Source organism: Orbicella franksi, chromosome 9 (genome assembly GCF_964199315.1).
Source record: "Orbicella franksi chromosome 9, jaOrbFran1.1, whole genome shotgun sequence".
Classification (NCBI taxonomy): Eukaryota; Metazoa; Cnidaria; class Anthozoa; order Scleractinia; family Merulinidae; genus Orbicella; species Orbicella franksi.
The window spans coordinates 29173176-29448065 of record NC_138153.1 but is presented as its reverse complement, the minus strand read 5'-3'; the positions used below and the strand labels follow the sequence as shown (position 1 = coordinate 29448065).

General features: G+C 38.8%; 24 protein-coding genes and 17 non-coding genes across 53 annotated transcripts; 24 read left to right on the top strand and 17 right to left on the bottom strand.

The window, feature by feature from the left end:
* Positions 1-1558: 1558 nt before the first annotated feature.
* Trnai-gau (transfer RNA isoleucine (anticodon GAU)) lies at positions 1559-1631 on the top strand. Its single transcript has one exon. It is a non-coding gene; the product is annotated as a tRNA-Ile (tRNA).
* A 3032-nt stretch (positions 1632-4663) lies between these two features.
* On the bottom strand, positions 4664-4736 carry Trnaa-agc (transfer RNA alanine (anticodon AGC)). The gene has a single exon. It is a non-coding gene; the product is annotated as a tRNA-Ala (tRNA).
* A 269-nt stretch (positions 4737-5005) lies between these two features.
* On the bottom strand, positions 5006-5078 carry Trnai-gau (transfer RNA isoleucine (anticodon GAU)). Its single transcript has one exon. It is a non-coding gene; the product is annotated as a tRNA-Ile (tRNA).
* Positions 5079-5725: 647 nt separating this feature from the next.
* Trnaa-agc (transfer RNA alanine (anticodon AGC)) lies at positions 5726-5798 on the bottom strand. Its single transcript has one exon. It is a non-coding gene; the product is annotated as a tRNA-Ala (tRNA).
* Positions 5799-6942: 1144 nt separating this feature from the next.
* Trnai-gau (transfer RNA isoleucine (anticodon GAU)) lies at positions 6943-7015 on the bottom strand. The gene has a single exon. It is a non-coding gene; the product is annotated as a tRNA-Ile (tRNA).
* A 2688-nt stretch (positions 7016-9703) lies between these two features.
* Trnai-gau (transfer RNA isoleucine (anticodon GAU)) lies at positions 9704-9776 on the top strand. The gene has a single exon. It is a non-coding gene; the product is annotated as a tRNA-Ile (tRNA).
* Positions 9777-10884: 1108 nt separating this feature from the next.
* On the top strand, positions 10885-10957 carry Trnai-gau (transfer RNA isoleucine (anticodon GAU)). Its single transcript has one exon. It is a non-coding gene; the product is annotated as a tRNA-Ile (tRNA).
* Positions 10958-11200: 243 nt separating this feature from the next.
* On the top strand, positions 11201-11273 carry Trnaa-ugc (transfer RNA alanine (anticodon UGC)). Its single transcript has one exon. It is a non-coding gene; the product is annotated as a tRNA-Ala (tRNA).
* Positions 11274-12108: 835 nt separating this feature from the next.
* Positions 12109-12181, top strand: Trnai-gau (transfer RNA isoleucine (anticodon GAU)). The gene has a single exon. It is a non-coding gene; the product is annotated as a tRNA-Ile (tRNA).
* A 3177-nt stretch (positions 12182-15358) lies between these two features.
* Positions 15359-15431, top strand: Trnaa-ugc (transfer RNA alanine (anticodon UGC)). The gene has a single exon. It is a non-coding gene; the product is annotated as a tRNA-Ala (tRNA).
* A 2767-nt stretch (positions 15432-18198) lies between these two features.
* Positions 18199-18271, top strand: Trnaa-agc (transfer RNA alanine (anticodon AGC)). The gene has a single exon. It is a non-coding gene; the product is annotated as a tRNA-Ala (tRNA).
* Positions 18272-18752: 481 nt separating this feature from the next.
* Positions 18753-18825, top strand: Trnai-gau (transfer RNA isoleucine (anticodon GAU)). The gene has a single exon. It is a non-coding gene; the product is annotated as a tRNA-Ile (tRNA).
* A 277-nt stretch (positions 18826-19102) lies between these two features.
* Trnaa-cgc (transfer RNA alanine (anticodon CGC)) lies at positions 19103-19175 on the top strand. The gene has a single exon. It is a non-coding gene; the product is annotated as a tRNA-Ala (tRNA).
* Positions 19176-19972: 797 nt separating this feature from the next.
* Positions 19973-29604, top strand: LOC145497559 (putative ammonium transporter 3). Of its 2 annotated transcripts, XM_081477377.1 has the most exons (5): positions 19973-20055; positions 25045-25940; positions 26499-26558; positions 27984-28060; positions 28395-29604. In XM_081477377.1, exons 2-5 carry the CDS (start codon positions 25207-25209, stop codon positions 28940-28942), a joined length of 1419 nt encoding a protein of 472 aa, XP_081333503.1. In that variant the 5' UTR covers positions 19973-20055; positions 25045-25206; the 3' UTR covers positions 28943-29604. The 2 variants fall into 2 exon arrangements, with proteins under 2 accessions (XP_081333503.1, XP_081333504.1); XM_081477378.1 differs by lacking the exon at positions 19973-20055 and having other exon boundaries at positions 25002-25940.
* A 5031-nt stretch (positions 29605-34635) lies between these two features.
* On the top strand, positions 34636-42466 carry LOC145497253 (N-acetylglucosamine-6-sulfatase-like). The gene is made up of 12 exons (XM_081477077.1): positions 34636-35060; positions 35953-36012; positions 36371-36739; positions 37470-37643; positions 38105-38187; positions 38290-38408; positions 39294-39397; positions 39524-39622; positions 39781-39810; positions 39998-40093; positions 40295-40405; positions 41202-42466. Exons 1-12 carry the CDS (start codon positions 34920-34922, stop codon positions 41373-41375), a joined length of 1560 nt encoding a protein of 519 aa, XP_081333203.1. The 5' UTR covers positions 34636-34919; the 3' UTR covers positions 41376-42466.
* Positions 42467-44484: 2018 nt separating this feature from the next.
* LOC145497471 (N-acetylglucosamine-6-sulfatase-like) lies at positions 44485-49077 on the top strand. Of its 2 annotated transcripts, none has more exons than XM_081477272.1 (6): positions 44485-45211; positions 46054-46157; positions 46302-46400; positions 46782-46874; positions 47076-47186; positions 47983-49077. In XM_081477272.1, exons 2-6 carry the CDS (start codon positions 46116-46118, stop codon positions 48154-48156), a joined length of 519 nt encoding a protein of 172 aa, XP_081333398.1. In that variant the 5' UTR covers positions 44485-45211; positions 46054-46115; the 3' UTR covers positions 48157-49077. The 2 variants fall into 2 exon arrangements, with proteins under 2 accessions (XP_081333398.1, XP_081333397.1); XM_081477271.1 differs by having other exon boundaries at positions 44486-45211; positions 46779-46874.
* Positions 49078-49864: 787 nt separating this feature from the next.
* On the top strand, positions 49865-55835 carry LOC145498612 (N-acetylglucosamine-6-sulfatase-like). The gene is made up of 9 exons (XM_081478511.1): positions 49865-49879; positions 50802-50962; positions 51851-51969; positions 52812-52915; positions 53060-53158; positions 53317-53346; positions 53538-53633; positions 53835-53945; positions 54742-55835. The coding sequence occupies exons 1-9, from the start codon at positions 49865-49867 to the stop codon at positions 54913-54915; spliced, it is 909 nt and encodes a 302-aa protein (XP_081334637.1). The 3' UTR covers positions 54916-55835.
* A 1711-nt stretch (positions 55836-57546) lies between these two features.
* LOC145496637 (ras association domain-containing protein 1-like) lies at positions 57547-68404 on the top strand. The gene is made up of 9 exons (XM_081476343.1): positions 57547-58891; positions 62425-62552; positions 62952-63065; positions 63848-63979; positions 64152-64232; positions 64947-65037; positions 65256-65371; positions 65644-65721; positions 66832-68404. The coding sequence occupies exons 1-9, from the start codon at positions 58384-58386 to the stop codon at positions 66967-66969; spliced, it is 1386 nt and encodes a 461-aa protein (XP_081332469.1). The 5' UTR covers positions 57547-58383; the 3' UTR covers positions 66970-68404.
* A 99-nt stretch (positions 68405-68503) lies between these two features.
* LOC145496639 (tumor suppressor candidate 2-like) lies at positions 68504-72521 on the bottom strand. Its single transcript, XM_081476344.1, has 2 exons — positions 71988-72521; positions 68504-71376 (listed from the first exon to the last, which is right to left on the bottom strand). Exons 1-2 carry the CDS (start codon positions 72116-72118, stop codon positions 71187-71189), a joined length of 321 nt encoding a protein of 106 aa, XP_081332470.1. The 5' UTR covers positions 72119-72521; the 3' UTR covers positions 68504-71186.
* Positions 72522-73038: 517 nt separating this feature from the next.
* Positions 73039-95264, top strand: LOC145497861 (uncharacterized). Of its 5 annotated transcripts, none has more exons than XM_081477726.1 (9): positions 73039-73278; positions 75518-75728; positions 79144-79425; positions 80042-80344; positions 80756-81043; positions 92499-92549; positions 93187-93282; positions 93899-94045; positions 94447-95264. In XM_081477726.1, the coding sequence occupies exons 2-9, from the start codon at positions 75644-75646 to the stop codon at positions 95262-95264; spliced, it is 2070 nt and encodes a 689-aa protein (XP_081333852.1). In that variant the 5' UTR covers positions 73039-73278; positions 75518-75643. The 5 variants fall into 5 exon arrangements, with proteins under 5 accessions (XP_081333852.1, XP_081333851.1, XP_081333853.1 ...); XM_081477725.1 differs by lacking the exons at positions 92499-92549; positions 93187-93282; positions 93899-94045 and adding exons at positions 81468-81518; positions 82248-82343; positions 82965-83111 and having other exon boundaries at positions 73050-73278; XM_081477727.1 differs by lacking the exons at positions 92499-92549; positions 93187-93282; positions 93899-94045; positions 94447-95264 and adding exons at positions 81468-81518; positions 82248-82343; positions 82980-83111; positions 83515-85188 and having other exon boundaries at positions 73096-73278.
* LOC145497863 (uncharacterized) lies at positions 85710-88970 on the bottom strand. The gene is made up of 2 exons (XM_081477729.1): positions 87815-88970; positions 85710-86782 (listed from the first exon to the last, which is right to left on the bottom strand). The coding sequence occupies exons 1-2, from the start codon at positions 88061-88063 to the stop codon at positions 86546-86548; spliced, it is 486 nt and encodes a 161-aa protein (XP_081333855.1). The 5' UTR covers positions 88064-88970; the 3' UTR covers positions 85710-86545.
* A 2271-nt stretch (positions 95265-97535) lies between the features above and the next one.
* LOC145497862 (uncharacterized) lies at positions 97536-100717 on the bottom strand. Its single transcript, XM_081477728.1, has 3 exons — positions 100413-100717; positions 98849-99370; positions 97536-97791 (listed from the first exon to the last, which is right to left on the bottom strand). The coding sequence occupies exons 1-3, from the start codon at positions 100575-100577 to the stop codon at positions 97537-97539; spliced, it is 942 nt and encodes a 313-aa protein (XP_081333854.1). The 5' UTR covers positions 100578-100717; the 3' UTR covers position 97536.
* Positions 100718-101273: 556 nt separating this feature from the next.
* LOC145497860 (ubinuclein-2-like) lies at positions 101274-117691 on the top strand. 2 transcript variants are annotated; one of them, XM_081477721.1, is made up of 24 exons: positions 101274-101562; positions 101710-101799; positions 101953-101991; positions 104252-104314; positions 104977-105077; positions 105237-105288; positions 105538-105641; positions 105971-106507; positions 106803-106845; positions 107349-107435; positions 107530-107569; positions 108616-108700; positions 109278-109317; positions 109534-109614; positions 109888-109961; positions 110279-110366; positions 110845-110900; positions 111063-111113; positions 111224-111243; positions 111789-111835; positions 112015-112901; positions 113179-113480; positions 114295-114387; positions 115201-117691. In XM_081477721.1, the coding sequence occupies exons 1-24, from the start codon at positions 101407-101409 to the stop codon at positions 115260-115262; spliced, it is 3198 nt and encodes a 1065-aa protein (XP_081333847.1). In that variant the 5' UTR covers positions 101274-101406; the 3' UTR covers positions 115263-117691. The 2 variants fall into 2 exon arrangements, with proteins under 2 accessions (XP_081333847.1, XP_081333846.1); XM_081477720.1 differs by having other exon boundaries at positions 101701-101799; positions 115201-117689.
* A 315-nt stretch (positions 117692-118006) lies between these two features.
* On the bottom strand, positions 118007-123419 carry LOC145496698 (4-hydroxybenzoate polyprenyltransferase, mitochondrial-like). Its single transcript, XM_081476430.1, has 6 exons — positions 122828-123419; positions 121270-121391; positions 120971-121056; positions 120243-120376; positions 119369-119557; positions 118007-119017 (listed from the first exon to the last, which is right to left on the bottom strand). Exons 1-6 carry the CDS (start codon positions 123416-123418, stop codon positions 118853-118855), a joined length of 1287 nt encoding a protein of 428 aa, XP_081332556.1. The 5' UTR covers position 123419; the 3' UTR covers positions 118007-118852.
* Positions 123420-123634: 215 nt separating this feature from the next.
* On the top strand, positions 123635-135646 carry LOC145496697 (uncharacterized). The gene is made up of 19 exons (XM_081476429.1): positions 123635-123733; positions 124840-125447; positions 126324-126704; positions 127475-127567; positions 127694-127777; positions 128104-128403; positions 129144-129458; positions 130061-130132; positions 130250-130320; positions 130426-130492; positions 131090-131235; positions 131754-131789; positions 132471-132622; positions 132943-133013; positions 133364-133422; positions 133675-133771; positions 133911-134024; positions 134110-134169; positions 134960-135646. Exons 1-19 carry the CDS (start codon positions 123638-123640, stop codon positions 135138-135140), a joined length of 3003 nt encoding a protein of 1000 aa, XP_081332555.1. The 5' UTR covers positions 123635-123637; the 3' UTR covers positions 135141-135646.
* On the bottom strand, positions 135638-143831 carry LOC145496699 (uncharacterized). Of its 3 annotated transcripts, none has more exons than XR_014050585.1 (3): positions 141251-143831; positions 139571-139884; positions 136322-136407 (listed from the first exon to the last, which is right to left on the bottom strand). XR_014050585.1 is itself a non-coding variant. In XM_081476432.1 (2 exons), the coding sequence occupies exons 1-2, from the start codon at positions 137616-137618 to the stop codon at positions 136053-136055; spliced, it is 432 nt and encodes a 143-aa protein (XP_081332558.1). In that variant the 5' UTR covers positions 137619-138219; the 3' UTR covers positions 135638-136052. The 3 variants fall into 3 exon arrangements, 1 of the variants encoding a protein (XP_081332558.1); XR_014050584.1 differs by lacking the exon at positions 136322-136407 and having other exon boundaries at positions 138938-139608; positions 139723-139884; XM_081476432.1 differs by lacking the exons at positions 139571-139884; positions 141251-143831 and adding an exon at positions 137542-138219 and having other exon boundaries at positions 135638-136407.
* Positions 143832-145260: 1429 nt separating this feature from the next.
* LOC145497331 (protein BTG1-like) lies at positions 145261-149001 on the top strand. The gene has a single exon (XM_081477157.1). It carries the CDS (start codon positions 146199-146201, stop codon positions 146688-146690), a length of 492 nt encoding a protein of 163 aa, XP_081333283.1. The 5' UTR covers positions 145261-146198; the 3' UTR covers positions 146691-149001.
* A 102-nt stretch (positions 149002-149103) lies between these two features.
* Positions 149104-155448, bottom strand: LOC145497330 (uncharacterized). 2 transcript variants are annotated; one of them, XM_081477155.1, is made up of 5 exons: positions 155123-155448; positions 154278-154606; positions 152971-153213; positions 150930-151092; positions 149104-150249 (listed from the first exon to the last, which is right to left on the bottom strand). In XM_081477155.1, exons 1-5 carry the CDS (start codon positions 155319-155321, stop codon positions 150197-150199), a joined length of 987 nt encoding a protein of 328 aa, XP_081333281.1. In that variant the 5' UTR covers positions 155322-155448; the 3' UTR covers positions 149104-150196. The 2 variants fall into 2 exon arrangements, with proteins under 2 accessions (XP_081333281.1, XP_081333282.1); XM_081477156.1 differs by having other exon boundaries at positions 154278-154603; positions 155123-155445.
* A 2772-nt stretch (positions 155449-158220) lies between these two features.
* LOC145497328 (zinc finger MYND domain-containing protein 10-like) lies at positions 158221-168505 on the bottom strand. The gene is made up of 16 exons (XM_081477152.1): positions 168390-168505; positions 168114-168156; positions 167640-167705; positions 167215-167328; positions 166708-166761; positions 166028-166107; positions 164547-164598; positions 164068-164156; positions 163931-163971; positions 163299-163358; positions 163022-163104; positions 162259-162348; positions 162009-162134; positions 161479-161600; positions 161097-161222; positions 158221-159941 (listed from the first exon to the last, which is right to left on the bottom strand). Exons 1-16 carry the CDS (start codon positions 168497-168499, stop codon positions 159872-159874), a joined length of 1326 nt encoding a protein of 441 aa, XP_081333278.1. The 5' UTR covers positions 168500-168505; the 3' UTR covers positions 158221-159871.
* A 39-nt stretch (positions 168506-168544) lies between these two features.
* Positions 168545-189485, top strand: LOC145497324 (uncharacterized). The gene is made up of 24 exons (XM_081477148.1): positions 168545-168622; positions 169742-169859; positions 170243-170427; positions 171125-171212; positions 171694-171801; positions 172355-172563; positions 173042-173326; positions 173750-174374; positions 174892-177868; positions 178413-178585; positions 179321-179618; positions 179841-180027; positions 180487-180593; positions 181221-181246; positions 181367-181488; positions 182510-182617; positions 182837-182880; positions 183107-183161; positions 183278-183337; positions 184268-184357; positions 184723-184839; positions 185140-185177; positions 185262-185310; positions 186416-189485. The coding sequence occupies exons 1-24, from the start codon at positions 168569-168571 to the stop codon at positions 186563-186565; spliced, it is 6273 nt and encodes a 2090-aa protein (XP_081333274.1). The 5' UTR covers positions 168545-168568; the 3' UTR covers positions 186566-189485.
* A 1212-nt stretch (positions 189486-190697) lies between these two features.
* On the bottom strand, positions 190698-194818 carry LOC145496766 (small ribosomal subunit protein eS1). The gene is made up of 6 exons (XM_081476507.1): positions 194711-194818; positions 194329-194432; positions 193267-193454; positions 192376-192584; positions 191843-191952; positions 190698-190873 (listed from the first exon to the last, which is right to left on the bottom strand). The coding sequence occupies exons 1-6, from the start codon at positions 194767-194769 to the stop codon at positions 190761-190763; spliced, it is 783 nt and encodes a 260-aa protein (XP_081332633.1). The 5' UTR covers positions 194770-194818; the 3' UTR covers positions 190698-190760.
* Positions 194819-194846: 28 nt separating this feature from the next.
* On the top strand, positions 194847-199059 carry LOC145496765 (uncharacterized). Of its 2 annotated transcripts, XM_081476504.1 has the most exons (5): positions 194847-196038; positions 196485-196614; positions 196966-197072; positions 197283-197379; positions 198094-199059. In XM_081476504.1, the coding sequence occupies exons 1-5, from the start codon at positions 194957-194959 to the stop codon at positions 198214-198216; spliced, it is 1539 nt and encodes a 512-aa protein (XP_081332630.1). In that variant the 5' UTR covers positions 194847-194956; the 3' UTR covers positions 198217-199059. The 2 variants fall into 2 exon arrangements, with proteins under 2 accessions (XP_081332630.1, XP_081332632.1); XM_081476506.1 differs by lacking the exon at positions 197283-197379 and having other exon boundaries at positions 198094-198207.
* Positions 199060-199148: 89 nt separating this feature from the next.
* LOC145496764 (tripeptidyl-peptidase 1-like) lies at positions 199149-201808 on the bottom strand. The gene has a single exon (XM_081476503.1). It carries the CDS (start codon positions 201143-201145, stop codon positions 199391-199393), a length of 1755 nt encoding a protein of 584 aa, XP_081332629.1. The 5' UTR covers positions 201146-201808; the 3' UTR covers positions 199149-199390.
* A 430-nt stretch (positions 201809-202238) lies between these two features.
* Positions 202239-202310, bottom strand: Trnap-agg (transfer RNA proline (anticodon AGG)). The gene has a single exon. It is a non-coding gene; the product is annotated as a tRNA-Pro (tRNA).
* Positions 202311-212345: 10035 nt separating this feature from the next.
* On the top strand, positions 212346-212417 carry Trnap-ugg (transfer RNA proline (anticodon UGG)). The gene has a single exon. It is a non-coding gene; the product is annotated as a tRNA-Pro (tRNA).
* A 5897-nt stretch (positions 212418-218314) lies between these two features.
* Trnad-guc (transfer RNA aspartic acid (anticodon GUC)) lies at positions 218315-218386 on the top strand. Its single transcript has one exon. It is a non-coding gene; the product is annotated as a tRNA-Asp (tRNA).
* A 5704-nt stretch (positions 218387-224090) lies between these two features.
* Positions 224091-224162, bottom strand: Trnad-guc (transfer RNA aspartic acid (anticodon GUC)). The gene has a single exon. It is a non-coding gene; the product is annotated as a tRNA-Asp (tRNA).
* Positions 224163-224849: 687 nt separating this feature from the next.
* LOC145497327 (ran GTPase-activating protein 1-like) lies at positions 224850-239055 on the bottom strand. The gene is made up of 15 exons (XM_081477151.1): positions 238635-239055; positions 237678-237805; positions 237496-237555; positions 236520-236699; positions 235706-235840; positions 235063-235164; positions 234333-234389; positions 233606-233819; positions 232594-232847; positions 229258-229365; positions 228553-228597; positions 228286-228334; positions 227463-227551; positions 227071-227192; positions 224850-226413 (listed from the first exon to the last, which is right to left on the bottom strand). Exons 1-15 carry the CDS (start codon positions 238753-238755, stop codon positions 226344-226346), a joined length of 1734 nt encoding a protein of 577 aa, XP_081333277.1. The 5' UTR covers positions 238756-239055; the 3' UTR covers positions 224850-226343.
* Positions 239056-240663: 1608 nt separating this feature from the next.
* On the top strand, positions 240664-248353 carry LOC145497329 (fatty acid hydroxylase domain-containing protein 2-like). Its single transcript, XM_081477154.1, has 8 exons — positions 240664-240744; positions 243142-243223; positions 244146-244240; positions 244383-244486; positions 245603-245724; positions 246184-246389; positions 246539-246811; positions 247678-248353. The coding sequence occupies exons 2-8, from the start codon at positions 243143-243145 to the stop codon at positions 247847-247849; spliced, it is 1053 nt and encodes a 350-aa protein (XP_081333280.1). The 5' UTR covers positions 240664-240744; position 243142; the 3' UTR covers positions 247850-248353.
* Positions 248354-250955: 2602 nt separating this feature from the next.
* On the bottom strand, positions 250956-274666 carry LOC145497325 (uncharacterized). Of its 2 annotated transcripts, none has more exons than XM_081477149.1 (12): positions 273484-274666; positions 259754-262193; positions 257320-257966; positions 256581-256668; positions 256150-256308; positions 255341-255396; positions 255077-255182; positions 254668-254741; positions 254435-254533; positions 253450-253569; positions 252727-252824; positions 250956-252267 (listed from the first exon to the last, which is right to left on the bottom strand). In XM_081477149.1, the coding sequence occupies exons 1-12, from the start codon at positions 273982-273984 to the stop codon at positions 252051-252053; spliced, it is 4605 nt and encodes a 1534-aa protein (XP_081333275.1). In that variant the 5' UTR covers positions 273985-274666; the 3' UTR covers positions 250956-252050. The 2 variants fall into 2 exon arrangements, with proteins under 2 accessions (XP_081333275.1, XP_081333276.1); XM_081477150.1 differs by lacking the exon at positions 273484-274666 and adding an exon at positions 262514-262613.
* On the top strand, positions 263721-267000 carry LOC145497436 (uncharacterized). The gene is made up of 3 exons (XM_081477240.1): positions 263721-264592; positions 265070-265776; positions 266590-267000. Exons 1-3 carry the CDS (start codon positions 264199-264201, stop codon positions 266998-267000), a joined length of 1512 nt encoding a protein of 503 aa, XP_081333366.1. The 5' UTR covers positions 263721-264198.
* Positions 274667-274890: the final 224 nt, after the last annotated feature.

Genomic DNA, 274890 nt, shown 5'->3' with positions numbered 1-274890 from the left:
CCCATTTATTATTTTTTGTGACAAGCCTACGGTAGAAATCCAAGTAGATTATCGTAACGTTTTCCACAAAAAAGCATTTTAGGTTTGCTTTTCTATTTACTGGAACAAATGTTCAAAGTCGTTTCCTGATATATAACGGATCTGTTAACCTTGCTGAACTAACTTCAAATTGTCATGTTCTTTTGTGTCAGTATTGTCTGTTTCTTTCCTCGTTAAATGGATTAACCCATCACCACAGATGATGATCTACTAGATACCGTAATGGTAATATAAATCAGGTAAATCTCTAAATCTACTCAATCACGGTAATTTCACTCATAAGTTTCTATTATAGACGTATTCTGGGGGATTAGCTCAATTGGTAGAAACAAGTATAGATATAAAGGTCAGCTCTTAAATAGCTTATCGTATTCAGTTTTTCATCAGGCCATAAATAGGGTAGGAAAAATCGTAGATTTTGGTGTCAAATAGCGCAAGAGGGGCGCTACACCCCAAACCATATGTTTTTGGGATTAACTTCCCTCCCACCACTTCTCCCCGGGCCTGCCCATAAGTCGTTCGCAAACCATAAAAAGAGATATATAACCAATCCTATTATTTAGAAATTCGTTATCTGAAGTTACTTAACTCGCTATATAAAGGAAAGCAATTGTTTTATAACCAAAAGCAGAAAAAAACTGCGAGATTAGTTCAAATGCCATGCGCCCGCTTAGCATGCGGGAGGTACCGGGATCGATACCCGGATTCTCCAGTGATACTTCTTTTTTTTTCTAATGATAACAACGATCTTTGTTATCACTGAAATATTTTTTTTTATTTATTTAATTGCCTGTTTTTGCTGTTTTGTTTTGTTTTGTTTTTTTTTATCAGAGGCTTACCGCAGAACTCAAGGATCTGATTATCCTGCTGAACCAGGTTCAAATTGTCATATTCTTTTGTGACGCCTTTGTATTGTCTGTTTCTTTTCTTGTTAAATAGACTAACCCATCACCGCAGATGATGATCTACCAGATACCGTAATATAGATCATATAAATCTGTAAATCTACTCAATCACTGCAATTTCATCCATACGTTTCCACAGTGGGATATGTTCTGGGGGATTAGCTCAAATGGTAGAGCGCCCGCTTTGCATGCGGGAAGTACCGGGATCGATACCCGGATTCTCCAAGATCAAGAGTTTTCCTACCCATGGTAACATTTTGTTGTCTTTTCTTTTCTTTTCTTTTCGCAGTTCTCTTTTCTTCATTTATCTGCTAATAAAACGCGGGGAGTGTGCCATGACTTGCTGCACAAAATCACTGTATTACTATCACTGCTCTCTACTGGAACTAGAACAAAAGTCCTTGTCGTTCAATCTCTATCTCCAGCAGCCGAAGATGGTGAAGATGACAACCCTGGAGTGTCTTATTACTCAAGTGATATGAAATACCTAAGGGAGTTTTGGGAACTGCCAAGTGCCCATTCTTTAGCAAAGTAGATGGTAACATTTAAAATCCGGTCCTGCAACAGACTGAAACTAATTTGGTTTTTATTTTAACAAAAGCGCAACAGCAATTGGTCCGTTAGCTCAGTAGGTAGAGCGTGGTGCTGATAACGCCAAGGTCGTGAGTTCGACCCTCACACGGACCACGGCAATTTACTTTTCATGTGTTTTTTTTTACGTGGATTTAAAAACATTTTAAAGCTGAAGTTCGCTTCTTTTTTTCAGCAAACGCCTCAAGGAAAACAGTAGGAATCATGAACTCAGTCGGGCTATCTTGGCTGAACTAGCCTACAATTTTCATGTCCTTTTGAGTCAGTATTCTCTGTTTGAACAGAAACATTGAGCTACTTTATATCTATTCAGTTTGGTAGAGCGCCCGCTTAGCATGTGGGAAATACCAGGATCGATACCCGAATTCTCCAAGGAACATTTTTCTCTCGTGATAACATTGAGGGGTTTTTTTATTTTCTCCGTGTCTATTGTGTTTTTTCCTCCATTTTTAATTTTTTGTGACAAGCCTACGGTAGAAATCCAAGTAGATTGTCCTAACGTTTTTCGCAAAAAGCATTCTATTGCTGCTCTTCTTTTCACTGAAACAAAGTCCAAGGTCGTTCCCCGATCTATAACGGATCTGATGACCCTGTTGAACTAGCTTAAAATTGTCATAAAAGTGTATACATGAAAGATCATATATTTGAACTGCGGAGAATGATATGAAGACATGATTGATCATGGGAGTTATGCGCACAACTTAAGCAGTTGTGGAATTTAAGCCCTCACACGGACCACGACTATTTTTTTTTATATGGTATGGTGACTCAAAAACATTTTAAAGCTTGTATTTGTCTCTCTGTTTTTAGCAAACTCTTCTAAGGACAACTCTGAGAGCATTACATACCTGAATCATGAACACAGACTACCCAGCCTGAACTAGCTTACAATTCTAATGTTTTGAGTCAGTTTTCTCTGTTTGAATAGAAAATTGAGCTACTTTAAATCACTTCAGTAATAGCAACTGAAGTTGAACTTTCGAACGTTATCAATTTTTCGATAAAACGATTCTTCTACTTTTGCAGTAGTCTCAAGTCATGTACTGGCAAATTAGAATCGAAACTTAAATTGAGCTTCTGTTATCTTAAAAAAAACAAATGGAGAATCCGGGTATCGATCCAAGTACCTTCCGCATGCTAATCGGGCGCTCTACCATTTGAGCTAATCCCCCATTTTACTGGTGTTTTAATGAAAGTAAAGTTATGTAATGAAATAAAGTGATAATGCGAAGCTATATCCATGTTTTCGACAAATTTTGCTGAAAATGAAAGGAGATATTAACGCGCTACCTTTATTGTGATTTTAAAACACTTAAAAATGCTATTTTAAAATTATTCAAGAACTGATCATTTGCCAGATAACATTAAAGAATTACTGTAGATCTGAATTTTGTATTTCGAAGTAAAAAACACCGAAACATTCCAACAACGTGAACATTAAAACACAAAATGAAAAAAACACACGCCTTGAACTTAGAACTTGCGATCTAGTTTATATTCTTAGTTCGTTAAAGCTATTCAATTAGCCGTAAACAGCTATTTTTTTACTTAATTATGTCACATTTAGTTTCGTTTTATGAGCAGAAAAATGAGAAAAAAAGAATTGCAAAAAAGAGAAAAAGACAAAAAAATTATCTTCATTTTGGAGAATCCGGGTATCGATCCCGGTACTTCCCGCATGCAAAGCGGGCGCTCTACCATTTGAGCTAATCCCCCATTGAACAGATATTCCAATGAAAATAAGGCTATGTAATAAAATAAACTGATAATGCGAAGCTATATCCATGTTTTCGACAAATTTTGCTGAAAACAAAAAAAGATATTAACGCGCTACCTTTATTGTGATTTTAAAACACTTAAAAATGCTATATTAAAATTATTCAAGAAGTGGTAATTTACCAGATAACATTAAAGAATTACTGTAGATCTGAATTTTGTATTTCGGAGTGAAAAACACCGCAACAATCCAACAACGTGAACATTTATTACCAGTTTTCATTGCATACACGAGTTGAACTTAGAACTTACGGTCTAGTTTATATTCTTAGTTCGTCAAAACTATTCAGATAGCAGCAAACAACTGTTTTTTCATTTAGCTATGTTACATTTAGAAAAAGACAAATAAATTATCTTTATCTTAGAGAATCCGGGTATCGATCACGGTACTTCCCACAAGCAAAGCGGGCGCTCTACCGTTTGAGCTAATTCCCCAGAATACACCCCCCATTGGAAACTTATGAGTGAAAGAACTGTGATTGAGTAGATTTAGAGATATACATGATGTATATTACCGTATTTAGTAGAACATCATCTGCGGTGATGGGTTAATCCATTAACAAGAAAAGAAACAGACAATCCTGACACAAAATAACTTGACAATTTTAAGCTAGTTCAGCAAGGTAATCAGATCCGTTATATATCGGGGAACGACCGTGGACATTTGTCCAGTGAAAAGAAAAGCAGCAATAGAGTGCTTTTTGGCGTAAAACGTTAGGAAAATCTACTTGGGTATCTAAACGGTTGGCCTCTGACAAAAGATGTAAAAAAAGAAAGAAAGCAACAGCAAAAACACGTTATTTAAAAAAACAATATTTAGCTGCGTAGCAAATATCATTTTTTCACGAGAATAAAAAAAAAAAACAGTATCATTGGAGAATCCGGGTAACGATCCCGGTACCTCCCGCATGCTAAGCGAGCGCTCTACCATTTGAGCTAATTCCCCAAATACAATGTTTGAATAGCAGATGGCCAATGCCTTAGATACTCGTATACTAAAAAACAAAACGTGAAGTCATGCTGTCAAGTAGAGAAAAAGTATCATTGGTAATGGTCTTTGTGAGGGTTCAAAACACAACCTCGGCCTTTCGGTCTTCTCTTTTCAGTTCGTGAGGTCGTTATCTTGGCCTTCCTCGGCTGCCGGAGACAGAGAGCAAATAACCAAGAACCTTTCTTCTAGCGCCTGGAAATAGCAGAGTAACTATAGTCGAGTGATTTTGTGCAGGGAGCCATGGCACTCTTCCCACGTAGGTAACAGTAACTGGAGATAAATTAGGAAAGAAAGACCAGCAAAAAGAAAAGAAAAGACAAAAATGTTGCCATGAGTAGCAAAACTATCTTTGCCTTGTCCTTGGAGAATCCGGGTATCGATCCCGGTACCTCCCGCATGCTAAGCGGACGCTCTACCATTTGAGCTAATTCCCCAGGATATGTTAGTGATTGAAAGTTATGACTCCACTTGCTGTAACTGAATAGATTTAAAGTGGCTCAACGTTCTGTTCAAACAGAGAATGCTGACTCAAAACAACATGAGAATTGTAAGCTTGTTGAGGCAGGGTAGCCTGTATTTATGATTCGGGAAATACTCTCGGGTTGTCCTTAGAACAGTTTCCTGGAAAAAGAAAAAGTGACGAACATCAGCTGTAAAATGATTTTCAATCCACCTATCACAAAAAAATAAAACCAAATTTTCGTGGTCCGTGTGAGGGTCGAACTCACGACCTTGGCGTTATCAGCACCACGCTCTGCCGACTAAGCTAACGGACCAACTGGTATTACACAAGTGTTAAACAAAAGACAAATTTGTAATCCACAGCAGGACCGGAGTTAAAATGTTACCATCTAATTTTGGTAAAGAATTACTGCTTGGCAGTTCGCTAGACTCCTTTCGGGTTTTCATATCACCCGAGTAATCAGACACTCCAAAGTCGTCATCTTCGCCATCCTCGGCTGCTAAAGAAAGAGAGTGAACGACAAGGGCCTTTGTTCTAGTGCCAGTAGATAGCAGAGTGAATGGCATACAGTGATTTTGTACAGGACGTCATGGTACACTACCCGCGTTTTATTTGCAGTTAAAAATAACTGCTTAGAAAAAACAAAGAAACAAACAAAATGTTACCATTGGTAGCAAAACTATTTTTCTTGGGGAATCCGGGTATTGCTTTCGGTACTTCCCGCATGCAAAGCGGGCGCTCATTTCAGCTAATACCCCAGAACACATTCATCCGAATAGAAACTTATGAGTGAAATTACTCTGATGAACTAGATTTAAAGATTTACGGGATTTATATTGTGGTGTCTAGTAAATTATCACCTCCAGTGATGGTTTGTCCCTGTAGCAAGAAAAAAAAAGCAGACACCAAAACAATTAAAATATCTTTGTTGTCACGAGAGGAAAAAAAAGAACTTGTCCTTGGAGAATCCGGGTATCGATCCCGGTACCTCCCGCATGCTAAGCGGGCGCTCTACCATTTGAGCTAATTCCCCGGAATACGTTAACTATTTGAAAGTTGTGTCTCCAATCGCTGTAACTGAATAGATTTAAAGTAGCTCAAGTTCCTGTTCAAACAGACAATACTGACTCAAAAGAACATGAGAGTTGTAAGTAAGTTCAGACAGGGTAGCCAGGCTGTGTTCGTGATTCAGGTAATGCTCTCAAGTTTGTCCTTAAGCAGTTTGCAAAGAAACGGAGACGAATATCAGCTTTAAAATCTTTTTGAATCCACGTATCAAAACTAATAAAAATAAATATTCGTGGCCCGTCTGGGGGTCGAACTCACGACCTTGGCGTTATCAGCACCACGCTATACCGACTGAGCTAACGGACAATTTGCTGTTACAAATTAGCTTCTAGAATACTGCAAGACTGGATTCTTAAATGGTCTTAAATGTTATCATCTAATTTCGAGAAAGAATGAATGCTTGGCGGTTCGTTAGACTCCTTCCGGGATTTCATATCACCCGAGACATCAAACACTCCAAGGTGGTCATCTTCGCCATCCTCGGCTGCTGGAGATATAGGGTGAACGACTAGGACCTTTGTTCTAGTGTCAGTAGATAGCACGGTGACTTTAATACTAGCCTGCAGAACAGGCGGATTAGCAGGCTCTAGCGCGATGCACGAACGTATTGCGCTAGAACCCGCTAATCCGCCTGTACTGTAGGCTACTTTAATACAGTAATTTTGTGCAGGCAGTCATGTGCAGGTAAATGAGGAAAAGAGAACTACAAAAAGGAAAGAAAAGACATAAATGTTACTATTGTTGCAAAGAACTTGGCCTTGGAGAATCCGCGTATCGATCCCGGTACTTCCCGCATGCGAAGCGGGCGCTCTACCATTTCAGCTAATTCCCCGGAATACGCGTTTGCCATTTGAAAGTAGTGGCTGCAGTTGGTGTAACTGAATAGATTTAAAATAGCTCAATTTTCTGTTCAAACAGAGAATATTGACTCAATAGAACATGGGAATTGTAATCTAGTTCAGCCAGGTATTGCTCTCAGTGTTTTCCTCGAGGCGTTTGCTGAAAAAAAAAGAGACGAACATCAGCTTTAAAATGTTTTTGAATCACGTAACAAAACAACAACAACAACAACAACAAAAACAAACAAAAAGTAGAAAAAAAAATTGTCGTGGTCCGTGTGAGGGTCGCACTCACGACCTTGGCGTTATCAGCACCACGCTCCACCGACTGAGCTAACGGACCAACTGCTGTTACGCTAATGTTAAAATAGGAAGTCAAGTTAGTTTGTAGTCTACTGCAGGACCGGATTTTAAATGCTACCATTGACTTTGGTAAAGAGTGAGCGCGTGGCAGTTCGCAAAACTTTTTTCTTTCATGTCGCCCGAGACATCAGACACTCCAAGGTCGTCATCTTCGCCATACCCGGCTGCTAGAGATAGAGAGTGGACGACAAGGACCTTTGTTCTAGTGCCAGTAGATAGCAGAGTAACTAGAATACGGTGATTTTGTGCGGGAAGTCATGACACACTACCCGCGTTTTATGAGAAGATAAATAAGGAAAAGAGAACCACAAAAAGGAACGAAAACACAAAAAAAAAAGTGTTACTATTGTTGCAAAAAACTTGGCCTTGGAGAACCCGGGTATCGATCCCGATACTTCCCGCATGCAAAGCGGGCCCTTTACCATTTGAGCTAATCCCCCAGAAAACATTCCTCAATAGAAACTTATGAGTGAAATTAGTGTGATTGAGTAGATTTAGAGATATACATGATTTATATTAGGGTATCTAGTAGATCATCATCTGCGGTGGTGGGTTAATCCATTTAACAAGAAAAGAAACAGACTGTCACAAAAGAACATGACAATTTGAAGCTAGTTCAGTAGGTTAATCAGATCCGTTATATATCGAGCGACTTTTGACATCTGTTTCAGTGAAAAGAAGAGCGGCAATTGAATGGTTTTTGCGGAAAACGTTAGGACAATCTACATGGAAATTACCGTAGGCTTGTCAGAAAATATCAAATATGGAGGGAAAAACAACAAGAAAAACGAAAAAATGAACAAAAAACGTTTCACTAATAGCAAATATTCTTATTTTCACGAGAAAAAAAGGTACTATTGGAGAATCCGGGTATCGATCCCGCTACCTCTCGCATGCTAAGTGGGCGCTCTACCATTTGAGCTAATTCCTCAGACAAATTTGGTTTTGGTTATAAAATAATTTCTGTCCTTAATTTAGCTTGATCAGTAACTTCAGATAACAAATTTGTAAGTAATGAGATAATCGATAGTACTTTAGAAATAATAAAAGAGAATCCAAAATTGGTTATGTCTTTCTTTCTATCATTTGTTTTGATCAACGCGTTAGATATTCGTACTGCAAACAAAAAAAGCTGAAGTCTGCTGTCAGCTAGAGAAGAAGAAGTATTGGTAATGATCTGGGTAAGGATTGAACTCAAGACCTTGGCCCTTCGGTCGGCTCCTTTCAGTTGGTGGAGTCGTTGTCTTGGCCTTCCTCGGCGGAGACAGAGAATAAACGACAAAGGACCTTTCTTCTAGTGCCGGGAGATATCAGAGTGACTGTAGTACTGCAGGCGACTCATATCAGGAAGTAATGATGACACTCTACCCGCGGAGATAACAGTAACAGTAGATAAGTAGGGGAAACAGACCAGCAAAAAGAAAAGAAAATACAAAAAATGTTCAATGAGTAGCAAAAATGTGTTTGTTTTCCTTGGAGAATCCGGGTATCGCTTTGGTAAGCTTGTAATTCTATTTCTTGTCATTGCAGCAGCTGTTATTGTTTTGGGGCTAGGGGACATTGTTTCTGTTGTTTGTTCTATTGTTTTCTCAAAAGGTTTCAAGCCCTTCATGTGAGGCCTTACGAGAGCTGTAACATGACCCGTTGTTGTTGTTGTTTTCAGTCTTTTGATAAAACGAATCTTTTACTTTTGCAGCAATCTCAAGTTCTTTTCTTGCAAATCGAAATCGTAACTTTAAATGAGTTTTTGTTGTATTTAAAAAAAAAAATGTGAATCCGGGTATCGATCCCGGTACTTCCGCATGCGAAGCGGGCGCTCTACCATTTGAGCTAATACCCCATTGTTGCAGGATAATTTGAGAAAAGGGATTTCCACATCTGTCAAAAGTTACATAAAATAAAAACGGAGACTTCAATACGCTAAATTTACTGTCATTTTGAAACATAGTATTTTTAAAATGTTCAAGAAGATAAGTTAAATTTTGTTTTATGGAGGAAAAAAACTATGATCTGGAGAATCCGGATATTGATCCCGGTACCTCCCGCATGCAAAGGGGGCGCTCTACCATTTGAGCTAATTCCCCATTGAACGGGTATTTCAGTGAAAATAGATTTGTGCAACAAAATGAACTATTCATTAACTCATATTCATAAACTATTTGGAAGAACTGGTAATCAGGGAATTAATTTGCCAGATACTATTAAAGAATTACTGCAGATCTGAATTTTTGTCCTTTGGACACGCCACCTTTATGTTATTTTAAAATACTAAAAATACTATATGCTGTTTTTAAACATTATTCATGAACATAATTTGCAAGATATTATTCAAGAGTCCGACTGTAGATCAGAATTTTATCTCTTGGGGTAAAAGAGTATTTTTATTGTTTCAATTTTCGGGATTGAAATAGAGAGCAATTTTCTCTGCTCTCTACTGGCACACGCTAGAACAAAGGTCTTTGTCGTTCACTCTCTATCTCCAGCAGCCGAGGATGGCGAAGATGACGACCTTTAGAGTGCTCGATGTCTCGGGCGATATGAAAGAAAAATCTTTGCCAACTGCCATGAGCTCATTCTTTACCAAAGTAAATGGTAGCATTTAAACTCCGGTCCTGGAGTACACTACAAACTAATCCGACTTCTATTTTAACAGTAGCGTGCTGCAGTTGGTCCGTTAGCTCAGTCGGTAGAGCGTGGTGCTGATAACGCCAAGGCCGTAAGTTCGACCCTCACACGGACCACGACAGTTTATTTATTTAGTTGTTGTTGTTGTTGTTGTGTTACGTGATTCAAAAACCTTTTAAAGCTGATGTTCCTCTCTTTTTTTCAGCAAACGCCTCAAGGAAAACACTGAGAGCAATACCTGGATCTCAGTTGAACACAGACTACCCTGGCTGAACTAGATTACAATTCCCATGTTCTATTGAGTCAATATTCCCTGATTGAACGGAAAATTGAGCTACTTTAAATCTGTTCAGTTACACCAACTGCAGCCACTACTTTTAAATGGCAAAAGCGTATTCCAGGAAATTAGCTGAAATGGTAGGGCGCCCGCTTCGCATGCGGGAAGTACCGGGATTGATACGCGGATTCTCCAAGGCCAAGTTCTTTGCAACAATAGTATAACATTTATGTCTTTTCTTTCCTTTGTGTAGTTCTCTTTTCCTCGTTTACCTGCTCATAAAACGCGGGTAGAGTGCCATGACTTCCTGCACAAAATCATTGTCTTAACTAGCTTAAAATTGTCAAGTTCTTTTGTGCCAGTATTCTATGGTTCTTTTCTCGTTAAAGAGATTAACCAATCATCACAGATGATAATCTATTAGATACCGTAGTATAGATCATATAAATCCCTAAATCTACTGAATCACACTAACTTCACTCATAACTTTCTATTACAAATGTACTCTGGGGGATTAGCTCAAATGGTAGAGCGCCCGCTTAGCATGCGGGAAGTACCGGGATCGATACCCGGATGCTCCAAGGCTAAGTTTTTTGCAACAATAGTAACATTTTTTGTGTGTGTCTTCTCTTTCCTTTTTGTAGTTCTCTTTTCCTTATTTATCTTCTCATAAAACGCGGGTAGTACTAGTGTGTCATGACTTCCTGCACAAAATCACTGTATTCCAGTCACTCTGCTATCTACTAGTGACACTAGAACAAAGGTCCTTGTCGTTCACTCTTTATCTCTAGCAGCCGGGGATGACGACGATGACGACCTTGGAGTATCTGATGTCTCAGGCGATATGAAAGAAAGAAGTTTTGCGAACTGCCACGCGCTCGGTCTTTACCAAAGTATATGGTAGCCTTTAAAATCCGGTCCTGCCGGCGGTAGACTACAAACTAGCTGGTCCGTTAGCTCAGTCGGCAGAGCGTGGTGCTGATAACGCCAAGGTCTTGAGTTCGAGCCTCACACGGACCACCAAAATTTATTTTTTGTTTTTATGTTGTTGTTGTTTTTGTTTTGTTTCGTGATTCAAAAGCGTTTTAAAGCTGATGTACGTCTCTTTGTTTTTCAGCAAACGACTCAAGGAAAACACTGAGAACATTACCTGAATCATGAACACAGGCTACCCTGCCTGAACTAGTTTACAATTCTCATGTTCTTTTGAGTCAGTATTCTATGTTTGAACAAAAACAATTGATCTACTTCAAAACGTATTCCGGGGAATTAGCTCAAATGGTAGAGCGCCCGTTTTGCATGCGGGAGGTACCGGGATCGATACCCGGATTCTCCAAGACACCCTTTCTTCTCAGGACAACATTGGGGCTTTTTTTAATTTTTTTCGTTTTTGTTGTTGTTTCTTTCCTCCATATTTTATTTTTTTGCGACATGCCTACGGTAGAAATCCAATAGATTGACCTAACGTTTTCCGCAAAAATCATTCTATTGCTGCTCTTCTTCTCACTAAAACAAATGTCCAGGGTCGTGCCCCGATGTATAACAGGTCTGGTTATCCTGCTGAAGTAGCTTCAAATTATCATGTTTTTTGTGTCAGTATTGTCTCTTTCTTTTCTTGTTAAAGGGATTAATCCATCACCGCAGATGATGAATTACTAGATACCGTAATATCGATCATATAATTCTCTAAATCTACTTTATCACAGTAATTTCACTCATAAGTTTCTATCAGCAGTATATTCTGGGGGATTAGCTCAAATGGTAGAGCGCCCGCTTTGCATGCGGGAAGTACCGGGATCGATACCCGGATTCTCCAATGCCAAGTTTTTCGCAACAATAATAACTTTTTTTTTGTCTTTTCTTTCCTTTTTGTAGTTCTCTTTTCCTTAATTATTTATCTGCTCATAAAACGCGAGTAGTACTAGTGTGTCATGACTTCCTGCACAAAATCACTGTATTCCAGCCACTCTGCTCTCTACTGGCACACGCTAAAACAAAGGTCCTTTTCGTTCACTCTCTCTCTCTCTCTCTCTCTCTCTCTCTCTCTCTCTCTCTGCGAACTGCCACGCGCTCATTCTTTATTAAAGTCAATGGTAGCATTTAAAATCCGGTCCTGCAGTAGACTACAAACTAATTGGACTTCCTATTCTAACAGTTGCATAGCATGAGTTGGTCCGTTAGCTCAGTCGGTAGAGCGTGGTGCTGATAACCCCAAGGTCGTGAGTTCGACCCTCACACGGACCACGACAATTTATGCTTTTTTTTGTTTTTTGTTTGTTTTGTTTTTTTGCTGTTGTTGTTGTTGTTGTTGTTTTGTTAGGTGATTCAAAAACATTTTAAAGCTGATGTTCGTCTCTTTTCAGCAAACGCCTCATGGAAAACACTGAGAGCAATATTGTACTACAATCAATCTGCTATTTCATAGCACTAGAGGAAAGGTCCTTGGACGGTCGTTTACCCTCTGTCTCCGGCAGTCGAGAAAGCCTAAGACAACGTCCCCAGAAACTGAAAGGAGTCGACCGAAGGGCGAAGGTCGTGACCCAGACCATACCCAATACTTCTTCTTCTCTACCTGACAGCAGGATTTCAGTTTTTTTTTACCTGTACGAATATCTAAGGCGTTGATCCTAACAAGCGATAAAGGGAAAGATGTAACAATTTCGGATTCTCTTTTATTCTTCCTAAAGTACAGATGCAGAGATTATCGATTATCTCATTACAAGAATTATTTTATACCTAAAACCAAGAAAAATTTGTCTGGGGAATTAACTCAAATGGTAGAGCGCCCGCTTAGCATGCGGGAGGTACCGGGATGGATACCCGGATTCTTCAGGGAACCTTTTTTTCTCGTGATAACATTGGGGCTTTTTTTATTTTTTCGTTTTTGTTGTTGTTCCGTTCTTCCATTTCATATTTTATGTGACAAACCTACGGTAGAAATTCAAGTAGATTTTCCTAACGTTTTCCGCAAAAAAGCATTGTATGTTTGCTTTTGTATTCACTGGAACAAATCTTCTAGGTCGTTCCCCGATATATAACGGATCTGTTAACCTCGCTGAACTGGCTTCAAATTGTCATGCTCTTTTGTGTCAGTATTGTCTGTTTCTTTTCTTGTCAAAGGAATTAACCCATCACCGCAGATGATGATCTACTAGATACCGTAATATAAATCAGGTAAATCTCTAAATCTACTCAATCACAGTAATTTCACTCACTCGCTTTGCTTTTCACTCACTCACTCGCTTTGCATGCGGGAAGTACCGGCATCGATACCCGGATTCTCCAAGGCCAAGTGTTTTTGCAACGTTTTTTGTAGTCTCTTTTCCTTTTCCGGTTTTTTTCCACTCTAGTCTTGAGGTGGGTATGTTTAATAGAAGAAGCTACTTTTTCTTCATCATCATTGAGACCATCAATAAAAGCCCTTCATAACTCATGTTTACGATCTGAAACAGGTATAGATATAAAGGTCAGCTCTTAAATAGCTTATCGTATTCAGTTTTTCAGCAGGCCATAAATAGGGTAGGAAAAATCGTAGATTTTGGTCTCAAATAGCGCAAGAGGGGCGGCACACCCCAAACCCTATGTTTCTGGGATTAACTCTCCCCCCCCCCCCCCACACCCCTCCTCCCTGCCCATAAGTCGTTCGCAAACCATAGAAAGAGATATGTAACCAATCCTATTATTTAGAAATTCGTTATCTGAAGTTACTTCACTCGCTATATAAAGGAAAGCAATTGTTTTATAACCAAAACCAGAAAAAAACTGGGAGATTAGTTCAAATGCTATGCGTCCGCTTAGCACGCGGGAGGTACCGGGATCGATACCAGGATTCTCCAGTGATACTTCTTTTTTTTTCTAATGATAACAACGATCTTTGTTATCACTGAAATATTATTTTTTTTGTTTTGTTTTGTTTTTTTATCAGAGGCTTACCGTAGAACCCAAGGATCTGATTACCCTGCTGAACGAGCTTCAAATTGTCATGTTCTTTTGTGACGGTATTGTCTGTTTTTTTCCTTGTTAAATAGACTAACCCATCACCGTAGATGATGATCTACTAGATACCGCAATATAGCTCATATAAATCTCTAAATCTACTCAATCACAGTAATTTCACTCATCAGTTTCTAAAGTGGGATATGTTCTGGGGGATTAGCTCAAATGGTAGAGCGCCCGCTTTGCATGCGGGAAGTACCGGGATCGATACCCGGATTCTCCAAGGCCAAGTTTTTTTGCAACAATAGTAACATTTATGTCTTTTCTTTCCTTTTTGTGGTTCTTTTTTCCTCGTTTATCTGCTCATAAAACGCGGGTAGAGTCACCTGATTTCCTGCACAAAATCACTGTATTGCAGTCACTCTGCTATCCACTGGCACTAGAAGAAAGGCTCTCCCTACCCATATCAATATTTTTTGCTCTTTTCTTTTCTTTCCGCAGTTCTTTATTCCCCATTTATCTGCTTATAAAACGCGGGTAGAGTGCCATAATTTCCTGCACAAAATCATTGTCACTCTCAAAGTCGCTCTGCTATCTTTTGGCACTAAAACAAAGGTCCTTGTCCAAAAACATTTTTGCTACTCGTGGCACCATTTTGTCTTTTCTTTTCTTTTTGCTGGTCTTTTTTCCTTACTTGTCTACAGTTAGTATTACTTACGCAGGTAGAGTATAATGACTTCCTGCGGCACAAAATCACCGCAGCGCAGACACTCTTCTATTTTCGGGCATTTTTCGGTGTCATGGTCGTTTACTCATTGTCTCCGGTCGTTTAGTTTTTATCTCCGAAGGGCCAAAGTTTTGAGTTCAACCTTTACGCAGGCCATTACCAATACTTCCTTTTCTCCACATGACAGTATCTCTGTCATTGGTCGTAACCAATTCCATAAGTAACCATAGAAACAGAGATATAACCAATCTTATTATTTGGAAATTCGTTATCTGAAGTTACTTAACTCGCTATATAAAGGAGAGCAATTGTTTCATAACCAAAGCAAGAACACACTGTGTGTGGGAAATTAGCTCAAATGGTAGAGTGCCCGCTTAGCATGCGGGAGGTACCGGGATCGATACCCGGATTCTCCAGTGATACTTCCTCTGTTTTTTCTGATGACAACAACGATATATGCTATCACTGAAATATTAGTTTTCTTTATTTAATTTGTCATTTTTTGCTGTTTTGTTTTCTTTTGTTTTGTTTTTATATTAGTAGCTTACCGTGTAGAACCCAAGAATCTGATTACCCTGCTGAACTAGCTTCAAATTGTCATGTTCTTTTGTGACAGTATTGTCTGTTTCTTTCCTTGTTAAATGGATTAACCTATCAGATGATGATCTACTACATAGCGTAATATAGATCATGTAAATCTCTGAATCTACTCAATTTCTGTAATTTCACTCATAAGTTTCTCAAAAGGGATATGTTCCGGGGGATTAGCTCAAATGGTAGAGCGCCCGCTTTGCATGCGGGAGGTACCGGGATCGATACCCGGATTCTCCAAGATCTAGATTTTTGCTACCCATGGTAACATTTTTTTGGTCTTTTCTTTTCTTTACTTTTCTTTTCGCAGTTCTCTTTTCTTCATTTATCTGTCAACTGATAAAACGCGGGTAGTGCGCCATGACTTCCTGCACAAAGTCACTGTATTCTAGTCACTCTGCAATCTACTGGCACTAGAACAAATGTGTCAAAGGTCTGTGTCGTTCACTCTCTATCTCTAGCAACCGTGGATGACGAAGATGACGACCTTGGAGTGTCTGATGACTCGAGCGGTGTGAAATACTTAAACGAGTTTTGAAAACTACCACGTGCTCATTCTTCACCAACGTAGATGGTAGCATTTAAAACTCCGCTCCCACAGTAGATTACAAACTAATTTGCCTTTTATTTTACCACTTGCGCATCAGTAGTTGGTCCGTTAGCTCAGTCGGTAGAGTTACAGAATATTTGAAAAACCGTTGGGACTGTATAACAACTAGGCGAAACATGCATAATTAATTGTGATTAAGCGACAAAAATAGATTACATATTTGAGTGAGGGACACCATGACCTCAAGCTTACCTCCTCCGATCTCAAACGTCTTTTTTCATTTGCTATTGCTGAAACTCACTTTTTGTTCGAAGGGTCCTTTTATTACCAGATTGATGGGGTTGCCATGGGTTCACCCCTAGCTCCCGTCCTCGCCAATCTCTTTATGGGTCACCATGAAAAGATCTGGTTAGAGCAATATCAAGGTCTTTAAGTTCTATTTTATCGTCGTTACGTGGATAATAAGTTTTGCCTATTCCACTCAGAACAGGACGCCATCGCATTTTTCGACTATATCAATAGTCAACATCCGAACATGCACTTCACGATGGAGAAAAAAATTGATCATGTTTTGCCCTTTTTGGATGTCTTAATCGACAATACCCACCATGGTTCCGTTATCACTAGTACCTTCCGTAAGAAGACCTTCACGGGTCTGCTCACCAATCATCTTAGTTTCGTACCTCTGTCATACAAAATCGGTCTTATCAGGACATTAATTGACAGGGTTTTTAAAATCAACAATACTTGGCTGGGCTTCCACAAGGAAATTATGAAACCAGTTTTCATTTTCAGAATCTTTTCCCCGTTCATCTCATCGATAAATGTGGGGGGTTAGTTCAAATGGTAGAGCGCCCGCTTCGCATGCTGGAAGTAGCGGGATCGATACCCGGATTCTCCATGCTTCCCAAGGCAACTTTTTTTTCTCATATTTTCTTTTTGCAGTTCTTCTTTCCTCATTTACCTGCTCATAAAACGCGGGTTGTGTGCCATGAAATGCTACACAAAGTCACTGTACTACAGTCACTCAGCTGTCTAGTGGCACAGGAACAAAGTTCCTTGTCCTTCATACTCTATCTCCAGCAGCTGAGGGTGGCGGAGAAAGAGACTTGTGTCTGATGACTCGGGTGATATAAAATACCTAAAGAAGTCTAGCGAACTGCCAAGCGCTCCGGCATTCTGTGTCAAAATTAGATGGTAACATTTAAATTCCGGTTTTTCGGTAGATTACAAACTAATTTGCTTTTATTTTAACAGTTGCGTAACAGCAACTGGTTCGTTAGTTCAGTCGGCAGAGCGAGGTGCTGATAACGCCAAGGTCGTGAGTTCGACCCCCACATGGACCACGAAAATGTCTGATAATTTTTATGATACTTGGATTCAAAATCATTTTAAACCTGACTTTCTTCTCTTTTTTTCCAGCAAACTCTTCTAAGGACAACCCTGAGAGTATTAACTTAATAATGAACACAGGCTACCCAGCCTGAACTAGCTTACAATTCTCCTGTTCTTTTGAGTCAGTATTCTCTGTTTGAACAGAAAATTGAGCTACTTGAAATCTATTCCACTAGAGCAACTGGAGTCACAACTTTCTTATCGCAAACGTATTTCGGGGAATTAGCTCAAATGGTGGAGGGCCTGCTTAGCATGCGGGAGGCTGCCTCCTCCACAAGCTTTTCGTATTTTTTTCTCAGCACGGAGAGCGATTGGGAGACTGGGAGTGAGCAAAAGGGCGCGAGCGGGAGCTGGTAGCGAGTGAAGAGCACGAGCGCGGGGTGTGATTCCCCGCGCCTCTACTCATACTCATAGTTAAACATACTATCCCGCGGGCGACTGGGGACGAGGCAGTGCGGGAGGTACCGGGATCGATACCCGGATTCTCCAAGGAAAACAAAAACATTTCTGCTGCTCATGGCACATTTGGTCTTTTCTTTTCTTTGGCTGGTCTTTTTTCCCTCATTTCTTTACTGTTACTGTTACCTACGGGGGTAGAGTGTCATGACCTCCTACCCATGATCACTGTACTACAGTCACTCTGCTATTTCATGGCACTAGAGGAAAGGTCCTTGGTCATTTACTCTCTGTTTTCCTGACCGAGGAAGGCCAAGTTAACGACCCACGAACTGAAAGGAGCCGACCGAAGGGCGAAGGACGGGAGTTCAACCCTCATACAGACCATTACCAATACTTATTTTTCTCTACCTGACAGCAGAACTTATCATTTCTTTTCATTATACGAGTCTCTAAGGCTATTGGTCAACAGCAATTCCACAATTTGATCGCAAACCATAATGTAACCATAGAAAGGGAGAAATAACCAAGTTTGGATTCTCTTTTTTATTTCTAGAGTTCGGATGCAGAGATTATCATCTGTCTTATTTAGAAATTCGTTATCTGAAGTTGCTGAACAGGTAATATAACAATTATTTTGAAACAAAAGGAAGGGAAACTGCGTGTGGGGAATTAGCTCAAATGGGAGAGCGCCCGCTTAGCATGCGGGAGGTACCGGGATCGATACCCGGATTCTCCAATCATATTTTTTTTATCTCGTGACAAAAACGATATTTGCTATCAGTGAAATATTGTTTCATTTTTAATTTGTTCCACGGTTGTTGCCGTTGTTTTCTTTCTTCTTTTTTTTTTTTTTTGCTTTTTGTCAGAACCCTACCGTAGAAACCTAAGTAGATTGTTCTTAAGTTTTCCGCAAAAACTATTTTTTGCTGCTCTTCCTTCACTGGAACAAATGTCTAAGGTCGGTCCCCGATATATAACGGATCTGACCCGGGGTGGGGGGTACTTCCTTATATGGGCTATATAGATATGTTTGGCGAAAAAGGGTATGGTGTTTTTCGTCATTTGGTCAGAAATAGGGTATGGAGTTTGCTTATTTTGGTCTCAAACAGGGTATAGAGTTTTTGCAGTCTAGTCTTGAATTGGGTAGGGTTTTAAACTCCGGTCCTGCAGTAAATTACAAACTAATTTGCCTTTTATCTTAACACTTGCGTAAAAGTGGTCCGTTAGCTCAGTCGGCAGAGCGTGGTGCTGATAACGCCAAGGTCGTGAGTTCGAGCCTCACACGGACCACGAATATTTATATTTATTTTTATTTTTTATGATGCGTAGATTTAAAAACATTTTTAAAGCTGATGTTCGTCTCTTTTTTTTTTAAGCAAACTCTTCTTAGGACAACCTTTACTGCATTACCTGAATCATGAACACAGGCTACCTTGCCTGAACTAGCTAACAATTCTACTGTTCTTTTGAGTCAGTTTTCTCTGTTTGAGCAAAAAAAATTGAACTACTTCAAATCTATGTAGTTACAGCAACTGCAGTCACAACTTTCAAAAGGCAAACGTATTCCGGGGAATTAGCTCAAATGGTAGAGCGCCCGCTTCGCATGCGGGAAGTACCGGGATCGATACCCGGATTCTCCACGGATCTTTTACATCCTGTTTGTAAGCTCAATTTTTGACAAATTGAGGTTAAGATTAAATAGCTGTCTCATTATAGAAAACTGGGGAAACTAAGGACGATTCGGTTTTGCGAAGGGTAAAATATTTATCATTCTATAATAGGCCATGTTCGATATATCAATATCCCATTATGGCTCCGAGGCTTTCAGGAAAAGCATCTATATTTGTATCCAAGTCTCTTTTGGGAATTAAGGAACAAAATGATGTTGAAAAATAATTTTCAGTTTTGTGCTGAAAGCCTCGGAGCCATGTTAGAATATCAAGATATCGAACGTGGGCTATAGTGAACAGGAAGTTAAGATATTGGGTAAAGGATTGTGTTAACCAAATTTGAAGCATTTAGCTGTGCTAGAAAAGCATCCAGTTGCGTTTTCAATAGGCTCATTCATGATGTTTATTTTCTGCTTGTATGCGGCAAAAAAAATCATAAACTTATACGGGGCTTGCAATGTCGCGTTCGCGTGTTTGCATGTACGTGTCAAGGTGGCTCCTCGAACCGTTATCAATCTCCTTCCCAGAGCCCGCGTTACCCATTACGAGGGTAATGCGAGCTCTTGAATGCGAGCTTTTGTCACCTGCAGTAAACGGAAGAATCAGTAACCTGCTTACCGAAGGGAATCATAATAGGGAACCTGTTATCGAGGGTTGGTAAACAAATTACCTTTGATTACGTCACAATGACGTGTGAGTCTAAACACGCACCATATCTGATTACCAGTCTGCGCGCAGACGTATTTAATTTTTCCGACACAGAAAAGACAATACAGGGACTTCCGCGCGCAGGGTGTTCGCGGCATTTCGAAGCGTATGTTCAGAAGGCATCGTAATATCAAAGCATAAGGTAAGTTCACGAAGGTCTCTAATTTTAAGCATTTATTTTTAGTATCATAACAGACGTTTTTTAGTAACAAATATGTTTTTATCTTGTGTCGGCGTTTTCAAGTGTTTTAATCCTTGAACTCAGCCGGTTTTATGTGCAATCGTCAAAATATTGGAGTGGAAAGATATTTTCACCGCCGGTGTCCAAAAGTAAGCTATAAACCTGTCAATTTTTAACAAAATCACTCTCCGTCTTAGGTGACGAGTCAGAAATTGAAGCCCATGGGGCGTTTGTTGGAGATAAACAATATTTAAAATGTTATGTAGCTCCTGTTGCCAGCTGCTGGCGCTCGACTCATTTCACTCCTTTGTGCATACATTATAGACCATGAATGATGGTGCAATTTTTGGTAATGCGTCAGTGTTAACAAACAAATTCATTTCAAATGATTTCCATTTATTTTACCACACCGTTTAAAATCACCAAGCGGTCTCTTTTAAGGGAAGTTTTCCAACATTAATTTATTTTATTTCGCCGTCTACAATCTCAGTGCGAATCGAGATAACAGTATGCGACTTAATTGATTAACCTTTTTTCTTGGTTTCCGTGGCTGTTGTTGGCAGTAGAAAGATGGCCCGTCGGTCGCTTTTCATTTCTCTGTTTCCTCTCCTTTGAAACTGACTTTGCATCAAAAAAGCCCCTGACAAGACGACCAACTTTATGTTAGCTGGTGACTCGCTCAAACAAAACAAACCATGAGAGCAATAATATTGAACAATCAACATTGAGAAAAATGTCATTTTTCCTGAAGAAAAAAAAACAATTCATTTTATATATTCTAACTTATATCAACAAATATGTTGTAAAATAAAGTTGGGCTCAGTTTGTTCGAATCAAATATTTTACAAAAGAAAACCCGCTTCCCTCAGCAAGTGTAAATTATAACATGCAAAGATGAAGAACTGTTAATTTTTTTTTCAAGAAGTTTCTATTGAGTAGATTTTGTATTGAAAAACAAATGTTTTCCTTGTTTACACTTAATATCGGGTAATTTCGTTCCAGAATTATCCAGAAAGCTGATTTGAATAAAAATTTTAAAAAAATAAGCCCGCCTGAGTGAAGGCAATCGGCTTGTTTCTACCCGTTACTTAGCACCTGAGGTATAAACAAATTGCCTGGTATCGTATTTTTTCCGTTTTAGGAGGAAATCTTCCCTTGTTACCAAAGTTAACAGATAAATGAAATACTCCATTAAGCATCACAATTCAGTCAGCCCTTTTTTTAATTTTGGTGACGTTTTCATAACGTACTGAATGTACCGTGACGTTCGAAATATATCTAAAAATATTTTTAAGCCTTTTTTGCATTTTGGCGCATTTTAATTCCACTTGGCTGCAGATACCTCTACTTGTGGAAAGTTACTTCTTGACTTTCGCAAATTGTACTTGAGTTGTTAGGATTTTAACTGTCGTTTTTGAAGTTCAAAAGGATAGATTAGCAAATAGATGCTAAATATCTGATGTTATTTGAGCAATTTCTGCCTGAATGAAAACTTAGCTTGAGCTAAAGAGGAACATTACAAACGAAACATTTTAGTTAATCTCTATGTTAATCATCAGGGAACTGAAGTAATTTTAACAGCTGTTTATCACTTCTTCAAATATTTAGCCGTAGGAAAATGGTCCCAAGGGAAAAATGAACATTTGTGTTGCAGCAGCGTTCATAAAAGGGGTCTGCTAAATCGTATCTCACTGAAATAGCAATATAAAAATCTATCCTGTGGTGATTGGGCAAAATTGTTTAAAATTGTAATTAGAACGATAGGCTAAGCCTAAAAACAATTTTAATCTAAAACTAATCGGCCCTGAGGTCCTTGAAATTAAAGTTGGCATTGAAATAGACCAATTTCGATATATTAAAATTCAGCCTAAAACAATAGACCTCAGCACGAGGCTCTGGGGAATAACTACAGAGTTTGTGGGGTTTATCCCCAGAGCCTCGTACTGAGGTCTATTGTGTTAGGCTGAATTTTAATATGTCGAAATTGGTCTATTTCCCAAAGCTTTTTGTGGACGAACATTGCGAGGCGATATTTCAGAATGAATTCGGAATAAAGGGGATATGGCTCACCATTTCTACGAAAGAATAATGGTTTTTAATGGTTTGTGATACTCGTAAATATAATAAGTTTCTCTGAACCGTTTATTGCTCATTTCGTGGAATCAAAACAAATAGTAGGGAAAAAGTAAAACCTAGAATGTTTAAAAAACATTTACCTTACCCGGCGATCGTCAGGAACATTTTAAAGTATTTCACTAACGAGAAAGGTAGATAAAAGACACAGAAACGATTTGGTCTTTGCGTGCTCCCAGTCTCAAGGTGACAATTACGTGTTCCCGTCTCCAGTGACTATTTATCTTGTGAAATGGAAATTCGGCCATACATGGTTTTATTGGATCAAGATAACTGCACGACTTCAGATAAGTCGCAATAAGTTCGTTTACGGCACACCAATTAAATTAACCATTTATCTCTTCTGAGAAACCTCGCCAAAAAAGGAAAAGCAGTCATATCAAATTTCTTGACGCCCCCGTAAACGAAAAAACGCTGTCGCGGAAACATTGTGTCACACTAAATATTTCCCCGTTTGTTCGTGATATGAAGCTTGGAGCAAAACGGAAGCCGTTGTAAGCACGTGTCAGTTTCCTTCTGAAATTGACCGAGAATAAACATCGTTAAATGGTTAGACATCATCTGAAAGGTTCTTGCTCCATAAAGATGTTAGAATTAGCTAGTTTCCTTATGACAGCCCTTTTATCTCAACTTAAAGTTATCCTCTATTTGACAAGAATTGTAATAGATAATTGCAAGGCTAAAGATAAGTCACAATATCTTCGTTAATGGCAAATCAATTAAATTGTCCATTTGTCTGCGGAAACACTGTCTCCCGGATGTTCCCCGTTTGTGCCTGCACGCAATGTTTCCTGCGGAAGAAGGATGTTTTTGATATTTTCGGAGACGTTTTGAAACAATTTTCTCCCGCAGCAAATGTTTTTGCAGAAAATCTGCGTGCCAAGGTAACCTTTCTGTTTCTTAATTTGGCCGAGAGAACATTTTTACTCGCACACTATTGCTAACTGCCAGTGCACGCGAAATTATACACAGTAAGGTCATACAGTGCAACACTAGGGCAGCGTCTATACTACGCTGGAGGACTTGAAAACGCAGCTAAACGGAGCCTTTCGAAAACGGTGACAATCATGTGATTTCCCTGCTTAAAGACAAATCCAAAACGATTGTGATTGTTACGTTTTTAAATTCCTCCGGCCTGGTGTGGACAGAAATTAAAACATTTGATGCGTTTTCAGAGTGAAACCTGCGTTTTCAAATTCCTCCGGCGTAGTGAGGACGGAGCCTAAATTAAAGGATTCACCGACAACTGGAGCTGAACGACAGCTAACAACTCGCAAATAATTAAAAAAACCTAACTGTCCGAACTAACACCTACAAAGCAAGAACGGTTTAAACTGACCACAAACAGGTTAGCAGGTGTAAGTGTTGCTAACATGTGTTTAAAAATTTCTCTTTCTCTAAAAAGTAATTTAAATGATCAAATAACACCGCCACTAGAACTATCATTTACAGTGCACTTGTGACAGAAATTGAAATGAATTGCACAAACCTTTATGAAAATGGGTTTTTTTTCGAAGTTGATCAATAAAAGCAAACTGAGAGACGACGAGGCGACGAAACCGTGACATAACATTATTAACTCCAATGCCGCAAGGAAAGGAAAACTTGATTTGATTATGGTTTTGATTCCTTGCCGTTTTCTTAAAAGTTAACTGAAACTCATTGTACACTGACAATGCAGAAGTTAACAGTTGACACCTCCAAGAGGAGAAATTGTTTAGACTTGTTGTTTATTTGTTCATCGGTATAAATCAGCCTTACTAATCTGCCCTAGTTGTTGCAAGGGTTTACTGTACATAATTTTGATTGACACTGTCACAATTTATGTTTACTTTCAAGAAAACATTGTGAAAGTTTTTAATCATAATTATGCGTTCCGAAAAAAAATTAAAACTTCTTTCACTGTGTTACGAAAGCACTCAATGAAGTTAAGAAGAGAAACATTTGTGGGAAAAAGACAAACTTCGTGTATGACAATGTTTTTAAGTCGTTTTGTAGCAATCTGAGTCCTATGGTCGACCAACTATAATGAAATAATCGACATTATGTGTCTGAAAAGACAAAGCAAGCGAAAGCTCTGAACAGTTACAAATTAAGAGCAGAAAAAACTGAAAGCAACGGCGCTTTTCGAGGCACAGTTGTCTTTAAGTTATCGTCTGAAACATTTATTCTTACATTTATTCTTTATGTTTCACTACTGCAATCATTTTGCTTGTTGCGATATTTCATCGTTTGAGGTGACATTTGGTAGCAAGAACACCAAACATTAAGTAAAAATAGGCATCGTGTATTATAGTTAATAACGAAAACATATGAAAAATATGTTAAATAATCAGGTTCCTTGAATTGATCTGTACAATGTACTCCATGCGTTTTTGTAAAACGTTCTGGCGTGTTGAAAAGCAGGCAATAAGTTAGTACATTTGGCGTGATTTTCATATGCAAATCGAGATGTTCAAGTATAAATCAACAATGTACGAGGCTGCAGTTTATTAATTTTTGCAAAGAGGACAGACTGAAATGCGAATTTCGCTACGATTTCTGCTTTGACAAGGGTATGTTTCCTCGTGTCAATATTTGGGTTTGGTCTGGGGCATGCCGTAGAGCATTTTTGCTTAGCTGTAAAAATCAATTTACTCTCTAGTTTATCGTGTTAACTTCGCGTATCATTATATTCCGTCATGATCTGTACGCAATGCGGACCTGTCCGTTTTTTACCCAAATTCAAATAATTCAAATTGAGTTAATATTTTCATTTTATCAGCGGCTTGAAATCTTTTTGTTAGCTGCTTATTATGTTTATTATTTTTACCTCAGGAAATCCGGGGCGGATGGCGGAAGAAAGGTGGTGTTTAGATCAACTATAGACAAACTATGAATTCAATTACAGAATTTTCCTCTTTCCAAGCCGTTTCCATGCCCTGAGATCACGCCAAGTAAACGAGCAAGATCAAAACAAACTTAACATTAAACTCAACAATGACACCAACAAAGGAGTATTCCGACGAAATCCAAACTGATGGAGAAATCTTGTCGGGTGACGCGACATGGATTTTGACGAGCGCATTCATCATTTTCACAATGCAGTCCGGATTTGGCCTTCTCGAAGCCGGAATGGTCTCCAGAAAAAATGAAGCAAACATCATGGTCAAGAACGCTGTTGATGTGGTCTACGGTGGATTGTCTTATTGGCTTTTTGGATTTGCACTCAGTTTCGGGAAAGGCGAGCAAAGAAATTCTTTCTGCGGCCTTGGATATTTTTTGACGGATGCTGAGGAAAGTGAAATGGGGCAGGTGTTTTCGAAGTACTTTTTTCAGCTCTCCTTCGCCACGACTGCAACCACCATTGTTTCTGGCGCGATGGCGGAAAGAACGAGCTTAAAAGCCTACACACTTTTCTCATTCTTAAACACCCTGACATACTGTATTCCCGCTTTTTGGGTTTGGGATGACAGTGGCTGGCTTCGGAAAATGGGCGCCGTTGATGTTGCCGGATCCGGTGCTGTGCATTTAGTTGGCGGAGTGAGTGGCCTGGTGGCGACTTTAATGTTGAAGCCCCGGATAGGAAGGTTTGATGAAAATTCGCCATCAAAACAAATGGCTTCTCCTACAAATGTAATGCTGGGAACCTTCATGTTATGGTGGGGCTGGCTGGGTTTTAATTGTGGCAGTACTTTTGGAATAAGCGGCAAGAAATGGATACTTGCCTCCAGGTATTTAAAACAGTTTTGCGCAAGGAAATTAACATTTGAAAATTTATCTTAAACTTCCAGTCGCCTAGAGATTCGTGTACTTTGAAAGAATTTTTAAATACAACGGAAAGTGTAAATCCTTGATAGCTCGAGCTTTTCGCATCACTTTACTCATTTATTACGTCTTTGATAATTACGAAAGGGCCTGTATTATTTGCATTGCCAAGTAAAATGAAAAATTAACGATACGTTTGTGCGTTCTCAGCCAATCGCAGAAAAGTAATTTTCTCAGTCATATAATAAGCCAGGGTACCGGCCTATAATTTCCGCTAAGCTTGTCTACACGGTCTATTCTGTTCGTTGTTCTTATTTGTTCCGTTTTGAACGTTTACAACGACGACAAGAATTATAACTTATTGAATCGGAGTTTTTACATTGCAAGTATATTTTGTCAGAAGATTTCCCCAAGCGTAATAGGGCTGGTTCTTTTTCTACCTTTCACTCGGTTAAATGAAACGATTTTCGAAACGTCATTCAAAATAAAATTGTGGCACTTGACTCCTGCCTCTTACCTTTTAGGTCAGCGGTCGTAACTATCAATGGCTCCATAGGCGGAGGGATTCTGGGAATGTTGTACAGGTAAGTTAGCCAGAAAAAAAATAGTGTTACAAATTTTCAATAAGACGGACGACTGACGAGGCTGGAAAAGCAAAATATATTAATACCGCGGTTTACAGTTTTTACACAGTTTTTATATAAATACTTTTTATTTCTTTTTAAGTGCGTTGAATGTGGATAGAAGATGTGATGTCTTCTTCTTGTTGTTATCGTTATTCCAACAAATTCCTGCCCTCGGCGATTGAAATTTCGCAGAGAAATGCAAGCAATGATGTCATTTATTTATTTATTCTTTACTTAACTGCGGGGGGAAACTAATTTTTGGTGTTTCACTTTTTTTGTATTTTGGCCAATCATCTAAAAGGAAGATGGTGAAATTTGGTAAAGGAAAGTATTTCGTCACTGCGTGTGACTTCGAAGGAAAGTATGCTGAATGGTTTAGTGCGCAGCCGCATTGGCTTTTCGCGCGAAGTTTTGAATTAACAGACCATTAAAGAAGAGAGTTCTTAAAGGAACTTGAACTCGGAACATTACTTGTTGGAAATCGACGTACTTATTCGCCTATTAAAAGTAAAGCTCTCCCGCAACATTATGACCGGGTGAGACTCCTTTATAAAAAGGACGGGGGGGGCTCGCCAGAAATTTTGAAAAGAACCCCTTAAAGGTATCAAGATTTTGTTTTGTGGGCGCGGCATTAATTTTTTTTTTTTTACCCCTACGAGGTACTAATTCTAAGACAACACATTATTTTTTGCCATGTTTTTCTCGGCTAAATACCCTAGAAGGTATACAGAAAAGCTCCCGCTGTGGACCTTTTTAGGCTGAATACCCTAAGAGGGACCAAAAATCACATTTTTTTTAACCCCTAAACGGTACAACGAGCACCCCCCGTCCTATTTTTATGGGAGTCCAAGCGTATGACCGAGGGAAGCATCAGTCTAACTCTCAACCACCTCAAATTACATATCACTGAAATAAGTGATCATAAGACAAGACGCTTTGATGTCATGAGGGTATTCCCAATAATTATACCCCAGGGGTTTTCAAGGACCAAAGACAGTGAAATTATACGTCAGTGTGCTGCGATTATAATAGAAAACCCATCGAAATGGTTTGTCATCCTGTCATAAATAATTTATTTAGCTCGTTTCCAGGCCTCAGTTGTTCGAAAGGTGGATAACGCTAACCAACGGATAAGTGTTCACAAAACAAACCACGCTATCCGCTGGATAGTGATTTATCCGGTGGATAACGTTATCCACCTTTCGAACAAGCCGTGCCTGCTGTTTAGCCTCTTCCCTTTAATTCAATTTCTCCCATTTACGAAACAATCTAATTTCTTATCTCTGAATTACTACTCTCATTTTAATATCTGTGCACCCTTCGTCTTTGTATTTTTGTCCCGAGAAAAAAAAAACACTTAAATTCTTTATTTTTATTTCTCAGTTACATTTGCTTCAAAAAGAAGTTAAATATTCCAATCTTTGTAACCGGAATTCTGAGCGGGCTCGTCGGCATAACAGGTAAATTAAATAATGTACATGTAACACACCGTGTTATGGTATTATTTCACCAGCTAGATATTCGATGCAAAAAGAAAATTTATTCTTACAGAGAATAAATGATTTTATGTAGCTAGCTACGCCAGTTAATGTTTGACTAGTAAGGGTCAGGTTACATACGGGACTCGTAGTTATGAGTACTTAAACAGAGCTACACCTTGGCAATGCGCTCTTTGAGTTTAAGTAACCGAGCGAGAAGCATAAATGATTAGTACAACATTTCTTCTGCCTTTTCAATTAAACGTCAATCCTTTTTTAAATACACCCGTTTTTAGTGCGTATGTTTTTTTTCCAGCCATTTGTGCCCTGTCCCGACCTTGGGAAGCCATTGTCATCGGTGCAGTAGGTGCCCTCATAGCCTGCCCTGGATGTGCTCTTCTCGAGCGGCTCGGAATTGATGACCCTGTCGGCTGCGTGCCCACACATGGCATGGCAGGAGTCTGGGGTGTACTGGCCGTCGGCCTCTTTGCCGAGAAGGAAGATACGTTCTCCAGTGAGTTTGGAATCCTCAAAGGCGGTCCGTGGTGGTTCTTGGGAGTTCAACTGCTCATGGTTGTCGTTATGACCGCCTGGGCTGCGTGTACAACATTTCTGGAGCTGCTATTGATCGATAAGGTTTTTGGACTGCGCATGAGCGTGGAGGAGGAGCTTCTGGGAGCTGACAAAGTAGAGCACGGAATTGACGAGTACGTTTGGAACCCAACTCAAGCTACGGACATTTGCCAAGAAAACGGGCGCGCTAATGACGGACTTGACCCGAGTGAGAACACCCTGAATGATTTAGAAATCAATAGAAATGAAAACTCACCAGAACTCATCGAAATTGATACAAAGAAACTTTGAAATCTTATCGCACTCAAAGTTATTACAAAGTGAAGCTGTGAGACCAGCAGCTACCCTGTGACTACCATTTCACTCTTAAGGAAAGTATATACTCCTCTAGGAATGAGCTCGCCGTATTTCTTTGAATTAATTTTACTCCTACAACAAATTTCGAGAGCAAATAGGGACGTAAGAATGATTTTTTATGCGTAAAAGAGACAATCCTTCATAATTAACTTATCTAATTAGTGGGTTTGTTTAAATTTAATACTGTTCAGCATCGTGAGACAAACGATAATACATTTTATTATCCCCAGTTTTGGCATAAATTACACCAAAATAAATGAAAATGTAGAAAAACATTTAGAATGATTCCGTATAAAATTAGTACAATCGTAAAATGGTGAGAGCACCAAATCTGGTATTTGATAGAGCAGCCCTAAAATATACTACTGGCAAATTCAACCAGAATATTGTAGATAGTGTGTGGTGTGTCTTACGGGTTCCACCCTTTACTTGATGTTCTCGGCCCAAGTCAGCCATGGCACCTAAGTAGCCGCTTACACAGAATATCCAGAGGCCATCCTCCCTTCAGGCATTTCATTCAATTCACGTGATCCCAGAGCTTGATGCCTGTCAGGCATTCAACTAGTGAGGGTCGCGGCTTTCATAACACCCCCTTCCCCCCCTCCCTCCCCTCCCCCTTCTCTCCCCCCCCCCCTTCACCCCGCTCTGTATCTTGGTTTTGTTCAACGACAATCCACCACTAGAGACGAGATTTCGAACGATCATTGCGTTGCTGTATTTGTTTGTGAGTTTTGAGCGGGTCGGAAACTATAGACGTGTGCTAATACTTTAAATTATCAGTTTACAAAACGGCTAACCCTCCCGGCGGCTGTAATATTGTTTGCTGGCGCGGGCCTTTCACATGACAAGAACTTCCAGGCAATTGAAAAACCTATCTAAAATACACGGTTTCTCAACCTTTTGGTACAGCAAAATGATTCCCCAGCAAAGGCATTTCACAAAGTTTCTCGCATTAATTATGTCAGTTAAAAGATCTGAAATTGAATTTCCGACGCAGGGAAGGGACTAGAGGGAATTGATGAGTTTATCGGCTGGTATGGAAAAATCCGTTTCCCCACGCGTATTTTAAATTTAAGTTAATTAATCTTGTACAGCTTACAGTTACGAGTTTAGCTGCAGTTTTCAAGGTAAGTTATGACTATTATTATTTCTCAATCGTTCTGTTGCCGTCATTATTTGTTTGTTTGTTTGTTTGTTTGTTTGTTTGTTTGTTTGTTTTCTATTTTCATTCAACACAAGCGTGCATCGAAAAAGGCAAACGCTGCCTTTTGGTAAACGTTCAAGAAAAGAAAAAAAAGAAAAAAAAGTAAGTAAAAAATAAGAGAAAAAGTTCCTGCGTCACTAGGACTTTAATTCATAACCTCCCACTCTTATGGTGGTTAACTTGTCCACTGCGCCACACTGACAATTATTCCGGAAATGATGAAAATACTGATTATATTAGTTTGTAGAGAAGCGCTGTACGTTTCTAGCACGGCCCGACAAGTCATGCGAAAGTATTACCAAACTCATTTATTATTGTACCCTCTAGTAGTTGCCTGCTTGTAAGACTAGAATATGTCAACCCGATGCCATAACACTAGCCATAAGCCCACAAGTACGCATTGCGGGCCGCTTATTGCGTTCATTATACATTAAACTAACTATCTCTTTTCCGATTGGCCGAAAGCGTACAGTGAATTTTCGAAATCAGCACCTGTGACGTCATCTAGTTGCAGATTATACAATAATCATGTCAAGGACCCTCAAGGTCACGGGTGATCATGTCATGTATGACCGCGGTGCATTATTGAAAAAGAATGAGCGAAAAAGCAAAAACATGACTTTCATCTTTTTTTTTTTTTTCGTTCAATGTATCATAGAACAATTATTAGAACAATTATTTCTCAGTAAGGGTTATCAGCCTCAACCTTGATTATTCTGGAAATCACTAAAACCTCATCCAATAATTAAGTGATGAAGTATTGTGTGACGTCATCGCCTTAAGCTGGCGTGCGTGCAATCCTTTGGATAGTGATTTCTCATAGTTTCGCAGCGCTCATGTCACGCACGATTTATCCCTCTGTGGAAGCGAAATGCACTCTGGGAGTTAGTAAATGAGACAATTAGGTTCAGCGGAGTACTTTTAATTCTAGCTTTTAAAAGAAGATTTAGGGGTGGATTTTGCTTTATACAGTATCGGATAAATTTGCGTTCACAGCCAAACTCATAATAAGAACATATCCTCCATACATACAAGTTTAGATAAACAAGTAAGTCGCACAAGCGATAGGTGAAGGCTTTGCGGCTTTCCTTTGCTCTTTGTGGGATCAGCGGAGTGCTTTTAATCGATATGACAGTTATACAGTTAAAGCAACAAATTAATTTCCGGTGAGGTAATTAGAGTGGCCAAATATTTTTACAGATAATAAGGTGTCGATTTCAGAGAGAGTAACTTTTCCTTCGCGGCTTTCCTTTGCTGTATATTAATAACAAACAACCTTTGAAGAAGTCGGAGGATTGACTTGATCAATGTTCCACACCAACTAGTTTTAAACCACCTAACAATTGGACACCAGAAACCAGGTTCTGCTCAAGGTTGAAACCATAGATATGGAAAAAATGTTGCAATGAATTTCTCAAAGCTACCTGAGTTCCACGTTTGTAAACTGTACTTTTGCACACAGACGCCATCTTTCTCGGTCTCGGCAAAAATTATCCAGATTTACAAGCCGCGGTCAAGATCTGTCAAATATTCATCCCAAAGCTGTCAACAATCAGCGATTTAACCAATGAGATCATGATACCAGATTCTGGTATCATGGAACGGTGGCATCAACAGAATGTCCACCGGAGGGATGGTCCACAGGCTCTACCTTTCCGCCCCGCTCGCTTCTCTCGCCGAATTTTTTTCTTGCCTCGCCGGGAGCCTCTTCGCAGGCTAACTTTTCCAGGCCAGTCACTGCAGGCTTATGAATGTTTTTCTTGCTTAAGAATTGCAACACGTATTCGTGTGTCCGCTCACTGAGCCAGTCCGAAGACATGATGTACTGCGAGTTCGCTGACGAAGAGGTAAGCTTGACTTTGTGATGTGTGGTAACGCGATGTTTAATCGTTTGTCGAAATTAATAAGCTCTTTTCGTTCCACCATCATCATTCAAGATTAACAAGTCTTTCGATGGTATTTTTGCACAAGTAAACAAACCGAGATATGATTATGAATTCGCTTGTTTTGGGCGACTCGAACAGCTGAAAATGACCCAGTTTATACCAACAACAAAGATGTTTGATTTTGCTAGTTTTAAATAATGGTTTGCTGACGTAAATATGAATGGAACTTAAGCCGACTTCGCTGGTAAAACCGTGTAAGCCTGACGAGGAAACACAATAAACCTTACGCTACTGAAACACAAAATCTGCGTTGCGACTCATGGATGGCAAACATAGGGCCCCAGTAATGACTGAAAGCAATCTTAACAGACTCCCTTAAGAGGTCCAACGAACGAAGCAAGCCGAGCGTGGTCTGGTTACGAATCCCCTGAAATCAAATCGCTCGGCTTTCGGCGATAGGCGATTTGCATGGCGTCATTTGACTACAACTACCAGAATCCTTCACTTTTTCTGTTTCTTGTGCTAATTAGGGCAATTGTTATTTAAACCCTACTGGGGCTTAAAAATTTAAATAATAAAGAAAAAACGAAAGGAATTCTCGTAGTTGTAGTCAAATGACGACAACGTGAAAATCTGCTATTTATATCTCGAAATATCCCAGAAGTGTGCTTGTTCACAGACTGTACAAGCATCCATAATGTACATGAGAGTGATTTTTACATGACGTATCGTAGCAATCTAGAAATAGCACCACTCAGTTCAGTTCGAAAAATTTTTTCTACGGTCTAAACATCACAAAGAAGTCGCAGAAATCATTTTTACAGATTTCGTTTCACTCTTATGCGTGTTTTGTGGGCGTGCACTTTTTTATGCTATATGCTTCAGCAAAGTGTCCGAAAATTTAACGTCCGAGGGAAAATGTACAACAAGTAATGTGTTCCGGATCAACAAATCTGATCTCCTATCGCATATTAATTACGCCTGATTTGCTTACACCCGTGAAGGTGAAGTTGTTGGGGTTTTTGTTTCTTTCCATTTTTTTTTCGTTATAAAAGAAGAGCTGATGAACTGCATCTAAATTCAGCTCGGTGTAACAGCTGTTCAGTTTATCAATAGTTATAAAAATGAAATTCTTGAAAACGCTCGGTGCTTGATCCGAGTTTCACAAGTCCGTTTCACTTGCTTTGGTTCAAATAGAAATCCTTCAACTTCCGCCGACAATATGGCTTCCCGCACGCGCAATCGAACGAAAGCCAAACTGTGACAAATTATATCCAACCAACATTGTGTAATCAACACGTTTAGCGTTCAATATAACTTCAAATTCGCTAATTACATGTTTCTTTCCTTAAATTTGAGTTTTCAGCAGAAATCGTGATGTATTTTGGTCTTTAAGAATAAGCCATTTTACTTCCGGCGGGCAGTCGAGGCTTCTTACGATTGACCTGTTAAATTTGTTCGTATTTCGTCAGCCGGGCGTAGTGGCGCACGCCTGTAATCCAGTTCCTTGGAGGCTGGGGTCGTTGAATGGCTTGAGGGCGGGATTCCTGAGGGTGGTCGTTCTACGTAGATCAGGTGTCCGCGCTAAGTTTGGCGTCAATATGGTGAACACAGAGGAGTCTGATTTCTCCAGGTTGGTTAAAGAGGAACGAACCGGCCCAGGGTGGAAACACAGCAGGCAAAAGCTCCCGCGTCAAACAGTAGTGGGATAGCACTTGTGAATAGTTCGTCACTCACAGCCCGGTCGAAATAGTCGAACACGACTCTGTTTTTGTTTTTGTTTTTTGTTTTTTTTGTTGTTGTTGTTGTTTTGTTCTTCTTCTTCTTTTTCTCTTTTCTTTTCTTTTTAAAATTACAAATCTCTTATCTTTTCCAAATTTTTCACAGAAATCAAATTTTATTTTTCGTCGTCAAAATTTTTTTTCTTTTTTTCTTTCCTTTCTTTTTTTCTTTTTGCCAATTGTTAATCACCTTTCTAAGCTTTAAACTGAAACCGTTTCAGAAATTAAATTTCGGTTTTCCATTCGCACGTTATTTGGAGAAGTTTTGACCCAAATTTATAGAGCTTTGTATGGAGACGCCATGTTGGTGCCCATCGGATACGATACGATACGATACGATACGATACTTTATTTAAACGTCGAGTTAGGCTTCGCTAATCAGCTAGTTTACAGGTAATCCATGACCTTAGTATATTCTAAAAATTAATGGCGGCTACGTTGAAAATTAAAATTAAAATACTTCTTCTATCGCAGGAACTATCCAGTTGTAAAACGTTAAGTTCTTAGAGGGTCTTGCATTTGATGAAACTAAAACTTAAGAAGGAATTCGCTTTTTTTTCGTAATTTTGGAAGATGATAACGTTACACGAAAACCGGCAATTCAGTTCTCGTTCACGCCTGGTTTTCTCCTGTAAAGCCTCGGCTTGTAAAACCACCACCCCATCTCCCCCCCTATCCCCCCCACCGTGACTCATTCGACCACGTCAAATACCAGCGATCAGCTTTCCTAAAAAAAAAGGAAATTTATGAAATGTTATAGCAAACATGTCGTAATCATACCAGGCTCATGTACGATTACTTTGTTGTTTTGTGAGATAGGTGCGTCGGTAAATAGAAACCTCTGTCAGTAGTATTTTTCTTTTTGCGCCCTCTCCGCGGATTTTTGTAGTCACGCCAAGTCACGACACGTTGTCACAAAATCGTTGCGTGACTACAATCCCTCTCAGTCCCCCGCAAAGACAACTTCACACGGGACATTCACATGACGAGAAATTCCAGTATCCATAACATACGGTTTCTGAGCCTTTGGGTACAGCAAAATGCTTCGCCAACACAAGCATTTCACAGTGTTTCTAGCATTGTATTCTTGCTGCTCGATAGCTGTTTCTAGCGCCGCCGACAAGCCTCCAAATATCGTGTTTATCCTGACAGATGACCAGGATGTTGTGCTTGGAGGACTTGTAAGCCATGTTAATTCTAAAGCTTAACTGCTTATAGCAAGAATATATATTTTCTTCTTCCTTTAGGCATATATGATTCAAGTTAATGTCATCTTATGGTGGACGAAGCTGCTTCGTGCTAAAATAGAGAAGATTTTGTCACGTGTTTCGTCGACTCCTAGTGCACCATGCATCAAGATATATTGTGTCCAAACAAAAAGAAACTTCTAAAGTAATATTATAGTTTCTAGAATCAAATTCTTGCATTTCTCAAAAGTTTCACCTTTCTCCATCGTGTCAGACTAAGTTATGAAAGAAAATTATAGTGGTCTCTAGATACCCCTGCAGGCATAGTTTTGTTTGATGTGGAATGAATGATGTGGAATGCCCATTTGTTTGCTCAGCTACTTAGTTTAAAGGGATCATGTGTACTAAAGGCATCTGCGGTTGAATGTCGATCAATACCCTCAACTGATACCCTCGATCGAGGCCTCAATCGAGGCCTCGATCAACACTCGAACAACACTCAATCGGCACTCGATCAACATCTCGGTTGACAGTCAGGCGACATTCGACTAATTTTCAATTGATGGATAAAAGCCAGTAGACACTCAGCCGACTATCAACAGACTGTCAATCAAGTGTTGATCTAGTGTAGACTAAGTTTCAGTCGCGATGTCAATCAAGTACTGATTGAGCACCAATCAAGATGTCCATTGAGGGTATCGATTGACACTCGTCCGTGGATGCCTTTTAAGGATACATGATCCATTTTAAGTGTAAATTCACTATCAGAATTAATTGATGCAGATGTTTATGTGTGCTTAGCAGAAGGTAGTTTTTGAAGTTACAGCTTGACAAAACATAAACACATTTCATTGATGTAAAGTTTCTTCTCAATGTTCAAAATCAGAGTCCCATGAAGAAAACAGATGAACTTATTGGGCAACATGGAATCAAATTTGATAACATGGTAAGTGGAAGCAATTTTGGCACAGTATGTCATGTGATGTAGGAACAGCTGTGGTGTATTGTTGGTTTGTAGATTGTTTCATGGTTTTCATGCAATTCAAGAGTTTTCATTGGCTTAACCATCATAGTTTTGATTTTAATCCTCTTTGAAGACACTTTGAAAATGCAAAGAAGCACCGTCATTGTGTTAACAACTGCACTCTGCTTAACATTACTCACTATCTATAACAGAATAGATAGTGAGTTGCAGAGCCAATCAGAAAACAGCATTCATGATAGAATGCTAGTAGATTTATACTAAAAATGAATAGTCTTATTTATGTACATATTTACTCATCTCATTTATTTTTTGGCTTTAGTTTGTTACAAGTCCTTTGTGCTGTCCAAGCCGATCAAGCATTTTAACTGGCCAGTACGTACATAACCATCATGCCAAAAATAACTCCATATCAGGTGGATGTTCAAGTCCAGGTTGGCAAGCAGGACCAGAGAAACATTCTGTCAGCACTTACCTGAAAGATCTTGGTTACAGGACATTCTTCGGGGGAAAGTACTTAAATCAGTATGGTAGCCGATCAGTGGGCGGTCCTGAACATGTTCCCCCAGGCTGGGATGAGTGGCTTGGATTAGTGGGTAACTCTAGATATTATAACTACACCTTATCAGCAAATGGCAAGCCAGAGAAACATGGACATACTTACAGTACTGACTATCTGACAGATATTTTGGTGAGTACAGCTGAGATGGTGCTTAGTATAAATATATGTTATTTGCTGGCTGGGAGGTCTGTATTGGAAAAAAACTGTGTCGAGGTCTTGAATACTCAAGACCAAGGGCACAGTTTTTACCAATACAGACCGTCCAAGGCCGGCTAGTAATACTCTACGGTATTGCTTTGAAAATAACTTTTGTGTTGAATATTGATTAAAGCCATTCAGTTCAAGTCAGGTGTACACGTGCGTTTGACATTTTGGGTACATAGATCTATACTTTTTGCAGAATTTGTTGAATATTTCGATTTTACATTGTTTTATGGTGTAACAAAGAGCTTGAAAAGTTTCCAAAATTGGAAATTTTGGAGCAGTTTGTACCTGGGGTCTGGATGGGAAAATCCAGACCACTGGAGCACATGTGATTAGCCAGCCAGATTCAAGGATTTAAGATTTAGGACCGCTGCGAAGCTGGAGAAAAAATAATATCTTTATTAACAACATCTTTTTCTCTCTTTCTATTTTTACTGTTACTAATGTGGCCTGGGTTAGAATCCTGCACCTGGTATCAAAAATGGGTTGAGTTTGTTACCTTGCTCAAGGGTCTTTTCTCCAGGTTCTCCACAAAAATAAACATGCTTAAACTGCAATTTGATCGGCAAAGAACCTCTCTGTTAGATGTACCACCATTAATTTTTATGTATTTATTTATTTATCTCAACCACCGCTGTTGTTTTTCACTTTGTAGAAAAGTCACGCTGTAAATTTTATAAAGGAACAGTCAGAAGTATCGCCTCCATTCTTTATGATGGTTGCCACCCCTGCATGCCATGCCCCATTCACCCCTGCACCTCAGTACAAGGAAAACTTCAATACCAGTAAGGCGCCAAGGACTCCCAGCTTCAATACAGCCGGTGGATCTGTGAGTGTTGTTAATTAAGTCTCTGTTGTTTCAATTAAACCCTCAAACTGTTTTCTTCTTCATCTCAGCCAACCAGTTTATATATGAATCAAGATCAATAAAATTAATATTTACTAGAGATTCAAATCAGATTGACGTTTTCCAGGCTAGTCAGATTCTGCAAGAGGAAAACAAGCAGACAGGAGGGAAAAAATGCTACTCCCTTCTTTGTGTTTGTTCACATTGTTCTTCCGCTGTGATGATGAGTTATTCACTGATCTACCACATATCCCTCCACTATAATCTAGGTACAATCTGAAACAGATTTACAATCTCACTAGGGATATGTAAAATGTCATTCCCTCATATTTTCATCTGCAATTTGCACGGAAAATGAAAGCCACAGAGTCTTCTGCATGCGCTGGAGACCTAGATGCCAGGGTAATTAATGTGTATACATTTATTTTATTTTTTATCCTCAGTCAAAGCACTGGCTCATCAGAAATACTCCACATCCTATGAAGGAATCATCTATCACTTCTTTGGATAATTTCTTCCGGGACAGGTTTGGAACATTTTTTAAAAGTAATCATTCAATACTTTACTCTATAGTTAAAATAACAGTCCTTATCAGCTAACAAACTCCATATAATTCGTTTTTTTTAAGATGGCGGACACTGTTGTCAGTGGATGATCTTGTTGAAGACGTCATCATGGCGTTGGCTAATGGAAAACACTTGGAAAACACACACATCATATTCTCTTCAGATAATGGATTTCATTTAGGTAACTGTGACCAATGTTTGCCCAATTGAACCATTGTGTTAGAGAGTGTGTCATGGAATGGGTGCATTACTGTTGTTGCTTTGTTCTTTTGTTGTTTTGTTGTTTTGGTGGGCGGAGTGGTTAATATGTTGAGCTTTGGATCAAGTTATCCAGATTTGACCAGCTTTCTGGGATCACAAAAGAATAAATCCCATGAAACAACATGTTAAGGCAAGGAGCTAACTAGCCATAAACTAGCATCCCCACTCAGGAGAGTAGCAATACTCATATTTGCTTCACACTAGAGAAACCAGTGAGAGTAAAGTGTTGGTACTCAGGAGCCATCCAACTCCATTGATAATATAAAATTCTGCATGCAGTGCATGCCTATAGTAAATTATTAAGCATAATGCAGTGAAATGAAGATGAATAGTCACTGTGGTGGATAATTTACCAAGTCAAAATGCAGCTTTATAAAAAATATCCATCACTAAATTCACTGACAGAAGCTGAATAACTAGCAGAACAAACTATTATTTTGCTTCTGATTGTTGGAAATTTCAAAATCTCTGCTCAGAGGTAAATAGTGACAATAGCAGTTTGCTAATCATCTTTGAATTAACCAATCAGAATGCATGAAAAGCACCATTCACTTTTGTGGTATATTCTAATGCAAGATATTATTCTCCACACATATTGCTGTAAATTTCTTTCAGTATTAGTTTTAAGAACTTAGTAGAACTTAGAACTTAGACTTACATAGGTCACAGTTTTCCAGATAAATCATCCATCACCTACCTAACTCTTTTAATTACATAACTTGTGTGCAGAGGCTTGCAGACAGTGTTATTTTTCTGTGTTATTGTAGTAGGTTATTGGCCTTGTTTATTTCCTCTGTTTCTGCAGGTCAGTTTTCCCTCCCACAAGACAAACGCCAGCTGTATGAGTTTGATGTCCGTGTGCCTTTTATGATCAGAGGTCCTGGAGTGATGGCAAATAAAACTTTTCAGGTGACAGTTGCTTGTGGAACATGTAGAATTTACTGTTCTTGTTAGGCATTTAGAGGGCTCAACCCACTTAAGACACTGCAGCAGGGGTTTTTTACGTTTTTGAGTTTTCTTTTTTGTCATTTTTAGAGCCCTATTCTCAATATTGACATAGCACCAACAATTGTGGAGTTAGCTGGTGGAAAAGCACCTGAGTCCATGGATGGTCGGTCAATTCTACCTCTTTTGGTACGTAGTTCAGTCCTTATAAGTTATTCTGACAAGGCCGTTAATTCAATGACTTGTGGAATTACTATTTTTAAATTAGGTCTCCGAGTGGAAGAACTTGCACTGTATACTTCTATAGTGACGTTGATTACCTTTTTTTCTTACTTTTTCGTTTCTAGAAAGCAGATTTTCAAAAGAGCCAGAAAGAGGTAAATATGTCAAGTCATAGTTAGGTTTACTGAAAGGCATTGTCCCGTTGCACCTATAACGTAACTTTGTGTATTTCCGATAGTTATATAAAGGACCTTAAAGTCATTGCCGTTTATCACGACCAAGCTTATTTTACAGTAAAACCCTGTTGCATTTTAACAATGATTTGCCTTTGTTCTTATTCAGAAGAATGTGGAATGGCGCACAGATTTTCTCGTGCAGCACTACGGAGAAGGTGACCTAAAGATTGCGGGATGCCCAGAGCTTTCAGCTGGAGTCTCGGTATTAAACACACATTTTGTTTATATTTATCATTCTCAGACATAACCAGTCAAAATGATTTCACAGGGTCATTGTTAATAGGCTTCTCAAAAACGCTAAAAAGAACCGAGGTTTTTGAAATGCAAACTCGCCGCGTTAAAAGTTTGATGTAAACAAGCTTATATGTGTAGAGTTTGTCCTATGACTGTTTTTCTTCCTTAGTGTTGCTGGCCCAACTGTGTTTGCGAGGATGCTTGGAACAACACGTATTCGTGTGTCCGCTCACTGAGCCAGTCCGAAGACATGATGTACTGCGAGTTCGCTGACAAAGAGGTAAGTTTGATTCTGTGGACTTAAGAAGCCCTTTTCGTACCACCATCATCTTTTATGATTGATAAGGCTTCTTTCAGTTGGATTTTAACTTTGCATAGCTGTCTAAGTATTTTCCAAAAGGCCAAAACTCATCAGCAATCAAAGCGAACGCGAAGTCTTGCAGGTTTTCCCGCGCTTCCGGGTTGGCGCCGGTAACAGCTGTCACCTTTTACTGCCTCGAATTCTGATTGGCGTATTGAGTTTGTTGTGATTGACAGTAATTGGCCAAACGTCATTTCTTAAACCTTAACACTCAAAACTTGGCTTTATAGAGCGTTTTCACTGAGGTGACCAGCAGTCATGCAAATTTATTGGAACAAATGAAAGTGTTCAAAATGAAATGTTTGAAAGTGTTTCAAATGTTTCAGATGAAAAAGTTCAACCGCCCACAGGGAGACCACCTTAGTCGCCGTTTCGTTGTTATCGGATACCAACATGCCTGCCGTGACGTCATGTGAAAACACTTTATCGAGTTTCGTATCATGAAATGTCAGTCATGTTTCGTCCTCAGCCTAATCCCTAGGAGATTTAATAGGCTGAGGGCGAAACATGACTGACATTTCAGGCTACGAGGTTCGCAAAAATGAATTTTAGTCATGTTTCTGCAAGACTTTTCAAGTCTCTGTCCGTAGTTTGTCACGACTCTAGTACGAACTATACACAGACTCTGGTGGCGGATTTTTTCCCTTGCTCGTCACCACGGGCGTTCCTCCTGCAAACCTTCCGTGTTTTATTTCCATTTTTTCTCTGACTCTAGGCGTTTGTGGAGCTGTACGACGTGAAGAAGGATCCTGCTCAACTCAACAATATAGTCAAAGGCGCCTCCCCGAAATTCTTGAAAGCAAAACACAACCGCCTCGTGGATTTGGTGTTGTGCTCAGGGAACTCTTGCAGGAAGAGCTCAAGTGAAAGCAGGGATGTGGGGCTCTGAAGTGCGAAGGACGTCTAAGCTGTAAACAGCGTGGAAAGGCCACGCTGAATATCTAACGCTTCCCAGATCTGATTAGTACTTGTAACAGACGCTTTGACGGTTGCAGGCACCATCTTAGTTGGGTGGCGAACACGTAAAAAAGATACAGTAAATGTAAGGGAATAGATAAGTTGCCGGGAAGTTCAATGGTCAATAATATGAGGATGATTAACATTCAGCTGAAGGTTTTAGGTTTTACATGATAAAGGTCCACAGCACAAGAAAATTAGATTTTATCGATCACATTTGTAGAACACAGCTGAGCTGGTGGGAATTGCACCTTTTCTATAGACGTTTTACCACTCAAATTTGATCAGTGAATTCTCTTACTTCATATCTTTAGTTTTTAGTTCGTATTAAATGTTTCGAGAGTCGAATTTTTCGCGAATTGTTAGACTTTAGATTCGTAACTTTTCTTTACATTTACTTTACATTTACTGACATTTTTCCCGTGTCTGCCCCTCCTCCCCTCCCCCCCTCCCCCCTCACAAGATGGCGTCAAAAACATTACATAAGTTTGAATCGTATTAGGATCGGAGAATTAAGAACTGAGCACAATTCCCGTATGCTTTGCTTCTCTAGCCTCTCTTCCAAGACATTTTTTTATAGTTTTGTGAGGAACATAGTGAATCTTCTCCGTCTGTTTCGGTAAAAATGGAATCTTCGTAGCTTTGCAAAATTTATTTTATTTCGAGAGAATGATATACTCATAAAAGTAATTTTAAGAGTTGCTATATAGTGCTGGGGAGAATTTTATTTCTCATAATAGAAAAAAGCAGTGTAATATATTATTATTACCTTTCAGAGTATTTTGAATCCGTTTAGAATAATGTGTTTTTAAATAAACGTTGTTTCAGATTAAAACAGTTTTTAAAAGAGATGTTTGAGTTGTTCTTATTTTTTTATATTTCTTGGCGTGTGTTTACCAAGGCTTCGCGTTGAATAGTTTGTTAAATCTTGATTCTCGAGCTCCTATAGAGATTTCTACGCAATCGCGCTGCGAACGTGTTCTTACTTTCCAAAGAATGGATAATGCAGTAATTTAATGAATGAATGGCCGCGCTAGAGGGAGAAAAAATATTTTGCTCTCGTTAAATAAAGCAATGGGGTTTGCAAACCATGAACAAGGGTCAAATCCTTCCTCGCCAATAAGGTTGCATGTTCTTGCAGCAGAAATTTTTCGATCTCCGTTATTTTTTTTTAGACTATCATTGAAAACATTCTTCCATCTCTCACGAAAAATAGCTTCGTTACTTCCTTTTAACCCATAACGGTAGAGACCCTGGAAAAGCTCTGATCTAGTACTCTTAGTTCAAAGGAATGTATTTTTTCCTAGTGGCACTCGCTCAATCTGGATCCAAAGCAGTTGTCCAAAGTCTGAGGGAATCTGCGCGGCAACCTCGTTCCTAAGGTCAGGGCCCTAGGAACAAGGTTGGCTGCGCGGGGTCTCAGTCAATTCTTTTAGACCCGGCCCTAGTTGTGCGAAGACCACTGGATAAATCGCTATCCGGGGGATAAGTGTTAACAAAGCAAACCACGCTATCCACTGGATAGTGATTTATCCGGTGGATAGTGTTATCCACCTTTCGATCAACCCGGGCCTGATTACGTATAATACCCATAATATACAACGCTAAGAGTTAGTAAATGTATCCTAAAATGGCTGAAAACGTAGTAGGTCAAAACTACTGTGCTACTATTTCTTCGCTTCCATTGTTGTCCTGTACCTTCCAACGGTGTATGACATTTGCAGACTGCAGACCGCAGAATGCAGACTTTTCAACTCATCGTATTCTCAAGTATTCCTACTTCCATTACTGAGAGCTAACCATAAACAGGCTAACCTGAGTGATATTCAGGCTAACCAGAACGCTATTTTGGCCCCAATGTAGTCTGCAGTCTGCAGTCTTTAAATGTGATACACCTGCCTTCCAAAGCGTCACGACTCTGTGGAAGAAAAATTGTTACGTGTATTGTTGGTTTTCGTGTCTTTTCCATTTTTCTAATAAGGGTACAGCAATGAATTGCATCTAATTTCAGCTCGGTGCAACAGCTATTCGGTTTATTAGTATTAATAACAAATTAATACTGAGAGTGTTTTCAAACCGCTCGATGCTTCTATAAGGGTGTGTAAGTATAAGGATGAAAATACGGATTTCAGATTTCTATGTGGCGGTGTAGCAGTCTCTTCTTAATAATTTCGATGTTTATTGTTCTCGAAACTGAATAGCAAACGAATAGAGAGAGAGAGAGAGAGAGAGAGAGAGAGAGAGAGAGAGAGAGAGAGAGAGACCAACAAAAAGATATAACTGTTCCATCCGGTTTCCATATTCCACAAGTCCGTTCCATTGTACTGTCCTTCCAATAAAAGCTTTCGACTTCCGCCGACAATGCTTCGTTTGAACGAAAACCAATGTTGTGACAAACTATATCCAGCCAGCTTTGTATTACATTTTGTGTAGTTCAATCTAACCTCAATCCTAAGATAAATGTTTGCTGCTTTCCTTTTACGTTGAGTTTTCTGTAGGAATCGTGATGTATTTTGGTCTTTAAGAATAAGCCATTTTACTTCCGGCGGGCAGTCGAGGCTTGTTACGATTGACCTGTTAAATTTGTTCGTATTTCGTCAGCCGGGCGTAGTGGCGCACGCCTGTAATCCAGTTACTTGGAGGCTGGGGTCGTTGAATGGCTTGAGGGCGGGATTCCTGAGGGTGGTCGTTCTATGTAGATCGGGTGTCCGCGCTAAGTTTGGCGTCAATATGGTGAACACAGAGGAGTCTACGTTCTCCAGGTTGGTTAAAGAGGAGCGAACCGGCCCAGGGTGGAAACACAGCAGGCAAAAGCTCCCGCGTCAAACAGTAGTGGGATAGCACCCGTGAATAGACGGTCACTCACAGCCCGTTCGAGACAGTTGAACTCGACTCTGTTTTCTTTCTTTTTCTTTTTTCTTTTCTTTTCTTTTCTTTTTTCAACTACATATAACTTAGCTATTCCAAATTTGACCTTAAAAAAAGAGAAAAAAGAGTTTCGCAGAAAAAAATTTTCAAAATTTATTTTTCGTCGATGCGTCCTGGTGCAAAATGGAATGACGCTATCGGCACCCTATTAAAACTGGTGGGAAAAAAACCTACTCCACAAAAAGTAAATTCCGATCGGGTTGGTTTTATGCTTATTATTCGCTTTGAAATCGAAACGACGAAATAAAATTTTAAAAATATTGAGTTCGAGTTGTGAAGCGAGGTCCCTAGCCTCCCCACCCAGCGAGTGACAGATTTGTTTCATGACGCAACGCAATCCTCCTGGGACATATCATATTATCACGACCAAGAAACATGGCGATCCCGGACGTGGGAAAGGTTTAGTTTCACGACATGTCTGCGAGTGTCAACGGTTTACAAACACGTCTTCCTTTCGAGCCACATTATCTGAAGCCCTTATGCGAACTGAACTGAAAACCGTGGATAATAATTCGAGCAAGAACCGTTTTCACGACTGGATATTTTTAAGCTTGTTGCTCATTTTCGAAAGGGGCATATTTTGGCTACTGTACACTATCTCTATGATGGAGAGTGCCGAGGTTTTTGTCAACGAGGAACCGAAACCTCGAAGCCCAAACTCTCCAGGAAAAAACTACAGTACTTATCAGCTAACAAAATCCATATAATTTGTTTCTTTAAGATGGCGGACACTGCTGTCAGTGGATGATCTTGTTGAAGACGTCGCCCTGGCGTTGGCCAATGGAAAACACTTGGAAAACACATACATCATCTTTTCTTCAGATAATGGATTTCATTTAGGTAACTGTGACCAATGCTTGCCCAATTTAAACATTGTGTTAGAGAGTGTGTTACAGAATGGCTACATATGAATTTGTTGTTGAAGTTTTGTTGGAAAGTATGGTGGCCTTAATTAGTTAATGTGTTCAGCTTTGGATTAAGTGATCCAGATTTGACCAGCTTCCTGGGATCACAAAAGTATAAATCCCATCAAACTGGTAGCTGAAACAGCATGTTAAGGAGGGGGAGGTAACTAGCCATGAACTAGCATCCCCACTCAGGAGAGTAGCAATACTCATATTTGCTTCACACTAGAGAAACCAGTGAGAGTAAAGTGTTGGTACTCAGGAGCCATCCAACTCCATTGATAATATAAAATTCTGCATGCAGTGCATGCCTAGAATAAATTATTAAAAATAATGCAGTGAAGTGGAGGTGAATATTGGTGTCAATTTCACTGACACAAGCTAAACAACCAGCAGAACAAACAAACAAACTTTGTTCCTGATGGTTGGAAATTTCAAAATCTCTGCTCGGAGGTGAATAGTGCTTTTTACCTCCAAATTAACCAATCAGAATGCATGAAAAGCACTATTAATCTGTGTGGTATATTCAAATGCAAGATATTATTCTCCCCATAATTGTTGAAAATTTCTTTCAGTATTGGTTTTGAGAACTTAGTAGAACTTCTATAGTAGAACTCAAACTAACATAGGTCACAGTTTTTATGATACAGTAAATCATCCATCACCTACCTAATTCTTTTCGTGAAATAACTTATGTGCAGAGGCTTGTAGACAGTCTTGGTTTTATATATTATTCTTGTAGGTCATTGGCCTTGTTTATTTCCTCTGTTTCTGCAGGTCAGTTTTCCTTTCCACAAGACAAACGCCAGCTGTATGAGTTTGATGTCCGTGTGCCTTTTATGATCAGAGGTCCTGGAGTGATGGCAAATAAAACCTCTCAGGTGAGAGTTTCTTGTCCAGAAGAAATTCAAACTGGAACATCTAGAATTTAGTGTTCTTGTTAGGCATTTAGAGGGCTCAACCCACTTAAGACACTGCAGCAGGGTTTTTTTACGTTTTTGAGTTTTCTTTTTTGTCATTTTTAGAGCCCTATTCTCAATATTGACATAGCACCAACAATTGTGGAGTTAGCTGGTGGAAAAGCACCTGAGTCCATGGATGGTCGGTCAATTCTACCTCTTTGGGTACGTAGTTCAGTCCTTATAAGTTATTCTGACAAGGCCGTTAATTCAATGACTTGTGGAATTACTATTTTTAAATTAGGTCTCCGAGTGGAAGAACTTGCATTGTATACTTCTATAGTGACGTTGATTACCTTTTTTCCTTACTTTTTCGTTTCTAGAAAGCAGATTTTCAAAAGAGTCAGAAAGAGGTAAATATGTCAAGTCGTAGCTAGGTTTACTGAAAGGCATTGTCCCGTTGCACCTATAACGTAACTTTGTGTATTTCCGATAGTTATATAAAGGACCTTAAAGTTATTGCCGTTTATCACGACCAAGCTTATTTTACAGTAAAACCCTGTTGCATTTTAACAATAATGATTTGCCTTTGTTCTTATTCAGAAGAATGTGGAATGGCGCACAGATTTTCTCGTGCAGCACTACGGAGAAGGTGACCTAAAGATTGCGGGATGCCCAGAGCTTTCAGCTGGAGTCTCGGTATTAAACACACGTTTTGTTTATATTTATCGTTCTCAGACATAACAAGTCAAAATGATTTCACAGGGTCATTGTTAATAGGCTTCTCAAAAACGCTAAAAAGAACCGAGGTTTTTGAAATGCAAACTCGCCGCGTTAAAAGTTTGATGTAAACAAGCTTATATGTGTAGAGTTTGTCCTATGACTGTTTTTCTTCCTTAGTGTTGCTGGCCCAACTGTGTTTGCGAGGATGCTTGGAACAACACGTATTCGTGTGTCCGCTCACTGAGCCAGTCCGAAGACATGATGTACTGCGAGTTCGCTGACAAAGAGGTAAGTTTGATTCTGTGGACTTAAGAAGCCCTTTTCGTACCACCATCATCTTTTATGATTGATAAGGCTTCTTTCAGTTGGATTTTAACTTTGCATAGCTGTCTAAATATTTTCCAAAAGGCCAAAACTCATCAGCAATCAAAGCGAACGCGAAGTCTTGCAGGTTTTCCCGCGCTTCCGGGTTGGCGCCGGTAACAGCTGTTACCTTTTACTGCCTCGAATTCTGATTGGCGTATTGAGTTTGTTGTGATTGACAGTGATTGGCCAAACGTCATTTCTTAAACCTTAACACTCAAAACTTGGCTTTATAGAGCGTTTTCACTGAGGTGACCAGCAGTCATGCATATTTATTGGAACAAATGAAAGTGTTCAAAATGAAATGTTTGAAAGTGTTTCAAATGTTTCAGATGAAAAAGTTCAACCGCCCACAGGGAGACCACCTTAGTCGCCGTTTCGTTGTTATCGGATACCAACATGCCTGCCGTGACGTCATGTGAAAACACTTTATCGAGTTTCGTATCATGAAATGTCAGTCATGTTTCGTCCTCAGCCTAATCCCTAGGAGATTTAATAGGCTGAGGGCGAAACATGACTGACATTTCAGGCTACGAGGTTCGCAAAAATGAATTTTAGTCATGTTTGTGCAAGACTTTTCAAGTCTCTGTCCGTAGTTTGTCACGACTCTAGTACGAAATATACACAGACTCTGGTGGCGGATTTTTTCCCTTGCTCGTCACCACGGGCGTTCCTCCTGCAAACCTTCCGTGTTTTATTTCCATTTTTTCTCTGACTCTAGGCGTTTGTGGAGCTGTACGACGTGAAGAAGGATCCTGCTCAACTCAACAATATAGTCAAAGGCGCCTCCCCGAAATTCTTGAAAGCAAAACACAACCGCCTCGTGGATTTGGTGTTGTGCTCAGGGAACTCTTGTAGGAAGAGCTCAAGTGAAAGCAGGGATGTGGGGCTCTGAAGTGCGAAGGACGTCTAAGCTGTAAACAGCGTGGAAATGCCACGCTGAATATCTAACGCTTCCCAGATCTGATTAGTGCTTGTAACAGACGCTTTGACGGTTGCAGGCACCATCTTAGTTGGGTGGCGAACACGTAAAAAAGATACAGTAAATGTAAGGGAATAGATAAATTGCCGGGAAGTTCAATGGTCAATAATATGAGGATGATTAACATTCAGCTGAAGGTTTTAGGTTTTACATGATAAAGGTCCACAGCACAAGAAAATTAGATTTTATCGATCACATTTGTAGAACACAGCTGAGCTGGTGGGAATTGCACCTTTTCTACAGACGTTTTACCTCTCAAATTTGACCAGTGAATTCTCTTACTTCATATCTTTAGTTTTTAGTTCGTATTAAATGTTTCGAGAGTCGAATTTTTCACGAATTGTTAGACTTAAGATTCGTAACTTTTCTTTACATTTACTTTACATTTACTGACATTTTTCCCGTGTCTGCCCCTCCTCCCCTCACCCCCTCCCCCCCTCACAAGATGGCGTCAAAAACATTACATAAGTTTGAATCGTATTAGGATCGGAGAATTAAGAACTGAGCACAATTCCCGTATGCTTTGCTTCTCTAGCCTCTCTTCCAAGACATTTCTTTATAGTTTTGTGAGGAACATAGTGAATCTTCTCCGTCTGTTTAGGTAAAAATGGAATCTTCGTAGCTTTGCAAAATTTATTTTATTTCGAGAGAATGATATACTCATAAAAGTAAATTTTAAGAGTTGCTATATAGTGCTGGGGAGAATTTTATTTCTCATAATAGAAAAAAGCAGTGTAATATATTATTATTACCTTTCAGAGTATTTTGAATCCGTTTAGAATAATGTGTTTTTAAATAAACTTTGTTTCAGATTAAAACAGTTTTGAAAAGAGATGTTTGAGTTGTTCTTATTTTTTTATATTTCTTGGCGTGTGTTTACCAAGTCTTCGCGTTGAATAGTTTGTTAAATCTTGATTCTCGAGCTCCTGTAGAGATTTCTACGCAATCGTGCTGCGAACGTGTTCTTACTTTCCAAAGAATGGATAATGCAGTAATTTAATGAATGAATGGCCGCGCTAGAGAGAGAGAAAAAATATTTTGCCCTCGTTAAATAAAGCAATAGGGTTTGCAAACCATGAACAAGGGTCAAATCCTTCCTCGCCAATAAGGTTGCATGTTCTTGCAGCAGAAATTTTTCGACCTCCGTTATTTTTTTTTTAGACTATCATTGAAAACATTCTTCCATCTCTCACGAAAAATAGCTTCGTTACTTCCTTTTAACCCATAACGGTAGAGACCCTGGAAAAGCTCTGATCTAGTACTCTTAGTTCAAAGGAATGTATTTTTTCCTAGTGGCACTCGCTCAATCTGGATCCAAAGCAGTTGTCCAAAGTCTGAGGGAATCTGCGCGGCAACCTCGTTCCTAAGGTCAGGGCCCTAGGAACAAGGTTGGCTGCGCGGGGTCTCAGTCAATTCTTTTAGACCCGGCCCTAGTTGTGCGAAGACCACTGGATAAATCGCTATCCGGGGGATAAGTGTTAACAAAGCAAACCACGCTATCCACTGGATAGTGATTTATCCGGTGGATAGTGTTATCCACCTTTCGATCAACCCGGGCCTGATTACGTATAAGATCTGACCCATAATATACAACGCTAAGAGTTAGTAAATGTCTCCTAAAATGGCTGAAAACGTAGTAGGTCAAAACTACTGTGCTACTATTTCTTCGCTTCCATTGTTGTCCTGTACCTTCCAACGGTGTATGACATTTGCAGACTGCAGACCGCAGAATGCAGACTTTTCAACTCATCGTATTCTCAAGTATTCCTACTTCCATTACTGAGAGCTAACCATAAACAGGCTAACCTGAGTGATATTCAGGCTAACCAGAACGCTATTTTGGCCCCAATGTAGTCTGCAGTCTGCAGTCTGTAAATGTGATACACCTGCCTTCCAAAGCGTCACGACTCTGTGGAAGAAAAATTGTTACGTGTATTGTTGGTTTTCGTGTCTTTTCCATTTTTCTAATAAGGGTACAGCAATGAATTGCATCTAATTTCAGCTCGGTGCAACAGCTATTCGGTTTATTAGTATTAATAACAAATTAATACTGAGAGTTTTTTCAAACCGCTCGATGCTTCTATAAGGGTGTGTAAGTATAAGGATGAAAATACGGATTTCAGATTTCTATGTGGCGGTGTAGCAGTCTCTTCTTAATAATTTCGATGTTTATTGTTTTCGAAACTGAATAGCAAACGAATAGACAGAGAGAGAGAGAGACCGACAAAAAGATATAACTGTTCCATCCGGTTTCCATATTCCACAAGTCCGTTCCATTGTACTGTCCTTCCAATAAAAGCTTTCGACTTCCGCCGACAATGCTTCGTTTGAACGAAAACCAATATTGTGACAAACTATATCCAGCCAGCTTTGTATTACATTTTGTGTAGTTCAATCTAACCTCAATCCTAAGATAAATATTTGTTGCTTTCCTTTTACGTTGAGTTTTCTGTAGGAATCGTGATGTATTTTGGTCTTTAAGAATAAGCCATTTTACTTCCGGCGGGCAGTCGAGGCTTCTTACGATTGACCTGTTAAATTTGTTCATATTTCGTCAGCCGGGCGTAGTGGCGCACGCCTGTAATCCAGTTACTTGGAGGCTGGGGTCGTTGAATGGCTTGAGGGCGGGATTCCTGAGGGTGTTCGTTCTATGCAGATCGGGTGTCCGCGCTAAGTTTGGCGTCAATATGGTGAACACAGAGAAGTCTGAGTTCTCCAGGTTGGTTAAAGAGGAGCGAACCGGCCCAGGGTGGAAACACAGCAGGCAAAAGCTCCCGCGTCAAACAGTAGTGGGATAGCACCCGTGAATAGACGGTCACTCACAGCCCGTTCGAGACAGTTGAACTCGACTCTGTTTTCTTTCTTTTTCTTTTTTCTTTTCTTTTCTTTTCTTTTTTCAACTACATATAACTTAGCTATTCCAAATTTGACCTTAAAAAAAGAGAAAAAAGAGTTTCGCAGAAAAAAAATTTTCAAAATTTATTTTTCGTCGATGCGTCCTGGTGCAAAATGGAATGACGCTATCGGCACCCTATTAAAACTGGTGGGAAAAAAACCTATTCCACAAAAAGTAAATGCCGATCGGGTTGGTTTTATGCTTATTATTCGCTTTGAAATCGAAACGACGAAATAAAATTTTAAAAATATTGAGTTCGAGTTGTGAAGCGAGGTCCCTAGCCTCCCCACCCAGCGAGTGACAGATTTGTTTCATGACGCAACGCAATCCTCCTGGGACATATCATATTATCACGACCAAGAAACATGGCGATCCCGGACGTGGGAAAGGTTTAGTTTCACGACATGTCTGCGAGTGTCAACGGTTTACAAACACGTCTTCCTTTCGAGCCACATTATCTGAAGCCCTTATGCGAACTGAACTGAAAACCGTGGATAATAATTCGAGCAAGAACCGTTTTCACGACTGGATATTTTTAAGCTTGTTGCTCATTTTCGAAAGGGGCAGATTTTGGCTACTGTACACTATCTCTATGATGGAGAGTGCCGAGGTTTTTGTCAACGAGGAACCGAAACCTCGAAGCCCAAACTCTCCAGGAAAAAACTACAGTACTTATCAGCTAACAAAATCCATATAATTTGTTTCTTTAAGATGGCGGACACTGCTGTCAGTGGATGATCTTGTTGAAGACGTCGCCCTGGCGTTGGCCATTGGAAAACACTTGGAAAACACATACATCATATTTTCTTCAGATAATGGATTTCATTTAGGTAACTGTGACCAATGCTTGCCCAATTTAAACATTGTGTTAGAGAGTGTGTTACAGAATGGGTACATATCAATTTGTTGTTGAAGATTTGTTGGAAAGTATGGTGGCCTTAATTAGTTAATGTGTTCAGCTTTGGATTAAGTGATCCAGATTTGACCAGCTTCCTGGGATCACAAAAGTATAAATACCATCAAACTGGTAGCTGAAACAGCATGTTAAGGAGGGGGAGGTAACTAGCCATGAACTAGCATCCCCACTCAGGAGAGTAGCAATACTCATATTTGCTTCACACTAGAGAAACCAGTGAGAGTAAAGTGTTGGTACTCAGGAGCCATCCAACTCCATTGATAATATAAAATTCTGCATGCAGTGCATGCCTAGAATAAATTATTAAAAATAATGCAGTGAAGTGGAGGTGAACATTGGTGTCAATTTCACTGACACAAGCTAAACAACCAGCAGAACAAACAAACAAACTTTGTTCCTGATGGTTGGAAATTTCAAAATCTCTGCTCGGAGGTGAATAGTGCTTTTTACCTCCAAATTGACCAATCAGAATGCATGAAAAGCACTATTAATCTGTGTGGTATATTCAAATGCAAGATATTATTCTCCCCATAATTGTCGAAAATTTCTTTCAGTATTGGTTTTGAGAACTTAGTAGAACTTCTATAGTAGAACTCAAACTAACATAGGTCACAGTTTTTATGATACAGTAAATCATCCATCACCTACCTAATTCTTTTCGTGAAATAACTTATGTGCAGAGGCTTGTAGACATTCTTGGTTTTATATATTATTCTTGTAGGTCATTGGCCTTGTTTATTTCCTCAGTTTCTGCAGGTCAGTTTTCCCTTCCACAAGACAAACGCCAGCTGTATGAGTTTGATGTCCGTGTGCCTTTTATGATCAGAGGTCCTGGAGTGATGGCAAATAAAACCTCTCAGGTGAGAGTTTCTTGTCCAGAAGAAATTCAAACTGGAACATCTAGAATTTAGTGTTCTTGTTAGGCATTTAGAGGGCTCAACCCACTTAAGACACTGCAGCAGGGTTTTTTTACGTTTTTGAGTTTTCTTTTTTGTCATTTTTAGAGCCCTATTCTCAATATTGACATAGCACCAACAATTGTGGAGTTAGCTGGTGGAAAAGCACCTGAGTCCATGGATGGTCGGTCAATTCTACCTCTTTTGGTACGTAGTTCAGTCCTTATAAGTTATTCTGACAAGGCCGTTAATTCAATGACTTGTGGAATTACTATTTTTAAATTAGGTCTCCGAGTGGAAGAACTTGCATTGTATACTTCTATAGTGACGTTGATTACCTTTTTTCCTTACTTTTTCGTTTCTAGAAAGCAGATTTTCAAAAGAGCCAGAAAGAGGTAAATATGTCAAGTCGTAGCTAGGTTTACTGAAAGGCATTGTCCCCGTTGCACCTATAACGTAACTTTGTGTATTTCCGATAGTTATATAAAGGACCTTAAAGTTATTGCCGTTTATCACGACCAAGCTTATTTTACAGTAAAACCCTGTTGCATTTTAACAATAATGATTTGCCTTTGTTCTTATTCAGAAGAATGTGGAATGGCGCACAGATTTTCTCGTGCAGCACTACGGAGAAGGTGACCTAAAGATTGCGGGATGCCCAGAGCTTTCAGCTGGAGTCTCGGTGTTAAACACACGTTTTGTTTATATTTATCGTTCTCAGACATAACCAGTCAAAATGATTTCACAGGGTCATTGTTAATAGGCTTCTCAAAAACGCTAAAAGGAACCGAGGTTTTTGAAATGCAAACTCGCCGCGTTAAAAGTTTGATGTAAACAAGCTTATATGTGTAGAGTTTGTCCTATGACTGTTTTTCTTCCTTAGTGTTGCTGGCCCAACTGTGTTTGCGAGGATGCTTGGAACAACACGTATTCGTGTGTCCGCTCACTGAGCCAGTCCGAAGACATGATGTACTGCGAGTTCGCTGACAAAGAGGTAAGTTTGATTCTGTGGACTTAAGAAGCCCTTTTCGCACCACCATCATTTTTTATGATTGATAAGGCTTCTTTCAGTTGGATTTTAGCTTTGCATAGCTGTCTAAGTATTTTCCAAAAGGCCAAAACTCATCAGCAATCAAAGCGAACGCGAAGTCTTGCAGGTTTTCCCGCGCTTCCGGGTTGGCGCCGGTAACAGCTGTTACCTTTTACTACCTCGAATTCTGATTGGCGTATTGAGTTTGTTGTGATTGACAGTGATTGGCCAAACGTCATTTCTTAAACCTTAACACTCAAAACTTAGCTTTATAGAGCGTTTTCACTGAGGTGACCAGCAGCCATGCAAATTTATTGGAACAAATGAAAGTGTTCAAAATGAAATGTTTGAAAGTGTTTCAAATGTTTCAGATGAAAAAGTTCAACCGCCCACAGGGAGACCACCTTAGTCGCCGTTTCGTTGTTATCGGATACCAACATGCCTGCCGTGACGTCATGTGAAAACACTTTATCGAGTTTCGTATCATGAAATGTCAGTCATGTTTCGTCCTCAGCCTAATCCCTAGGAGATTTAATAGGCTGAGGGCGAAACATGACTGACATTTCAGGCTACGAGGTTCGCAAAAATGAATTTTAGTCATGTTTCTGCAAGACTTTTCAAGTCTCTGTCCGTAGTTTGTCACGACTCTAGTACGAACTATACACAGACTCTGGTGGCGGATTTTTTCCCTTGCTCGTCACCACGGGCGTTCCTCCTGCAAACTTTCCGTGTTTTATTTCCATTTTTTCTCTGACTCTAGGCGTTTGTGGAGCTGTACGACGTGAAGAAGGATCCTGCTCAACTCAACAATATAGTCAAAGGCGCCTCCCCGAAATTCTTGAAAGCAAAACACAACCGCCTCGTGGATTTGGTGTTGTGCTCAGGGAACTCTTGTAGGAAGAGCTCAAGTGAAAGCAGGGATGTGGGGCTCTGAAGTGCGAAGGACGTCTAAGCTGTAAACAGCGTGGAAATGCCACGCTGAATATCTAACGCTTCCCAGATCTGATTAGTGCTTGTAACAGACGCTTTGACGGTTGCAGGCACCATCTTAGTTGGGTGGCGAACACGTAAAAAAGATACAGTAAATGTAAGGGAATAGATAAGTTGCCGGGAAGTTCAATGGTCAATAATATGAGGATGATTAACATTCAGCTGAAGGTTTTAAGTTTTACATGATAAAGGTCCACAGCACAAGAAAATTAGATTTTATCGATCACATTTGTAGAACACAGCTGAGCTGGTGGGAATTGCACCTTTTCTATAGACGTTTTACCACTCAAATTTGACCAGTGAATGCTCTTACTTCATATCTTTAGTTTTTAGTTCGTATTAAATGTTTCGAGAGTCGAATTTTTCGCGAATTGTTAGACTTTAGATTCGTAACTTTTCTTTACATTTACTTTACATTTACTGACATTTTTCCCGTGTCTGCCCCTCCTCCCCTCCCCCCCTCCCCCCTCACAAGATGGCGTCAAAAACATTACATAAGTTTGAATCGTATTAGGATCCGAGAATTAACAACTGAACACAATTCCCGTATGCTTTGCTTCTCTAGCCTCTCTTCCAAGACATTTTTTTATAGTTTTGTGAGGAACATAGGGAATCTTCTCCGTCTGTTTAGGTAAAAATGGAATCTTCGTAGCTTTGCAAAATTTATTTTATTTCGAGAGAATGATATACTCATAAAAGTAAATTTTAAGAGTTGCTATATAGTGCTGGGGAGAATTTTATTTCTCATAATAGAAAAAAGCAGTGTAATATATTATTATTACCTTTCAGAGTATTTTGAATCCGTTTAGAATAATGTGTTTTTAAATAAACTTTGTTTCAGATTAAAACAGTTTTGAAAAGAGATGTTTGAGTTGTTCTTATTTTTTTATATTTCTTAGCGTGTGTTTACCAAGTCTTCGCGTTGAATAGTTTGTTAAATCTTGATTCTCGAGCTCCTGTAGAGATTTCTACGCAATCGTGCTGCGAACGTGTTCTTACTTTCCAATGAATGGATAATGCGGTAATTTAATGAATGAATGGTCGCGCCGGAAAGAGAGAAAACATATTTTGCCCTCGTTAAATAAAGCAATGGGGTCTGCAAACCATGAACAAGGGCCAAATTCTCACCAATAAGGTTGCGTGTTCTTGCAGTAGAAATTTTTCGATCTCCGTTTTTTTTTTCAGACTATCATTGAAAACATTCTTCCATCTTGCACGTAAAATGGTTTCATTACTCCCTTTTACCCATATCGGTAAAGACTCTGGAAAAGCTCTAATCTAGTATTTCTAGTTCAAAGGAATGTATTTTTTTTAGTGGCACTCGCTCAATCTGGATCCAAAGAAGTTGTCCAAAGTCTGAGGGAATCTGCGCGGCAACCTCGTTCCCATGGCCAGGGCTTGAAAAGCCCTGGGAACAAGGTTGGCTGCGCGGGGATTCAGTCAATGCTTTTAGACCCGGCCCCAGTTGTTCGAAGACCACCGGATAAATCGCTATCCACCGGATAAATCGCTATCCAGGGGTTAAGTGTTAACAAAGCAAACCACGCTGTCCAGCTGGGTAGTGATTTGTCCGGCGGATAGTGTTATCCACCTTTCGATCAACCCGGAACTGATTACGTATAAGATCTGACCCATAATATACAACGCTAAGAGTTTGTAAATGTCTCCTAAAATGGCCGAAAACGTAGTAGGTCAAAACTACTGTGCCGCTATTTCTTCGCTTCCGTTGTTGTCCTGTACCTTCCAACGGTGTATGACATTTGCAGACTGCAGACCGCAAAATGCAGACTTTTCAACTCATCGTACTCTCAAGTATTCCCATTTCCATTACTGAGAGCTAACCATAAACAGCCTGAGTGATATTCAGGCTAACCAGAACGCTATTTTGACCCAAATATAGTCTGCAGTCTGCAGTCTGTAAATGTTAAACACCTGCCTTCCAAAGCGTCAAGACTCTGTGGAAGAAAAGTTGTTACGTGTATTGTTGGTTTTCGTGTCTTTTCCATCTTTTCTAATAATGGTACCGCGGTGAATTGCATCTAATTTCAGCTCGGTGCAACAGCTATTCATTTTATTAGTATTAATAACAAATTAATAGTGGGAGTTTTTTTAAAACGCTCGATGCTTCTACAAGGGTATGTAAGTATATGGATGAAAATACGGATTTCAGATTTCTATGTTTCGGTGTAGCAGTCTCTTCTTAATAATTTCGATATTTATTTTTTGTCGATACTGAATAGCAAACAAATAGACAGAGAGAGAGAGACCGACAAAAAGATATAACTGTTCCATCCGGTTTCCATATTCCACAAGTCCGTTCCATTGTTCTCTCCTTCCAATAAAAGCTTTCGACTTCCGCCGACAATGCTTCGTTTGAACGAAAACCAATATTGTGACAAACTATATCCAGCCAGCTTTGTATTACATTTTGTGTAGTTCAATCTAACCTCAATCCTAAGATAAATATTTGTTGCTTTCCTTTTACGTTGAGTTTTCTGTAGGAATCGTGATGTATTTTGGTCTTTAAGAATAAGCCATTTTACTTCCGGCGGGCAGTCGAGGCTTGTTACGATTGACCTGTTAAATTTGTTCATATTTCGTCAGCCGGGCGTAGTGGCGCACGCCTGTAATCCAGGTACTTGGAGGCTGGGGTCGTTGAATGGCTTGAGGGCGGGATTCCTGAGGGTGTTCGTTCTATGTAGATCGGGTGTCCGCGCTAAGTTTGGCGTCAATATGGTGAACACAGAGGAGTCTGAGTTCTCCAGGTTGGTTAAAGAGGAGCGAACCGGCCCAGGGTGGAAACACAGCAGGCAAAAGCTCCCGCGTCAAACAGTAGTGGGATAGCACCTGTGAATAGACGATCATTCACAGCCCGGTCGAGATAGTCGAACTCGACTCTGTCTTTTTTTTTTTTTTTTTTTTTTTTTTTTTGTTCTTCTTCTTCTTTTTTTTCTTTTCTTTTCTTTTTAAAATTACAAATCTCTTATCTTTTCCAAATTTTTCACAGAAATCAAATTTTCAAAATTTATTTTTCGTCGATGAGTCGCGGTGCAAAATGGAATGACGCTATCGGCTCCCTTTTCAAACTGGTAAAAAAAAAAAACCTACTCTACAAAAAGTACATTCCGATCGGGTTGGTTTTATGCTTATTATTCGCTCTGAAATCGAAGTGACGAAAAAAACTTTTAAAAATATTGAGTTCGAGTTGTGAAGCGAGGTCCCTAGCCTCCCCACCCAGCGAGTGACAGATTTGTCTCATGACGCAACGCAATCCTCCTGGGACATATCATATTTCACGACCAAGAAACATGGCGATCCCGGACGTGGAAAAGGTTCAGTTTCACGACATGTCTGCGAGTGTCAACAGTTTACAAACACGTCTTGCTTTCGAGACATATTATCTGAAGCCCTTATGCGAAGTAAACTGAAAACCGTGGATAATAACTCGAGCAAGAACCGTTTTCACGACTGGATATTTGTAAGATTGTTGCTAATTTTCGAAAGGGGCATATTTTGGCTACTGTACGCTATCTCTATGATGGAAAGTGACGAGGTTTTTGTCAACGAGGAACCGAAACCTCGAAGCCCAAACTCTCCAGGAAAAAACTACAGGGAGTTCAAAACTCTAACCAGTGATCACAAAGACAGAACGCGAGCTATATCTGTGCCGCACATGCCACCAACAGCAAAAAACCCAGTGAAAGACTTCATTTCGCATTTTGTCAACAGAAAAGGCGCAAAGAAACGCGCTAGCTTAAAGCGATCTGTGACGACGGAGAATGTGACGGACGAGAAGGCTGCTGTAAGATACGTTGGCAGAGGACATTCATTTGTTTCTTGTCATCTACGAAATCCTACATGGTGCGACTGCTGTGGGGAGTTTATTTGGGGACTTTTTAAGCAATGTGTACGGTGCAAAAGTAAGTAAAAAGTTCACCATTTTTACGCTAAACCAATGCAGTTTCAACAGCCCAGACATCCTTAGTTTGTGTCACATCTGGCTGTTGTAACTGCAGAGTACATAAACTGCGTTTAAGACTGAAGGTAGAGTAGTGTAAGCTTTAAGACCGAATGCAGAGTAGTGTTAGCTTGGAAGCTTACACTATTTCAGCTTACTATTAACTTCCTATTTTCTACTTTCTAACTATTCTAACTTGCTCAAGTTTCATAGAGCAAGTATAAGCTCACATTTTAGGTCGAGAATATTATCTTTGCGGTTTCTAGGGCAGTTAAGTTAGACGTTAAGCATAAAGAGATTAGATTCATTAAGTTAACGCAATCCTATGGATAGATGTTTACTAAACAGAGTATAAAATATAAACTTGTCCAAACTTAGTTCTTCCAGTCTTGCGCCACTGTTTAACAAATTAAGTTTAATTTTTTTTTCTTGAATACACTACACTTTGGCCAGAATTGCCAATTAAGTATGTTGTTTCCACTATGTCTACATGTATAAATTATATTGGTTATGTACAGAGCACCTGACTTGAAACCCATTATAAAAGTTGTTAAATGATAGATGACCATTGAAATATATTACTGCACCTTTCAAATAACACAAACTCTGCTTAATAAATGGTTTCGTGTTTTGTTGCCGTCATTCACCTGCGTCGACATCTGAGGAAACAGAAGTTTATTTCAGTGGGTTGAAAATGTCACATAAACAGTGAGTTGTGATTGGTAGATTTTGATCCATGTTTGTTTGTATTTTTTTTGGAAGTTCCTTGGATATCATTGTAATTATGGCTGACTTGCATTGCAAAGACATGGTGGTGGGGGGGGGGGGGGGGTCAGGTTTGCACTTCCAAAGGGGGAATACAGGTGCACAATTAGAACTATTTGTGAAAACGTTTCAAGTGAACCAGAGTTTGTATTTGGATGTTTCTTAAGAATTCTCCATCTTCCATAAAAATTTGGATACTGCCTTCACAAGTCAGTGAGTTTTTTGGGGGTACAAAATAAGCGTTTTAGTTTTGTTTTCCTTTTCGTGGGAGTCAAACAACTTATCTGATCAACAACGTATTTTTTGCATTTTTGACTTGCTGGACTGAAAATTATCAACAGGTAAACATTTTTCAGTGAGAATGAGAAGGTGAATCTCCATAAAATAAAGGTGTGTGAAAGTTAGAGAGGGCTTTTCAAGTCAGCTGTAAAGAAAAATCAGAATTTCCTGAGTGGGGTTGACTGATTACGGAATTCCAAAGGCAAGAGGGGATTCAGCATTTTACAATTTCTGAACACTGGGAATGGAGGGGAGGTTGATGAAGATACCACCCATGGTACCAAGTATGGATATTTTCCAGAATCATCCAATGTTAAAACATGGGTCGACCTTCTGTAAGCACTGGGTAAAAAGGGAGATGATGTCATGTGTTACCATGTTCATGTTATCCTTAATGGCATTAGAGCTGGTGTCTAAATTCATCTTCCCAATGTCTGATACATGTATATGAAGATTAGTAAGCTATTGATCAGGAATAATTTAGATTTTCTTAAAGGATGCTCAATGCCTGTACTTGGATGTCAAAAAAGCAAAGATCTGCCTATGAAAATTTATGAATGATTAGTGGAGAAAAATATGTATGTCAAACATATGTCATGAATAACTGTCAAAAATGTATGATTTACAAAATAATACAGCTTTGAATTTGTGTCATGCACAAATTCAAATTAAAAAAGAATTAAAATCTTATTTAAAATTTAAAATTTTGTTTCTCAGTCAATGATTGCAAAGATTTTAAAAACGGCACCATTTTTGAGACAAGAGGGATATCAGGCAATTTGCTGTTCATATTTTACCTCTTTGCAGAATTTTATAGTTTCACAACATGCCTTTGGGATATGACTCACACATAAATATAGCGCACAGCAAAATATAAAACTTTTGTGATTACTGTCTTACTTACAACACAATGAACCACATGGATCTTCCTTGTAATTTTTGTAACTTATTGCCAAGCTGCACAATTATGTATAATGTTTTTATATCTGTGTAAGTGAAATAATTTGATAAATACCTACCAGTAAAACTGTTTGGAGTTACCAGAAGCTAGCAATATAATAACAAGAAGGTCATACAACTGATGAATCTTGAAGGCAAGCCAGAATTGTGTTGTAATGCAATGTTATCAGTTACTGCCACCTGATTGTCTTGTAGACAAAACACAGAGATTATGTGAGTATTAATGCCCTTTGCACTAGCAAAAATGAATATATCTTTAGTAGTTTTTAAAATTATGCTTTGTACAGTTTGATAGGCAGATTCATTTTGACAGTAGTCAGTTGTAACATAGTAAATAAATATAAGACTAAATTTTATAAATTACTAATAACAGAAAGAGAAATTATTATAAATTAATAGTAATTTAAAAATATTACATACTTCATAATGCCAGTACTGAATGTATAATCTTGAACATTGTGGTTTTGTAGAAAAGATCTGGTGAAAAATACAGTCATGCCCGTTGTACTATTAAATAAAATCAAGTACAAGTTCCAACAAATTTCTGTTGTAATTTAAGATGTTATAAATTAAAACCTATCAGCTTTCTTTTTATTTATCATATGACAAGCATATAATAAATTCTGGGGAGAAAAGGAATACATAAACTGTGTTTTTAATCCTTTATTTATTAATAAAATGTGTTTTGTTCAGTTGGTGAAGTCTTTGATTGGTCAATAAAGTGATCTCAAAGATTTCAATCAACATTGTGTCAAAATGCAATTCAAATTGTCTATTCAGACAGTGACAGAAATTTAAAATTTGTTCAAATATTTGACATATGATAGTTTTTTCTGTATGATGTCATGCATTAAATATAATTTCTAGTTCAGAAATGAATTCAAGCAACGTAACTTTATTGACAGTGAAGCCACTTGTTAGAAACATCATTTACCATTTCCATTTTACAAGAATTCTGACATTGTTCGTGGTACATGTAACATTTTTCTGAGGTACGTTTTTCCATCTATAGTAAGTGATTAATTCTAAGGTACACTCAATCATTTTTTGTATTGGTTTTCATCATTAATGTGCTTCATTTATGTTGAATCAATCCCTTTATTTTGATAATTGGATTTTACAGTGAAGGGAACTTCAGACTTTTATCTTTCACCCTTTCAGTTGTGAAGTCAGGTTGATGTTATAGTGAATTTACAAGTAAATCCCTGGTTTATTACCATTCAGAGAAAACCTTAATGGAGCAAAACTTCACATGGTGCTATTTGCAGAATCAAATTTGAAATATTCTCTCACTTTTAAACCTGGTCTGTTAAATTTGTTTGCCGGAAAGAGAAGTGAATATTGATTTAAACATCTACATATTCAAGTTGCAGCAAAGTTAGTGTAAGTAATAATTTTACTTTCAATTTGGATGGGAACAGTCTAGCCAAACAAGATCAATTGTGATCGTTGTAAAGCAGTTCTTGATCTATTTTTCTTTTTCTATTACAGACTGCAAGTACACATGTCACCGGCGATGTAGAGATGACGTGGATTTAGACTGTACTGGTGGTTGGCAGTTTGAAAGAAATCTATCAGTCGATGAGATGACTATGAAAACACTACACCTTATAGATCAGGTAATAATATTATTATTAGTGTTGATTGGTACATGTCTTCTTTTGTCTTTGGTTATACTGAAATCATCAAGACGCTTATCAGGAATAGCCAGTGTTGAGAAATTTTGCCTCCCTGTAGACAGTTCAAGTCCAGACCACTGTCATATTTAGGTGGAGTTTGTTGTTTGTTTCCATCCTTTCTTGGAGGGATTTTTGAGGTTCTTCAGTTTACCTTCCTCTTCAAAAATTGACACTTCTAAATTTCAGTTTGATCTAGAAATGTTCAGTTGGCAAGCTGCCACTCTATCATGGATGTGTCACTGTAAATTCCATATGTATGTTATTTATTAACAGTAAAGGTCTATGATTCTACAGTGTGCCTATATGAGCATGAACTGAAGTGTTTTTGATAAATTGCAGGGTGAAAAGAGAAAAGAACCATTTATGCTTTACACAGATTCTCCAACTGGAAGTCTCCTGCGCAAGAAGATTGATGAATTCAACTCATCAACGACTGGACTGATAATGACCATGGTAAGTTACTAGTGTGTGACTCTGAATTATTATCTAATTAGAGCTTGTTGTTGGTTGGTGTTCATTTGGTACATGGTCCCAAAATACCTTTGACTCTAAAATCAGACATGTAGTGATCTGACAGCTAAAAAGTAATTGATTAGAAGCTCTCTTTAGGGATGGTTGCAATCTTTTTGTAATGATGCTGGAATCAAATCTGAATTTCAACATCAAACCATTTTCTTCCTAAGTGTAACATGAATTGAGTGTTGTGAAGGTCAGGATAAATTGGCAAAAGTCTTGGGAGAAAATTAAGATTAATGAGAGAAGAGTATGTACAACATACATGCAGCAAGACTCTCATTTGCCTCAAGCTGTAAAAAATGGTCAGGACTGATTTCATAAATCAAGTCATACACTGGCCAAGTGAGCATCTAACTTATTGGGAAAATTTTCCAAAACTTCAATGTTGCAATTAAGCAGAGAAATCATTTTACTTTTAAAAGAACTAGACTTTTGGAAAATTTCCAAATGCTTATTTACATTGACAAATAGGTTTTTTCAGAATCAGTGTTTATTTTGAAATAATTTTAGTTTATTTTGCCAATGAAAATGGACTGTGCCATTAATTAAGTAAAATTGTCAAAAGAATAAGTTTTATTTATTTATAAACTATTATCACGGATAAAGCTCGGATTTGTCACCCATATAATTGACAAGTCCTGGCCAAACTACTAAGTCCACGTATTTTAATTTTGCTTGAAATGATTTGTGATTGTAATGCAAAGTTTCTCTTCTGTCAGAGGAATGAAGATACTTACCAAGGCTTCATCCGTGTCCATATGAACCTGGTGCGTCCTATCAACATCATCGCAGGAGAGAGACCTCTGTCAATATTTGAGACAGTTGGTGTGCAGAGAGAAGAAGATCAGAAGGTCAGTGGCATTTTAATGGTAGTGAACCAACTGTGTTTGTCTAAACTCTAGATAATGTTTGTCCTATTGTGCATTTACCATTCAGTTCATTCACTAGGTAAATTGTTAAGAAAAAGAGTTCGGAATAGGGTAACAACTGTGTGATAATCATAATCATGGTTCTGTATTGCAGAGTCCACAGCGGACTTCATTTTTTCTTCCCCTTGGGACAGTAAAAGCATTACATATAACAAGTGAAACTACCGTCCATGAGGTAAGTTCCTCTCAGGTTATACTTGAAGATTTTTTGGCTTTTGTTTTTGAAATAATTAGCACAATGTGACAGATCTGGTATTACTAATAAAAATAAAATATTCTCAATACCAACATTGCCCTTAGTAATAGTAGGCCAATTCAAGGGAGGCTAGGGGCTTCTTTAATATTAAGTCTTTGTCAAGTAAATGCTATTTAATAATTCCTTTTTTTCAGAAGTCAGATATATAGTCAGTTAGGCTATTCTTTAGAGTGCAGACACCATAAACAAATTGTCTGTTTTTCCGGGTTTACATGAATTAAATTCATATGTCAAAACTTAGTTGATTTCAGATTTTTTTCTTTGTTCTTTGCCAAGCTCATTACTTTTATTCTCTGTTTTACAATGCTTGTTATTTTAATTTGTTATTACTGTGCCTTTCAATGACATGCGGACTCAAAATTCAAAGCTCAACCAACAAATGCATTTTTTGCTATCGTCAATCAAATGTTCGGCGGTTCCCCCAGCTTCCAAAGTGCTATGTGTTCTGAACTGTGCTTAACGATTTGATTTGATTACCGCATACTCGGCAGTAGTCGGAAGCTGGGAGGAGCCACCAAACATTTGATTGATGGTAGCGAAAAAGGCATTTGTCAGTTGAGCTTTGAATTTTAGAGTCTGCATGTTATTGAGAGGCACAGCAAAAATTTTGAATTTTTTTTCTTTTCTTGTCAGGTTATTGTAGCTCTCCTCAAGAAATTTAAGGTAGCTGATAATCCAAGAAAATTCGCACTGTTTGAGTGTTACCAAGAGGAAGACAAGCACAGTAAGGGAGTCGTCTGTTTTGAATTCATTTAATTGCCAGATCAGAAGTGTTGCACTATCCTAAACTACTGTATCCGTTCCATTCCCCCCCCCCCCCCCCCAACCAACCACCTGACCCTCCTGTTGATAATGTAGTGGTAATGTGCACCAGGAGCTAGGAGCTAACACTTGAAGTTATCTGAATAGCCATCACTGTGTTGAATTTTTTTTTTCTTGCAGTGATTCTTCGTCGGATGTCTGATTTTGAGCAGCCTTTGGTTCTTAGGTTGCTTTGGGGTGGAGGCGACATCAGACATAATTTCTCACTGCAGGAGAATGAAACAGGAGACATTGTTGTAAGTGATATGCCTGGGTCATGGCAGTTTTTATGCTAAAAAGTTCTGTATAGGTGAGCTTGATCTATAGAGGTCAAGTGTGTTATATTCTAGGACAAGAAACTCAATTCTCTCAGTGCTTCCGTGGGAAAAGTTCTCTCCAACAGCAGTAAGTTATTTAACCCCCTGTTGACTAAATGAAGGCTAACGGATAGGGTCAGCTTTTTGGGAAAATGTTTGCATAATAACTAACATTTATGAATTTTGATCAGTGTCTTTGTGTTTTATTTCAGTGGGAGGTTTTCTCCATTCCAGAGCTCCAAAATTTCATGAAGATACTAGATAGAGAAGAAGAGGAACATATAACACAGGTCAGTTCCTGGATTTTCTCAAAGGCTGGTTGTTGTTTTTTTACTCTTGAGTCTTTGTTTCTCATGTTCCGTGCTAAATAGAAGTTGACTTGTCACAAGTCTAGTCTGTTCCTTTCTACTTTTGGTTTCCTTAGTCAGGCAAATCTTAATCAAGCACTGCAAAGAAAACCAATTTTCAGGCTTAACCTTTCGAGCAAGCTGTAACCATAATGTACTGGCCAGAAATATTTTTTACCAGCTCCAAAAAATCCATCTCTTAGGGCTGGTTCACACTAGTGATGGAAGCGACAGAAGCGGAGTCATAAGCGGAGTTGGAATCGGAAGAAAGTTCTGAACTAGTGTGAATCGGCACGACGGAAGCGGAATCGTAAGCCTCGCTTTCAGCGTAAGCCTCGCTTTCATTTGTAAACATTCAAGATGGCGGACCCAGGAGACAACGAGAGATTGCTGCTTTTGCTATTGCTGTATTCACTACTGCAATACATACCGGTCTGAAGTCCTACTTGTGTAGCGACATCCTCCCATGCTAGCCTTTTTTTGCTGTTGTCTTTGAAGTCCCTGCAGGACTTGTCATAAAGAATGGGGAACTGTCTCACAGCCTCTCCCGGTTTTTCCTCTAGAGCTGCCATTTTTTTTTTTTTTTCTTGCTCTAAGTTTGAAAGGGACTGGTAATGAGTTTTTTGATTGGCTGATAATACCAATTCCACTTCCGATTCCATTCACCTTGTTCTCACTGGATTGGAAGCGAAAAAAAAAACTCTTCTGATCCTTCTGACTCCGATTCCGTCGAGCTTCTGACTGTGCTTCCGATTCCTCTTTTTGATTTACACTGGATCATAACGCTCCTTGCGCTTCCAATTCCGTTGCTAGTGTGAACCAGCCCTAATAGTTAATGTCTGGAATTTGTTTTTCCTTTAAAAAAGTTTCCCATAAAACTTCAAGGAAGGAATCTTCAAGCCCAACTGCAAAATCCACTAGCCCCATGACATCGGACACCACCTTCTTTGCATGCTGTTAATTTGTAATTTTTTTTTTCCCTTATGGATCTTTCCAACTTGCTGCACTTAGTTCATATTCAAGCTCTCCATTTATTGATTGTATTCATGACAGGTAGAAGAAAAGTACAGAGTTTACAAGGAAAGACTTGAGCAAGCTTTAGCACTATTAGAAGGAAAAACAGCTGTTAATTCATCTCCAGTTGAAGAGAAGCCACCTCTGGACGAGTCTAGTGAAACATCTGACCAGTAGATGCTTTATTTATATTATTCAAGATAACTAAAGCTGCAATAATAATTATTATTGTCAGTGTATGTTTTAAGATCAACTTCTTCTGTGATAGAAATTAGTTTCATATCAACTGGATATTTTCCAGGTGCCCATGTGGATCATGAAACCTTGTGTTAGTGAAATGACACAATAATATTTTATTGTAGAAATAGAAAGTGGTACATACCCTGCAAATATGAAAACAAATTTGGGAGAGTTAAAACATTTATACTAAGCCTCAGCCTGTTGTTGTGGCTTGTATATTAAGGTTTTTTAATTCACCCAAATCTTCTCTTTTCAGGGTGGGAAATGGTCGTTCAAGAAACTCTAATAAATTTAAAGTTCTAATTAATTTTTAGTCAACTTTCACAGGTTTGCTCTGTTAGAGTCTTAATTTCTATTGCAAGGCTTAGGAAGTCCCTGCTCCCTTACAAGATATTAGTCTTTCATATAATCATTACAACTTAGGCTGTAGTCTAAGAAAAAATACAAGGAGCTCAGAGGTTCCTAACCATGAAATCCTGGATTCCCATTGCTTAAGCTGCTTATATGAAAAAAGTAAGTTTTCCTAGTCACCCAAAGGCAAAAGTTACCCACCTGTGGCATCTTGGCACTCTAGAGCACAGCCCTGTATTAGTTTTGTATATTCTCAAATTTACAATGTACCATTAGCTACCTGTTCTTCTGTTTGTATTGGGCTTTCTGGTAGACAGTTTAAAAGCCTTTCTCCTATCTTTAAAATAAAGTCAGTTGACAAAATGCATTGATAGCAACCATCTTGAAAACCTTATGCAAAATGACTTCCAAACCTTTAGATGATTATAATTTTATTAAATGCCATAATTTTGTATTATGAAATGTACACAATACCAGAACAGCAATATAATGATAGGCAAATACTATAATAATTATTTATACTGGATAGATCTTAATAAGTTGCTAAGAAAGTATGGTAAATTTAAAATTATAATAATTTTTATAGCATTACAAATTACTTTGTGGACACTTTCGCTCTTATAGGAGGTTGACAGCAAGGATTGATAACAAAGTTTATTTGGCAATGTTACATCCTGCTCCATTTGAAGTCTGAGTAAAATTGTTGAAACTGATCGTACATGTACATCTCATTTTAATTCTTGATCTTTCATACTACTGTCTGCAGAAATTTTAATTTGCTTTTTGGTCATGTGGCTTGTGAAATTTTGACAAAAAACATAACCAGTAAGGGAAAATATTTCTTGTATTTATAGATATTGACAGTACCTGATCAATATAGTTGACCATAAAGTTGGAAAAAATATTTTTCCAGGTGTAATTTAAAGGCCTTGTCATATAACTGGATGTCAATAAGAAGGCAAAATATGTAGAGAGATGAAAATCTCCAACATTATTAAAGGTTATATCTTTGTTTTCAACATATAGAGTGGATTTCAGTTGACTGACAAAAATAGTTTAACCCATTGACGCCTGAGCCGGTTGTAACCAGCTGTGAGGAGGGTTGGCATTTGTTCCACTTCTTACATCATCACCTTTGACCAAAATTGACATCGCTTATACTCAAGTTCTGCAGGAGGAAAAGATCTTTCCAATGATACCCAGATCAGAGTTATTGGGTAAATTGAGCACAAAATATGGAGGAAAATGCTTAGAATTTTGAGTGAAAATCTAAGAGCAAAATTTCCCTCAACTACATTTGGTTACTCTGTGATAAGAATATTTCATCTTGATGATGCTTTCTAGAAAATTCTTAAACTGGAAGCAAGTTAAGTAGAAAGTCAACAAATGCAGCAAAAAGATTAAAGGAGAAAATGCAAAAGCTAAAAAACAATTAAAATAACTGAAAAGCCTAAAGACATAGGTCACTTTCTCGTCCAAAGACATTACTCAAAATTTTGATTTTTGCCCATTCCCAAGCAAAAATGTCCTAAACACAATGTCAGTGGGAAAAAAAGGCACACTGTCATGTGGCAAATGCCTTTTTGAGTAGATTGGAGCCAATTCAGATCATATCCATGATGAAAATGTCAAAAATATCAAATATATAGGCATAGCCAAGTCTAAAAGCAGAGCTCCTGATTGCAATATTTGATCTTCTTAGTTCAGAAACTCAGAAAATGATCAATTGTGAGCATGTAATTGTTCAGCGTGTGGTTTTGCTATTTTCTTGTAGTTAAATGTTAACAAACTATACCCAATAAGTGTAACCAAGATTGTAGAAATTACGTACGCACGCATCAGGGACTTTCCAAGAGACGATTGTTGCAGGGAATATGTCAGGAGAAAAGTTCACAATGCGCCAGGGGTTAATTTGCGCCAAAATTTTCCCTTTGCACCTACTCCTTCCTCCCCCGGACGAAAAACCTGACTTGAGCCTGCGATCAAATGGAAAAACCAAAAACTGGTCAGTAGTCAACTTCAAAAATAGACATGTACTCAATGAGCTCTAAACATGAGCCTGTGATATGGTCATGTGATACTGGTCAGCAGACAGCTTCTCGTGACAGTTGTCAACTATAACATGGATACCTGAAATCAAAGATGTAGAGGTGTATGGCGAACGTGCTACTCTCTTATTTTTCAAGGTATTGGCATATGGACATACGGACAGTCACATAACCAAAATTTTTTAGATCGACAGGTTACCAAATTTACTTAACTATGGGGCTCCTCTCATGCACCTTCAGTGTGCAGGAGCTCCACTAAAAAATGTGTTTTTGCCAAAAAGCTCCAGGTGTCAAGGGAGTAGATGGCAGATATTTTGATGGCAACTCATTTTTTTGTATTATACTTTGGTTAAATACTGTTTTGAAAAAATTGAGGGTCCACTTGTGGCTACTGCTAGCACATCCATGTTTTAAAAGATTAAACTGAGCAAGAACTACAAACTTTTTGTTATACAAGTACAATGGAACTCCACCCTTTGGACACCAGCTAAACTTGAGCTTTTAGTCTAATGCTGTACAAAATAGACCTGACCACCAACCCAAGTTCACTGCTGAGAGGATATTGCAGTTAACTATGGGCAGTGCAGTGACCTAAAGGTTACCGTGCATGACTTTGGATCATTCAAGGAGTCTAAGTTCAAGCCCTGGCCAGGGTCATGAAGCTGTGTTCTCAAGCAAGACACTCACACTAAGGTAAAAGTAAAGTCTGCATATGAGTCAAGTGGCACAATAGGCCAGAGCTTATCCCAGGTTCTGTAGCATGAGACAACCAGGAATATTTTTACTCCCTGGATGGGACGCTAGTCCATCACAGGGTTACCCCCAGCATTAAATTCACCAGTACCAGAAGCTTATCACCTGCCTCTGACGGTACCCATTTGTACTCCTTAGTAAAGAGAGGCACTGAGAATAAAGAGTCTTGCCCAAGAACACAACACAATGTCCCTGGCCAGGTCTTGAACCTGCACTGCTCAATCCGGAATTGAGCACACTAATCATGAAGCCACCGCACCTACATTTAGGAGCAAGAGTACCAGCAAAATGTTGGCGGGTAACCTGACAGACCTGTGAAGGACTTGCATTCATCCAGGGTGTACTGTACTTCTAGTGGCTTCACGTCACAGAATCTAAAGTTAAGCACCAAGATTTAAAAGCTAGTTGGGTTAAAATGCTTTTAATTACTCTTTTTACCCTATATTACAATTGTAACTGTAAAATTAATCTTGTTTTATTTCCCATTGATGACAGTCTAAATACTGGTCAGCAAGACAAAAATTCACGCTTAGAACATTTGATGTAACAAGCCTGCTGGTCATTGGACGTGAGAAGTTACCTATTTAATTTTCCTCATTTACTGCATACCAGAGCCAACCAGGCCCGGGCAGCAAGGATATCGCAGGATATCACATGCACCCTTAAGGCATGTTAATCTGATGGAGATGAGCTTGAAGCACAAGGTTAAACTGCTTTCCGATACAACTTTGCAAGAGTTCAAAACAGTTCACATAAATGAAAGAACGGTAAGGCAAGAGTTCTTAGCATTCTTCAGGAGAGTGAATAGAACTGATGTGACGCAAGCTGTTTTGACTGGCCCTGCTTTCAAAATGGTTGGCCCAGACATGCCTGGCTCATTAAATCCATGTGGTTTACGTTTCTTTCATTATTACATGCGATTCTTCTCAATGAATGACATTAACAGTGATTGTCTTCTGATAAAATCCACAGGCTGGGTCTCAATATCATGGTGTTATTACTCTAGTAACATGTCTCGCACATAACCACAGGAAAATCAACATGAAGTCTTGGATGTGGCAAGTCCACCAGTCCTTGAGGTAGCAACCGACGGGTCACTTTCTTCATGAAGAATTTCTTGCCTTTCTTGCTGGGCTTCACTTCTTCGTAAAATTCATGGGCTAAGTCGCCATCTTCATCAAAGTACATGGAGCTGTAGAAAAAAATAACGCGAAAATCTGAGGTCGGCGAGTGTTGAGCTTGCAAGTAAGCTTACTAGCATCACACAAAGTTAACACTCGCGAATAAACTGTCCAAAAATAAGCTGTTTCGTGTGGGTACAAAAGCTGTTTCATTAAAATACTGGTATAAGCAAGACAAGATAAGTACACGTTAATCTTTCTTTACATGAATAAGAACTACTGATAAGGAATTGTGACGCACTTCACCGACCAAAGAAGGCAAAGATCGTTCCATCTTTTGTACATTTAATTTATTTAATAAATCAAACTCAGTTTAACATAGCTTATTTGTAAGCTTTTTCCATTCCAAAAGCAAATAGCACGCCAACTGTTTGCAAAAATATAGAGAAAAGTGTTCACTTTTGATCTATTTTAAATAGCAATTTATGAGATCGCATTCCGAATTTTACTCACCGATTCGTGTCGGAAAAAAAAAAATTATTCATTTGCTGTGACCTGACACAGCGCAAAAACAGTTTTCAATTTCGTTAATCACAAAATCACGCTAGGAATCCAAAACACCTCGAAGAAAAGAAACAAAGCTCCAAATGATACGACAGAAAGACGAAATAAGCTGAAATACCTTGTACGTTTCCAAACAAATGGCGTCGCAGATTTTAATGAGCCGCCATTTTCAAGGCCTCTTTGATTTTCTCCTCCACAGCTCAGCATGTACTGAAACCCACCATACATATTAGAAACGACTGATCCCATCCTGCTATCTTGATGTTAAGACATCTACTGGAAAACAAGCCATTAGCACAGACACTAATTTTCGATTCAAAACCCAGCAATGTCTTTCGATTCAGTCAATCCCGAATGGCGGTCATTGGAGAAGGACTGGAACTAGGGACATTTTTTAGCAGGGCCGAGGGGCGCAGGTTCAGAACTCGGCTCCTAGACTGCGCGCAGTAGGTTTTTGTGTCCTGAAAACTTGGAGCCTTGAAAAAAAGCGGATTTCCTTCAAAACCGAAAAACGGCCATAAAATCTACCGAACATATCAATCCACCAAACTCATCTCAGTGCTAAAAGGAAAAAAAAAGACTGAAAACCGTGAAAAAAAAATAGCAAAACCTAAAAACCAGAAATTTTTAAGTGCAAAAACCAAAACACCGATCTGAAAATGATTCAAAACCGTAAAACCACAACTCCTAAACTCGAGAATGGACAGTAACGGAGTTGACTTATTTTGAACATTTCCTTAGTTTCTATTAAAACTTGACGAAATCGTTCAAAACTCTTTTAGCTGACTGTCCTTTTGGAGCAAAAATTTTCTCTACGCAAACCCCTCTGATCTACAAGTGCGCGGGTGGAAACTTCGGTGATTCCTCCTTCTCGGGTCGCTTCCCACGCTCTGTGTTAGAGTACAGAATTTTCTTTGGGATAATCACGTAATCCTTCTTCTTGAAGGAGAAAAGATTGCGTGATGTGCCTTAAAACAATGTCTGCGTAATGGGTGTCCAACAACGCCACTAAGACGCTGAGCACACTGAGTGACAAAACACTTGAGGCACCTCTATTTTATTTTCTCATCACATCGCGTATCAGACGCCTCGAATATTCATCTGCTTGATTACTGGCCATTACTGGCGGAAGTTGTACAGTGCTGTCTAAAATTAAGACAAGATGTTTTGACGTGTTTTTGGGTTGTCAATCAAGCGTAACAAGCGTGCCAAAAGTGCCTAGCACGTAGTGTTCACTTCAGCGAAAAGGTCACAAATCAAAGAAGTGTTGTATCACATTCCTGGAGGTTCAGAGTAGAATTCGCTGAGGCGCTCGTGAATACAGCCGACCATATTAGTAGACCTTCACGAAGAAAGTTGCTACTTCGTGCACAATGAAATTGTGATTGAATACTGATTTACGACTTCAAGTAAGTAACAGTGGTAAGTGCATTGTTTAATTTAATTGCTTTATGTGCATGCAGATTTGAGTAGTGTGGCAAGCTGGAAAAATTGCCCGTGTGTCGCTTAAACAATAAACTCAAGAGGAAGCTAGTAGTTCTTGAGGCTGGCAGATCTCGGCGCGAATCAGTAATTTTAACTTGAAGAATTTTACTGTGTCGCGATAAAGCTGTCATCATTTTAGGCCAACCAGCCGTTTTGATTCATATGACAATCGAATACAAATGTTGAGTGTACCGTCAAATTTGCGAATTGATGGTTTAACGTGCTATGTTGACAAATCTCTCACAAATCGCAAGATATTGTTAACCGCGCGGCCATGGGCCGAGCGCGGTTCTAGGTTTACCCGTGGTTTATTATTTTTTTTATTATTTTTTTTGTCGGTGACCAGACGCAGACCTCCGCTCGGCCAAACTTTGAGTCACGCAACGTGTGATGTTTTTCCGCCAGAAGCTGTTAAAACATAAACACACGAACAATTTTACGGATATTGTTTTCTTTTTTGTGGGTAAAATATATTTTCTTTTCGCTTTATCAAAGCGTTGGATTTAAAGGGAATAATAAATACGCTGAAAATAGGTATTACGTCAGCCATGGAATGCGCTGACGTTGCAGCTTTCACTTTCGCTCCGTGACAAATAAGATCGTGTTTACTTTGCAAGTTTATTTCGGCAGAAGCGACGGTCATTAATTTATTTGTAATTTTGCGAGTATTTCTTGCGGTTTTAGGCAAATGAAGTAAATCCTTTGACTGTTTCATCGCAGCGAGTTCATAGATCGGAAAGAAAATTAAATGTTTGGAAGCCAAGCAAAGAACGTGTCAGAACGTGCAAAGATTACGTCATTGATAGGGAAATAACCACCGTACTAAAGATAGCCGTAGATAACGCAATTCTTGAATTATGTGACTCGTGTGACTTCTTTGCTAACCCTTAACTCAAGGGAAAAAAACAATTAAATTTAATCGTGGCTTTAAAGAAAGAAAGCGGTTTGTAATAGTGTTCGTATCTTCATGCCCATACATATCCCGAAGAAACTTCCAGATTAAGACTATTACGTCATCGGAGATGTCACAACGGCTACGACTGATGGTGCGATAATAGAGTTTATGTTGATCAAGTGCTGTGATGTCTACAGTAATCAATGAATCATCAAAGATTGCTTTGGAATATGCACTGCGTTGCGACTGTAGTACTAAGAAAACAGTTAAATTTTAAAAGCGCGGTTATAAGATCTAACAGATCTTCTTGTTTGCCGAGATAGCGAGCTAAATTTAATTCATTAAGAAGGAAAACATAGTTTGACTGTTTAAACACAGCATGCTTCACTAAACCTGTTCAGAAATCAAAGCCCTCGGCATTATTCTCAAGCTAATTCTGTCACAAAATGATCAATACAAAGGAAGAGGCAAGGGGGAGGGGGGTGGTAATTCAAGCTATGTCGTATCTCTTTTCCTCGAAAATCCGTGAGGAAGAACGCAAAACAAGTGAGCGTGCGAGCATGGCATGTTATTTTGCGTTCTTCCTCGCGTTCTTTCCTACGAAATTTCGAGCAAAAGAAAGACTGCTCGCAGTCTATTATATGTCGTGTTATCAATGGTTGGAGAGGGAGTGGAGCGAAGGGGGCTACAAGAGGAAGCTGTTAAACTGGGTTTCATGTGTTTGGGGTAGGGCGCAGACCCATATAGTTAGAATGTTTGTATTTGCTTTTCCCGGAACTCTAAATCGGAAGTTACGTTTCAACTCATTCATTGCTGAATCGTGATTTTATTACAACAACACAGGAAACATTTAGGACTCAGTGGCGTAAAAAAAGCTAAACGTGCCCTTGATTACAGATACCCTTCACACTTTTGTTCAAATTCTCTGGCGCGTTCATTATTTTCTATTGAACCGATTTGGATTTTCGTCACCCTGCTATCAGTATGTGTCAGTAGAAATTAAATCTTCGCACCTTTGTAAAGAAGATTCATATTATCGCCATTTTTCGAACACTTTTTATGACTTAGATTAATACTCTGTAAAGCTCTGTGTGTACAAAGTCATTAGAGCGTTGAAAATCGTCGCGCGAAAGACCCTTGACTTCTGCTGGCAAGTTTGCCAAAAATACCAACTTATTGTATTCTTTAGCGTTTTATTGTCTGCTCAAGTTACAAGCGCACGCCTTCTCAGCTTTGTATTCTTATAGGGAAAGTTGTACTCCTAACAGGAACTGAGTTGAAACCAACCCTGGACTTTGTGTGGATTTGTGGTTTCTCGATTTTTCCCAACAACCTGAAGTGTACAGCAGATATCACAGATCAGTTTGAAGGAAGCGCGAAGCAAGACTATCGACATGTTTGAAATTGGAAGACGTTTCGTGGCAATATATTTGACCTGTGGTATGATAAGCTTGGCAAGATTTAGCTCGGCCTCTAACAGTAAGTATAAGCGACAATTTTCTTTTACTAACTTAGGAAGTGTTAAAAGTTCTTTGTACTTGATGTCAGTACTTGTGAACCACCTTTTTCTTCTCCGGTTCAAACATTGATAGCCATATTGAAGTTAGGATTTCAATCGGATTTACCCGAGATCAAATATTTGAGTTTTCCCATGACCTTTCATTCTCAATTGGTTCTCGGATGTTGTTGTTTTAATATTATTTTAAAAATTCACACGATAGCCTGACGTAAACGTATTTTCTCACGGGTCTTAATGGCCTTGAGAAGTGAAAAAAGATTTAACTCACAAAGAATATCACAAGTCCAAGATTCCCCTTGGAGTAACGAGTTGAAGAGATGTTATGACTGAAGATGTCACATTAAATCGGCACTCTGTTCAGATACGGTGCTGTTTATCAAAGCTGCTCCTTTAGACACGAGTTAGACTTCCAAAGTTTCTCTGTTTTCCGGCTTCGTGTGGTCTTTTTTCATCCATTCGTTGGAAAGGAAATTTCGTCCCTTTCCCGACCTATTATAATTGCCTTGAAAATTACCCATTTCAGCACTACTTTGGCATCCCGGAATTCTTTGGTCTCATTTCAACAAATTCGACCTTTTAGGGAAGGGTGAAACTTGCCATATGTTTTGTCGTATCTCGCTGAAATCGAGTCGCAACTACAATGGATAAAAACATATCGCCGAAACAGGAGGAGACTTGCAATTCACCGTTGTTTTGTAGTTTTGTAGAATAATGTAAATCTGGCTATCCTTGCAATGATAACAATTTATCAGCTGAAACAAATCAAACAGATTGTTTAATGACCCTTTTGTAATTAATTAAAGGAGATGAAAGTATTCAATTAATAGTGCGATTTTACATAGTAAATCTCCCTCATATTTAGTAAGGAGACTCAGTCCCGGCTTATTCATCGGACGTTATTATTTTGGTAACGGAAAGAAAACGCGCCAGAAGTGATGAAAGCCAAGCAAGCCAAGAAAAAGTGATGAACTGTAATATACTTCTATGCTTGTAATCCTGTGTCTCTTACCCAAACACTTGTTCCAATTTGCACTATGGAATCTTTTTATCCAATTTATTTTTATATTTGAAAATCTTTCACCGAAAAACGACTTCCTTCCTGTAAGGCATTTTTCTCAGTACCTTGACGCTATCTTGAATTAACAAATTCCAGTCAAAACCGCAATACGTGGGCCGATAAAAAAAATACGAAATTAATGCAAATAGGATTAAATTAACCGGCTCCAGATAGGCTCGGAAGAACACTGAACAATAGCTGAACTTTTGATGACTAAGCACCGCAATATTAACCTCCATTTAAATCGGAACTTTTTATGTCGAACTGATACTCCTAAAACAGTCAGAAGTGAGGCACTGATTGAGTCTTCGTCGCCGGCAAAATTTCTCAGTCCTTGTTCAGTAAGCTCGTTTGCACGACGTGTGACATCTTCAGTTGGAGAAGAAAACCATTTAAACAACGCGAATTATAACGTTTTTCCTTTAGTTTATTCAAAATTATTTCAAACAACAGCGAAAGAGTCTACGCGCGGTTTTAAATGAAGCGATGAAAAAAAAAACTAACGCCGGAAGAAAACTGAAATGTAAGCTTACAAAATGGATAAATCTGCTCAAAAGAGGATTGTTGAAACGGTATCGGCAGTTTTATCGGCCTGGTGCTGTAGAAGAGGTTGTCTATTTACCGAGTTAGGATTTCGAGTTGGATTTCGAGTTGGATTTTCGAGTTGGATTTTCGAGTTGGATTTTCGAGTTGGATTTTCGAGTTAGGATTTTTTGGCGGGATTTTTTTGGTGGGATTTCCAATAAAGTTTCAGTGGTTTGATGATTTAAATGGTTGACAGGCCAAACACGACTCCTATTGGTCAAGATAGAGCTAGCCAATGGCGTAATGTACTTTTCGATCCTTATTAGTTTGAAGCTCGACCTCGTTACTTTGTGTTTCTTTGACGGCATTTTTTTCTAGATTTCTAGGCACTCGATGGCTTAACTGTGGCATCAGTGTAAAATGCAGTTGACAAGCCAACACGACTCCTATGGTTTGTGACATTTGTACATTCGCCGTTCTCTGTTCGGTCACTCGACCTTTTTGTTGCTTCACTCGTGTTTTTTCACTTCATGCTGTGTTATGAGAAGGAATTTTAAGTAAAGTTGAGCCGTAAGACCGTGCTATAGCAAAATTTTTAGAGGTCATAGGTCTGTATGATTCAGTTCCGCTCTTATCTGCATTTCCTTTCGTCGAGTTTGACACCCCTGTAATTTTCCATGTGTTTATGTTTTTTAAGGCTCATTTATATTCCAAGATAAGTTTTAAAGTCTCCAAGTGTTTGCTTTCGAGGTACAAAATATGAAATTTACCGTGAAAATTTTGCTTATTTGCATTCCATATTGTGACGCCGGGCCGGCTCTGATTAGAACTGTTTGCAAGTATAGTGGGTAGATTCTTATCACGGACATTATATTATTTGACATGTCCTTGTACGTTTTTCTTCTGAGACGCCGTAGCTTTACTTCGAGAAAGCTATACGTTTCTCCAGAAACATTCTTCTGTTTCTTGCAGCTATCGATCTGATCGAGCTAATGTTTCTCGAGCACGATGTACAGCTGAGGTTTATTCCTCCTTTTGGTCGTTCTGGCACCACGTAAATGTAGCTGTTTACGCGCAGTAAAAAGGCAAATCACTAGCCCCACCCCTACAGGAATTCTTTTGTTGGTTGCATTGCACTGGAAATCTACGAGACGGTTCACGGACAAACTAGCTGAGATCGTTGCAGCTGGATTACTAGTAACCATCTCGAAAAGACCGACTCTACATCCTTAAACGTAAAATCAACTCGAAATCCTAACTCGAAAATCCAACTCGAAATCCTAACTCGAAAATCCAACTCGAAATCCAACTCGAAATCCTAACTCGAAAATCCAACTCGAAATCCTAACTCGAAAATCCAACTCGAAATCATAACTCGAAAATCCAACTCGAAACCCTAACTCGAAAATCCAACTCGAAATCCAACTCGAAATCCTAACTCGGAAGTTAGTTTGTCTCGCTGAAGAATGGACTTTAAGAGGTAAACATTTGATTGACAGGTAGAAAAAACAATAATTAAAAGCTTATCTTTTTCCTCGAACAACTCTCTCGGAAAACTGTTCTTTTCACGGAACAGATCATCATATCCGCGAATAAATATCCGGCCTAATCAGCATAATAGAGGTTTCATTGTTTATTTAGTCGTCAGACACATTAACACGATATCAGCTGATTAATGATTTTGTGAGAGGCGCTTAGCGTCAGGTATAAGCTATTTTCGCTTCAAACAAAAAGCCCCGTGTATCGGCAAATTCTCAAAAAGGTATTTTCATTTTTTTTTTTGGTGGCTCCAGGTAAACCAACAGACCTTCGAGTCGCAAGTGTTCGCGACCTTAAGATCATGCTGAAATGGAAGAGACCGCTGACTACTGCTGGCGCACCAGACAGTTCAGTTCTGTCATATATGGTGTCCTACCAGGTTGTTGGGAGCGGCCCCGGAAGACGGGTGCCCGCGACATCAGAGAGCGCTGAACTTGACTTACAAGATAACAAACAGTATAACATTTACGTTAAAGCCGTTAGACCAAACCAAAGCACTTGGTCGGATGTCTTTGGATTACATACTAACACTTTGGGTGAGTTTGGACTCGTATTTTCTCCCTCGAAAGAAAGCTTTTTAAAAGCTGCAATTTCTATGGATAAAACTCTCCATGGTTATTTTGTGGGAGAGAGACCGATTTACATGGCCCTACATCTGACTTCAGAGTTTATCAAACACGACGACAATGTGTTAAGTGGAAACATTGTCAACTTTGAAACGCGCGAGGAAACCGCGATTCTGTCTGTTCTAAGGGACTGACCATTATTTTATTCGAGGCGTGGTGAAGGGGTGAGAGTTGGGCTATTTTCTGGGGCATGAAATTTTTCAGTCACCTTTAGGTTGTGAGTGTTTTTTTGGTAGACAATAGCTTGCTCAAGAATTTTTTCAAAGTCAAACACAGGGCCTTTATAGTAGACAGCACTGCTCGATTTTTTCCCCATGGCTCCCACTGCGGTTTTTTTTTTTGTTAGCAGTTTTTGCTGTGAAGGAATTTTTTTTTTCTTTTGAAAATTGCTCAACATGCTTGTCTGGCTATAGTCAAGATGTTGAAGTTATCTGTTGCACCTATCTGCCATACACATTGTATGTCGTGTTTTATGTCTCCCAGTGGATAATAATATTATTTGACATAAACTTTTCTTCATGTACAGTTCCTGCGAAACCCATCAATCTCCGTGTGTCCAGTGTGAACCGTTTGAGAATCACCGTCGTCTGGAACAGTCCATCAGTTACTAAGACTGGGATAACAGATACATCGAGATTAAACTACTATGTTCGTTTCAAGAACGTAGAAAGCAAAGCGACGAGACAAATACAAAGTGTTACAGAAAAAGCTTCTTTTACTCTTAAGGCAAACACAAGATATGAGATACAGGTCAAAAGCTATAAAGTGTTCAATGACCGTGTGGCTGGTTCGTGGTCGGACTCGTTGACAATCAAAACAAATGAATCAGGTAAGAGCTGCGCTCGCAATCACTAGCTCTCGAAACAAAATCTTTCCTCCCAATTCAACCAAGGCCCCGTCTCCTATTGGGAGTGTGAGGTCCTGGGTAATAGGTTTGCAATGCTCAGCTGATGAAAAGCGCGGGAACTGAGTCGCGCGGGTTGAGCCACGTGATAGTTAAGGTCTCCCTATGATTGGTCAACAAGGCCATCATTCTTATTGGCACGAGAACTTTGTGCCGCATTTTCTAAGTAATTAAATTCGAGATGTAGAAATCTTAATTAACTAGCCAATCAATTGTGATTTCAATCTCTCTACTTTTCCCGAACATGGCTCAGGTTGCAAGACTTGTAAGTAATTTTGTTCTGGTTGGTTCCTTCCGCTATCTATAATGAACCCGCTGTTTTTTGTTTACCTCCAGTCCCAACTAAACCACCAACCAACGTCAAAGTCGTCTCCAGTACTCTCTCTTCCATAAAGGTTTCATGGGGCCCAATCCCTAAAGATGATCGCAATGGTGTCATTCTGGGTTATGTTGTGTTCTACCGTGAAGGTACCTCTGGGCCATGGTCTGAACGCGATGCGAGCCTGGTCTATACTCAAAACCTAACTGGTCTGACAAGCGGAAAATCGTATTCCGTCAAAGTAGCAGGATATACCAAGATGGGGCGAGGAACCAGATCCGGTTCAAAAAGTATTATTCTTGGAGGTAGTATATTTCCATGATGCTTCCAGCCTAACGAAAATAGACGCCTAGTGTTTGCGCGCTCAATATCAATTTTCCCGCTAGCGCTCGAGGAACTTTTGACAATCTATTTAAAGCATTCCATACCGATGACTTCGCTTCGGACAGATCCGTGTAGAGTGTCAGTAAGAAATGGTCGTTGCGCGCGAAATTTTTTAAAACATATCAGATTTTAGGGTGAAATATCTCGGATCCCTTTAGAACGTTGCTGTTTTGACGGTAACTTATTGATGCAAGAGGGTTTTTTTTTTGTTAAGATACTACAAGCAGAACTCTGTGATAGTCACTCGATCAATGTTTACATGGTGTAAATTTTGAAGAAACGTCGGTTACAGAAAATCAGTCTCACTTGTCATCTACTGACGTGCACCATGTTTTTTGTTTGCAGGCCAGTTTATCACTACTACAAGAAAGGTTACTACACAAAAGCCACCAACAGGTTATTCTCCCTTTATTCTTTCTTTACTTTATTCGCTTACTCTTCCCTATAGGTTTTCTTTTAATCGTGTCCGGCCCAAAGCTTTATTTAATTCCAAATTTCATCGCACTACTTTTCCCGCCAAAAATCATGCTTCGTGGAGTGCAACCACAAGCCTTTTCGTGCTCTGCAAAACATTTTTTTTTTTGCTTTACATATAACATTGACTGTAAAGCCAAAAATTTTTTTGCAGAGCGCGAAAAAGCCTAAGTACGAGTTCAGCGCTACAGTGTTACGCAGGACTTGTAAGTAGCGGTTTTCTCTGTAAGGTCGGGTAAGAAATAACAACAGGAGACAAAGGTAACATATTCGTTCTTTTCATTCCTTTATTTACTCTCTTCCTATTCAACAAGATTGTGTGCTCCCTGTGGTGCGACCATAACCTCGCTTCCAGTTTCTTCCTTAGCGTTTGCAAACGCCTTAACCGGTCTGAAACAAACGAAGTCATTGGTTAGAAAACGTTGCCAAGATCTATCCATAGACTAAACTGCTGTCTTCAGATCAAGCGTTTTAGCGGGGCAGCGCTGTCGTGTACTGCGCTGAACTGGCTGTTCTGCAGGATAACTTAACTGTAAAAAGCAAAACAAAACAAAACAAACCTCCTTATGTGGCGTGTGCTTCGAAGAAGAGTAAGGAAGCAAGGTACTATTTTAACCTGCTTAATATCTGATTTTTATTCTTGCACAACAGTTTCTGAAAAGCCACACAGCACCTCTCGAACAGCGAGCGTAAAGACAATTGGTACAGTAGAGAGTGTGTCCACTGAAGCCCCTGGTAATACAACAGGTTGGTAGAGCTCATTTCCAGGCTGACTCATTTACTTTCTTCTAATCCCTTTTAATTAGTACAAATCTACTAACTTCTATCACGAATGCCGCTCTCTGATTGGATACGCTACTCACTACCTATTCTGTGATAGATAGTGAGTAGCGTAATGCGCTTGTTAACAAAATTACGGCCGCTTCTTGGCGTTTTCGAAACGTCTGTGAAGAGTATTTAGATAGAGTTTTGAACGACTAGTAGATTTATACTAAAGAAATTAGATTATTCGCTCTCGATTTCTATGCGTGATAGTTGACGAGGGCGCAGCCCTCGTCAACTATCACGCAAAAGAAAACTTGAACTCATAATCTAATTGTTAAGTAATACTAAAATCGAAGTCTAATCGATATACATAAACATCCTTCTTACCCGCTGCACTCTATAGTAGTTATGGTGGATGTAGCTTTACCTACATCTAGACGTCTGCGGCTTCCTTTGTCACAGGCAGAAACAAAGGGAATAGTAGAGCTAGGAAGGATAGGCTGTTTGCTAACGAGATACAACCGGCTTGAACTATTAATAAATGATCCAACGGCTGAGTAATGCAGTGCTTGCTGACGTGAAAACTTCCTTTTCTTTTCGCAGATGTCTTGCCCACAGATCCTTACGCTAAAACATCGACTCGTTCATCGGGTGAAACAGCTATCAGGCGGTCATCTGTTCCTTCAGTGTATTCTATGCCGGGTGATCACTCTCGTCAATCCACGCCAGAACCTGACTCGGTTGGTACAGGTAAGTTGTGCTAAAGTGCTTCGAGTAAACTTGGTTGAATGTCCGAGGCGCACCTAGTGCAATATATGTATGCCGCTTGCTGTAACCAAGATTAGCCTAAACTTAAAAACTAATCATTACCTTTGAGGGCTTCCTAGGGAGAATGGGATACGTGTTGCATTGATCACATAAAAAAATGTCGCATTTTCTCTCCTGTTACGTTCCCCTAGCGTAACCTGTGTAGCAGGCGTCTACGAAGGAGTTGGTGTCGAGGGGGGGGGGGGGGGGAGCGGGCGTTTTTCGCCTCCCGTGCTATTTAACTTCCTGCAACGAAGGCTACCCTAGAGAGTTGAGCCCCATTGTCTCTTAATATTAGTCTTTTATCACGCGGAGAATAACATATTTATTATTTGGTCATTCTCAGCTCACCAAGTAACCAAAGAGAACTCTTTGAAAAAGATTCTACTGATAGGAGTTCCGGTAGCCTGCGCATTCCTCTTGTTAATTATACTGATAGTCTTCATCGGGCGTTCCCGCAAGAGAAAACAATTGTATCAAAACGGTGAGGTTACGAAGTCGAAACGTCGAAAGAGGTCGAAAGACGTTGTTACACGGGGTGCCTTCAGCGTGAGATATGAACCCCCCTCGGGAAACACTACGCTGGGCAGCGACTCCATGACTGAGGGGCTCTTACAGACGGCGGACGAACCGGATCAACCTGTTATCGTTGTACAAGAGGCAAATGGCTCCCTACCAAGGGCGGAGGCAGAAGATGTCCCTTTGATAGCAGCTGGTGATTCTGACAAATGCGATCATTTGAGAGTTGATTTGAGCGAGGAGCAAAAACAACTTGAAGAAGGACGCGCTTCAGGATTGTACGAAAGTATTGGATCTCTTGGAAAAGCTGGGTGCTCCAATGAAACGAGACGCGACGACGGAAAAAGTGACGACGAAGAGCGTTATGTCACGCAAGAACAAATCGATGCCACGCGTGACAAAGCTTCGTCACAGGCCCAGGCTGATTACAAAACTCCCAACGGTCACTATAAAACGCCCAAGGCAGAAGTTCATTATAAAACGCCCAAGGCAAGGGTTGCCAAGGATGTTCCTGATTACGAGAACGTCGCAGATAAGGAACACGTCTACGAGACCCTCGGTTTGAAGCACCCAGGGGATCCTGTGTATGAGAATACCAGAGCTTCATCCGACAATGCTGACAGGGGCGAGCAGAATGAATCAAGTCCCATTTAAATTAAAAACTTTTTAAACACACGACGCTTGAATCCTTTAATACGGTCATTTGGAGGATCATTTACGAATCGGAATTTCTGTCGTCTAGTCCACCGCCGGATCAGAGTAGCACAATATCAAAGCTAGCCTGAGAAAAGGCTCCCGGGGAGGGTGGAAAGAAAACATAGAGCGAACGAAGCGCTTCGCTCGCCGAAAGTCTTGTTTTTTTCGCGCTCATCGGCTCGCGTCGGTCGCCTAATTTTTTTTCTGACCTTGCCGGGAACCTAGCTGGAGCCTGTTCGCAGGCTAAGGCATAACCAAGTCGTCTTCGGAACAGGTCTTCCGTAAAATAAGCCAAGTTGTTACATTAAGTCGGAAAAAAATGAATAGAATTGTTCCCTTTAAGTCGCGATGACTCGTAAGCCTCGAATTAGATTTCGCGGGAAATTTTGTCCATTGGAGGCTGGGGAAACCACTGCAAATACAGAGGTACATATTTTTGTAAACAAATTAAGATTTAATGTTCAAAAAGTAAAAGAGTATTGTTACAGGCCGGCGAGAATATTTTTTGAGTAAAGTTTTTAAACTGAATTGAGAGGATAAAGTTTCATCGTGCTGAATCTGGGCATTAACCCAGATCAAGAAAGAGACAATGAATTCAGCGGGAAGAGTTAGGTGTATTTTTTAGCTGAATTAATGCGACTGCATTTTATAACTGAGTTAATTGGACTGTATAACTTCATTTTGTAACTGAGTTATAAAATATAGTCGTGTCATTCCCAGACTTATTTGTGGGCTTATTTGTTTGCAAATTAAAAGTCGAGAGTAATTTCCTCTGTCACCCTGTGTGTTAAATGCAATTAAAAGAAAGTGAAAAAAATGTATGGCTTAACGCAAGTAAGTTGCAAAAAAACAACTACCAGTCGAGGAAGCTGTTGGCAATACAACGGAAGTGTTAACTGAACAGCTAAATCAATAAGCCACTGCCTTCGTCATTAGAAGATCCAAAGAAAGATCTTCTATCAAGCCTTGACTATTGTACATGTGGTGTTGGGGCAGATGTGGGTGTTATGTTGTTAGTCAGGGCGCCCTGGCCGTTGTGGGTATTGTGGTCCGTTTTGGGGGCGTCAACCACAACACCCGCGGTGTCCACAACTGCTAAAACGCCTACAAACTTTTCTGCGAAAACGCCCACGAGCTTCATAACTTAATTAACCACACCAGACAGCCAGCACCCACCTACGACCACAAACACCATGTTATCAATTTCATTTTTTTTCTTAATTTACCATGTTACGTATCTGTTATTATTCTAAAAAGCTATTCAAATGAGGCGGCTAAGAACGTCTAACGTATCGTCTTGAAGATTTGAAAATATTTCAGTCTTGTGAGAGACAAAAAAAAAATGATCTGTGGCAAGTCTAGCCAAAATGCAAACACTTCTGAACACGACTGCGCGTCAATGCGACTTAACGCAGGAAGAAAATAGGACGCGCAAGGAATGACGCGCATTGGAAGAATGCGTTTGCCTTTCTAACATGGCGAGTCTGTCAATTTTACGGTACTCGCCTGCGCTCTATTGAGGGAGAGATTTGTCACTCTGTTTTCGGTGCCTTCGTATAGTATTGCAGCGTTGAAACAGACTTCTGTTTTTTTATCCCACCAGAGGAGATAAATTTTGATATCCGTACACGGGTCAAGTTTTGTATTTATTCAATTCACTTAAATATAGAAGAATTTTTGATCGACTCCTTTGGTCCCAAGTGGTATCTTTGGACAACATCTCAATCTAGTTTGGTGAAAGCATGACGAACCACACTTTTGTAACAACTAACCACCACCACAAACCTGAAACCCGGAGCTACAAGTGTTAACAAATATCGAAAAGTCTGCTAAACTAACCAGAAAGCGTAACCTGTTGTGGAAAAAGTAGATTGCACTTGTTTGAACTTTACGATAAGCTGAAATAAATCTTGCGTCTCATTGGAGAAACTTTTTGAACTAGGTGAAGAAAACCTAGTTATCTTTTTTCACAAGTGGCAATTTTCCGATAATAAACATTTATTCGGGTTACTTTCTCTGTCAAAAACAGTATATAAAAGTATAAGGGTTTGGACTACGGGGAAGAACCTCCCTGTAGAAAAGTATACCTCACTGAGTTTCAGCCCCACAAACAAATGACCGAAGATTAGGAAACAAAATTTTATTTGTCATTTTCTAAAATGTCAGAGCAGCGAGTCCAAAATGGATGGCTTAAACAGTCTGCCTTCTGTCTTCTTACACACCACACTGCCTTCATGCTCTGAGGAGGGACTAGTCATCAGGGCCTTCTCCAGATAGTATAGCTCACTGACATTGTGAGTAGCTAAGTACTGGGGCAAGTTGTTGTACCAGAAACCTACATCACCAGTACCATGTGCATCGTCAGACAGTGTAAGTTTAGCTCCAGAAGTCAGAAGATACTATGAGAAAAAAAGATGCAAATGATAATTATCATAATTATATCAGTTCTGAGATTTAGGCGATAAAGAAAAGTTCTAAGTGTCCTTCACTTGATCTGTTTTTGGTAAACGTTATGGAAAATTAGCAACTCCATTTAAATGAACTTGCTTGGCTCCATACATAATTTTATAATTTTAGCCTGTGAACAAGTTCTGGTTGGAAGGGTCTGACTACGGCTAAAAGGGCCAAGAAAGAACTGGTTGATAGTGAAGTGGCTGGGGGTGGTGGTGGGGATTGGGGTGGCTCTCCTCCTCTCTCTCTCCCCTACTCACTCTTCTCTCCTCTTTATTCCCACTTTCTCTCACACCATTGTCAACTAGAGAGCCTGTTAACAGGCTAACATAATTTTGATTTGTGCTTTGTCATATCCTGCACTTGGCTGTTTGGAATCAGAAAAGGCATTTTGCTGTGGGCAGAAATTTGTAACATCTAAGTTTTTTATTTACAGGAATTGGCTGCACTATATCTTTAGAAATGAAACTACAATGTAGCATTACACTATATTTTCCAAGAATCAATGCCTGCAGAAAACGTAGTAATTCCAGTCTTGTTTAAATTCCTGATGTTACATCTAAACTCTGTCCTCTACAGAGGTTCAAAATGTTCATTATAGAGAGTCACTGTGCAAGGTGAGTGCAGGCACAAAGTTGAATGGATCTCCGACGTTGCCCTTCACCTAACCCTGCACCTGCACTTGCATCGTTCAGCATGTTCTCCCCACCCAAAAAAAATCCTTTGAGCCTCTGTGGAGGAGAGAGACATTTAAAAATTTTGCTGATCAACAAGATTTTTTGGGAATTAGAGAAACAGAGTGCAAATCATCGCTTGACTTGAACTAAAACTACTGCCCAATATTAAAATTTGAACAGCAGGTATCTAGTTAAGGAAATTATTAGATATTTCATTCCTCTACAAAAAAAGTATGACAACTTCCCTTTACAAAGTAGAGGCAATCCAAATACAGTACTGAATCATCATTTCGCTATTCTTACCTGAAGAATTCGTGTGTGAGGGTATGGATACTTCAGATTCTTTCTTGGTGATGCACCACTTGTATTTATCTCAAACAAAGCTCCATAGGAGTTCCCAAAGTCTATATTCCGAACAATCTTCTCCCAAATCAAATCTGTAATTTCAAAATCAGCTCGATAAAGTCTGATGACATCAAAATGACAAAATGATTTGAAATCACTCATGTGACAATGAGAATTTAACTTCATGTAGAACAGACCAGAATACATCTGGACCAAATTTAGTTGCAATCGGTGCAATGCTGGACTTGCTTGGAGCAACAATTACCATAAACAGGCAAGACGCAGTCCATTGTTGTTAATCTGATTTGCGTCATCTCAGTGCTAAAAGGAAAAAAAAAAAAGACTGAAAACCGTGAAAAAAAAAAATAGCAAAACCTAAAAACCAGAAATTTTTAAGAGCAAAAACCGAAACACCGATCTGAAAGTGATTCAAAGCCGTAAAACCGAAAACCACAACTCCCAAAATCGAGAATGGACAGTAACGGGGTTGACTTATTTTGAACATTTCCTTAGTTTTTATTGAAACTTGTCGAAATCGTTCAAAACTCTTTTAGCTGACTGTCCTTTTGGAGCAAAAATTTTCTCTACGCACACCCCTCTGATCTACAAGTGCGCGAGTGGAAACTTCGGTGATTTCTCCTTCTCGGGTCGCTTCCCATGCTCTGTGTTAGAGTACAGAATTTTCTTTGGGGTAATCACGTAATCTTTCTTCTTGAAGGAGAAAAGATTGCGTGATGTGCCTTAAAACAATGTCTGCGTAGTGGGTGTCCAACAACGCCACTAAGACGCTGAGCACACTGAGCGACAAAACACTTGAGGCACCTCGATTTTATTTTCTCATCACATCGCGTATTAGACGCCTCGAATATTCATCTGCTTGATTACTGGCCATTACTGGCGGAAGTTGTACAGTGCTGTCTAAAATTAAGACAAGATGTTGTAACGTGTTTTTGGGTTGTCAATCAAGCATAACAAGCGTGCCAGAGTAGAATTCGCTGAGGCGCTCGTGAATACAGCCGACCGTATTAGTACACCTTCACAATGAAAGTTGCTACTTCGTGCACAATGAAATCGTGATTGAATACTGATTTACGACTTCAAGTAAGTAACAGTGGTAAGTGTATTGTTTAATTTAATTGCTTTAGGTGCATGCAGATCTGAGTAGTGTGAAGCAAGCTGGAAAAATTGCCCGTGTGTCGCTTAAACAATAAACTCAAGGCGAAGCTAGTAGTTCTTGAGGCTGGCAGATCTCGGCGCGAACCAGTAATTTTAACTTGAAGAATTTTACTGTGTCGCGATAAAGCTGTCATCATTTTAGGCCAGCCAGCCGTTTTGACTTATATGACAATCGAATGCAAATGTTGAGTGTACCGTCAAATTTGCGAATTAATGGTTTAACGCGCTATGTTGACAAATCTCTCACAAATCGAAAGATATTGTTTGCCGAGATAAGCGGGCTAGATTTAATTCATTAAGAAGGAAAACATAGTTTGACTGTTTAAAAAACACCATGCTTCACTAAAACTGTTCAGAAATCAAAGCCCTCGGCATTATTCTCAAGTTCTCTCACAAAAATTATCAATACAAAGGAAGAGGCAAGGGGGAGGGGGGTGGTAATTCAAGCTATCTCGTATCTCTTTTGCTCGAAAATCCGTGGGGAAGAACGCAAAACAAGTGAGCGTGCGAGCATGACATGTTATTTTGCGTTCTTCCTCGCGTTCTTTCCCACGAAATTTCGAGCAAAAGAAAGACTGCTCGCAGTCTGTTATATGTCGTGTTATCAATGGTTGGGGAGGGAGCGGAGCGAAGGGGGTTACAAGAGGAAGCTGTTAAACTGGGTTTCATGTGTTTGGGGTAGGGCGCAGACCCATATAGTTAGACTGTTTGTATTTGCTTTTCCCGCCGGGAACTCTGAATCGGAAGTTACGTTTCAACTGATTCATTGCTGAATCGTGATTTTATTACAACAACACAGGAAACATTTAGGACTCAGTGGCGAAAAAAAAGCTAAACGTGCCCTTGATTACAGATACCCTTCACGCTTTTGTTCAAATTCTCTGGCGCGTTCATTATTTTCTATTGAACCGATTTAGATTTTCGTCACCCTTCTATCAGTCTGTGTCAGTAGAAATTAAATCTTCGCACCTTTGTAAAGAAGATTCATATTATCGCCATTTTTCGAACACTTTTTATGACTTAGATTAATACTCTGTAAAGCTCTGTGTGTACAAAGTCATTAGAGCGTTGAAAATCGTCGCGCGAAAGACCCTTGACTTCTGCTGGCAAGTTTGCCGAAAATACCAACTTATTGTATTCTTTAGCGTTTTATTGTCTGCTCAAGTTACAAGCGCACGCCTTCTCAGCTTTGTATTCTTATAGGGAAAGTTGTACTCCTAACAGGAACTGAGTTGAAACCAACCCTGGACTTTGTGTGGATTTGTGGTTTCTCGATTTTTCCCAACAACCTGAAGTGTACAGCAGATATCACAGATCAGTTTGAAGGAAGCGCGAAGCAAGACTATCGACATGTTTGAAGTTGGAAGACGTTTCGTGGCAGTATATTTGACCTGTGGTATGATAAGCTTGGCAAGATTTAGCTCGGCCTCTAACAGTAAGTATAGGCGACAATTTTCTTTTACTAACTTAGGAAGTGTTAAAAGTTCTTTGTACTTGATGTGAGTACTCGTGAGCCACCTTTTTCTTCCCCGGTTCAAACATTGATAGCCAGATTGAAGTTAGGATTTCATTCGGATTTACCCGAGATCAAATATTTGAGTTTTCCCATGACGTTTCATTCTCAATTGGTTCTCGGATGTTGTTGTTTTAATATTATTTTAAAAATTCACACGATAGCCTGACGTAAACGTTTTTTCTCACGAGTCTTAATGGCCTTAATTAAGAAGTGAAAAAAGATTTAACTCACAAAGAATATCATCAGTCCAAGATCCTCCTTGGAGTAACGAGTTGAATACATGTTATGACTGAAGATGTCACATTAAATCGGCACTCTGTTCAGATACGGTGCTGTTTATCAAAGCTGCTCTTTTAGACATGAGTTAGACTTTCAAAGTTTCTCTGTTACCCGGCTGGTCGTTTTTCAACCATTCGTTGGAAAGAAAATTTCGTCCCTTTCCCAACCTGTTACAACTGCCTTGAAAATAACCCATTTCAGCACTACTGTGGCATCCCGGAATTCTTTGGTCTCATTTCAACAAATTCGACCTTTTAGGGAAGGGTGAAACTTGCCATATGTTTTGTCGTATCTCGCTGAAATCGAGTCGCAACTACAATGGACAAAAACATATCGCTAAAACAGGAGGAGATTTGCAATTTACCGTTGTTTTACAGTTTTGTAGAATAATGTAGATCTGGCTATCCTTGGAGTGATAACAATTTATCAGCTGAAACAAATCAAACAGATTGCTTAATGACCCTTTTGTACTGATTAATTAAAGGAGATGAAAGTATTCAATTAATTTTACATAGTAAATCTCCCTCATATTTAGTAAGGAGACTCAGTCCCGGCTTATTCATCGGACGTTATTATTTTGGTAACGGAAAGAAAAAGCGCCAGAAGTGATGAAAGCCAAACAAGCCAAGAAAAAAGTGATGAACCGTAACATGCTTCTATGCTTGTAATCCTGTGCCTCTTGCCCAAACACTTGTTCCAATTTGCACTCTTGAATCTTTTTATCCAATTTATTTTATATTTGAAAATCGTTCACTGAAAAACGACTTCCTTCCTGTAAGACATTTTTCTCCGTACCTTGACCCTCTCTTGAATTAACAAATTCCAGTCAAAACCGCAATACGTAGGCCGATAAAAAAAATAATCCGAAATTAATGCAAATAGGATTAAATTAACCGGCTCCAGATAGACTGAAGAACACTGAACAATAGCTGAAGTTTTGATGACTAAGCACCGCAATATTAACCTCCATTTGAATCGGAATTTTTTATGTCGAACTGATACGCCTGAAACAGTCAGAAGTGTGGCACTGATTAAGTCTTCGCCGCCGGCAAAATTTCTCAGTCCTTGTTCAGTAAGCTCGTTTGCACGACGTGTGACATCTTCAAATGGAGAAGAAAACCATTTAAACAACACGAATTATAACGTTTTCCCTTTAGTTTAATCAAAATTATTGCAAACAACAGCGAAAGAGTCTATGCGCTGTTTTAAATGATACGATGAAAAAAAAAAAAACTAACGCCGGAAAGAAAACTAAATGTAAGCTTACAAAATGGATAAATCTGCTCAAAAGAAGATTGTTGAAACGGTATCGGCAGTTTATTGGCCTGTTGCTCTGGAATGGACTTCAAGTGGTAAACATTCCATACCGATGACTTCGCTTCGGACAGATCCGTGTAGTGTGTCAGTAAGAAATGGTTGTTGCGCGCGAAATTTTTTAAAACATATTAGATTTTAGGGTGAAATATCTCGGATCCCTTAAGAACGTCGCTGCTTTGACGATAACTTATTGATGCAAGAGGGTTTTTTTTTGTTAAAATGCTACAAGGAGAACGCTGTAATTGTCTCTCGATCAATGTTTATATGGTGTAAATTTTGATGAAACGTCAGTTACAGAAAATTAATCTCACTTGTCATCTAGCTACTGATGTGCACCATGTTTTTTGTTTTCAGGCCAGTTCATCACTGCTACAAGAAAGGTTACTACACAAAAGCTAACAACAGGTTTTTTTTCTTTACTTTATTCGCTTACTCATCCATATAGGTTTTCTTATAATCCTGTCCGGCTCAGAGCTTTATTTACTTCCAAATTTCATGGCGCAAAAATTATGTTTCGCGAAGTGCAACCATAACCTCGCCTCCAGTTCTCCCACCCATGCAAATGATCGAATTGGACCTGAAATGAAACTGTTTGGAATGAAGCTCGTTAAAGCTTCAGGATTCCAAATCAAATTTAAATTGACATGGCACTTTTTCGTTTCGTTTCTTATTTCAAAATTAAGCTTTTTCGACTGCCAAATCGACAGGCACACCAACGAAACAAACAATAACAATTATCGCAAAGTTTTCTTCCTTAGCGTTTGCAAACGCCTTAACCGGTCTGAAACAAACGAAGTCATTGGTTAGAAAACGTTGCCAAGATCTATCCATAGACTAAACTGCTGTCTTCAGATCAAGCGTTTTAGCGGGGCAGCGCTGTCGTGTACTGCGCTGAACTGGCTGTTCTGCAGGATAACTTAACTGTAAAAAGCAAAACAAAACAAAACAAACCTCCTTATGTGGCGTGTGCTTCGAAGAAGAGCAAGGAAGCAAGGTACTATTTTAACCTGCTTAATATCTGATTTTTATTCTTGCACAACAGTTTCTGAAAAGCCACACAGCACCTCTCGAACAGCGAGCGTAAAGACAATTGGTACAGTAGAGAGTGTGCCCACTGAAGCCCCTGGTCATACAACAGGTTGGTAGAGCGCATTTCCAGGCTGACTCATTTACTTTCTTCTAATCCCTTTTAATTAGTACAAATCTACTAACTTCTATCACGGATGCCGCTCTCTGATTGGATACGCTACTCACTACCTATTCTGTGATAGATAGTGAGTAGCGTAGTGCGCGCTTGTTAACAAAATTACGGCCGCTTCTTGGCGTTTTCGAAGTGTCTGTGAAGAGTATTTAGATAGAGTTTTGAACGACTAGTAGATTTATACTAAAGCAATTAGATTATTCGCTCTCGATTACTACGCGTGATAGTTGACAAGGGCTGCGCCATCGTCAACTATCACACAAAAGAAATCTCGAACTCATAATCTAATTGTTAAATAATGCTAACATCGAAGTCTAATCGATATGCATAAGCATTCTTCTTACCCGCTGCACTCTATAGTAGATATGGTGGATGTAGCTTTGCCTACGGCGTCTACGACTTCCTTTGTTGCAGGCAGGAACAAAGGGAATAGTAAGCATTTCCAGGGTAAGCTGTTTGCTAACGAGATACAGCCGGCTTGAACTATTAATAAACGATCCAACGGCTGAGAAATGCAGTGTTTGCTGGCGTGAAAACTTCTGTTTTTTCGTAGATGTCTTGTCGACACATCCCTACGCTAAAACATCGACTCGTTCACCGGGTGAAACAGCTATCAGGCGATCATCTGTTCCTTCAGTGTCTTCTATGCCGGGTGATCTCTCTCGTCAATCCACGCCAGAAGCTGATCCGGATGGTACAGGTAAGTTGTGCTCAAGTGCTTCGAGTAAACTTGGTTGAATGTCCGAGGCGCACCTAGTGCAATATATATATGCCGCTTGCTGTAACCAAGATTAGCCTAAACTTAAAAACTAATCATTACCTTTGAGGGCTTCCTAGGGAGAATGGGACACGTGTTGCATTGATCCCATAAAAAAAATGTCGCATTTTCTCTCCTGTTACGTTCCCCTAGCGTAACCTGTGTAGCAGGCGGGTACGGAGGAGTGCGGGGGGGGGGGGGGAACGGGCGTTTTTCGCCTCCCGTGTTATTTCTCCGTTTGCACCTGCAACGAAGGCTACCCTAGAGATGTGAGCCCCATTGTCTCTTAACATTAGTCTTTTAGCACACAGAGAATAACACGTTTATTATTTGGTCATTTTCAGGTGAAGAAATAACCAAAGGGAACAAGATTTTACTGATAGGAGTTCCGGTAGCCTGTGCATTCCTCTTGTTAATTATATTGATAGTGTTCATCGGGCGTTCCCGTAAGAGAAAACAATTGCATCAAAACGGTGAGGTTACGAAGCCGAAACGTAGAAAGAGGTCGAAAGACATTGTTACATGGGGGGCCTTCAGCGTGAGATATGAACCCCCCTCGGGAAACACTACGCTGGGCAGCGACTCCATGACTGAGGGGCTCTTGCAGACGGCGGACGAACCGGATCAACCTGTTATCGCTGTACAAGAGGCAAATGGCTTCCTACCAAGGGCGGAGGCAGAAGATGTCCCTTTGATAACAGCTGGTGATTCTGACAAATGCGATCATTTGAGAGTTGATTTGAGGGCGGAGCAAAAACAACTGGAAGAAGGACGCGCTTCAGGATTGTACGAAAGTATTGAGTCTCTTGGAAAAGCTGGGTGTTCCAATGAAACGAGACGCGACGACGGGAAAAGTGACGACGAAGAGCGTTATGTCACGCAAGAACAAATCGATGCCACGCGTGACAAAGCTTCGTCACAGGCCCAGGCTGATTATAAAACTCCCAACGGTCACTATCAAACGCCCAAGGCAGAAGTTTATTATAAAACGCCCAAGACAAGGGTTGCCAAGGATGTTCCTGATTACCAGAACGTCGCAGATAAGGAACACGTCTACGAGACCCTCGGTTTGAAGCACCCAGAGGATCCTGTGTATGAGAATATCAGAGCTTCATCCGACAATGCTGACAGGGGCGAGCAGAATGAATCAAGTCCCATTTAAATTAAAAACATTTTAAACACACGACGCTTGAATCCTTTAATACGGTCATTTGGAGGATCATTTACGAATCGGAATTTCTGTCGTCTAGTCTACCGCCGGATCAGAGTAGCACAATCTCAAAGCTAGCCTGAGAAAAGGCTCCCGGCGAGGGTGGAGAGAAAACATAGAGCGAACGAAGCGCTTCGCTCGCCGAAAGTCATTTGTTTTTTTTCGCGCTCGTCGGCTCGCATCGGTCGCCTAATTTTTTTTTCCGATCTTGCCGGGAACCTAGCTGGAGCCTGTTCGCAGGCTATGGCACAACCAAGTGGTCTTCGGAACAGGTCTTCCGTAAAATAAGCCAAGTTGTTACATTAAGTCGGAAAAAAATGAATAGAATTGTTCCCTTTAAGTCGGGACGACTCGTAAGCCTCGAATTAGATTTCGCGGGAAATTTTGTCCATTGGAGGCTGGGGAACCCACTGCAAATACAGAAGTATATATTTTTGTAAACAAATTAAGATTTAATGTTCAAAAAGTAAAAGAGTATTGTTATAGGCCGGCGAGAATATTTTTTGAGTAAAGTTCTTTAAATGAATTGAGAGCATAAAGTTTCACCGTGCTGAATCTTGTCATTAACCCAGATCAAGAAAGAGACAATGAATTTAGCGGGAAGAGTTAGGTGTATTTTTTAGCTGAACTAATGCGACTGCATTTTATAACTGAGTTAATTGGACTGTATAACTTCATTTTGCAACTAAGTTATAAAATATATTCGTGTCATTCCCAGACTTATTTGTGGGCTTATTTGTTTGCAAATTAAAAGTCGAGAGTAATTTCTTCTCTCACCCTGTTTGGTTAATGCAATTAAAAGAAAGTGAAAAAAAAAATGTATGGCTTAACGCAAGTAAGTTGTAAAGAACCAACTACCAGTCGAGGAAGCTGTTGGCAATAGAAGGGAAGTTTTAACTGAACAGCTAAATCAATAAGCTACTGCCTTCGCCATTAGAAGATCCAAAGAAAGATCTTCTATCAAGCCTTGACTATTGTACATGTGGTGTTGAGGCAGATGTGGGTGTTATGTTGATAGTCAGGGCGCCCTGGCCGTTGTGGGTATTGTGGTCCGTTTTGGGGGCGTCAACCACAACACCCGTGGTGCCCACAACTGCTAAAACGCCTACAAATTTTTCTGCAAAAGCGCCTACGAGCTTCATAACTTGATTAACCACACCAGACAGCTAGCACCCACCTACGACCACAAACACCGACCATGTTATCTATCTTAATTTTTTTTCTTAATTTACCATGTTACGTATGTGTTATTCTAAAAACCCATTCAAATGAGGCGGCTAAGAACGTCTAACGTATCGTCTTAAACATTCGAAAAGATTTCAGTCTTGTGAGAGACAAAAAAAATGATCTGCGGTAAGTCTAGCCAAAATGCAAACACTTCTGAACATGACTGCGCGTCAATGCGACTTAACGCAGAAAGAAAACAGAACGCGCAAGAAATGAAGCGCATTGAAAAATTGCGTTTGCCTTTCTAACACGGCGAGTCTGTCAATTTTACGGTACTCGCCTGCGTTCTGTTGAGGAAGAGATTTGTCACTCTGTTTCCGGTGCCTTCGTCTAGAATTGCAGCGTTGAAACAGACTTCTGATTTTTTATCGCACCAGAGGAGATAAATTTTGATATCCGTACACGGGTCAAGTTTTGTATTTATTCAATTAACTTAAATATAGAAGAATTTTTGATCGACTCTTTTGGTCCAAAGTAGTATCTTTGGACAACATCTCAATCTAGTTTGGTGAAAGCATGACGAACCACACTTTTGTAACAACTAACCACCACCACAAACCTGAAACCCGGAGCTACAAGTGTTAACAAATATCGAAAAGTCTGCTAAACTAACCAGAAAGCGTAACCTGTTGTGGAAAAAGTAGATTGCACTTGTTTGAACTTTACGATAAGCTGAAATAAATCTTGCGTCTCATTGGAGAAACTTTTTGAACTAGGTGAAGAAAACCTAGTTATCTTTTTTCACAAGTGGCAATTTTCCGATAATAAACATTTATTCAAAGTTACAATGTTAGAATAAAAATGTCCAGCGATACTACACAATAAAAAAATGGGTGTCACTTCTATAAATTGAGTACGAAAGGGTTACTTTTTCTGTCAAAAACAGTATATAAAAGTATAAGGGTTTGGACTACGGGGAAGAACCTCCCTGTAGAAAAGTTTACCTCACTGAATTTCAGCCCCACAAACAAATGACCAAAGATTAGGAAACAAAATTTTATTTGTCATTTTCTAAAATGTCAGAGCAGCGAGTCCAAAATGGATGGCTTAAACAGTCTGCCATCTTCTTACACACCACACTGCCTTCATGCTCTGAGGAGGGATTAGTCATCAGGGCCTTCTCCAGATAGTATAGCTCATTGACATTGTGAGTAGCTAAGTACTGAGGCAAGTTGTTGTACCAGAAACCTACATCACCAGTACCATGTGCATCGTCAGACAGTGTAAGTTTAGCTCCAGAAGTCAGAAGATACTATGAGAAAAAAAGATGCAAATGATAATTATCATAATTATATCAGTTCTGAGATTTAGGCGATAAAGAAAAGTTCTAAGTGTCCTTCACTTGATCTGTTTTTGGTAAATGTTATGGAAAATTAGCAACTCCATTTTAATGAACTTGCTTGGTTCCATACATAATTTTATAATTTTAGCCTGTGAACAAGTTCTGGTTGGAAGGGTCTGACTGCAGCTAAAAGGGCCAAGAAAGAACTGGTTGATAGTGAAGTGGCTGGGGGTGGTGGTGGGGATTGGGGTGGCTCTCCTCCTCTCTCTTCCCTACTCACTCTTCTCTCCTCTTTATTCCCACTTTCTCTCACACCATTGTCAACTAGAGAGCCTGTTAACAGGCTAACATAATTTTGATTTGTGCTTTGTCATATCCTGCACTTGGCTGTTTGGAATCAGAAAAGGCATTTTGCTGTGGGCAGAAATTTGTAACATCTAAGTTTTTTATTTACAGGAATTGGCTGCGCTATGTCTTTAGAAATGAAACTACAATGTAGCATTACACTATATTTTCCAAGAATCAATGACTACAGAAAACTTAGTAATTCCAGTCTTGTTTAAATTCCTGATGTTACATCTAAACTCTGTCCTCTGCAGAGGTTCAAAATGTTCATTATAGAGAGTCACTGTGCAAGGTGAGTGCAGGCACAAAGTTGAATGGATCTCCGACGTTGCCCTTCACCTAACCCTGCACCTACACTTGCATCGTTCAGCATGTTCTCCCCACCCAAAAAAAATCCTTTGAGCCTCTGTGGAGGAGAGAGACATTTAAAAATTTTGCTGATCAACAAGATTTTCTGGGAATTAGAGAAACAGTGCAAATCGTCGCTTGACTTGAGCTAAAACTACTGCCCAATATTAAAATTTGAACAGCAGGTATCTAGTTAAGGAAATTACTAGATATTTCATTCCTCTACAAAAAAAGTATGACAACTTGAGTTCCCTTTATAAAGTAGAGGCAATCTTATACTTACAACATGATATAATCCAAATACAGTACTGAATCATCATTTCGCTATTCTTACCTGAAGAATTCGTGTGTGAGGGTATGGATACTTCAGATTCTTTCTTGGTGATGCACCACTTGTATTTATCTCAAACAAAGCTCCATAGGAGTTCCCAAAGTCTATATTCCGAACAATCTTCTCCCAAATCAAATCTGTAATTTCAAAATCAGCTCGATAAAGTCTGATGACATCAAAATGACCAATGACCTCAGGTTTAAGTTCTTCCATTAGCTTGTACTGGAGATCAAAGTATCTGCACATCACTTGTTCTGTTCCACCAGCCTGATTTTCTGCTTTTTTGAAAAGTTCACGGCTAAAATCAGTCGGAATTCCATCGACATGGTGAACTGATCCTACTATGTAATCCAATTTCAGGTCTTTTTTCAACTTGCGAATCCGATCAAAACTATCTTCTCTTATAACTTCTGTTTCTAAGCCAACAATTAGGCAAATCTTGTCTTTGTATTTTTCTTGAAGATGCCTTGCTTCCTTTACAAAATCTTCAAACACGTTCTGGAGATCAGCAGGTGTCATATTTTCCTACAATGGCAAGAATCATGTCAGTTCCTGTTACTAGAGTAGGGTGCACTTGTCATGTGGTTGGCCAGTTGGTAATTCAGTCAGACTAGTAGGTCCATCCACCTCCAGCGTGTTCAGGTCGTCAGTCAATTTGTCAGTACATATGTCAGCCCACAGGCTGAATGGTTAGTCAGTCACACAGTTAGCCCTTCAGTCAGATTATTTGTTGGTCAGTTAGTCACACATTTAATTAGTTAATCAATCACTCAGTCAGTGAGAAGATTTATCACATTGATTGATTAATTAAACATATTAAGGATCAATCAAGTGTTTCTGTCACTGTGACAACATCAAATTTTAAAGTGTTCCTGATACCAGCCAATGCTTTCACCTGATCGTATCTTTTTGGTATGCTTCAGCAGCATAAGGCAAGTTTGGTTGAGCCATGGATTGTATTAAAGTGAAACTCAGTAAGCCATAATAACCATGATGGGACAAAAACGTTTACAATGCTGCCAATGCGTATCAAAAAGGTATGATTAGGTATTTACCGTCTCCAAAGAATTTGAGCCAAAAGTCTGGCGATGTCAAGTAACTTTGCAAGATATCAGGAAATCAAGACACTAGACAGGGCTTCTGATATGATTGAGTGGGTGAACTCGGGTATGGTGCAGTTGTTAGTTGTGAAATTTGCAGGATTTTCAGAAATCAACAGCCTAGTAGGACACCCAGCCACGGAACACCCTGATAATATGGACCTGGTCAATGGACTATAAAATGGCTTCCTAAATGGACCCATAGGACTACACTAGAATTAAACTGCCAATATCACTAGAATAGACAAGGGAGCGATCAAATAAAAAAGATATAGGGTTTTAAGCTATTTTATTCAATGTATGAAAGCATTCAAACTTATGTCCATCCTCAAGAAACTAATAAGCTTAATTATACCCGTGTCGAAAGATTCTCTACACTGATGTTATTCCGTTAGATGTAAATATATGAAACTCTGTGTAATACGGGTATCTTGATCTTTCAGTTTTGACTTGAAAGCAAAACTTACCTCCACTTCTTCCTCGTATAAATCTTCTATTTCATATCGCGGCATATGTTCCGATAGCCCGTAATGTGTAAACCCGGCTTCGATCGCTCTAACAACAACCTCTTCTAATGAACAGAAAGCGTGCTTACAGAACTGCCCACTATGACTGTGTAAAGAGATAGGCATTTTGACTTGTAATTTCTATGAGAAGTAAAATCAGCAGTAACAATATGAAAAGAAATTAAATAATTTGAGCCTGCACGTGCTCAGCGGCTGCTCCGGTAAACCGGAAGTAAATTGTGCATATCACGCAATATTGTTCTCTTTCGAGCTGTAAACACAGCCAAGAATGCGTCCAATTACAATTATCGGTTGGTATAGCATCTGTCATTTTCAACCGCGATCAGCCAACAAAAGCGCTTTTTTCACGCAAGCATAAGCGCGTATCAGGTACATGTAGCGCTGAAAAATTGATCAGGGGCAAACAATGGGGGCTTTGCATAATGTAGTTAAGCTAGCGATTCTGTGGAAACATGTGCGTTCTTTTGCGCCGGGTGGGGCGTAGCGGGCCGATTCGCACACGCTTTCGCGTTTTTCGCCATTTTGGACATAAAAAGGACCACATTTTGAGATTTTAGACAGTTTAAGGGAGCAGAAAACCATATTTTTAAAATTTGGCTAAACAATCTTTTTCGCGTTTTCTCCGAATTTAGGCCGATTTGGGGCCGTTCTCCACGTTTTCAGCCCATTCCGAGGCAAAATTCGAAATTCGGAAGATTGCTCGATTTGTTGTAGATTCTCTGTAATTTCCACCAAGACACAAACTTTGAAGCCTCCTCGCTATAAAAATCGCACTGCGGCTGCGCAGTTGGCCATTGAGCATGCGCAGTTGAACAAAGTGTTGAATTTTGGAGCGAGAAGCGGGCAAGTTCAAGATGGATAAGGTTCGTGTCGATGGGGTTTAACTAAGGCTCCACGGCCGCGGCCCGTGTGTTTGGCTTCTTCTTGATGGGATATGGAAAAAGCTAGCCCTTTTCCTTCGGAGACAGTGGATGCACACTGGAAAAATTCAGAAACGGTCCGAACTTTGCGCTTCAAGCTCCCTCTTACGGAAAGCGATGACAAGAAGTGTCCGGAGTTTTCGTTTCTGGACCTTGTAAAAACTTCTACGGTGGGTGAAGTTTAAGCTCTCCAGGGCTCTTCTTCAGAGCGGAGGCAATTTTATCAATAAAGCACATCAATTTATTGCTGATTTTTGTCGTTGTTAAAACATGCCCGTGATTTTTGATTCCCTAATTTTTTTTTCTTGCTCGCGAAGTCCAGTGATACTCCGGAGAAAACCCCGTGGAAAGAAGATGGAGAGGAAGAAAATCTAAGAGCTTTGGCCAAGAAGTTTGAGGAGAAATATGTAAGTTGTGCACCTCTGTCAGCTCAGTGCGTTTTTTTGTCCAACACTCCGGATTCCTTAGAAACCGCAGTGCCGTCGAAGCCATGAAATGCGCGATGCGTATATAGTAAACTTATTTTGAAATGGAGATCGAACACGTTTACTCTTTTACAGGCACCCAAATCTAAGAAGCGAAGACGGGATCGAGTGGAGGTACAGTAAAAATTATAGTAAAGTGCTCAGTCATTTATTTTTCGTCAACGTTGTTAAGCTTAAGCTCATACAAGTTTGCGTATTAACCGAGTTGGTTTTCTTTGATCAAGTGTTTTTGTCGTTCTTGTGTAAGCTTAAATTAACTTATGCCACAGCATGGATTAGGAGTAGATTAATTGCCTCTAGCCTGGAAATACTACGAAAACCGTTGCTTTTATGGGGGCGTATTGATTCCATCGGCGTTAAAATAATTTGAATCACTTGTTTTGAGTAGCGCTTATGTTACTTGACTAATTCATTATGTTTATGACATGACCCTGTTGTTGTAAGTTCGTAACTGCCTTTTTCTGAGGAGTGTAAAACGTTTTTGACTTTATCCCATTGTTTGGCAAGCATTGATATGTTGAGAAACGTGGTTTTGTGTATTAAATTCTCTTGTAAAGCATTTACAATACACCTTTAATGTGTGATATTTATACATGACGATGATGGCTTTTTTGCGTTATTTACAACGTTGTCGGTTTCACTTTACCGGTTAAATTTCTCTCTCTTTGTGTTGTACGTCAATGTTCAACTTGATTCCTTTGAACAGTGTTTGTGATGAAATGTTTCTAACTGAATATTTTTAGAATTTTAGTTTCTTATCGTAATATTTTTAGCTCGCAATCGATTTTCTTTGAATAGTTAATACGGAAGAGTCAGGCCAATTTTGTTTCCGGTTGAAAGCCAGGGTAAGATTTCGTTCCAGAAGACGAACCATTCTCTCTGTGTAGGGGATTTTGCTGCGGTGATTCTACAAAATCCTATGAACCCTTCATTGGTTCAGCTAAGTCTGTTTTGAAGCAATAACAATATCACTCAAACTGGTGCTTTCTATCTAGTTTTATACTCGAGCCCCAATACAGTAAAAAGTTTTGTTTTAAGTGAGGTTATTCATAATCTAAGGTTAGAACATCACAACATTTTGTTCAAAATATTTCAGTATCACAGAATTATTATTTCGGGTAATAAGACTGCAATTTTGCAATTCTGAGCAAAGCACAGACCATGTGTCATATCTTCAGTCAATATTTGATAATGAAGACTGTACACATGGAGGGGAGGATGACAGGAGGGGCAGCAACCAGGGAGTGAAGGGGGCAGAAACTCTATGGAGGGAGGGAAAGAGAGTGTGGGAAGTGGGATCTCTTTGGTAGCTGAAACTAGCAGAAATAGGAAAAAATTTGCAGGGAGGTATGAGAAGTGGAAAATCCAGTATGTAGGCATTGTAAAAACTGTAGACTGCATACTAAGGATAAACATTTCTTAAGTAGAAGGAACAGGCCTTACAAGCATGTGTTTTAGGAGTATCTTTCTCCAACATTAGATCCCAGTAATAAATCCTTCTGCTTACATCACCATCCAAAAAAAAATACATCTCCATATATCACCACCCATCTTGTAACAGAAAAGTGCTCTTCCTTTGTTACCCCATGTGGACCTGTATAAACTTCCCCCTTCTCCTTACATCACAAATTGTTTTATGTTATAGTATATTTTACAATAACTTCAGAAATTCTTGTGCGCTCATTTTCTAATTTTCATTGTCAATAAGCGGACAGACTCATGAATTTATAACTTATGCAAAGTTCACGCAACGAGTGAGAGCAAACAATATGACAGTTTATTATTGTCGTCAGTTGTTTATGTGTCTGTCCTGTTATCGACAATGAATTTTGTCATAACATTGTCTACGGCTACTTTGACAATGTTTATGACAAAATTCTAGATTAATAACAGGACAGACACAGGAAAAACTGATTTCAATTTGTTAAATAGACTCTCTATTTTTCCACGTCCCCATCTCACAGTGTAGTGCTCATCTATAGGGATGTGCATAGCACTCTAAATTACAACAAAACAAGCTAAATTTCTCTATACCACAAGAATGTGCCCTTTATGAATTGGATTTCAAATCTAAACAGAATATACCTCCATTTCAAAACCCAGCTTACAACTACCGGTATGTGTAAAAAGAAAAAAAGACCATCTTGTGCCTGTCATCATACTTAATGCTTTTGTGAATTGTGCTTCACACTTTGCTCCATTAAGCTGCCTGTCCTGCACTTGTTTTTCTAAAAACAGTCAAACCTCACATTACAACTTGAAAATCAAGTTAGTTGTTTGAGCCAAACAGATGCAAGGTCTTGAAGATCAGTTGCTGTCCAATGAAACCGCTTCTGTTTAGTGACATGTTTGTTGTTTTTTCCCTTTGTCCCAGGATTTAATTGATGTTACCTATGGCTATGATGAGACTGACCCGTTTGTTGACGACAGTGAGGCTGTGAGTTCCACTTTACATTTTGTTATAATATTACTAAGGATTTGACAAGGTTTAGGCAAATGTTACCAATCAAAAAATGGTATCCATCTCATTCTTGAAGAATGTGAGGAGAGCACACTAATTTTGTTGTGTTGCTTATCGCTTCACAAATATACAGTATCTCTGAAAGCTTTACCTTATATCCAGCAAAAATTAGACTGCTTAGAAGTATTATAAATACACCATATCTACAGAAATAACATATATAATTTACACAGATATTTTGCGAGTTGCTAAAATACAAGCAATGAGCAAAATGTCTGCACATTAAATGTTAAACCATCAAATAAAGGTTTTATAACTCCACCAATATGTCATTTTCTAGTCTTCTGGCATCTAGTTTTAAATTCATCACAATTCATCTAAAAATTGTACCAGTCATATTAAGTGCGCACAGCAGGCGAAAACAAAATATGTTACTCTACAGTTGGACTCCACAGGCTAATGTTTTTCTTAGTCTTTTGACCTGATATGGTAAAATGATATAATTGAAGAATAATAAATAAGTACTTTTGCTTGAATACATTTAATATATTTAATAGGTATTGCAGTACATGTAAGTGTTCTCCTGATTGTATTGTAAGAGGCACTTTGGATTCTAATTTTTGATTTGATTTCCTTAGCATGATGAGTTTATCTCAGCTGACTGGACAACAGAACATGGTGGTTTTTACATTAATCAGGGTATCCTAAACTTTAGGCCACTATCCCCAGCTGGTGAAAGGTAAACGTTTATGTTAATAGTTTTTTTTTTGAGACTATTTTTAATGTTTCTTGGTAATGATTATGCAAGTGAACCCTACTATGATATGCTGTTCTGTGCTAAAAGAATTGTCTGCTCTTGATTTTTGTCTATATGTAACTACATTCATTTACATTTTAGTGAGGATGAAGACTTCAAGAAACCAAAGAAAGTCAAAACTAAGACTCCCAAGGTGTGAATATTTATCAACATTAGTCATACATGCCTGCAATTGAACAGTTCATCAAATATTCTAATGTACTTGCAATGTAACATACAAGAACTTGTGTAATTCAAGTTATAAGGAAAAAAATCCAGATTATGAGAATTTCCAGAAAATCAAGGCTGGAATGGATGTAAATCATGTTTCAACTACTGATGACAGCTCCTTTAGTTTGCAATGAAAATCTTGGAATTTATATTTTGCTGTAATGATTTCTAGAAAATTCCAAAGGTGCCTAAAGTCAAGAAGGTCAAGGACCCCAGTGAAAAGAAAGAAAGAAAAAAGTCCACAGACAAAGAGAAAAAGCCACGAAAGAGCTCCAGGTAAGCTCGAAAGATCAATTCCTGCTTTGTTTCTAATGTTGGCACTGAAAACTAACCATCCATTAACTCAACATCTTGAAGATTTTTTTTTTAATTCTTGTCACCTGACTGTTGGACTATTTAGTGATTTTACGGTTGATCTTGATTAATCTCAGGAATTTGGGGATTAATTAATGCAGCACTAAATGTAAAAGGCATGACTGCACAGTAAGCTGTTTTTCTACAAGCTTATCTACATTTTGCCATGTCATGCTGCAAGATAGTTCATGGATGTCAGTGTATTACTTTGTAACATTTTTGTTGAAATATTATTTTATTTTTTTTTTAAGTGGTGAAAAAGACAAAGAAAAGAAACATAAGAAGAAGCTTAGCATGGGAAATGCAAACATTACAAACCTTTTATCGTCTCCCTCTTCCACTGCAAAGAACACTTCAATTTCTGGAACAATCTCTTCAAATCCTGCTCTAAGTCCTAGTGTGGTTTCACAAGGACCAAACAGCACTTCAACCAGCCAGTCTTCTCCTGCAAAATCACTGAATTCACAGCTTAGCAATCATGGAGTTGTAAAAACTGAGCCAGGGAATTCAGTCATGGTACATGTGAATGGTAACAATAGTGTTGCAGCCACAGAAAGTACGTCTAGCACGCAACCTGATAAAGTTATTAGTGCTCCTTCCAATACTTCGCTTCAAAATGGAATACAATCGGGAGATGGGAATTTAGAGGTGGTAGAACCAACTCTTCCACAATGTTTACCTGCGGACCTGGAAAGCTGTATCCTGAGGTTGAAGCAGGCTGGAAGTGCCAGTGGAACTGAGGGGAAATGCAAGTTCTTTAACTCTGATGTCAACCATATGTTGCTGGAGTGAGTATATTTTGTTTCCAAGAGTTGCTTTTCAATACTAAAGCTTCATGGTTTTGAACTTTGCATGCTACCTGCAGAGAAACCCATGGTACCTTTAGCAGGTGGACTTTTGAGCATTGACAACCACAAGACAAACATGAACAACCATGCCAGAACACTCAAAGACCTAGGTACATACTAGTCTAGTCTGATAACCAAGTATCAAAACAATGAACTTAACATCCTGTTGTAATGATAGAATAGATGTATAGTTTGATATTGTAAGTATAATTGAAAATTTAATGTCCTGTTGTAGGCTTCAAACCAAGTCAAGAACACTTAGTGGCAAAGTGCAATCGGTAAGGCATAGTAAATATAAGTAAATGTATTATTATTTTTTTAAATGCCGATTTTTGTATGTTAAATCAACAATAGTCTCCCTTTGACACCCAAAGATGGTCAGAAATTTGTCCACAGACGTTTCCTGTTCCAAGAAGCAAACAGTGGAAAACTGTTAGCTTGGAGGACCAGACAGTGTTTAAGATCAAATATCCCAGTATGTTTTTAAGTCAAATGGAGGCTATTGTGTTTATTACCCTTGAAATATTTTTCACAACACAAACATTGGGGAATATTGCTCAGATATTCCCCAGTTTTAGCTAATTAGGGTATATTCAGTCATGTGACATGTTTAGACCGATTGAGTCTGAGCAAAAATATTTGATGGATTATAATGGATATTGTCCAGTTTTACATACAGATATGAGTTTGCTTTCTTATGCTTTATTGCCTAAATTTGTATATGAAGTCACAGGAGATTTTATTCATATTAATTTAACCCTAGTTCTGCCTGCATTTCTAGGGTATTTATGAATTTTTGGCTTACTATTTGCCATGCACCAAGGAGACATTGAAGAAAAGAGCAAAGAATCTTCTTATAAATGAACAGGTGAAAATAGTGTTTTAGTTTACTAGTTTTGTTCCTATTACAGTTATTAATATTAATATACGACTTTGTTTCAAACTCTTTTGTTATTGTTTAGGCTGCTCGACTGAGAGAGCCAATGGCTAAACTCAAAGCAGGTTAGTCTTGTAATTCAATTACTAATCTTTGTGTAGCTGTGATGGGAGCCATTTATTTTTCATTAAAAAAGTGAAAGGTTGTTCTGTTGCCATAGAGTAAGCCTAACATGAGTGGTATGGTTGGCAGGTGGGAAAAGCTGTGGAAACAAAATTCTATGTTTTAACAGCTTTTTTTCCTGAGTGTTTCTGAAACTCCATGGAAACAATGAAATGGAGGATGCTGTGTTTCTATAGTTATTTCTTTAACATTTAAGATATGTTTCAGTTGCTAGTTTTATAGAGTTATGATACAGTGGAACCTTGATTAATTAATGAAGCTCTTTTGACAAAATCCTAACTATAATGAGCAGGATATTCTTTGGCCCAATAATGGTAAAATATATGTAGAAGAATCCCGATATAACAAAACCTTGTTATAGCAAACATATTTTGTCAGCTGCCTGGCCCTTTGTCATATTGAGGTTCCACTATATGTGGCTTATTGAGCAATTGTGAGGTCAAGATGGCTGGATTTTGGCCAAGTTCTTTGTGTGGCTGTTTATGGCAGGAGATACAGTCCTGTTTCTGTTGAGCTACAGGAACACTGAATTGGGTAAATTGGGAAGTCTTGTAACAGCTGTAAAAACAGTCACCTAGATCTTGTTTTTCCTTAGCATTTCTTGTATGATCTCAAACTTCTACTCACTGAAAGAATTGAAGCAGTGAGAACGTATTGTTCAGTAAAATGACTGTAGTGTAGCTTTGGAACATCCTAACAGAAATAGTTAGCTAATAGTCTTTGTCAGTAACAGTAGAGAAAAACCGTTAAAATGTACAGTTTAACGTTGTTAACTTTTTTCTAAGGGAAATAAGTAACATTGTGTCTCTGTTTCCACAAAGCTTATGGGGAACACATGGCAACTTTCAAAGCTCAAAACAATTTCAGTTTCCAAAGCAATTCTTGTTCTCCCAAACTCTGTCTCTTTCCTTTTAGAAGCACAGACAAATGCATCATTGTTTTTGTGTAAGTTAAATCAATTAACAAATCATTGGCCTGTTTTTCATAGCTGTGGATAGAGTCATACCAGAGCAAGTTAAGAGATTTGAAGAAGAGGTTAAGAGACATGTGGAAGAGGAAAGTCAAAGACAAAGGTAACTTTATAACTGTACGCTGAAAATGTTATTTCTCCTTGTACTCCCCATTTTTAAAACGTTAGTTCTGACAATTTGTGTTGCGTACTTTTAAAATGACTTTGACCTGGCAGTTGCAAGCTTACAAATCTTAGATTTAGCTGCACCAATTTGTTAAGAATAGGGTTTTTCAGCCAGCAAATTGTAATACAAATGCATTTACATTTAAAATTAAGAAAGAAAGAAAAAATGTAAATGAAGCTCATTTGTAGTTTGCAGGCAATAGCGTGCGCTGAGTCCTTTCTTGTGCCAAAATTATTTTCTCTCCAGATTCAGGTTTTGTTTAGCAAACTTCCTTCAAAAATCCAAACGTGTGTAAGAATACATTTGATTTTTGTTTAAATTACCATCTCTTTTATATCATAAGAAAGAATGATGAAAAATTTGACTGCAAAAGACATTTTAGATGATTAATAGATGACTCTATTTAACTATTATAATATTACTTGCCTTTGTCATTTCTAGTAAATATGCCAACAAACTTTTCACTTGTACTCTGGAAGTGCTTTGAAATTTTATGTGGCTTATTTTATTATAGCAGTGCCAAACAAGATGGAGAAAATGCAGATGATCATAAGGTATTTAACTTGGTGTTTTATTTTATGAATACTCCTTTGACTTTTAGTACTCTGATGTGAAAATAAAATACTACTGGCTGACAATATTTCCTTGAATGATAGCATTCTGTGAAGTAAAGTCACTGCACAAATTAGCAGAACTCAGAACAAATGTGCATAATTTTTGTGATTTATTTGTGTGTGGATATGCTACTATTGTAATGTTTTTCATTACAGAAGGAACTTTTCAAGTCAGCAATGGAACTGGTTGAGGAAAGTGAGAAAAGTGATGAGATCACAACTCCTACAGATCCAAATGTAAGAATGGTTACTGAATAGAGTGGTTTTCCAATGAGTGTCGAACATAATCAGGCAATTACTTTGGTTTTGGTTGTGGTTTTACTACGTTTTGAGATTGGCTGAGTAGTCTAATTGATAAGTAACTGGTTTGGTCTTGGTTTTACGACACTCGGTTGAAAACCGTTCTAGAATGATGAATATCATCAAATTCACATTTATTTGAATCAGAGTAAATTAAGACTTATTAACTCAAGGGAATCATAAATAATAATTAGTTTGTATTGACTTTAGGCACCTGCTCAGCCAGAAGATAAGACAAAGAAAAATGTCCCTAAGCGAAAATTCATTTGGACTGATGAGTTAAGGTAAATACTGCTACATGTAATTTTTAATACACAATGTTCTAAAAGGCCCATTTCGACCTACTAAAATTCTAACTTGGCCCCAGGGCTCAGGGGAATAAAACATAAGAAATTAATTATTCATCGCTCATCCTCGATGTGATTTCTTTTGTTTTATTCTGCTAAGCCTCAGAGCCAAGTTAGAATTTTAATACATCAAAATTGGTCCATTTATTGCATTTAGTTTGCTTATGTTTACATTTTAAGTGAGTGGTGAATTGATGACACATAATATTATTTTTAATGCAAGTTTGATTGGTGCATATTTAAATAATTACCAGGCAGCTGTTGTGTGATGTTGTCGAGATGAAGATCAAAATCTTTGAAATGTCAAAGACTAGAGCCCAGTCTGCTGAGGAGCATTTGAAGGTAAAATGTGTGCATTTTGTGATCACACATGTCTTCTGTTTATAGGCTGATGAGATGGTCATAACACACCATAATTTAATGGTTTCTGTTCAGTTTGAAGCCTTCTTTGCTTCTGACAATTTCCTTGTACCACTATAAAATAACTGAGGGTTTGTCATAAGAATTTTTGTTGTCTTTTTTGCCTTGATTCTTTTATTAAGATTAAATTTAGAAATACCGAAAAAAAGTGGAAAAACGGAATGACACTTTGGTGTCATCTTGGTACCATTATTAAGTGAAGAATGCCACAGAAAAGATAATTTTGTTCTTAATTGATTTATTCTATGTCACATCTTTACTTTTAGTATAAATTGTCTTTTCGGTTGTATTCCTCACTTGATAATGGTGCCAACGTGACACAGAAATGTCGTTCCATTTTTTGGATTCTTTTCTTAGTAACTTTACAGTATTGTCTGTAAACTTTTGTTTCTCTGTTCAGGTCTTCTTTGAAAATGATGTACGACCATTGTGGCCAAAGGGCTGGATGACAAGCCGGTGAGTTTCTTTGGCACAGCAATACTTAACTGCAAAATCTCTTAAGACCCTGGGGGACCTATGGATAGTATTTACCTTTCACTTGGTATTAAACATAGCATTGCATTAATGATGTATGAAAATGATATTAAAAAATTAATGTTGATGTCTCTCCAACTTCAGAATTCTTTTCAAAGAAAGCAAGCAGGCTCATGGAAAATACACAAGTGTTCCGTAAGTGTTTCTTGTTTTGTTTTAGGAACTGCCGTGTAGCGAAATCCTCAGATCTTGAATGTTTCATTTCTGAACCTAACATGTTCAATGTTGTTGTTGTTGTCTTTCAGAGCAAGAGTCTATAAAAAAGGTAAGTGTCAACAACCAGTCGAGATGGTCAGTGGTCATTGACAATCATCAGTTGTTCGTACATGTACATATTTAGGTGAAAAATTAGTTCCAGACGGTATTCAAACCCATGACTTCCCAGCTAGTATTGTGCACTCAAAACAGTTGTGTTTTTGTTTTCATCTTTTTGGGTTCCCTTCTCACTTTTTGCTTTCAATTAGTTCACTTGGGTGTTGTTGGGTAACAGCTGTTGTGTGTGGTGTCACAGTGAAGAGGGTGAGAATCAAGCCTGAATTTTATACATGTTCTTTCCCTGCCTATTGGGACCTATCTGCAGGGAAATTAAACCTATCAGATATACTTGAGGCATGAGTTACTTGTCAATCCCAGCAGGAGGTGAATTTTATCCTAGCCTGTACCATCAAACCCATAATTTCTTTCAATGAGGTAATACTTTAGTTTAACTGCATGCAATTTGTATATGACTCTGCTAGTGGCTATCTTTTTCTCTTTTAGTTCCGAAACTGTTTTATAACTTTCTTTCCTTGATTATCTTTGCTTTTTCAGCACCTGGCCCTAAGAAGCAAGGGGAATCCCCAGAAAACCAGGACAGTGTAAGTTAAACCAGTCACATGTTGTTTGAGAATACATGGTCATCTGTTTCATCATGTTGATGTTTTATCACAAGTAAATTTGTTTGCCAAGAGTTCATTTGTGCACGGCAAACACGAAAAAATGCATGCAATTGAAGAAATGCGAGAAGGTTTATGTTTTTATTCTTATACCCCTTTAGAATGTTGGCAATGCTGATGTAAAAGACGTGGCAAGTGCCACTCCATCAGTGGTAGGCACTGGAATTACCTCTTCAACCACAGCACCAGCAGCAGTACCAGCAATTTCTGCTTCATTAGCAACAACAGCCACAGCTTTATCGGTTTTGAAGAACCTTGCACAGTCAGACAGACTTGCAGATATCAAGCCGACTATAGCAGCTCTGGCCACTGTCATACCGGTACACAAACCTGTTACCACTACAGCCAGTGTGACCAAAATGGAAACCACTGCAGTGAGCAGATCAGGTCCTGAACAGAAACCTCAAACTGTATCAGTAATCGCTGAATTAAACCTTGCTCAGAAAGATACTGCTCAAAAATCTGTTACAGTGAAATCACCTCCATTGTCAGACAGTCTCCAGTCAAAGCCTGCTGTTACAATATTAGACTTTGCAGACATGATGATGCCCCAGGGGCAAACAGAAGCATCAAAATTGCTCCATTCTCAACAGGCTACTCCTCCAAAGCAGCCATTAGCTTCTTTTCTCAACAAGATGCCTGCGTCACCCAAGGAAAAGCCAAGAGATCAACTGTTAACTCATCTACCAAGTTCTGTGATTACTACAACAACAATTTCACTTCCAATCCAATCGTCCACCATTTCACCTGCACGAACTCAAATCACCATGTCATCTCCACCAAAAATAATTCGTTCCTCTCCTGTAGTTGTTCAGAGCACCAGTCATTCAGGATTGATGGCGGCATCTGTTGGGAGTCTTGCGGCAAAAGGGTTACCGAACAAGTTCATTGATCTAGCAGCATCTTCACTAATGCAGCAACAACAGGCAGCTGTCTCTCTTACTACTCCATCTCAAACAATTTTGGACACCATCACTTCACCAAGAAGGTGAGGGAATACATGTGTCTGTCTGTTTTGCTCTGCAGTGCAAATAACTATTTCAAGTCACAGTTGTCACTGCAGTCGTATAGTTATGGCCTTGACCACAGCCGTAACAATGCAGGGCCAACTGTATTCCTCACCAGGGTGATCTTAAACTGCATCGTCATTTTCCACAGTCTGTCTTGAAACTAGCTGAGTCAAAAACATGCTGTTGATAACATGAAGAGAAATCATTGTTCAAAATTTATGATTGATATAATTTTGGTTTGTTTTATGTTTTTAGACCAGTGGATCTCAAAAGCTGCCAAGCAACCCATTCAGGATTTGTCCCGGGATTATCACCTCAATCCATTGCTATGTCACTAAGCTCTCCCATGACGTCACAAGCACTGCATCAGCCACAACCTCAACCTCCTAACCTCACCTTGTTTGGTGCTGCTGCCAATCTGCACAGCAAGGCCACCACACCCTTGACACATATAGGGATCGTCCCATCCAATCTACAATCTGCTATGCTTCACCTGTCTCGACAACAGCAAGAACAACCGTCTGGCATTGTACTCCCACAAAATCACTTTAATCCAGGTACTGTTTTTTCTCTGGGTTCCCCAGTTTTCCGCCTTCTACAAGACAGTGGATTTTCCATTGCTAATTCTCATTTACCTTTTGCACATTTTTACTATATATTTATTTCTAGCTTAGTAGCCTACTAGGAAATGTGATAGAAAAGTGTTCTTTCACAGTACATTTTGCTTAATTGTCCACCTCTCTTTTATACTTTAAAATGTTTATAAATAAGTATTAATGAAAAGTGTATTAAACTATTACCAATAAATGTCTTAAAGCAATCTAAAGAAGGACACTTTTTTGATAAACAATTTTATTAACCCTGCTTTTAATAAAATTAACTGGCAGTTGGTGAAGATCACATCAATTTGTTAATCATGTATTGAAGATTGACATCATGCAATAATATTTATTGATTTTATTTGACTAATCATAAAGAACTGCCATTTGGCAATGACCACTGGATTTCATAGATCATGTTTCAAAACTGTCATGGAATGATTCCACATACTGGACTCACCAATAGTTAGGCAGTACCGCAAGAGACAAGCAGCTGCCCCTCTACAGTTGCCCTGTCAGCTTATGCTGACAAATTTACTCTGGTTAAATATGTAGTTATTATTACTATTATAATCTTATGCAGGCCACAAGTAATCAAATTACAATAGTCATCTACACTACATATCTCACTGATAAACAGATGACACATAATATTGCCTAATTTTTTAACCTTCTTCAAAAACGATTTACCAGTAACCTCCAACAGAGAACTTAAATTCATTTTGTAAACTTGTAGCACTATTTTGAGACATGTTCATTTAAATTTCAACAGTTCTCTTGGGGATGAACCCAACAGCCAACCAGAGCTTGCCCTCATTACAGCTGCCCCATGGTGCATTGCTGTCCAATCAGCCTGTATTTCAAGGTATTTAGGCTTGACTTCTTCCATGTCTTTACATTCATTCCTTCCAAGGGGAAACAAATGGAACAATTTATCCCTAAGTTAATCATTTTAAAATGTAACTGTTTTTGTTTAAGTATATATTTTTTTCAAGATTAAAGGCAAAATTGAGATATTTTGATTTGCAAATTCAGTTCAATTAAAAAAATTTAAACAATGATTTTAGTTACTACTACTACTTTTTAGTTACTAAAGTTAAATTCTTTGAATATCAAAATTGTGTCAAATTAAATATAAATATGCAAACCTGATCTCCACAAAGAATTGCAAAATATGGTTATAATTTTTTTTGTCTCATAGTAACACAAATGTGGAGAGTAATTTTAAATCTCAAGAAAACATAATTCCCATAAAATAGCCCATCTTTCAAGTCGAAGCATTAATTTAATGGTCAAAAGTAGTTATTGATAGTTATAATGCATCAAATATTTTCGCTTGCGCATGACTGGTCTAAACGCATTACATTACTAAATATGCCCCTGACCAGCAAAAACTGGGGGATATCCGAGTGATATTACGCAATTACGTACCTTGCAAAAAACATTTGAAGGATAACAAAAATGAGAGCCTCCATTTGACTTAAAAAAATATTCTCATATATTTGTCCTTGACCATTGTCTGTTCCTTGAAGCTTACCATTGTCCTTGTGCTTCTCTCTTAGAAAACTGTTCTCTTGGAACAGATAACGTCCTCGAACAAATATCCAAACATATCTTTGTACCAAATGGAGGCTGTTGTTAATATGTAATTGATGTATTTTTGTTTTGTTATTTGTAGATCCAAACCAAACTACTTCAAGCGGAACTCATCCATCACCATTTTTACCTCGCTTCAGCTAATTTTGTAATTAAGACAGATGTATTCATTCTCTGTACAGCTTAAATTTTTGCCATTTCTATTTTATACTTGAATGCAATTTAATATTTGTCATAAATACAAGGGATATTAGCCAGAAAAAACAATTAATAGGTATGAAATAATGATAGTTATAGGACGGTTTTCATTTGAGTGTCGAAAGTAATTAGACAGTTACTTTGGTTTTGGTTTTGGATTTGGTTTTACTACGGTTTGAGATTGGCTGAGTAGTCCAATTGGTAAGTAATTGGTTTGGTTTTGGTTTTACAACACTCAATTGAAAACTGCACTATTTACTACAAATGTTTTATTGATTGGCAAGTTAGGATCATGTTGAGCAGGTTTTAACCTCCAAAGTAATCATGGTCTAATTTCTGTCGACAACATCTGTGCAAAGGTAATGCAGGTCAGGGACGCTTTCCATTCAACCAAAAATGCCGAAAATTTTGAAACTGGAACAAATGGTACAGATATTCTTTTGGGAAAGTTTCCAGAAAATCTGGAAATTGTTGAATTTTTAAAAAGCGAACCATTCAACCAAAAATCCCGCAGAAAAATCACATGGAACAGAAATTCCCAGCAAGAAATTATCTTCTGAAAATTTCATTACACCAGCTTTTGTTGTCCTCTTTTCTTGAAATTCTGGGAAATGCTGTTCCATTTGTCACTGGAAATTTCTGGAAATTCAAACTTGCATTTTTGGATGAATGGAAAGCATCCCAGGTTTTCCAACTAAACAGTATAACACAACAGACATGCATGGTGCTTATGATTGCCAGAAAGGACCAGTTAGCTTGAATTTTGAACAGTGATAAGTAGTTTTTGCACAATGTGCAAATTAACTAACTTACATTTTATGTTTTGGTTTCTGGTTATTGTTTTCCGTTAATGGGAGACTAGAAATGATACAGGATGGTCTGCCTTCCATTTCAAATGGGAAGAGAGCAGTAACCTCTGGAGGGACCTCAAAATGTTCTGCATGAAAATGTCTCTGTACCATTTGATTTTCTCCTGAAATAGTTTGGAAATTTTTGGTGAAATTGTAAGCACCCAACGATGACAAATGATCATTAAAAAAATGGATTCAAAGTAATTCAGGTAGAGTTGCCATTGGTTTGGTTATGATAGGTTAAAAATGATGAAGTGTCCACCTAATGGATATGTAATCAGTAGATGTTTGACTTAAATAATACACTGGTGAAGGTTTAATCAGTCTACATTTAGACATCATGATATTGTGGATGGGATCAGATGATACATGTAAGCCAAACTGAAAGGGAATTTAAGGCTAGCTACAGCTAAATAGCAGATTGAAAACCTTTGCAAATTCTAAGTGTAATAAATGTAACACACACAGGACTAGAATTTGAAACTTGGCTATAGGTATTTTCAATGACATGCTATTGTTTCCTTTTTTGCGATGTGAGGGTGGCAACAAGTTACTCGCTCAAGGTATAGAAAGTCTTTATTCTTTGGTCCATCGCTTTTCAAACCTGCTGTCAGTATTTGTTCACACAACTTTCATTCATACTCCAATGCTTGGTACATTCCTTTATGTGCATAATTTATTGTGTTTGATGTGAGTCAAACTATCCTTTTGATAAACAATTTTAACATCTTGAGATCAGACCAAATGTAAATGAAATTTCTGACTTCCCCCTAAAGGGTCTTGACACTGTTCTTTCCTCTAGTGTAAATGTAATCAAATCATCGTTAGGTAATGAATATACCTCAGAAACTAGTTAAGATATAATTATTATGTTCATATGCTTGGAAATACTCTGTACCTATCTACTGTAACACTTGAAATTTTCACAATTTCATTTTCTAAATGTGCTATGAAACAAATCTATTTTTTCTTCAAACCTACTACAGTCTGAAAAGATGTTATAAAATTTTGACAACCTGTACAGAAAACTGTTACCGATATTTTGAGAACTCCTTGAACTTCCACTTAATGTGGGACATTCCATTTTCCACTCTGCAATCCCCTGTGAATGACATTTCACACAGTCCCCTGAATGGAGAAAAATAAATAATTTTTTCTCCTTCAAGAATGGGCCTCTTATGGTGCAGGAAAAAAATGGAAAGTGCCAATAATGTAATGTTGCGGGATTATGTGTGATGCTGTTTGTCTTCTGAATAGTGACTTTTTCAAAGTGCTATCTTTGTAGTGATGTCCTTATCAAGATTATAAATAACTTATTTTTCCACAAATTTATTGACAATTCTAAACAAGTGGATGAACTCAGTAGCCATACTGATGGTGTTTGTTTGTCCAGCTTTTGAATGATATTATTATGAGCTGCATTCTGGAAAAATGAATAAACATTTGCACATAATCTGCTTCTGTCTCAATTCGTGTTGTTTCTGAACTGGGGAACTGAAATGACAGTGTTTCATGACATTTCCAAACACCTTGAAGTTCATCTAAAATACCCTGTTGTGTGTCTTTTTTCAAATGTCTTGGTTTTTGGAAATGTGGTAAAACATGGTCTGTTGTGTTTGATATAATTATTTCTTCCATTAAGGCAACTTGGCTCTTGTTCTATAACTGGAACCAAACCAGATTCAGATTGCAATCCAAATGTTTTACCTCTGCATTTCTCAATCAAGTGGGCTCCCTGTTTAAATATTATTATTATTATTATTATTATTATTATTATTATTATTATTATTATTATTATTATTATTATTCAGGTTGTAATCACATACATGTCTGTTTACAAGCTACAACAGTTTATTTCTACTACAGTAACTGTAAACAACTAAAAGAATTTACAAGATTATAGTTATAAATAAATAAATAAACAGTACAGTACAGTACATACAGTAGTGGGCCACCCAAAATAACTAAAAAGCTAAACTAGTTGGGTGACCATAATTATAATAATTAAAAATGTGAGAGTCAGGAAAGAGGCACAACAAATACATTGGTACACATAAATATCATAAACTTGGTACAAGAGTAAATATACAAAACAAAGCAAAATAAATAGATACAAACCATCAAAATATCAGTAAAGATTAATAGAGACTAATGAAATGCGAAGTTTATACTTTACTGCAACAGAAGATTGTCTTTTTGAATGCAAAATTCAAAAGTTCCAAGGTATGTCTTTCACTGTCTCAAATTGCTCTTACTAGAGCTTTTAGTAAGCCTCATCTGCCCTTTCTAACCATACAATGACAAACTTTCTTTGAAGCTCCCAGTAGATAGGTAATTGCAGCCCCCGAAGTAGATAGCAGATTGCAGCCCCTGAAGCAGCTGAATTATGACATACTTTACAATTTGTTAAAATTACAAACCTTTTTTTTACGGTACATTTTTTATAACATTACAATCCAATACATTGCTTACTATACAATACTGACGGTACATTACTTGCAATAGTTTTGTAACACTAACAGTTGGCTACCTACAATACTCGCATTACATTGCTAGACATTACATAACTTACAATGTTATTTTGACATTACAATCAAATACATCAGCTGCTACATAATACTAACAGTACAATACCAACAGTACATTACTTGCAAAAGATATAATTCAATCCTATTTTTAATTTATTTATAACTTCGTCTTGCTTTGTGTTTCTTCTGTTTCTTTCCTGTCTGTGGATTTCTTCGCAAGTGTTCCACCAACAATACTAGCAAAAAGAATCAATCCAAGCCATTTGCTGGACTTGAATTTTGACAAGCAGTCAGATGACTTGGAGAGATTGACATTTTTAATCTAAAAAAGAAAAGAAAAGCACATTCATGAAACCTGCCAAACATCACCTGAAAATCAGCTGGTTTTTTTGTTGTTGGCACAATGGCCTATATACTAACAGTGTGTCAGGATTCAGAAGTCCTCTGTCAGGTTAAATGTGTTGAGTGTCCTTTGGCACGCTCACAGTGCCTTTGTCAACCCAGGAGTATAAATGGTATACTGGAAAATTATTGGGGCTGCCAATTTATCATTGCTACCAAGTGGATTGAAGTGTAATCAGTACAAAAGACTGCAAGTCTTGGATCACATTTTAAATTCTGAAGGCATTTGGTTGTAATGATTGCAATCATTATTTTAGTGTAAATTATGTACCTGCCATGCGAGATGAGAAGCAACACAACCCAGTCCAACATAGTAAGGCCATGTCTGATCACTGTTTATTCCAACAAGAACCAGGCTGCTCAACATTAGAGCACCGAATCCTGCCAGCCACAATTTTGTTTGCTCCCCAAAAAGCAGTGCTGTGGACTTGACACCGATTAAGACATCGTCTGCCTTATCCTACAAGAAGAAATTACAATTGATGCATTCTACCAACAGATGCATAAACATTATTGAATTCAATTTCCCCTTGATCTCTGATGTTTATGTTGATGTCAAACTAATTTAAAAGCAAAAAAAATTACATTCATATGGATTTCTGTGTAGTTTGTCTATTATTAAATCTTAAGTAATCCTGAATAGCGATAATCTTATAAACTTTTGATACTTAATCCTACCTTCTTGTACACTTTGTGGCATACCAGGGAAGTTTGTTTGACCCATGGTTCAGATTTTGCAGAGATGTAGTCAAGCCAAAATACCCATGGCGAAAACAAACGAGTCTGATATGCTGTCAAAGTATACCAGAAAGGCACAATTACCATACCCAAATTTGGTCAAGTGAGCATGATATTGTAGCCATATCAGGTCAGTGACTTGATATTGCAGAATATCAGGACAGTAGACACAGCTTCTAGTTGGCTACATGTAATTGCCAATTTGGGTATTTTAACTCACAATATTGTTGCCTAGATTTGCCTTGCAGTGTGTATGAGATTTCTTCAACTAGCACTATTGGTCAAGAAAATGAGAACCTGTCTGTTGACACCAACATTAAGGGGAAGTTATCATGCACATGATGAACTTTGCACAGATAATATACCTAAACATAAGTTTTCAGAGAGTTAATTCCATTATTAGGTACCTGATGGGCATAGATAGTGTCATAGATAAGTGTCCAGTTGATTCCCGCAAAATACAGCGGCAGACAAACTGACCAATCACAACTCCCTTGCACTGCAGCATAGCCAAGTAGGGCACCCCAGTTAAATGTCATACCTACATAAAACACAGTATGCAAATACTATAAATAATAATATTGTTGCAGAGACTTTAAACCTCTTACAGCACCAGATGTTTGATGAGCCACCTGAAGTAAAAATAGTCAAATGAAAGTTCTGTTGTTGTTGTAATAATGTATCCATCCAAAATAATCCTTGTATAATTTCAACTACATTTCAATTTTTTTTTATTTTGTCATTTGCAATCCATCTTATTCTTCCTCATTAATAACAACTATCCGTGAGTGATATTTTTAGTGTTTTCTTCTTATTTACAAAACTGTCATCTATTATCTTCACAAATCTATATCTCTAGCTTCAATAAGTCTTTCCAAGTGGCTTTTTCCCTCTGTTTCAGTACGAGTCCTGGTTCACAACCTTTCATATATTAATGAGTTTGATTTGTCATACAATGAATGCGCAAGAAAATCTCATTTCAATATGAAAGGTTGTGCACCAACACTCATTTTGAAACAGAGGTAAAAGCAACTTGGAAATGGCCTATTAGGAAGCAATTTTCTTCAACAGAAAAATGGCATAAAAATTGTGATACAGCTCCTCAAACGGTGAATACGAGCAGAAAACTGCTCACCAAGGAAGGCTTGAGGCCAGTAAGTGATTCTTTTCATCAGAGGATATGTCACTACAAGTCCAAGGGATGCCGCTCCAAGAATTATACTGTCAGTGTTAAAAGAAAGAAGATCAAAGTAGATATTTACTATGGGAAGACACAAGGGATGCTTTGCATTATGCCAGACCTCACTCTAGTTACTTCCATGAATTTTTTCAGACTTAGAGAATAATAGCATTTTGGAAATAATTTAATTTTAACTGATATGGACCACACAGTACATACTGTGTGCAGCAAGTTGTAAAACCAAGTACGGTTACCTGTAGTTGTTTAGCGAGAGTAATATTGAGAGCCCAATGCTCAACTGTGCTCCAAGAAATACTAAGGCCTGGAAATGCGTAAGAGTACTATTGGCTAGTGGTCTGGAAATAGTGCGTGCCACCTATATGGGCAATAAAATCAACCAAAGTCAGCTTGTGGTACTGTATTCTCATTCAGACTATAGGATTGTCTCAATCAGATGCAACATCAGTATCTGAAGAATAATGTGCCTTTAGCTCAACTCTAAAAATGTCTCTGTCACAGGCTGGAGCCAGAAATAATTTAAACTTCCAGTTTTTTTTTATTCCATTTTTCACAGCAAATATGGTCCAAACCCAGTTTTGGGTATCTCACACTGCTGTAACTTTAAATTTAGTTCACAGTCAAACCTCCACTAATGGCCAACTCTCTGCAATGGCCATTTTTTCTGTCCCAGTGGACTGTCCATACATTTACTTGTATTGTAGCCTGCGAGCAGGCGCACTTGTTTGGGTAGGGTATCGCAGGCAAGGTTGGCAGAGCTGCCGAGAGCCAGCAAGACGAATGGGGTGAGGACCATTCCTCTCGCCAGCTTCACCAGCTCTCAATTACGGCCCTTCCCCACAATGCCCTACCCAAACAAGTCAGCCTGCTTTCAGACTACTTTTATTTTCACCTCTCTACAATGACCATCACTCCAAAACAACAATGGCCACTAAAGTGTGTCCTAACAGCCAAAATAACCTAGTTTCAACAATAGCCAGAACAATAGCCAAAACAATTAAAACGTTCTCTGGCTGAAAAATTTCAGTTAAAATAAGCTTAAATTTAAGTTGAAATAAACTTAAATATTTAAGCCAGAGAACGTTTTAATTGTTTTAATATGTTTAACCCTGGTTGCTTGTCTATTTTTAATAGCCAGTTAGTCAATGACTAACAAACAGAGTATACAAAACCTCATATTTCGTTTGGAAAGGTCACAAAACTTGATCCATACCGCACGTTTGTCTCTGTTTGGTTTCTGTTTTTTTTTTCTTTTTTTTTTTTTAATATGTAAATATTTTGATTACATTACCTATTTATGTTACAATAAGCACCTTTTTACTCCCTCCCAAAAGACAGGTGTCATATAATACCCCTACTGCCCGTAACAACACTCAACAACAGCCACTTTCCTCTGTCCCCAAGGTAACTGTTTTGGAGAGGTCAGCGAGAGGGGGGGGGGGGGAGGTTTCCCATATAAAAAGAACAGGGGTGCTTGTTCGAAATTTTGAAAAAGAACCCCTAAGAGGTACCAAGATCCTGTTTTGTCGTTGTAGCCCGAAATTTCCCCCCCTCCCTTAGAGGTACCAACTCTTACATAACATATAATCTCCTGTCATATTTTTTCAACTCAATGCTTTAAAAAATACCACACAAGCTCCTGCTGTGGGCCTTTTGAGGCTGAACAGCCTAAGAGGAACAAAAATGTCTATTTTAACCCCTAAAAGCTGCAACAAGCAACCCCGTCCTTTTTTATATGGAAGCTCCCCCCCCCCCCCCAGGAGGGAGAGGTTCAACTGTACTTAACCTCCTTACCTTCTTATCAAAATCTACATCCCACATGTCGTTAATAGTGCACCCAGCCCCTCTCATTACCAGTGCTCCTATGCCAAAAAGAGCCAACATTTTGAGGTCTGGAAAAGAGCCAGGAGATGCTGCAAGTGCTATGCTCCATGTGCATGGTGAATACAGTAGCCATGTTCCTACTGGTTTGTCAAAGCGAATCAACCGAAGATAAGGCTGAATGGCGGGCGGACAGGCCTCCACAATGCGTGCCGTGTTTACATATCTACGAGAGTGATAACATCTGTTTGTTTTTACTTTAAAATACCTAGAATCAACACCACAAGATAATTTTGTGGCTGCTGGTCTATTCTCCACACCAGGGACGCCCCTATTTTGAACAAATGTCGCTCGAGTTCTCTGAAGCGGATCAATTTTCATATGTTTGTGAGAATCCTGTCGTTCTTGCCAAGAAGTTCTACTTTGGATGGTTGATCCGCAGAGATGGCGCACAGGAAACACTCTAGCAACTAAATACGATGTCTTAGAAGTACATCCAGGCAACATATTGGGCACAACAGATGAGCAAATTCGGAAAACTGCGAAGTCCACCAGGGCCGCCATGTTAGTGTTTAGCGTTATGAGGCCTAGTTACACACTTGATTTCTTATTGGTTAGATAAATTCCAATGAGCCAATCAGCTTATTTTCTAAGGTAGCCTCGCCTCTTCTATTCGCTCCGTTCATTTTCAGCGCCAAAATTCGAGTAAGTCACTGTGAGTCTGTCTCAACGTTCTTGTTCATATTACTCTAAATAAGGTGCAAGAAAAGTTAAATTATAGATATGTATCTACGTGCGTCTGTTAGAGAACGTTTTCTTAACTTAGGCAAGGAACGCAGATGGTTTAACAAGCGTAGTTTGTCTACCAAGATTGAAGAGGTAAGCTATTGACCCGACCCCACATCCCGGGGGGGGGCACTGACATATGTGGACTATATAGGTATGTGCCGCTGTGAAGGGTATGGTTTTCAAGCAGTTTACTCTAGGATAGGGTATGTAAATCAGAGCTTTGGGTCTAGAATAGGGTATCATTTTTCACAAAACTGACTGGTTGGTTGAAGATTTTATCTAGACTGCGGAAACCAGGAATTGCCACTGAAAAATATATAAAAAAATCAAATCAGCAAGTTTAAATTTACGCAAATCAGCCTCAACAGTGTCGATAGATGGGGGGATTTGGGGAGTTTACTCTGGAATAGGGTAGCAAAATTCAGCTGAACTAGCTCTGGTATAGGCTAAGGGTTCCAGGGTCCCAGCAGCACATCCCCACCCAGAAATTCCCAAAGTACCTCCCCCGGGCCCCTCATTCAAGTGAATAATATATATATATGGGTTATTGACCAAGTGTGAGGTCAAGATATAGAGGATATTACATGGTGGCGAGAAGACATGAATTTTATGTGCGAGTGGCAAGAACAATATCTCACGAGTGAGCGAAGCAAACAAGTGAGATATTGTTCTTGCCACGAGAACATAAAATTCATATCTTCAAGCCAACGTGTAATGTTCTTTTTATTATATGGAGAAACCAATTCAACAAAAGCAAATGGCGGGAATCGTGACGTCATTGAACAATACGACACTCACAAAGGTGACATACGGAAAATACGCCACTCGGGTCCCGGATGAAGTGGCGTATGGAATCTACGAGTGGTTTAGTTCCCAGTAAAACACTCTTCTCCATATAATAAGGCTGGATATTGGCCAAGTTCTCTTTTTGCGTGTTTATGGACCAAGACAGAGTCGAGGCCCATAAGCATGCAGAAAAAGAACCTCGCTCCTCATTTTTATATTAAAAAGGGACTCGCTCCAGGGGGTTATTATCCATGTTGATCATCTGTCATCTGCTTGGTTGTAACACAAAACCACAAAGTCAGTTCAAAGTCCTCACACTTTTCAGATTCACACTATACATTTATTCACTTGTGTGATTTGACTTTCAGTCATGTCATTGATCTGCCTGTTGCTCTTTTGTTCTTTTTCAGGTGGAGAAAGCAGTAAAATCCCAAGGAGCCAGTAACAGCATTCTTAAAAAGTCCAAGACAGTTTTTACAAATATTGACAATGAAGAAGTAATAGATGTTGATGAAAGTAACACTAGTTTTGATATCATCGATAGTGGTAGTGATAATGGTGATGATGACGAGGTTGATGAGGATGAGTTTGGTTGTGATGATGTTGCTGAGGACCCTATAGGAAGTTTTTCTGACTTAAATCGAGATGGCTTTGGTGAAATTAATCATGGAACAAAACTTGATATCTCTGAACAGAAGGAAAGTTCTTTGTCAAGCAAGATGGGCCTTTTCAATGGAGAAATGGTAGAACACTCAAATGGATCAGAAATCAGTGAGGTGTACCAAACTGAGAAATTCAGTTCTCATAACAAGAGAGAGCATAGTAGTAATGATGACAATGGGCATACTGGTAGCAGTGATAATGATGATGATGATGAGGAGGAGGAGGGTGATAGTAATGATAATGACAGTTATGCTTATAACGATTTACAACACAGATCTGTTGAAGGAGAGACACACGCTGTGAAATCTGACTCTGAGAGTGACTCATCAGTAGAGTTAACCAGACCCAGGTTCAGGTAAGGTAGAATTAAAGAGAACAAACTGGGTTGTTATATAGCTGGAACAGGCTGAGGGGTCAACATTGAAAAACCTAGGATGTAACTGTTACCCTCAAAAGTTGATTGCCAACAGCTGTATAATGTGAAATCTTTGTATGTGTCCATTGTTCTACATAACAGGTAACTTTAATAAGATGTCTTTTGGGAAACCACTTAATTTTGTTCTCCCTGAATCTGAACGTTTCCCTCCGCTACATTGACATTCTCAGGAAACAAAATTGAGTGTTTCCCTCAGGACCAGTAATTAAGTGTTAATTATCGCTTTGCTGTTCAGAGCTGCACCACTAAAAGACAACAGATTCAAAGGGTTGAACACAACACTGCCAAATTTCAAAAATTGAAAAACTGAGATCACCACATCACCACACAATAGAATTCAAATCATGTGTACTAAAGGCGTCCACAGTCAAGTGTCGATCGATACCCTCAATTGACATGTTGGTTGACACTCGATTGACCCTTGAACAATATCTCGTTCAAACATCAATCAAGAATCGAGTAATTGTCACAGAGAGAGTATGCCAGCGAGTGTCAATTGATACATATGAGTTGGTTGACATTCAGCCGCATTTTGATCAACAATTGATCAAATGTCAATCAGGTGTCAATCAAGATGTTGATCGAGTGTCAACCAAGTATTGGTGAAGATGTTGATCAAGTATTGAGTGAGATATCGATTGAGTGTTGATCGAAGGTCGATCTGACAAGGGAATCAATCAACATTCTACTGCTGATGCTTTTAGTACACATGATCCTAGAATTCTATCCACAGACTGGAAGTTCTGGTTGGACTTCAGGATTTATTTACATATTTTACCTTTTTTCTCTCTGCAGGAGGACCCACAAAAGTAATTTTATTGAAGTTATCAGTATTTCAGATAGTCCTGTGCAAAGCAGGGATGTTCCCTATATCGCACAATCTTCTAGGAATGTCGTCAAAGACATCAGTATCTCTCTAGATAGTCCGGTAAAGACCAGTGAGGTGTCCAGTGTTGAGAAATCTTGTTCTCATAGCAACAGTGAAGAGTACTTTGACAATTTAAATGACAGTAAAGGAGATGATGACATCTGCAGTGTCAATGATAAGTGTTTTGACGATAGCTATGAAATTCAACAAGAGCCAGACCGTTTAACACCCCTGTTGGTTAACTCCCATGAAGTAGATGGTGATGATGAAAGTAACTTATCAAGAGAATCAACCAGCCCTAAGTCCAGGTAACCTGATTAAAAACATCAAGATAAATTCAGAGCCATGTTTTTCAGAACTACATGTATGCCTGTGTCGGATTAAAGTGAAAAATTCAAAACTTACCTTTGACTCACCACTTTGGAAGTGAAAAGAAATCTTGGGGAAGCCTCATCTCGCAGTTGCTCATGGGACCATTACTTTGTCATCTTTTGTTTTTTTTTTTCCAGTAACATTCTCACAAGCAACTGTAAGATGAGACTTGCCTCAGATTTTGTCTTGCTTCTCTGAAAATAGCCAATTGTCATGTGAAAGTAGCTTTCTGTGAATAAATAAATAAATAAATAAATCACTTTATTTAATTGTCAAAGTCTTTAGCACTACTGTGCTAATTGAGGACACTGAAATGAGCAAAAAAATATTGTAAATTAAACAGAAACTTTTTAAAACCCCAACTGGCTATTTACAAAGCGTGGAGGAATTGAATCTGGGACCACCAAACACAAATTCATCCAGTGGCGGGGATACAACATTATGTTTATCCATATCAGAAGCATTAGTTGGGCTTATAAAGTGATGTACAACACACAGAGGAAGTTTACTAATTAAAAGTATTCAACTTATAAATATTAATGTACAATGAAAATTACAGTTGAGCCTTTTCCAAAGGTTACCTTCTATACACAGTCTCCTATACTTAGCAGACACTTTGTCAGGTTGCAGACCGGTATCTGCTGATGAAGTTTAAAGTGCTAATTAAAATTTACCTGTCACGTTGTGTTATATTCCCCCTTTATAGCAGGAATGATCACAGCAATAACAACTTTGAAGACGTCACTATTTCTAGTCTTATAAATCCCAACAAGATGCCCAGTGTTGCAGAATATCATTCCCATGAAAGGTACTATCATGACAGTAATGGACATACTAATGTTGATAATGATCAAGAGTATCATGATAATGATGATGATGACGAGGATATTGTGTACAGCGATGCTGAACAAAATCCAGACCATTTAACACCCCTCTTGGTTAACTTCAAAGAAAGAGATGGTGACAGTGAGAGTGATTTGTCCACAGAATTGTCCAGCCCCAAATCCAGGTGAGCAAATTAAAGATTTCAGAACTGTCTGTTATTACTGGTATGTCAGATTAGAAGTTTTGAACACATAAATGCTTAGGAAGTATAAACAGCAAAACTGAAAAATAATCACCACATGAAAGTCCTATGCTTGAGAGCTTTCATTTGAGTAGACGGGCAGTATGGATCTATCCACAATCTAAACATAAGAAGAAATTCAGCAAAGTAACTTCAGCATTCAGAAGATGTTAATATAATTGACATCATGGCTGTAAAATGCAATTTTTCCCTAATTGATGTTTTACTATTTTTGTCTATTTTTTCACTAAATGCGGGAATGATCATAGCAATAACATCATTGAGAATATCAACAGTGCTGACAGTCCTGTAAAGACCAGAGACGTGTCCCTTAGTGAGGAATTGGGTTCCCATAGTTACAATGAAGAGTACTGTGACAATGGAAATGGTAACAATGAACATGATGACGCTGACAATGATGATGACAATAATGCTAATGAAGATGCTAGGAACAAGGGTACTGAACAAGATCTACACCATTTAGCGTCGCTCTTGGTTAAGTCCAATGAAATAGATGGTGGTAGTGGAGGTGACGTATCGACAGACTTAATCCACCCTCCTAAGTCTAGGTAAGGCACCATAAGGAACCAATAATTAGACAGAAAGCGTCAGACTGTGATGATTGTCAGTGAGATTAAAAGTGTCAAAAATGAGGCTGCTTCTCTGGGTATAAATTAGACAAGTTGAGAAATCATCCTTGCCACGTGAAAGTACTGCCCAATAAGGTTTCATCCTATATAAAAGTTAGAACCACCTTGTGCAGCATAATAAACAGTACCACATCAAAGTACTGCTCAATAGCTTTCATCCAAATGGTTACACACTACATGTAGGGTTTCATCCTCAGACATAAAAGTTAGAACCACCTTGTGCAGCATAATAAACAGTACCACATGAACGTATGGTGTTCAATAAGCTTACATCTCAATGGTCACACACTAAGGTTCTACCCAAAGACTTGACTTAGTCTTGTGTTTAAAAATGGGAAAAGTGTAATCGGGAGATGTCATAAGTTCTATGGAAAAAGGTTTGACACTAACTCTTGATATGTTTCGACAGACATTTCGGCCAACGCTTAAGCCTTCATCAGTGATATGAAAGCAAAGTTTGCTGTCTTAAAGTAACGTAACGCGAAGCTTGGAAGCGTGACCATGTAATTCATGCTCATGCAATGCCTTTGTAGGCTTCTGGAAGTACGATATGATCGTTCCCAGCCTCTTAGTCTTCTTCTAAAGAGGTGTTCAATAAGCCTTTCAAGTTCTGGATGTGTATTGAATTATTCTTTAATTGAGGTTTTGCATTTTTTCAGGAGTGATTACAGTAACACGTGTATCATGATTGAAGATGTTAGTGTTTCAGACAGTCCTGTAAAGACTGGTGAAGTGTCCACTGTTGAGGAGTCTTATTCTCATAATAATAGCAAAAGGTGCTCTGATGATGAAGACAACAATGCTGGACATGATGGCATTGATGATGATTATGAGAAAGAAGACGATGTTTTTGAAGATATCGAGGATAATGAAGCAAAGTCACACCATTTGGCATCCCTCTTGATTAACTCCCATGAAGTAAATGGTGACGATGAAAGTAACTTAACAACAGAATCAACCAGACCCAAGTCTAGGTAAGAAAATTAAAATATCAGCTGAAGATAAATTTGAGTTATTTCACAACTGTGCTTGTTGGAGCTATGCCTGTGTCAGATTAGAAATGTTGAACAGAAGGTACAATTTTGATGCAATTGAGCTGCTTCAATATAAATTTCAAAAGAGGTCAACTAGATACAGGTACAATAATGTTAGTTATCATGCCACCATACATCCTCACTAACTCAATGCTAGCAAAGTTAACAATAGTGCAAGCTGTGATGCAAGAATAGGCTAATGTGAGCCCACCTGGACAACGACATCCTACAAATGCCAGTTATTTATCTAGTACACGCGCACAATTAGTAGTTCACCAAGACATTTCAAGGTTTTCCAACAAACTCAAGATCAGTACCGTAATAACTGACTGAGTCATGTTGGGCCAGGGGGGAAAATCAGTTTGTACCAAACTAGGGCACTAAGGTTCATGCCAAACTGAAAGGCTTTGAACAATTTTTTGTTTTGTTTTTCGTCCAGCCCTCCTACTCAGTGAATTAGCTCTTTATATAGTTCTAAGCATATTGTCAGAAATTGCAAATTAAATTCCTGTTTAAGGTCTTGTTTTACCTTCTTTCCACAGCATGAATGATGACAGCAGTAATGGAATTGAAGATGCCTCATTTCCTGATAGCCCGTTAAAATCTATGCACAGGTTATCAACTTATCCATGAACTTCCTTTGGCCAGCTGTGGACTAAAGAGCTGTATCGTGAAATTTTACATTTGCAAATATAAACTGCAAGTATAATTTTGTTAATTGATTTTTATAGCTTAAGTGCAAGGCTCTTCAAGAAATATAATCCAGAGAAGAGTGAAAGCGACATGGATGACTTTGAACTTTGTATGTACATCTTTCATATTATCATAAGTATATTCTGTTGAATAATTTTGTTTCTCAGTTTGGCATTTTCAATTCATTTGGTAATATTGAGATTGTTGTTTTTAGTCTTGCAGAAAATTAGGACTCCTAAACTATCAGAGTTGTATGATGGAAGGAAAAAAAGAGAAGAAAGGTGGGTTTTATTCTTTTTACAAACATTGATTGAAAACAAAGCAGGAAGCTCCCCAAGAGCTAAATAACTCATATTTAGATAACATGATTATTATTAAATGAGCTTAATATTATCAATAATTATTATAATTAAACTTGCAATGTGTAAACTTCCCCAGAAACTAACAAAAAGTTCATGTTAAATTATAGCAAAGAGTTTGCACTAGCTTTCCATGGATCATGTGAACTAAAGGCATCTGCGGTCGAGTGCCGATTGGTACCTTCAATCAAAACTTGACAAACATCTTGATCAACAGTTTGTCGATAGTTGGCCGAGTGTAGACTGACTCAAATGCATCAATCAACACTCAATGGTACGTCTGCGAAAATTAGTTGACTCTCGACCAACTGTCAACTGAGATGTTGAACAAGTGCTAATCGAGTGCTGATTGAGCGTATTGATGGGCATTCGACCGCAGATGACTTAAGTAGACATGATCCCTTTCTGTTAAATTTTGTTTGATCAAAATTGAAAAGTTCATGTGTTGCAATTGATGCAAGAAATGGTATTGATCCAATTATTTATTTTTTTCACAATGGTGTTTTTCCATTGGTATAGCGCAAATGAGTTTATTGTGGCTGATGATGATGATGATGATGAAGATCAGGAAGATGACATGTTTTTTGATCCTGGGTTCACCCCAGAACTGGAGGAAATATCTGATGATGGCAAGGAAAATGAAGACATTGAGATAGCAACTCCAGGTACATTAGTGGGAGTATTCAATCTTGTTAAAAAATTTTTCCTAAATTGACCCACCCAGAAAGAATGACCCAGCCATGACTAAAACCAGGACCTATAGATGTTTTAAAGACCACCGCCATCCCCCACTCCCCTCCAACTTTAACTTACCAAATCCCAAGAGAAGAGAAATCCATTTTAAGCTTTCTCCTCGCAAAATGTGTCTTTTTGTTTTTCAGCCTCAACTTATCACTCTCATTTGAATTTCAATATTCCTAAATCAAGTAAGGTTAATGTGAGATAAAAAAAAAAACATATGCTTACATGCTAGCATTGTTTAACAAAAAGAATTTGTCTCTTGCCCAGCTGTTCGACAGTATAAAGATGCAATTCAAGTTTAAACAAACAATTATTTTTACTGTGGATCTACTACTACTACAAGAGATTTTCAAGTCATGCATTTTAAGCTTGCTTCCTCTGTTTTTTATTTTTTATTTCTTATTTTATTTTATTTTATTTTATTTTTTTTCCTTGGTTGCAGCCACAAGTTCTACCCTTTTTAAGACACCTACATCAAGTAAGATTTTTTTAAATTTATTTACTCTGTACATATTACATTACAATTACAGAATACTTACATTACAAAGCTTACAATTTACAACACAGTACTAAAATCGACTTATAATTTGCTACATTCCTAGTTAACAATTATCACTTGCAAAATGTTATTTTACATTAACTTCTTACAGTACGCCATATTACTTACTTCCAGACTTTACTCACTACATACGACATAACCTACTTACAAAACGTTGCATAAAATTACTGAGTTGCTTACAATATGCTACATATTACTTACGTACATCACTTACAATACATTACATTACCTCGCTTACACTACATTATGTTACTAACATTACTTACTTACAATGCGTTATATTTCTTACGTACACAAATCACTTGCAAGTAAGATTAAGCCAGGGATTTTTACGTAATATGCTAAGTTAAATGTAGATCATAATCATTACAGATTGTCCAAGATTTGTTAAAACAACGCTTCATTTTGAAACTATGTATTAACAAAGGCACAGACACTAACGAGATAGAAAATAACCGAGAGCGCAAAGGCTCATGTAAACAATAAAGATGTTCATTGTCCAGTTTTGTTTACATTTCTTGATTTCGTAATCTCCTTGATCTCTTAATTACCCCTTTTTGTTTTTGTTGGTTTTGTATTGGCCGGTTCACTCTTTTTTAGGAGTACTGTCGTCCAACCATTCTTCCCGTCCTAAAAGCATCTTGGACAACATTCTCGTCCCATACTCCACTGAAAAAGAGTTCAAGAAGAGCAAGGATAAACTTGTCAAGGAACTGTTTGAATTGTACAACCGAACGGTCTTCGATAATCAGGTATAAAAATAACAGCAGTGTCATGGTTTTTAAGGAGGCGTGGGGAGGGGGGGGGGGGGGGCGCGACTTTTCCCGCGCTTGGCACTAGTCGGGCAGTTTCTCTTTTTCCCGCGCCTTTGCATTTTCTTCACTGCGCTTGGCGCCAGTTTCTCTTTTTCCCGCGCTTGACGTTTTTTACCTGTTTCTTGTTATAGTTCCCGCTGCTGTGCGTATTTCTGAGATTATATTGGTTTTTTTGTTCGGAAAACTCTGCAATAGAATATCAAGTTTTTGAATCTCAAAAATAGGACTGCAAATACCAAATTTGCCTTACTCTACAGATGCCGTCAGATTTCCAGATTACATGGAATCCGAGAATGCGTAGTACCGCAGGATTCTGCTATTACAGCAAGTAAGTTATATTTCTTTCGTAATTCAATCATAATCCAGCCGTGGCGAACGTGTTTTGTGGTTGTTGCGTGTTTGTTTGTTTGTTTGTTTGTTTTTTGTTTTGTCGCTGATTACCGATTGCATGTTTTTGCTTCGAATCCTTCATAGCTTTTCATCTATTTTTGGCTGGGCGGCTTGTTGTCTAGGGGCGATACTTTGGGTTCTTATTGTAGCGCTTGTCCATGACGTCACATCCGTGGTGTGGGGCAAGGAACGTGGGCTCACAAAACGGTCTAACTGTTTCCCGGCTTGCTTTGAACCCTTTGATTTCCTTCACTCCCAGTTGCACTAAATATTGTTCCATTTTTTCAGGAAAAATGGCCTCCGTGTGGCCAGGATTGAGCTAGCAGACAAAGTCATAGACTCGGCAGGTATGAAACTGTTGTGTGGTACTTGCTATACTTGCTGAATTTAGAAAGCATTTTAGGGGCTGTTTTGTATAGAAACTCAAATAACTTATAATTTTTGTCCTCGCCTTTGCTTGAAATATGAACTGGAAGACAACTTGTTAGATTGTAAGTGTCATTTTGGACGATTTTATGTTCGTGTGATACAGAACTTTTTTTTTATCTGAAACTAAAACGCCCTCGACTATGCCCTACCTTGCGATTCTTTTTCATCAGACCGATTGCGTGACACTCTTATCCACGAGATGTGTCACGCTGCCGCCTGGATGATCAGCGGAGTCAAAGCCGGTCACGGAGCTGTGTGGAAAAAATGGTGAGACTCTCTTTGTTTAGTAGGAATCTTTCCTCGTCAGAAAATACGAAATATTATGATTAAATCTTGAACTATTGTCGTTTTATAATGGCGTAGAAAAACGTTTGGGAAGCAATGTCTTGTCTTGAATCCTTTGCAGGACACTTAGAGCTAACCGTGCTCACCAAGACCTACCGCCGATATCTCGATGTCACAGTTACACCATCAATGCTAAATACACGTACAGATGTACCAACAACAATTGCGCCAACACGTGAGTACGCCAGAATTAGCCTTTTTAACAACGCTATCCAACCCGCACGCTAAGTGAGTCTTGCTAATTTTTTGTTGTTTTTTAGATTTGGGCGACATTCTAAGTCAGTGAATTTGGAGAAAAGCCGATGTGCGTATTGCCACAGGTAAACTTAAGTTTTTCACTTTTTTGACAAGATGTCTACGTGTTTTTCGTTTGTTGTGATTGACATGTGAATTCGATACAGCCATTACATTGAACGCTGCTAAAGTTTCTGCAACAAAGCAACATCCTAAATAATAACGGCTTCAACCGAGAGCTTTAAAGCTTTGTAAGGGATGGTCCGTTATATTTTAGATAAAGGGGGAGGTAGGAGAGGCGGGAAGGGGAATACCCCCCAAAATTGTGTACAAGATAAAGCGACAAAACAAATCGTACAAAGCGAGCCACGCCTTAGACAGGGCTCGCACGGGTCATTGAAAACCTGGAAAGTCATGGAATTCAAGAATTTTGTTCTCCAGGCGTGGAAAGTCATGGAATTTAATTTGCTGGTCATGGAAAATGATAGTTAAGTGTGGTACGTTCATCGCTGCACATGTCAAGACAAGAACAAAATAAATTAAAGGCGAGTTACCGAATTTTGAACTACACGCACTTAAGCGAATGCCAGAGATTACAAAAAATGCAGATTTTCGAAAGTGACAGGTAAACTTAAGGTCGTGGAAAAATGAAAAAGGTCATGAAAAGTCATAGAATTTGAATAGCTCAAAAGAGTACGAACCCTGCTTAGACACATGGAACAAAAGGCTCTGGCTCTCCCTCACCCTGAAAAAAATTTTCGCACTCCCTTACCCTGAAAAAAAAAAATTCGTGCTCAAAGAAATTGCCCGAGCCCTCCTCGAGAATATTATGTTTCTTCCTTAAGGTTCTTCCTTTACCTTTCTCATTTCAAATAGCCGGCTGGAACTTGTTCCTCAGTTAAAGAAGGACGGAACACCACAGACAAGGACTCCTAGCAAATTTGCGTTATTTGTCAAGCAGAACTACGCACGCATCAAGAGCGACAATGATAGATTTTCACACCAGGATGTCATGAAAGCTCTGAGTTCAGAATTCGCCAAAGTGAGCACCACATAACAAGCGCTGTGGAACCCTCGATATTGAAAAGCCAAACACTCGGAGAAGGTTGTACGTGAATGCCCAATACGTTCTTGGAAAAGAGATTGTCTGTGTTACTAAAGGACCTAAAATACTGTGTTTCAGCTCTTTGAATCAAAGAGCGTCTGTTTTGAAAATTTTCAAAACGACACTTTTATATTGCCAACCGTTTTTCGATTGACTTGGTTGACCGTGTTTGACATAGTCTATTGGGAAATTATATATTGCATATTATACATTATATCCCATTATATGAGGTTATAATTACGGTAAAATGACAGCAAGAAAAATTCCAGGGCAAATGTCCTTCAGCATATTTTATTACTACAAAGTTGTTTTCATACTGAGTATAAGAATATAGAAGTCTATTGAAGCATTGTATTAAATATAATTGTTTTTCTTATTACATTTGTGTAATTATGTTTAATCTGTCTTGTTATGTCAAATTTGAGCATTTTTTTTAATAAAGTTGTTGTTCACAAGTATTTTTTCGTCTCTTTTTATGATCCGTTTGTTCATTTTTTCATTTTCTTTCTTTTGTTTTGTTTTCTTGTTTTTCTTTTGTTTCGTTAGCGCGTTGAATTTTAATTTGTTCAAATTTCTTTTTGGTTTCAAAAGCCCCAACGCTAAAGCAACGAAACAGAAATGAATGAGACTTGTCTGATAATCGTCTTAGCGCCCGGTGTTCGACAGTCGCGGGAGAAAAGGAGATTTTTCATGAGGTTTTATCTAGGATTTGCAAATAGTAGTGCTTGTACAGTAACGCTTAGAACTTATTTTCTGGTATTAACGATAGTTAAATATCTTGAGTACACGAATTCAAAGGACAAAGTGAAGAAAATATCATGCGGGATAACAAATCTGAAAACGAGGTTACTTTCATCAGCGACCTCAAATGACAATTCTCTCGCTCCAGGCCCTCGCGACGTACTCTGTCCGGAAGTGATCTATAGCTTCGTCCTCTAAGGCACCAAAGCTTTGCGCTCCAAGTATAATCTGCGACTGGGAGGCTGGGCTGCTGGCTGTGAACCTTTGCCACACCTGAAAGCCCCTCTCGCCAATAGCCTCAAGTTCGCCTCTCAGCTGACTGAGGAGCTCTGATCGGATTTCTTCAAACTTTGAGCATGACACAAGGAAATGTTCCACAGTGATGTTTTCGTCCCTGTCACAGTGGTAGCATTTTGGACTGCCTTCTCGCTCCTGACGACGAATTGATCTCTTGTGGGCCTCGCCATTTGGGGGTGTACTGAAAGAAAGACAAGCTTTGTTAGATGAAGCTTTGTCCAAAACGTCACACGACATTGTCAAGCAAATGGCCAGTCAATTAGGGACGTGAAATATTCTTTCTCTTGGGCCAGGAGAACTAATAACATTATCAGTTAAAAAGGTTACTGATTCACTGACATTAATAGCAATTTATGAAAATCAATAGGGCGATTTAATATTATGATGTTAATAATAAACCCGTTAGTTTTGGAACTCAATTTAGGAACAATCTCTCCAGTAGAAAGTTAGAAAGTGGTCGTTTCACAATCACAATCCCGAGTTTTCTACAGTTTTCAATGGAAAATCTAGTTATTGATTTAAGTTATTTAGTTGTGAAACGGATGAAAAAAGTTTTCAAATTACAAATTCAACAAGTAGTCACAATTTTAAATTCACACACACCGGCCGCGAAACAAAGTTCGGATAGCCAGGAATTGTGTTTGTTCGTGTATTAAAAGGTTTAGAAAATTAAGTGGAATTTCTCGCCTTGAAAAAATTGTAGCCTGAAAACTGGAAAATTCAAAGAATTTTCTATTATAAAAGAGAAAAAATACTATAAATTAAAACCGCCTAGAAAAACAGCCGGATGTAAATTGTCGAAGAAAACGCTGAGAAAATTGTTAATGATAACAAGTGGTCCACCGGTCAATAAGTTTCCGTTTAAAATATGAACAATGTTCTTTAATTAGGTAACAATGCACCACCGTATGATTAAAATCTTTTCGGAAAAAAACATGCGAATTGATTCGCTAGAGTTTATAAAACCAGAAAAAGAAAACGCGCGACCCGAAAATCTCTTCTCATAGTTGTGAAAGACTTTGAAGATAAAATGGCCGCAGGGATTTATTTGATTCTCTACACGAAACATCACCAATCAAATCAAACTGAGGGCTTCACTAATCGAGCGAGGGCCCCTGCTGTTCAAACAGCGTTTTAAGACTTGAAAATGCTCTTTGTTTCCAAACAAATGTTCAGCGAACAGGCGGTAAAATAGTGAGAGCTGCAATTGTTTCTCAAGTCGCATGAAGTGAACTTTAGACGTGAAAAGTGAACCGTATAGGTTCGTTTTCATAACAATACAATATCAAGTTGAAAACCGCATGTCTTAAATTACCTTAAGGTTTGTGCCAAATCTTTGGTAGTGGTGGGAACACTTTGGGCTGATGTATTTACAGGGCCTCGTAACTTCATCCTCCTAGGCGCGGCTCAAATGTCTTCAGAACAGTATCGTGTTACAGTGCTTCACTTGTGTTCATTCGTATCACTGGCTCTGCTCTGTTATGGTTCTAACTTTTAATGTGCGTCGCCCGTTCATGCATTCGCTATTCACTGAACCGAGCGAATTGTTTCGTTGAAGGCATTCGAAGGATGCGATTTTTTTCAACGCTTTCCTAATTCTTGAGTGGCATCACCCATGGAACCGGCCCATGGGCGAAAGATTGAAGAGGAAATACCAAATGCTTGTGATTTCTAGTGCTTCCAGGCGATAAAGTTGCATGCATGCTTGAATTTTTGATTTTTTTGTATTGTTTTGACCTGTTTTGTTCGAAACGCAGGTGTTGTGAGGAAACGAAAATGAAAGGAACCCGTTTAGTATTGTGCTAAGAAAGCATGGTATCGCTCGAAAAACATCCTGTTTTTTGCCAGATTGTTTTAAACAATACTCAAAGAACGCTGTAGGCAAGGCAAAAACCTTTCATTTTAATTCTAAAGGAAAATAAGTTAGACCTCAGAGCAAGGAAGATATCTCACAAAGACAAATTAAACATGAATTTTATTATCCGGTAAATTATAAAAAAGGTGGAAACTTTTAAAACAAAACAAACGTTCTGCAGCTGATGAAGAAAAACAACTCTAAAAAAAGATTACATTATTTCTCGTGTGCAGATTGATTGAACAGTTGGTTAAAATGCAAAGAAAGATTTGTGCTCTTATGTGTTTATGGAAATCTTGACACGAAATATCGAGTGTCAAGGAAGCAGCGATTCCAAGATCAAATAATTGACCTTTAGAAAAAAAAAAATAGGCTACTTTAATCGGCCAGATGATGCTATTGTTGAGTTGCTGTCATCGATAGCCGTCTTAATTATTGCCTCGCGATATCACTGACTTGAAGGCTTACAACTACGGGTAGAAAAACACGAAAAAATCTAATTACCCGCTGATTAGGCTCTAGCACACTCATTTTCTCTTGGCTCTAGCGAATGCAAATAATATCGAAGTGCAGGTTAATTTTTTATTAAAACGCTGACTTAAAACATCAACAATACGGCTAAGAAAGATTTGTGCCGTTTTAGCTTATAATTTTTGCAATGAATAAAGACATAATTCTTATTTTAATTTTGAACGTATCTAATAATTGGTAAAGAAAAGTCGTCGCCAGTACAGTTCAAGAAGGTATGAAGTAAAAGCAAGGATAGGAGAAGCTACCAATGATATTCCTGAATTCTCTTTCCGATTTTATGGCTATTAGCGGTCTTTTGTTGTAAGCCAAGATAGATAATAACAAACTCTCGAATCTGACTGGTTATTTGCAGGTCCTGTTTTAGCATCATTAATCATACTCGTCATTTAAAAACAAATCGGACATTCGCTTCGCGATCGTCCGGGTTTGTTTAAAATCACTCTTATGGCATGATGACCGAAGTGGACTTCGCTCGGTCCTCGCTATTACATGCAAAAGGAACTGCAGAATTGTTAAGCTTTCAGGAAACTAAGAGCCTGCCCGAAAGAAAGCTACCTTATTAACGTTCTATAGCATAGTTACAACTGAGTCAAGTGTTTTTTCTCGTTCAATTTGATTTGATTTGAGTCCAGTTGCGTTTTACAAGATGTCCTTCTCTTGACCAATCAGGTCGCCGAGTGATTTGGCGCTTTTCGCGGGTTGCTTTCGGTTCGGTTTCGATTTAAATTGAAGTGTTTACGATCTGCTGGAAAGAACCGACTGAATGACCGTTAATGATGGTAACATCGGTAAAAGAATTTAAAGAGATGGCGCGTTAAAATTTGTAATTTGGTGTTGGTGATTGTGTTCCCTTGATGAGAAACTAGAATCTTTCAGTAGGCTTTAAAAGTGTTTGCACCCGGATCTACGGTCCTTCGTCACTGATTCGACGGCGCTTTCAAATATGCCGGTTACTCACACTTATGCTTTGACCTCCATCTTTTTATGTGCTTTGCCCTAAGAAAAATATCACAGTAGCAATTAATAACGCAGAAAATGTTTAGGTCAGTTGTGGACTTCATCTAATGAACAACATTTCAAAACAAACCAAGCATAGTTAAAAAAAGAAACCTGGGTCTATCGTTTCATTCAACCTTCCGTTCTCGCCCTCGCTTGACTTTGTCACTTCCTTGGAGTTCCTGCCCGTTGCTTTGTTTTGTTTGGCTAAATCAAACCATTATTGTCGGCGAGACCATATGGATCTTGGCATGTTTTTGAGGATCAAAGAATTGTCTGTAAAAATAAATCGAATCGTGCCTTGATTTAGTAGGTGCTTGAGGCACTTGGTAAAATATTTCACTGTTAGTAAACTCAACTTTCAGTTGCCATGCGAATTTTCACATTCTGCATGAGGCGGCAAAACTGACCCAGAAAGTGGTTCTCGTAATATTTGGTACGTGGGAAGTTTGACCTATCAACCAGCTTGAGCTCTTTTACTTTGAGCGGTCTGATATTCCCGGGTGATATTCTTATTATTCATCAGAGGTGGTACTCAGACTAGGTGTGGGTTGATCACAGGTTCTCAGTCTCCCGCAGATCTCACTGAGGAGTTCACCTCTTACTGAGACACTTGCTCTAACGAATCCACTGGTCCGTGCGTGATGCATGATCAAACTTTGGACGCAACCATTTTGAAACACAGCGGTGGACGTATTGACTAATCGAAATAATACATAAGCCCGGAGGAAACAGCCGAAAGATGTACAGTGGTACCCCACCTTACGGTCGCCCTGTTAATACGGCCTTGTTATTACGGCCAATTTATTCTGGCCCGAAAAATGCTCAGTCAGTCATTTTCTTATTTAAAGAACCTCTTTAATACAACTAGATTTTTGTGGCCCATTGGTGGCTGGATTAACGGGGTTCCACTGTAATTGAATGACAAAAACCGCGGGAGCTCTTTATCTCCACATTCCACTTTGCGAAATTGGTTCAAAACCTCAAATTACTTGATTCCGTTGTGTATAAACTCCTAGGCACAGTTCTAAACAGTAAATTGGGTTCCATAAATGAACTAGCCACATTAAACCCACTGATGAGGTAGTTGACACAGCCTGCGATCATATACCCTTTTCTCTGGCGGGTGGAAAAAGCGACCCCTAAATAGCCCCCCCCCCCCCCCCCCCCCCACCTTGCGGATAGAAACGCCCACTCGCTGGCTGGTTATGGCCTTATGGAGCTCTATTGTGCTGCAACTGGGAAGGATTATTTCAAGAAATCGAAATATAGGGGTTTGCACAGGAAAGCTTGTATGGTGGGAACTAGGAATACGACGAAGAAAACGTACAGGACCGTGAATGCTGTTCGTATAATCTGAGCCGAATCATCCCAGTGACTAAGCAAAGAGCAAGTAGTACAGCGCTTTTTGTCTTTGTTTTTTATTCATAACCCTCCTAGTCAGTGCCATTTCTAGGTCATATTATAGCATTTCATTGCATTCCTTTTCCACTCCTTACATCTCGGATCTCGACCCAGTTTGTCCAGTGATCGCGTCTGGAAAACTGCTCTAGATAATTGAGAAGGAGTGTTGACCAGTCATTTTTTGACCCTTTAAAAGTTTACGTCACATTTTTCTGCTGTTTTCAGCTTATTTTCATACCTGAACTCGTTTTAATATCCTTTGTCCAATTCCCAGATAATGCGGATATCCGGTGCTACTGTTAAGTCGCATAGTTTTGACTGAATTACGATTAATTACAATTAGAAAAGCACAACGGACGTGGATTTTTCTGTGTTCCAGTATAAGATTTTGTTTTTGAGTTGGTACGTGAATGAATGTTGCAAAAATAAACACATTGCCGACTTTCTGTCTAGCATGCAATATAACTCAATCATATCACTGATGACGAATGGAAGCAGCGAACTAAAGTCATTTTGTATCCATGCCATACAATGGCTGAAACAAAGTTTTTAGTACACCCTAGAGCACTTCTGGCTGCGATATATATAACTGTAAAATTAATTCTTACTCAAACTTGAGAAGCATCGATTTGTTACGGAATCTAGCGTCGACAAAGTAAGTCACTGTGTGAACTTGAAATGTTGCGCTTCTGCAAAAATAAATTCACTCAATAATACAATGTTTAATATCTTTATCTTTCCAAAACGGGTATGGTTAGTTTTGCAATATCGATAAACCGGGGAAAATGTCACTGTTTGGACTGTTTCCGCGGAGGAAAGAATTCTTTGAATTCAAATTAAAATATTAATACAGCCGGAAAAGTACACATCTAGTTGTGCCGGCGGTTGTCATAATTCGACTGGTTTACAGTTCTGCTGCAAACACGCACCCTCAAGCGAAGTCGAAACAAAACCACGCTGAGAAACGACGCGACAGGAAATAGAACAACATTGAACACAGAATATTCTGGCTCAGAACCAGATTTCAAAACAGTGTGGTCAGCGAAAGACTAAAATAGATGCAGAGCGTTCCACTTTTCACTTACAGGCATTTTTCTAGCCTTACCGAAAATTAGCTTTTCCTAATAAATCAATAATTTATCTACGATGAGTATACTTATAAAGGTAGGATTTAAATGTAGGACTTGATTAAAACCAAAACAAGAAAGCCATTTAGCATACGCAGCGCCTACAGTAACGGCTGGAGTTTCTAAAGCATTAATTAAGCAACGAGGCGAGCATTGCCACTCCCATCTGGATGGGATATTACTCCATCACAGCTTACTCTATTCTTTCATGTTGCCCCAGCAATACGTAGGTATCCCTTTGCTCTCCTGAACGGAGAGGAGTAGTGCGAGAGTAATTACATTACGGTTACCCTCGTTCAAACTCTCTGAACTATATATTCACATACCTTTATTTAATTTCTAGGAGTTCAAGTTATTTCTAAAAGAAGTCGTTTTTAAATAGCAAGGAAATACACAACTGTTTTGAAAGGGTTTTATTTTTGTCTTTCTTCCAGCACCTCTGCGCATTTATTTCAAGCCGTTGACCAGAGTTTTCGGTGCTTGGTATCAGAAGTGAACGTGGGGTACTTGTAATGGCCTCGGGACCCTTTTGTAGAACAAGGTGTGAAATAAAACCAGATAACTGACACTTATGGCTTTTAGCATTGCGACCCATCAGTATGCGTTAAAAAAACAATGTGACCATAGAAATCGCAGCGAGTTCAACCAAACACAACAACAACATTAACAGTGTCGGGTCAAAGGCTCAGTTTTCACCGAGAATCCATGTGCGTGTGTGTGTTACATTACGAAAATAACACAATAGCAACAAGGTGTATGTCGGTAGTTGTATTGCACTGGCTTACAATATACCGTGCAGACTAAATTTGTCTTTCTGCCAATATAAGGGGCACTAAATTGAAATTACATACTTCTTTCAATAAAGAAACAAAAGGAGTGTTGATTATACTGCGACAGTTTTCTTGCGGTAAAATGATCCATAACATTTTACGTCGTTTCTTGGCCATAAATAAACAAGCGGAGGAGTTGGACAAACGAGTTTTTGTTACAAGTTCACTAAAATTAAGTTAGAACACCTGGTATAAGGCCTAGAATAGTAACACTAGAAAATAAAAACAACAAAACGGAAAACAAGCGTAACTGAAAATAGCCGAAAAAACTCTTGTGAGCTAGTAAATGATGATAGCCTTGGTGACAATCTCACCCTCTTACACAGAGTTGTTTTTCGCTCGGCCGAGAGGAGACGAACCTGCTACACGGAAAATGACACGATATAGAACGTGGAATATTTTGGTTAAGAAACAAGATTGCTGCAAAACAGATTTAGTAGTGGCACGGACTAATTCTCAGTGCACCGCAGTCAGTCCCAGATTTCAAACCGCTAACTCGGCTAACACCTTCTGACTCAGATAAGTCAAGGTTTTGATGTTTTGTCCGAGAAACTGTGACTTCGCAGAATATACGATAGTATTAATAATTTAAAGATACCACTATAAATTACTCGCTCTACATAATGTTCTCCGCTCTATTAAACTAAACCATGTAAGCATACAGTTGAATCATACAAATTGGCGAATACATACTGAACCGCTATACAGTAAACCGGCTAAAAGAGGACTATATGGAAGTGGATTTCAGAGAAGCCGTTAGAAAGTTCAGTTTAATGTATTTATGTTCATTCAAATGGTTTTCTTTTGAGTTGGCTTACATCCGTACCCGTAATTTGTCTTCATTTAAAATTATTGGATACGAGTTGCTGGTCGAGTAAAAGGATTCTTTTAAAATACCTTTTTGAGGAAACTTGTCGACCACCTGATTTAATTGGGTTAAAATAAAAAGTGAAAAAAAAAACCCTTTGCAACAATGTTTTGTTCGACAAGAGACGATAGAGACAGCTGACTAATGTTATTTAAAGAGAACAGACTGTTGCATAAAATTGGCCTTTAAATGATAAAAAGACTGTTGTACAATTTATTATTATACTTTTACTTTTCTCTCTGCTCGGTATTAAAATGATATATATTTTTCCTTTTTTCCCATTTTAAAGCTTGAGGCCAATGAAAAAGGTTCTAGGACTCCTTAAGTGTTCGGCTAGGCTCGATTAGCAGCCTCTGGCACAATCTAGCCTAGTATTCGCGCAAATAAACCGAAATTATCAATTATTACTAAATCCTCGTAAATCCATGACAATGATCAAGGGCCAGCAGAAATGCCATTCTTTATGCCATCTGTTGCGCTTGGGCAAATTCTCACTAGAAACGTGTTTTCGTTTGAATAAGGTGTGAGACGATTATTTTGTGTTTTTTTTAGAACAAAGGAGACAGCAATAAAATCTATTGAACTTTGTTTATATCTCTGTTTGAATTACGCTTTCAAAAATGTTTTTTTTTAGAAAACTGGCATCTCGGGTAATTTAACCTTGCAATCTGATTTGTTTATGATCATCTATTTGAGTTGTTATAAAATGGAACACCGGGGGCCAATGGCCAATAACTTGTACCCCGCTGTTATTCGAGATATGAATGATCTTTCCAGCGGAGTGCCGCAAGTGGCATACTTTGTACGTGCAGTAAAAGTCTCTAACGTAAATCACGCCTTCCTTTTCGTTAGAAAGTGTATCTTTTAAAGATTATTTGCAACAACGTTTGACACATAAAAATCACTATTAGCGATTATATCACGAAACAAGAAACCTTTTGACTGAAGCAGGGTTAGAGGTTACGACTAATTTACAAGTGTCTGTACTCTTATCATCGGGCCTACAAAGGAAAAGTTATTTGGATGAACGATCGGATAGCAATATATGTTGTTTAATATATTCTACACTCCACCATGGCCCAATTGCTTGCTAATAGTATTTGAGTTGTCGCAGGAGCGATAATGGCTTTCTTTTCGCAATATTTTTAATCGGGTTCATTCATGCGTGATCGATGGTTCGAAAGTGCCAGTGACAGCATTAAGCCCTTTAAATACAATATCAGCATATTTTGTTTTCCTCTTTGCCTTTCCGATAGTTTGTCGATGTTTTTTTCGAACGTTTTTGTGTGGCGAAACAAAGCCTCAAATCCTGATGTGCTTTGTTCAGTTGTTGGTTGGCGCCAGGCCATTTGTAAAGCTTTTTATGTAAAAATCCTTGAAGAAGGAAGTCCACACACACACACACACACACACACACACACACACACACACAAAGGAAATTAGGAATCGTGGGTCGTTTCATGAGTGAAGAGTGTATATAAGCATGTCAAACGGATATGACATAAATAATTCAACAAATGCGGTGTTTCCTTTCACTTTCATTTTCAAAAGCGATGATGAGAGTCGAGGGTTTTTTTTTTTTTTTTACACGCATATGTGGATTGACTTTACTGCTTCAGCATTATTTAAAGGACAAAAAAGAATTGCTAATTGTGTAGAGCGACCAAGTAAGAGAAAGAGGGAACAATTAAACAATGAACGAATATGGCGTTCCGTTTTAAATTATCTAAATCTTCATCTGTTTTTATTTGCTACGTCACGCATGAATTACAATCGATTTTTTCATAACAAGCTCGATCACGTCCGAACACAAAACCCCAATTTACCTCCCTAATATAAGACGATTTAAGTCAATCCACAACGCAAATAACAAAAACTGAACATAATTGCTACGAAACAAAGCTAGATGTGAAGAATGCCCACTTTTTTTGCGCGCGCTTCAGCTTGCGCTCTTGACGGGAAACACACAAGCTGTTTCCTACAACAAAAGGCTATTCACATTTCGACCTTTCGCTTAGCAACCTGACTCGAGCCCTTTGTAATATTCTCGCTGGTGATTGGTCGCTGATATGACGTCACGGTGTGGGTTTTTTACCAGACGCAAGGTTATTATTTCCGCAAAAGTTTTCATGCGATAAATAGCTGGAAGAAAGCTTGGAGAAGAACGAGATTGAAGAAGGAGCTTTTGTGGCTGGTGGTAGATGGTGATTTGCTAGTAAGACTTTGGGTTGGGACTCCTGAGAAAGTAACTTTATTGAGAGAAACACTGCGATTTGGAACAATACCAAACGAACGAAAACGAAACTATAAACTCTGGGCGCTCAACGATAAATAGTCAGTTTCTCAAGATAGTCGTAAAACATGAAGGCTGAAGTGGAAATGGCTTGTAGATTTGTTACCAAGATGTTAAGAGGTAATGGAAGGCTATCGGACAAGCAGCTAGAGATTTTTCATAAGAAGATGAAGGAGATTTTATGTGCGCGATACAAACATCACTGGCACCCTCAGAATCCTTTGTTAGGAAGTGGTTTTCGCTGTATTAGAATCAACCATTCGTTGGATCCTGTCATCGCTGAAGCAGCCCAAGCGAGCGGTCTTCTAAACAAAGATCTATCGCTTCCTGAAGAGCTGACGCTATGGATCGACCCGAAATCGGTGGCGTTTCGAATTGGTGAAAATGGATCCATTTGCGACCTAGACGAGTCAATGGTTTCGCAAGAAAACACAAACAAGCCGTCGAAAGAAGCACTGAATTCCATGAATCAAGAAAGAAGAAAGAGAAGTAGCATGAATCTCCTAAATTGCACTAAAGATGTGGTCAGCTTTCCAGTTTCGTCGTGTATTCCGTGTTAGGGTAAAAAAAAAGAAACTCTAGAGCAAAATTATTGTGTGCATATATAAATTTCTGGTATTCAAAGATATGTAAATTTCTCGTTCTATCGAATATTCACTCGCGTTGTGTTGGTGTATAAAGACAGAGGCACAGAGCTCGGCTTTAATAATTTTCTTTTGCTGGGAACTTTTGTAAGATAAGAGCTATGACCTGTATTTTTAACTGTATAGAATTTTGTAAAGTCTGTACAGTTTGCTGTTCACAGCAAGAATAAAATTGGAGTCTAAAACATTGAAACAGCTTTATTAACCTTTTGTTTTCTATCTGAGGATATATTTGCGCGTTTCAAAAAAACACCAATATAGGATATCTTAGCGATATTTATGTATATGTTTTCCTGTTCGTAAAGCTATGGGAAGTCAAAAGCAAGGAACTGAGGATTTATGGGTGTTTGTTTAGAAATGTCTCTGTTGAATTATTCAGCATCAAGATGCAAGTAAGTCACCTGATTTCACCATGTGTTTGACAAAACGATGTAAATGGGACATTGTTTTGTTCAGAAAACGATCAGATTGGATACAAGCCTTCCGAATATTCCCAACACTTAAAATTCTTGAAGTCTGCGATTGCTATACAGGCGGCAGAAGGTTAAAAATGTCCGATTTCTCAGTGTTCGTCCTTCGAAAATACCTTGCTTATAAAATCCTGAGAAACCGAAAGTGCAGTGATGCGCTTGATGGCTTTCCGCACTCACGATAAATTCATCTATGTCGAAATCTTTCGAATAACTTTTATTGTATTTCAAGGCCCCCTAAACTCCCTTTGCTAAAAAAACTTTTGATACCCACGAAGAATTCGAGATTTCCTTCGAGTCTCTGTGGAAGCCCCTTACTCATCTGTTATTACTTTGTCCATTGTTTCTATTTTCGGATAATTCGCTGTCAGTGTCCATCACAAATCATGTGACACTCGAGGAAGATGTCACGTCCTGATATCGCGTGCGGGCTATTTATTGGTTTCGGGTTCGAATCCAATAAATCCATGCACCGCATTCAACTGGCTTTTCAGGTACTCAATAACCTCAGATTATAACTAACTTTAAAGTTATTTTTATTGAGTTGGGATAAAGCACGCAAGTTCATTGTGAGGTCTAATGGTTCGTAACAGAAGCAAACGAGGAGCCGATATCATATTACCCTGTAGGCTCTGTTTTGTTTGAAGAAAGAGCTGAAAACAGTCTAATTTTAGCTGTGAGATTTAAACTACTGAGTGCAAAAAGACAAAGAGGTGTTCATTAATTAAGTTCTTTTGTTTTCTTTTGAGCATAGCCGGGTTTTTGTTTTGATGAGAGAATCGTTCTTGTTAGAGAATAGCGGGTTTTTTAACGTATTCACTACAACCGTTTTGTAACATTTATTTTTAAAAAGTGCTTGAAATGATTCGGTTTACCAAAATTACAGGAAGAAACTTGTACATAAAAATTTCAAATATCTATTCTTCTGGTGATGGTATGGTTGCATTATAAAAGGGAAAAACCATTTTTGAAGAGACAATGTTGACATTCAGAAAGCAGGTTACAGCACCGTGACACGTTTCCAGAACAAGAAGTATTGGAATACTAGTGTTTAGGTAAACATGTAGAAAAATGCCTGGGCAGCATTAAATATAGCTTTGTCTGTTCAAGAATCTAAAGTTAATTACATTTTTCAATAAATACTCAACGTAATTTATTTTGGATAAAATACCATGAAAGTCAAGTCTCAACAAAGTTGGTATATAGTTAGCATGTTGCAATGTTTGGCTTGATTTGTGTTAAATTTTCTGTCAATAATGGCTAGGCTGCTCAGTTGCAGATAAGCACTTTTGTGAGCTTCAGCGTGCTTGTTATGGAGCAAATTAGACCATGGCACCCTTAATTAGCCTTGTTCACAAATGTTTTAGTGCTACTCAAGGGACTCAACTGCCGTCTCCCTACCCCCACCCCAATTTTACAGGAGAAATACAAATCAGATAATGCATTTATGGGCCAGTGTATATGCTGTCACTTGGCTGGCAGGCAATCCATAATCCTGTCTTGGCACTATTGGCGAAATAAACAAACTTGCTTATGCCGATCCCTAAGGATAGGGGACAATAAATTATTCAAGACAGTCAATTACTGACAGTTTCAGCTAAGGTTTTTTACCACAGTGACTGCAAACTAGGCCATTTTCGTATTCTCAGCATTAGACTGGAACTAGTTTGCTATGGAGGCTCAATGCAGAGGAATATCATTAAAAAGAGATGAATGTCATTTGCATTTGAAAAGACTCCCGGCATTAGCCTCAGTTGCAAGCTAGTTCCAGCCCAATACTGAGAATAGGAAACTGGCCTATTCATGATGACTTTAATGGAATGCCTAATTACAAGCAAAATAAATATGGGAACAACCGCTGGAAAACAACAGCTTTATTTAAAACATATACATATACAAACTAAAAAAACTCGGTCTTTGTTTACAAAGTGTGCCAACAGAAGGCAAGTAGGGAGAAAAAAGGGGCTCATGTCACCTGTAAACTCATGGTCACATGAGATAACGATGGTCACTTTTCATGAGCTTTTCTCTAAGACATACTCACAATCTCTCAGTAAAGTACAATTTTGGTGAAATTACTACACTTGATCTTAGCCAAAAGGCCTGGACATCCAGCATTATATGAGATGCTTCCAAGTAATTAACCACATTAGAAGTTTACATTTTGATCTGGAACAAGTGATAGACTCACTATTCACCAAAAAAAACCCTGAAAATTCACTGTCTGTCAAAGAACTTTGAATAAAGATAGACAATTATGTTATGCAACAAAAAATACATGTCGCCCCCTGATTACAAGGAAGTTCAACACATGCCCAAACCTGTCTGAATACACCATCAAAAGATACTAGCTTTGAAAATGTTCTGTTGGCACTGGTACTGGTAAAGACACAAAAAAATGTTTTTTGATTATACAGACCTGACTAAATCAGAATAAATAGCTACCGAGAGGGATGTTATTTAATACTATTTAACAAAAGTATGTCTGTCTAAGGGTAAAATAAACAGGCCTTTAAGACCAACACAACTGCAACACGTTCACACTCGTGTCTACAAAAGTTAAACTCCCTAAGCTGTCAATGAACAAATGGGATCCACGCAAACTAATTTTGCAGAGCCTTCAGAAAGATAGTAGGAACTCTGTACTTCCCCTACCTCCAAACTATAAAATAATGACTTAAATGGACTAGTCACTGCTATGACTGCAAAAAGGCAAAATAAAGGAAAAGATATTCAGAACACAAGCTGCAGGTATGCAGAGGAAGCGTAAGTGAAATGTGGTGACATTACAAATATCTTCAATACATTAATGATATAGTGATGAACACATTTTGTCAGAATTTGAAATCAGGAAAACAAAACTGAAAAAAGGTAAAGTGAATGAGCAGTTAAGTGAAATTCAATGGGAATGGCTCTCTTTTTTTTAAGAATGCAAGTGGAATGCGAGGTTTTTCACTCATCATCGTCATCATCATCATCATCGTCGTCTTCGTCATCATCTCCGCCTAAAAATAACCCAGTTTACAAAGTAAGATACATGTAAGATATCATGGAATTCAAATAACACTGGTGTAACTGTATACAACTGTATATATCAAGTTAATACCCTCATGTTCTCTGTTCTAATTCTTTTCCTTCGTAACTCAAGGAAGAAAATATTACGGTCTATAAAGATGCAAGATATGTGCTAAAAGTTCAACACAACGATATGAGTGATTGATATACATAGTATCTCAAATTTGATTGAAGTTTTTGGAATGGAGCAGTTGTCTTTGACATGTACACCAGGTTTTTGCAAGTAATATATTCCACACTAAACACTTCAGCGATTCTAAAAAGAAACAAAACCAGAATCAAGACCAACATGTTGTTTAAGTGGTTTCTCTTCAGATTTGTTTAATTCAAAAGGAGAACATCTACGTAATCTGTAATTAAAAGAATGAAGCTCAAGCTGCTGTTTAAAGTGGACTTTTGGTGACATCCTTAATTACAACTACTGTGGAAACCTTGATTTTTTTAACGTCCAAGGGAAACAAAAACATGTTTGGAAAATCAGGTGTTCAACTGAGGGAAGGGAAATGACGTTTGGTTCCAGTTATCGAGAGATTAAAAAAATTGAGGTCTCTACCGTACTCTGAAACTTGACCGGAGTTAAATTTACCAGCAAGCACTAACATTAACATACCATCATCATCATCCTCAACTTCCTCTTCCTCTTCTTCGTCATCATCGTCATCTTCGTCGTCGTCATCCTCTTCTTCCGACTCTGATGGCTTGGGCTCCTTTTTGGGTGGTGGCTTCTTTTTCTCTGGTTTTGCCTTTGGCTGAGCCTGTTCTTTTCCAGCATTCTACAGTAAGAAGGCAAGGCATATTGTAACATGTTAACTTCACCAACAACGAAGAAAATCACTAAGATAATAAGATAACAATCTGTAAACAGGAAGTGGGAAAATGCGATCACTTGTATTAAAAAAAATTAACCAATTTCAGTTATTTATTTCTTACTTAGGACTTATTTACCGAGCAGGAGATCTGTATGGGTGAATCTTGACCGAGGTTGTGAGTACAGATCGAATGCAGTGAGCTCTGTACACACAGCGGAGGTCAAGATTCTCCCATATAGACCGACTAAGCTCGCTTAACAAGATGGTCATTATATGGCAAACAAGAACAATTTAATTTGTTTAATGTGACTGGTTTGTACTAGCTGACATTTTGCTTGCAAGCAACGATGAGATGAACTTAGTTCTGCTAAAGTTTGCTTGTCCTCTTTACTTTTTTTCTCATCAGGCTTTATGGCACTTCCATAAATAAATATTGATACAAGAAAATACCGGTAGTCAATATTTTTGCATTTTAGTTTGCAACTTTTTCACTGCAAAATATTACCAAACTAGATGGCAAAATCTAGACCGCTTGCAATATCAATTTCAGCCAATAAAATTTGTCAATTCGGTAGTTCCCAGTCCTTGTGAGACAACCATATAATAAAGATGATTTCTAAATCTTAGACCTACATGTACAGATACAGTTGCCATTTACAAACACACTTACACAAAGATAATTATTTTAAAAAGGTTACATTGGAGGCACAGTCTCTAGGTGTTACTCTCCTTGTTGCCCTCTTAGTTTACTATAACCCCATTTGGCATTTTTTTAACCTTACTGCAGTAAACACTCTGTTACAGCCTGTACTTTCAGGTTGTTTTTAAAGGGAATATTTTACAGTGCATCAAATGCATTGGGAAAATTACTTTACTTAAGACAGTGCTATATAAAACACACAAACAAAAATGCGTAATTACTAATTCTTTGAAATGCTCCAAACAAATTAAAGTCTATGTACAGTGTGATGGAAAAATACAGGGGAAATGTATAGTATCCATTTCATTAGCATTCTGAGGTCAGGTAATATTATTCTCAGTTACAGGAAACATTGTTAGTCTAAAGGAAAAAACACAAGCAACAACATAGCATCGGTAGTGTGAATGGAATCTTTGGTCCCCTGAAGAGTTTTGCAGTTGACAGTATAGGCTGAAATCATCTCTGCATAGAGCCCAAGTGAATTTTAGTTTCAGCTGACGTAAACAAACGTTGCTTGGCTCCAGCCTGCATTAATTATCCGGGAGAGCAGGGCTATCTAAGGGATCTTCACACCAAACCAGTGGATTTTGTTTTTTGCTTTCCCAAGGGGCAAAAACAAAGACTAGTTTAAATAATCACTTGATTAATTTAGACTGTAATTTTTGCAGGGATATAACTAAGACCTGGCTACCAGCAAATATCACCAGTTTAAAGATAGCTCACTGATCACTGGCTGAAATTTCACTAGAAAATAAAGACTTTGGGTAACTTTGAAGGTGACCAGCCCAGAAAAGATGGCTGGACTTGTTTTTGAGCCAGTTTAGTATATTCATAGCTACAGCGTACAGCTGTGTATCACTGTTGTTGGGCTAGTTAGAAAAGTTTCAGGTTGGTAAATCCATGATTGAGCTGGTCTGAGGGTAAAGCTAAAACATTCATGTTCAGCCATGCTAGTGTACGTGTATATTTTCAACTATTGGACAATCTTAACTAGTGCTAGAGATAGTGTTGAGTCTGTTAATGCAACACTTAAGATTCCCAACTGGATGAAACTATCATATAAATAATTAACAATGTTAACAATTGGAGAGGGAGACCTGTTATTTAAATAGCTTGCTTCCACAGTGCACCTTTGTACTAACCTTCTTTTTCCACTCTTCCATAGCAGCTTCATGCTTCTTCTTAGCGACCGCTTCCAACTGCTTGTATTTCTCTTTGTCTTTGTCGGTCATGGTTCGCCATTTTTCTCCGGCAAGGGCTGGGATTTTCTGATCACTATCTGTTTTTTTACCTTGCATTTCCTTTCGGAATTCAGCAAGGAATATGAAATAAGCTGTAGGAGCACGCTTTGGCTTATCAGATTCAACTTTAGCCAGTTTTCCACTCTGTGTGAAGAGAAGTAAATCAGTTAGTCTTATATAACCTGGGAAAAGTATAAGGCCTTGGTTACAACGTTCACCATTTATTTGAAAAAGAAGAAAATTATTGCTACTAGAAGTACACTGTACAGTACCTGAGTGTAAAAAACATTTTCTAGTGACCATGCTAATTTCCAGTTAACTTTCAGTGAGTTAGACATATCTGAAATGGTAACTAACTCCAAAACTCAAATCATCAATTAACTGTTTTTAGCTTTTTTGTCTATTGTTTCCTGAAATTCATTGTTTGATTGCAAAAAGTAATCCTTTTTCAATACAGCGTAAATGGTGCTTTTGTCTGTAATTACATTCGATGTACATGTGTTCTAAGTTCTTCATGTTAATTTTTATCACAGCTCCTTTTGATATCAATGGGCCAGCTTAATATTAATTAAAGTCTATAAACTTAAATAGTTTTAACTGACTTGAGCAGAGATTTTAAAATTGCCTCATAAAAATCTCCCAAATTTAACTGTGAAATTTCAAACAAGAATTTATTCTTCCTCCCAGAGTTTTCTCTGTAGCTTTTGAAAAACTATATTAATTTAAGACATCTTTCAAGTTTGTCCTTTAGCACTAAAACAGCACATGAAAAAGATTTCCTTTTTTCTGCTTTCAACATGCAAAGTTCACATGTAATGCAAAAATCCCTTTTTTTTTAGAAAGATTAAGAGGAGAAATACACAACGCAGTCATCAAATTTTAAAACAGTGTACTTTTTCATAAAGTTTAGTTTTAATCGCATATATAAGAGATTTTGAAAAATATGCATTCTTTTGAAAAATGAAAGTTCAAAAATATTTTTCCCCATAAACTTGAATAAAAATTTATTTGGACTTTAAAATCACAGTGGTTGAAATAATTTAAATACTCTCGAAACAAAATTTTCCTTCCCCAGGAGAAAAATATCACGTGACATCACATTGGCTCCTGACACGGAACGGTTGAGAGTGGCAGCCATGATGAACTGCCCAAAAATGAGTAATTTAACTCCGCATTTCAGCTTGGTTTGGCGCAGAATTCTTGCTTACCTCTCTCATATAGCGATCTTTGTCTTCCTGGGCTTTGATGTTGTATGGCGTTTTGTCTTCGTCCGAGAGACTCTTCCACGCTTCACCCGCCATCTTCGCGACTTCGTTTGCTTTGGGTAGTGGATCGCCTTTCTTCTCGCATTTCTCTTTGAGTTTCTTTCGGAAATCAGTCGTGAAGTGAATGTAGGCCGAGGAAGCTCTTTTTACGTGTGGTCCGTCGCCTTTCGATGCTTTTTTCCCTCTTTTGCCTTCTTTGCCAGTCTTGGATTTCTTGGGAGACCTGGACTTGTGAAGCGCTGTGTCCGCGGATCGTTTCTTAGACTTCGCTGCTTCGAGTAAAGAAGAACAACATCATCTCTTCGCAACTTGGAGGTCAAAACGACAGCTTAAGGATCGTTTGTGCGAAAATTAAAGCCCTTTGCCGCGATATTTTGGACGCAAAAATCGAAACTTTAGGTTAGTGTTAGAGATCAGTAGGTCCCCGAGGCATAATTTATACTTCCCTATATATTCTCTTAGCGCGAATTGAAATAAAGAAACTTCGAGCGAAGCGCTTCGAAATTACTCGCAGCGGACATTTTTTGCCGTTTAGTCGAGGTAGAGATGTCTATATTACAAAACTAGAGGATATCAGAGCTTAAATTGTCGATTGAACCGAAGAAATTTCGGAGCTGACTTCGGTGGTGCACACTTCCATATGTCCTATAGGCTTTATAAGGCCTCGTATGAGGCTAGTAGGAAATATAAGACAACAAGGGAGAACAATTCATGGAGGCGCTCATATAAAGAGTTTGACTGAGATTTGAAAATAAAACTGCCGTAATGCATCGAAATCTCAGAATTACCTTCCATCTCGCCGGATTTGCGCTTTTCAGATGTGGAATGACTTGTTTTCTTGCTCTTGTCGACTTTGCGCCGAAGGAAAGCTCGATCCGCCAAGGTCTTTTTCACAAGCTCTCTGCTTCTCTCAGTATAAGAGCACAAGGGAAGAGACGCTTGTATGAAGACAAACACGAGGCTGGCCTGACGCTTACTACTGCGCATGCGTAAGTACCAGGCTAGACGTCAGTTCCATTGGTCGCGCGTCATATTGCGTTAAAGGAGTGTCTATTATTTTTTCGTGAACAAAACCTTGTCTATCAAAGGATTTTCTCTTTTATCCCGTCTTAAAATTTATTCAAACTGTCTTTCCTGCCTTTTCAACCCGTTCCTCTCAGCTCGCTATGTGGAGTGTTTTTTTTGCTGTTACTGTTGGTGTTTTCTTCCAAGGTTAATTTGTTGTTTTTTTGAAAAGACTGCCTTACTACACCAGGGAACTGAAAAACAATGAGGTGACTAAAGTTTGAATAAATTGAAATGAATTGAATTGATAAGCAACTTGCAAAATCCGGTCCGAAACGATCGCAAAACAAACAAGTCGACGCTTTGAAATATTATTTTTCAGTTATTTTAGTATTTTTGAGCAAAACAACACCGGCCCCGCTGTCGAGACATCACTGCGAAAACACTGACCTTATAAGCTAGCAAATATTTTCGCTTGAGATTGGTCTATTTCCCAGCTGAACTGGGAAGTATCGCGAAAAATGGAGGTTATTGTTTATGATTTTTGGCTCAACTGCAAGTTACTTAAAGGAAAACAGCACTCTACACATGATCCAGGTACTTTGCTGAACGACTTTCCTCCCCCACTCCCCCATCCCCGATTTTTCTAGAACAGATCCAAACACGTCTGTTAGCAGCCTAGTTAACTGATTAGACACTCTAAGCCTCAGTCTGCTGTCAAAGAAATAATCTTTATCAAACATCAATCTTTTTCAGAAATGAGTACAATAGCAGTAACATACAGTTAAATCTGTATTAAGCGGACCCCATTTTAAGCGGACACTCTCTATTAACTGGACACCAGCTTGAGTCCCTAAATTTTCTTCCCACATTTACTGTAAAATAAACCTGCATTCAGCGGACACCTCTGTTAGGCGGACGCCGACACCAATATTAAGCCATTTTGTTGCACAATAAGCGAACACTTCAAGGGCTTTCTACTTTTAAAAGCTCAGCTCAGACTCCTTTAACACTGTTCAGCGATATCGTTTCAAAGCTTAGTAGATTATTCCAGATTGATGCAGACATTGTGCTATGAGCAGTCTTCGATCTTACACTGTGTTACACTGAGTTGCAAAAGGGTTAACAGTTAACTATTACTGCACAATATGTTACAACCTGCTTAGAGCGGACACCCTGTATTAAGCGGACAGTAGTGAGGGTCCCAAGGGTGTCCGCTTAATGCAGATTTCACTGTAGGGGATTGTTTTTTTTTTTCTTTTCTTGCCAGAAGAATCCGTTAAATAATCTCTAAAAGGAAGTTCGAGTAAGGTTGTCCGTTAACGCATGTTCGGGGCCGGCAGTTACGCGCCAACCAAATGCAACCCGCAAGAACATTGACTACGAGCTAGTGCGAGCAGCTCCTTCGAGGGCCACACGAAAGAACACGCGCGAGAAACCGCGCGGCACACGAAGGACTAAGAAAAAAGTTTGGCTCCTTGGTAGCCTTCAAGAAAGAGTCTGTGAACTAGTGGCTTTTCTTGTTGGGTATTACAGTCTTCCGCAACAACCTTCGATGATATGTCCTGTCCGTATGCGACCCTAGAAAGCCATTTAAACAAATAAACTAAGAATCAGTTTAAGGAAGCTGATTGAAGTGTTTGTGTTTGAAGGGTATCAAGTAACCCTCACAAGACTGCGTAAACGCAACATATCTGGACCCTTACACACATACACACTTTATCAAAAATATAACACAAACAGCGGTGATAAACATTTTAAAAACATGCATTTTCATGAACTTGACGTTTCGTATGCTAGTCAACATATATTTTTTAACAGTATAACCGTTAAATTATTTTTTGAAAAGTTATTTAAAATGTTGACTAGCATACGAAACGTCAAGTTCATAAAATGCATGTTTTTAAAATGTTTATCACCGCTGTTTGCGTTATATTTTTAATCAAGCTGCGATGGCCAAATACCAAGAGTTTATACACACTTATTAAGCTACGCTAAGACGAGGGTCTGGATGGGTTAACTGATGGCTACGAATTGGTTAAAACTTTAAACTGTTATTCTGGAAATGACGCGTTTTTTAACTGATAGCCGAGATCCAAGATCTGCAAAATTGACCGATAGTTCAGAAATGGAATGAAACGTTTACTAGTAGCTGAGAAATCGCTGAAAACTATTTTTCCCAATACTATAGTGATTCCAGCACCATAAGAAGAGGCCCTATTAGGAGTATTCGGGGTAAGGGATATTTGGGTAAAAAAAATTAAAGGTGTACGATACTTGGTGCGGGGAGGGGGGGGGAATTAATGGAATATGGGATAGATAGATAGAAACCTTATTAAGAATGTCATCAACCACCTAGCTGGGGAAAAACTCCTCTACTAATACGGGGACATAACAAAAACGAGTTAAATTAAAAAAAAAACAAAAAACAAAAAAAACCTAGAGCTTTTTACAATAGTAAAATTTAAATCCAAGTTAAAATATGTTATGAGACTATGTACAGTGGATTTTATAATACAATAATACATACTTAAAAAATTCTTTAGGAGGAGCAGAGCGGACAGCCTCTGCAGCCATCATCCAATAATGCATCAAGATTGTTGAGATTTCTGATGTTCGTCTATCAAGATCAGGGATATCAAGATCAGATAAAACAGGATATTGAGCAGGAAAATCGTTAATTTTTGCAACTAGAATTAATCAGGTACGCGATATATGGGTCAAAAGTTAACGGCTTGCAGGTTACTCAAACGTCACCCCCGCCCCCCCCCCGCTGCCCCTGCTGAAGCGTTTGTACAATACGCTACAGTTCGACCATTGAAAAGAAACTCACTCACAACGACTTTCGGAAACCTCCTGGGAGAAACAAGACAACAGGTGACGTTTTTAATGCGTTTATTGGGTCTATATACAACTGTATGAAGGAAAAGAGAATTTTTTGGATAAAAATTCAGGTCCATGCACTGCATTCGTGTACAGTGGAATCTCGATTTATGGATCCTTCTGATAGCTCAAATTAAGCCAGCTTTAAGCCGGAAATCCGTCTGTGTTCACAGGCTAGGTTTTACTGAGTATAAGCTTAATTTTGCTACTAGTAACTGTAGCAGACGCTATCTTCCCAAAAATGTACTGATGAAGGGCTATGCCCAACATGTTACGCTGACTTCTCACAAGAGGACACTTCGATACTTTTTTCTTTCTACGTTCACTTTAAAATTTTAATGTTTAAAATACAACTGTCTTTCGCGGCCTCTCTAAAATACAGAAACTAGCCAGTTGTAGAGACATGACGTCATGAATGGAGCTGACAGAAAAACAGATTCCACCAGCTACGCAGGCTGCAAATGGCGGGAAATCATTACGCGGATACGATCCAAGGGAAACATCCGGCAGAACTTCTTTGGACCGTTGAGTTTCAAAACAAAATACGTATATGGGTTGTTGACCAAGCGTGAGGTCAAGATAGCTAGATATTGGCCAAGTTCTTTTTTTGCGTGTTTATGGGTCACGACCATAAACACGCAAAAAAACGAGGCCATTATCTGCATTATCTATCCATTTTGATCGAACAAACTTGGTTAATAAAGGATCTACAGCTATTCTATGGTTACGGTGCAAAAGCGAAAGCATGGACACTTCTGGTCTTATTTTGACTTTGACATGTTTGTGTCTTTACCACAGGCACGATTGGTTTCCCTCACAGCACAATAACAATTCCCAAAACAATTCTAGTGCTTACAGTTTTCTGATATTTTGCTCTTTAAAGAGTATTTGAGTTCCTGACTTCCTCCTTTCTTAGTTCTAGGAATATTTAGCTAATGTACAAGGTTAAAATAAATATTTACTGACAATAATTCTAATCTGCAAATAGGTCACTTTTGACATATTAAAATTCAGCTTGTTTGTGTTCAAGAGGACGCAAACAAAAGAAATGAATAAACATGGTCATTCAATTCCCTTTGTTTGCATCCTCTAGGCCTCATTGCCAAGCTGAAGTTTTAATATATCGAGAACAGCCTATTCAACCAGCTCTCATCCAATAACATCACATCATGGACATGATAAGACATTGCTGTTTTGTGAGGTTCCAGAAAATATCCAAAATCACCCTGAAAAAAGGCTTTTGGGAATTCCACAGGGGAGGGGGGCCTCAAAAGCCAAAATTCTTAAGGGAAACTATGAACCAAAACAGGTATTTCCAGAGGGATAGGGAGGGGGTGGGTCAATCCAAAAACCCTCTACCCTCCTCTAGGGGTATGGACATTTTCTGGAACAACACATTAACAGGCTGCCACACCCCCAACCAGGAGGGGAAGTCAAGGTAAAAAGAGACACAGAAGTGCAAATGAAGCTATGACTACAGAAACCTTGAATACCCAGACACCTCAACAACTTTTTGCCACCCCTCTTTGTACCCCTCAAAATCCTTTGTGCCTCTGAGTCACTTTGATATTCCACTGGGTACACTCTGGGAAATATGGGCAACCTTTCAACCAAAATTTGTAAAAACATCTAACAACTGGGTGATTGTATCATGTTTTAGATTCCACTATCAGATTGCAAGTAGGCTTGTGTTTACTCCAGTGTTTGACTTGGCATTCCCTGGAAGGAGAATGAGGTAAAAGATATCAGTCTAAACGGCTCAACCACAGTACCATTTGATCAAAGGGATTTTGTAACAAAGTTTGATGAAGAGCAAGTTTTTAAATTACAGTGTGAAGAAAGAGTTTGTTGTCTGAAATCCATCTAAATCTTAGGCAGTGTCCACACTATGCCAAAGGAATTTGAAAACGCAGCTTTATTTCTACCCCAGGGGGGGGGGGGCACTGCCATATATGGGCTATATAGGTATGTGCCGCTGTGAAGGGTATGGTTTTCAAGCAGTTTACTCTAGGACAGGGTATATAAATCAGAGCATTTGGGCCTAGAATAGGGTATCATTTTTCACAAAACTGACCGGTTGGTTGAGGATTTCATCCAGAGTAAGGAAACCAGGAATTGCCACTCAAAAATATAAAAAAATCAAATCGGCAAGTTTAAATTTACGCAAGTCAGCCTCAACAGAGTCGAAAGATGGGGGGGATTTGGGGAGTTTACTCTAGTATAGGGTAGCAAAATTCAGCTGAACTAGCTCTGGTATAGGTTAAGGGTTCCAGGATCTCAGCGGCACATCCCCACCTAGAAATTCCCAAAGTACCACCCCCCCCCCCCCGGGATTTCTATGGTTAGGCCTACTGTGTAAACTAATCCATCAAGAAAAGGAATTTTAAAGTGCCGGCTTTTTGTTTCTGTGTGGATGGAAAACAATTTGAAAACAGAGCTTTTTGAAAATGATCACCTCCCAGTAATCACGCGATTTCCCTGCCCGAGTCAGTTGTCAAACACAAATCCAAAATGACTGGTGATTGTTATGTTTTTAAATTCCTTCAACGTAGTGTGGATGGAAAACATCTGATGCATTTACAGAGAGAAACCTTCATTTTCAAATTCCTCCGTCGCAGTGTGGATGGGGCTTCAACCTTCTCAACTGCCCTTGTCATTCTTTGTTGTTGTAAACTATTATTTTCATGTTAACTTCACTTTCAGTTTGGCAGCTTAGCTTTGTATAGCTCCTTCTACTTTTCAGCATTTATTCTATGCCATAAATGACCTTGGCAATGCAATTTGGATGCTAACCATAGTGAACCAAAGCCACTGGTGAACCAACAAACAGAACAGTGAATCTGCTTTCACACTCATTTAAAAAGTATTTAATACCTTTTACAGTACCACTCTGTTTGACATCTTGAGCATCGCTTAGTTGCTGGTTGGCCACATATGGCACATTTTGGAGGTTCATTTACAAGTTCCTCAAGCATATCCAAATTATATGTGTCTGCCCACCTAAAAGACACAGGTATAAAAGTTCCAGGGTACACACAAAAATTTTCTTTTAGTCTTGTCAACACCTGAAAACATCACCTTTTTTAAAGAATAGTCTAGTAGTCCTTGCATTCAAATATGGATGAGTTTTTACATCTGAGTGAAACATCTCAGAAGTTTTCGTTTTTGACTTACATGCCAGAAACATTATGTTACCAAAGAAGTTTTGAAACATCATCAAAATGACTTTGGAACTGTCAACAATTTTGATACTCACATTTTAGCTTGTTTTTTAATGTCCTCTGCTGTAGGCGAAAAGAAAGCTTTCTTCTGATATTTAGCAATCTTATCCCATTTGCCCTGGTTTTCTTTCACAAGTTTCTCTCTAATTTCTGGAACCTACATGATATTTTAAGGAGTAGAAATATTGTGTGAACATTAAACAATAGCTCTATTTGCCTAGCATATTTTATAGGATGAAGCAGCATTGCAAAAGCTTAGACAAGAAAAATAATAACTTGTAAAGTTTATCAAAGAAAGCAACCCAAGACGGAGAAAGGGGCTCAAGTTACAGACCGTTGAAAGTGGTCCCCTGTAGGGGTGTCCAGGGGCATCTTCCCCCGGAATATTTTTAAAACTGAGGTCTTTGGAAATTGGATTTCCTGCATTCTGAGGCCAAGTCAGGGTGTTATAATGTCTCATTTTTTATAATTTAGGGGTTCAACTGAACCCCCACGAACCCCCCCCCCCTCCCCAAATCTGCCCCAAACAACCCTTTAGTGATTTAAACAAACAACGATCATTTACCTGTTCCAGAATAATATCTTTTTTCATAGCCGGTGGTTCCATGATAGATAATTGCTCAAGGTATCTTTGTAGATCTATTAAGCTGGGAATCTGGTCTAGAAGTACCTCATTCATAAAACCTCTTAGCTGAAAAAAAAAAATCAAATCTTTCCACTGAGAACTGGATGAAACCTCACAAATTACACTTTGTAAAAAAAATTCTGCCAAAATTGCCTCGGTAAGTAACAAAAAGTAACCAAATGTTAGATACCTTTAAAATTTGTTCCTTGCTATAAGAGTTAAGTTCGTACTTTCTCTGACAATCCTCGTTCATAAGGAGTTGATAGACAGCAAGCCATACCTAAACATGAAACATAAAAATTATACAGCTTCAATAAACTGTCCAGCAACATGTTAACATGCTGATGACTGGAGAGGACTCTGCAAAGCAGCCTAAAATGTTCAATTAATACAGTTCCGTATTCCTTTTGACGCAATGTTAAATTCTAATCTAGTATAAACATTAATGATAGAAAGACGTAAATTACTTACAGGCAGGTTTTGACACATCTCTGAAATGAAAGAAAAGCTTTGTGTCCCAAGCAGGATTTGAACCCATCGGGGCAACCACACTGAATACGTAGAACAGGGCTGTAACTAGTAACAGGCAAACCGGGGCACTTGGCTCAATCATTTTTTTTGTTTTTCTTGTTTATAGTCATCATATACACCCTAAATACCCAACCCCAGTTATCGGGGAGAAGCCATGAAACTCACAAATGTCACAAAGGAAAATTGTCCCTTGGATTGGCCACGTTCTAACTACTATTTTTGATAAAAATAATTGAAATCATTTTTAATTTTATAATATTTATACTAACAAGTAGAATATTCTACTTGTTATATAGGAGGAGAATTTGACCATGGGATACACATTGCCTCAGTCATAACTTTTTCACGGACATTCCTAGGTAGTCATAACTATTTTAATAATTATTTTATTTTACCATAAATCAATGTCATTTTTAACTTACCTGACCCTCTGTTTTACTGAGTTGTAGTCTTTCTCTTTCTGATATCTCTTTCCATGTGTTATCAATAAATTTCATCAGTTTTCCTTAATTTACAGAATGACAAGTCAGATGCAACACTAATAGTAAAACCAATATTAAACATAAATGCTCAAAATTCCATGATGCAGATCAGATGGCAAACAGAAGATATGAAGTCAGGTTGTGTTGCAGCTGCATACCACTACAAATGTGCATACATGTATTTGAACAGAATTATAATATCGATGTATAAACTCACCACTATCTCTTTTTATCCACGGTGGATTTTCCACCAACTGAACGAGTACCACAGGAGTGTCTGCAAGTGAAACAGGGCAACTACAATCAAACATCATCAGAAACCTCTGTTCTACTTTGTCTGTTTACCCTCCAGTCACTTTGTGCTTAAGCTTAGCAGAATTAAATATTGAAAATCAGTAATTAAGTAAGTCATCCAAGTAGAAGTAAAATTAAACTTAGTAAATCATTGAAGGCTGAAGAAAGACTTCTATTTTATTATAAAATATTAATAACTTACAAAAGATTCTGTCAACAAATCATACATGACCTACATGTATATAATAGAGCAGTCTTCAATTGAGTATCATAAAGCCAAAATCACTTAATCACTCTGACCAATCACAAAGGATACAGGCAATCCAACGAACCAATCCAAATGTAAAGGAAACACATGTGGCTGATATGAAGTGTGGGGAAAAATGTGCAAGTGAAACACATTTGTTTTTGGCTTTAATTCTGATTGATGAAAAAGTTGTGTCAGTGTTTTTAAGGAAATCCGGGCATAGTACGTAGTACAAAACAATCTATTTCTTGACACTCAAGTGAAATCGCTCTATTTAATCCACACTCTAGAAACAGTCAGATACCTACTGTGTGTGTCTAGAAGTCGTGTCATGACACTCAAGGGTAAACTACAAAGAAAAGGTAGAAGTTTAGTTTGAAAAGGCCTGTAAGAAATGTACTGAGTTACATGGAATGGAATGGAGTGAGAAGTGCTTTGCTCTTACCCAGCTAAAGAATCTGTGATGTAACGAAGAACTGAAACAGACTTGACACAAACTGTAAAGAATATTGTTCTCTCTTGCTTTTTCAGCTCCTGAAAGGAGTTGGATTAAAAATCAGTATCTTATACAGGAAATTTGTGAAATAAAATTATTAATGTTCATGGTCATGACGTTGTGAAGGCCATTCAACATTAAGTTACCCTAGGCTTGGTAGCATAAAAAAAATCATGAAGTTGGAGAATGACAATTGACAGCCTTTACTTGATTGCTAACATTACATGTTAATAACTGTAAACAGATGAAAAACACAAAAAATGCCGTTTCAATAAACTGACAACTGAATATTTTTGTAATATAACATACTTAATTAAAATTTAATATTTAGTTAATAAATTGGCATGCATTCATTGTGACCAGCTTAACTTGTTACAAATCTTTTGAATTACCAAATTGAATTAATTAATTATTCAACTAACTAATACCTCTATGCTTGAGGGGTTATCACTACCATTTGTTGATTGATCCTCTTCTTGTCTGCAATAACATTGAATATTTCATACTGCTTTTACCGGTCGGTAAAATGCAGTTAATGGAACCCGACACGCCTTGAGGGTTAGGCTGTTTACGTTCGTCAAGCAATCCAGTAGGATAAACAATAGTACAATACTGAGTGCTCAATTCATGAGAGAACATTCCCTTATTCTAGCAGTTAGCACAAACACTATTCATGTCTGTATTTTAGCTTCTATCTCGTGGTATAATCTAGCAAAATATCTTAGCTTCTCCTAGATTGGCCTATATATTTGTTAGCTCCATTCATTGCTAACAAGCTTGCCACGTTGCATCTATTTAGTTCATAATAATAATAATAATAATAATAATAATAATAATAATAAAAACAATCTTTAAAGAGGAAGCGCCTGTCACGTAAATACGTGGTTTTCAGGGAGGTCCTCTATAAAATAAAAAGTATTAAAATCTAACATAAGAAATACAAGTATCACAGATCTAAAATATAAAATATACAATAATTAAAACTACTAAAACTACCAAAACTACCTACTGTCATTTTCTAAAAATGTTTATCCATTAAGAACCTTATAAGGTTTTTCTTAAAAATCGTGCATGGCATTGGCTTTCTTAAAAATACTGGGAGAGACATCCAGTCATTTGTAAAACGGAAGTAGGACACTCTCTTTCCGCATTCCGTTTTAGGCCAGCTGTACCTATTGGTTGAACTTTGAGACACTGTCTTGCTATATAAATCTTAATGCACTGTCAGAGGGCATTATCCTGGCAGCTTGCACGAGAGTACACAGTTTGTGACAATTAAGCTTTAAAATTTCCAACCCTCCCTCCCTTGGAGAAGGGCTTTTATTTGTTATTTGCCAATAAACTGGGGTCACTCCTTAATGTTCGGTTAAGTCTGCATGGCAACTTCCCCCAAGCTTTCGCATTGCTTGTGTCTTGCCATCTTATATCCTAGCCTTTATCTTGTCTGATCCAGGCTGTGCTGTGCTGGGGAGATTAGAAAGGCTCTGGCAATACTCTTGTTCTATTCAACTCATGTTAGTGGGGGAATAAGTGAGGCTTTTTGTTTGTGCACCTATCATGAAGTCACGTCAATCCCGCCACAGGGCCGTGTCCCCCTCAATTACACCCTATTGTTGTTTGCGTATTTTGTTGTGTTACCTTTTACCTGGTTGTGTTACATCTACTCTTAGTTTCAATAACGGAATAGTGACATTAAGAGTCAAAGAGCTGAACTTACATTTTTACCATTTATCTAACAGTTTGTTTATCCATTCATTACATTGCACTATTATCAGTCAGTAATGAAACTAGCGCCATATACAATTAAATTATTTATTATTAATTATTGAAGCTTTATCACTTAAAAAATAAAATATTGTTCATAATCAAGTAATTTGAAACCACTACCAATAGCATTGCAGATATGTACCGTGCAATAAGAAGTGATATTCTTCTGAGGCAGTAGTCAGCAAGATCAAGAATGCAATCACCGGCAGCTTCACATGCTTCCTACGAAATTAAAATACTATTCCATTATAAGTGCACAATATATATTTTCGTGGATAATTACATACATGACAAAACCTAATTTCTCATAATCAGTGCTCCCCTACCCCCTCTATCACTAACCATGCCTTTCGGTATATTCTAGTGGCCCAATGATTAGCATGTTGCCAGGACTCACTGGGTTCAAGCTTAGTTGCCTTACTGAAAATAATTACAAATAAGCATAATTTACTTCTTCTTGTCTGAAAGTTTCAAATATGAATGTATTTAATGATACAAAGGTAGGTAAAGTCTGTGTCCCGCCAAAGTGGCCGGCCCATATAGCTGGAAGTTGTCTGGGTTTGTAGCACTAAGTGACTAGGAGTATTTCTACTCTCCCCTAGATGGGATCCTCATCAATTGCAGGGTTACCCTAGAGTAGTCCAGCATAAAAATACATTTATACACTGGGTGGAGAGAGATACTGTGAGATTAAAGTGCCCAAGGACACCAGGCAATGATCCTGGCCAGGGCTCAAAGCTGGATCACTTGATCGAGAGATCAGCCTGCTAACCATTAGACCACTCTGCCTATTAAATACAACTTGAATACTTTTGAATTTACCTTATGATACAGAATAGTTTCCAGTAGACTGATCACTGTAGCTTCATGGAACAACTGTTGAAAATATATCGTATGAAAAAAAAAAAACATTCACTCTTGTACCTTACTGCAAGTGGTTCACATGAAATAATTATGTAATCCCAGTTAAAAATTAATAAGTTGTCATGTACATATACAAAGTGACATTCTGCCTGTTCCAAGCTTTCGTTCAGTAGGACCCTCTTATTTGCCAACCCCCAGCTCACTGAGAGAATGACACAACATAACGTAAGTATACCATACAGTAGATACTGTCATGCTTAGTATAGACTCAAGCTGGTATGAAAATGCCGACTGCCATGTCTATTTTAAATAATGATACTAAACTGACCCGCAATAATAAATGATAACTATTGTTGTTTTTCATACACAGTAGGTTAAAACTGACATTTTATGAACCAGATATACTGTATATCATCAGTCAAAACAACATCAGATGAAGATAAATATTCTTATTATTATACTTACCACAAAATAAACAGGTAAGGTTGTTTGAGGGTCATAACCTGACTCTAGTATTTTTGGAAACACCTTGTCTTTCCAAAGTTCCACAGCAAGCAACTCATGAATCAGTATAGGGATCTACAGAAAGAAAGTCACACATAAAAAATAGCTCTGTAAAATCAGTTGAGTAACTTGATGGAAATTATTTCCATCAATTTGTATTTTTCTAGTTGCATATTCATTTTCTGTTTTTTTACTGTGAAATCAAGTTTGTGAACATTAAACAATACTACTGTTTGTATTCTTTCAAGAGGAAATCTTATCAAAGGGAAGAGTGAATTCATAAGAAAGATGTAAATTTACATTGAAAGCCTAGTTAATAATTTTGATGATATCTATTTTATTGCATATCTGTATAGCTACTTAATTAATGACCAGTCAATCAATACCTTTTCCAAAGTTATAAGCAGCTCCTTGATAAACTCATCTGCCTGTGATGATGCACTAATGATGGCCTGTTAAATTAACAGTCATAAAATGTTGCTTGTTTACTTGTTGTTGTTGTTACCTACCCAATGAAACAAATATCTCAAACTTGGGTTCCAACCGATGTAATTTTCATACTTATTCATTACTAAATAGTACCATCCAGTGAGTTAAAAGATGACTCCCAGTTCTAAACTTAATTTACATTTACAATCAATCAATGCCGGCGTGGGGAGAGGTTGTGTGTGTGTGTGGGGGGGGTGGGGTTGGGGGTGTGGGGGGTAGGGGGGTGGGGGGGGGAGGTTGGAGAATCATTGACAAGTTCCCTTGAGTACCACAAACCCCGGTGGGGTTCTCACTTTTGGTTGAATCATACTTAATGTCAGTTTAAATTGCTGGTCATCAGTTATTTTAAAGATATTAAATTTAAAGCTTACTTGCATGTTAAGTTTTTCGATAAACTCATGTTGACTCATCCATCTGTAAAAATGGGGAAGAGAACCATTTATTTCTTGAAATTTCGGTAAAAGTCGAAAAAATAGAAAATTTTAAAGGCTAAAGAAAAGTAAGCTTAAGTTAAAACACCTGCAAAATATAAGCTCAACTTTAGGAGTGCAAAATTATTTGAAAGTTGTTATGTAGAAAGTTTTGTTAACAGACCCCTTTACCACAACTACATGAAATAGCTGTACCATAAAGCGACAGAAACTTACTTTGGACTGCCTATTTCCTTCAGCGGATACGTTTTTAACTCCTCGATGTACAATTCTGCTTCTGTTGCTAGCAGAACTTGTTTTACTTCTCCGTTCGAGTCGCCCGCCATTTTGTTTGAAAACTGCAGTCAAGGAGATACCGCTGAACATCGAAACGCGGGCTCCAAACATGGTCCAACATGGCGGACCAAACAAAGACAAGGAGAGAAGAACACGACGGCGTTTGTGCAAAGGTTGGGATAACCCAGGTTCTTTTTGAGTGTTGAAAACATTGTTTATTTTTCCTTGCTTCCTAAAAACTGAAATTCACGGTTTTCCACTTCACTTGTGTGGGTTTATATTCTCTCTCCGAGTGGCATTAATTGTCAGGTGATGTCAGCTGAGTTGAGGTGCCACATGCAATTGGCGAAGAAAACTTTGAAAGTTATAGATCATGTTGTTTTATATATTTGTTTTTTTTGAAGAGCATCTGGAATTTTATTACAAGTCTTCAGTTATAACTCTCCCTTTTTATGTCTTATTCTGGACACTTCTCCAGCTCAATCTTTAATTTTCATAACTTGACATTATATTTTTCCACATTGCCTGCTTATAGTCAGCTGATTCCAACTACGTCTGTTTCAAGGACAGGCGTGATGCAACCGGCTTTTCTTATCAGATGTCTCGCTGCAGTTTTTTGTCGTTATTATTCTCATAAATTATACACAGTTCCTGAACACAATCTGACCAGAAAATTTCCGTTATAAGAGAAGCTATCTGTTTCTTATCAACTTCTCCCCGGGGGGGAGGGGGGGAAATAACCTTAAGCTTACCAAAGGAGCACAAGCTTGAATCGATTACTAAACATGCTGAAAACCGAGTCTAAAAATTTAAGCTGAATGGAGACTGCTCATTTCATATCCAGAGAATTCTTTCCTTCTCCCATTATTTTTTTTGTGTGGTGAAATATATAATGTAGATAAACTCAAGTTGAAAAACTATTAATCCTAAGGTGGACCTTGTCCTGGGCTCTAGTTTCTTGCCATTTTTGACCAGGTCACTCAATATTTACAAATTTGTTTTTTTTTTTTTGACAAAATACTCGTGAGAAAATACTTGATATCAAATCTTCTTCTAAAATATTATGTGCTTTGTGAATTAGCTCTGGTGGTCAAATACCTTTCGAACTCCCTGAATTATTTGGCATATATTTTTGAGAGGCGATTAAGAGATCTCAGGAAATAGTTATAAACATCAGTGAAAAAGAGGCAATGCGAGAGACCAAAATGCCTAGAGCTAGCATTTTTCTGCTCTTATTATTTGGACATCAGACTGATGATCTAAATATGAATTTTTTTTTTTTCTCTACTCAGGCCCAGGAACTTCTTGCACGGTACCCCAGTACTGTGTTTGCATTCGACACCTCTGGAGACACAAGATATATTAGGTGTGACTTTCCGCAGTGCAAGCAACATGCTGAGGCCTTGCAAGGTATTGTCTTACGTTTGACCTGTCTTCATATTGTACACAGGAGCTTATGAGTGCTAAATACATCCAACAGGTTTGGGGAGATAAAAGGGAGATGAAAGGGAGATGTAAGGGAGATGCTGGGGATGCTGCATTATAAATATAAATTGAAATTTCTTTAAAAACACAGCAACGCTTTTAAATTTTTGGAACATTTTTCGATGTTTCAAGCACCATCATCAGCCATTATAAACATTAAAGATAAGATTTACAAAATGATCAGACAGATGGTACATGTAACTTTTCCGAAAAAAATGAAGTTTCATTGTATAGGAGTTATATATACTGATCATTTTGTAAATCTTATCTAATAGTATGTAAAATAACTTTCCATTGATTTTTTTCAGGGAAACATTGCTGGCTTCTTAATACCGTGAAGAATGTAAAAGTTCTTGAGAGACATGTTGGTAAAGAAGTCCATGATTATATGAAAGAAAAAGATTCTGGAATGGACAATCAAGTGGTCAGCCCTCATGATGTTGAAAGTCGAGGTCTTCTTGAAAAGCAACAGCTGCCAGAAGGAACTAGAAAGGTATCACATTTATTTTTTTACAGTGTGTCCATTCAATAATTAGCCTTTACCTACATTGGTGGGAGGCACAGTGGCCTCGTGGTTAGTAGGTTCGACTCCAGATCAAGCTGTCCTGGTTAGAGTCCTGGCCAGGGACATTGTATTGTGTTCTTGGGCAAGACACTTTACTGTCACAGTGCCTCTCTCCCCCCAGGTGTATAAATGGGTACTGGTGAATTTAATTCTGGGGTAACCCTGCGATAGACCAACATACCTTCCAAGGGGTAGTAGAAGTCAGGGCTGTCAATAAGGGCCGTAACCCGTAACACCTGTTACAGCTGAGTTTGTTTGATGGGCCCTTGATGTTACGGGTGAACTGACCTGTTGTTTATACCATTCCCTCATAAAGTAACGAGTTTGCTACGGGCGTGAAGGTCAAGGCTACAGGTGAATTAAAACTTAATGACAGCCCTGGAAGTACTCCTAGTCATTTCATGCTACAAAAACCAGGATAAGCTCTGGCCTGATTGGCCACTTGGCTCGCATATAGACTTTACCTAACCTACCTTATTTGTAAATCAGGAACTGAAATTCATCAAATAACATTTCAATGTTGACAACCCTTTGAAAATATTTTTTTATTCCTGGTTGAGGGTTTTGAATTGTTATTTCTGGGTTTTGAATTGTTATTCCTAAATTGTTTATGTTGTGGTTCCAGGTTCTTGCAGTATTCAACCTCAAAGACCCACAATCTCAGTTTGGTGACTGGATGTCCTTGTTTTTCAAAGCTGCCTTTATGGCTGAAGGTATTAAGATGGTGATTTTAAAAGCAGATTTTTATATGTTACCCTCAGGATAAATTTACCCTGCATGACATGCCAAATATCCTGAAAGATAAGAGCCTGGAATAAGACTAGTATCCTTTAAGGATCTTCAGAAGGTCATAGAAAAGCCCCGATACAATGAGCATGTTACAGAGATCTTGACAAAGATCCTTCAATATCTGCAAGGTTAAGATGAGGATTTCACCAGGATTTTAGAGTAAATTCTTTGCATGAGTTGTTTTGTAAGATCCTTTCTTGAAGATTTTTGAGGATCTTTGTAGGATTGTTGCAGGATCCAATGAGAACCTTGATGATCTTTGAAGATAACAAAAGAATTGAATAAACAACACATGCTCACAAATAACCCATGCTTTTACTGGCCAAGAATCATTAGCTCAAACTTAATCTGAAATTAAAACATTCTTGACAATCATAAATTCTATTTTTTTTCTGAAATATGCAGGGACGCGACAAAGTGACTGCATAGTCATCACTCAAAACTTTGTAAGTCGTCGGGAACTGATGGAATACATTGCAAAGTTGAAGTTTCTAAACAGTCACAGGCCAACAGGTATATATTTTGATAAGTTCTTAGCATGTTATCTTAGCAGTTCAAATGCCAGTAAGAAACTCAGTTCCTCATGCTATCTGAAACAGAAAATAAAACGTACTGTGGATGATGAATTGATGATGACATTGCAAGGTTTGTACAGGTCATTGAAACCCTGGAAAGTCATGGAATTCACGAATTTCATTTTCCAGGCCTGGAAAGTCATGGAATTTAATTGTTGGACATGGAAAGTCAAATAATAGTTTACATTCATTGCTGCACATGTCAAAACAAGAACAATTAGCCTCCCACGCAGACGCTTTTAGGGTAATTTGAACGACATGCATTTTGGTGAACCTCAGAGATTACAAAAAAATTGCAAATTTGAGCCTAAAACAAGGATAGTTGTTCGAAAGTGGCAGCTAAACTTCAGGTCATGGAAAAATGGAAAAGGTCATGGAAAGTCATGGAATTTGAAGAGCTCAAAAGAGTACGAACCCTGTATAAGATGTTGTATCTTCTGCAATAATCATTCAATGATAACTGGTAATTAATGTCTGTTCATTTACGACAGTTGAAGTCGTCATCGTGTTGAGCTGTCACTCAAGCTGTCAGGGTCAAGTTTTCTCATGCACTCCATTTGCCATTGGGAAGCAGTCTGGATTTGAAGAGTTTTGTTCACTACATGACTTTGTGATGGCCTGTCAGAGTGTGCTGAAGGACGTGCTAATGGCTACCCACATCTCGTCATGTTTCACTTTGAAACTAGACTGTTCTCATGCAGTAAGTTTTTCTTGTTATTACAGGTAATGTATGAATACAAGTGTAATCAAGAATTCAAGTGATAAATTTTGAAAATCCTCTCAAATTTGCACAAGCCTTTAGGTGAGTGCAAATTGAAAAGTAATGATAAACTGGCCTAGTCTCAGCCATTCACAATGAAGAAATTTTCTGAGTTTTACAATAATGCTCCAAAGGGAGAAATATAAAGAATGTTACATATAGAAATAGCATCAACTCGAAAAAAAATCTGAGTTCCAGATGAGATCTGAACCTATGAACGTTTCTGAGTTGATGCTATTTCTACATTTAACATAAAATAATGTGTAGAATAATTATTATAAAGTAGAAAAAATTGACTACAAGATGTCTGGAACACATTTTTGTTTTTGTAGCCTACATCTTTGTCGTGACTTTGTGTGTAATGATCATGTAGAAGCAAAGAAAAATGTGCCCAAAACAAAGCTTTTCTTTTGATCAGGACTGGCCAGTTGACGCTGACTGGTTGAAGACAAGACTGCACTCTGTTCTATGTGGCAGTACAAAAGAAGTTTATGAGACTGGTTCCCAGGTTGCTGATCTGCATTTGATGCTCTCGACCATGATCCCCAGCATAACTACTGGCACATGTGGTACAAGATTGAGGGATGCAGTGAACAGAGCATGCTCTGAAGGGTTCCCAGACCTGGCTAGGGAGATGGGTTTGGGATTCCTGGGCAGTGATAATGTGGATGAAAGGCTTTCAACAGAAGGCAAAGAGGATGAGGTACATAACAAACAGTGTAAATGGGTGTTAAGGCAACTTTGATTTAAGTTCACAGCACTCAAAAGGGATTTGTTAATTGTGTATAATTCGGCAATAAAAATGAAAGATCAATTTAAGACTTTTACAGTGGTGACACTCAAATTGTAACCACTTGACATTTTTTTTTACATTTTTTTGGTGACCATAGAATGAGAGCTCTTCATATTAACAAGAGTATTAAGCGTTGTTACTCTGTAAAATCGCTGATCTTGTACATTATATGAAGAGCCTTCGTTCTGAAACAAAACAAAATGTGCAAAAAATGTCGAGTGTTCACAGTTCAATTGTCCTTATCGTGGAGCGTTTCACCGTAGTAGTCTCTGTGCAGTGACACAGCCAGGTTATTTAAGTGCTGACTTCTGGGTTTTATTTTACTTTGTTCAGGTCACTCCACCTGGCTTGGTTATGTCGTCAATGCGGGTTGTTTTTCTTGTGGAAGATGAATTTCCTGGTACGCCATCTCGAGAGCCTGACAATTCCAAGCATTCTGGTTCGTACGTTGCCCTCGCTGACGCTTTAGTGGCGAATCTTCAAATGCGCAAGGCCTCAGATGTGAAATTTGAGTTCATGATTCTACGGATAAAGCATGGTGAAACCAGTCTGGTCCAAGAGTCCATGAGGAACCATCTAGACCTATTGCTTTGCGATACGTACAAAGTTCTGTTCATAGCACTAGGACCGATGTTTTCCAGACCTAACTTGGAGCTTATCAAGCTCATAAAGGAATGGAACGATCAAAGAACTGGTGATATCTGTTATGGAATACACTTCCAGCATGTGACAGCGATGCAGGCCTATGCCATTAAGAACAGGCTCAAAGAGATACAGGGTTCTGAAGTTCCCGGAAGTAACGTGGAAAAGATAACTCGAAGCAGTCATCTTGCAGTGACTGGACTGACTGAAAATGACAACAGGAACTGTGCTGCCTCATTTCCTGTGTTGCTCTACATGATCCATCTCGCTGTTGGTGAGAACGGCAACAGATTAGCTGGTAAAGGAATTCCTTCAGGTAAATGACCAACCATCTCGCATTTGGATTTCTAGTAATGGAGGTTCAATACGTCATCCATTTTACATGATTTTATATTGTATAGGTGTGTCTAATCCTTTTATTAAATGTCTTGGAATGTTTTCCGTTAAATTGGTCGTGAATGATCACCTTTTTAAAGGAGCTCAGTCACGGTTTGAGCATCTTGAAAAATTTAGCCTTTCTTAAGTTCGTCGTTTGTAATCCGTGTTAATCTTCGCCATCCTTAACCATCCTTGTTCCTTTATGGTTTATTATTATCTCTTTAGCGTTTTTCTATCTTAGTAAATGATTATTTAAAAGTGTCTTTCAGTTTAAAGGAATTTGTATATGCGGCCAAAATAACTCAAAATATCATGACTGAGGTTCTTGAAGTGAGTGTATTGCATGTATCCATTGATTAGTATCCTTGTACTCGTGTTATCGTGCAACAAATGCAGACTTAAATCAAACGGAACATTCACTCTTTCCTTCTAAGTTAATCGTGTTGTCTTTTCAGCTGTGTACAGCAAAAAACCGGTTGGTCACGGCATGTCCTCGTGGACATTGGAAGAAGTGTACATGGAGACTTGCCACGTGCTGTCGGGTTTGAGTAGAAAGTGTGGACTTCATTTGCTGTCTTCGGCATCAAACCCTGTACAGACCACTTCAACAACCAGCACATATCCAAGAGGAGTTCTTGCAAGTTCAGATGAACCAAGTGCATTAGAATCAGCTCGGAAGGAAGGAAGCGACGCTCCCCTGTCCGCTTGTGGCCCGCCTTCTGCACCTCCTCAGGAGCCAGCAGATCCATCCTATCACTTAACATTTCCAATAAAGGAATGCGAAGTTATGAGAGTTGGAAATTCACTTGAATTATTTCAAAGGGATGATGAAAACATTGACGCATTTAATTACAAACTCGTTACAGAAAATGAGGAGCCTTGCAGTGTCATGTGCCGAGACAAGCAATCTTCAAGCAGCACTGCAGATATCACGAATACAAGCTTTTCAGAGGGAGATAGAAACAATCAAGTGTCTGGTTCTGATTGTAGACGCTTAACAGACAATGAGGTGTCAGGTGGTGCAATATGTCAGGAGATGTCACTTTCAACTATCAATACAGTTATGGCTGTTACAAGCTCTTCTGTAGAGACTGGGAACAACGATGCATCAATGTTGGATGTCACATCTGTTAGCCCATCGTCAGCTATCAGTCCATTTGGGAAAGTTTCAATCACACCTCGGGAGGAAGGACGTAGAATGAAAGTGACTGATAATGAAGATGAGGTTGATGAAGGGCTAGATCGTGTAATGAGTTATGAGAAGTCATCTATAATCTTCGGTCCGCCATCAGCTACCAGCCCACTGCAGAATCATGTTAGTTTGCAGGAGCGTGAAGAAAGCACTACAAAACTGGTTGAAGATGGAAATGTTCTCATTAGGCTGCCTGGTCATCAGATAACCTTCCAAGAGAAGCTATCTTCAACCATCAACCCATATTCATCTGCCAGTTCAGTGAGGAAAGACGCAGGCTTGTTGGAGCTAGATGAATGCACTGAAAACCTGGTCAGTGATGAAAATGGGATTAGCGTCCTGGCAGGTCATATGCTCTTCCAAGAGATGCCATCTTCAACCATCAACCCATGTTCAACTGACAGCTCAGTGAGAAGTGAGGCAGACTTGCTGGAAATAGAAGAATGCACTACAAACCTTGTCCATGACGAACATGGGATCAGTGTCCTCGGTAGTCATGTATCCTTCCAAGAGAATCCTTCTTCAATGATGGACCCAATTCTGGAAGAGGCAAACCTGCTACCAAATGAAGCCGACGGACTAGCGGATGAGGTAGACAGGCTTAGTGAGGAGCCAAATTGCCTAACTTCTCAGGAAAAGCCTTCTTCTGCCATTAGTCCAGTTGGGGATATTGTAATTCCGCCAGAAGTGCAAAGAAGGGCAATAAGTCTTGTTGATGATGAAGATCGACTGGGTGAGAAGGAAAATGATGTCTTGTGTGACGAGACGCCATATTCACTTATCTCGACAGGTGCAGTCTTGTCAGCGGAACAAGGACGTTCAACAAACCTGGTCACTGAAGCGGATGGGTTTGAGAAGTCCGGTCATGAAATGTATCACGAGAATCCATCCTTAACTACCAGCGCCATTTTAACAAGTGCAAGCACATCAATGGTGGAAGGAAATGTAATGCAGCTAGCTCATGATGAAGATAAGCCTGATGAGGAACAACAATTTTCGACTTATGGCACAGTTACAACAGATGCACCCTCACCTCAAAAAAGGATCAAGACGAAGATCAGTAAAAAGACAACAGCGACTAAATCCGATGTTAAAGTGGACTCGCCTCTTCAAACTTGGCTCCAGAACTTCACAACGTTCTGTAAAAAACAAAATGCGGTCGAACAAAAACAGACGCAGACCAACGAAAGTAGCTTTGAAGACTCGAATTCCGAAGGTGTTCCTGGTAACTACAGAGGAAAGAAAGGTCGTAAGAAAAAGGTTCGAAAAGATTCTATGCCGGGAAACTTAGAAAGTTGTAATACATCAACTGAGATCCAGATTGCCATGGAAACGGATTGTGTTCCATCAGCAACTGTGTACCCAAGCATGTCAGAATTAATTTACGAAGACTCAACCGGTGGTCACATGGACAGTTCTGACAAAGAAGAAATTGTATTGGCATCTGATTCGTTGAATAGTACAGAATCTGTTCTAAATAGGTTGAATGGGTTTGAAGTTATGGAAGGTAAGAAACAGGGAATTGATAATGTAAAAGACGATCAATCTGTGAATAAAAATGCGCTTGGCACTTGGGAAAACAGTGACATGGAGATTAATTCTGAAGACACTTATGCCGAAAAGAAGTCTTTGTTGATCGATAATTCTGGTGATGTAGAGCAACCTTCAGTGAAGAAGCTTAGGAACGAATCTGATTCTGAATGTAAGGAGAGAATTGAAAGACCTCTGGACATAAACTGGGACAAAAGCGACGACTTGCCATTAATGGCTAATGTTGATGAAGTTCTTGTCCATCATTACATCTTAGACTTGTCCGTCAAATTTAACAAAAAAATTATGAAGGGAAGTATAGTGTTATTTCTTGAACCTCGTAACGAGGAAGTGACCAAGAAGCAATTTCAAATGACTTTAGATAGTTCACTGGTGGATATTGAGTCAGTCAGTGAAGTGGCCCTACCAGAAGACTATAAAGTGACATTTTGTGGCCATAAACAAAACACCCCTTTGACACAAGACACATCTTCATCCGGGGTACACAACGGTTTCCTTGGTAACATCCTCGGTGATAAGTCCCATACTCCTTTGCCGTTTAAGGGTCTGTCGTATTCTGTGTACGGGTGGTGTGTGCAAATTTGGAAACCTGATGCAACCGGCAAGGCTTGGCCCAGGTGTGTGTGGATTAAGTACCAGACGAGCCCAAAAGGCACTTCCCTGACATGGGCTACTGACCAAGATGGCAAGTAAGTAAGAGAATCATTCAAAATCAGTGTATCTAGCCTAACCCAGCGCTATTCACCTTATGAGTTTGTCTTTGTGCACAGTTGGTATCCTAGGATTCACCGTCACTGGTCGCAGTTTTATTCGAGTACAATAGCAAATGGTGAGGGATCCAACGCCAATACATCTCCCTCCTTCAGAGACTTTTCCTGAGCGTGGAGCGCGATCGGCGAAAGGGAGCCGAGCGTGGAGCGCGATCAGGATGAACTGGAAACGAGCGCAGAACGTGAGCGGGGAGTGATGGGAAGGAGACTTCTTCTCTCCCTTCCATCTTCCCCAGTTCATTTTCTGTGGTGCGGACGACTGGGGACGAGGTTACTAGATGTTGATACATCTTGAGAATTAAGTGACATGTGATTGATTGATTGATTGCTTGCTTGCTTGCTTGCTTGCTTGCTTGCTTGCTTGCTTGCTTGCTTGATTGATTGATTGATTGATTGATTGATTGATTGATTGATTGATTGATTAGTTAATCAATTGATTGATTATTTCTCTTCTCTGTACCAGACCCTCTGTATTCTCGCCCGGTGCTTACATCAACAATCGATCTCTGATGCCCTGTCAAGAGCCTCCTGTTGCCATGTCAACCTGGCAGGCGTCTATTCACGTGCCTGAGGGCTGTGTTGTGCTCATGAGTGGGAACGAATTTGTCGGCAAAACGACCGGAAGTGACGATCAAGGTAAGCTCTAATGTTTGCTTGGTAATTATCACCTGGTCGCGGAATCTAGACGATACTGGCTGCACTTTTCCTTTGAAAGGAGGTACACAGACAGGACTAGTTATTATGGGATTGCTGAAGCAGGAAGTGCGCTGGACTCCGGACTGAGTTGTCCGAGTTCGAGACCTGGCTGTGGACATTGTGTTGTGTTCTTGGGCAAGACATTTTACTCTCACAGTGCCTCTCTCAACCCAGGTGTATAAATGGGTACCGGTGAATTGTTGTGGCAACCTGACAGAATGCTGGGGCGTTACTTACGATGGACAAGCATCCCATCCAAAGGAGGGGGAGTGAAGCAATACTCCTAGCTACTTCAAGCGAAGAATTCGAAGTTAAGCCATTGGGCTTAAAAGGAAGTAAAAATTAACGATAAAAGCGAACGATAAACGCGAGACGTTTCGAATGACACCATTTTCAAGTTAATATTCAAAAAGATAAGAAATAAACTGTCAAAAAAAGATTAACATGATAAGTAATTAAGTAATATGCAATGTCACGCAAATAGTTTTGCCTGGATTGAGTCTGATTGGTCATTGAGAGATGGTGACAAGTCTCTAATTGGTAACTTTTCATGTACTAAACAATCAAACTTATTGTGGCATGGCTTAAAAGGCTTTACTTTGTAAAGCAACTGGAGTGGTGTGGGTTCAGAAGACTTTAAATATAGTAGCCAGCACGTTATTTTTTCTCTTTCAGTGACCTACCATTATGAGATGGACTGCCCACTGCCTTGTTCCACTCTGGCCGTGGCAGTAGGTTGGTGGCAATGCCGACAGTCCAGGAACGCTGAAACCAAAAATGGCAGCAGCCCTGACCTGCCTGTCACCTGTCGTTTGTTCGCCCCGCCCAGTTTGATTGATGCGGCGGCGAACGAGTTGCTAGGATACGCACCAAAGTTTTTGGAGGCGTCGTGTGAGCTGTTGGGCCCTTATCCCTTTAGACGCTTGGATATGTTGGTTTTGCCCAAGTGCTTCGCTTGTATGGGACTCAAGAGGTTGGTCTACAGATTGAAAACTAATTCTCCATTTCGATAACTGTGCATTTGTTTGAATGGTGGTTATGAGAATTTGGTAGTAAATTCGTAAAGATCACGTACTTCACGTTCGCGTTTTGTGGATTAACGAGCTTAGAATGTCAGTTATCTTTCTGTGCTGGCGTTAGCCGTTGCTCTGGTGTTGAACGTTTTGTTTCTGCTTTTGTTTTGGTGGAAATTTAGTCCCAACCTGGTGTTTCTGTCCCAGTCCCTTCTCTCCGGTGACGCCAGTATGCGGGTGCGCCTGGCACATGAGATCTCACACGCTTGGTTCGGTTTGCTGGTTGGCGCGAAGGACTGGAGCGAAGAATGGCTGTCTGAAGGCTTTGCGACATTCATAGAGGAGAAGATTCAATCCAAGGCTGAGCGGGTTTGTGGACATTTTACTTTTGTTACAAATGAATAGAGAATAATAACTCGTGTGTTTTTGGAAGGAATGAAGAACGCACATGGAAGAGGGACGTCAAAGAAAGTTAAAGTGCTCAAATGTAAAAAGAAATGAACTCTGGCGAGAAATAAAATTAAACCAACAGAAATTGCGAATTGTCATTTTGCTACGCCCCAGAACTTGTATGTATATTTTGAGTTATTTTAGCCACGTACAAAACCTTTCAATTGGACGAAACCTTCAAATAATAGTTTTCTAAGAAAGAAAAACACCAAAGAGATAACAATAATCTTTAAAGGACCAAGGATGGTTAAGGATGGAGAAGATTGACACGGATTACAAACGACGAACTTTGAAAAACTTAGGCTAAACTTAATACGCTCCGAGCGCCCGGTGTACTTGTCTAATTTGACTGCTTGCTGATACTGTGTCTCTTTTCAGTGGTCCAAGGATAAAGACAGGTTTTTTCGGGAAATCAGGCAAATTCTCAGACACAGATGTTTGTTGTCTGAGATCAGAGAGTGCGATGACAATCTAAAATGCTTGAGGTAAGGAGAGATGCGTCATCAAAATACCTGTATGAACCTTTCGGTTCCGAGATTGGAATGCAAATTCTCGTTAATAATAATCGCACATTTCTTTAAATGTTCAGTGCTGAGAATTTGATGGAAAATCAACGCAAAATTGCCCAATTTACAAGCTTAGTTATTCTTCCAAATTGTTACGATTAAAGCGTACGGACATACCTGGCTGTAAAGAAAATATATAGCTATCTAAAGAGGGGGGTAGGGGTTGTGCGTAGGGGGGGAGGGTGTGCGTAAACTTGTAAAAGGGTTTCTTTATCCTTAACTATGATTTAAATGATGATGTGGCTAGCAACGAAATAAAATGGATCGCTCGAATGATTGATCGATCAGTTGATTTAATAACTGGTTTTTAGGTTGCTGCAGTCACTGAAAGAAATCTTATGTGCGAATTCTGTTAAACAACACGATCAAGTTTAAGAGATCTTTGCAATCGTCAATTGACTCTAGCAGTTGTAAACAAAGCGCAGAGAAAATTGAACAGCTTAACGGGTTTCGTACCAGTGAGTCCTACGATACCAGAACAATAATATGCTTAAGCACCAAGCTGCAAGCAAACATTGTAATATTTTTTTGTTCTTTTCAATACAGGCCCAAATCAGTTAAACCCGCATCAGGTCAGAATCTTTTTTTCCTTATTAAAACGTGTTTTTTGTGTGTGTTTGTGATTCGTGTCCTCGTATCAAAGTTATATTTGTACTCTACTGATCAAACTTTGTTTTCTTTATCTTGCGCAGCTCTTTCCACAGCTGAAGCGGTTAAGAGGAACTTTGGTCAAGCAGAAACCATGAAACCTCACACGGTGGTACAGTTTGGTCAAATCTGCTCTAGAAAATGGACACAAATTCACTACCTCAAGGTTTGCCTCTCCTGAAAAATGTACAGTTTTACTCTTGGAAGCAAGAGTCAGCGCGGCCAAGTGGTCAGGGCGTCGGACTCGCAATCCAGTGGATTCCCGGATTCGAGGTCCGCTCCGACCACTACCTGGATTTGTTTCTCGGTAGTCCCGAGTTCAAATCCTCGGCCACGCTTGTAAATAGCCAACTGGTTTACCTCCGGCCAATTGGCATACTTAACCATGTTCTGTTCAATTTGAATTATTTGCTTCAGTTGTTTGCTCGGCCCCACTAGCCTTTGTGCTGTGCATACTGCCAAGAGTAGATAAAGGTTATTAGTTTGTAGTCTGTAGTCAGAATTCCTCGGTTCCCGTCGCCTTCTTTGTTTATTGCTTCCACAATCAGTTCAGGCGTTTAGAATAAAAATGGCGGGCGGCTTTAGGAGATTTTGATCATTCGTGTTTTCTATCCGTTGAGCGAATCGTTTCAAATGTCCTTCATTCAGAAAAACCGAAAATTTAGTTTGATCTCAACGTTGGGCCCCTAGTTCCGTTTCATGAAAATTACGTACGGGACCACACGGACTGATCTGGCGTTATTGTTTTGCCTCATGAAACGTGCTGTGGTGACGAGTTTACTTCTTACGACGACTGTACGGCATAAATTGTTTCCTGTAAACCAAACCTACAACTTGCTTGTGAAGTTTTAGCCGGGTTTGATTTTTTTTATTTATTCTCGTTAAAAGACGTAAGCTTGTCAGATCGCGTGAAGTTAAGTTGCACCTTACAAATATGACAAATTCAGCAATGGGTTTTGTCTGAGGGAACTCGAAAATTTTGTTTGAAGGGCAAGGCCAAGCTTCAATTTCTGCCGCTTTCTCGAGCCCAGTCTTCGTTTCTCTCCGAATAGGGAAGGATTGCCGAACAACGGCTGGTAAGAACCCAGCCAATGCAGTGAATGCCCAGTGTAGTCTCGGTTGCACTAGATCTTAGAAATAACCCCGCCAGAATATTTTCCTTAGCCTGGTATCTTTTGTTTTTTCAGGGGTACTTTCTCCTTCACCGTTTGGCCAGCATGGTGGGTCTTGACGAATTTGATGAGTTTCTTTTTAACTATGTCCAGCATTTCAAAGGACAACTTGTTGCATCGGAGGTGAGTCGTTTCTGTCGATTTATACCGTTTGGATTCAAGTTAGCCCCTGAAGAGCTAATTAATTTTTTGAACCCGGGTGACTGTAAACGTGATCCTTGACACTGAACAAGTGTCAGTGTAATATTGCACAGTTTGCTATCTATCAATGATTTAATCATTACTGTAATCCGTCTGAAAGTTTCAAGTCTAACTTGTTGCTGGGTATCTTGTGTTTTCTAGGACTTCTTTGAATTCTTTATGGAAAGTTTCTCCAACGTGCCAAGGTAAGGGAAATTAGAACCTCCTGTCACGTGATATGCACATGTCACGTGATTTTCACATACCACGTGATATGCATTATCACGTGGTGGGCATATGCCACATCAAACTGAAACAGTCGGTCAGGCTATACAGGGAGCCGGCGCTGAACAGAAGCTCGTTGGTTGTTTTGATTTCGAACCCTCCTTTCTTGCCGACAGCTGTTGTAATTCATCTTTTTTATTTCCACAGGGAAACAACAGACAATTTTTTTCGTGAATGGCTGGAAAGAGCTGGAATGCCAAAAGTAAGCGGGTAGTGTTTGATTTTACATCCTTTAAAGACGTTTGTTTGTTTGTTTGTTTGTTTCCGGTATATTCGATAACTATTAATTCATTCATACCTCTTTTTATTTGTGCCCAGTCCTTCCCGAAGAAGTTTGAAAGCCCCGACAATGAACTTGTCTCGCAAGTGGAAAACGAGGTAGGTGGTAACTGCTGACCAGCGATGCACGCTAATTCGTTAATCTGGTCAACTCCTACTTGTGAGAAGTAAGCATCATTTTGATTGAAACTTTTTTTTCTGTTAAAACGGTTTGTTGAAACGAATTCTGTGTCGATGCTTAATCTGGAATTATAAATCAAGGGGGTCGCCCAGAATTCAGCGACACATGCGGGACGCTGGCACTAAATTTGAAAGCTAATGAGAAAACGGAGCAGAGCCACAAACTGTAGAAAGAAAATAAAATATGTTTTCTTGCGTTTTGTTGGCGCTTGCTGTACAAGTGTGAACTAAAATTAACATTTCATTGAATGTTTTGGTGAAATTATAACGTGGCCAGGGTTTGCTATAAATAGTATAAAAGCGCTTAATAACTTGAGCTGGCGAGCGTTGACAAGTAAAACCGGCGAAATACACGCATCTGTGGAGTTCCCCGGTGACAGTGTTTAGTATGTTCTTATGTGTTATATCTTCGCGCGAACAATACTGATACTTTGACATGCAACGAGTGCTGAGCGCGGGAAAACACGCGTCAGTCAAGTCATGGTTGGTGGCTGCTGATTGGCTGAAAAATCAGCATGTTTGCTCGGATTGGCTGGGGCATGTTACACGTGGTTTTTGAATCAATTATATATAGTTTTGTAAGCACCAAAAAAAGAAACAGTGCAAAGACGTGATTTGCACTTAAGCGCTCGGTCACTGAATAGACCATTTTGCTAATGCAAATATTTGCTAGTTGCATTCCCTTGTGGAAGCAAGAAGTGGTCACTCGGCCAAAAATGGCCTCATTAATTCATTAAATAGATCAAATTTTGCCCCCACAAGGGACTGGAGCAAAATGGTGTATTACTGTTTTCATATTTGAGTCATTTAAGTAGGTTTGTATGTAAATAAGCGTTCAAATTGTTACAGTTTCAAACGTGGAAGAAACAGGACTCTGTTAACAAACGGAACAAGACACTCAAAGTTAGAAAGAGGAAGAAACCTCCAAACAGTACATTGGTGAGTGGTTAAAAATCATTTTGCCTCAAACAGTCTTAAATTATTTTGTCCTTAATTCAAGAAGAAGAAAAAGAGGAAGTTTAATGGTTGCAAACAACTACTTGATACTTTAAGTGTTATAAGATCGTCGGCACTTTTCAAACTGACACGATTCGACCCGAAAAATGCCGACGACGTTATTCGGTAGCATTCCGTTGACACGCATGTCCAGTGCGGTTCTGTGCGCACTGAATTGATCAAACGCCTAGTTCTTAGGCCTCGATATTTCGCCGCGGTCAATCGGTCTTGGTTCGCGTTGTGTGTCGTGGAAAACTCAGTAAAATAATCTCTATAAATAAATTGCGGTTTTTTTAATTAAATTATAGGATGTCGCAGAACAAGTTGTTTTGTTGCTGGAAAAGCTTTTGGAGCGAGAGACGATATCCCACAGCACATTGCGTCAATTAGAGAAGTGCTACAACTTATCAAATGGAAATGCAGAGGTTGGTATATTTTCCCCGCCTGTTTTGATATTTGATATATTTTGATATTTTGAGATTGATCTGTTTCTGTGTTTTGCCGTTTGTATCAACTGTTGTAAAGATTTCTAATTGAGAGAACCTTTTTGTAACTTTGTAAAGATGCCCTGAAATAGCCACAAATATAACGCCGCACATCCCGGTATAACGTGACATGACTATATATTGCGTGATAAAGCTCCTTATATTGCGTGACATAGCGATTCTCACAAACGAAACACATTGCCTACTAGAAGGTTACTGAAGGTGAATTTTATTTTGCAGATTCGACATCGCTGGTGTGAACTGGTTGTAAAACACAAGTAAGTACCATTACATCACTTAATACTCCTGTGTTGTTTCACGGAGAGATTGAAAATGTAACGTTTTCATTGCTTCCAATATAGTTACACTCCAGCGCTCCAAGAAGTCCACAGATTTTTGGTGGAGGATCAGGTATGAATTCTCCTTACTTGTTGCTTTACATTTCTTTCCACTATAGTTCAGAGAATTTGGTGACGTGTTAAATTACTGATTTTCTTCACTCTTGTACGTTTGTTCTCTTAACAGTTAATAGCAAAATAAGACGTTGATTGCTCCAAGCTAATGCGTTTTCTACTTATGATTTCTTTGCCTTTTCCAGGCGTTTATTTCGTTGGGGCGCAGCGCAAAAAACGGCGAGCGGAAACATTAAATTATTTTTCCCCGCCGTTTCTCGCGCTACGCCCCAACTGACTAAACGTCTGGAAGAGGCTAATGATTTCTAGATACCATACGTGTTCATAAGATGAAAAAAAAAAAAAGTAAATCAATAAATGAAAATTAACAAAGCCGGCACATAACAGTCTTGACGAACCTGCGGCCTGTGGCCGATTAGAAACGTTAGTTTTGTGAAGGGAAGAATACCTAAGAACTGCGAGGAAAACCCTGGCAGCAAGAACGAGAGCAACCAACAACAACAAACTTTATTTGCTCTCATTCTTATCGAAGCGTACTTTATATTTCTTGATAAAAATACGGTAAATGTTTTCTATTTTTTGAATAGAGTTCTGGCTGCCTGGAATAATCATAGGATTAGTGGAACCAGGCAGGGAAAAACAAACTCGACCCTCATACGACGCCGGGTGACAACCGCCCTCACCTTTGCGCGATTCCTAAACCTCCCCCCCGGCGGGGGGGGACCTCCCGTATGAAAAGTCGGAGATGTTCGTTAATCACAGATTAATCACTTAGGATGTTCAGGAAGGAATGCCACATTTTGTAACCGTCAAAGTATCTTTCAGGGTGTACTCGAAGGACTAACAATAAAAACCCTGTCATTAAAGGTTAAAGTGGTATATGTTCCGGGTGAAATAAGGCTCGATTGTGATATTGGTCTTCTTGAGGGATTCAATTCAAATTTTACGACGAGCATCCCCGACCTTTTCATGTGAAAGTTCCTCCCCCCCTCCCCCGGGATCCTTGCCTCCCCGGTGCAACCTTTGATATAGGGAACAAGAGTTAGTTCACACGTAAGGTTTTCTTTGTAATTTATTCTTGTTCCTTTTACCCATGTTTGCAGGGAATGGGAATTTACCTGTTTGGTGAACTGATCATTTCTCAGCAGCCCAAGCAACGCGCTTTGGTTGACGAGGTATTGAGAGAAATTGGACCGGAGATGGATAGATGCACTTACCGAACGGTTAAGGACATGTTGGAGGGCAATGACTAGAGGATCCTGCCATCACACACCAAACTAAGCTCTTAAATGGTAGTCTCCTTCGAAATCGGCTATTTTGGTGTCACGCAATGCATTATGAACGAGCTTTGCGTAACGGACTAATTAACAATTAGACCCGTAGCCCGCAAGGGCTGCGGGTCAATAGCCCATGAGGCGAAGCCGAATGGGCTATTGACCCGTGGCCCTTGAGGGCGAAGGGTCTAATTGTTTTAGTATCATCCAGTTAGTCGGACAGAAAAGGTAGTAATAAAGTTAGCAAAAGCAAGTTGGAGAAATATTTATTTGGGAATAAAACGAAAGAAAGCGTCACGCTCGATGGCGCCAATTTCGCTACTCGATGACTATTACTAATAGTCCCCTAGTAGCGTAACCAATCAAAATGCAGGATTTGCATTAGCCCACTAGTTGGGTGATACTAATCATTTATTAGACACAGACTACAGTACGCACATACATAGGTCTTTCCACTCAGAGGAGAGACGCGTTGCGTGACGAAGCAAGTAACGCTTAAGGCATCCAGAGTGAGACTTTCAGACGCATGTTCATCAGATGGACAAAGTGCAGGACTGAAGAATGAATGAATGAATTAATAATTAATAGACAGAATGATTTTAGATAAATAGATAGACAATTCAGTATTATAGATAACGCGCTGTATGACGCGCTTGGTACAATGACTTTTATGTCGCACAATCACATTCGACAGAGAAATCCAAATCCAGTTGCTGGTGCAGTTATTCAAAAATATTTCCGTAGCTTGTGAGCCGGAGGCCCTGTCCGCATGTTGTCGGAGGAATTTAATAAACGGTGTTTTCAATCTGAAAACGCTTCAGATGTTTTCTGTCCACACCACACTGGAGAAATTTTGTCATTTCGAACTTGTGTTCGAGGAAAACTCGGCGGGGAAATCACACGATTAACATGAAGTCATCATTTTCGAAATGTTTTCGGTCCACACAAAAACGCAAAGCCGGTTTCAAGAGCGTTTTCGAAAAGCTCCGTTTTCGTGACGGATTAGTGTGGGCGGTAAGCCTAACCGTAGAAATAAAACTGCGTTTTCAAATTTCTCGGGTAGGGTGTGGATGGGGCCTGAAATTCATGGGGTACTTCAAAAAATGCATCAATACTGTACGTCAGATTACAGTATATTTACATTTGTACGTATCTCCTCGTTGTCAACAACCAACAAATGCTGGCACACCCAGGTACATGTGCAAATGGAATAGTGTTACACGATAACGGATAACAAAACTGTTAAATTTGTTGTCTGTATGTACATCTTGATCAACGTGTGAGAAATATTTATTCGGGCACACGGGTGCACAAACCAATACTTATACATACAGTTGTTTCAACGTAATAGAAGGAAACAGCACAAGCGTGTGTATTCATGTTTTCTCCTTTCTTCTTGCTGAAACACTGTGATCCACAATCAAGCAGCGCCAAACTATTAATTTTAATTTATAGAATTTTGAGAACTTAAGATTTCAACTAATTTATTACTAAATAGTAAGGACAGGAAATTTGAAAAAAAAGAAAGGTAATAGGATTTTCCAGTAATTTTTGCTTTGTAAGTAATTCTACCCAGATTTCAGTAAAAATGGCTGTTTTATCCAGTAGAAGTGAGACATTTACTGTACCCCGCAAAGTATTCAATGTGGTGTGATTAGTTTCACTCGCTCGGCCGCTTGTTTATATCATATTTTTAGTGTCCATAATTTAACAGCAAATCGCGTTAAGGTGATTCTTCAGGGATAAAAGTTGCCGAATAATTTTTTTGAAACTTTCCCTGAATGTTCCCTACCAAACACTGTTTTGAAAAATTCAATAAAAAGGATAAGTCACCATGTACGATTAAGAGAGATGACGGGCCAATCGTACCCCATTTATGCCTTACCATGCGCTTCATTTCATCATTGCGGTGGCTGGAAGAAAAGGTTATTAAAGCTACTAAAAAAATCGTCGAGAAAAAATTCTTGGTAGGTAGAAAGTCTCGGGCACTTGGAACAATGTGATATTTAATTTATGGGAAAATCACGCAATTCTAAGCGACATTGACTCAAAAAGTTCCTCGAATCGTTGTTTTCGGGCTCATAATTTGCATCTTCGCACTCTTTTAGCTATATCCTTATTCCTTCCGAAAAATTTCTTTTTAGAGTTCTTTTCAAAGAGGATAATATTTACGCCAAAATTATGTAATAAAAAACCCACCTTTTGAATAATCAAACTTGATTTTGCTGCTGCTATGTTTTACTTTGCTGTTTGATTTTGTTGCTATATAAGTGTGAATGTAGTGAATTTATGTTGTAATGTAGTATATGTAGGTCTAGCTTAGTTGAATTACTTTTTTTATGCTGCCATTTATTTGACCATTGCGGTGTCCAATCAGAAAGCTCTCGCTACTTTGGCCACTGCTCACATAAGAATTTTATTTCCTTACGGCTTCATGTTTCTTAATTTTCCTTATTTTCATTACTATTCCGTATAAAATTTATATAAATGACCTTTTTTATGTAAACAAAGAATTGAATTGAAAAAAAAAAAGAAAATATCTTCTGGAGAATCCGGGTATCGATCCCGGTACTTCCCGCATGCAAAGCGGGCGCTCTACCATTTGAGCTAATCCCCCAACTACGATATCTTCATCCCCATACAGTTAATTTATAAACCATTGATTATATTGCTTCACTCCAGCAATGATTTATTTTAATTTTTTATCAAATTAAATGAAAGTTTCTTAAGCTATAAGACCACTGAGTTTTTCACTTTACTAACGATAATGACAGGGAAAATATATTCTGGAATTAATTGTAAGTTTCATGAACTCCGCGCAAAAGTTAAAGTGTACATGACAGATACTTTTTAATTGCTTGATGGAATCTACATGAGATCATGATATGGAAATCGAAAAAAAAATTGGTTATCGTTTTTTTTTTTTTTCACCGCGTTTTAGCCATCTGGAAACGTGAATTTTCACTTCCGGTTGGGTCCGAAACCGCGGGGGTTTGGGACCTGGAACTAGTTGGGATCTGACATCAAAACAAGATCTACATATCTTTCGCAAATATTTATAATTTTACACCAAAACTGGTACTACGCTTGATTGCCTAATTCCTAGTGTATTGCAATGATTTGTTTCTTTTCTATTTGTTTGGTTCGAAAAATAAGTCAGTCTTGATTTCTTAGGCTGCGAATGTAGACATATTTCCGGCTGTCGCTTGCCGGACATACGTCTGCGTTCGTAGGCTACGATTTCTCGGTGGTAAACCAAAAGGATCACGGCGTACAGTGAAATGTTCACTCAAGAACCTCCCTATATTTATGGAAATCACCAAATAGTTGACCTCCCTTAGGTAGATATCTCCGAGTAAAAACTAGACAAGAAATATAAAATTGCCTGAAAGAAAACTTCCGCCCCCTGTATTTTTCGGTTCGTCTAGCGAAGTACCTCCCGCAGGTTGATATAACTCAGCTCGCCTTGTTTCCTCCCAGTATACCCCACTACAAACCTGTTCACAAGCTAGTGAACAATAGAAAATGTCTAAGGATTACACCAACGCGTCAATGAGTACATTATTTCTTGTTGCATTAAAATTTAGCCAGGTGATTACATTACTAGTACCGGTGGAAGTTCAACCTCGTTCCCAGGGTCCTCTCTCTTTTTTCCTACCTTCTTTACCGTGGGAGGAAGATAGGACTCTGGGAACTAGGTTGCATGGTCGTTTGTGATTTGTTTAATCCGTGTTTCCACAGTTTTCAGACAGAAATTCAGTCAGCCACTAAATTCAGGCTACAACTGAACTAAGGTTTCCAAGAGGACACATGATTTTCTCGTGGAGCTCCATGCTGGTCGATGTCCCTCTGCCAGTGAACAATCAAACCTAGCATGCCCAGGAAACGACCAGTGGTTCCCAAGAATCATAGGGGAATAGGATTTTGAAAACAATTGACCCAACTAATGCTGTTGCTTGACACCAACACATTTCATACTACATGTAAATTACAACCATTCAAATATCATGATTTTAAAACAATTTTGCATCATAAGATGATCCTTCCCCTGGGTCACAGAACTGTGACTGGGCTATTAAAATACAAAACCAAATAAAATAAACACAACCACGCAAAAAGAAACTCTTTTCTTTCAGAAGTTTAATTTGCTATGTTCAATTTTTGCTGATTGTTTTTACACAGACTCTTGCACAGGTGGTTCAAAGCTGTCTCGTTCAATTTTGGTGCCACTTTCATCTGTGCTGCTGTGGGCTGCTCCCTCGCCGTGCATCTCCATTAGCTTGCCAACTGTAGAAAAATAAAGCATGTTTGAATCAGTCAGTCAGAATAATTGAGCAGAAAATGTCTATACCTTCCCACACAAAGGTCTTTCAGTTATAACCTGGCTGCAGTCTCTGGTAGTATTTATTGAATCCACATTCCAATCTTACATGTGAATCATCAAAATGAATTTTTTCACCTGCCTTTCTAATAGTAAAAGCAGCAGTGTTCGGGTTGTTGTTAGCTACCTGTGAAAATCTCCACCTACTTCATGATGTCAGCTGGCTACTCCGCTGAGTTAATTCCCTCTTTGAGATGCGCCTGCTGGGAATCATGGTAGTTGTATTCATCATCTTGGAATGGATATTTGTTTTCATGAATACAACTACCATCATTCCCTGCAGACGCATCTCATACAGAGAATTAGCCACTTTCTGCTTATTTAGCCACCAACTTTACACTTGTAAACAAAATCAGGCAATGAGCAACAAGTACCAAGATTCTTCAATGAGAAATACTCCTGCAGAAATTTAATCCTCTTTTCCCTGAGATATCCCCCCACCATGACAAGCACTGTTGAGTATATTTCCTATCTCCAAGTAGTATGAGATTGTTCTCATGAGCTCATTTTAACCCACTGTTTAAAGACAACTACATGTACTTTTAACAAAGGTGTCACAAGAAGTCTGTTTTCAAGGGTTATTACAGCTTACTGCACCCATATTCACAATTAGCCAATCAGAAGCCGTGGCGGCTGTCCTGATATCCTGTGATATCAATGACCTGGTATGGCTACGATATAATGGTCACGTTGCCGAATTTGGGTACATTAGCATATCAGGCTTGTTTGGTCTTGTCATGAGTATTTTGGCTCGACTACGTCTTGCCAAAACAAGAACCCTAGCTCGGCCAAACTCACCTGATATGATGCCAAAGTGTACCAAAAAGGTACAATTAAATATAAAAAGCATGTAAAATTATTAAAAGACAACTCACTGTCAAATTTCGGCTTCTTCAGAACCTTGACCTTCCTGATGAAAACATCATGAAGAGGGTAGATGGATTGGCAGGCCTTCTCAATGTCTCGGCCAAAGGCATCTGGGATTCTGCCATCACGAAACAAATATAAATATGAACCATTCAACTATAACACAATCAGTTGTGTAAATGACAACCTCTTTATTTGAAAATTTTCCAGTCATGCTTCTTGATCTACCAAGTAACTCACAAACTACAGTTTAAGTATTATACCCTTCATCTCATTCAACGTTAACAATTGGAAGGATTTCATGCAAAAAGGGAGTACATCGCTTTTTGGGCCTATTTTCATTTTTTGCAGGAATGAGCTAATTTTTGGCAGACTGACTTGTTTTGACAAGAAAAGCATCATTCTGTAATTTTGCTGATTTGTGCTTCATTTTCGAGAAATAGTTCAATCCTGCAAAGAATGAAAATCAGTCCAAAAGTGATATATGCCCTTACTGCAAAAATCCTTCAATTGATAATGTTCACATAGTTAAGATACTCACAGCTTATTGACTGCATCTTTGAGGTCACCAGTGCTGACATCACGAGTGATGATGTCGACCATCTTCTTACGGATAGCCTTCACTTGTGAATGCTTGGCATAAGCTGTTTTCTTAATTTGATTTTGCCTTTTCTTGGTGAAACCAATACAGAACAACCTGAGCAGGTAGCCATCAGTGGTTTTAACATCGACAGCTGCTTCAATTAAGGTCTACAAGAGATAAAGAGATGGAGTCAGCGAATACTTGTTTAGCCTGTTTACTGCTCCTGATATGTAACCAAGGGTGCATTTGTTTAGGAAAATCCAAGATTGAATTCTTTAATCCAAAAGCAGATTTTGCATTTCTTTACTAATCAGATTAATCCAAGATTACAATGAATGGCTTAACTGTGTTATGAAATGTGCAGTTCCGAAAATATCCATACCCATCCCATGGAAAGTCACTGGAAATTCTGATGGCGGGGGAGGTGTCAAATAACAAAATCTTTATAGGGTAGTACGGAGATAAACTGGAATTTTATGGAGGGATAAGGGGGTCCAAACTGAAAAACCTTCCAGGGGGAATGCATAGTTTCTGGAATGACACAATGTAAGCAATATTGGTATATTCAGCTAGGAAAGTAGTACCACGTAGATTTCCAAAATACATACTGATTTTCATTCATGGAAAGTACTATATGCTTTTAGAACAATTACATTTATGTGTACAGAGAAATATCAGTGCATGTTATCACAAGAAAACGCTTCTACAAATGTACATGTATGTATATATTGAACTGAACTTTAATGAAATGCCACCTTGACTGCATGTAAACATACTTCCATCAAGCACAGGTCTTACTACAAAAATGCCAGACATTCCCAAATGGCAATTTTATGGACAACAACTTACCTGCCATTTCTTGACCAGCGACCTAAGCTTGTCTGTGGTCATGTCCATGCCATGGAAGTTGGTAAGGCAGTTCTTTCCCTGGACATCCTCACAAATCAGTTTAAACTTCCTGAATGCAACCTCGTCATTCTGAAGGTCAGCCAGTGATGCTTCAAACACACGTCCCTTGAGACCATCAGAAGCAATTTCTGTGTGAAGAGTAATAAATACAATTTCTCCTTTGCTACTAGCAAATGTTACCAGACATTCGATAGTGGGCAGATCTTTTAACTTTACAATCTATCATAGACTATATTTATGACATTTTAGAAGTTAAAGACTGTAAATAATTTTACACAGTATGCAACCTTTAAAAATCTCTCAAAGAATTTGGAACACTGTGTTCTAATGACTTCTTTTAATTTTCTTCTTTACTTCTGTTCTCCACTAACAGCCACTTTTTTGTCCCAGTGAATGGTCCATACATTCATTCTTATTTTAACCTCTCTACAACAGCCACCTCTCCAAGTTTACCTCTTGACAACAGTCTGTTAATGAATCAGTGACTGACAAACAGTGTACACAAAACACCACTATTTTTATTGTTAAAGGCCACAAAACTTGATCCATACCACAAGTCACTGGGCTCTGTTTCTGATTTACGATATATTTTCATTGCATTACCTATTTAAATGCTACATTACACATTTTCTAGACAAAAAAATGCTACACCCCTGAAAAAAACAGAAAAAAAAAAACCCCTATTTCCCCATAACAACCACCTCTCCACATTGGTCACTTTCTTCTGTCCCTAAGGTGGCTGTTACTGAGAGGTTTGGCTGTATTTGCATAAATTCAATTACTCTACCAAGTCTGAAAGAGATCACACACAGAAAAACGCAATCTCGACTGTATTTTCTTTTCTTGCGAAAAGCTATTTTTCATTGTGCATCATCTCTTTCGACTCCCAGTTCTGCCATACAAAAAAGGGAACTTGAAAAGTTGTATACCTTACACCCAAAACTAACCAAACCATCGTTACGACTGGTTGAATTGCTAAGTGTCATGTACAGTACTACTTACTAGTTCCAGTTGTTCTGGTCACCATGGTTTTGCCGATCTGTCTGATGGTGAACATGGACGGAGCTTTGACATCATACCAATCTTTCTTGGTAAAGGGATCAACGCTAATAAAAACGACAGATTTAACACATAAGGGCGTCATAAAAAAAGTGACACCATGCACAATATTAAAATTTTCCATTTCTAAAACATTTTGTCCACATTCAAAGTAAAACAGTCGAATACAAGTACTAGGCGCAGTGTAATTGAACAATAACACCAAATGTACATCCAGTTGAATCCATTGCATATTCTCGCCATCCACCGATTCTCGTTCAGTAAAATGCTTCTCATGTAATGTAGCAATAGTTTTACGATGACATAAATCAGTGACACCACTCACATCTTCTTTTTAAGTCCCTTTTTTCCTTTGGTCAGTCTCTTATTTTTTCCCACCGCCATGATGGATCGTGGATCGAGCAGAAGAGGACGCTCGGAGCCTCGGCCTGGCGCAAATCACATTGGATTATCGCTGACCGCATAAAACCATTTTTCAAACATGGTGGATGCCCGTGGTTTTTCGAGATCTCTACAAAACACCATTAAAATTATGTATATTTAGCCTGCAAGGGTGACATAACACAATAGTATGCAAAGCTCCTTCGACGTTTTAGAGTGGGAAAGTACATCCAAGGCGCAGGATTGCCTTGTTCATCAACTCTTCGGCGATATCTCGACGAGTAAGCTTAGCACGTGTTCAGCTGTTTTAGAGGCAGCAAATCAAGTGAATGCTTCAAAGGCAGAAAAAAGGAAAACCATGAAGAACGAAGAGAGTACAGGAAAACTTAAAAAGAAGCGAAAAGACAAGAGACAAAAGAATAAATTTAAACAAGTTCAAGAATTAAGTTCTGAGCACACTGCTGCAGAATTTAAAGAACCAGTTTTATTGAGTACAAACAGTGAAAAATCTAATGGACATGAAAGAAAGAGAGCAAAGAAAAAAAGAAGAAATGATGAAACTAAAGAAAAAGATGTCAGTAGCAAAAAAGGAAAGAAAAATGTTAAAACTGATCAAAAGTTTAACTCTCAGCTAACACGGGAGAGAGATAGCCAATCAGGAACTGTCTGTGATGATGAGATTATCTCTACCAAAGGAACCAATCAAAGGGCTAGTATTGACAGTGTCAATCAGTGTCAATCAGAGACTGTCAATTCTGCAGCCCCACTAGATGCAGATATAGAAAAAATCCTTAGCTCCATTGAAGGACCAAGCAAGTGTGACAGTGAAAAGGTAGAGAAAAGAAAGAAAAGAAAGAAAAGAAGAATGGATGGTAGCAAAGATCATTCTGAGCTTCTAGATATGGGAGAAAGCACTTCAGAAGGTACTCATAAGCATGGAAAAAGAAAGAAAACTTGCAAACTTGAACAAGATAGTTGTTGTGACAAACAAATAAGTAAACACAGCCCAGAGCTCAATGACACAAACAGTAATATTTTGAGCTCCCCTGCTCGGAAAAAGTCAAGCCTCCAAGAAAAGATGACAAAGCAGTTGGAATCTTCAAGGTTTAGATGGATAAATCAACAGTTGTACACTACAACAGGAGATGAGGCAGTAGCAATGTTTTCTAAAGATCCAAACTTGTTTGATATTTATCACAGAGGTTTCACCAATCAGGTCAAACTGTGGCCCATCAATCCTGTCAACAACATCATAGAATGGTTGAAGAAGAGGTAAAAACATAAGTATACTGTTGATGTTCTCTTAGGTGACCACCTTGAGAATTTAAGAAGTGGTTGTAACTGGTTCCAGTCATTTATGAGCATAACACGTGAGCAACCACACACTGACACAATGGACTGGTTACTAACCAGAGTGTTTGGTATAAAGTTTTCTACCTCAGTCTCAGGGTATTTGCATTTTATTGCATCCGTGCTCAATGCTCAAGTTAATCTCAGTCTACGCTTTGTCCCTCTCATCTCTTGAGGAGATAAGATAAGATAAGATACAAGTTAATTGTGTAAATACACCTACATGGAGGTATAAAGTTAGAGTGAGCTGCCACAACCCAGACATAAACATCACACTATCCAGCTTTCAGGGTATTACATGTATACAAACAAACAAGTTTTCACACAGGTTACAAATTTAGAAATAATATTTCTCTTTTGGTCTTTAGGTCAACATCACAAGTAGTTGCAGATTTTGGCTGTGGAGAAGCAATCATTGCCCAAAGTGTTGTAAATAAAGTACATTCATTTGATCTTGTAGCCAAGAATGAGTTTGTGACTGCATGCAACATGGCAAAGGTTGGTTAAATTAAAAAGAAAATAATAATAATGATAATAATAATGATACTGATAATGATAATGTTAGTGATAACGTTAATGATAATGATAATGATAATGATTTATGATAATGATAATGATAATGATAATGATAATGATAATAATAATAATAATAATAATAATGTGCATTTACAGATGCATTCACACAGGTGACCAACGCCCAGGGAAGACAGATTTGTTAGTAGTAATTTTCACATTTAATGTGGAAGAGAAATCCTGACAGACAATGTTATTAACCTTGGTTAAGCTTGTTAGTCTGAAGCTAATACCCTTATTGGAACTTAATTAAGACTTTTGAATGTCTTTTCCCAGGTCCCCTTAAGCTCCGCAAGTGTTGATGTCGCTGTGTTTTGTCTTTCCTTGATGGGAACGAACCTGGTGGATTTCTTGAGAGAAGCTCATAGAGTTCTCAAACCAGGGTACAGTAGAGACTCTTTGCTCCTCATTTGTACACATATCTTAAGACAAATACTTGGTCTTCATGCGAGGTTGACTTGTTAGGATAAAAGCAATGATGGTAAATATTATGTATATTTATGCATCATTATGTCGTATTCCAATGTCACAGCCTAAACTGTTGGATTGCCAGGTACTCATTATCGTGTGTGATGCCGTTAATCTTATGATAGGGGTATTCTTAAAGTTGCTGAAGTGGCCAGTCGTATAAATGACACAGCACAATTTACCAAGGCACTCTCAAAACTGGGATATAAACTCCAAAATGAGGTATGTCTTTCCAGTAATGGATAGACTGTGAGCAGTCTCTCTATTGCTTAAAATTCCATGGGGAAGAATGTAAAGAAGAACACAACACAAGTGAGCGGTCAGTGCGACATGCAAAGCCATGAGTAGCACAGGTGTCGGGCATCTCTTTTTACTCGTCTTCCAACACCCATGCTACTCATGACTCGGGGCTTCACCACGTGCTACTTGCACGTCACATTCGCAGTCCTGCTCGCACGCTCACTTGTTTTGCGTTCTTCCTCACAGATTTTCAAGCAAGAGACTGTTTGCAATCTATAAGCAATGGAAATTAGGCTTTGTGCTAAATTACATGTACCATCTTCGCCCAGTACCATATCTATAGACTGTATACATGCAGAGCAGAAAAATGTTGCCCTTAAATTTAAGCAATAACTACTAACTCCATTACAAGCCAGGTGAAAATTTTCAGTTGCATGTCTGATCAGCCAGTAACAATTTAGTCAATGTGTGCTCCATGCCATCAATGTAACACATACATATTATGGGCCCCTAACATTTAAACAAATGGTTCCTGTCAAAATTGAAATTATACTTCTTGGTTTTCAATCAGATTGTTTCGTAAAGAGAGATTTGGTTTAAATCAATGTCTGTCCTGATGATGAGTATCATTACGAGAACACACACATGCCTACTTAGGTTCACAGGCTAAATATATTGGTGTATTGTACCTCCTAGGACACTACAAACAAGATGTTTGTGATGTTTGATTTCATCAAGAGTAAGGATTGTGTGAAGTTAGTTCCATCAAAACAGCTGAAGGGCCTCAGTCTCAAGCCTTGTATTTACAAAAAACGGTAATTTACCGCAGACTTGTGGCACAAAAACAATTATTGAGCTCCAGGCCTTGGTTACTGACGATTATGCCTCATCAGTATTATGAAAAGACTCAAATTTGCTGCAAAGACAGTATTCTGCACGGACAGTGGAGTAACTTTAATGATGTACACGACAATGTAGCTGTACTCCTGCAGTCACCATTCCAACCTCTTTAGCAGTTCTTTGAACACAAATATTTTGTTTGAGGATCATTGTTACAAAAAAAAAAGAATTTGTGCTGCTAATTTACTTTGGCTACCCTGCAAGCAGTTGGTTTCTCTTACGCCGAACGTTCAGCATAGGAGAAACCAACTGCTCGCAGGGTAACTGGCAAACTTGAAGAGGTAAAAGGATGACTCAGAGATGATTAAAAAGAAAGGAAAACCTCTAGCTAATAAGAGACAAAGTGTTTTCTCTCACTCTCCTGTATTTCCTCTGCCCTTCAGCTTTGTAGCAAGACATCTGAGGATGAGTAAATGTCAAATGAAAACAAAGTTTCTTTCAAGCTGAAAATATATCGTTTGATCCCATTGGCCCATCAGGTCTATGCTTATCTGTCCAGTGTTCATACCATGAAGTGGCTAGGAGAATTTCTACTCCTCCCTGGTACCCATTTATACACCTGGTTGGAGAGAGGCACTGGGGAACACAACACCGCCAGGGCTTGAACCCAGACCCCCCAATCCAGAGTCCAGAGCCCCACCCCACCCCGGCACTTTTGTTCAAAAGTAAAAGTTCCTAAACAGCATCATACTGCATCAGCTTATGTTACACTCATGCATATGTACTTGTGAAAAACACCCTCAAGAGAACTGTGTCTTGCCCAGGAACATAATGCAAAGATCCTGGTGAGGATTGAACACCGCAAAAGGAGGAATTAGTAAGTTGAAATGAAGCACAATGCACAAAGCCAATGAAATTGCAATTTCTTTTTATTAGCAATCTTAGTACAAACAATGTATTTACTAATTTTCCCACACCGGCTACAAGGTATCAATGTGGATATTTTCAATCCTTTTTTTAAGACATGATATAATTGAATATTTGAATAAAAATTCCCTTAATTAACTTTTATTGTAATTGCTTGTAAGCTTTGTATGCTACCAGGTAATACAACGTGGACCTATAAAAAATCAATGGAACTTTCTTTCAAACCTCATTGGCTACTAATAGCAGCTTTCACTAATGCCGGAAAGTTTGGACTGCCAGAACCAGTGACTGGATCCCAGCCAGTTGCGGCATAAAACCCAATATCCTCACTCAGACAGCCTTCATTGTGCCCAGTTGTGACATCATACATTCCTGCAGCATTCTGATACAAGAACGGATTCAAGAAACCCAAGGGGGACTTCTTGTTGTTCAAACGTGCATCATTTATCAAGGAAATGATACCAGCAACAGTCGGAGTGGAGGCTGAAGTTCCCATCACACCTGGCACAGGGATTAGATTATTGACAATCCAGAAGTGATTACACAGCGCTGCAATGTCAGGGAATCCACGGCCATTTGGATTAAAGTATGAAGTCGGGGGAATGTGGGGACCCGTTTTCAGATAATTTTCAACTACATCTGTTTGATAGGATGGGCGGGGAAATACATTGCTGAACCCTCCACCACTAATTTCATAAGCGTATTCACCAGACACAGTGAATGGATCATTAAATGCTGTGCCGCCAACTGTGGTAACATAGGGAGATGATGAAGGATACATAGGACGGAATTTCTTCTTTTTGCAACCAGCCCCATTGTCACCGCTTGCAAAAAGAAAAGTGAGGCCTCGAACACCAGCCTTTTGGAATTCCACATTGATTCTGTTCATGTAATCTACATCAAGTGTATCTTCATTGTCACTGTAGCTGACACTATGTACCCAGGGCACTTTTGGATGATTGCTCACATCTACAAGCCACTCTAAAAAGGGTTCTTGTGATTCATGGCGTCCGCCAGTGCTCCAGAACCAAGTTGGTACCATAGCGCCAATACTCATTATGTACTGCGTGTCAAGGCTCGCTTCAATGCCAGAACGTCCACTGTCTGGGCCAATCACTTCCGTCATTTTTTCCAGATGTTTGAAGGAACTGCCGAAGAGAGTAAAGAACTCTGTTAAATCCCCAGGGTTGAAGTACTGTTCCAGAAATTGAGCCACAGACTGGCTGTTGTTTGGATGAGTACCAACAGTATCAGAGACATTGTAGCGCTCTCGTAAAACACTTGGGAACACACCGATGTGTATCTGGTCCTTGTCTTGTGGTTTGGAAGATTCCATACTGTCAACAATCTCCTCCTCAGAAAGCCTAGAGAAAGATGGACCATTGACCGCAGGGAAATGTAGCACCCCGCCTACAAAGTCTAAATGAGAAGCGACACTTGCTGGTACAGAATAATGTTCCACCGAGCGGATAACAGGCCTCGATAGTTTGGAGTGTTTGAAACGGTAAAACTTCGCTCCAACAAGTATTGCTTCTGCAGCTTCACAAGACATTTGGCAGGTCATGAAATCTTTCGTGAGCACTGTCATACAGTCGCTCGGGCGGACTCCATGTCTTCCCAGCCACGCCTTGACGGCTGCAAGAGTCGCTTGAGATGGTGCTATAAGCCTTGTTAGGTTGGATAAGGAAAAGTGATTGCCGTATTCGGAAGATCGTGGATCGGAAACCTCCCAGAAGTAACGTTCAAGTGATTCCAAGTTGCTCTGCTTCAGGGCGAAGGTAAGGAAAACATCTTCCGAAGGTGAAAGTCGATCATGCTTCTCCCAGCCGTCCTCTCGCCAAGCTTCGACATTATGCCTGTGTTCTAGAAAAACGTATCCTTCCGGTTTGGAGGAACATAGGCCGAGGAACGCGAGAAAAAAGGCAACAACAACCACCTTTACACCCTCCATCATAGAGCTAGAAGACTGCGTGCAAATCATGTGACGGTCCTGAAAAGTAGGACATATCAAAGATTCCTAGAATGGCGTATTCTTTTTGACCAGCGGTTTCTAAATTCGAACCTATGTCAATCCCGAGGGATCCCGAGGGTAAAATAGGTCTGCTATGCGTACATAGCGGAAAAGAAACCAGCCACAGTTGGAACTTTATTAGCTTGATGTTCTTTTGATTTGCCAAACTTAATGGATAAGTTACAATTAATATGTAAGGTTATGGAGGTAAGTCTGCATAAGAGCCAAGCGAAGCATCAGGCCGGAGCTTATCCCAGTTTCTGTAGCATGAAGCAACCAGGAGTATTTCTAGTCCCCCTGATGGGATTCTTCGGCTGAGCGGCAATTAAGAAAGATCGCCGCCCATTCAAGTTTGTGTCCGGATTTTTCCAGTTCTGTGCTTGTCGGAAAAATGGCCTGCGTAGCAGGCGTGTAAAGGGGAGGGGGCGGGGGAGGAGAAAGAGAATTCGGGGAAAAAAACGGAGGAGTTCTCTTCCTCCCGGCTCCCCTCCCCTTTATACGCCTGCTACGCAGGCTACGGAAAAAGGACTTTCTCTCGCAAACGACAATGAGTTCTCTTTCTATGGGGAAGAACGCAGATGGCATTTTTACCCTAATCTCTTGTTTTATTATATTTTTCTAGCCCTCGAGGGGATATGAACAAAACACAGAGCCCCATTTCATTGAATACCACAGTTGGTACAACTGTAGGTGGAAAAGCCTCTACTCAAGCTAACAGGGGTGCTCTACTGGCTAACTGATTATCCTGAAGAGCACTGCTAGAGTAATGTGGAGGGTTTTTTAAGCATTTATCTACATTTTCCTGTGGATATCAAACCGAAATTGCGCACAGATGGAACCCCGTTTGCTGGACAGGGGACACGCCTGTTACTGAACGAAGAAGGAGCTAGTCTTTCGCTGGCTGACAAGATGCGCTGTAGCACTTAGATCTTGCAATGGAATGAACAAGTGTGAATGAAAAAAGAGATAAAATGACTTTTTATTCATGCCACGTTTCCGAGGTTTGAATATTAACCTATTAAACAACTTGAGAAGAGCTCTTCGTCACAAAAAGAAATTTTCTGGGCCTGTCCGGGAGTCGAACCCGGGACCTCTCGCACCCTAAGCGAGAATCATGCCACTAGACCAACAGGCCACGCTCAATAGAACCCTCAAATTTAAAGAATATAATATTTGGTGGTCACTGGTTAGGTCATATATTAATCATGTCAGTTTGTTTATCTGTATGTGTCTCTTATCAATTGATACACAGGTACCAGCAGTGATCTCGGATATAACAAAAAACATCACATGAAAATTCTGATAAAAAAGCTATCAGGAAACATGCCAGCTTTGGTTTGCTTGCTTCTTTTGTTGAGTTCACGTCTTTTACAGTTAAGTTGAAGATTCACAACTAAAAGGGGGAAGGCTTTGGTTGTGCTGAAAGCACCTGGCATTGTGTCGGTGGGGTAGTCCGCATAAAACATCAGGTTCAACAAAAAGGGACTCGAACAATTATCCTCTTTTATTACATAGACACGAGTGTTTTATCAGAAAATACACCACTCGTCAAATAGGCCAGTTGCCTTTTGTCTTTGTGTCAAAACGAGTTTACGTGCGAAATCATTCATTTGAAAATGAGATCCGCCTACAGCTTCATTTTCATGCAAATCAAAGTCATTTTCATAAGAAAAGATTTGCACGGACTCGTTTTGAAACAGAGGCACAAGGAAACTCGGAAATGGCCTATTGATATGAAAGTACATCCGGGACCCGAGTGTCTTATTTCCGGCCATATATTCACTTGTAATGATATTGATGACGTCATTTCCCGCTTTTTGACGGTTGTTTTCGCAAACAGTCAGTTTGTCTAAATACTAAAAAGAAAATGCACCGGCACGGTGGCTTGAAGATATGATTTTATTATACCGTGCTAAAAACACGATTTTACTCGAAAATATAATTCGATTCTTATCTTTTTTCCAAGCGGACACGGTAACGAATCCTGCAATATGATTGGTTCTAAGCGCGGTCCTGATTTTCTCGCAAAAGGTCCACAATTATAAAAGTGATTTGAGAGAGAGAGGAAAAAATAAATGAATTCATGATTTAAACTCACGACATGGACCTCCCAACCCGCAAATAACATATGTATCTTCGCGTCTCCGTTTAATATCGTCTATAACGTTTACCTTCAAACCTAAGTACATGTTCCAATAATAAGACCTCAAATATATTTTGTTTGTGACAGTAAACGAAGCCAGCAAACAGTTTTGTCTCATTTGTCGAAAACAATTTTTTTGTATCATAGGGTTTTCACCGAATTCATTTGTTGTATGACATTGATGTTCTTTTACCATAGAAGGAAATAGTTCTTCTAACATTAAAAGGGAAAAAGAAGACGACAGGAAGTGACCCCCCCAAAAAAAGCCAATCTCTCCCCTGACCTTTCCTGGTCCGCTGTTCCGGCAGAAAAAGAACACCGTGTTTTCTTTCGGCGAAACAACACACCGTCTGTCTTCAAGTTTGAGAAAAGCAACATTTAAATCTTATTGAAGGAAGCTTCAAAAATTCCGCAAAAACAATGATTTTAACCCAGAAGTGAAAAAGCAATTACTAACATAGGGAAAGATTAAAAAAGACGGACGGACGGACGGACAAAACAAAATCAGTCATTCTGCCAAAATGTTTGTGATATGTGCTTAGTTTCAGCAAAAGTCGCACTTTTTTGCCGAGGTTAATGAACGAAAAGTGTACCAAAAATACACTGAAATTGCTGCTAGGACATCGTTACTATTTAAATCTTTATTTTCAAGTTAAGCGGTTTCTCGGTCCCGTGTGGTTTTGTCAAGGAGGCGGGTGAATCGGTAGCCTGAAATGTCAGTCATGTTGTGCTCTCAGCCTAATCCCCGGGCATTAGGCATCGGAAACCACATTGATACTGAAATCGTATCTTGGAGCCTTTCCGGGTCAAGGTACAAATTCGTTTTCTTAGTCCACACACATTTCTCAGTGTTTAGTTGCGAAACTTTATTGAAAGAACGTTTTTTCTTTAACGTTCGGTAATCTGGCTGCGCTATAGCGTCGTAAGCCGAGTTTTTTTGACCAATCAAAATGTCCAACTCTTGAATTTATCTCTGGAAATTGTAAGTCGTATAGATATCTCATAACCCTATTTCTAATTTGGGAGAATAGACTTAAAATAAAACAAACGTCTTTTCCGATATTTGCGAGGTTTTGAAAATAGTGTTTTGGTTTTGGGAGGTCCCTCCTGGTTTTGGCACTCTAGTATGATTTTAGTCTCACGCATTAATGCTATACTCGGCGATTCAACTTGAAACCTTTTTGCTAAGTAAGGTCAGTAAGGAGTTGCCATACTGATGCAGTGAAAATAACAAAACGCACAATCCGAAGAACAGGAAAAAATTTGATGGACATGAGAAGAAACAAACCCAACAAATATGCTCTCTTGCGTGGTATCTATATTTAAACAAAAGCGTTTAAAAACTGCGTACTTTTGCCGATTGGAAACATTGTCGAACTGGAACCAACTATCGCGGCATACAAGCCGTCTCCTCAGATAGAAAAGAAAAACTTTCCACAGTGGTTTCAATCCTTAAGAATCAAACCAGTATTACTATGGGCAAGAGTATTGATTCTTCAACCGGAAATCCTCCTTGCGTAGTATCTCATGTTTAAACCGCGCCTTTTCCGATTTTCCTTGTTGATATTCAAAACAAAGTTACTACTTCCGTAAGTTAACTGGGATCATATCATTCAAACGTTAATCACCCTGCTCTCGTTCGTCGCAAAAGCCGCAACTATTAAGAGTAGAAATATCAAATCAGCTGGACTGTGCTAAGCGGGAAATCGCACCGACAAAGAGCTTTCTATCGAACCGTGTTAGCAAACGTTATAAAATTATGATAGCGTTTTATTATTTACTTTCATCGCAGGATATTTGCGTTTCAATGTTCAACACTGTTATGGTATTGTTGCTCTTTATGAGGATTTCATCTGACGCTTCTAGTGCTAATGGAATCTCAGGTAAGTCAATAAGATTTATATGGTTTTATTAGTCTTTTAATTTCACGTATCTTTCGGTAATCTAACAAAGCAACAGAGTTGTAAAGAGACAAAGGTTCTACTCCGGCGGTATTGTTTAACTCGAAATAACAACATCCCTTTTCTCGGTAACTGAAAGTTAGTTATTATTTTCGTGTTTTCCTTTCAGCTAAACATGTTCCTTATTTGATTGTTGTTTAATCCGAGATAATCGGTCAGGGATTTGAAGTTATAATTGTTGTTACTAATCAAAGAATAGACCTCTGTAGATCTAGATCCCTGTCCCAGGGTGCGGGAACAATAATTTGGCTGTGAAACAGTTGTCACAGTGAGTTAGGTAGCTAAGTTAAAATATGTGATCACAGGAGAAGACCAAGTTAAGTACCTCGATCTTTTCTTGGTCCTCAATAGCCCCTTCTATTCTTTTGATCGCCATATTCAGCCAATTTGATCGAGAAGATGGTAAATGTCGTAAATCAATGGATTCACCTACCAAGATGGCGGCTAGTTAAAAGCCATACAGATTTCATTGCGTTCGCCCTTGGATAAATCTTGAAATGAGAAGCACCTTTAAATTGCTCTGAGATTAAAACCTTATCAAGTTTATGTTTTTAGCTTCTTACGTCAAGTCAAAGTGGCTTGTCATTTCATCTTGCTGGGTAAGGACTGAAATATTCATGTTTTCGGTTTCCTTTGAAACCGCCGTCAGATCCGACGAACGCCAAAAACTACGCCTTATAAAAATGAATTTATCTTTTTTTCTCAGATCAAATTTCGCAATCATCTAAATCAGTAAACCTGCTTAAACTGAACTTGTAATGTATGTTGCGTAGCATACGAAACGTCAAGTTATTAAAATGCGTAAGTTTAATATGTTTATCACCGCTATTTGTGTTTTATTCCTCCACAAAGTAAAAATAGGGTAGCCACACATTTTTCCGAGATAATTAGCCTTGAATCTCAACAAAAATGCTGACATCAGCATTTTTCTGAAAAAAGAAGTAGAGGATATTTCTTCACAACTTTGTTTAGAATACGCCTTTACATACAGAAAAGCAAACACATTTATAAAGATCTGAAAACTACATGGTAAATGGTAACATAAAAACCATTTTTGGTATGTTTTTAATAACCGCAAAATCGTTGCAACAGCACTTTTAGCGTCTCTGACAGACTTCCTCTGTTTCAGCTAAAATACAGTCTAAATATCTTTTGCTCACGATAAGAAACTAATCACGTGCTGAATAGGCTTGCCACTTCCACGCCATAACATAAAATATACGGGTAACCACGCGTTTTTTAAAGTTATTGATCCTTTTTTAAACTTTTTACGGTGCCCGTTACATTTTTCCTGTCACCTCCCCAGTAAGTAAAACATTTGCGTATCTCGCACTTGTTTTGCGCGCGCACGACGCCATCTGCAGGTACATGTTTACAGTTGGATTTCAGTATAATTTTCGACAGATGACAGCTAGTTTTTCAGCTGGAAGACGTTAACAGTAAGTGGTTGGCGATATGCTGCTATTCTGGTTTTTCTGGTTTAAGTATAGGTTCATTAAACTTGATTTGGTCCCAGTAGAAAAAGTTTGCATTCAATTTAGTCGTACATATATGAATATGTACAGGGCTCGAAATTGCGACTCACTGGTCGCCAATGCGACCAAGAATTGAGCAATGGCGACTAAATTTTCAGAACTGGTCGCCAGCTGGTGACTCGCGTTTTGTCCGATAACTAAAGAAAACCACGACACAACTTTTGTTTTTAAATCTTTATATTAGGAAATCAATCGGATATGGTAGCTAGTATACAACTCACCTTTCCGTCCCCAGTAAAATAATGTCTGAATATTACAAGATAATCGAAAAAATTGAATGTATTTCGACACGTCGATTCTGCGTTCACGGCGCGCCATATTGTTTCAGCGGCTTCTTCCGAAACTGGGATCGCAGGCGCACTTCAACACCATGTGCTTTTCATTTGCCGCGAAAATGACGGCAGATACCAATCAGTTGAAGGAATTACGTGAGTTTTTACGTGCGGGGAATGAAGATTCAGCTAAAAGGTTAATCCAAACTTTGAATCCTTCATCAGTTATTGTTTTCGCTCTTCAATTGTGACTTTTCTTGCATGCAAAGTAGCGTATCGTGTTCTTGTGTAAGTTATATATAAAATAAGTTGGCGATCAAAATTTACGATCTGGCGACCAAAATTTGTCCGTTAGTCGCCAGCTGGCTCCCGAACGAAAAAGTTAATTTCGAGTCCTGATGTATGTATTTCTGTTGAGAAAGTAAATTATTATATGGCTAGCTCCGTGAGCGGGCAAGATGAATCAAATCCTGCACTGTGATTGGTTACCCGAGCAGGCAAGATGGAGCTATCTTGCCCACTTGGGATTACCCGCCGTGTCCCGCAAGAAAAATTTCCCTGAAAGCCATATAACAAATCCTTTATTGACCAAGCTTGTTCGGCCAAGATGGCTGAATATTGGCCTCGTTCTTTTTTTTTTTTTGCGTGTTTATGGACCTCGACTCCGTTTCGGTCCATAAACAAGCAAAAAAAGAACTTGGCCAATATCCAGCCATCTTGACCTCACACTTGGTCAATAACCCATACGTAAAGTACTTGGTAGCGTAGTTGATTGCGTCATGTCAACCCAGCGCGCGCGTGGCGCTTAAACCATGCCTTGCGTGATGCGCAGAACGTGTGCGTACTAACAAAAGTAGGCACCGTCCTTAATTTCAATGTTTCGGAGCTCTAGAGTAATAACTTTTCGCTTCAATGGCAAAACTCGATGATAGATGTTTCTGTTACTTTACGGCCGCCATGTTTGTGTCCCTCCGAGGGGCAGAAACATGGCGACTTCATACAAAGCTCTATAAATTTAAGTGAAACACTTCTCCGAATAACGGGAGAATGAAAACCTGCACAGACCTAAGTCTTGGCGAGGTTGTTTATATATCAATCATCTTTCACATCCCAGCTTCTTGACTTAATTTATTGAATGGTTATGATTTTTATTTTTGATGGCGTGACACTGCAAACCAGCCATTCCAAACGGAACTATGAAAAATTAGTCCTCGTATCATGTTCTCCAAAATCCTTAGAACTTGGTCATTTCAGGCCCCTTCAACACTGCGCCGAAGGAATTTAAATACGCAGCTTTATTTCGCCGGTTAGGCCTACGATCCACACTGATCCGTCACAAAAGAGGAGCTTTTCGAAAACGCTCTTCAAACTGGAGGAATTTGCAAACGCTGGCTTTGCATTCTAGTGTGAACGGAAAACATTTTAAAAACGAAGCTTTTCGAAAACGATAACGCTACGATAGTCATGATATTTCCCTACCCGAGATTTTCTCAAACACAACTCCAAAATGACCGGGGATTGTTGCGTTTTCAAATTTCTCCGGCGTGTGGAAACAATTTGATGTGTTTTCAGAGTGAAACCTCTGATTTCAAATTTCTCCAGCGTAGTGTGGATGGGGCCTCACATTATTAGGGACCTTACGCAAAACACGACGGCAACGGCAACGAGAACGTCACCAAACAAAAGGTTTAATGAGGAGAACAATGGCTGTACACGTGCATTATAATTCTTGGTACATTTCTTTGCCTTTCTCTGCAAAACATTAGGGAGCTTAAGCGACGACGAGGACGACACCGAGCACGACGCCTAGTAAAAAAATGAATTTATAATTTACAAGCGAAATTCGCGATTGTCTAGATCTGTTCGGCACGCCAATGGCTCTAAAAACGTGCTTGAGCTAAATATGCAACGACGGCGTTCAATTCCAAATGGAAATTCGAACAATTAGCCGTTGTCGTCCACGTTCCGTAGACGACGCAGAACTTGGACATTTCACGTTGTTGTTTTGCAGAGGACGGCAATGAAATGTACAAGGATTTACAACGCACGTGCACAGCTATTGCTTTTGTTTAGTGACGTTCTCCTTGCCGTCGTCGTCGTGGTTTGCTTAAGCTCCCTATTAAGGTTACTCCCCAGTATTGCATTGCGCATTCCTACTGCGCTTAATTTCACGCGTGATTAGCGCGCGCGCATTAAAAAATGGCGGCTTTTTCTTTACAGCTGGACCTCGCCATAGAGGTAAATCGTCATTTTCTCGCAAACGAGTATGGTGACCTATCATTTTTTTCTGTCGTTTTGAATTGAGTAATAAATTTCTCTGTGTAAAATAAATATGGACCAGTTCTCAGTGTAGAACAAAAAGCAATCGTCGGAAACATGAATTTAGCAAGCAATCGTGACTACAATCATGGTGCTATTATAAGGATTTATATGTGTATAAACAAGGTGCTTTTGCTCCTAAACGAACACGGGGACCCCTCATTTCAAAATTTAAGTTCCTATAATATAAACAAGCAATAGGCAAAGTTTCACAAAAATCTCAGTGCAGGTTCTATTTCAGTTGAATGACCTTAACGTAAATTGACCAAATTCTGCGTTGTTTAGAGAACGTGAACCACGACGGCAAAGTTTTGGTATTTCTATTTGGAATTGAACGCATCCGTAGCATATTCAGCAGAGGCAAGTTTTAGTACCGACAAACACACTGAATAGATCTAAAAGATAAATGAGAAATTCCAAAGTAAAATAGAAACACATTTTTACTAGGCGTCGTCCTCGCCGTCGCCGTCGTATTTGCGTAAGGTCCCTATTGTTTTGGCCCCGCCGTCCTGGTTTGCTTAATTACGCCCGGGCCCTACTTTTTTAAAATAAAGATGAAGACCCACGCATTGGGTGCAGGCCAATTTATTAAGTTCATCTTAACTAGTAAAAGGAGTGAAACATCGAATGAATCATCTGAACTGCAATTTGAAATACAAATGAAGTGAAGATCGGATTAAGCTCGAGATTCTAAAGATCTTGTTGCTCTTTAGAGCACCTTTGGGGGGAATTTGATTCTTGTGTGTGTGTATTGCTTTAATTCATAGATTATGTGAAAGAGTTCTTAATTTCAGTAAATTATTTCACCCGCTATACTTTTTTTGTAAGTTGTGACATTTTAATTTAAGATTTTTTATTGCTTTCTTTCTCAGTGATTAAATAAAGGTTTACAAAAACAAAAAAAACACCAGGTTTTGGTTAAACAAAGTCGTTATACCCTAGAGCATACGGGACGCTGCCAAGTACACGAATATTTAAAGTAAAGAAGACCGAATGAACTTAACTGAAGTGAACAGAAAAAATCAAAACTCGAAATGAAGGTCCGAGCCAAGTCCGTCAAGAATTCTCAAGTATGTCTTCCGTGGGAACTTGTGTTCGAAAACGAAGTTAGTTAAAATGATTACCAACAAAAAGTGCGGACTGACCTTGACCGTGAAAACCCTTAGATAACAAACCCATCTTCATGTTGACAGTCACAAACTGTCACATTGAAATCAACTTAAGCAGTTGAAAATAAGGCCTGAAAAACATAACACTAAACTTAACTTTAATCTTTCCGTTGTATGACTTAAATCGGGCGAAAAACCTGAGAACAAGCAGATTGACATTAATTTACCCTCTTTGTTTTCGACTTTTAGCCAACTGCAGCGAATGGTTACCTGTGAATGTTACGGATGTATGGTTGTCCTGTGGTGCCCAACGTAATACAACTAGAGTTTGGCGATGCAATAAAACGTCACACGAAAGACTGCTTCTTCTTGTTAATTGTACAGAAGCCAACGGTACAGGTAAGTTGAGTATAACGGAGTCTTTTGGAAAATGAGCGGTTAGTTAGATGCCGTAAACTGCCGGGACATGGTCAAAGTAGTTGAGACGCTTAGAAAAAACGCTTAACAATAGCTAACCCTTTATTTATTTTGTTTCAAAAGTATCAAGTTATAATTCTCTGGTTCCACCGGCCCATCATACAATAGACCTTTTCGCGGTTTCTGACGTGATCTTGTGGGTCTTTTTTTTGGGGGGGGGGGGGACCAACACAGCAAAAATTACAGAAAATGTTTGGGGGAAATGACGAATGCAATGTTTAACAACTCACGGAAAATTCGAGTTCTAAAGCATTTATGAATTACAAACTAAATATACCAGGAAGAAAAATTTATTGATCACATTTGAAAGAAATAGCCTCTTTTGAAATGCCACAATTTAAGTTTTCACCGGATCGCAATTCGCGGGAAAATTTAAAGGCATTTGTATGAAAAATTATAAGTGCAATTCCTCGCCCTACAGAAAAACCTTTGTTCTTCAAATTTGATCAAAATAGCCTTCTGCTGGGTATCTTTTTGCCTGCGAACGCAGACGTATTTCCGGCTGTCACTTGGTTCTGCCGAAAAATAACGTCTGCGAACCCGAGCCAGAAAACGATTTCTGTGACGTAGGAATTCTAAGCCAATCACAGTTTAGCTCAAATAACCCCAGAACTACTGCGCGAGGTATTCGCTGCGAGGAGCACTCGAGTTTCATTCTATCATGGAATCTGATTGGCGAAGGAGAAACAAAAGTTATTACGTCACAGAAATCGTTTCCTGGCTCGGGTTCGCAGACGTTATTTTTCGGCGGAATCAAGTGACAGCCGGAAATACGTCTGCGTTCGCAGGTTAGGTATCTTTTTCTTGCATGTCATAAAATACTCGAAAGTCAATCACTCTCAACTTATTGGGCATCGAACTTTTAACTCTTCCCATACATTTAATGCAATTTTTTAAAAGTTCGATTCAAATTGAGATTTCTGCACTAATATTGTTTAAATCTTAAAAAAACGGTATCGTGTCTGGTAGCTTCAGTAAATTTGAGCCAACGTTTTCTATATATTCCAAGTTGTCTTATCGTGGGATTCACCAGTTTTAGCACCAAAGGGACAATTTTTTGCTAAATCGTTTTGTCGCTGTCCAGGTAGTTATGAACACTCCGCTGCCTGGGCTTAGTGGCCACGCTTCCCTCTTCACACGTTATGTAACAGACAACGGACTGACCCTTACGTATGCAAAATTTGTACAAAGAAGTGCATGCTTGTGATTTTCCAAAGCTATGGAGTCAAGAAGTTAAAGCAAAACATTCTGAAAAAAAAATGTGGCAGGTATTTTTAGCTACCAGTTGCGACCTGTTGTTTTTCTTTCTTACTAGAATATTTGAACCTTTAATCGAAAATTAGATGTCAGCGGTGGCCTGTTGGTCTAGGGGCATGATTCTCGCTTTGGGTGCGAGAGGTCCCGGGTTCGACTTCCGGACAGGCCCAAGCGCTAAAATTTTTATTTTGTTTATTTTTGTTTATTGACTTTTATTGCCGATTTCATTTGTGTGTAAACTCGAGGATAGGTCTTTAAACTAATTTAAACGTATTTCACATGAATTTGTAAGAAAATCATCTTTGCTTTGCAACCCGGAGGTAGATGCGACAAAGGGTTTAAAATGAAACAACTTTCTAAAAATTAAAGGCACGATTCGTTTTGCGATTATTAGTCAAATCGGAGCTGAGTTGCGATGTCTAACTTCATCCGAACCGGTTGCCATTGTGGAAGGTCACGTGACGTTCATGAGCGCCTTGAGACTTGACCAAAAGGCAAACCACATACCTATGACGTAACACTAAGAGATCCTATGTCTGATTGGCTGGTGAGAAGGCAGCACGAATAATTACCCCTACTGGCAACCAATCAGAGACTCTACATGGAGTTACCTCACCATTATTCAACCCGAACCTCAGACTTCCCGCTCGCGAAGGTTTGAATGAGTATGCGAAACAAAAACGGGTAAAACAATGTGGAGTCAGGACTCAAAATAATTTTCGGAACGTGGCCGGTCATGTTGACCGGTCAAATTAATTTTAGTTCGGTCACATCTCGGTTCTGACTGGTGGAGATAATTAAGAAAAATTAAAATAATGATGGCCTATAAACCCAAAAATATAATTTGTTTGTTCCAGTCGTTGCTAGATCATTTAAAAAGTGGCTTAATACAATGAACGGCTTAAAACTTAACCAAAGAAAGCCCTGGCAGGGCTCAGCGGCTCAGTGAATTGGCACGCTGTCAGTGGAATCCTTTCTATCTAGTTTTGGATGCGTATCTCTATTTTTTAAAAAGGTTACAAAAAAGTACTCTATTCCAATCCAGAGTTCGGACCAGTCCATTTGTTGGTGTCTTATTTTGATTTTTCTTTGAACGCATCCTAAGTCCTTGTTTTTTTCATTCATTTTAATCCGGGGATATTATATGGAGAGTATTTCAATGAAAGAGGTTATTACTTCAAAATTTCAGTCTAATTCTCAAAACAGAGCTAGTTGGCCCGTTTATGTACGAATTGAGCTAATCAGCATACGTACAGGTAAGTCTTTCCCATTAAATCCCACAAAGGTATGGAGATCTGTGTTCTAGGTTACATTATTTTACTAAGAAGTGAAGTCATACAAGTTGCTACATAAGTAACTGTATAAATGCAATTTACACAGCTTCTTATTCTTCTTCACTATCTATAATCTGGAAATGAGAGCAAAAACGATAAATAGTTATTTACATAGTAAAAAACTTTTCACGACATACACAAACTTGATTTGTGCTACCATCAACGTCGGAACAAGAATTCATTATGTTAAGAAGAAACTTCATTTGTTGCAGTTGATATTCAAGGTTTCTTGTTTCTCTAGCGTGTGCTTTCTCTTTAATAGCACAATTATCCAGGGAGAATTCCAAGGCTGTGCTGAGAACATGTTTTTCGAACATTTCTCGTTCTAAATCTTTCATCAATTTCTCAATCACAACATCATTGTGGCTTAAACTATGATACGCCATGTCAAGTTCAGAAAGAGACAAGTTTTTCTTTTCTACTTGCTCTTGAAGTTCAGTCAACTTCTTATTGTTGTATGATATCTTAGAAAGCTCAGTTTCCAAAGAAGAATTTTCTCTCATTAGCTTAGCAACCTCTTCCTCAAGTTTGTCAATGACCCTGGCTTTTTGGTCATTTAGTTCCATCATCTCTTTAATCTTATCTGAGGTGACTGTGGCGTTTTCATTCTTTAGCTTTGCCAGCTGATCCTCGAGTTCGTCAATAACTCGCGACTTTTCTCCAAGTTCCTTCATCATTCTAACATTCTCTGAAATGACTCTGGCGTTTTCTTGTATCAACGTAGCTATCTGATCCCGAAGTTGGATATTACTCCCCGAATTTTGTTTCTTAAGTTCATTTCTCTCTTTATTCTTCTCTGAGACGATTCTGGCGTTTCTATTCTCAGACTGAGCTAGCTGGTCTTCAAGTTGGTCAATAACTTTTGACTTTGCGTCTTTTAGCTCATTAAGCTCTTTGTCTTTCTCTGACATGATTCTCGTGTTTTCGTTCAGGCATATATCTAGCTGAACCTCAAGCTGGTCTATGATACTGGATGTTTCATCCCGCAGCTTATTAAAGTCCAACTCACAAGCTTTGAAGTGAGATGTTTCGGCTGTCAACGCGTCAACTTGAAAGCTTAACAGCTCTTCTTTGTGACGAAACAAATCTAGGTATCCTTTTAAGAGTTCTACTTCTTCACGTAAATGTCCGTAATCGGGTCGCTGATTCAATTCCTTTACCACGTCCTTAAGCCCGTCAATTTGCACGTTCAGCTGTTCATTGGCACCCTGACTATCCTTCAGGCTCCCCTCCAAATATTCAATATCACCCAACAGCTCCTGTTTCTCAGCCAGGGCATTGTTCAAACTTAGCTCCTTTCTCTTCAAATCACGTTTCAAATTTCTCAATTCTCTTTCGTTTACTCTTAGACTCTTTAAGTCTGTTCTCTTGGTTTTCAGCTCGGTCTGAAGAGTGTTGTTTTCATTCTGCAAACCTTTCGATTCTTTCTTCATGTCGCTGATCTGAACCAAGAGCGTTACATTTTCATAATTTGTTGTTTCAATAATCTCCTCCAAGGTTCTGATCTTTTGGTCTCCATCCTCAACGCACTGTTGAAGTTCCTCTTCTATTTCGGAATGTTCCTTTTCGAGCTGATCGAGTTTTCTCATGCTTTTTGCGTCAACCATCTTTGTTTCCAGCTTAGCCCGGAGAGTATTGTTTTCATTCTCCAAAGCTTTCAATCCCTTCTTCATGACGCTGATCTGCACCCAGAGCTTCACATTTTCTTCATTTGTATTTTCAATAATCTCCCCCAATGTTTTGTTTTCTTGGTCTCCGTCCTCAACCCATTGTTGAAGTTCCTCCTCTATTTCGGAATGTTCCTTTTCAAGCTGTTCAATTTCCTTCGTATGGTCCTCCTCACAACTGGTGGAGACCTGTTTGAAAAAATAAGGTTTGTAAATTAAAGACAAGACAAACTGGCCCTAAAAAGACTAAAGAAATAGAAGGACTGCTCTTTGTGTAATATTTAAATAAATATTAACTATATTTGTGTGGTTTTACAGAAATAAACCTGGCATAAAAAAAATCTTGTGCCAAGTTCCCAAAAAGGCCTGCAGAGTTTTCTTTTATTATTATTCTCTTTTAATAATTTTTTAAGAAAAGCGTCCCTATAATTTTTATGCAAAAGTTCTACCTGTGACGATGTCCTATTGTGCATGTTGTCTGACAATCTATCACACTAGAAAGTACATTCTTCATTTTATCGTATTCTTCAGGGCTTTATTTTTTAACTTCTTCTGATTATGAACTCTATGAAGGCTGAAATTATAAATGTGCCATTGCATGCCGTAATTGAGGGGGCAACATTAAATAAATAGATTATAATATTTAGAGAGGAAGCCGCATCAGGTTTTTGTGGTGGGAGGAAAACCGGAGTACCCGGAAAAAACCCTCGGAGCAAGGTGAGAACACAACAACAAACTCAACCCACGTATAGCACCAGGTCAGAATCGAACATGGGGCACATTGGTGGAAGGTGAGCGATATCACCACTGCGTCAACCCACGCCCGATGAAATGCTTGTAAATATCATGGTGTAACTCATAACGTACTTCTCTAAAAGGATTATAAGTTCTATGTGAAAACAACTAGCATATTTACCTGTTCGGTTTCTGATGGCGTGACTTGTTTCATTGGAGTTTTTTGTGTCACTGACAGTGTTGGTTCGTTGGTTTCTTCAGGACTGCTATGTTCAGTTGTGGTTGGACGTTTGTCAGTAGCATTATTAATACTTGCTGCTTGTTTCCCGCGGGTTTCGCGTAGATTTATACCTGTGGAGATTAACGATCAGTTTACTGCAACCCCTAAATAAACTAAGTACTGTAAGTAATAAAAAGACAAACATCATTTCACGTTAGCTTGCTAAATTATGCGAGAGGTAATGGGAAGGAGGTGCTTTTCTCGTCCCCATTACTCTCGCTTTTTTGTCCTTTCTTCGCTCTTCCCGCTCGCTGCTTTTTAGTTTCAGCTGAAGTTTATTCCTTATTTCTTGGAGTTTCTGTCAAAGTCTTTGTCCCATTTATACTTAAAAGTGTCATGTCGAGAACAGCTTAATATATCATGAGCGACTGAATTAAAACATTAAGCGGACTTACATGTAAAAAGGTAAAATCAGTAGCAAACTTCGTTCCGTAGTTTAATACTAGTTCGCCCGGAACGTTTGCCGCTTAGTCTAAAACTTAAACCAAAAGCTTTAAATACAATAAAAATGCTATCAATACCTGAGTCTCTTCCCAATGGTCTTTTTCCGGTGGCAGCTATCACACTGTTAGGGATTTTATCCCTGCCGCTGTTTGTTCGACCGATCGCAATCGGAATCCGGGACGGCGGCTTGTTTTGACTTTTTTCCACGCGATTCCTCAAAACGCGCTGCTTCATATGAACTTCGTATTTAGACGAGGAACTTTTTCCGCTGTTGTTGTCCAAACGAGATAGCCTGCGGACTGGTATTCTGGATTTTTGCTGAACTGAAGAAAGCCGATTCTTCACACCCTCGCTACTAAGCCGACACGAAGCCATTTTTTTGAAGCAGCACTTGAATTACAACTTTCTTCAAACTTTTCCTGTGCTTTGTTGTTTGGTTTTGTTCTGTTTGGAAGTTTTCTCTTCAGTTTGACTGTGAAAAATATCACAACTCTCTTGCTCCGAATCTCAATGTTGACCGCACCGATAGCTGAAGCAAATGATTGAGTTTTGTCACAAATCCATGGAAACCGTCTTCGATCGTTTCGTAATAAACAACCATACTTAGGTCGTACATGCTCGATTGCACGCGCAAAGAAATCTAGCACTTGTAAGCCCCTGGTTTTAGAATGACTTCAACATATTTTAAATTTATGAAATCAAATAGCAAGTTTTAGTTGCGAAGAATAAATGGAAAATTTGTGAATTTGCTGAAGAATAGAGAAACTACAACTTTGTATTCAGCCCAAAATGAAGATTAAAATTCACAAACTCACCTCTCAAAGGACGCGATGCTGTGTAGACATTCACATTGTCTTAACTTCAGTTCATGCATGCTAAACAGCAGTGTGTAAATGATTGAATTTGTAATCTTGATCATCTCGGCAGTTCTTCTTGAAGACTCGTGGAAAGTACGAATTGAACAAACCCTACGTTGGTGGGTGTGAAATGGCATTTGCTTCAGCCGAAGACTACTGCCAGCTATCGAAGCGAAGGGAAGTTCTTTGCCAAATTCATTCAAGTTTTGTGGGCCATTAGAAACACCTTCGAAAAACTCCTCTGACATTTCAGAGATGAAAATTGTTTTTCAAGACTTTAGCTCCTGCTTTAGCCCAATTCAATGCAACTGGACACGAAGTAACTGTAGTTAAAATTCCAAACCCTTTCAAACTTTGCTATCCCAATTTTCAAGCCAACTCAGTGCCATGTAACTCATGTAACGGGCAAACAGCCAATCAGGAGCAAGTAGCTTAGTTTGCTGTGAAACCGAATCTGCAGAGGCAAAAAAAATCCAACTTTTTATTTGTTTTACCGAGGGAATGGGGCAAAGGGTTTCAAATTGAAGACTTTCAAAAATATACCTTTACAGTTTGGTCTGTTAATCAGTAGGTTTAACGAGTCACTTGGTTCCAAAGCTGCTCTTAGCTTCAATAAGTTGAGTTCGTTTGCTGAATTAGCGGATGTGTATCTTTATGCTGGTCATGTACTACATGTTCCTCTCAAAAAGTTTTAAAGCTCTTTAAAACGTCGCCAGGTCATCGAATTTGCAGTAAAATTTTAGCCAGGATCCTCGGTAGTATAGTGGCGAGTATCCCCGCCTGTCACGCGGGAGACCGGGGTTCGATTCCCCGCCGGGGAGGCTTTTAAATTTCTAGTTAGTTAAATCAGATCATTTATCATTTTCTTTCCACATATTTTTTTTAACTTGTTTTTGGATCCGAAAAAACTAGTTTGTTAAACAGGAAATACTTTTACAATGAGGAAGCAATACAGACATCGATTGCCAGTCAGGCCTCTCGAATGACTCGCCAAAAATGTCTCCCTAGAATTCATGGGCGCTTTCCAGTCAACCGAAAATTACGAAAATTTCGAGTCGGAACCAAATGGCACGGAAATTTCCCGGGAAAGTTCCAGAAAATCTGGAAATTATAGAATTTCCGAAAACAAACCTTTCAACCGAAAATTCTGGAAATTCCGCAAAGAAAATCAAACACGGAAATCTCCGACAGTAAGTTTCCGAAAACTTGGGTATATCTTGCGAGGTTATCCTCTTTTCCGTAAATTCCACAAAATGCAGTTCCATTCGTCACTAGAAATTTCCGCAAATTCAAAGCGGAATTTTTGGTCGAAAGGAAAGCGTCCCACGTTTATAGTCGAAGTCGCGCCTCTTGAATTAAATATTCTTTAAACAAGTCGCCCAGATAATAGGTTTAATGGTGATTGAAAGAAGTCAATATGTTTCATGCTTAATGCGCGAGAAAAATATTGACGCTCGCTTTTATCCTCTCTTTTTCAGGAAAAATTCAAAGCACTGAGGGGACCCATGATATCTTACTGATTTTCCTCTATGGCGCGGCCTGCGGGGCTGGTGCCCTCATCTTAATCATTTTACTTCTGTCCACTGTGAGCTGTTGTTTAAAGAAACAAAGAAGGAAAAAATCACATGGTGAAAGGATGGAAACAACACAAGAAACAGGAGATTATACCACAACTGCGTGCAACCTACTAGACGAGACACAAACCGAAGCTCGACATGAAGTACCAGTTTACGACCATCCTCACACACTTGAGGGAGGCAGCGGTCAAACTTTAATGCGACCGCCATATTTGGCAGATGCTGGAAGAGACAACGACGCTGAGGATTTAGAAGATGCCGAGCCGTTTCGAAGAAGCCATCAAGATCTCAAGAAACCATTAAAACTGCAAAAACATCCGGTGAATGGAAACAGCAAGAACGAAGAGAGAATATACATGCATCTTATTCCAGAAACCAGACAAGGAAATGAAACGTCTAACTTAACAACAAAGTCGGCCAAACGTTCAAGACGAAAAGAGAAGAAAACTTGTACCACTAAGCCGGGAATTTCTGTGAAATTACGAGAAACAAACAAACCGACAAGCACACGGACGGATGTGCGTCCATCTTCTGCAGCTTATGTTAATGGTCACCTGGGCAAATTATACTCTAACGTTCCTTAAAGAACTGAGGGTAGCTTCTCGCGCTGCTATTTGTCGACTCGCATTTTTTCGTTTTCTTGCTACCACGAGGATCACAATCGGTCCCATTCTGCTTTTTCCGCAGTTCGTCAGCCGGGGAGGGCTGGTCAGGAAGGGGAGGGAAACAGGGATGATGGGGAACAGGAGGGGGCGGGTAACAGGGGGGGCGCGCGTAACACGGAGGGCGGGGAACAAGAGGGGGTGGGAAACAAGAAGGAGGAGTAATAGGAGGGCGCGGGTAACAGGGAGGGAGGGGAACCGGAAGCGGCGTGTAACAGGGAGGACGGGGAACAGGAGGGCGCAGGTAACGGGGAGGGAGGGGAACAGGAAGCGGCGGGTAACACGGAGGGAGGGGAACAGGAAGCGGCGGGTAACAAGGAGGACGGAGCTCGATGATTACGAGACGAAACTCGGCCTACTTTGTAAGAACAACGATCACCGCGCTCAAGCCAAAGAGGGACAAATTAGGTCCACATATCAGAGCGTGTAAAAACGGGAAGTGCGTAAAAAGAAGCATGACTCAGGAATAACCCAACTGTCAATATCATCCTCAGCAAAAATTTGAGACGATTTTCGAAATTTCCGCCGTTTTCTTTTGGCCACGTGTAGTTGTCTGAGGTGAAGTTGATGGGAGGAATTTGAGAAACATCCATGTTTTGCAAAAACGTGTCCTACAACTATTCCTCTCTTCGTTTCAGCAGGCCCTATTTAAGCGGCGTTTACTGTTGGACATTTCTTGAGCTGTTATTGAACAGTTGTAGAATCACTTGAGTGGCTCCTATTTTCTTCATGAATTTCGAAACTAAATTTAGCTACCGTGTGGCACTAAATTTTTGCGGGAGTTTATTTTTGCGAATCGGTGATTTTTTTGTATTTTGCGATTGTAAAAGACCGGTTTTTCTTGCTGGGTACTAATTTTTGCAATTTTCCAGAAGTCACGTTTAATTGAAATTAGTAAAACAACATGTAGAGATGTTAAACACAGTATTCCAGTCAGTGAATCGGTGTCACTCTATCACTATTAAGCTATACATCGTGTTCTTGTGTGGCTGATTGCTCCGGCAATGTATCAGCAATAACATTTCATCGTTTTGTTTCTGTTTTGAATGCTTTCGCCAGTGGAGAGTAAATTTTTGTGGAGAAAATTTTTGCAGGAATGTGTTTTTTTTTTTTTTTTTTTTGCAGAAACTTTTTTTGGGGGATGGTGGAAAAATCCGGCCGCAAAAATTTAGTGCCATATTCGCTAAAAGTTTTAACGTCTGGTCTTTCGGACTCGCGGCCGAATAATTTTGTTAATAATCACCAGTACACTCTTTTTTTAAAAGAGTATATTTTATAAGAATATCGAGGCTGGAACTTGCGAAATTTTAAGAATACTTTAAGAACAAGCCTGAGGATGAGATTCTGAAAAGAATGTAATTCTGTGGGTTGAAAATTTGTAAATACATTACAATTATATGCTTTTAAGCAAACCGTATAAAAGTCTTCCTTTCTTTTTTTAGCAAAACTAGTCAAAAAACAACAACAACAAAAAACAGCACTAGCTGTATCTTCGATGTCAATAGCATTTCTGCAAGAAGTTATGTTTGTCACATCAGGTTCTATTGCCTGCAGTCTGGCTCCAAAATTACCGGCTTCAGTGCCATCAAAGTCATAGGTAGGACAGACAATCTGACGTTGTGTCGGCATATGGTCCACTTCTATTCCTGAAATCTAAGAATATTAACGCGGACATTTTCAACCTATAATATCAGAAAAAAATAAGTACATTCAGCCTGGGTCGGAAAAACAATATTCTTATCAGAAAAAGAGAGTGTATGATACAAGCCGGATATGACTCTACTAAGTATTAACGTGGCATTCGATCCGGAGCCGCCCATGCAGGGCCAATACCTGATGTGTTCACTTATTCATGTGATATCACACTTATAAAATACCCGGTCGGTCCTTTCCTGAGTCTGAGACTGCTCATTTACAACGGCAAGATTTGCATTGGCAGTCACCCTAATATATATATAAATTAAAAGGCTTTCAAAAAGAATGTATGTCGGTAGTCTTAAATAAAACTGGTAGTAACAGGAGTCACAATCCGGTCCCTGATTATTCTTCCTGACCGGTAACAAAACCAGTTATAGGTGAAAGAATCCTGTATGATAAGAATTTATCTACTTGTAATCAGTTTGTTCATTGATATTTTCTTTTCACTTATTACGTTATTCAACTTTTAGAACTTATAATCTAAGAATTCCTTTTCCCTATTTTAGTACAGCTGTTTTTGTATGGAGCGGTTTTCATTCAAGTGTCGAAAAGTAATTGGTTTTGCATGCTTACGTTACTCGATTGGCTTTAGACTCCGCCACTTTTTCATCCAATCAGAAGAAAAACCAAAACCGACCATGACTCGCTCACACATGTTTTCCCGCGCTTTGCATCAGCTACAGCGCAGCATGGGTATTAGAAGTCCCTTCTACTATTCAAACCAACGGGATTGTCTATGTGGTTTGTGATTGGTTAGAGTGATTACTTTGGCTCTGGTTTGAAAGCAGACAATTGAAAACCACTCTGAATAACGAAACAAGTACTAGTTATATCTATTATCGCAAAGGCTCCCCCCCCCCCCCCGGAGCAGACTGAGGAACAAGTCTCTTCATTCTTTCTTAAAACACTGGATAGCAGGTGACAACAATTACACCCTAATCCTAACTATAAACTACTGTTTACAATGATGATTTTGCTGGAGGTGCTATTTCTGTAAAATATTTTAAATAATAATAAAGTCTCCAAGTTTTGCTTGATTTAGGATTCATATTCATGCATGTATAATGTTTTTTACAAAGTAAGTAGAACAATTATTTGTTAATTTGTCTGGTCATGTTTAATTGTTGTTTTGTACGAAGGGCCCTTTAAGGATCTTTCACGGGCCAAGAAATAACTGCAGAAAAACAACAACCGGGCTTTGCAACAATAATGTTCATGTGAAAGGTAAATTGATCAACATAACACGAGCTTCGGACAAAGAATATCTCTTTTCTTGTTGTATAAATTGTACTTCGTATTTTACTTTTGAAGAGGTGATATTTTTTCAATTGTGCCGCGCGCAAAAATATCTCGAACCCAGACTTGTCATAACAACTGAGAACACCAACTGGCAGCACGTCAATACTAGATTTCAACGAAAAAAAAAATTGATGGAGTGGGTTTCCAATCGTCAATGTCGTTTGGTAAGACTTTTTCTTCACAATAATTACTTGCAGTGACTTGCAGTGGAAAAGCAACAAAAAGGACCAGTTCTCTAAATACCCCTCATGCCCAAGATCAATAAGCCGTTTGAGGCTTCGAATGGGACCTGGGTCACAGCCGATAAAGTACTGGCGTTTCCTTTGTACCCGTTTATTTGAATTAGTTCTGATTTAGCGAAGATGGACACGAGGAAATTATTCCCGAGTTGAAAAATAACTTAAAACAACAATTTTAAGTGCACGATTAACCGAATGCACAGTGTAACAGCTAAAATCCTCACAACTTTCTCAAAGACGAATCTAGTCCTTATTTTACCAGGAAAAAAAGACTTTATCATTTTCATTTGTCTTGCGGGTTGTATTTCGTTCGCGCGCACCCAACAATCTTTCTCTTAATGACGCAATTTCAAAAAATATATTTTCGATTCCAATCCGCCAAACCCGCAATGGTTCAGGAAACTTCCATCGCAAAAACTTAGATCAGTCCGTTTCTTGACGACCCCTTGAGCTCGTTGTACGCCGGAAGATTTTAATGACCAACCCGAACAAGAGAATGGCTCTCTTCAACACAGCCTGCTATACTGCTGTGTAGTGAAAGTATATTGCGAGATCCGGTCAGTGTAAAACGAAGACTGTAGATCAGACCCTCCCCTCTCCTCTCTCATTTCTTCCCGCTTTCTCCTTGCAGAGCTATTTGCAGATAGACCGCGCACCGATCTTACCGAGCGCAAACTCGTTACCAGTCTCTCTCTTCTCGAAGAGACTGTGGAAACGAGGCTGGAGTTGGAGCGGTGTGGCGAAGTCTATACACTTTTATACACTTTGGGGCACACTTTGTAAAATGCCCTACGCTTAACAAGATAAGTCAGAATAAACATTTCTGTTAACTTTCATCGATAATTAGTTGGACAATTGTAAAGACAGAAATGTTGTCTTGTAACAAACCACGAAGTTTATATTAAATAAATGATTTTCAAGGATAAACATCGGAATGGAGTTTTAATTTTTTTTTTTCAATGTTAAATCATCATTACAAAAATTAACTTGAAGAAATAAACTAAGAGGTCGATTTTAAAAATATCGAGAAGAAAAAAAAAGAATCCCACACTCCCCGGCGGGGAATCGAACCCCGGTCTCCCGCGTGACAGGCGGGGATACTCACCACTATACTACCGAGGAAGTAGTTATCACTAAGTGTCATATTAGCGTTACTTAATGTTTTAAGTTTCAGTTCAGGGTGACGCTTCCTGTTTCAGCAGGAAATTTCCGCTACACAGCTGTAAATTATGAATACAAAAATAGCTATCATCTTAACTTTTCAGTTCTCTTACTTTCATGTTTAAACTGTTTGCAGCGCATAAGCGTTGCAATCTGGTCCTCGATTCTCGTCGGAATCTTTACTGTGAAGACGGTTTTTACTTCGACCTATTCGCTTTTCCCAAGAAGAGGGAGTTTGGGACAAGAACTCATTCCCAAAGAGTAAGAAATTCTGAAAATTTCATTTAACGCAAACCTGGCAGCCATAAGTTATGTGGAAACCCTCTGATATGAAGCACGCACAATCACTTCACCCAGCAGTCGTTCATCAATAAGAAATGTCAAAACTAAGCCGCATTTTATAAGCTCTGATTTTTTTTTTCTACAAAAGAAAACTACTTTCTGAAATTATTGAAGACTGCTCTAGTCAGTGAAGACCGAAACTGGTTTTCGCCGAGATCATCAAGATTCGCCAAAGGAGCGAGATTATATTCAACTCCCAGAAAGTTAAAAGTTTCCGAGGATCGAACTGGTGGCAAAGTCGCTTTTTTTCTCACTAAGGGACAGATCATTACTTTTTTGAGACGGGGGGGGGGGGGGCGTGGGGTGGTTGGGCAATTTTCTGAGGCATGAAGTTTGTTTCTCATCTTTTGGTTGTGCGTGACTTTTTTTGGTGGAAAATAGCTTGTGCAAGAATTGTTTTTTACATGTAAATCAAACGCAGGACCCGGATTGTAGAAAAACACTTGCTCGTTTTTTTCCCATGGCTTCCCTTGCACCAATTTTTTTTCAACAGTTTTTGCTGTGCAGGAATTTTTTTTTTTGGAAATTGCAGTTAGCTTTTGTTGTAAAGGACCAAATAATATAATCTGTCTAACTGCAAGCAAACATAAGTAAAACTAACCGCAATTAAACAACACACTTGGCGTTCGGATTTCTGCATGAGGTGTCCTGCAAAATACCTCTGCCAATCAAGAAACGTCACGCACATAACTAGCTTGAAAATACTTTATATTTCACCTGGCCTGCCTTACAGACGGAAATTTAGCTGTAAATTATCCCGCGGTAGGTGGCGTCTCTGACGCAAGCTATATTTCACCCTCCCCATATCAGAGCCCCTGATATCCTACAATATTACGTCACAGATCCGATATGGCCGGACTTGTAACTGGACATGGGTCAACAAATGACCTAATCACACCTTTTTTGGTAGTTTTCGGCGGCATATCAGATCGACTCGTTTAGTCTCCAAAACACGAACCATCGCTCGCCTAAAGTGGCCCAAGATACGATTAAGTATTACACCGCCTTCGTTCATTTGTTTGGTCATTTATTGTAATCGTTCAAATTCGCTTAATGTAACTACTTGTCATCGACTATCAGAATAATGAGACATAAAATTAAAAAAACCAATAGCCACAAAGAAGTAAAAAGAATTGTTCGCCTACTTATGGTTTTTTCCTTGACATTTTTATTTCCTAGTTCGAGATCGAAATTCTTCTTCCAATCTACTAAGTGTATACTACACTACACTTCTTTTAATCGGGAGAATGTTAAGGTAGATCACCAACACTAGAGGTGTGTGTGTGTGTGGTGGGAAGGGGGGGGGGGGGGAGAGGAGAGAGGGGTTAAGGGTGTTATCCGCTGGATAGCGTCATTCAGCCTTTCAACAAATGGGACTTCCTCACTAGCTTTCACTGGAATGGTCACATTATAGAGATTCATTCTCATGATGTAAATTTTAAGCCACCTTGAACTGTTCAATAGCTTTCATTTGAATGGTCATACACTTGGGTTTCAGTTTATATACAGACTTGAATTTAGACCCACATAAATCCAAGCTTGGTTTGACTCATTTACTCCCCTCCGGTAATTAACTAAGGTTGCTAGGTAACTCCCCATTAGCTCACGAGACAACTCCCGGTCGAACTGTCTTCTGATTGGTCACAACGAGTCGGAAACTTTTCAAGTACTTAAACGACACTTAGTGACAGAACGTTCTCTTCCACTAAGGGTACCTAATAAAATGCTAAGCAGAAAAGTAAAATTTGATTCATTGTTACAGATAAACAAATGATCATAGTTCGCTGCATCGGGGTGACATTAAATCTGATACAGAGTTTGTAAGAAGTGGTGACGCGCCTCTGAACAAGAATCCAAAAGCTTGTTAGGTCTGGAAAGAAAACAAAAAACTGCTATTAAAACGTCACTCAAATCACAATGTCCAATCACAATAAACACAAATAACATATAAGGGACCAATCAGAACTCAAACCAAAACCATGCCACCAGTACCAAACGCCAGAAAACATGTACCCTGGGTTGCTTACCATTCGTCAGAATAAACCGTTGAATAATGGTAAGGGTTTTACAAAATCAGCGCACCAACCGAACGAGATGGCGCTTACCAGTTACAATTCGATTTCTCCTAATTGTTTTCGGCTGATGAGAGACTGAGAACTGGAAAATTTAGCAAATGGTAAGGAAATTTCCGCCGTTCTGTTCTGAACGGAAAAAGAGGACTACCCCTGTAGGAAGTCTATAATTTTCAAACGGATTTTCCGGCAAATTACTGTTCCAATTGGCTTTAAACCAAAATTTCAAGATCAGTTTTTTTGGCTGAATGGTAAGCACCCCTCCTAAGCGCGGAAAAACATGCAACCGGTATTTCGCGCGGGAAATAAACATACACTCAGCTCTAAACGCGGGAAAAGGGGGCAAGCCAAGCCATGGATTCTTCCTGATTGGTTAACTAACATGTTCTCTGATTTGTTGGGGCAGTGTAGGAAGCGATTACGATTGCACCAAACATAAAAGTCAATATACTTACTTTGAAATGAAGGCGACAAAAAATGATTTCAGGTGTCTCGGGAAATAAGGTTGTTTGACAGCATAATCCAAAGCCTTTAGAGGACCAGAAATGTCTTTGGCAAACTCAATCTTTTCCTCACCCTGCAAACATAAAAATAATATCAACAAAGTAAGATTTTTCTTCATAGCAAATGTACGTTTGAAATCGGTTTTAATTAACAGTACCTCTGTTAGAATACAGTTCTTTTTCAAGAACTTGCTCAATAGCGACGGAACTCTTCGTTTGGGATAAAAATAACGTTGGGGGAATCCGTGTAAGCTCTCCCTCTTCTACTCTCCCGTTTCCCCCCTCCCCAATTCTTTCCTGAGATTTGCCACCCTTCAATGAAACAAACAGTTTGGTTCAAGTACCTTGAGAAGTCCCATATGAATTAACAGGGAAGAGATAAGTCCCTCTTCTTTACAGTCAGCTGATTCAAGGGCAGGCTTCAAAATAGTGTCTGAAACAAGATAGTACTGAAGTCACTACAAAGGTATTACAGTCCGGCAAAGGAGTAACGTTTTTGATGGAACTCGCAACTTTGAGATTGAGTTGACAGCGGAGAGGCGAAAGCTGCAGCGGTGTGGGAAACATTGGTAATTTGAGCCTAGGTAATTGTATGAAGGATGTGCAATTAAGGATTTACATTACGGGTGCTAGTTAAAAATTCTCTCAAAATTGTACGAGCCTTAAGGCGCGAGTGCAGTTTGAAAGAATTTTCAAAATATCACGAGTAGTGTGAATCCTTAATCCTCCGTAGGAAAAAAAGATGGCGACTGGTACATTTACCCATAGTTCTTAGCGCACGAAAACCTTAACAACGTTCATGAAAACGCATAGAAACGTTACACAATCTTCAAACCTAGGCTACTTAATGTCCTTAGTACAGGGAAATATGCTGTAAAAATTTGGTTTTCTTTGTGTGTTTTAGGCTGTGTTAGGTTCGCAAGGCCTTGTGGCAAAATGTACATCCGCCATCTTTTTTTCCTACGGTGGATTGCTCGAGCTTTCATAAGATTACTCATTTGTTATATGACGGAGACAAACTTGCCCGCATTAATTTGCACTAGTGCATTGCAAATTGACTTAAACGAAAAATTGGTCTACTGTCAGCCAATCACATTCACAATGAAGTAATTTTCTCAGTCATACAATAAAGCCAGTAATAGAATGGATCTTTGATTCAAAAGTAACCTGCACATTCCACGAGTGCATCTTTATTATCTTTGAGCGACACGCAAGTCTGAAAGAAGGAAAGAAAATATCGTAAAAGAACTGTGACGCTTAAGGTAAATCTTTTAAACTAAATCTCAGAAAGTTGTTGAGTAACTGAGAAAAGTTGTTCGAAGTCTGCCTTGTTAAACTTCAAGTTCATAAATAGCTAAATGTTTCACTTTTCCACCGATTTCTGTAGAAACTAATACCTTTGTTATTTCTGTAAGTGTTGCAATAAATACTCACCGATACGAAATACTTCGCGATTTTATTAGTGTCTTGCAGGTCATCCTGTTAAAATGCAGAGCAGAACACATTCAGCTTGGCGAATCAAATAACACATTCACACTTGGCGAATCAAATAACGCAGAGAATCAATCCTAACTTGAAGCACAATCATGCATTCACTGCCAATCGCGGGAAAACTTGTAACTAGAATCAAGCGCGAGAAAACATGCAATCAGTGGTATGCGCGGAAAAACACTGTAATCAGTGCCAAGCGCAGGAAAACATTTTACCAGAGTCAAGCGCAGGAAAACATTTAACCAGAGTCAAGCGCAGGAAAACATGAAACCGGTGCCAAGTGCGGGAAAACATTTAACCAGTGCCGAGCACAGGAAAACATTTAACCAGTGCCAAGCCCAGGAAAACATTTGACCAGTGCCAAGCGTAGGAAAACATTTAACCAGTGCCAAGCGTGGGAAAACATGAAACTGGTGCCAAGCGCTTGAAAACATTTAACCAGAGTCAAGCGCGGGCAAACATGAAACCGGTGCCAAGTGCGGGAAAAGTGCTCTAACTTACTCTCCGGATTAACCTGCGCTGGATTCTTTTTTCTTGGTCTCTGCGAACTAACACAACACCTGATCGCAGGCTATTTCGGTATTAACAAACAAAGCAATTATCCAATATGAAAACACCAAATACCATATTACGGCCATATTTACACACCTTAAAATACTCCGCCAATAATGATCTCCTTTGTGAGCTTGGAATATTCTTGAATTTTTCCAAAGACGGCGAGTTGACAAAATCTTGGACAACTTCCATGCTCACCACCTAAATAAGAAAAAATACATAAACAAATAAACAAACAAGCAAATAAATAAATTTAACACCATTTTAGAGCACAAAAGACAAAGAGATATCGAGAGACGATTCTCGGCAAAAATTAGTTTTTTTCAGTAACAACTAGTGCCAAGGTCACAAGAAAGGTATAGGTTGTATTTAGAGGTACACAACGGTTAAACCCATTTTTCAGCAATTTTCCTTTGATGGATCAGTACTAGCACTCTTTATTGAGTTGATGATATAACAATGGCATCAAACAAATGCCTAATTATTGCTAAACAAGTTATGGCCATATTTGCTAACTCCGCTTCATCGTAACCCGCTCGCTCAAAGGCGAACGAGAAACTCAGACACACGAGTCTGCTCGCAAGCCAGATTCTGTTGTTCTTGTTGTTTTCAACTTATCCTCAAACTATTTAACAAGGTCATCAGAGGAAAAAATTATCGCGTTCGCAGCAAGTAAGAATTTTCTCAAATTCTCATAGAATCGGCTTATGGTAAATAACACATATTGGATCATAGCTTTTGTTGTTCACAAGAAAAACTTGATTTCAAATCTCTAACGCCATTTTTGAATCGCCTTGTCAAATACTTTGATCAGTATTTTCAATTCGTTTGGAATTGTTATATGTTTTCCATTTTGCAGTGTAAACAAGATTCCAAAGATTGAAGTAGTTGCGGTGGAAAAGACGGTCTGTAAGCAGCTCTCCGCTCGTTTGAACCCTTGGGGATTTGGTAGTGGGACAATGGGAAGAAGAACCTTCTTTCTCCTCTGAATTTATTTTCATGTTTTCCTACAGCCTCTATGAACTTAGGGACAAATTAAGAACAACATTTTAAAAGAAGTAGTCGCGTGGTTATGGGCTGTTGTTTACAGCCGGAAATCTGTCTGAGTTTTTCAGGCTCACTATCAGCCATAAGCTTTTCACCAATTAATAAACCATGTTGGTCGGAAAAAAAAAACGACTGTTGGACATTTTGCGTGTTTCCATAAGCAATTTTGTTCTAGGAGATGCGCCTGCAGGGAATCATGGTAGTTGTATTCATCATCTTGGACTGTTTATTTGTTATGATGAATACAACTACCATGAGTCCCTGCAGGCTCATCTCATAAAGGGAGCTATTGGACATTGAGTGTCATAAAACCAAACCCAAACCAATTACTTACCAATTAGACTACTCAGCCAATCTTTTCAAGGTAGTAAAACTAAAACCAAACTTACTGCCTAATTACGTTCGACACCCAGTTGAAACCCACTCTATTATCGTACAAATGCAATTAGACAATTATTGGATTCCTAACATTCAAAGGAGGATGTCTGGAAAAGAAAAATTCTTTTTTGGAATACGAATTTCATAACATCACACTTTTTATCTTGCACTCTTTAATGTTTCATTCAAACATCCTAACTATCATTTACTTTTAAGACAACACAAATAGATTTATTCACTCAATGATACCACTATACAAATAAAAACCTATGAGGTCAAGAGATGAAATTCCAAGATGAAATTAATCATTTACCCCTAAACAACACAATGGTGAAAAAAATGATAAAAATACTGGAAATTCTTCAAAATTCATTATAAATAGTGAATAATCGCATAATCTAATTGCATTTTTATAGAGCAAAATTATACAGTAACTGTGATGTGATTTTTGGAGCAAAATTAAATAAAGAAATTTCAAACACTTTACAAGTCGAGTTCTGTTTCTTTTATCTAACTACAAATATTGTATAAGTACAAGTTACATGCAAAATAATGTGCTTAGAGTAACACATGCTATTATACATATTATACAAACGTTTAGTGCATGTCTCATTAAAAAAATTGGCATAAAATAGAGCAGTTTCCAATATGACGCAGTTTACAATGAAATGCTTGTTCCGTCAAGTTCCTCATTCTGCACCAGTCTGTGAAACATGCAGCATTCAGTAACCAATCAGCACAGTCTTGTTGTACTTTTCAACCAATCACAAGCAAACCTGAAATTAGTAGTGACCTGGCCTTTTCCCGTGCTTGGTACTAGCTGCATTTTGTCCCATGCTTTGCTTCAATTTTTGATTGGTTCATTATCTTGTCTACATTTACTGTGTGTGATTGGCCAAAGATGAAATTACTTTGGTTTTGCTTTTACAGTAGTCATTTGGAAACCACTCTTTACATTGATTTTATGAATGATTTATCTAAAAAGGCCTGTACAATTCAACAACAGCTACTAATAACCATGATAAAAGACTGCCAACTGCATGCTGTGACGTGATGCCTCATTGAAAAGCCTCAACTGACTAGTATATATTAAATCGACAACTGTTATCAGCAATAAATAAAAATAAAATTCTTCTCAGCAAGGTAAAATCAAGTTCATTGAAAACCACATTTCAGTAGACTTGTACATGTACTGGCTCCTAATCATGAACTTTTTCCCTCTTTATTGGAATCATCTCTTGGTGAGTTACATCCCTGTGTAGGGTGCAATGAGAAAACTAATTAGCACTACAAAATGCCGACACCTATTAAAAATCAGCTGAGAAATTTTTCTGTTTTTCTGTTTTGGAGTTAGGAAGGTGGTATTTTGGCATGACCACTCCCAAATATGAATAGAAAAAGTCTGAACAATAGTGAAATATAAACTGCACCAATGGCATAGAAGAAATGCTCATAGAAGTTGCCCTTTAAAGATTTAAAGTTAGAGCCACTTCTACAGCATAGTTAACAGTATCAGATCAATGTACTTGAAATGACCTTCATTTGAATGGTCACACAACTGGGTTACAACATTAATCGACTCAATGATTTGATTCTCGGAGTGAGCTCTAATTTTTTAAAATATCTTTAGTACTGAGCGTGGCTTGTGTGCAGATATTTAATGCAGGCTAAAAAACTATTATTTCAGCTAATTAGGCATAAAAACACTATTAGAAGGTACATGTACACATATTGTATATATTTTGCAATATGCAAATTGTCATTATAATAAACCAGAATAGAGATTTTTTTTTTTCTTTTGCCAGACATGGCATCACGTCACATGCAAAACATCAGAAACATGTTACATTGTACATAACATTAAAAAATAAAGTCAATGTATTAATAGGAAGTATCAACACGTTTTACAGCCATGTTTGATTCACCCGGTGCACGCAAAATCTCTGTTTCAATTGTAGCCTAAATGTTCAAGTCTGCAAGCTAAATTTTATCTTAAAAACTCACCTTTATAAGTTCTTTCTCCACTTCTTCATCGTCACCAAGCAACGGTGACTGTGGCTTAAGACTGACACCTGTCACACTTAAGTTCAAATCATCTGCAGTATCTCCATCATCATCTTCGCTGCCCCCGCCTTCCAGCTCATCATCATCATCACCTTCTCCCTCGTCATCACTCATTGAACCTAAGGTATCAAGCCGGCCCTTAGAATCAAGCCAGTTCCTCACTTCTTCAATTCCATCATCTCCAATGCTATTCCCTGTAAAAGAAAAAAAGATTTTATCACTGCTCCTTTCCTTAAAACTCAAACTCTGCTCAATCAACGGTTTTGTTTCACTGTTATCAACCATCCTAGTAGACCTCTCAGAAAACAGAAGTTTACTTCATGTCTCTGGGTTGTGATCGAGAGATTTCAATCCATTTTCCTTGTTTTTTTTTTCCAGGTTTATTGGTTGTTGTTGTAATTATGATTGATGGAAGCCAAAAATGCAATATATTTGTTATTAAGGGCTTGAACTTCAGAGTTCAGGTGTTATTAAAGGCACAGTAACGTCCTTTTAAAAGTCCCACCAATACATGTACAACGAGAGGATAACCTGTGATTTGGCCTAAATAGGAAGTGGAAATGCCATTGAGCAAGAGGCATGTTTTTACAAGTCAGCCATCTTACTTAAGGTATACGTTGTGACTAAGAGCTTCTTTCCTCAGCAAGTTACCTTCTAAGTGACAACAACACATGGTTATTTCCTTAGACACAAGGGTTATTCATCGGTTAGTGACACAGGCTACTGGTGCATGTAACAAAATATTGTGAGGTCTTTCAACAGGAATGGAACCCATGACCAGCACACTGGTCAGATGCTCTAATAATACTGTCAGCCACAGGAGACTTGTGGCACCAACATGGTTTAATATTTTAAATGTTGTTAATGTGTTAAATGTATGTAGTAACAGCTATATATAATGCTGACACAAGTAACTATTAACAAGATTCAAGTTTACAGCTGAAAAGTGTACCATTTAATTCCAGTTTCTCTAGAGAGTCTTTACTTGCCAAAGCCTCAACAATTGCTAATGCACCCTCCTTGTTGATCTCATCAAAAGAAAGGTTCAGTTCTTTTAAGTTGTTCAATGCACTGCGCAAACACTCTGCCAACGCCTTTGCTCCTTCTGTTTTGACTAGGCAATCCCCAAAATTAATGACCTCAAGATTTTTTAGGTTCGGCAACACCTGCCAAAAAAAATCAGCTGTTTTATAACTCCAAGAAAATGTGCAGGTCCAGAAAATATCCATACTCCCCCAACAGAAGAGATTGGAAATTCCTGGGGGGGGGGGGGGGGGGTCTGTAAGACCAAAAGATTTAAAGAAATGGAGAGAGGTTTCCAGAGGGGTGTGTGTGTGGGAGTCCTTAGAAAAAAATCCCTTCCATGGGGGAGGTATGGATATTTTCTGGCACTACAGAATACACAATAAATTGGAGACAAGGAGACTTAATGGTTAGAGTGCTGGACTTGTGATCGAGCAGTCCACGTTTAAATGCTGGCCATACTGTTCTCGAGCAAGGTACTTTACTCTCACATCACTCTAGATCTAGCCTTTCATTTTTTAACCTTAGCCGTACTGTTCTTGAGCAAGAAACTTTACTCTCACAGTGCTTCTCTTCTCCATTCAGGAGAGTTAAATGGGAATCCAATGCCAAAAGGGACTAGAACGTAAACTAAAAGAAAATAGAACAAACTTTACCTTGGCCATGGCTACAGCTCCTTGAGGAGTGAATGTGTTGTCATTTAAATTCAAAATCTGTCAGTAAAAAGATGATTAAAATCAAACAATGTCAAGTAAACAAACCATTAAATAAATACTTGTAAAAGCCTAAAGACAATAATGTAGCAGCATTGGACATTAAGTTATCTTAGCTGAGCAAGAAACACTTCTATGGCACCATTATCGATAATTTAATAACACATAGAGGACATTACATGACCAGGCAGGGATTTAAATTTTATCTTTGAGTGCTGTGACATGAGCAAATAAAATACATATTTCCAAGCAGGCATGTAATGTTTTGCTTATCATGTGGATATTGATGAAACATTCAAATCTAAGACATCTCACTTGTTTACTTACAGTGGTCACCTTAACTGAGGTCAGGACCGTAATGGAAAATGTCTAACTTAATATGACAACCATTTTAACAAAACACAAAGAAAGAAAATGCAATTTTCTGTTAAAAGAGTCAAATTCACCAAGTCAGTGATAATGAAAGAAGAAAGTTTTATCTCCGTAACCATGACAACATCAATAGCCTCATACGTGAAAGATAAAAATAGTATCTTCACACATGTGACAAAGAAATCAAAATTTAGGAACAAGAAAACTACTGGTATATCATCAATGTCCATATAATAAAGAACCAATTTATATAATAGATAATTCATGCCCGTGCAGTGTATCTCACAACTGGGCTGCCAACCTTAAGGTTTGGATTGGACTTAAATGCTTCAGCCAGTGCCGCTACGCCTTCATGAAGGATTCCATTTTGTGGCATTTGAACCTCTTCGAGTGTTCCTATTGTCTACAGAACAATAAAAAGTATAAAAATAATAAAAATATTTAATGAAATCAGAGATCCTTTTTTTATAGTTTAACGCTTAGAATAAATACTTGGAGTACAGCAAAATGTTGATGATATTCACAGGTAAACTGATAGACTTTTTGAGAAGGTGGGTTTCACAAGAGATTACTTTGACCAAAAAATGGTACCTCTTAAAATGCGGATCATGTCAGGTACAAAATAATAGTGCAGTTGAACCACCCTTCAGTGGGACAAGTGGTCCGGGTGCGAGTCCTGGCCAGGGACATTGTGTTGTGTTCTTGGGCAAGACACTTCACACTCAGAGTGCCTCTCTCCACCCAGATGTATAAATGGGGACTGGCTAATTTAATGCTGGGGGTAACCCTGTGATGGACTAGCATCCCATCCAGGGGGAGTAGAATACTCCTAGTCGCTTCATGCTATAGAAACCGGGATAAGCTCCGGCCTAATGGGTCACCTGGCTTGTATGCAGACTTAACCTTGTTGTCACAAGGCTAGTTGCTATGAACGCACCCCTTACCTCAAATGCTGCTGCTAAAGATTTGGCTCCTGGGTTTTCCAGTCGATTTCTGCCTGATATGAATACTTGAAGCTGTAGTGGCGTTCCTGCTTCTGAACTTTGTTTGTGACACTCAATCAGAGCTTGTGAAAGAATCTTTAAACAAACAAAGAAACATCCACATTACATATTAACAATTAGTGCAAACTATTAGCCTAGTATAGAGCATTTTCATTCATGTGGTCAGCGCCCATGGAAATTTATTGGAACAAAAGGAAGTGTTTACATAAGAAAAGAGTTCAACTCCCACAGGAATGGTTCCAGCCTTTGTAAAGAGATGGCTGCTATAGGACGTGAACACTCACTGCACCTGTTGTTAATTTCTGAACATCTCAGTCAATTGATCTGTAAGTTGCATTTCTCCTTTAAAGTACATAAATAAAGAAAAAAACATAAATGACCTTTATTTACCCTTGGCAGTGTTTATTGTACAAAGGCTGGTGGGGCCAAGCAAATAACTGAAACAAATAATTCAAATTCAACATAGCATTGTTAAGAATTCTTACAGCCTGGAGGAAAACCAGTTGGCTATTTACAAGTGTGGCCAAGGATCTGAACTCGTGGCTACCGTGAAACAAATCCAGGTAGTGGTCAAAGCAGGACTCGAACCTGAGACTGCTGGACTGCAAGTCCGACATGCTGACCACTCAGCCACACTGCCTCCACTTATGCTGACCAATCCTTGGATTTATTAGATTTATTGTCACTTAGCCTACTTAGCCAATATCTCCACAAAAAAGCAACATCCAAAGCCATTATAAAATAGGCCCCTCACCTTTCCTCCACCAACACCAAGTCCATTGTTATTTAACCTCAGTGTTTTTAATGAGTAGCAAGCCTGACTTGTGAGGAGTTTTACACAGGCTTTCACTCCATCAGGACCAAATGCATTGTCACTAAGATCCAGCTCAGCAAGCTTTGCATTTGCTGCAATGACACCATCACTCAGGTGCCCCTAGAGTAGAAAAAATAACAGAAGCTGTTAAATAAGAACAGCAAAATCTGTTTACTTACGTTATTACGTTATCATTTATTACAGTTTAAGGAAGCAAAGAAAATCAATCTTCTAGTTTGCATAGCTGCAACTATGATGTAGAATGTCCTAGCCTGAAAGGCATTCTTACTTACCCCTACTAAATTTATTATAAACATGATTAATTCATTTGAAATTAAACTAATATGATCATTTAATCTCTTATGGTATTTCTTTCATCCTTGTTTTTTTCCTGAAAATAATAACCCACAGCTCCAGGCTATCAGACGAGACTTTCTTTGCATGCTGCAAACCTTTGAAGTCAATATGCCATTTCCGACTTGCTTATCTCTGTTTCAAAACAAGTCCTGGTACAGAACCTTTCATATGGAAATGAGTTTGATTTGCAAGACAACAGACATGCAAGAAAATCTCATATCCATACGAAAGGTTGGGCACCAAGACTTGTTTTGCAACAGAGGTAAAAGCAACTTGGAAATGGCTTACTGGTATTAAACTAATTGCAAGTGATGTCTGATTCCAGTGTCAAAGGTACAAGCAAGCTTTGAGCTGCATAGGTAGATATCTTTGAATTGCAGGCATCAAGACAAGATAATACAGCAGAACAAAATTTCTAAAAGCTAATGACTTGAATAGATCAAAAGTCAATCACACTGTTAACGGTAATGTTGTAAATCGTGTATACAATGATTCTTCTCTGTTTGAGATCAAACAATGAAATTTACAGAAACTGTCAAATGATCCCACTCAAACATACCAATGCCAGTGGAATTTCAGATCTCAATCTTCCAGTAAATATGTCACTCCATAATGCTCTCTAAGATAAAAATAATACACAATAATTATATTATAAATCATAGTAGACTGATTAACAGCAAACTGGTAGTAATTAATTACAATAAAATGATTAGTTATACATTAGTTAAATTAATCGCACACCTCTAACTCTGGTCTTGTTGCAAGTGCTTCTCCGATTGCCTCAGCAGCTTCAACGCCAATGGTATTGCCTTCTAAGCACAATGCCTGAACATCTTTACTGGCTTTAATTGCATTAACAACCTCTGCAGCTGTAATAGAGAATTAAAAGGTTGAAAGAATTTTCCTATTTCCCCTTGTTCCTGACATCCTGGGAATCCTCCTTGTTGCTCTTTATTCTCGAGCATCCTGAAGACTTCCTACGCCCCACAACTCTCTGGTCTCTACCCACTGTCCCCGATCACTTGTTCCCTGTCTCCTAATCCATGAGATTCTCTTTCTGCTTGGTGAGAGATGAAAGGGAAGCACCGGTCGCAACTGCTCGATTTCCTATAGTGCATGTGTGAACTATGTCAGCATGTCGTGTGTGTCGTGCTTTAGCATGTGAAACATGACGAACTCATGCCAGCGCAGTGATGCCATTTCGTAATTTTGTAGCCAATCACAGGATAGCAGATATTTTTGGCAGTCTCGCAAACAGACAGCGTTATGAGTCGTATCTGTCTGACATGCGTAAGTTTTAAACAGGTTAAAACTTGTCAAAAACCAATATCATCAGCTCCTTTGATGCACCCTGATCTGAGTGATCTTGGATCACTGCTACTGATCCTGGACTATGCCAAAGGAACACACCATAAGTCACCCCTGGTTGTCAAGAGGTTGCAAACGGTTGTGAGCAGAGGTTCCCTCTCATCTCTCACTGACCAGAAAGCGATGGGAATCTCTCTCTCGCAGGGTAGTTCAAATTCCGCCACACAAGAGGTTTCCCTCCATGATCCAACATACACATGTATCTTCCATAACATTAAAAATCTTAGCTCACTGTTCACCGTTTTCCCCATGAATTTAGGCACGGGGTTCATTCACCTTACAATTTTAAGGAACGATCACTAAACTAACTGTTAAACAACTTTGGCTTACCATCATCTGCGGAGTTTAACTTGAAACTTTTTCCTTTGAAACTTACAACGTTGACTTGTTCAACTTTAGTTTTTGCCAGCAAATCTGCAACACCTTGAACTTCATCTTTTGATTCAGTCATCTTGGAAAATAGCCAGTGGAAATATATGTATTTGTGTCTAAGAAAAAAACTGAAGACCGCGCTGGAAAATAAGCTTAAAAAATAAGGTGTAGTGTTTTACCAAGTGCAAAATGCGGTCTCAACGTTCAATTCGCCGGCTGTGGTGTTAATGACTCAAGAGAGGGGTCTGGAAGCTAGCGCACTTGCGCATACTTTTTAAAAGTACTTAAAGTGGTCATTGCGGGCTCGCAGAAAGTTTCAACTTTTTTTCCGCTAACTTTTCCGCATAATTGTTTGACCATAGTTTTGGTTTGACCGATACCTAAAAAGCTTCTTTACTGTCTTTACTGGCTGAAGTACGGCGGGAAAAGCTGGTGTCAGAAAGGAAAATTAGAGCTAGTGGGCTATTTTTGTACAGCAACGTCAGGATTTCCAGTTAAATTAAATTCAGCATTTGTGACGCAGAATAGAAGCTATGGTCACTATGCGAAAGTTGCCCGCCTTTCTAGAGTAAGACCTTTCTGAAGCAAGTTGAGTTCTTATTAATAATAAAAAAATCGCCTCCTCAAGCGTTTTCGTGTTGTTTTCGCCTGTCCGCATTAATCATTTCATTCATTTCATTTCATTCGAAAACCAATACTAAATACTTTTGCCCGTTTTTGATACGTTTTCGCCTGTTGTCCACGATAGGCGAAAACTCTTAATATTTTAACTTTTGTTCTTTTATTGCATGTATGTAGACAGGTTAATTTAATTATAGTAATTATTATAGTTAGGAATTTTTAAATCATTGTAATTATGACATATTTTTTAATTCATTGTGACTTTTTATTGTTCATACTTTGTACTATACTTACAGTACTCAGTTATTTTATAGTTACTCGTGGATTTTAGCACAGAGGGCCACTAGTTTATCAGTTTATCATCTCATGTGTCACCCTCTCTAAATAAAGTTGATTGATTGATTGATTGATTGATTGGTCGGCTGGTTGGTTGATTAATTGATTGATTGATTGCTTGATTGACGCTAAAACGCCGGAAAAGCCTGATGGACGCGACAATTTATGACGCTTGTTTTTGTCATCGTATCATCAGAGTTTTTCGGCGTTTGTGTGTAGACGTTGGTGAAACGACGCATCCAGAAAGAATGCGTATTAAAAAAAAAACCTGAAGGTTAGGAAATGAGACTTGGACCGTCCTATAACCAGGCTACTATTCCCTGAGCTGCGCATTATTGTCTTGTCTCAGGTGTAAGAAACTCCCCATGCCCGAACGCTTATTTGTGAGAGGTCGCTGCGAGGTTATCGGAAACTGAAGAACCGAATGTGTAAAAGAACAAGGAAACGACGTTTGAAGACATTTCAAAGAAAAAAAATTTCTAGAATTGCTCTACCGACAAGAAATTAGGTAAAACTATCTTCGCTACCCCTCCCTGATGGGTCATGGATAACTGGTAATTACAGGGTGGGGAGGGTGGGGAGGGTGTGGAAGGGATTTTATGGTCTTTCATGTAGTCGTTGGAAAATGAATATCATCTGGCGGCGATGCGATGTGAAGCGTCTGTAAGCTTTTATACTGTACTAGTGTGTTGGTGGTGATGAAATTTGTAAATAGCCTACAGCACAAAATGGGCATAGAGGTTTCGGTCCAAAGAACCGTCGTTCTTGAACGCACAGGTTATCTGAGTCATCACCAATTGTTTCGTCACTACCTTGTTCAACTGGTTTAGCCTCAAGCTGCTTTTCTTCTCGGCCAGTACCTAGCGCAATATCCTGAAGGTCATCACAGAAGAACGCAAATTTTCCCGGCACAATACCGCTAATGACGTCATTGGGCCGATCTTGAGCGGACTTTGGACCAATTATGTGTCACATGATTATCTCCAAGAAAAGTTGTCAACAAACCAAGCTGAACGGTACTGGACGGCAAGGGAAAAGTAAAATATTTGTGCGCTACAGAGGATAAAAGGAAAAGCGAAGGTTGTAGCGGTGCAGAGTTCTGAAAGGAAAGGTAAGAATTTAATTCGAAACGTAACTAACAAACCAACCGTTTACAACAACGTGTCGTAATCGTGTAAACTCTGTTTCTTCCCGCGAAGCTGAAATGAAGTCTCCCACAGATGTTGTGTTTCGTTCTCTCGACGAAACTGCAAATTGGCAAAGAATTTGGTGGAATGAAAAATTCAAGCGAAATTTTTCTGTTAGTTCTCGTCCCGTATTTGGTGGTTGTAAAATGGCTGTAAAGCTGTGTAAAGGGAAATGGCGGAAAAATTGTCATTGAGGTTATGTTTTGACTGTTGTCCAAATAAACGAAGTCACATCATGTGCTGATATTTGACATATTTTGGTTGCAGTACTAGAGTTACGAGAGCTCTATGAAAGTTATTGAAACCTAAATACTCAGAACGTCAAACAGTTATAAGCTTGAGATTATTTGAATGGAACATTTGCTTAAATTTAAGCTTACGCCTAAGTTTGAATTTATTATGCGGGTAAGCTTTAACCAAGTTAAATCGATCGCACTATCGGTGTACAGATTGAATATTCATGTTTATGGTAACTTATCACTGTTAATTTGCTTTTCGGACGTCAAACCTTGCTACTAGAATTTTAGTGTGTTGTGGATATTTCATGGAATATCACATAACTCTTGGGTCCTCCCACACTACGCCCCAAAGCTCAATGTTCATTACCAGTCTCTCTCCTTTTGCTTGAAGCATGAGTGATTTCATGAGTTTTGCAGATTCTAGCATGGCGTCACAGAAATGAAAAGAATGGGCAGTTCTTTTGTCTCCTGTTGTCGTCTCTTACACAAAATTATAGGGAAAACCACTAACCTTGTGTCCTGCAAAACACTGTGGCACTAAACTCAGACGTGTATCCAGGCCTTTTCACGCTGTGCCACCATTTTCTGGTTTAATTATAATTCATTAACCCCTTGAATACCAAACTTTCACCAAAAAATACCATTTTTAACTGTTTAGTCGGGTTTTTTAGCTGCCATGATGCTAAATAAGCCTAAGTTTTGCTAAAAAAGCAAAGCCTTTTTTTTACTAAAAGGAGAGATTTTTCGAGGATTAGCTACAAAATTGAGCAAAACTTCAATTATGGGCATGCGCAGAAGCCAAAATTTTGGACTTGATCAATCATAAGTGTTGTGGACCATTTTACCACCGTTTTTGCACCAAAACTGATAACCTTGTTTTTCAATTTGTGATGTCGGAATGTCGTCGATATCTAAACCTGGTCATTGTACGGAAAGGCCTAGCCTAGTACTGCTATCTGCTTATCAAGAATATCTGATGACATCTAAATTGATGACATCACAAGTGGTACAAAGAGCACGACCATTAATTACGCATATATGCGTAGTTGGTATTCAAAGGGTTAAGGGAGACAAGTCTTTGCCCAGTAAGTTTGAATAAGAGATGATAACAGGAGACAAAGTTAAACTTTTCATTCTTTTCATGCTTTTATTCACTCGCATCTTGTTCGACAAGATAATTTGTATGCTCTCTGTGATGGCTAGAAAAATCACTAAATATAGTTGTAGTGATAATGCGAGAACTGGCCCAGTTTGGTATATTTGTGTGATCCCAGAAAATATCTTTACCCACCAGTAGGAGGGTATTAGAAATTCCAAGGAGGGGAGGTCTCAAAAGTCAATTTTTTAAGGAAAGTATAAAAGTAAACTAGAATTTCCAGAAGGAAGGGAGGGTGAGGGCATTTAAACTAAAAACTTTCCATGGGAGGGGTATGGTTATTTTGTTGAACAACTCATTCTACAGTACATCTCATCAGTAACTCCAGAACAAGGACGAGGGAGGGGGTAACTTTCTATTGGAACTTCTAAGGTTGTCAATAAGGGCTGTAATGTGTAGCACCTGTTATGGCTGAGCATGCTTGATGGGCACTTGATGTTACAGGTGAACTTGCCTGTAGTTGATACAATTCAGCCATAAAGTAACAAGTTTGTTACGGGTGTGAAAATCAAGTAAAAAAGCAAAACTGTATGACAGCCCTAACCATCTGTCTAATATAAGGAAATTTGAGAAGACATTTTCTAATAGAGGTCAAATAAATGTGAAAGGCCTTGTTTCATGATACCTGTCACTACAGGAAAAATGGGGGACTTTGTTATCAGAGACAGGTGAATTTGAAGATATCTTGCATGAGGGTGTAAGGATCACTGTTCAAAAGAAATGTGGTCTCTACTCTACCAGAATACGAAACAAAGTAGACTACACACTCTTAGGTGTTGTTCTGGGAGAAAAAGTCCCATTCTCTCTTTTTAGTCAAATTTTGCTTACATGGTACACATAAGGAAAATAGTATCGTGTACTAAATTTTATGAATTCTGTACCACTTCAACAAAAACTTTGAAATTTTTTATTTTCTATCATTTTAGCATGGCAGTAGTGGACAGTAGTAATCCAGTGATGCCTGAACCTGAATGGGCCAAACCAAGAGACAAGAATGCACTTCAACCGGTACAGCTTTGATCTACCTTTAATTTAACTCTCTGTCAAATTTTATTTACAATACAGTTGAACCTCGATTATCTGGACTCGTTGGGACCTCGGTAAATAGTCCAGATAATCGAAAGCATGTTTATTAATGAGATAGAAATGTAAACAAAAGGTATACAGCAAAGAAAACATCATTTTAATTGTGAAATCTACACAGCCTGTATGTATTTACAAATAAAAACCTTCTGTTCAGGTATTTACAAAGGTCTAAAATGTTCAAGCATGTTTGTTTGCTTCAAAGACTTGTACATGTAGCTTGGTCAGGGACTTTCATTTTAATCCTTCGCTTGTCTCGATGCTGTCAGTAAATTTTAGGATCTTGTCTTTGTTCTTCCGTATGTCAGAGATCTAGATCTGCTGCTTGCTGATGCCAAATTCTTGAGCTAAATTTGTTCCTTTCTCTCCTTTATCCAAACGTGAAATAATTATCTGCTTATCTTTAATTGATAGAACAGCTCGCTTTCGCTTCGTAGACTTGTTTTTGATTTGAGTTTATGATCGATTGCTTGTGTGTCTACATAACCCCCATGGAAGGAACTAATCAAGCATGAAATTCCCTTGGTAACAAAACAATTGAGCCAATCAGATATCAGCTGAACGTATCAGAATATTTCTTTGTCTCGTCGCACTTGCGAATTTTGAAAAGCGCACAGGATATAATACGCTGTTTCAACAGTCCAATGATAGGATTGTTGGGCTTTTTGCAACTTTGAGTTTTCAAGATCACAACTAATTAATATTCATGAAAAAATTGGGACCAGAGAAAAAAGTCCGGATAATCGAATAGTCCAGATAATCGAGGTTCGACTGTACTTATTTATAGTAGTAAGGGTTCTTTATACTCTGTATATTCTTATTGGTGAATGTTACCTTTTTTTTCTAGGATAACAAGTCTGTAATTGCTGCCTTGAAGAAAACTGCCTTTGTTGTTGGTACGGCTTTGATTTGCTTTGCAGCAGCAAGAAATACAATCACTTGGTTAGTGAAATCTTGTATCTTCATTTGCTCTAGAAATTGTACCTTAAATCTACCCCTCCTGTCAGATTTTTGTATATCCTCTCCCAAGGGGTCAACATGAAAAAAATATTCTTGTAATGAAAATAAACACGTTTTATCATAGGCATGTGGAGCGTTTCTGGGGAGCATCTGGTGATCTGTGGCAAGGCTGGTGGAAGCAGATCCATGCTTTATTTGGTGGAGATGAATTTCTGCTATCGGCTATTGGTGAGAGATTGGCATTACCATAAACAAATTTGAAATATTAAGCCCTTACTAATCCATACTGCTAACATGCATTTGTAGTATGAAAATGATGATATTAAGGATGAAGATCTTTAAAATGTCTAGCTTTAACTAGCAGCACTGTTGCCACAGATCAGAAAATGATCAGGGAAGAAATTCTTCAAGGTCGGAAAAGTTGGGGAAGTTTATTTTGAGTCAGGGAGAATTGATATTTTGCAGAAAAGTTAGGGAAAATTGAAATAATTCTATACAGCTGATTTAATACCATTGAAGGCTGGAAGAAACATTTGGGGTCACTTTGATCTCTGTGATATTTTTCCTTTAGTTAATGAAGAAGCTGCCTACCATTAACCAGCAGTGCATTGTTTACTACTGCAAGTGTTTGTGCGATGCAAACTATGTTGGGTATACATGCAGACACCTCTATCAGCGCGTTAAGGAACACAAAGGGTCATCTTCAATCGGGAATCACATTAAAGGGCAACATGGAACAGTCCCAATTGACATGTACCATGATTTTAAGATCTTGAGAAAGTGCCAAATTAAATTTGACTGCCTGATCTACAAAATGCTCTTTATAAAGGAGCTTAAACCAACTTTGAACAAACAGTCAGATTCAATCCATGCAAAGTTATTTATATAGTTTTTTTATATAGTATTTTATTATTTTAACACTTACATTTTAGCGCTTGTATTTACATATTTTATTGTTGGACATTCTCACGCCCTAATTTGTACTTATATATGTATATTTCATTCGCTTTTTCTGCAACTTGAAAATGATCTTAGGGAGATCGAAATGTCATTTTTTATCACTAGTTTTTATTCTGAAACTAGTTAATGAGGAAGGGAAATTGGTGAAAATTATCACTTATAACGAATGAGTGGAAGAAAAGCTGCTAGTAGAGCCGACATTTTGCATTTTTTGGGCAGGGAAATCTTATTTTTATCAGGGAAAAATTGGCGGAATTTTGAAAAGGGATGTTTGTGGCAACCAAGAATAGAGAACGGAGTAGAAATGTTTAGAAGTGGAGTGAGGATAAGAAATAATCAATATCCAAGGAAACCGTGCCACAACAACTCTCTTCTCTCTTCAAGGAACAAATGTGGTGACATTTACTGTATACTGGGTGTTCAGTGCATTGTATCTGTTTGTGGACTTCACTGGAAGACCCAAGTGGGCCTTGCAATATAAAATTCAAGATGGATCAAATCAGCCTGTAAGTTGTATATCAAGCCATTACTGTCTCTGATTAGAAAAAATGCACCATGCAAGGGTGAAATAAACCCTAATTAAAAACTCTAACTGTGATCTGTTTATTTATAGCAAGTAGTCAGAAGCCCCGCAAAAGTTTGTCGGTCCACAGTACTTCTGTAATTTGAATTTCCTTAAATATTTTCCCAAGGAACTTCACTCGTGGACAGAATCAACTCAGTAGCATTACTGGGAAATCCACTAGCCCTTGGCTATCACACAGACAGAACTTTCTTTGCACACTGCGTACATAAATGAGTGCCAAGCTTTGATGTGGTTATTATGCTAAGTTTGCAATATGTGAATAGTTGTTATACACAACTTTCTCAAAATAGACACAATCTGTGATCGCAGTGAATTTCTTGTACAGTAGCATGCAAAGAAAGTTGTGGTATTTAAGTACTTTTACACCATTTGTTCACAGCTTGACCGCAAGAAGGTTCTACGTGCAGTGAAGCTGGTTTTGTTCAACCAGATTGTAGTGGGTGGAGCCCTAACCCTTCTCATGCATCCAGTGTATGTCTGGCGTGGCTGTTCCTTTGGCCCAGAGTTACCCAGCTTCCACTGGGTGTTGTTTGAAATTGCCATCTTCACTTTAGTTGAGGAAGTTGGTTTTTACTATAGCCACAGGTATGCGTCAAAAGATCACTTTAGCCAACATGTAGCTAGGAGATAACATCATCGAGACATGTGAAAATACCTCTGATATAGGGCCATGCAATTGAACTTTGCAATTATGTCATGTAAGTTCAGAGTCTCACCCTTCATCTGTTCTTTAGACTGTTCCATCATCCTCGCATTTACCGCTTTGTTCACAAGATTCACCATGAATGGACAGCACCGATTGGCATTGTTGCCATATATGCCCATCCCTTGGAGCACCTTTTGTCCAACCTAGGCCCTATAGTCTTGGGCCCCTTCATCATGGGCTCCCACATTGCTACAGCCTGGATGTGGTTTTCTCTGGCACTCATGACAACAATCAACACACACAGTGGATACCACTTGCCGTTTATGCCGTCACCTGAAGCCCATGACTTCCATCACCTCAAGTAAGTGACAAAAATCTGTATTCTGCTCCTGTCTTAGGAATCGGAGAAGCCAAGACTTATTGATGTAGTTTCTGTTCCACAAAACAGCTAGGAATACTGTAAACTTCTGTGTGAGCCTCTTGAAAATTAAGATCACCAAATTTCATTGGTATAAATTGCTTAAAATAAAAGGCATCCCAAATAACAACCTTCAGGGCTCTTATTTAGTTTTATACCATTTGTTTAAGGATCTTGTTTTAACAATACTTCAGAAACACGTTATGTTTCAAGTCATTTTGTGGAGAGAGTTTCATCCTGCTGTTTCATATAGGTGTATGTACCTTGTCCTAAAATATTTCATATGTTAACTCCCCTCCAAAACTAAAATTTAAGCCGAACCATTTTTGAAATGCAAAATTCTTTGCAATAATGAGCCTTGATTCACCTGAGGTACAGGTACACCAAGAAGACCTTTTGGCAAAAAAAGCCCAGGAGTCATTACCAAATTTTATAGCATTGTGAATCCACAATTCCCTTCCTGGAAGGAGTAGTCATATTTTCTGGAAAGACAAATTCTTGCTTCTTTTTCTGTATGCTTGACCTAGACAGGTATCCTGTACCTTTCGTTTTTTAAATACCTGAGAGCCTAAATACATTTCTAGGTGTCCTCTTATAGGGAGAGTGGTTCTGGGGGTCTCGGATAGTTGTCATGTTAAGCAGGTGTCCCATAACAGGGGACATCTGACATCTTATGGGAAGTATCCACCTTCCAAGGGTTACAAATCAAAGTTACTGTGCTGTTATGTGTAGCCTAACTAGCAGTTTGACTTAAGTAGGCAAGACATAAAAAGTGGAAGCCTTATTGTTGCTTTGCCTATTCCCTGTAGGTTCACTCAGAATTTTGGTGTTCTTGGTGTGTTGGATCGCCTTCACGGCACAGATGTCATGTTCAGAAATTCAAGGGCTTATGACAGACACATCATGCTGCTTGGTTTTACTCCTTTAAAACAAACCTTTCCTGATAACCCCAAGAAAGGGTCACCAAACAAGAGTAAATGAGTTTGTTTCTAACTTCACGTACCTTTAAACGGATGCCGTTAAAAACGGCTCGATTTTTGTGTTAAATTATGTCTAGAAACAGCTGTTAAGGGTTCCAAGGTAAATGTAAAATGGCAAGTTATTTTTGAGTGGTATTTATTTCATATTAGCCTGCCAGGATACCTTACAGTTGAGATAAGTTATATATAAAAATGCATGATTGATAGATTTATTGAAACGAGGAAATTCTAGATTTATGAAGACCTGAAGCTAATTTATGGCTTCTGAAAGCTTTGTGCCTTTAAAATGGTTACTTTTAAGCAAGAGTTTGTTTGGTATAAAGATGGACATAATCTTTGTTAAATCTGTGTTAAATCTGTGTTATTTAAGGCTACATATGAGTAGCTATATGTTAAGAGTGTAGGTGTCAATATCTCTCGGGTGTGTGTCAATATTCAGTGATAATCGTTGGAACATTGTGTTAAGTCTGTGTTCATGAAATAAAATTAAAGCTCTGAAATTTTATTTTGTGCTCAGCTGCTCTTTCTTTGTTCCTACACATATCTACAGTGCACTTTTACAGTCCTTCAGAAATCATTCTAGCTGAAAAAGGTCCAACAGAACAGGGGCAGTTAGGAAATAAATCGGGCAAAAATTTAAGTGTTGTCTTACTTGCAAAACCTTCGACGCTTCAATTTTTGCGCAATTTATTTCCTCCCGCCCCAACTAACTGCCCCTGGGTCTCTAAGAATGAAACGACCTTTAATTATTAATTTCAAACCGAACAAAGGCCTTGCACCTCCTCTTCTAATATATACCGGTAAGAGTTCATTTCAGTTTTCGCTATACCCTCTCCTATTTAACAATTAGATCATGAGCTCGAGATTTCTATGAGGTGATAGATGATGAGGCCGAGGGCCGAATCAAAAATCGAGAGCGAATGATCTAATTGTGGTTTAGTAGAATACTAACTGAAAATTGCTTCAAATAACGATTCCAAATATTTCTGGTCTTAATATTAAACTTTTCGTTTTAGAGAATTCGCGCGGACTGAGTGGTCAATTTGACATTTTCAGTTGTGTGCGCCCGCTTATCAGTTTCTTTCAAAAAATTCGAGTTCTTTTAATTCCAGAAACTGTAAATGTCCTTTTTCAGTCTTCTTAGGAATTTAATTATCCTTTTGTTTTTATATGTTCTTTCAAGACTTCGGAGAGACGAGAAAACGTTAAAATTTTATCGACCACACCAAGCCACTGAACACTAATTAAACAATGGAGTGTTTCTGTCGAGGAACTATCGGCTGATAGTTGCCCCCGCGGAAATTCGATGTTCTTAAAACAAATATTTGCCCGAGAAGCGAAGTTTCGAGGGCAAATATGCTAGTTTTAAGAACATCAAATTTCCAAGGGGCAACTATCAGACCGATAGTTCCGAGACATAAACACTCTATTGTCTTTATTGTTCACCACTATATTTTCTTCCGTGCGCCAGTTCAAAAATTGTATTGAATTATTTTCAACTTTTTTAGATGAAAGCCGTGAAAGCCAAACGTAAAATGCAAAAAAGAAAACAAACAAAAACCCTCATAAATTCAATTTTTTATTTTCTATAAGCCCGCTTGTTGACAGAAATATTTTCACGGGCGAGTACTATCCATCCGGGTATTTTCCTCGGACGGGTACTATGGGCTGATAGTGTCTCTCCGCGGATGAACACTATCGCGTCACGTGATCAGTTTAAACCAATAAGAATCGGAGAAAATTTAGTGGTGAACTATAATGGCTGATAGAGTGCAATGGCTCAGCCAATCAGATTACAGCATTTGCATTAGTGTTCAAGTAGAATTGCAATAGGGACCGACGGGGGTACACATGAATTTAAGTGAATTAAAGAGGGATTAAAAGAATAAAAAGGGGTTTGGAACACCACCAGACAGTTGATTGCCCCCAAAAGGGCACCCCGGATTGGTGGGCAACCGTTTGGTGTACGTCTACCAATTTCTAACTTCAAATTCTAATTTTAAAACAACAACAAATCTTCAAAATTTCTTATTTCCATAAATTTTACTAATCCTTTAAGAGAAACTATTTATCCCCAAATACACCCAAAAATCACCAAAAAATTTACAAAAAAGCCCAAAACGTAGCTATGTGAAATGAGCAGAGAGATTTTTCACCGCTTGAAACGTGAACGAGATATTTACATTCAAACCATAATACTCAGCAAAAATATGGCCTTCATGTTAACCCCCGCCTTAAGCAAACCACGACGGCAACGGCAACGAGGACGCCACAAAAACAAGTAAGTTAACGAGTAGAACAGTGGCTGTGCCCGTGCGTTATTAATCTGCCGTCCTCTGTAAAACAACGTGAAATGACTAAGTTCTGCGTATTTCGGGGAACGTGAATGACAGTGGCTAATTTTTCGTATTTTCATTGGAATTGTACACCGGCATTACATATTAATCTTGAGCAAGTAGGCCCACTGAACAGATCAAGGCATCTGCGAAATTCGAAGAATTTAAAGTATTTTTTTTACAAGACGTCGTCTTTGGGGTCGCCGTCGTTGTTGCTCTAGCTCCCGAGCAGGGAGTTTTAGCAAACCACGAGAGAGACGGCGACGAGAGTCTCACCAAACAAAACGTGCGTTATAATTCTTGGTACATTTCTTAGCCGTCCTTTCCAAAACAACAACGTGAAATGACTAACTTCTACGTATTTTGGAAAACGCGAACCGCAATGGCTAATTTTTCGTATCTTTTTTTGGAATTGAACGCTGTCATTGCATATTTAGCCTGAACAGGGTTTTAGACCGATAGGCGTACTGAACACATTTACACAGTTGCAACATTCGAAGGTAAAAATTAATTCTATTTTACAAGGCGTCGTCCCCTCCATCGCCGTCGTCGTTGCTAAAATTCCCTACAACGCACAGAGTGGGCTTCAACCAGAAGTCTTGCAAGTGGTATGGACAATGATTATATAACTAGGGATGGGTGGTTGTGGCTATAGCCAGGAGGGTCTAACTATAACCAGGGGCTTATAGTCGAAAGGGACGGTGGACCTTTACCCAGGGGGGGGGGGGGGGGGTTAACTGAAGTTTTCAGACAAGAAAGGAACTGCACAGATAATTCTTCACATCATAACTTTATTTAGACACCATCTATTTCTACCTAAAAATTAATCATCAATTAATATATTTATCTGTGTCTTGCAAATTCAATATGATCCTTGTTCTGTAAGCACACCATTTTATTCCTCTACATTTCCATTTCTTGACCAAAATTTTTACAACTCATAATTCACGTGGACAGCAATATTGTGTGGTAGCACTCTGCTTAAATTACAATTCCAATTACAAAAATAATCTTCTTATAAAGAAAAGCATTAGCAAAATAAAATTTTAATTAACTTACTTAAAGCAACACTGTATGAATATTGCATAATGACTAGTGGCAACAGAGATGGAATAATTACTGTCTAGGGATCTCTGAAATAATTTGCACTGCTTTGTATATTATATTGATGAGTTGGGTAAAGAATATTGGGGAACTGAAACTGGCTAGTCACTCCTATTCTTGTACAATTAATTGAAAATTTCCTTGCATTTGTGTTACTAATGAAATGCTTGAATTCTTTCATTTAATGTGTTATGTATATTGCTTCATTTCTCATTACCTCATAAAACTTTTATTTGCTGATAATTTAATAATTGATTTAGAACAAACCCGCAAATTTTTACTATTTTACCAGGCTATTGTTATTAGTAGGGTAAAATTATTTAAAACCCATCTTAGTTTTACGTTACGAATCTAAGCTAACTACAACATGTTATAAAATCACTTATAATCTCCAAAAGATGTACAAAGGTCTTCCCATTTGCAAGAGAAAGATTGAATGAGTGTTTGAAATAGTCGCCTGGGAAAACATTTCCCACTGCACAAGTGATTATCGATTCCGAAAATTATGCTCAAAAAAAGCGTATTGACGATTTGACGTTAAGTCTAAGTCATTTCTCTTGATAAATACCTTTAATTGGTTTTCATTTGGTTAACATTTTTGTGCATGGGCAAGAACCAGACACCTTAGTTGCAGGGTATTTTGGCTTGAACATCAAGAACGTCTTCTCATTTGGTCCTTTGTGTTCAGACTTGCCCAATCAAATTGATTCTATACAGCAGGGAAGACATTTTAAGGATATTTAAATGCAGGATTGAGTACCCTCATTCATCTATAGCTTCAACATCGGGGTAGTTAGCCGAGAGGCGATAGCTGTTTCGTTTTGCCGTTGGGCCACCCTCGTCAGTTGGAGTACCAGGTGGACTTGTACTGTTCACCAGACGCCACTGTAGTTCTTCATTTTCCAAGGAAAGTCTCTTGCTCTTTGCAGATTCTCTTTCTAAGCTGTTCCTTAATGTGTCTCGCTCAACAGAAAGTTGCCTGAAATTAAGTAGAAAAAAAAATCAAAACTTTGTAAAGGTCAGTTTATAGGGTAACATTTGTCAGCAGCAGAAGGCAGAACTAAATTTTTATTGGATTCTTACAAAATATGGTATCAATAAATCAACTTGATTCAACTGATAGATTTTTTTTTAACATTTTCATCACAAAGGTGTGTTTAAGACCTGAAGAGATGTAAGCAGCAGGAGGTAGATTCATCACTAAGTCACCTTCATGATTCTCAGATCCATTTTAATCTTACTCACAACAACAGATTTTTTGGGGGGGTGGGGGGCGGGGGCAGGGCTAGGGTAGGGAAGAGGAGGGAATCACAATGCTAGATGTTTTGATGGGAGCACATGTTGCCGGGAATCAGAAATAAAACATGTTTATACATAAATGTAAATAAAATCTAACTAAACTTTTATCACAAAAATTATACTCCAAGGTTGTGCACACCTCTCAAACCTGGACTTTGACTCCACTACAAATGATAATGATTCATTTTCTTGCTGCAATTTCTTTGTCTGCGCTATGACATCTTCAAGCTTCTCCAGCTGTATAAAAAGTACACAAAAATAAATTGATGATAACTTAGCAACTTATTAACCAACATAATAATATGCTCAGATTTGAAAGATATTCATTAACAGTCTGTAAAATTAATGGGCTTGTTTCTTGGTTCACTTTTTTTTTAAGGAACAGCTTATCCTCAACTTGAATACATTTTTCAGAGCTGTAAGTACAGTTCTAAGCTAAAATTTTGGACAGCTGGATTGAGTAAAGTTAATAGATAATCTCTGGAAGATGGAAGAGAAAATTCTACAACTTATCTTTTGAGTATTCCAAGACTTTTCCTGGACACTCTATCTAAACCAATAGTTTTTGTTTTCTAATAAACTAAGGTTTAAAGGAATACTTATGAGCCAAAAATTTAAGTATAAACTAAAGGTCTAACTTCTACATCCTCGGCCAAGCACTGAAAAGGTTGCAAAAATGGAGCCCAATTTGCACCACCATTGCCAGATGAAAATATAAGTGACCTACCAGATTTAAAAAAAAAAAAACTTTCCAGACTGCTTATTCAACCAATCCGTTTGTGTGATTTGGTTAATCTGGACATTGAGCAGGGAAATAACAATATGATTGATAACTATTATTAAAAGGAACACAGATTTTTACCTCCAGATGCTTTTCCAACTTTTCCTTCCTCAGCTGTTTAATTTCCTCATTCTTCATCTCCAGCACGGCTTTTATGCTCTCAAGTTCTGCTGGTAATGACTCATACTTTTTGACGGCCTCCTAAAATGATCACAGTTGAACAAACCAGAGCCTGTTGATGACTAACAACTCAAAATATAATTAAGAAAGACAATGTTTTCTACACTTGCAGTGCTATACAATAATTATTGTTGAAACAACTAACTGGAACAACTTTGTTGAAACACTGACAGAGTCCTAAATTCTTATCATTCAAAAATAATAAAAAATAAGACAAATGTTTGTGAGTACTCCAAACTTTGCCACACCAAAAAAGAGCAAGTTGATTTGCAACCTAACAATGACAACTGAACTCCAGACAATATTTTGTTCTCGACTGGAACTTGTCCTCTTAACTGTTGATACAAAACTTGAGTAAGGATTATTTTTTAATAACAAAATCATTATTTAGTAGAATTCTACTAGGATACTAGTACAAATGCTACGATCTGATTGGCTGAGGTACTCACAGACTATCAGTCATTAGAGTGCAGTAGCTGTTGATTGTCTACAAAATGGCCATGTTTTTTTGTTTTCCCGAAGTTATAGAGGAACATTTAGATGCAAATGGATAATTAAATTCCTGAGAAGATTAAAAGACAGTTATTAACAGTGTTTTGACTTTAAAAACTTGAAATTATTGAAAAAATGAGTGCATGCTCGTAAACAACTGCAAATTTCCAATGACAATTCAGTCCGTTCGATTTTGCCAATGCGTGAAGGTTAATATTTATGTACAAAAATAATTGGAAACCAGAATTTGCGTTTATTTCAGTTAGAATTCTACTAAAACAATTAGATTATTCGCTCTCGATTTCTATGAGTCAATAGTTGATTCGGCCTTTGGCCTCATCAACTATCACCTCATAGAAATCTCAAGCTCATAATCTAATTGTTAAATAGCAACCTGAATTCTGGTCTCAATGTCCCTTTGATTGTCATCCTGAAGTTGCAGAAGCCTGTTACTCAAAGAGCCATGCTCATTCACTAGTTTGTCATATTTTTCCTGAAAACAAGGAAGGAGAAAAAGAAAAAAAAGGTGACAAACATCATCATCACATTTACAAACAAATTTTTCTGCCTTCATTAACTAACAGGACAATTACCAAATGACACTCTGAACAGTGCAAGCAGTCCTACCTTGAAGTCTGACTGCTGTTCTTCATAGTCAGCCTTGATGGTTTCAATCTCCACTTGGTGTTCTTCAACAAGTTCTACAAATCAAAAATAGTGTGTTCACTTCTTGCACTTTGTGATGGCCTAGTTCCTAATCAAGTTACTTGGGCTGAAATACTCTGAGACTCAAGTTAAGTTTGACTCTGATTCCCAGGGAGAGGGGGACTCTTATATCAAAAGGGCTCCTAAAAGGTACGACAAACACCCACGTCCATTTTTTATGGGAGCACCTCCCACCCCCACCCGGGGCTGATTCCCACTTTTGAGATTAGGCCAAAATTACGCTAAACACTGTAATAAGGACACCATAGGAAAAAAGAAAGTGTCTGTGTTACATTGATAGACTGTGACAGCTAACGAGCAATCAGCTTACCATCAATTGCACTAGTATGTTTGCTGTCTAATTCTGCAATTTCATCTCTGTGTTCTTCTTTCAAAGATGCCATAAGATCACCATGAGCCTTCTTCATCTCAGACAACTGATTAAAACAAACAAGAGATGGCCGCTATGACTGAGGCAGTGAGACTCACATCAAAAGTCTAGTTAAAATTAATCATTATTGTCCTGGTCTCATTTGCCAGGACCTTGTAAAGTGAATTACCAAACCAAAACACAAATGATCTACAGGCCTTGTACCTCTTTTTCCTGTTGTTGTCTCATTTCATGAACTTGTGATCTGTGTGTCTCAAGGGCTGAAATAATTTAGGAAATGCAAAATTAATTACAATAGAAATTGATGGCTTGGAGGCTAGATTATTTTGTTAAACTTAAGGTAAGAAGGCAAATAAGTAGGTAGGGAAATAGGTAGGTAGGCAGGTATGCAGGGAGTCAGGTAGACAAGAGGGTAAGTTTGTAGCTGGGTAGATACATAGGTAAGTAGAGGTACGCAGGCAGGCAGGTAGATGGATAGGTAGGTACTCATAAGGGTAGGTAGGTAGATTAAGTTGTGTAGGCAGGTAGGTTAAGTCTATATCCTAAGAAGCCACACTTTCTTGGGGTATCTCCATATCCAGTAGATGAGATGCTACACCATAGTGCCCCTTAGGTTACTCCATGGCACTATTTTGTCAGTACCAAGACTACCCCTGGGTGGACCAACAAACTCTGAGAGGAAAGTGTCTTGCCCATGAACACAACTCAGTTACCCTGGCCATACACAGTCAATTTTAGACTAGTCGATATCGACTCTCAACACACTAAGCTGGACAGATGCTAAATCAATTTTCAGTGATAAATCAGGGGTTTCATATTTAAGGGCCAGGCACCTACTAGCAAATTGACCAGCTGAGAAAATGATTTTGCCCACTTGGTTTGACCATCTAAAGGAAAGTTTTCCTTATAAAGAAGTTCAGCTGAAAAAGTTTTGCCCACTTGTGTGAACCAGTAGCCCTCCTGTTGACAACATTAATGAAACCCCTGGATAAATAATTATTAAATTACTCTACCTAATGTAATTTCTCCTTGGTGTTTTCTCTTTAGTTCTGAACTTGTCTGTTCCAGGACATTTTCATAGTCAGCCTTCAAGGTTTCTATGGCAACAGCATGTTCACTGCTCTGATACATCATTTCTTCTTGCAATTTAACACTGTTTGCTTCCTCTTCAACTGTATCAAAGAGAATATGAACAGCAAGTTAATATGAGTCTCCCTGTGGGTATTTCCAAAGAAATTGAAGATGTAATGATTACTGCTGAAAAAACTAAGATCTTAAGATCGAAGTGAAGATTTGAAAATTTGGGTAATAAGATGGAATATTGACCAATATTAAGATATAAAGTGAAAATTTTAGTTTGCTTTTCACAAATTTATACAGTCATTTATGCTCTGAGATTGGCTGTGAATTATCAGAGCAAGCAGCAGAGGTTTTTCTAACTTACCAAGTTTCTCCTGAATTACTTTCATCTCCTGTAAAGTTGATTCTATTTTTCTTTGTAGTTGGTTGTTGTATTTTTTACTCAACAGCAACTGTAGATTTTAAAAAAAAATCAAGAATGGTTCAGGCTGGGAGTTTCTAAGACTGTTCAATCGAAACACATATTTTTGCAATTATTTAATTAAATTTATTGAGACAATATGTCATTCTATTACAGTGACAAAACCTAATGATAAGTAATCCAGTCTGACAAGGGCACTGGGCTAAAACAAAGGAAGAGCAGTGTGGCAAATACTAGCAAGTAAGTAGGAAAGTACTCTGTAAAAGAATGCATGTCAATTTGAAATTTCCTTTAAGAGCTGGATAGAGCCACTTCAAAGTGATCTGAATGCTAATATGTTGGTATTGCATTTAAGCAGCTGACAGTTGGTGCCAAAGGTTAACATAATTTGTAAGATCAAAGCCTCTGACTCTACCACTTAAAATACTGGAAATAGTGACAAAAATGATAATGATGATGACCATAAGGAGAATAATCAAATTGATGACCACTATAGATACTTCTCTAATATGACACCTCTCTGGACAGTAGAAAGGTCCAGGCAAAATACCCAGTTCTCTCTCTGTTCTTAGTGATACAAAGTGATAATAGTAACATCCATCACACAAAGTTCCAAACTTGAAAAAACATTCTGACAACAAAAACTGCAATGACATTAAGACTTCATGAGTAGCATTCTTACCCTATGAACAACTGCTAGAATCATGACAGACGCTGCCACAAAATCCACATTGTTATCATCAATTTGATTCTGCAGCTGCCAGCAAAGTTCCGTTCTCTGCTTTATTAGATCATGAAGATTTTGGCCTTTCTCCTTTAAATCTTTGATAGCTTTCAAATTACTATCATCCTCAACCTGAATGCCAACAGAATGCTGGCTCAGGTATGGTGTTTCATTCAAAATATCTGGTGGCATTATCCTGCAAGGTACATCGAAAGGAGAACCAGCTACCATTGATTTAGCGGCATCAATTTCATCTGAATCAAAAGGAATGTCACCATTAAGTGATGGATTGTCTTGTTGAAAATATCTGTTTGAGAAACCTATAGCATCATGGTTTACAGGCTCAGAGCGTGCTGACACAACTTCTGCTTCAGAATCAAGCAGATCGTCAAGTAGATCTTGGTCTTTGGTACTGCTAGTTACCGATATACTGTCACTAGCATTGCTAGGCTGTGCCGAGACCTTTCTTGGTAGTTTAGAGGTTCCCTGCTTTTGACTTGATGGAGTTTGTTTTGGAGTTTGTTTCACTGTTTGCGATGGCTTTTTGTTAGAAGAAACTGATGAAGGTTGATTGTTGGCTTCTTTTGAAGGTATTCCCACTTTTGCTGTGAAGCAAAATAAGTTTGTAAGTAAAAGGAATACTATTAATCATACTCAAAATCTACAATGTATTTGCTTTTTATCACACTGATTCCCTGTATGTCCAAAAAGCAAACTTTCCTATCACAATTCATGGACACTTTTGCATACAAAAACAAACTAAACCAAGTACAAACATCTTGCAAACATATCACGCTTACTTGCCTTGTAAGTGAATCTGCACACAACAAAGAATATGGTTCAACAGACATATTTTAGGCATACATGTAAATATGGGCTTTGATTGTTGTATATAATATCATGTCAGCAGCAAAATTCTGTCTAGTATGACTAATATTATTTTTACTGATCAGACAAAGAGAATACAGTGTTAAGTATTTTATGGCTTTTGGGACAAAAGGTTTGGCGCACAGTAATAATAATCATCAATATTATTATGGCAAACGAATTATGTCAAGCAGTTGTCAAAGGCTTAGATTAACAGTACATGACAATAGGGGTTGATATAAACGTTAATATTGCTTCTGGGCAGTGAAAAATGTTCACCGCTTGAGAGTACCTCAAAAATATTGATCTATTCAATTAACCAACATACTAATGTGATAACAATTAACTCATCCATCAATGAATGACAGTCTGTCTTTGCATCTCCAGTAGTCTCCATATGTTTACCTGTAACAACATTTGGTTCACTTCTGGTTTTGCTTAATTCTGATTTTTCTTCTCTTCTTTTTCGAAAATACTTAAAAAGAAAACACTCCAATTCTCTCATATCCTTGTTAAATCATTGCCATCTGGATGAGAGAAACTACATGCACAAAATCAAGACAACCTGCTTTCTTGAGAATGAAAGTTCAGATATAAAAATTCCATTCCCATGCAGTAAATATTAATTATGAATGAAATTTTACCACACATAAATTATCCATTGAGACAAAAAGACTGCTTATGGTAATGGTTGGTAAATTAATATGCATTAATAGGATTGATTGTACAAAAATTGACCAATTAGAATACAGAATCTTTTAGAACAAAATTACAACAAATTTCACTGTCATTAAATTAACAATGTATACCAAAATTGTGCATACTTTTATGTAACTGGAGAATGAAACCAAAACTCATTTATCACTCAAAATAGCATAGGGAGTCACATAATTATGAATCATGTGTGGAAAACTTACTGTTCTACATTAAATACAAGTAAAAAATATTGTGGCCTGTTTGGCCAGTTTAAAGCAAGGGATCCACTTATTCCTTCCTTTCGTGGTTGTCTGGCATGGTTTAACAAACTAAAAATAATTTGGATATAAAATAAAATTTACAGTATTTCCTTTGCTTGCTACCAGATCAGAAACTGTGTGTGTCCTAAGTTATTCTAAGAGCCCACTTTACAAAAACCCACATAATAGACACTTTATCATGTCTTTTATTAGACACTGTCCACATTAAACAGATTCCATACCATTACAAATCTAAATATTCAAAGCAATTAAATTATTTTACCAGCCCAACCTCCCACACAAACAGGCACAATTACTTGTTTATTTTACAAAATGTCCAAATTAATTCTTAATTTGGATAGTGTCCAAATTAACAAGTAATTTGGGCAATTCCATGCAGTTATGCAACATAAATAATGGCCTTGCCCAATTTTGGCTGTCCCTGGATACAAATGGAACATTAATTTCTTAACAAATCTACAAAGACTGTTGTTAATTACTGTGAAATTTCTTAAGAGAGCTACAAAGACTGTAGTTGATTACCATGACACAAGAAAATTGCCCATTACCTCTAACAGAACTGCTTGACCTGATCACACGTGATGTTTGTGGCTTGGATCCAGATGCTGGAGCTGATCCCTTTGGGGCTTTAATTGCACCAAGATTTTGGCCACCTACTACCTTCTGCCCGACAGCACTTGTTTCTTTCTCTTTACCTGTCGAGGCCTTTGCAGGAATGGCAGCCGACCTGCTGACCTTGCGTGCCTTTGAATCAGACCGTACCAAACCAGAGTCTCTTTTAACAATAGGGGCTACTGGTGGCCGACTTGCAGCAGAACTATGTCGTCTCTGAATAGAAGCCGTCTCAGATTTCTTCTCTAACTTAAGTAACGTTGGTGGTTTTGAAATCTGTGATGGTGTAGCCATCTTCTTAACAGGAAGGTTTGATGATTTTGCTTTATCTTTTGCAGACTGCTCAGGTATTCCACCACTCACAGGCCATTTACTTATTGAAGGGCGAGGCACAAACGATTTCACATCCGGAAGTGTGCCCAGGGTATGCCGTTTCTGCATTTTAACTTCATTGCTGCCTGCTGTACTGGCTGTAGTTGTTTTTGGAAGCTGTGATTTATTACCAGTTGAGCTGGATGATGACACTCTGCAGTTTTGCTGCTGGCGCATTTGTTCCAGTCTGGATTGTTTCTGCTGTGGTGGTGGTTTTGACACACTGTTATTTCTTATGGGTATTGCTCTAGATTTAGCCCCAGAACTACTCTTCACAGAGCCAGAAATACTTTTTGTTGTAGACGTCTTCTTTCCTTTGCTTTCGCTTGTTCCTGTTGATGACAGTGAAGCCTGTGATCCAGAAAGGCTGTCAGCATAGTTGGAATCTGCGTCAACAGGATGGTCATGGGATTCTGTTGGCAGGGACTTTCCTGCTTTCTTTACAGCACCACCTTGCGGCACACTGTCAACATTTTGTATATCAAGACACCTTTTAGCTGTGTCATCTGATATTGGTTTAACAGGTGTTAACAGTGTAGTAAGTCCATCATCAAACACATCTTCATAATCTCCGCTTCTTCCAAAGGCACCACACTTGTCGATATTGCTGCTACTGCTGTAGCGTCTAAGCGATTGTTTTGGACTTGGTGTCAACCATGGCCAGCTACCTGCGCGTGTCAGGTCAGCTTCTCTTGAACAGGAAGATTTACTCCTTACCACTTCAGTTTTCTGAAATATCTTTTCCAGTGTTTCTGACTGTGAGTGAGAGCATCCTAAAGGTCTATGATGAGTTTCATGAGAATGGATACCTTCTAAATTGTAGTCATCCTCAGCTTCAGGAATAACAGATCGTTCGGTGCGTCCCAGGTCTAAGCATGTCGTAATAGACTCTGAAAAGTGGTCTGCACAATGCAGACTGGGACAGCTACAATGTCGCCCTTGTATGAAAGGGTCTTCTCTGTTGGTGAGATGTGACACACAGGAGATGTCGTCATCATTGCCATTTGAGATGGTCAGCTGTCCTTTTTTGATCATGAGATGGGTGTCCAAGGAAACAGCATGTCCCACTTTGTGCAGAGCAGTTGTGCCTCCACTGGAGGTATTTTGGCTTGTATGAAAACCATCTGGTCTATTTAAGGAATTCACTGATGGGGAATTCTCAGAAAATGTCTGCTGATTCTCTTTACTCAAATTGTTCATCCCTCCCTCTGCAGAACTGAGCACATCTGTTACTTTTGCGGGATTATTATAAAGATCAACTTTTTTGCCGCCTCCACTGGATATCCGTTCTCCCTGGCAAACGTTCTTTTCCAAAGGCGCCATGTCACTGTTCAAACAATACTCGTTTGAATCACACAAGTTTTCTTTGGTAATTTTAGGCAGCGAGCGGCATCGATTTAATCGATTCTGGTCCCAGGTGTTTATTTTCCCGTCCTTTTCCACGTTGTGTAATAATATGTTAAATCCCTTGGCCAATTGTTTAGCTTTAAGAAATAGGTATCTATCTAAGGACACTGAACGATTCCTCTTGGTTAACCTCAGAGACTTGACGTCGCGATGTTTAAAAGCCATGTGGCCGCCTCGGACGATTTCTACGTCGCTCGAAGACATGCTTTGCCCGCTATTTACACCTGTTCTGACCTTTCTCTCGGCTGATTGTGGACTGCAAGGGCTTTCCAGCAAATTTAATCGAGAAAGAGTAATATCATCGGCAGCTTTGACCTTGTGCGAGTGAACAAATATTCCGTGTTTATTCTTACATCGAAAATATCGCACTCCTTTCACAGATCCATCGTTTTTCCCAGAAGCTTCGTCTAATAAGATTCCACACCATTCGCCGTCGGCAAAATGTGTTGTTCCGATGTACTTTAGAATTCCAAGCTGAGGCTTCTTGTTCAAAATACACACGACTCTGTCTCCTTGATTTGGCCGTTTCCTTGAAGGGCTTCCATTTAAACTTCCATCAGGCGGAGAAAAAGATGGCGGAGATAAACAATTGTTGACCTAAATGAGGGAAAAAGAAGAAAAGAGATATTACTATGCGCTTGCTAATGGTTTCAATGAAATGTGACACTCACTGTAAACGCTGAATAAACGTGACTTTCTTGGCAAGTCAACAAAATCGACATATTCGCTATAGCAACGTCGTATTTCTGCGGCAATAATAAGAATGTCGAAGCGTGCAAAAAACAATAAAAATTTCAGTCGAACATATAAATTTACTCGTAAGCAAACATTAAACTACATCTTTATGACAACAACGATTGGTAATCAAAAGAAATAACATTAAAATGTTGACATTTGCGTTGGGTGCTTCGTCTTACCTGTTTCATAAAATTTCTGAGCCAAGATCGAAGGTGCACATATCAATATTAAAACTTTTAACCCTTTTAAGTAGATACAAGGCAAACTGCAATATCTTGGCTACAATTATGCAAGAAATTCTTTGCTACCTGACACTAACCAAAGCTGATGTAAGGTTGCCGGCTTGTATTTCGAGTGAACGAGATGAAGTACCCTGAAACTCAAACACAGGCTAACAGGTCGCACCAATTGATTTTCCACCCGGTCTACTTCCTACCTTTATTTAAACATTTCACACCCACGAAGAATTTTCTATACAACCTGGCTCCTAACAATATTAGCACAGTTACGAAGTTTATCTTAAACAAAAGGGCTTTAAGGAAATCAGTGCGATAATCAATAACAATCCATGCATACTGCACGGTCCGCCGAGCACGTCGAGCAATAACCAACTGGTTCTTAACACGAATCGTGCCGGGATCTTGAGACATGACATAAGTTTTTTAAAAACATGTGTGATAATACTGGTATGTAATAAGCTTAACACGCTTATACACTCAAAGCTTTATACTTGATAAAATTCTACATGAAAAATATCAGTAAGCTTATACGTCTATGATATCGCGGACGAAATCAACACCGTCAATTAGCCAACTGAAACCTTACCTGTTCTTAAATATTTACTTCTCAGGCGATTCGCTTTCGCTTCGTTTGGAGAAACCTCTCCTTGCTACAGTAAGAGAGTTACAATTATCTCGCTGGGGTACCGAAGCACGTAAGACGGCAGAGTCAAAATTTCTGCCCTGGTCAAAATGCCGCAAGTCATCCAGCTAGACACCCCTGAACGAGCACAGATCACGGGTGCTCGTCGGCGACCAATGAAAACCGGGCTATTATTTGAGATCAAAAAGTAGATATTTCTCTAATAAGCATTTGCATGCATGGTTGTCACATTTTTTTGCAATTTCCCATTTCTAAAAGCCTCCGTTCGCAAAGTGCTTTTAGCAAAAATGAATTTAGAATGTCGATTGAAATTTTGATAATAAGGCCGAAAGAAATCCTTCCGATGAAAACACCTCCCCTTCACTGAAAATAAGGTCGTGTCCTCGTGTACCGGTTAACGAAAATTGCGTGACCAAGTACCGGTTAACGAAAATTGCGTTACCAACCAAAACATAGTGTGAAAACTAATTAACAAAAAATTCGGGACACTAGTCGACCGAAAGATAGGGTGGCTTGAGTCATAAAAATGTTTGGATGGCCAGTTTGGTTTATTTGGCCAGTTGGGTCACTTTTGCCATTTAGGCTAGGTGGGCCACCTAGGCCAGCTGGGTCACTTGGGCCATTTGGGTCAGTTGGGTCACTTGTGCCATTTAGGCTAGTTGGGTCACCTGGGCGACTTAGTCCAGTTGGGTCACTTGGGCCATTTGGTATTTAGGCCAGCTGGGTCACTTGGGCCACTTAGGCCAGTTGAGTCATTAGGGCCATTTGGAGCATTTAGGCCATTATTCCCGGTCATTTAGTTTGGGTCACTTGGGCCAGTTGGGACATTAAGGGCCGAACTTTTCCCGCCAGAACACATCCGCTGACCAACGCGCCTGTCTGCATTATTCCCGCCATCGTCCAGCTATATAAACGCTTTAAAACGTACATAGCCACTTTAAACGGTCCTAACCCACTAGTTTTCGATTTTCGTCGGAGCATTATGGACACACAAAGTAATGTCACTTCTACCACAGAACTGGAATCTCAGCTGGGCCAAATTCGACTTTCTATCGACGAAATTGTACCCCAACGTGTTCGTCAATGGCTTTCGGCGTTTGCATGCAGCAATGGCACGACGAGCGAGATGCTGCTTTGTTCTTCCTTGGTGTCTACGAGTTCTTTACTTGGTCATACAACGGTTAAGCTTTTTGGCTCCTACGAGGAGAAGGCAAATCTTCATCTTATCGCTACTGCTCCTTCTGGAACGGGAAAAACACCAGCTTGCCAGAAGGGATGCGTTGAGCCTATCGTGGGTCACGTTGAAGAAAAGATCCAAGCCAGCATTGTCATAGATGAGACATCATCAAGTGGCCTGTTCAACCATTTTCTGGGAGGTTTGTGTTTTAGACACTGTTAACTATTTTTTTTGCGTGTAGTAAGCACCCTAGTATTATAAACATGAAAGGCAATGGAATTTCCCAGTGAAAATTGTGTGACACAGGGTCAACAACAAGATAGCGTGACAAATGAAATGGAAGCCTTAACAAATAAAAGACAATACCAATGAAAAAAATATGAATATTTCACTTATCATATTCACTATAATTTTTAAAAATGTTAAGTTGTTTGTTAGTAATGCAACAGAATTTGTGTACCTAATTGTTAGTCTGTTCTTTACAAGCATTACTAAACATGTGACCTAACTTACTTCCATTTTAGGGTAGGTGGGTAGATTAGGGAATTTTAGTAGTTAGGTTAATTTTTATTCAAATTAACTAACATTCACCTACCAAGCAAGATCTTAGTAAACAATTTGTCAAGTATAACCAAATTGATAATAAAAATTATAACATTGCAATTCATTTTTGTAGCCTCAACTGTGCCAATCCTGTGTGTCGACGAGGCATACTCACTCCTGCAGAGACTGACACATCAAGGAAAGTCAACATCTCAGATGAGTCTCTCAATGGAACGTCTCTGCAAATGCTACGATGGGGATTTCTGGTATGTACTTAAAGGGACAAAAGGCAAGCGAGTTGGAGTTACATCTGCCAAATTAGCCCTCCTCGCTTTTACCACCCCCCAGCAATTCCTTGAGTCAGTATGGCCAAAAATTGTAGCCTCCAAAAATGGCTTGGCAGAGAGAATGCTGTTCTTTTATCAAAGAAGATCAGAAGATCTTGACCTGGAAGCCATGGCAGAAAATTCAGATTCCCTTGATGAGTTTGCTGTGAAATCACTTGGGGATGTCTTCGAAAAGATTTATGTGGAACACAACACGACACCAGCTCTAAAGTATACCCTGACTGCCACTGCCAAGGAACTTTTCTTCAAGTACAGCAAACCAAGTGAAGACGATAGCCAAGGTGCCGGCATTTGTGGAATTATTTCCACAGGTTCAAAGAAATACAAAAACACTTTGCGTGTTGCATTAAACATGCATGTGCTGTACCACCGCCTAACCAAAGCTCTTGATTTAGAGTCAGGTACCACACCAACAGCAATAACTGCAGAGACCATGCAAATGGCAATAACATTCACTGAGACTCTTGAGACCATGAAGGGAATCTCAGAACTGGTGAGATTTTGTAAACAAGAATAGTAATAATGGTTTATAATTTGCATTCTGGTTGGTTTTTTCCATTCCATTGTCGGAAAGGCATGCCACTGTATTCAACAGAATGTTTTTAAACCTGTTTTGGTCTACAAGCTCTTAACTTGGGAGGTTTTTATGTTGGTTAATTTGAAGGCATGTATTATGGCGACAGGGAAATGACTGTATCCTGGACAAGGGTGGGCGTTTAATGCTTCATCCTCCACAGGGTGTTCTATTTTCATAGCAAAAGTGGCTAAATAATGATTGGGAGACCAAGATTGAGCTTCATATAGCTAAAGTGGCCGCTTGAAGGTAGCAAGGGAGATAAGCCAGATTGCTTGTGGTGTTTCCTGTGGGTTACTAATTAAATGTTTACTATTGAGGGGGAGGGTGACTGGGGATGAGGCAGTGCTTTATGTGTAACACCATCACTCATGCTTAGAATGTGAAAATTCCAAACAAGCCTGATTAACCAGGGAGGTACCCAGAAACTTCCACAAATGCCCAATTGAAAAAAGGTATATTATTATTATTGTTATATTGTGGAAATTTCTGATTTGGTAAAGAGAAACCCAAGTACAATGTATATTTTGGGATTCAAATCTATGTTTGCTTTAAAACTTCTGAACAGGTTCAATTTTTTTATTCCGTTTGTTTGTTCAGACAATAGAAAATAAATTGAACAGAATTTAAACCGAAGATGTCCCTTACATGTAATATGCACTCAATATTCAAACACTGCTGATGACTTAACAAGGCTTATTTTAATTTAAGTTGAATACGTTTATTTTACAGTCGTGCCGTCTGCAAAGGTCATCAATGGGACTCAAGGTGGGAGTTCTTAGTGAGGATATACAAAACAGAATTCTGCGTCTACCTGGACCGTTTGTATGTGCACGAAGAGTGGTACGAAGCTACTCCTCGACAAGGAGGCCAAGCAGTAAAGCTGTCCAGGAAGCCATGGCAAGCTTACAGGATACTGGGACTGGTACAGTTCTGACACTTAACAAATTGGTAGTTTTTCTTAAGAAACTTCCAACAGCCGTAAGCCTACACGCTATTGCTGCCTGTGGCCTTACACCCGAAGAATACAGGCTTGCTTTTATAAAAATAGATGACAAGATAACAGCAGACATGCAGGAAACTGTCATGGATGCTCATCCACAAAAGGATGAGATTGAAGCATTCTTGGCAACATCAAAATAGAGTTGCAAACTAGAGGCCTTAATAATGCTGCAATACAACTCTTGTAATAACAATAATATTAACCTGAATATACATGTAATCAACATACTGAGCAATCTCACCTGAAACATATTTTTGTTAATGTTTCCTGACAGTGGAAGATGTATATATCAATAAAACAATTTCAGAATATGATTAATTTTATACATAAGTGTGTTGATATTGATATTTTTTAGCACTAATTGAAACAAAGTAATCGTGGTAGTGAAGGATAGTTTAAGAATATTAATGCTGAAGTTCATTTACTTATTGTATTTTTACAGTTCTTTCATTAATTTATACAAAGATGCAATATATATATTTTTTAAATTTAACACAACAGAGAATAATATATTATTAAGTAATTGAATGAAAATAAAAGTTGTTGTTCACTCAAATTATGGGTAAATTGCAATGTTTACTATTTACAATGTTCATCTAACAATCTGGGTGTTTTGCTAGCTCACTAGGCCATTATACAGTTGTCTGCTTAGTGACCTGACCTTTGAATGGCAGCGAGGCTGCAGGTGACCTTGTTTTGATACAGGCCTTACTACTTTTGTTGTGTAAATCAAGTTGTCTTTATGCTAATTAGTTGGCATCTACAAGAGAAAAGCAGAGAGGTCTGTATCAAAGCAAGGTCACGTCCAGCCTCGCTTGCATTCATGGCCAGGTAGCCAAGCATGCAACTGTAAAATGGCCTATTGCAATAGAAAACCAGATACTTGCAAAACCTCTAAACAGTTAACCTGTATTGCTTTGTAGTGCGATGTATTTACACAGGCACAACAAAACCTTGAACAAAGAAGAAAAAAGTACTCCCACAAAACCGCGACAATGATACCCTGAATCACATGTTACGTAAAACCAATTTTAACAAGGCCTTATTAGTTGGGAAAATACAATATGACAGACATCATGTATTGGTTCATTTGAAGACTCACTGGGTTTGTCCAATTAGAACCAGTTAAGTTCAACTTGCTTTTTGTAAAGGGCTTCAAAACCCTTAGCCACTTTCTTGATGCACTGAAGTTTTCCCTCTATTTGCTTGACTTTCTTTGGTTGCAAGGGACTTCCAACATTACTTAAAATGTTATGAAGTCTGGAATAGTATTCATGCACTTTGGAAGGTTCAATGCTAATACCTTTCAATGTGGCAACATTCACAAGGCAATCTAGTGTAAGAGTTTCCACCTCAGACCACCCTGTGACTGGATTTAAACCTTGTTTGATCAAATAATCTAGACTGGATGTGCTTTCTTTGACCTCTTGCAGTTTTTGCTTTGGTCTGTATCTAGGAACTGTTACGTGTGTGTATGCCTGCTTGGCAGCCTCGGAACTGCCATAAGGGTTCCCACAATCAACACATTTACATCTATAGGAACAACCAGCCATGGTATTGTAGCACTTACACCGGCTCTTGTTTCCATTTGGTACTTGAAGACAGAATTTTCTTCCATCTTTCTTAGCAGAACCACGACCACACGAACAGTGCTCTGGCAGGTGTTCCTTTGGTACAGTGTTGCTAGATGTACTTGTGGAACTTACATGGGGTGGCATGGACTCATTCACATTCTCCAAAGGTACCACACAGTGATATAATTCTGGTTGACCAACACTGTATCCCAGAAGAAGAGCTTTAGTAGCAACACAAGGCAACAACGGGGAAACTGGTACCACTGGCATGTGGTCCAGTGATGTGAAAAAGACAATGTTCAGCCTCAGAATCTGGGATAGACCAATTCCAAGGACATTCCCCAACTCATCTATAAAAAATGGATATATAATATGAAAAAATATGGAAAAAGAAAGAAGTAGTCAAATGTGTCCTAATAAATATTTTAACAACCAAAAAAGATATATTAATGTACTTGAGAACACATTTTCCAGTTTCAAGAAGTTATTATTACTGGAAAGCATTATTCAAATTGACAAGTTTGGTGTATTATTCCAAAACATTCAACTTAGTAAATCCCTACATAGTTACACTCAAGTCATCCTTGCAGTCAGGAGGATGTAAGTTTTCAATGAAAGGATAGAATCTAATGTTAGCACTGATCCGTGTAAAGATGCGATGTGGGATGTGGGATGTGGGATCTGTCCCATTTAAGCAAAACCTTAAAGGATATTTGGTACCACTTAATATAATTTAATAGTTCTTTTGTTCCCATGTTCCTTGCAATATCAGGTCTTATCATATGGCTAGCTTCGTGAGTGGGCAAGATGAATCAAATCCTGCTCTGTGATTGGCTACCCACCATGTCCGCAGGAAAAATTTCCGTGAAAGCCATAGACTAAATCCTTTATTCACCAAGCTTGTGTGGTCAACATGGCAGGATATTGGCCTTGTTCTTTTTTTTTTTTTGCGTGTTTATGGACCTTGACTCTGTCTCAGTCCATAAACACACAGAAAAAAAAACTTGGCCAATATCCAATCATCTTGAACTCACACTTGGTCAATAACCCATACAAATTGGCATGTCCACTTACTTGAAAAGTAACCACACTCTCTGTATTTGTTTACTTCCTCTTCATAATCCTCATTTGGTGACAACAGGGCATGTTTGTACCTTTGGGGATTGCTTAGCATCTCATTGACAACAAGCTCCCGCAATTCTTTCACAATGTTAAGGTCACTACTGTCTGCCAATGAAATTCCAAGAGAGCACAAATGCTTCTGTAGAGTAGATGAAGATGTTGAGATTTCCTTTAGCTGGCTTAGAATGCTGAGAAAAATGCTATCTGCTGGCAAGCCATAGGTCTCTGTGGCAAGCTTCAGGTTGTAACCCAGTAGATTCTTATTTAGCCTTTCAGAATGCTCAGCAACTTTCTCAGTATTGAATGTGGAGTTACTGAACAAAAGTAAGCTGCAGGGCATCAAGTAGAGAAGCTTGAAACTCAACCTGGGATTTGTACAGAGTGACCTTAGCTGATTGCAAAGAACAGACATGTTCACTGCCTGGCAAAAAATGCTGTTTAGCTCGCTGTCAGTGAACCCATCATTGCTTGTGTCATGACAGTCAGCAGTGTTGTTATCGTACATTTCAAGTAAAATACTCTGCATGACTTGAGGGTCATATGCACTGGGTACACTGGCATTTCCAGGATCACTTGATTCTGGGATTATGCCAAACCTTTCAGTTGTTGGTTTAAACCCTTGATCTTCTAGTGCTGCTCTGTAGGATAAGATAGGCCTTACACAGGTTGAGGGTAACTCAGAAGCACTTCTTCTTTCATTCCAGATGTAAAAGAAGGTTGCCAATAATGCCTCAGCCAATTCACAACCAAGTCTTGACCGGGCTATTACAGCCCTCAAGTTTTTGTGCAGATTTTCATTTCTGGTAGAGCCACCACCAACAGGAATACCTGACAAACAGCCTCTTTCGATATGTACCTTCAAATTCACTATTTCATGCATAACATTTGCATTCAAAACAGCCTCCCCAGTGTCATATTTGATATCTTTCCATCTCTGTGTGAGACGTTCAAGGTTACTCATTATGGTTTGTTCATCTGGTGTCTCCATCTCCCTCATTTCACCTTGGTCTGCATCAGCTCTGAATATCATTTTAAAGTCATCTATGAAAGATGAGGACAGGTAGTGCTTTCTGTCCTTTGGCACTTTAGAGGTAACTCTTTGGATGGCATGAAACAAGTCAAGCTTAACTGACAGATTTGGAAAAATCTGCTGTAGTTTGCTGCGAACCTTGCAGCAGTCATCCACAAAAATTGTATCACAAGTAACTTTCTGTTGATCAAATCTACACTTTAAATTCTTCAATATGTCCTCCACCCTACTCATTGCAGTACCCTTTGTTAGTTTGTACGTGAGTACTTGGCCAACTTCATTTAAAACAATATACAGGGAATCGAATTGCGTAGACCATGATCCATCTGGGAGCATGCATCCAATGTTTGCAGCAACTTTGAATGTGTGGTCGGCACTCATCCATTTCGCTGTTTTCTCACTCATGTTTTGCCTAAAAAACTGTTTATTCTCTTTAAAAATGTACAGAAAGCACTGATGAACTGTATCCGTGCTAGGTGTTGGTCTCCACTCTTCAAAAGAAGGGAATTTTGGAAGTTTCTCTTTGTCTAAAGACGGATTTTTCTCTAGATATGTAGTGATATGTCTTGCGTACCTACACTGTCTTTCAGCAAAGTTGTCCAGGTATCTCTGCGCTAAAAACAGTTCAATTTCATTAAATGGCTGTCCGCTTGAAGCCAATGCGAAAATCAAAGAACAGAGCTCGGCTGTAAATCCTAACTTGTGACCAAGATGAAATTTAATATCACCTGGTGGTATGTTCTCTAGTAGTCTGGGGTCATGACCGGCGATTTCGTGTCCTTGAGTGCATCGATACACGCGGCTTACCAATAACATAGGACCATTTACGCAATAAATTTGTCGTGGCATATCTCGGTCACTCTTTCCATCTTTCCACTTACAAGGAGTAAGTATACTCGTCAGATGGCCGTGGTCATAATGAGGACAAGTGAATCCGTTCTTGAAACAATGATGCTGTTCTAACGGGTCCCAAATGATGACTCTGGGATGCAAATAATCGCCAATGTTAGGGGCACTGCTAAAGTCTGGGTTCAAATGCTGCCCTGGCTCAACAATTACAGGTCCATCCACCTTTTCCCCCTGAAGTAAACGATCTTCATAGATTTTCACATTTTGCTGCACACAGCTTAACAATTCTTGAGTGATTTTCATCGCCAAGTGCTATGGAATCACTCCGCCATCTTGGAATTTCTTTTACCTTTAAACGAGGCTTAACCGCGCTCAAAGCGAGGCTTGGGGCGAGGAGTGTCCAGGGCTTTCGCGGATGCAACTAACAAGTCTCGAATGGCCCAAATAATTACCCAGCTACCTGCCGCAAATGACCCAACTGGCCCAAATGACCCAGCTGGCCCAAATGATCCAGTTGTCCCAAATGACCCAACCGGCCCAAATGACCCAGCTGACCCAAATGACCTACTTGCCCCAAATGACCCAACTAGTCCAAATGACCCAGCTGGCCCAGTCGGCGCAGAAATCTATATCCCAGCTGGCCTAACAACCTCAGATGGCCTAAGTGACCCAACTGGCCCATGAACATAATAAAAATTCCCCAACTTGCTATTCCGAAAAAATTATTTTTTTGGAAATTAAATTAAGCCATCTAGTTGTCGCGTTATCTTTTGGTTGACCGGTGTATCTTTTAGTCGACCTTGGTCACGCAATTTTCGTTAACCGGTACACGAGGACACAACCGAAAATAATCCCTTCGAAAAAGCACTTTTGAACAAATGTTAGCGAGGGGTTTACTATTGGAATTATTACAGAGTGTTGAAATTTCCTTTGCTCACATGCTCCTGGTAAAATAGAATAATAACCAGATGGAAAAAATGAGCAAAAGGTTAATTATTGAAGCATTTTACACTGTATTCCTACATAGGATTTACACCGTTAAACTCGTGTATTGATCGGCATTTGAACCTTGGCCCGCCGGCTGCCTTACGAGTCGGAAGCTCAATTTACCAGCCGCTTTTCGCCGGCCGGTTTAAAGTGCCACTAACCCCAAAAATATTTTTCCATTAATAAAATCTACTAGTTTCTGCTAGTTTAGAGCGAGGGTTATCGAGAAAGCTATTTTTTTTGTTCCATCTCGGCCCCAGCAATATCATGCCAGTGTTCCAGGATGAAATTTCCCGGTGAAGATAGGTTATTCTTTATCGGTTTAACTCGGAGTTTATAATCAAAGAAATCACAGTGGGAATAAGGAAAGCTGTAACCGCCTGTTGTCGCTTAGCTAAGTTACGCCAGTCTTTGATCAGTACCCTGCTACGAATGAAATGACAATATGGTTTCATCCGCTGACTTATACTTGAGCCGATGTAAATAGCATAAAAACACAGCTTTGTTGGTACACGAAGTTTTACTATTTATTTTGCGAGCAATAGTACTGCCTGGTGACCTGACCATTGATGTAAATAGACCTAAATAAGGTGACAAAAAATTATGTGTGCGTGCACGCTCGTGTTGATTTTACTGAATACTGTTTCGATCGAGTTGTGATTCATTCGTCACAGCGACTGAATGAATTTCGTCTTGAACTTGAATTTTGCAAACCTTTATATTTATTGATAAAAAGAGGTCATTGGCCAATTTTTCAATTGTTTTATTTCTGTGTGTTCACTCAGCCATGTGCGTGAGAACCTGAAATCGATCATTTGCTGATATAGTGATATAACACCTTTGATTGACCGAGTGTTGTAACGTTTTGAAATTGGCATTAGATTAAATTACTGAAAACTAAGATTCAGAGAGAAGATTAGAATCAGTACAATTAATTGAAACATGACCGACTCTTGTTGATTTGAGAACTTACTTTACCTGATCGAGAAAACTTTTTCAATTACTTTTTTTTAAGTTAAAGTAATTTATGTCCTAAACCTGAATACATTTTAGCAACTTACCTTCCTCTTGCGCAAAGTGGACGGATAACTTTCTCCCCTCTTTCCGGCTGTCCAAAGAGACGATGGCCTTTTGGGAGACTTACCGCTACTTTTTCTTCGCTTCTTCTCTGCAGTAATTGACGGATCGCTCTTACTTCTTTTGTAATCTTGTCCTTCCATGCGCGATGCACCAATTCGCGCCGGGAAAGTATCGCGCCTCTTTAGGCCTCTATCGGCGAGGCGCGCGCTTCTGGGTCGAGAACTTGCCGAGAGTTTTCTTGAAATTCGCGATCCATCAGGGTAACCCTTGGAATATCTAACTTCACCTTCCTCCCTGTCTATCGCAAACCCAACGTCATATTCGTTGTCCCATAATCGCGGCACACCGAAGTGTCTTTTTCTTGCATTATTGCTTGTTTGATTGTTGCACGAAGGGTTTCTCTGAGTAGAAGTTCTGGTGCTATTCCACGAATTTGCTGGAACGGAGTTCTTTCTTAATCCGTGAAACGAAGAAATTGGCATCTTTGTCGGACAAACTTCCAACCGTGGCAATAAGTAAATACTGCTTTCCTCAAAGTTCCACCTCTAATTCTTTTAAACAAGAGATTTTTAAGGGTTTCAACCTTCTAAACGATAAGTTAATTTGTTCGTCTATGGAAATTATTTCATGTTTTCGGACGTTCCATCGAACTGAAGGAAATATTTACTTAAGAAATAAAAGCCGCGGCCCGTAGCCACGGCTGACTTGTTCAGACCCGACTGCGAAGTTTTGTTTTAGAATAGATCCTTTTCAATCCATAATTTGCCTTGTATGAGCACAAGTATCCCGTTGCGTACTTAATGAATTGCCTTTTGAAGCAGTTCACTTCTCAGACTAACCTCAATAGTTCGTTATACAAACCTCAACGATTACCGAAAACTGCGTTGCAGTCAAAAACCAATTGCAACCGGTACCGGAGCGTGAACTGTATGGCACTAGTTTTGAAGACCCGCAGAGTCGTTCAAGATTAAACAGCCTTGTCTGGAAAGCGAAGGCTCAGTCAAGAATTGTTTCGTTTTTCTTTGACTTGAAAAGGCGTCCGTAATAATTAGACGTGATGAAGCAGAACTAAGGGTTTGTACCTTTTACCTGGTGGTCGTCTCTTGCAGAGAGCAACTTTTGTCACCAAACTGCGCATGCATAAGATAGTACATGTCCTACAGGGGTAAACAACTCTGCTTAGAGGCTATTGTTTGCCAAGGAGATTTCAAACAAAAATAGCCTTCTTCTAAGTAAACGACGTTGATATGAAAAGTGTCCGCCATACGACCCCTCAAATACACCCACTTGCCTCATTTCACAGTCAAAGTTGGAGTAGAGTCCAATAAAACCAGTGACATGCCGGTTAAATTGGCTTCACACTTTGTCTTGTTTTGACTTTTATGTCA

What these genes read in the sequence shown, in the direction of transcription:
- LOC145497559 (XM_081477377.1), top strand. Translation starts at nt 25,207, where the DNA reads ATGACACCAACAAAGGAGTATTCCGACGAAATCCAAACTGATGGAGAA. An exon ending in AAATGGATACTTGCCTCCAG is followed by an intron (nt 25,941 to 26,498) that starts GTATTTAAAACA and finishes CTTACCTTTTAG; the next exon opens with GTCAGCGGTCGTAACTATCA. An exon ending in CGGGCTCGTCGGCATAACAG is followed by an intron (nt 28,061 to 28,394) that starts GTAAATTAAATA and finishes TTTTTTTTCCAG; the next exon opens with CCATTTGTGCCCTGTCCCGA.
- LOC145496637 (XM_081476343.1), top strand. Translation starts at nt 58,384, where the DNA reads ATGCGAAGTAAACTGAAAACCGTGGATAATAACTCGAGCAAGAACCGT. An exon ending in GCAATGTGTACGGTGCAAAA is followed by an intron (nt 58,892 to 62,424) that starts GTAAGTAAAAAG and finishes TTTCTATTACAG; the next exon opens with ACTGCAAGTACACATGTCAC. An exon ending in CTGGACTGATAATGACCATG is followed by an intron (nt 63,066 to 63,847) that starts GTAAGTTACTAG and finishes CTCTTCTGTCAG; the next exon opens with AGGAATGAAGATACTTACCA.
- LOC145497331 (XM_081477157.1), top strand. Translation starts at nt 146,199, where the DNA reads ATGAAGGCTGAAGTGGAAATGGCTTGTAGATTTGTTACCAAGATGTTA.
- LOC145497327 (XM_081477151.1), bottom strand. Translation starts at nt 238,755, where the DNA reads ATGACTGAATCAAAAGATGAAGTTCAAGGTGTTGCAGATTTGCTGGCA. An exon ending in CTTTAGCAGCAGCATTTGAG is followed by an intron (nt 235,165 to 235,705) that starts GTAAGGGGTGCG and finishes ATTGTTCTGTAG; the next exon opens with ACAATAGGAACACTCGAAGA. An exon ending in TATTGGCGGAGTATTTTAAG is followed by an intron (nt 228,598 to 229,257) that starts GTGTGTAAATAT and finishes GCATTTTAACAG; the next exon opens with GATGACCTGCAAGACACTAA.
- LOC145496639 (XM_081476344.1), bottom strand. Translation starts at nt 72,118, where the DNA reads ATGGGATCAGTCGTTTCTAATATGTATGGTGGGTTTCAGTACATGCTG. An exon ending in TTTGTTTGGAAACGTACAAG is followed by an intron (nt 71,377 to 71,987) that starts GTATTTCAGCTT and finishes TTTTTTCTACAG; the next exon opens with CTCCATGTACTTTGATGAAG.
- LOC145497861 (XM_081477722.1), top strand. Translation starts at nt 75,644, where the DNA reads ATGTTTGAAATTGGAAGACGTTTCGTGGCAATATATTTGACCTGTGGT. An exon ending in AATCAAAACAAATGAATCAG is followed by an intron (nt 80,345 to 80,755) that starts GTAAGAGCTGCG and finishes GTTTACCTCCAG; the next exon opens with TCCCAACTAAACCACCAACC. An exon ending in TACACAAAAGCCACCAACAG is followed by an intron (nt 81,519 to 82,247) that starts GTTATTCTCCCT and finishes CTTGCACAACAG; the next exon opens with TTTCTGAAAAGCCACACAGC.
- LOC145497329 (XM_081477154.1), top strand. Translation starts at nt 243,143, where the DNA reads ATGGCAGTAGTGGACAGTAGTAATCCAGTGATGCCTGAACCTGAATGG. An exon ending in ACAAGAATGCACTTCAACCG is followed by an intron (nt 243,224 to 244,145) that starts GTACAGCTTTGA and finishes TTTTTTTTCTAG; the next exon opens with GATAACAAGTCTGTAATTGC. An exon ending in GCAAGAAATACAATCACTTG is followed by an intron (nt 244,241 to 244,382) that starts GTTAGTGAAATC and finishes GTTTTATCATAG; the next exon opens with GCATGTGGAGCGTTTCTGGG.
- LOC145497471 (XM_081477271.1), top strand. Translation starts at nt 46,116, where the DNA reads ATGATCAGAGGTCCTGGAGTGATGGCAAATAAAACCTCTCAG. An exon ending in TGGCAAATAAAACCTCTCAG is followed by an intron (nt 46,158 to 46,301) that starts GTGAGAGTTTCT and finishes TGTCATTTTTAG; the next exon opens with AGCCCTATTCTCAATATTGA. An exon ending in GGTCAATTCTACCTCTTTGG is followed by an intron (nt 46,401 to 46,778) that starts GTACGTAGTTCA and finishes GTTCTTATTCAG; the next exon opens with AAGAATGTGGAATGGCGCAC.
- LOC145497328 (XM_081477152.1), bottom strand. Translation starts at nt 168,499, where the DNA reads ATGGCGGGCGACTCGAACGGAGAAGTAAAACAAGTTCTGCTAGCAACA. An exon ending in AAGGAAATAGGCAGTCCAAA is followed by an intron (nt 168,157 to 168,389) that starts GTAAGTTTCTGT and finishes CCATTTTTACAG; the next exon opens with ATGGATGAGTCAACATGAGT. An exon ending in ATAACCCCTCAAGCATAGAG is followed by an intron (nt 164,157 to 164,546) that starts GTATTAGTTAGT and finishes AACTCCTTTCAG; the next exon opens with GAGCTGAAAAAGCAAGAGAG.
- LOC145497436 (XM_081477240.1), top strand. Translation starts at nt 264,199, where the DNA reads ATGGACACACAAAGTAATGTCACTTCTACCACAGAACTGGAATCTCAG. An exon ending in GTTCAACCATTTTCTGGGAG is followed by an intron (nt 264,593 to 265,069) that starts GTTTGTGTTTTA and finishes TCATTTTTGTAG; the next exon opens with CCTCAACTGTGCCAATCCTG. An exon ending in TGAAGGGAATCTCAGAACTG is followed by an intron (nt 265,777 to 266,589) that starts GTGAGATTTTGT and finishes TTTATTTTACAG; the next exon opens with TCGTGCCGTCTGCAAAGGTC.
- LOC145496766 (XM_081476507.1), bottom strand. Translation starts at nt 194,769, where the DNA reads ATGGCGGTGGGAAAAAATAAGAGACTGACCAAAGGAAAAAAGGGACTT. An exon ending in GACCAGAACAACTGGAACTA is followed by an intron (nt 193,455 to 194,328) that starts GTAAGTAGTACT and finishes CTCTTCACACAG; the next exon opens with AAATTGCTTCTGATGGTCTC. An exon ending in AAAGATGCAGTCAATAAGCT is followed by an intron (nt 191,953 to 192,375) that starts GTGAGTATCTTA and finishes TCGTGATGGCAG; the next exon opens with AATCCCAGATGCCTTTGGCC.
- LOC145497325 (XM_081477149.1), bottom strand. Translation starts at nt 273,984, where the DNA reads ATGCCAATTTCTTCGTTTCACGGATTAAGAAAGAACTCCGTTCCAGCA. An exon ending in CCAAGGAGAAATTACATTAG is followed by an intron (nt 255,397 to 256,149) that starts GTAGAGTAATTT and finishes AAATTATTTCAG; the next exon opens with CCCTTGAGACACACAGATCA. An exon ending in AGTTGGAAAAGCATCTGGAG is followed by an intron (nt 252,825 to 253,449) that starts GTAAAAATCTGT and finishes CTTTTTATACAG; the next exon opens with CTGGAGAAGCTTGAAGATGT.
- LOC145497330 (XM_081477155.1), bottom strand. Translation starts at nt 155,321, where the DNA reads ATGCGCAGTAGTAAGCGTCAGGCCAGCCTCGTGTTTGTCTTCATACAA. An exon ending in TGGAAGAGTGGAAAAAGAAG is followed by an intron (nt 151,093 to 152,970) that starts GTTAGTACAAAG and finishes TTCTTACTGTAG; the next exon opens with AATGCTGGAAAAGAACAGGC. An exon ending in AGTTGAGGATGATGATGATG is followed by an intron (nt 150,250 to 150,929) that starts GTATGTTAATGT and finishes GGTTATTTTTAG; the next exon opens with GCGGAGATGATGACGAAGAC.
- LOC145496698 (XM_081476430.1), bottom strand. Translation starts at nt 123,418, where the DNA reads ATGGCGGCCCTGGTGGACTTCGCAGTTTTCCGAATTTGCTCATCTGTT. An exon ending in ATGTAGATTTTGATAAGAAG is followed by an intron (nt 121,392 to 122,827) that starts GTAAGGAGGTTA and finishes TTGCCCATATAG; the next exon opens with GTGGCACGCACTATTTCCAG. An exon ending in CTCTCGCTAAACAACTACAG is followed by an intron (nt 121,057 to 121,269) that starts GTAACCGTACTT and finishes TAACACTGACAG; the next exon opens with TATAATTCTTGGAGCGGCAT.
- LOC145496764 (XM_081476503.1), bottom strand. Translation starts at nt 201,145, where the DNA reads ATGATTTGCACGCAGTCTTCTAGCTCTATGATGGAGGGTGTAAAGGTG.
- LOC145497863 (XM_081477729.1), bottom strand. Translation starts at nt 88,063, where the DNA reads ATGTATTCTGGTCTGTTCTACATGAAGTTAAATTCTCATTGTCACATG. An exon ending in CTCACACACGAATTCTTCAG is followed by an intron (nt 86,783 to 87,814) that starts GTAAGAATAGCG and finishes TTTTTCTCATAG; the next exon opens with TATCTTCTGACTTCTGGAGC.
- LOC145497324 (XM_081477148.1), top strand. Translation starts at nt 168,569, where the DNA reads ATGGCGGACCAAACAAAGACAAGGAGAGAAGAACACGACGGCGTTTGT. An exon ending in ACATGCTGAGGCCTTGCAAG is followed by an intron (nt 169,860 to 170,242) that starts GTATTGTCTTAC and finishes GATTTTTTTCAG; the next exon opens with GGAAACATTGCTGGCTTCTT. An exon ending in TGGTAAAGGAATTCCTTCAG is followed by an intron (nt 174,375 to 174,891) that starts GTAAATGACCAA and finishes TTGTCTTTTCAG; the next exon opens with CTGTGTACAGCAAAAAACCG.
- LOC145496699 (XM_081476432.1), bottom strand. Translation starts at nt 137,618, where the DNA reads ATGAAGTTACGAGGCCCTGTAAATACATCAGCCCAAAGTGTTCCCACC. An exon ending in GATTTGGCACAAACCTTAAG is followed by an intron (nt 136,408 to 137,541) that starts GTAATTTAAGAC and finishes TCTTTCTTTCAG; the next exon opens with TACACCCCCAAATGGCGAGG.
- LOC145496697 (XM_081476429.1), top strand. Translation starts at nt 123,638, where the DNA reads ATGTATCTACGTGCGTCTGTTAGAGAACGTTTTCTTAACTTAGGCAAG. An exon ending in TCAACCAGCCCTAAGTCCAG is followed by an intron (nt 126,705 to 127,474) that starts GTAACCTGATTA and finishes CCCCCTTTATAG; the next exon opens with CAGGAATGATCACAGCAATA. An exon ending in AACAACAATTGCGCCAACAC is followed by an intron (nt 134,025 to 134,109) that starts GTGAGTACGCCA and finishes GTTGTTTTTTAG; the next exon opens with ATTTGGGCGACATTCTAAGT.
- LOC145497860 (XM_081477720.1), top strand. Translation starts at nt 101,407, where the DNA reads ATGGAAAAAGCTAGCCCTTTTCCTTCGGAGACAGTGGATGCACACTGG. An exon ending in TCAAAACTAAGACTCCCAAG is followed by an intron (nt 105,289 to 105,537) that starts GTGTGAATATTT and finishes AATGATTTCTAG; the next exon opens with AAAATTCCAAAGGTGCCTAA. An exon ending in GGAAAATACACAAGTGTTCC is followed by an intron (nt 111,114 to 111,223) that starts GTAAGTGTTTCT and finishes GTTGTCTTTCAG; the next exon opens with AGCAAGAGTCTATAAAAAAG.
- LOC145497862 (XM_081477728.1), bottom strand. Translation starts at nt 100,577, where the DNA reads ATGCCTATCTCTTTACACAGTCATAGTGGGCAGTTCTGTAAGCACGCT. An exon ending in TATACGAGGAAGAAGTGGAG is followed by an intron (nt 99,371 to 100,412) that starts GTAAGTTTTGCT and finishes TTGCCATTGTAG; the next exon opens with GAAAATATGACACCTGCTGA. An exon ending in CTCACACACGAATTCTTCAG is followed by an intron (nt 97,792 to 98,848) that starts GTAAGAATAGCG and finishes TTTTTCTCATAG; the next exon opens with TATCTTCTGACTTCTGGAGC.
- LOC145497253 (XM_081477077.1), top strand. Translation starts at nt 34,920, where the DNA reads ATGCTTCGCCAACACAAGCATTTCACAGTGTTTCTAGCATTGTATTCT. An exon ending in ACTATCTGACAGATATTTTG is followed by an intron (nt 36,740 to 37,469) that starts GTGAGTACAGCT and finishes TTCACTTTGTAG; the next exon opens with AAAAGTCACGCTGTAAATTT. An exon ending in TCAATACAGCCGGTGGATCT is followed by an intron (nt 37,644 to 38,104) that starts GTGAGTGTTGTT and finishes TTTTATCCTCAG; the next exon opens with TCAAAGCACTGGCTCATCAG.
- LOC145498612 (XM_081478511.1), top strand. An exon ending in AGATAATGGATTTCATTTAG is followed by an intron (nt 51,970 to 52,811) that starts GTAACTGTGACC and finishes CAGTTTCTGCAG; the next exon opens with GTCAGTTTTCCCTTCCACAA. An exon ending in GGTCAATTCTACCTCTTTTG is followed by an intron (nt 53,159 to 53,316) that starts GTACGTAGTTCA and finishes TTTCGTTTCTAG; the next exon opens with AAAGCAGATTTTCAAAAGAG.
- LOC145496765 (XM_081476504.1), top strand. Translation starts at nt 194,957, where the DNA reads ATGCAAAGCTCCTTCGACGTTTTAGAGTGGGAAAGTACATCCAAGGCG. An exon ending in ATAGAATGGTTGAAGAAGAG is followed by an intron (nt 196,039 to 196,484) that starts GTAAAAACATAA and finishes TTTGGTCTTTAG; the next exon opens with GTCAACATCACAAGTAGTTG. An exon ending in GATATAAACTCCAAAATGAG is followed by an intron (nt 197,380 to 198,093) that starts GTATGTCTTTCC and finishes TGTACCTCCTAG; the next exon opens with GACACTACAAACAAGATGTT.